The following is a 270,444-nucleotide window of genomic DNA, read 5'->3' as shown; positions in this document are numbered from 1 at the left end:
CAGTTAAATAAAAGATTAAACACTTGTATAGAAATGAGAAAAAATGGCAACATCTGGAAAGCTATGTATCCCTAACTTATTAGCCAGGTAGAATTTAGCCGGAGATGCACTTAAATATTCATTTAGCTGGCTTACTTCTGAGTTAGCCAACTGAATGCTTTGGAATATGGACCTCCTAGAGTAATTAACCACTCACTGATCTCTAATTGAGATAGTATTGTGCCCGAGCTCATTTTGAACTTGTCCTTCTTAAGGTGTTTATTGAGGTCTCTGATTTCCAAGATGGTGAGGAGACCACTTGTTTTCTATGGATTGGGGAAATAGTGGAATAAAACTCTGTACTCCTTTGTGTTATTGAAACTGCTTCCACTTCATTTGCCTTGATGAGGACTGCTAGCTCTTGTTGAAGGAGGTGCAGTTACTCTATCATCTATGGTTTGTTTAGGGATAGGTCTTGAAATTCAAGCGATATACTTGTATGATCTTCAATACTCAACAGTCTGTGGGTATTAAGGACCAAAATGAGCTGAAGAGCTTAACCCTTACCCCCCTGGAATTCTATTTAAATGTAGCTGGGTTATCTTTGTGATGTCTTAATCAAAAAGTAGGATTAGACTTTTGTTATGTTTGCTGGAGCGGTTTAGGATGTGCCCTTTCTCTCACATACACCCTGCTCTGTTGATACTGGTGTTGCTACTGAAAGAGAGAACTTTGAAAGGAATAGGCTTGGTATCTTCTTCAAAAGAAGTAGTGTCTTTTGCATTGCTGAAGTTGACCTGTCCCAGTTTGTGGATGATTGCTTAAGTGCAGCTACTGATAGAATCATTTGTTTAACTTTTTCTCCAAAAGGATTATTCCTTGAGCATGCAGCATCAGCAAATTTTTAAGAAGACCCTCAGTCCTCAGCCATGACAATCTTCTGGCTCCAATTGCAACTGCAGACATTCTAGAGGAACTATCATATGCATCATAAGCTAATTGGATTTCATGTTTCCCACATTCCTCAGTTTCATGCAGCACAGGGCTTGAAGTGATCTTTGTCATCTAAAGGAAGTAAGGAGTTATACATGTATTGAACCATGTAAAGCTAATGTACAACTATTCTAGAAGTTAACATAGCTGACTGAAAAATATTTCTTTCAACTGAGTTTAATAACTTTGCATCTAGAATGTGCCTTGGACTTTTTTTGTTTTTTCATGTCAGATTCTACATCTATTAATTCATGGGGAAACTGAACTTTTTGATGTCCGGGAAATGGTTGGACTTTACATTTGAGATCCAGTTTTTTTAGCTATTGGTAATGAATTTAAGGGTGTATGCCACATTCAAACTGCAGCTCCTGATGTACTGTATGTGATAGTATAGCTGCCACTTTTTGGAGGGGCTTGAATGTACTTTAGTGCACCAAAAATATCTTCTCTTGGTTTTGCCTCCTCCTGCAAGGTAAATAATATTTTCTTTGCCATCTTTTGAACAAAAGCGGGATATGTCATATCTTCTGGTGGAGATGTACTTCTGGGAGGTTGAGGAGAGGTATCTGAAGATAGACCACTGAATTCCTCATCTTCAGAATGGTTATGATAGTGAGTTAAATGATGAATGAGAGATTTTTCAGTCAGACAGCACTATAAGTGATTCCTCTGAGATTGTTTTATCCTTAGACAAAGGTGAACTCTGTGATAGAATTTCTTGCCTATACTGATATGGCAGTAGAGAAGATTGAGTCTCAGATTTGGAACCATAGACTCCAGTATAATGACATTGGGCCTAAGCTAGATGAAGGAGATGTAGAATCTGATAGGGATGTGAATCGTTTTTCGACGATTAAAATTATCGTCCGATAATTTTAATATCGTCTTAAACCGTTATGGAACACAATACAATAGAGATTCTAACGATTTATCGTTATAAATCGTTAGAATCGTGAGCCGGCACACTAAAACCCCCTAAAACCCACCCCCGACCCTTTAAATTAAATCTCCCACCCTCCCGAACCCCCCCCAAATGACTTAAATAACCTGGGTGTCCAGCGGCGGTCCGGAACGGCAGCGGTCCGGAACGGGCTCCTGCTATTGAATCTTGTTGTCTTCAGCCGGCGCCATTTTCCAAAATGGCGCCGAAAAATGGCGGCGGCCATAGAACAACACGATTCCACGGCAGGAGGTCCTTCCGGACCCCCGCTGGACTTTTGGCAAGTCTTGTGGGGGTCAGGAGGCCCCCCCCCAAGCTGGCCAAAAGTTCCTGGAGGTCCAGCGGGGGTCAGGGAGCGATTTCCCGCCGCGAATCGTTTTCCGTACGGAAAATGGCGCCGGCAGGAGATCGACTGCAGGAGGTCGTTCAGCGAGGCGCTGGAACCCTCGCTGAACGACCTCCTGCAGTCGATCTCCTGCCGGCGCCATTTTCCGTACGGAAAACGATTCGCAGCGGGAAATCGCTCCCTGACCCCCGCTGGACCTCCAGGAACTTTTGGCCAGCTTGGGGGGGGCCTCCTGACCCCCACAAGACTTGCCAAAAGTCCAGCGGGGGTCCGGAAGGACCTCCTGCCGTGGAATCGTGTTGTTCTATGGCCGCCGCCATTTTTCGGCGCCATTTTGGAAAATGGCGCCGGCTGAAGACAACAAGATTCAATAGCAGGAGCCCGTTCCGGACCGCTGCCATTCCGGACCGCCGCTGGACACCCAGGTTATTTAAGTCATTTGGGGGGGGTTCGGGAGGGTGGGAGATTTAATTTAAAGGGTCGGGGTGGGTTTTAGGGGGTTTTAATGTGCCGGCTCACGATTTTACGATTTTTCACGATATTTTACCCCCCCAAACGGCAACAATACGATTCCCTCCCCCTCCCAGCCGAAATCGATCGTTAAGACGATCGAGGACACGATTCACATCTCTAGAATCTGATATGTTGATGAAATAATTCTTGATGAAGACAAACCATATTTTCCTTATAAAGAGATAATTCTTCTGTTTAGGAGAAGGATTCCCAGTGGATGATCTATCAGATTCTGGAAGGAGAATCAGCATAATCTGTTTAATGGAAGTAGATTCATTCTAATTTATCTTAGTTTTTAATCCTTACCAATATTTTCTTGTTAGTACCAAGAAATTGGTGCCAAAGATACAGTGGAGGGGTGGCCAACTCCAATCCTTAAGAGCCACAAACAGACCTGGTTTTCAGGATATCTAAGGAGAATATGTGTCCCACTTTAGTAAATAATAATAAAAAAAGACAATGACACAGAAGAACTGCCATTTGGGTGCTGTCTCTTTAAGGGCTGCAAACTCACACTGCAGTCAGTTTGGGGCATGTCCAAACAGATCATTGCTTCCTGAGCAAGATGGAGGAAGTTCTCTGCTCTGCCCTGAAACTAAAAGAAAGTTGTCTGTTTTAATTAAGGTAAAGGAAAAAGTCCATTCATATGTGAATTGTATTGTAGTTAGTTATGATTATTTAGGAGCCTTGTAATGGAGTTTCATTATTATTTTGCCTGTACAATGGTACAAATTGTTAGGATTTAAGCATGTGCAAACAGATCATTGCTTCTTGAGCAAGACGGAGGAAGTTCTCTGCTCTGCCCTGAAACTAAAAGTTGTCTGTTTTAATTAAGGATCCATGCTGTGAAGGATTAGTAATTTGAGTTGCCATAGACTGAGAGCTCCCTTTGCAAGGAGGGTTCAGCGGTTAGGACCAAAAGAAGCGCTGATGTCATCTCCCGCCCTTCAGCATTCAAATGGCTTCACAGTAGGACACAAGCTGTGTAAAGATTGGAGATAGCTGCTGAATTGTCACCAGTTAAAATCTTTGAGCAGTATTTCATGTCTAAGCTACTACAGTTTGCATGTGTTTGTAGAGTGAGCAGAATGATTATAAAGTTTAATGCTGTTATATGCTAATGCAGTGTGTAACTTCATTATTGGAACAACTCCCCTATGAGGAAAGACTAAAGAGGTTAGGACTTTTCAGCTTGGAGAAGAGACGACTGAGGGGGGATATGATAGAGGTGTTTAAAATCATGAGAGGTCTAGAACGGGTAGATGTGAATCGGTTATTTACTCTTTCGGATAGTAGAAAGACTAGGGGGCACTCCATGAAGTTAGCATGGGGCACATTTAAAACTAATCGGAGAAAGTTCTTTTTTACTCAACACACAATTAAACTCTGGAATTTGTTGCCAGAGAATGTGGTTCGTGCAGTTAGTATAGCTGTGTTTAAAAAAGGATTGGATAAGTTCTTGGAGGAGAAGTCCATTACCTGCTATTAAGTTCACTTAGAGAATAGCCACTGCCATTAGCAATGGTTACATGGAATAGACTTAGTTTTTGGGTACTTGCCAGGTTCTTATGGCCTGGATTGGCCACTGTTGGAAACAGGATGCTGGGCTTGATGGACCCTTGGTCTGACCCAGTATGGCATTTTCTTATGTTCTTATGTTCTTATTGAACTCAGGTCTCTACAGCCTTAAATTTGTTAAGTCTGGTTAACCCTGAATTAATAAACTACAAGAAAACAGTGTTAAACATATATTACAAGGTTTCATATGCATGAGATATAGTTGCATACAATGGTGGCAGGGCATACAAATGTGTCTCATGCATATTTATTGAGTGAAGGAGTGGCCTAACAGTTAAAGCAGTGGGTTGCAAACAAGGGAAGCCATGGTTAAAATCCCACTGCCTCTCCTTGCGAACTTGGGCAATTCACTTCACCCTCCATTACCCCAGGTATAAATTTACTTTGTAAACCCTCTAGGATAGAAAAATACCTATAGTACCTGAATGTAATCCACGTTGAAGTTCGAAAAGGCAGAATATAAATAAATATAGATATCCTAAAAACCAATCCTGTTTGTGGCTCTTGAGGAGTGGAGTTGGCCACCCCTGATATAGTGTCTTTGCCTGTGGACAGTGCCAGTGACTAAGTGCCAAAAATTGATAGCAACAATGGTGTTTTCTTCTGTCCTTAGAGCCAAAAGTTTTGGTGACAAAAACTGCATTTTCTCTCCCTCTTTAGCAGAAAGAGAATGATGCCTATGCCGAGACTTTTCTAAGTCTTGCAGCTTGAGAGGACTCTGCATTTTTTGATTTAGACACTAGTTCCTCAGCTGATGATGGCTTCCTCTTCATTTATCCAGAGAGCTAAATTCAGAAATTCTTTCAGTTTATAAACTCTTGATTTAATGGCTCTTGGAGATATCAGAGAACAGGCAGCACAATTACAGATGTCATAGGATGGGTCTAAGAAGTGGACGCATCAGTCCTGGCAGTCTGACAAAGCCTTCTTGTAGGGATATTAGGGCCACCTTTTGAAACTGAGTTTGACATCTGCCATTGCAAAAAGCACTGAAGCTGTCATCGTAGATGACTGATGATTTAAAAGGACTCTTAGGGAAGATAAGGCCATTGCAGAAAGACTAAATTAATTCTTTACTTCTGTGTTTACTAATGAGGATGTTGGGGAGCTACTGGTTTCAGATATGGTTTTCAAGGGTGATGATTCAGATGAACTGAACCAAATCACTGTGAATCTGGAAGATGTAGTAGGCCAGATTGACAAGCTAAAGAGTAGCAAATCACGTGGACTGAAAGGAGAAAGGATTGCTTGCATTACCTTCCTGCTGGAGGAATCCGGGGGTAAGAGTGCGCTCGGTGCCCCGACGGTATCCAACAGCTGTGACTAACTGTGACGCTGAGGGCGGGACCCCAGAAGTGGCCCTACAAGAACGGGCCCTTTGAATTTTCTTTTTGGGACTGAGAGGAGAAAGGATTGCTTGCATTACCTTTCTGCTGAAGGAATCCGGGGGTAAGAGTGCGCTCGGTGCCCCGACGGTATCCAACAGCTGTGAATAACTGTGACGATGAGGGTGGGACCCCGGAAGTAGTCCTACAAGAACAGGCCACTTGCGGCGCGCAGTTGACACCAACGTGCTGCTAAAGCCGCACGCGCCTAAGAGGTGCGCACAGCTTGCCAGGCTTTGCCTGGCTTCGCATGGACTCGCATGGAGTCATGTGGAATTTCTTTACAACCTCTCAATCTCCATCTGGGGGAATAAGAAGCAGGATGAATAACTCAGCTATGTACTTCTTTATTTTCTTCTGGACTTTTTGTATAAATTATGCCTCACTCAGCCCATAAGCGCAGGGTGAGAGAAAGGTCTGTTATTGAAAGTACCTTAGCTAGCCCGGCGCTGGGCCCAATGGATGCCCACATCAGAAGGGGAGCCCAAAAACCGGGTAAAACGTCACTTGAAGGTTTGTAGGAAGGCACTGCAAACCTTCGTTACTTGGAGATCTCGTTGTCCCCTGAGAATCTGCAATGTCAAGATCTGAACCAATTGAGGACACCTCATCGCTTCTTGGGAAAAGTGGCAATTTGGAAGGTGGACTGGGAACAACTTTGGCTCCACATGCAGGGCAAACTAGTATTTCTAGTGGACCAGGGGGAAGGTTATTGAGGGATCATTGTTGACTCAAGGATTTGGTATAAATGGGGAGGATTCTGATATAATACCAATTGTGAGACCACCTGTTTTTTCCTTGGAAGCTATTTGGGAAACGTTAGTTGTTTTAAATAAAAATGTTTCCCTGCAATTGAATCCTATAGTTAAAAATATAGAAAAACTGGAATTTAAATTGAGAGATCAGGCCATTGAGAATAATTCTGTGGAATTGAAAAAGTTAAGTAATCAAAATGAGTTAATTATGAAAGAAAATCAGTACCTTTCTAGAAAAAAAGGAAAATTTGGAAAATCAATTAAGAAGTAAAAACTTAAGGTTGGTAAACTTCCCGAAGGTACCAGCTTTACAAGCCAAAGAAATGTGGAATAAATTTGCTTTAGAATTTCTTAAAATTCCACAGCATGCTCTTCCTCCTTTAACCCAAGTATACTAAATTCCTTCATGGAAAATTACATCAGATAAAGAACAATCATATCAATCTATAACACCATTAAATGTCACTGACATATTAGAATCTAGCAGCTTAGAAATGGCCCAACCAGTCACAATGGTAATTTCTTTTTTATTAAATTCGGATAAAGAGTGAGTTCAGAAGCTATTCTTTAGGAATATTAATGAGAAATTTTGCCAGTTGGTGGTAAGAATGTTTCCAGATGTTACCAAGGAAACTAAAAAGAGGAGGAAAGGATTTCTTAAGTTAAGGCCAAAAGTATTGCAAATGGGTGCCTTATATAAATTAAAGATCCCATGTAAATGTTACATTGTATACGAAAGAATTAAGTATTGCTTTTTTCAACCCTCACATTTGATAAAATTTATAACAGACAAAGTAACCAAAACTTGGGAGATACAACCCCTCAGTAAGATAACAAAAGCTCTAAGAGTTGTAAAAATAGGCAAACCTAGTTAGACCGTCTGTTATTTCCTAATGTTTTTCTATGAACGTTATGCCTTGTAATATTTCTTATGTGTATTCCCCTTCTTATTGAGGACTTAGAAAGTATGGTGCATGGGATCTTTACTTCTTAAAACCAATATCATATGACTTTGTTTATGTAATGATTGGCCATATATCTGTATCAAGCAATTCTTGATTGTTATTTTGAAAATCTGAGAAATAAAAAAAAAAGAAAGACTAAATTCATTTTTTGCTTCTGTATTTACTAATGAGGATGTTGGGGAGATACCAGTTCCAGAGATGGTTTCCAAGGGTGATGATTCAGATGAACTAAACCAAATCACTGTGAATCTGGAAGATGTAGTAGACCAGATTGACAAGCTAAAGAGTAGCAAATCACGTGGACTGGATGGTATGCACCTCAGGGTTCTGAAGGAACTAAAAAATGAAATTTCGGATCTATTAGTTAAAATTTGTAACCTATCATTAAAATCATCCATTGTACCTGAAGACTGGAGGGTGGCCAAAATAATTCCAATATTTAAAAAGGGCTCCAGGGGTGATCCAGGAAACTATAGACCAGTGAGCCTGACTACAGTGCCAGGAAAAATAGTGGAAACTATTTGAAAGATCAAAATCACAGAGCATATAGAAAGACATGGTTTAATGGAACTTGCTATTTCATCTGCTCCACTAGGTTCCGGGTCAATTCGCCACACTTGTGTGTCCCCCCCCCCCCCCCCCCCCCACGTTACCTTGCTCTGCCCACGGGCATCACCACCAAGAGCCGGGGGGGGCATAAAGTGCAGGCCCCAGGACCAAGCGTTAAAGCCTTTCCAGTCACACCCTGCTGTTTTTGCTGTTTTTGCTGTTCTGCTCATCTGCCTCAAGTGTGATCGGAGGAAAAAAACAAAAGGCGACTTGCTATTTCATCTGCTCTGCTAGGTTCTAGGTTAATTTGCCGCGCTTGTCCCCCCCCCCCGTAACCTTGCTCCACCCACGGGCATCACCTCCAAGAGCCAGGGGGGCCATAAAGTGCCGGCCCCGGGACCAGGCGTCACACGCCGAAGGAGCGAGACAAAGGGGCATGCCTCTTTGTGAGCCCTTCGTGTAGCCCCAGCTATAGCAGACAGTCCGCAGCCTCAACGGATTCCCATGTGCATTAACCAAGGAAAGAAATTGAAGATTGCATACAAATAAGGCCCCAAAAAGTAGGACAAACCAACATAAAAAATCCAACTTAAATCGTACACTAATCAATCTACCATGAAGTAACAATCTTACTATAACAAATTGTTTATTTCTTACATTTTTTAAAATGAATATACAACCTATAAGTAAAAAAAACTCCCTTAATAACTGACTTATTGAAAGAAAAAAACCTGATTTTTCGCAGTTACTGAAACTTGGCTGAAATCTACTGATAATGTAATAACCAACCAACTAGTTAACTTGAATTATGACATTTTTTCTATTCCAAGTATGCACCAGAGGGGAGACGGTTTAATATTAGTAATAAGGAAACAATTTAAGATGAAAATTGTACCAATCAATATCGCTCAATCTTATGAAATAAACCTATTTGAATCTGACCAATTGCAGCTTTGCCTATTGTACTGTCCTCCGGGTCTTTTGGATCACAATATCTCTCCACTGATTGAATGTCTTATAGTATCACTAAATTTCAACAAACCTTTGCTAATTTTAGGTGATTTCAATGTACATATGGATGATTATTTATTGGACAACACATGTTCTATTCTATTTGATTCCTTAAGCCCTTGGATATAACCTTTCCTCTCAGGCCCCTACTCACAAGGCTGGTCATGTACTTGACTTAATCTTTTCTAATTTTAATCTCTGTAAAAATATTACTACTAGTACTACCCAAGTCCCATGGTCAGATCATTTTCTAATATATACTGAAGCAGAATTCAATTTTCCATTAAGATGAATGAATGAAGACCCGATATATATAACTTTCCAACCTAAACCTAAATTAGATGATTTAATTAATGAATTTCAAGCTATTAAAGATAATGTTAAGGCAAATAATACAAATGACATAACTTCTGCTTGGTTATCGGAATGTACAAATATAGCAAATAAACTGTGCCCAATCAAGACCAAAGAAATCAAACCTAAGGAAAGTTTAAATCCTTGGTATAGTAAAGAATTAAAGCTACAAAAGCAAGTGTTAAACAAACATGAGTTAAATTGGAGAAGAAATAAATCCATCCAGTTGTTATGAATCTTCAGAGCAGCCTTAAATTGCTACAAAAAAGCACAGAACGCGCAAAAAAAGAGTTTTTAAAGAAAAAATAGATATATCCCTTTATAATCCAAAAAACCTATTTGCAATTGTCAAATTTTTAACTAAAAACCCAACTGATAAAGACAATGGTTTATCAGAAGATATGGGGCGGATTTTAAAAGGGTTATGTGCGATGTGCGTAACCCTTTTAAACCCGCTCCTGCGTGCGCTGAGCCTATTTTGCATAAGCCCGACGACGTGCGCAAGGCCCGGAACGCACGTATGTCCCAGGGCTTGAAAAAAGGGGCTGGGAGTGGGCGGGGTGATCCGTGGGCGGGGCGGGGGTGAGGCCTCCGGCACAGCGGCCATGCCAGGGGATCGCGTGCCTGCATTTGGCCGGCGCCCGCAACCTACGCCTGCCCAGAGGCAGGTGTAAATAAAAGAAATAAAGGTAGGGAGGATTTAGGTAGGGCTGGGAGGGCAGGTTAGATAGGGGAAGGGAGGGGAAGGTGGGGGGGGGGGGGTGAAAGGAAGGTTCCCACCAAGGCCGCTCCGATTTCAGAGCGGCCTCGGAGGGAACAGGGAAAGCCATCGATGCTCCCCTAGGGCTCGGCGTGCGCAAGGTGCACAAGTGTACAACCCTTGCGCATGCCGACCCTGGATTTAATAATATGCACACGGCTGTTAACCCTTGGTCACGGTTGTTCTCGGGACTCTATATCTGCAATTGAGTTTGATAAGACCCTCCCCCTGATTGGCTTACTAAGCTAAACTTTTACTTTGCTGGACACAGGAAAGATTGTGCCATGTTACTAACAGAACATGGCACAATCTTTGGCAATTAGAAAGCTCTATTACATTAAAGCACAGGTAAATAAAATAAAATTGCACTTAGATTCAGCAGAGGTTCTGGTTCCTGAGAATCCCAGCTCCAGAGAGATTTAGTTCGCCAGCACCAGGTACTATGGCTGAGCAAATTCAATTAGCCCCACCCCAACTGGCTTGAACTCTGTTCAGTTTTTTTTTACTTCCAAACCCTAGAAAGCAGTCAAAATAGCTCACTTTCAGGTTTCAGTATCAAATCTGCCCCTTTCTAACAGAACAAGGTACAATCTTTGGCAAATAGAAAGCTCTATTACATTAAATCACAGGTAAATAAAATAAAATTGCACTTAGATTCAGCAGAGGTTCTGGTTCCTGAGAATCCCAGCTCCAAAGAGTTTTAGTTTTCCAGCAACATTAGGCCCCTGCAGGTATTACAAAATGCGGCTGCAAGAATATTAACTGGCTAACGAAAATGTGACCATATAACACCTACCCTGATCTCGTTTGTTATGGTTTTGAGGTGTTGGAGTGAATTCTTGGGTACTGCAGCAATTGCCACTCCCAAGGGGAGGAGCCTCGTGAAGAACCGCCGTATTAGGCTAGTCTCAGACACGTAGACACAGATGATAGAATGTATTATACAGCTTGTTGGTACTGCCAGGAGGTGGCAGCAGTGAGATAACCCAGTTGAAGGAGTCCAGGGATCCTCAGCAGAGGAGTCCAGTCCCACTCTAGATAGATGTTAGGCAGCGTGAGCTAAGGTAGAAAGTCCTGGATGCAAGCTCCCAGTGCTGAGCTGAAGGTGAGACAGACTTGAGAATGGTTAGATTACTCACAGTAGTTGGTAGCTGTAATGATGGAATCCTGGCAGGCAGAAGTAGTAGAGTTGCAGGCACCAAGGCAGGGAGAGCAGGCCCTTGAGGAGCGAGTACCTGGTATCCCCAATTAGGTACCTGGAAGGAAATAGAAGGGCCCCCGAGGAACGGGTACCCAAGTTAGAGATGACAGCCCCAGAGGGCAGAGAGGACTTCCAGCGGCAGCAAGTAAACGGCAGAGTAGCTTAGACCAGAGGCAGAACAATCCGAATCCGAGTCTGAGTCGTTGCTAACTCGATTAGTCAGCAATGAAGGGCAGGCTAAATACCCGGATGGTGTGACGTCACTCGAGGGGGACGCCCCCGAGGTTCCCACCATGACATGAATAAAGACGTGGGTGATATGCGCGCAAGCACCCTAGCAGGCCCTTAGGAGGAACACGGTGGATAGCCTTGCCATAGCCTTTCCAGGGACGCCTGGGAGAGTGGCATGAAGATGCGGCGGTCGCCATCTTCCCAAGGCTAGTGGGGAGAGCAGAAAGAAAGGTGAGGCACAGAGGTCTAAGCCGTCTGAGACCGACAGACGCCACATCGTTACACTGGCTTCTGATATTCTACCGGACTCAATATAAAACAGCTTGTATAAATCATAATATCATTTATGGTGAAAGAACCGAATGGCTGAATACATCTATACGTCTGCATATTCTGCAGAGAAACTTGAGATTGCCAATCAAGGACTTTTGACAGTTCCTACAATTAAATCTGCAAAGCTCAGTCAAGTAAGGGTGTGTGTAATTACAATAGCTGGAACAAAAGTGTGGAACTCTTTACCAACCCATTTCAGATTACAAGCAGACAAAAAAAAGTTCAAGGAAGTTCAAGGCAGAACTAAAAACATGGTTGTTTAAATGCGTCTTTATTAGAGCATGAACATTAGTCATTCAGAGCAGTAACATTAGAATACACATGGGCTTAATTTTTCCTTCTTTTAACTTTTAATTTATATTTTAGGAAATAATAATTGAACTTAAATGTTTTAGTAGTTCTTAATATCTGTTTTTAGGAAACAATGTATTATGCTTTATGCTTTATTTTTGTAGTTTTATGACTTTTATCCTAACAGCTAATTTATATATTTTTCTGTACTTTACCTTTTATTAATTTTAGCTGTTATCACTTTTATTAAATGAATGTATTTTCCTTTTATCCTAATTGTAAAGCGTTGTGAAGGCTTTGCCGATGTGACGGTATAGAAAAGCCAATAAACTAAACTAAACTAAACAGTCAGCATAGATTTACCCAAGGCAAGTCTTGCCTCTCAAATCTGCTTTATTTTTTTTGAAGGGGTTTATAAACATGTGGATAAAGGTGAGCCAGTAGATGTAGTGTATTTGGATTTTCAGAAGGCATTTGACAAAGTCTGTCATGAGAGGCTTCTAAGGAAACTAAAAAGTCATGGGATAGGAGGAAGTGTCCTTTCATGTATTACAAACTGGAAACAGAGAGTAGGATTAAATGGTCAATTTTCTCAGTGCAAAAGGGTAAACAGTGGAGTGCCTCAGGGACCAGTGCTTTTCAATATATTTAAAAATGATCTGGAAAGGAATACGATGAGTGAGGTAATCAAATTTGCAGATGATATAAAATTATTTAGAATAGTTAAATCACAAGTGGGTTGTGATAAATTGCAGGAAGACTTTGCAAGACTGGAAGATTAGGCAGATGAAATTTAATGTGGACAAATGCAAAGTGATGCATATAGGGAACAATAATCCATGCTGTAGTAACACAATATTAGGTTCAATATTAGGAGCTACCACCCAGGAAAAAGATCTAGATGTCATAGTGTAAGGAATTATCAGGAAGGGAATGGTGAATAAAGCGGAAAATATCATAATGCCTGTATTGCTCCATGGTGAGACCGCACCTTTAGTACTCTGTTCAATTCTGGTCACCACATCTCAAAAAAGATATAGTTGTGATGGAGAAGGTACAGAGAAGGATGACTAAAATGATAAAGGGGATGGAACAGCTCCCTTATGAGGAAAGGCAAAGAATTTAGGGCTGTTCAGCTTGGAGAAGAGACAATTGAGGGGGGATATGATAGAGGACTTTAAAATCATGAGAGGTCTAGAATGGGTAAATGTGAATCAGTCATTTACTCTTTCAGATAATAGAAGGACTAGGGGGCACTCTGTGAAGTTAGCAAGTAACACATTTTTAAACTATTCGGAGAAAATTCTTTTTCAGTCAATGCACAATTAAGCTCTGGAATTTGTTTCCAGAGGATGTGGTTAGTGCAGTTAATGTAGCTGGGTTTAAAAAAGGTTTGGATAAGTTCATGGAGGAGAAGTCCATTAACTGCTATTAATCAAGCTGTCTTAGAGAATAGCCACTGCTATTACTGGCATCAGTAGCATAGGATCTACTTAGTGTTTGGGTTCTTGTCAGGTACTTGTAGCCTGGATTGGCCACTGTTGGAAACAGGATGCTGGGCTTGATGAACTCTTGGTCTGGCCCAGTATGGAAATTTCTTATTTTCTTAACATTCAATTTTGATGAGAAAAACGAACAAATAAAAATATTGTTGGAGGCTCACGAACAGTAAAGAAATAAAAGCAATAAAGAAAACACTTAAAAATTAAAATTATGGGCAGCTTAAGGTGAGAAAGCAAAACATGCTCTTTTGCACAAGTGGATGAAAAAGACTGAGGAGACTTACATATATTCAGAAAGACCTTCTCAGTCTTTGAGCTCTGAGTCTTTTTCTATCTTGGTGCTGTCAGATAATGTCAGCCACTTGTATGGCTGATTATTGTTCTACTTATCAATTGAGAAAAATTCAATGTTTATTGTTACCTCCATAAAAGTAACACAAACTCCTTCCATTAACAGGCATTTTGTAAAATAACACAAGATTGTGCAAAAAATTTACTCAGAACTATATAGTAAACCTGCTATACAAAATAGCACTATCTCCCAAAACTGAAACAGCAGCACGTTAACAGTCCTAGCTTCAGAAAAGCAACCTTTAAAATATTACCCAAGACCCTAGAAGGCTTATACTCTGACGACTACTATTAAATATTTATTTATTTATTTATTGATTTTTAGATTTTTATATACCGGTGTTCCTATATGAAATAAAGATCACATCGGTTTACATTGAAACAGAACATGAAAATTGCCAAGAGGCATTACATAGAACAAGGTTATGAAACTTGGAACAGAGTACATAAGTTCAAAATTTAACAATAACGTTGTAACAATTTAACAATAACGTTGTAATTTATATAGTGCTACAAGTTGTACACTGTTAGGATTTGTGGTGAGTGGGCCCTCTGGCCGAGGTAAGAGATGGTTTCGCCCAGGGGAGGAACCCCACGGGGTCTCACCTTCGGGAGGCAAGATCTCGGCAGTGGGATGGAATACAGCAGAGTAGGACAGGATGGAGAGAGAGAGAGTGACCCCAGGAGGCAGCCACAGGGCGACAGCGCAGGTGCTGTCGTCAGACTCAGCTCAGAATCAACTGAGAATAGGAGCATCACTATCCAAGGAGCAGGGGTGCTGAGAGAAGAACAGTCACTTTGGTTACATGAGGGTGTAGAGATAGTATAGTCACTGTGGTGACACGGAATCCGTAGAGATGGTACAGAGGGTTCCTCGGTGGGAGGTCATGGTAGTGGTCCGCGGAGCGGGGTACACCGGCATGGGTTCCCCTAGGATATCTCAGCACTGATGCACAGAGCGGGGTACACCGGCGAGGTTCCTCTAGAGAAATCCAGCAATGATCCGCAGAGCGGAGTACACCGGCAGGGTTCCTCTAGAGATATCTGGCAATTGTCCGCAGTAGATATCACAGTAGAAGGCCACAGCGTGGCTGATCCAAGATGGCCGCCCAGTAGGCTGGTTTGGCATCTGAGCACCGTGGGATAAATTAACTTTTTCCTGCAAACGTTTTTCCTCCATGGGGAGAAAGCACAAATCACGGGGTGTGCCTTACCCTGCAGCCTCCGTGTCAATGCCAGTCCTTGGACCCATGGACTCGCATGTCATACGCGGAGATTTGATAGCGGGAGCACAGCAGCCGCTGGAGAGTGGGGGAGGGGAAGCAGAGCTCCCCTCTCTTCCTGACTCAATATCTCCTTTAAGCCCCGCAGAAGGGACGCCGCCGAGGAATCCTGTGGAGAGGAGGAGTGCCTGTGAAGCGGGGGGAACACCAGTAGACCGAAGTGTCAGAGGGCGGAACTCGGCAGGGACCGACGGGGCCTCAACCAAAGCAGACAGCCCAGGAACAGCTCAAGGTTTTATCTGAAGCGAGAGATTCACCTATGGGTGACCCAACTGGACTTACTGGAGAGACAACAACTCTGAAAATACCAGCGGTGGTAAGACCTGAAACTTTCTCATTAGAGACTATTTGGGAAACGATAATAGAGATGAGATCTTCTATTTTGCATCTAATTTCCCCGATAAATGAAAAGATGAAAACCCTGGAAGATCAGGTTAAAATATTAAATACTGCCGATATTGATCTGGAGCAGCAAATCGTGTCAAATAGAGAAAAGATAAAAGACATTCAATCAGTTCAGACAACAATTATACGAGATAAGAAATACCTAGCTATGAAAATGGAGAATCTTGAAAATTTGACAAAAACAGAAATTTAAGATTTATAAATTTCCCTAAACTTCCTCTTAATTCACCAAGAGATGTATTTAAAAGATATATAAGGGAAATTTTACAAATTGAAGAACAAGCACTACCACCAATAGACAAGATTTTTTATATTCCAAAGCCAAGGATACCGATGGAACGAAGGGAAGGAACAGTTGCTCCGGTCCAAAAACAACCTTTAAATATACCAGCGATCTTAGAATTTTCTGACACAGATTTGGCAGAGCCAACAACATTAATTGTTACTTTGGTTTTGATAAAGATTGGTTATTAAGACTATATCTTAGAAACAGAAATGTTACTTTTTTGGGATAAAATATTAGAGCTTTTCCTGATATTTCTTGTGAAACCCAAAAAAGAAGGAAGGCCTTCTTCCTAATGAGACCTCAAGTTTTGTTAATTGGTGCGGCATTTTACCTTAAATTTCCCTGTAGAAGTATGATAAAATACGGTAGTAATACTTATATTTTCTATAACTCAATTTCTCGCTGGGAAACATCCAGTGAACCCAGTGGGCACCAGTGAAAGTGAATCTAGTCCCTTGTAAAAGCTAATATATCTCTGTATACTACTGAGCTTTTCTGTTTGTAAAGGGGAAACCTATTTCTTTAAGTTGAGTACATCCACCTCCACTCCTTATTGTGGACTTGCATTACAGAGAATAAGAGACATTTTGTTATAATTTGTGAAAAGTGGATCCAATAACTATCAGTCTTACCTAGCCAAGTAGTAGAGTGTCCTTACGTCCAGCTGCCGGAACTATCAGCACAGCTCTGCGTCACAGCGGGTGGCGGTTGGCGAGGTGCAAATACAGTCCAAGTCAGAGGCAGGCAGCAGGCAGATAGTCCAGGGAACAAACCAGATCAGAAGGCAGGCAGCAGGCAGGCAGAGTCCGTGTTCCAGTCCAAGTCTAGGCTGGCAGCAGACAGGCACAGTCCAGGGAACAAACCAGATCAGAAGGCAGGCAGCAGGCAGGCAGAGTCCGTGTTCCAGTCCAAGTCTAGGCAGGCAGCAGGCAGGTAGAGTCCAGGGAACAAACCAGGTCAGAAGGCAGGTGGCAGGCAGGCAGGGTCCGTGTTCCAGTCCGAGTCTAGGCAGGCAGCAGGCAGGCAGAGTCCAGGGAACAACCCAGTTCAGAAGGCAGGCGGCAGGCAGGCAGGGTCCGAGTTCCAGTCCGAGTCTAGGCAGGCAGGGAAGACAAACAAATGCCACTGAGCACCAGCACAGCAAGCCTACAGCTGAGGCAATGCTGTGCTGGTCTCAGCCCTTTAAATAATTAAATTTTGGCGTGCAAACCCGATGACTTCCGGGTGGAGGTCTGACGTAATCTGATGGGCGGAGTTAGCGCGCGGCTCGCATCGGCCCGCGCTGCCGCCGGAAGTCGGCGATCATCATCGGGGCCGGCCTTAACTGCCGCAAGGTAACAGTACCTCCCCCACAAAGGCTCACTCTCCTGCTCCTGGGGTGGGGTTTGAGTGGAAATCGTCTATGAAACTCTCGTACTAAACGAGGGGCTTGTATATTATGGGCCGGTTCCCAGGAGTTCTCCTCCAGACCATAATTTTTCCACGATAACAAATATTGAAACTTCCCTCTTACTCATCTGACATCAAGGATTTCCTTAACTTCATATTGGGTGTTATCTGGCAGGATTCTTCGGCTTCTTCCGTCTAGACGGCCAGGATAATATTGCTGGTTTTAATAAGGAGATGTGAAACACATCATAAATGCGCAATGTAGATGGTAGCTGAAGTTTAAAGGACACCTCACTGATCTGTTTCTCAATAGGAAAAGGTCCAATAAACCGAGGGGCAAATTTCAGAGAGGGCATGCACATCTAGAGATTACGTGTGCTTAACCACACTAAGTCCCCTGGTTTAAGCGGAGTTCCCAATCTCCTACGTCTGTCTGCTTGCTTCTTCATCTGACTAGAAGCTTTTTGTAACAGATCTTGCGTTTATTCCCATAAGGTAGTCATGGAATGAACCACTTGCTCTACTGCTGGGCAAGACGAGGAGACAGTAAGAGGAAGAGGAATTCTGGGATGTCTCCCAAACACCAGAAAGAAGGGTGATGATGCTGAAGCATGATGAACATGATTATTATGGCAAAACTCAGCCCACGACAATGAGGCCCAATCATCCTGGCGCTGACTAACATAGCAATGTAAAAATGTCTTGAGTGTTTGATTCGTTCGTTCCGTTAACCCGTTAGACTGAGAATGATATGCAGAGGAGAAATTTAGGTCTATTCTGAATTTTTTTACAGAGGTCTTTCCAGAAACGCGCTGTGAACTGCACGCCTCTGTCGAATCCATGGCAACCCATGGATTCGGAAGATATGTTGTACAAAAAGCCGCCCTAATTCTGGTGCGGTGGGTAGTCCGGGCAGAGGAATGAAATGCGCCATTTTGGAAAATCGATCAATTACGACCCAAATTACGGAGTTGCTGTCAGAAAGAGGAAGATCAGTGATAAAATCAGTTGCTATATGAGTCCAGGGCTGGTCAGGGATCGGAAGAGGTTGCAATAGGCCCATAGGCCACTGTCTAGAGGTTTTCTGAGCCGCACAAGTAGGACAGGAAACGACGTATTTTCGGACGTCAGATGCCCATCGTGGCCACCAATAGTGATGAGAGACCAGGTTCTTAGTTCTGAGTCTGCCAGGGTGTCCAGCAAAAAAGGAATCATGGGCCCATTGTAGTACTTTGATTCGTAAGCGCTTAGGTACTACAGTCTTCCCTGCTGGAACCGTCAAGGTGGTGGCTACAATTAAGTGGGCTGGATCTATGATATGCCGAGGCGGCTCAGGATTGTCCTCAGGGAGAAAACTCCTGGATAAGGCATCTGCACGTAAATTCTTTTCTGAAGGACGGAAATGCAATTTAAAATTGAATCTACTGAAGAAAAGTGCCCAACGGGCCTGCCATGGATTCAGATGCTGAGCATGAGACAGATAGGCCAAGTTCTTGTGGTCAGTGTAAATATCGATGGGAAACTTAGCCCCTTCCAGAAGATGCCGCCATTCTTCAAGCGTCAATTTAATAGCTAACAATTCCCTGTCTCTGATGGTATAATTTTTCTCAGCAGAGGAGAACTTCCTGGAAAAAAATGCACATGTGCATAATTTCCCTAAGTCAGAGGGTTGCAAAAGAATTGCCCCAACTCCTAAGGCAGACGCGTCGACTTCCAGGACAAAAGGTTTATCTGAGTCAGGACATTGTAGACAAGGATCTTTCACAAATTCTTTTTTTAAAAGTTGGAAAGCTTGAACAGCCTCAAGAGGCCAAGTACGGATTGGAGCTCCCTTCTTAGTTAAAGTAGTAAGTGGTGCAACTAGTGTAGAGTATCCAGGAATGAACTGGCAATAATAATTGGAGAAACCCAAAAATCGCTGCAAGGCCTTGAGCCCCCGTGGTTGGGGCCAATCCAATATAGCTTTAAGTTTGTCAGGGTCCATACGAAGACTGTGTTAAGATATTATATATCCCAGAAAGGGTAATTGCTGTTGATGAAAGAGACATTTCTCTAATTTCGCATAAAGTCTATTCTCCCAAAGTCGTTGGAGTACCTGTTTAACATGAAGCTGATGCTGATGTTCATTTTCGGAAAAAATTAAAATATCATCAAGATATACAATAACATGGGAGTATAGAAGATCTCTGAAGATGTCGTTAATCATGGTTTGGAAAACTGCTGGAGCATTGCATAGTCCAAAGGGTGTGTTAAAAGCGGTCTTCCATTCGTCCCCTTCCCGTATTCTGATTAGATTGTATGCTCCTCGGAGATCAAGTTTAGTGAAGATGCGTGCTCTTTTTAGTCGATCAAAGAGTTCTGTGATAAGTGGAATGGGATATCGATTCTTTCTGGTAATGCTATTAAATCCTCTGTAATCGATACAGGGCCGTAAGGAGCCATCTTTCTTTTGTACAAAAAAAAATCCGGCCCCTGCTGGTGAGGATGATGGCCTGATAAAGCCCTTCTCCAAGTTCTCCTGAATATATTGTTTCATGGCTTCAGATTCTGGTTCTGACAGGGCGTAAACCCTGCCCCTGGGGGGAATTTTATCCGGAAGCAAATCTATTCCACAGTCGTAACTGCGGTGAGGAGGTAAGACATCTGCTTGCTGTTTGCTAAAAACATCACTGAATTCAACATAAATTTGTGGTAATGCAGATGGAATAACTAATGAACGTGCTACTGTGGAACTGACTGGATGGATCTGTCGTATGCAATTCTGATGGCATGTCTTGCTCCAGCTAGCCAGCTGGGAAGTACCCCAATCAATTATGGGCTGGTGAAGTCTTAACCAAGGTAACCCCAAGATTACTTGATTGACTTAAGATGGAAGTACATACAATTGGATAGTTTCCTGGTGAAGTATCCCAGTGGTAAATTTGATGGGTTTAGTAATGTGAAAGATTTTATTCGCCAAAGTCTGTCCAGAAACTGATGACACCGTGAGAGGAACAGTCAACGGTTCCATTGGAATTCTATATTGACAGACTAGCTGTTCCTCAATGAAGTTACCGGCTGCCCCTGAGTCCAAAAAGGCTTGTAGATGAATGGTGTCGTCATGGAGAGATATGGAAACTGGAATCAAGATTTGTGGAGAGGAAATGACGTGACCCAGGGAGGCCTCTCCCACCAGTCCTAGGTCCGCGTGTTTCCCGGCTTATTTGGGCATTTATTGATAAAATGTCCAGAACCAGCACAATAAAGACAGAGGTTATTCAGTCTTCTGCGCCGGCGCTCCTGAGGGGTTAGATGACAGCGGTCGATCTGCAAAGGTTCCTCACTGAATGACTGAGTCTCTGATGTTCTTGGCTCGACGAATGGTCTTTGAAAAGATGGGGCTAATCGATAAGATTGTCTAGAGAGGGTCCGTTCTCGAGCTCTTTCCTGAATTCGAAGATCGATTCAAATTGCCATGCGAATTAGTTCTTCTAGAGATTCTGGAGTCTCTCGGCCCACTAATTCATCTTTAATAACTTTGGAAAGTCCTTGCCTGAAAATGGCAGTCAAGCTATCATTCCCTCATCTCAGCTCAGCCGCAAGGGTTCTAAACTGAACAGCATACTCTCCTACTGATCGGTCTCCTTGCTTAATTTGCAGTAAGTTGGAAGCTGCTGACGTAGTACGACCGGGCTCATCAAATATTAGACGAAATTCCTTTAGAAATTGCTCCAAGTTGTCCATCAAAGCGTCCTCTTGCTCCCAAAATGGTGAGGCCCAAGCCAAGGCGGATCCCTCCAAAAGAGATAAGATGAATGTAACCTTGGTTCTGTCTGTGGGAAATGAGGTGGCTTGGAGTGAAAAATGCATGCGGCATTGGTTTAAGAATCCCCGACATAACTGAGGATTCCCATTAAAGCGTGGTGGGGGCTGTAGTCGTATGGGAGGCGGAGGAGATACTGAAGGAGTCGGACTTACGGATGCTGCAACTGAAAGTGAGTCCATTCGAGCAGCTAATCTCTCCAGCACTCCGGTGACTTGATCTAAGGCTCCCTGTTGTTGTTGAAGACGTGCTGCCATACCAGGAATGGCTTGTAAAGCTGAAAGGTCAACAGGATCCATGGCCTCAGCTATCTGTTATAATTCGTGAAAAGTGGATCCAATAACTATCAGTCTTACCTAGCCAAGTAGTAGAGTGTCTTGCGTCCAGCTGCCGGAACTATCAGCACAGCTCTGCGTCACAGCGGGTGGTGGTCGGCGAGGTGCAAATACAGTCCAAGTCAGAGGCAGGCAGCAGGCAGCAGGCAGAAAGTCCAGGGAACAAACCAGTTCAGAAGGCAGGCGGCAGGCAGGCAGAGTTCGTGTTCCAGTCCAAGTCTAGGCGGCAGCAGACAGGCAGAGTCCAGGGAACAAACCAGATCAGAAGGCAGGCGGCAGGCAGGCAGGGTCCGTGTTCCAGTCCAAGTCTAGGCAGGCAGCAGGCAGGTAGAGTCCAGGGAACAAACCAGGTCAGAAGGCAGGCGGCAGGCAGGCAGGCAAGGTCCGTGTTCCAGTCCGAGTCTAGGCAGGCAGCAGGCAGGCAGAGTCCAGGGAACAACCCAGGTCAGAAGGCAGGCGGCAGGCAGGCAGAGTCCGAGTTCCAGTCCGAGTCTAGGCAGGCAGGGAAGACAAACAAACGCCACTGAGCACCAGCACAGCAAACCTATAGCTGAGGCAATGCTGTGCTGGTCTCAGCCCTTTAAATAATTAAATTTTGGCACGCAAACCCGATGACTTCTGAGTGGAGGTCTGACGTAATCTGATGGGCGGAGTTAGCGCGTGGCTTGCGTCGGCCTGCGCTGCCGCCGGAAGTCGGCGATCATCATCGGGGCCGGCCCTAACTGCCCGAAGACGCCGTGAGGTAACACATTTACTTGTTTATTGATTTTTCCTAGTTGTTTTAAAAAAATTTTCATGTATCTCTGTAAATTAATTTCAAGAATATTCTTGTATATTAAGAGAAAATGCAATAAAAAAAAAAAAAAAAAAAAGAAGGCCACAGCATGGTTATTCACAGTGGTAGAAGACAAGGAGAAGTTCCAAAGAAAGCCTTGGGAAATGAGGCAGGCAGAAGTCCAGGTGAAGGCCCTCCGAGGAGCGGATAGCCGAGAGACAAGGACAGGCCCCCGAAGAGCGGGTACCCGGAAGTCTCACACCATGGAAGCAGGAAACAGAACAATCCTGAAGCGAGAGTAGGTGGATTCAGCAAGATGAACTCGTTGCCAAGTCATAGGTTGTCTGGGCCAGCAGGCTTAAGTATTCAAGGCAAGTGACGTCATCTGAGGGGGACACCCTCAAGGTTCCCGCCATGACGTGGTTAAAGCTGGCCCGGGAGCTTAGGGGACCCCAAAGGTAAGATGGTGGTTGGCAGAGTCCATGCTGCTCGGAAGGGCCTGGGAACGGAGGCAAGAAGGCTGGCGGTAGCTGGCAGAGGCTGCGAGTTCACCCAACGCGGCCAGAGCAGAGAAAAAGGAGGTGAGCAACAGCGGTCGCAGCCATCTGCGACCGCGGAGCATAACATACACACTGCTGTAAAAGACAGTATCTACTCCAAGTAGCTTACAATACAGTAAAGACACACAGAAAAAACATAAGTATTTGGGATACTTGAAGGAAAACATTTAGGGGAAAATTCTTTAATAGTGCACTTAAATTTTAAATCAAATTCACATATAAGTTATACTAATTGTCAAAGGGAAAGAACATGCATACTTTCCTTTTGAAAATGAATCCTTCTATAACTACTTGCACACAATTACACCTGCTAATTTCTGTGAAGATTTTATCCTGAAAATTTACCCACATGTTTTTTTTTTAAAGTAGGCATATAAGTACAAACCGCTCCCAAACTCCATCCCCAGGGATGCCTCTACTCATTGCAGATAAACTTATGGACATACAAGTTATACATGCATAACTTTAGCAAGATCACGCACCATACATGGGATTCTCTATTGACAACAGGATGAATTAGCCATGACACTTGGGTGATGTCATCTGATGTCACCAAACAGACCCTTCTGTCTTAGCTCAAAGAGTTTTGGTTCGATTAAGCATGAGCAGGAGCTCCCATGTAGACAGTGCCTCATAAGTCCCTCAGTCGATTGTAGAGCTTAGCTTTAGGTCAGTAATTGACTTTCAAGGGAGGCAAGGGTGGGTTGCTGAAGGTATTAAACATGGCTAATTAATCCTGCTATCTATGAAGAACCTTGTTTACAATAAGAAAACTTGCTTTCTTCATCGACAAGCAGGGCTGAATTAGCCATGACATGTAAAAAGTTCCAAGCTGAGGCTGCAATGGAGAGATTACTGAAAAAGCAACCTGGACCCCACCATGGAGAATAGAATACTAGGAGAATAGGCTGTGCAAAAGTGCTTGTCTATAGTTACTGTCACTTCCTGATAGATTGTCTAGACAGAAATGGGACGAGAAAGTGTGAACTGATGATCAAGCTGAAGCTTTGAAAATGTCTTCGATAGGCATGGCTTGCAGAAGAACCACTGAGATAGTCATAGCTCTCCCTTGATGAGCCTTGACAGAGTCTGTGATCTGGAGGCTGGCCAGAGTATAGCAATGCATGATACAGTCTGCTAGCCAGTTGGACAAAGTGTGCTTGGCAACTGCAGTGCCTGGTTTATTAGGATCATACCAGACAAAAAGTTATGAAGCTCTACAATGCAATTGAGTTCTTTTCAGCTAAAAAGACAAAGCCTTCTTGCAGTCCAAAGAACGTAGGACCTTTCCTCTTCTTATGCATGCAGCCTTGGAAAGAGCATGGGTAACATGAAGATTTAATTCAGATGAAAACCCGAAAACACTTTTGGCAGAAACATGGTGTGAGTGCGGAGCACACTCTGTTGTAGAAAAACCACATACATAGTGAATACTTTACCAATGCTTGATGCTCATGGATTCTTCTAGCCAACGTAATTGCAAGCTCCATGTGCAGAACTTCAAGGAAGTTTACTCTAATGTTTCATAAGAAAGCTGATGTATGTAGTATTATGCACTGACTTTCTGAGGTTTTTCTGCTGTATTCCTGAATATTAGTTTTTAGACAAAGAAAGCAGAGGACCCTGACTACGTGCTGGAATGCAATAAGCCGACACCCTAGACCTATTAGCTGATTGGTCTAATACATACTCAAATCAAATGTACTGCACTTAACTACAAACAACACTCTGAATATGCTCTGATTGGTCAGTATGAAGGGTTTATAATGCAATGCACATTGCTGGAAGAGTTGAGTAACTGGGTGTTAACACATTGTTGTGAGGACCTGTGTTACTCCCTGGAACAAATTATTTCCTCATGCTTTGTTCCGGTCCCTGTGCCTTTGTCTCAGTCTTTCTCTAATAAAGTCTGGTTTCAGGTTACATCTGCTGTAGTCTCTCGAATCAACATTTTGGTAGCAGAGGACGGCTGTAAGAGGATGGCTTTTCACCTGCAGCTGTAATTTGAATCTCCCTGACTGAAAAGACCAGATAATAGACCATTCCACGGAACTCAGGCTCGGCCAGATAGCGGTCCAGACGCGTATTGCGAGCACTTGGATTGGAACGTCTCAGGGACGTCGTCTCGAGAGAAGTTGCCTAAGACTTGGATAGGCAGTTCGGCTGGGACTTCATCACGAGTATAATTGTTAAATCTTCGGGTTAGTTCCCTCAAAGGGGAGGGGGCCACTACAGAAGGTAAGCTGCCCGGGGTAGCTTCATTGTTTTTTTGTTTAAGCAGGCTATTTCAGTCACGTTGCTTGAAGCCCCACAGTCGCTGTTCACTGCAACGGAGTTAAACACCAGAAGTACAGGTAAGAACATACTCTCCTTCTTATAAGGGAGAATTATCAAATTTTATTATATTTACCCATTGGTAAATTGTTATGTCTAAATTCTGGTCAGGAAAGTTAGGTAGTATGAAAAATGCTGTAGAGGTCAATTCGACAAGTCCGTTAGAACGTGTTATCTCTTTGCACAAGCCAGATAAGAAATTAATTAGACTTTGCCATTCTAAATGGGTGGCTTGAGCTAAGAAGGATACTTCTCTCTTGTGGCCAGTAGATAGCTCCTTTGATCCACTTATGCTTTTGCAGTTGATGACATTTTTGTAGAACAGATATAGCAAGACGAATGCAAAATCTCTAAAAAAAAAAATTAGCTGATCATGTTCAAGTTCATAGTTGGTTTGTTATGACTCGGATATATTTGGAAAAGGAACTTGAGTCTAATCAATCCCCACCCCCGTACACCATTGTTACTGATCCCCAGTATGCTCGACGGTGTTTAATGCAGAGGACAAAGCCATCAACTTTAGAGGAAACAGTTACTGCAGTGGGGTATTCACATTTGGTCCCCATTGCACCCCTGGAGGAGGAACCCCAATTGAGTCCCATGGCACCTATTGATATGCCAATGTCTGGGACTGTTAAGGTAGAAGGGACTCTACACTATATCCCCATTCGAGAGAGTATTACCCCAAAGGAAGGACATAAACCTACTGAGGAAGAAAGGGGAGCACCTCCTGCTGGATCAGGTTCATGCAGCCCTGCCTCTATCCTATCGCATCCTGCAGATTCCTTGGACCCTATGCTTTCTCTATCCCAAACCCCCTCACCTCCTTACCTTACCTGTGACCCCACGCTCCCTAATCCCAAACCCCCAGTCGCCCTGAAGCCCAAGTCTAGTCCCCCTCTGTCCCCATCCATTTTTAACTCTGAACTGATTGAGCATGTGGCTCAATGCCATTCCTGTATCACCCCTGAGGACACCCCAAACTCAGAGAACTCAGAGGATGCCCTAGATCCAGAAGTGAAAACAGATGGAGTGTTTATGGCCACCATCGCCATTCATGCTCCAGCAGATAATATTGCAAGAGGGTTCCCTCCGCCCCCTCTTTCTCCGACTTCTGAGCAATTAAAAAAAAAAAAGAGCCCCAATCTGTTGCATGGCTGGACACTTACTTTAAGCCCACAAATGAGAGCCTATTCCCTGTAAGGATCCCTGACCGCAAATGACTTTAATACAGCCTTTAGAGCCATAAGTGATAACCCTGGCATTTCGTTGTTACAGCATTAACCCCGCCTGCAGTGGAACTTGGACAAGCCACTGTGTATACTTACATTAAAGATATTTTGTATGGCTTGTTCTCCTGTAAGCCTCCTTCACTTCCCCCTTCTTTCCATGATACCCCCAGTTCCTAAGTTTCTAAAACCCCACAGTATTTGTTTGTCTATCTATCCTGCGGTATCGTTTTTTTTCTCTTATCTTTTTCTCACATCTTAATTAATGTGATCACCATGCACTTGCGCTCTTTAATCTTCTTTGTTGCTTCTTCTATGTTTTGCGTTCAGTACACGTTTCCAGAGATGGATGGCATATTGCAGGCATTGTTTTGTGTGACCTGTTTTGTTTGAAGTTATTGACAAAAACATTTCCTGGTGTTAGTGCTTAAAACCTCTAATGACACTGGTAGTTAAGGGGGTTAATTAAGCAGAATCATAACAAAAAAAAAATGGAGAAGAGGAAGGAGGGGTTGAATCAGCGTGTGGGCTTCCTTCAGTGCAAACGGAGTATTCCTATTGAAGGCGTATGTATATGAATAAAGATAGAAGTGTGAGGAATTGAAGAGGCAATATTCAAGTAAATGCCCGACTCAAGGCCTGAGTTTCGTCCGACCATGGGCTGGTTCAGGGACTGTTCATGACAGATTTTGTCAATTTGGTCAGGCGAAACTCAGGCCTTGAGACAGGCAATTATTTGAATATTGCCTAGTCAATAAAATATTTCTGAGGACTTCGGTTTCTTTGTTTTACAATTCCTCACGGCTTTGTTAGACCGACTTCCTTCCTAAAGATAGAAGTGTGGAATGGTTATGCTAATTAGATTGTTTTGAAAGTACAAAGAGACACTGAAAAAGTTATGATTCTTTAACGTGCAATTATTGGTGGAGCGTTCACTAACCATTACATTTCAGGCAACCTCACAAGCTTTTTCTTGCAAATCCTAATTGATTGGTATTTCACATTGAATTTCAGCTCAGAGTGCTGCTGACCGAATTCATTCTCAAAGGTTAAAACCTAAAATTTGGTATTATTCCACAAAGTGGCTTGTGATAGCTGCTTTGTGGATGCATATCATTCTTTTTATTACTTTTTTGTATGCTAGCTTTTATTTTTTAGGTCAATGGCCTTCTTGTCATGAGAGAATTAAGGCCGATATTTTATTTTTCTAAGTTTTTTCAGTTTTATTTTCTTTTTCCATTTTTAAACATAATTTTGGTTTTTGTTTTTCTGGCATTTCCCAGGCACTTTTCAAACACCTTTTTGGTTTACTTTTACTTTTGTTTTCATTTTTGAGCTCAAAATATGTGTTACCTGTTGTCTGTCTTGATGTTATGAAGACATCGTATGAATATTTGTGAAATAAATGGATATGTATCGGACTTGTGAAACACATGTTCTATGTAGTGTCTGCCGTACCTGAGTTGTCTGTGGTTCTGTTTATTACATTTGACTTCTGCTGTATCAATTTGAATTTGTGTTGCTCCATTACACACACATGTTCTATATACACACATATTTAACTTAGGCCTTGATTAGCGAAAGATTAATACAACCTACTGAATAAAATGAATATTCCATTGATTGTCAGAATTCAGAGCTCGTCTTGGCGAGCCAGCCCAATATTATATCATTATATGACCTGAGTTATCTACTCATTTGGCCTGATTTCTTCTTTGTTTTAATGTTTCGTTATTCTTTACCCTGATGTACTTTTCTTGATCATATGAATCAATATACCTCGATCTGCCATGCGATAATCGATTGTTATATGTATCTAGTTATTATGCCTTTTTGCATGTGCCATGATTTAGATTTCCTAAATCAATGATATAATTTGAGGTCAAGAAAGGTTTACACTTGTAGAAATCTCCAGTCCTAAAATTACTATTATGTGATTGCTTGAAATGTTCTTCTATCTCTATCTATAAGCTAGTTTGTTTACATTTGGGATTCTGGAGGGGAATATATAATTTTTCTTTATTTCTGGTTTTTTATCCTACTACATTTCTTCCTTTTCCTGTGCAAAGACTCACATTGATGGTTTAGCAACCCTGAGAAGTACATTATTTTGTTTTATACCACAAAGCATGCTAAAGACTTTCTCACAGAGTCAGCTGTCACTTGTTTCTATGATTATCCCCAATTACACTCAGACACACCATCGATCTAAGAGGGGCATTAGCCCCGCTTCCCCAGAAGCACCCGAAGATGAAGCAGTACAACTAGCCCTCAACTACATTAACAGCATATACCCTTTAACCAAAACTCGTTTAGATGCCTTCTCATCCACAGCTGGGTCACTTTTTGGACAGGTGACTGCCACAGTTGAATTAGGAATGTCCATACAGTGATTGCTTTCACTGCTACATGTTGTTGTCATAGAACTAAATAGCGCCATCAATACCCTGCAGGACCAGCATGATGTATTGGACTTTTGCTATGCCTTTGTCTATCATGCATATGCCTCTGCCTTCGACGATTTGGATCTTCCATTGCTGCAGCCATGCCCAGGATGCCTGGACTGAAAATTATGGTCAACTCTTCATCTGAAGTACAAGATCAAGTAACTACTATCCGTCAGTGCTTAATGATGGTCATGTATGAGTTACCAAAAAAAGGCCACTGGTGTACATTTATCAATAATTGTAAAATGTAGAACCACCAAATATAGATCACTAGATATATTAAATATATTTGTAGGACCTCTGATCTACGTGAGAATGTTAACCATACAAACTCATTTGTAGTATACAGGTCCAAATTTAATTTATTAATGACAAGAAAAATGTTTTTCTTTTTCTTTTTTCAAATTTTTAAAGAATTTTTTGTTGTTTAAAAATGGACGGAATGGCGGTCGGAGATGCCGATCGCAAAAATAATCTGAAGAAAATGAAATTGAACCTTGAAAAAGAAATCTTTGGAGACCCTGAAGTTCATTTGGAATAATCATTGCCCCTGAAGCAGGACCAGGACGGTCCGAAACACGGCCGTGTCGGGACGCTGAGGACGTTTAAAAGATGAGTATACCGTTCGGGACTGTTATATTAGAAAACCCGCCAAAGTGATTTAAAGATCTGGTAGAGTGGTTTTCATTTTTTCAAAGGTGGACTCAGTTTCATAGCTTGCGCGATGGTGATGCGCTAATAGTGTGGGTCTTGCAATGTTTTTTAAACAACAAAAAATTCTTTAAAAATTTGAAAAAAGAAAAAAAATTTTCTTGTCATTAATAAATTAAATTTGGACCTGTATACTACAAATGAGTTTGTATGGTTAACATTCTCACGTAGATCAGAGGTCCTACAAATATATTTAATATATCTAGTGATCTGTATTTGGTGGTTCTACATTTTACAATTATTGATAAATGTACACCAGTGGCGTATTTTGGTTTGATGTGTGGTTGACAATTTTGAAGCCTCTGGAATAAGAGTATTTTGGGCATTTTTCGTGTGACATGTATGAGTTACCCCATGAATCAGATGGGTAGGGAAAAACAGTGGGCTTAGCCGAAGACGGGGAAGATTTCTTCACCTAAGGCTAGCTTAGGATGTAAAGGACAATCTAAGACAGGCACCCACGGCCCCACCCATATGTGAAGGGTTTCTAGGCATAACCCTTCAAGAGGGGTATGTATGTAGTATTATGCACTGACTTTCTGAGGCACCTCTTTCTGCTGTATTCCTGAATATTAGTTTTTAGACAAAGAAAGCAGAGGACCCTGACTACGTGCTGGAATGCAATGAGCCAACACCCCAGACCCATTAGCTGATTGGTCTAATACATACTGAAATCAAATGTACCACATTTATCTAAAAACAACACTCTGAATATGCTGATTGGTCAGTATGAAGGGTTTATAATGCAATGCACATTGCTGGAAGAGTTGAGTAACTGGGTGTTAACACATTGTTGTGAGCACCTGTGTTTCTCCCTGGGGCAAATTATTTCCTCATGCTTTGTTCCGGTCCCTGTCCCTTTGTCTCTGTCTTTCTCTAATAAAGTCTGGTTTCAGGTTATATCTGCTGTAGTTTCTCTCAAATCAACACTACATGAATTGTGCTAATACCAGACTGAGATCCCATAGCAACTAGAGGTCTGGAATTCCATAAGCCTTCCATGAACCTAGACATTAAAGGATATATGGATACTGGACGAGAAAACACAATACAATAGGCTAATTGATGAATATATTCAAGGTGGACCGGAAAGGTGTTAAACATGGTAAACCTCTATGGTACTGAGATGCACCATGACCAATGATGTACTCAGATCTAAAGAGGAGAGAGAGAATAAGTGCTGAAGCAACTCCTTTGGCTCACAAGTGAATTATTCCAGGGAGCACTCTTGGTACCAAGAAGAAAAAGTGTTTCTAATTAAATTTGTAAGCTCTTTTGGTCAAAGGCTTCCTGGCAGAAACCACAATGCCCTCAATTTCCTTGGATAATGATAGCGAAGCAATTAGTAACTGCTCAATTTCCATGCCATCAAGATGAGATAGGAAAGGTTTGGAAGATACAGATGATTCTTTAACAATTGTTACAACTGTCGCTGCCTGACGTCTCCACTCCACCCTCCTTACCTCTCTGGTGACTCCTCCCGCGGTTGACGGACGTTTGGCTGCCACAGCGTCTGCCTGCCGTTCTCTCCGGCATCCCCGGGCTGGCTTGGACGCTGCCTCCCGCCATGCTGTCCAGCTGCTTAGGGCGTGCGTGCCTTGCGGCCCTGCTTCAAATACTTTCTTTGGCGCAAACCTCAGGGGCATCCCCCTGTGATGACGTCACGCATCCCGGATACAAAAAGCCTATACTACTGCTAGCTAATCGAGTTAGCAACAGGTATTCATACTGGTGAACTCCTTACAGATGGGATTCACTCTCCGTACCTAGCAACTCCGCCTCTCCATTATTGGACTTACTCTATTTGGGGTACCTGCTCCTCGGGGGCCTCTCTCTTCTCTTTCAGGTCGCTGTCTGGAACCGGTACTCGCTCCTCGAGGGCCCATGTTCCCGGACTCGCAGCCTGGACTTCACTTCTGCCTGGAAGATACCGCTGCCTATACCATCAGTGAGTTACTATCTACTTCTCTCAGAGCTGTTCCCCGGAACCAGGTACTCTCTCCTCGAAGGCCTGCCTCTATTCCAGCTCCTGTGATTCCTACTGAGAGAAATCGCTGTGTGAGTACTCAACCAACGAAGCTCTATTCCAGAACCCTGCATATACTTCATTGTACTCACTATCTCAGTTTCTATTCACTACAGCACAGCCATTGTGGGATCGCTGTTCCAGAGCCCTGAGAGACTACAAGCCCAGCCGGGCTTCACCTCTGCTCACTACTGCCACCTCTGGTGGCTCCTCAATAATATTAATAAAAGATCTATCTGTGTTGTGTGTCCTAAAGCTGAGCCTGACCTGTGGCCCCTCATGGGACTCCCCCCCCGTGGGCGTAGTCACAGTGTCCAAGGGTCCACCCAAAACTTTACAAACAATAACAACAATATCCCTCGCCCCCTCACTATCCTTTATTTCAGCTCTATTTCTATGCTAGAAGTCTACTTTTGTATTACTTCTGTTTCTATCAATGTCTTTCCTCTTTATAACACTCGTTTTATTTATGAATGTTTTACCTGTAAATCGCTATGAACTAGTGATTCTCACATGGAATGATGGTATTTAAAACATATAAATAAATAAATACATAAATACATGACCTTCCTCTTGAGTTAACAAAATTGGATTCCAAAGGGATTGAAGGGCTGATTGACAACTGACGAGGTATGAGAACCACATATGTCTGGGCCACACTTGAGCAATGAGGATCAAATATGCCCAATTCTTAAGCACTTGCTGCAATATTCTGGCTACTAGTTAATGAAGCAGGAAAATGTACAGTTGATCTGCATCCTATTTGAGCAGGAAAACATCTGGAATGGATCTGAACTTGCTTTGAAGAATGGAGCAGAACTTTTCCATCTTTCTGTTGACTTCTGATGCAAACAAATCTATTGATGGGTGCGCCCAAAGATTGAATTACCTATAAGGATATGCTTTCTTTTATCTGAACTATATGATTGAAAAAAACATGAAATTCTATGTTTTATTTTCTATTGGTTTTTTGTGTGCACTATTTGCAAACAGTATGCACCAGTTCCCTGACAAATATTGAAACCCGGGAGTCTCCGGAGATTCCCTGTCCCACCCCACCCTGCTGCTCCTGGATGCTGCCAAAGTTCTTAACCCCTAACCCCTCTTCTCTGTTAAAAAACTAGCTCCCCTCCCCAACATTGATGCTGAATTCTGATATGCGTTGGGTGCTGGGGCTCAGTGCATTGATGGAGCCAGCTGAAATGGAGCAGAACCCAAGTTCAGTCTTAATGGTTCCAATGCATGGTGCTGCTTCTTCTTCTGCACCACTGAGTCCTGTAGGATTCATAAAGGGCTCAAGGACTCCTATGTCTGTCGCTTCCACACTTTGCTCAACTCTGTTGAAATGGAAGGCTCAGAGGCCTGCACTGCAGAAGGGAATCTCTGCTTGTGGAGTTCCTTCTCAACTCAGCACCAGGATAGCTCAAGCAGGTTCCACTCCAGGAGGAGGATCAACTTCAGCTCTTCACCAAACTGTATAACTCATCTATCTTCCTCTTTGGACCTCTGAGTCCTAGGAAACATCCGACCATCTTTCTGCCACACATGCAATCCTTGAAGCCATTGAGTGCAGCCTTCTTAGAGCTGGAGATTGTTTTTTTATAGCACTGAAAAGTGCTGTTGAGGGGGCTACTGAAGCAATGGAGCAACTTTAACAATATTGTTGAGAAGCAAAATTAGAGCTAGACAAAGTTAGTAAAACAACTAAGCTATAGAGAAAGAACATAAGAACATAAGAACATATGCATCTGTGAAACAACTCAGATAAAAAAAAAATTGAGAGGCTCACAAGGCAACTCTTGTGTATACTCAGTAGAGTAAACGTTCATGACCTAAGAGAGGAGGATCTGTTCGGCACCATCAGATGACTTTACCCATATGTCATAGCTAATTCAATCCTGCTTGTTGACGGAGAAACTGACATAGGCATGCAATTTTGTATCCGGCTATTTCCATGATGAAAGCACTAAATTTATTTATTTATTTATTTATAGACATTTGGTATTCTGCCTTTTACCAAGAATGGCCTCAAAACAGATTACACAGACAAAATGCAATTTATATTGGTGTTCAAGTCCTTATCAGAAGAACAAGAAATTTAGAACAGGGGAATGGAATCTCTACAGGGAAGGCTTGGCTGAAAAGCCATGAACATAAGAACAAAAGAAATTGCCATGCTGGGTCAGACCAAGGGTCCATCAAGCCCAGCATCCTGTTTCCAACATTACTTCTTCTATGGACAGCGTATAGGTAAAACAAAAAATATATATATGTAGGCTACTTAGCGAGGTTTAGGGGGTTTGGCCTAACAGGGTAAAAGGTAAGCAAACATGAGTGTTAGGAAGGGTGATTGGTTAACTTGCTCTACTGGGAATGATCTGGCAAAATGGGTTCTAGCATCACTCACATATCTAATAGGGATGTGAATCATTTTTTGACGATTTAAAAAATCGTCCGATATTTTTTAAATCGTCAAAAATCATTAGAGTGCGCGATACAATACAAATTCCCCCGATTTATCGTGAAAAATCGTTAATCGGGTATGGGAGTTATTTGGGGGGAGGGCGGGATAACCGGTTCACCAAAACAACCCCTAGACCCACCCCGACCCTTTAAAACGAATCCCTTGCCCTCCCGAACCCCCCAAAATGTTTTAAATTACCTGGTGGTCCAGCGGGGGGATCCCAGCGCGATCTCCCACTGTCGGGCCATCGGCGCCATTTTTATTAGTGGCAGCCAAAATGGCGCCGATGGCCCGATAAAAAAAACCCACCCGACCCTTTAAAACTTACCCCTTAGCCTCCCCCACCCTCCCGACCCCCCCAAAACCTTTTAAAATTAACTGGTGGTCCAGTGGGGGTGCGGGGAGCGATCTCCCGCTCTCGGGCCATCAGCTGCCACTAATAAAAATGGCGACGATGGCCCTTTGCCCTTACCATGTGACAGGGAATCCGTGCCATTGGCCGGCCCCTGTCACATGGTATGAGCACTGGATGGCCATCCAGTGCTCCTACCACTGGATGGCCTAGCACTGGATGGCCGGCCATCCAGTGGTCCTACCATGTGACAGGGGCCGGCCAATGGCACGGATTCCCTGTCACATTCCCTGTCACATGGTAAGGGCAAAGGGCTATCGTCGCCATTTTTATTAACGCATCGTCGCCATTTTTATTAACGCAGCCGATGGCCCGAGAGCGGGAGATCGCTCCCCGCGCCCCCACTGGACCACCAGGTAACTTTAAAACGTTTTTTGGGGGTTCGGGAGGGTGGGGGAGGGGTTTTTTGTTATCAGATCGGGCACAGCCGATAAAAAAAAAAAAATTGAGCCGGACGATAACAATTTTAAGATTTGGATCAGAACCAGAACCGATCCGATTCCGGTTCCGATTCACATCTCTAATATCTAATAAAATCTCCCCCACTTACACATCCAGGTGGAATTTGCACGCATATGCATGCATGCAAATAAACTGGGGAGCACATGTACGTGGGACCAGGCTATTTTATAACATGCATGCATATACGCGCATATGATATAAAATGCCTGCAATCAATGGTTCGCGCTTGCAAACGCGCGCGCATGTGCGCCCATCCGTGGCTCTTAAAATATACCTCTTAGAATATTACCCTCAAGGATATAATTTTGTTTTTCCCTGTAATGTATTATTTTACATGTGTGAAGATTGATTCTTATTCTTGATTGTTGGCTTATTTCACCACTTTAGTATCCAATGCAGGTGTAATTGTGTGGGGGAAATTTTGCTGGGATAAGTTTCAAAGGGAATGTATGCACACACTTTCCCTTTGAAAACTGGTGTAACATATGTGTGTATTTGATTTAAAATGTATGCAGGTTGCTCCTAAATTACCCCCTCAAAGTCTCACAGGTGAGTTAATAGGTGCAGTTTAATTGAATATAGGGAACATTTTATCTCACTTTGTGAAGAAAAAAAGACCTGCAAAAAACAAACACATTCAACACTATGTAGGACACAGTCTTTTGAGAAAACTGAACAAAACAGACTATTACAGATCCCTACACAAAAACTACACATTAGTAGGACACCTCACCTCAGTCACACATGCAGAATGCAGACAGATCCTCACCAAATACAGATTAAAGAATGACAAACTAGAATTAGAAATATGCAACAAAAACTGAACTCTTCTTTGTTCTGCACTCCAGCCTCACCTGCTTCCCTGTTCCTCCCTGCAGCTGCCTGGGAGGGGTTGGACTAGACAGCAGACTAGTCCAACCCAACCCAACACTAGACTCTTCTCTAGTGTTTCTGCTCCTGCTTTGATCTTCCCCTCCTATTCCTTATAACATAGACTAAACCCTGGGTACAATGTTGAAAGCTCAGATCCTGTCAAAGGTGTAGGCACAAAGGAACCAATGCAATAGATGCAACAATGTGTGGGTTAAAATTGTGCGCTGAAACTGCAGCAAGCTGCTGCCAGATAACCAGATAAGTTTGGACATATCCAGGTAAGTGGTAGTAGCTGCTGCCTTTTACGCTGATAAATCTATACTTATCCAGGAAAGTGGTCATGGCCTGTCAGGGATGCCCCCTCTACATACATACACCTTCCTGAGTTAAAATGTTCGTTCAGCCTGTGTCACTTAGCCAAATAAGTTAGTGCTTATCCAGGTAAGTGGTGGCAGCTGTTGCCGCTTAACCAAATAATATTCTGGACTTTTTTCATTTTTCCCCCCTTTTTAAGGGTTTTAAGTGCAAGTGTATTAGCTCTGGAAACTTAACTCCAGATCTGACCCAGGGATTAAGTTTCCAGCATTAACGGGCCGATACAGTAAAATGCGCTCAGGCCGAGCGCACTATTAGCCCCGTTTGGACGTGCTTTTTCGATGCGCTATTTTTACCCCTTATACAGTAAGGGGTAATTGTGTGTGGAAAACGCACGGCCAACCCCCCCCCCCACCCCGAAACTAATAGCATCCGCCCATTTTACGTTAATTTTGGCCAAAACCGGGAAAGTGTACATCCTCTGACTTAATATCATAGCGATATTAAGTCGGAGGCCCCAAAAATAAAAAAAATAAAAAATCTGCCCACGGCCCGTGGGTTGGAAAACGGACGCTCAATTTTGCCGGTGTCCATTTTCCGAACCCATGGCTGTCAGCGGGTTCAACAACCGTCGCCGGTAAAACCTGCTGACAGCCGCTTCTGTTATTAAAGAGGCGCTAGGGACACACTAGTGTCCCTAGCGCCTCTTTTTTACTGTGGGCTCTAATTTGCAATCCTTTGCTTACTGAATCGTGCACCCGGGAGAGTGGCCTGGGTGTGCATCGGGAGAGCGAGCGCTCGCCGGCTCTCCCGTGCATTTTACTGTATCAGCCCGTAAGAAAGGTACACTGGCCAAAAGCAGTCTCTGCATCATGGAGTACTGCTTAATGCCCTCATTTGCATGAGATTTCCATTCAAGGGCGTTAAGCAATACTTGTTTAGGAATGTACATTTTCTGTGCACAAAACTCCTTATTACATCGGCAGTAAATTTTGCGCACAAAAAAATGGATGTTCAAGTGCAGGCAGAAAGGTGTGCTTGACTGAACATACCTTTCTGCATTGGCCTCATATTTTTTACTTAGCCAGCTAGATCTCTTTAAAATCTCACCCCTATGTATTTAAAAATAGAATACCTATGTTGAAAACCAATAGTGAATTTTATAACTTAAAATCAGAGGCATCTCAAATGTTAAACCTGGCAAATCATTTTAATATTTACCGTTATGATCTTTAAAAGCATCAGGCTTGATAATTGCAAATGTTTGTTGTACAGGAAAGAAGAATTCCAGTTCCTCCATAGCTCTGTGAAGTGAAGAACTGCCATGCAACTGGTTAATAGGTGCATCATCCATTGCAAATTCTGCACGTAAACTGATGAAATAAAAAAGTTGTAAAATAAAAAAGTTATTTAATTTCTCTTTTCTTTATATTTTGCCTTTCCTGACTGGTCAGCCACTTCAAAGCAGATTACATTTAGGTACTATAGGCAAAAATGGATTTAGGATTTTTGCTGCCCCTAGGACTTTTGGTGCTTTCCACACCTCTCCCTCTCCCCCACCACCACTAGCACCTCCTTTAAGGGTCTGTTACAGAGTAGAAGAGATCTGTTCTTTGTTCAATTAAATTTAGCAGGGCTGGAAGGCAATAAATCTTATCCAGCCTGCAGTCTTAAATATTTGCCACTCTAGACACAGGCATAATGGGTGCCTATTGACAAATCCAGAGCTAAATGTAGGTATTTTGCTGCCCCCAAAGGGCTTTCAATCAAAAAGGCCAATATTTAACGCTATTTAGTTGGATAAGTAGTGACTTATCTGGCTAAGTGGCAATGACTGAATATCCAGCTGCAATCAGCAGTTGTCAATTAGCTGGAATGTGAAAGATTGTCTCTAAAACAGTAGTGAACAGGCATCTGGCCTGGTCCACCTTAAAAGTTAGATACATAAGTAGCTCTATGGGTGGGTCCCCTGAGAGCTGGAATAAGGGTGTAAGCCCGGAAGGGAACAGACAGGCCCTTGAAACCTGAATATAAATGCTGAAAGTAAATGCTGATTATGCCTACTGTTGAAGCTGAGCAGTTTATGTGGGCCTTGCTTGTGGAAATTAAAGTTTTATTGAAGAAGAGCCAGAGTCCAGCCTCTGAACAGAAAGTAAGTTGTTGGAAATCCATTTGATCTAAAATGGTTCTACAGAACAGTGCTCCAGCCAGAAAAAAATAAGGATGAAAGGAGAGAAAATTTTTTTTCTGGGCTAAGGAGTTGGGCCTAAAGCAAGACACAGGTCAAAAGAGCATAGAGAAGAAAAGGAAAATTACTTTTTGGTTCCTGCACAGAGAGCGGAGTGATGCAGAAGCAGTGCTACTAAGCAGGGCACAGAACACTGAAAAGATTGAAGCTGGTTGGCCAGAGAGAGCACCGAAGTAAAACAGCTAGGAATTCTCTGAGAACAGACAATTGTGTCTTGGGATCTTGCTGTAAAAGCAGCTTCATAACAGGACAAGGAGAGAAGATCCTCTTGAGAGAGAAAAAACGAGTCAGAGCTGGACAAACAGGGTTTTTTTCGTCTTTTCTTCCCACAGATAAAATAGAAAGAGGCCAATTCAATTTGCCTGCCTGATAGCAGGAGTGTTGGAAGAAGGAGGGATGAGGAAAAGCTGAGGAGATAATTCAGTGTGTGCCACCCGGCACACACACATGGACACCTGATTTTATAACATGGGTGCGCAGGTGCACACGTTATAAAATCGGGGATCAGCGTGCGCAAGGGGGTGCACAATTGTGCACCCTGTGCGCGCTGACGCCCGTGACCTTCACCTGTTCCCTCCCAGGCCACTCCATTTCAGAGTGGGCTGGAAGGGAACTTCCTAACCCCCTATCCTAACCTCCCTTCCTCTATCCCTCCCGCCCCCTAGCCCTATCCTAACCCCCCTCCCCCCGACCTTTATTTTACCTCTTGCGCCTGCCTCTGGGCAGATGCAAGTTGCACGTGCCTGCAGCCTGCCGGCACGTGATCCTCCAACACAGTGGCAAATGGCCGCTGTGCCAGAGGCCTCTGGCCCTGCCCTGCCCCACCCCCCGGACCACCCCACCCTGGTCTCCCTATGGATTTACGTATGTAGGGCTTTTAAAATCTGGCCCATCATGTAGTTTTGTTTGGTAGCAATTTGCCTGCCTGATAGCAGGAGTGTTGGAAGAACTCAGAGTTTAGCCAATCCAAAGGAGGGATGGGGAAAAACTGAGGAGATAATCCAGTTAAAAAAGCTGGCCAGCAAAAAGGAGCTGGAGAATGTAACATCAGAAGGGCAGGCCAAGCAGAGGAGAGAATGGCTGCAACTGGTAGATGAGGTACAGAAAATTACCGTAGAAGTAGCCCAGGTGGAGAGTGAGGTGATACAACTCTTCAGAGTGGTCACCACAATAAAGAAGGACTGCTTGGCTAAGATCAATCAGGATTATCCCAGCAAATGACTTGAGGATGGGGCTATTGGGAGTCCTGGAGAAATACTATTAAAGCCAGTAAAGGAACTGATAGTGAATACAGAGCTACAATGACCAGCATGGATGAGTGCAGAGAAAGAGGATGGAACAAGGTGAAGGAGTCTACAGTGACCGTGGCTCAAATACAAGAAAGCTCATGGTGAGGCCTTGTGATTTGGGCCTCACTGAAAAGAGGGGAGATACAGTCTTCCCTAAAAAGTTGCAAACCCAAAGCGTGGAGATAAAAGCGATGGAGCACAAGCCTGACCAAGAGTCAGAACAAACACAGGGGTCCCCCTCCCTGACTAGCCAGACTAGCCCTAGAACTGAGAAGGAGCTGTTTCAGGGTGAAGCAGAGTCTGCAGGGAGGCCTACCAGAAGCATTGTAAAGAGACCTGAAAAGGTCATGATAAAGACTGGAACAGAACTAGAACCTGTAATAGTGGAAAATGAAGAAATATAGGTCACAAAACAAAGAGAAAGGGAAAATACAACCCAGTACCGAGGAAAGATTGAGATTTTTCCCAGGGAAGCAGCAATTTAAAGCCCATCCTTAAACAGTACTGGACCAGGCATCTGGACTGGTCAACCTTAAAAGTTAGACACCCAGGTAGCTCTGTGAGCTGGTTCCCTGAGAGCAGGAATAAGGGCAAAGGCCCAGAAGGGAACAGATAGGCCTTGGGTTTCCAGGAAAAGGCAGCTCCTAGCCCATCTCTGTCCTGAAGGTGAACCCTGAATGTGAATGCTGAAGGTAAATGCGGAATGTGATTATTACTGAAAGTAAGCAGTTTATTTGGAACTTGCTTGTGGAAAATAACATTTTATCTAAGAAGAGCCAGTCCCATGTGTGTCTGTCCTCTGGCAATCTACAGCTCCTCGGGTATGCCACATGCATAAGTAATTATCCAATTAAGTGGTGGGTGGAATGTGGGCGGCTGTGGAGGAGCAACTTTCCAGTTTACTTACAGGTCAATATAGTAAAGTGCGGCCGCGGTTACCCTGCTCCTAACCCGCTTTCTACTCAGTTTTCGGCCGCGTTAGTCCAACCCGCGATACACTATCCCCTTTAACCCATTCTTACCGCCTCTTTAAATCACCGGGTAATCCCTTCCACCCGCGGCATGTATATTAGATGTAAACGATCGAATTAACTATTCCCTCCCATACAGTAACGCGCGCTCCGACTATCCCTTTTTTAACCTGCCGTTTTGCCGCGCGTTTAACCTGCTAACTTACCGCCTACCCTTACCCCTGTGTTAGAGGCAGGGGAAAGGGTAGGCGACAAACTTTCCCCCGGAGACCAGCACCCATGGCCGTGTCCATGGGTGCTGGTCTCCGGGGCAGCCCCAGTCCTCTCCCCTCCTCCCGAAGCAACGAAAGCGGAAAAAAGCAAAAAAAAAAGTAGCAACGAAGTGGACGGTTCTCCTATGCTCGGGATTGCCAGTCCTCTCTCCCCTCCTCCCGAAGCAAGGTGCGTAAAGCAGCCTTGCTTCGGGAGGAGGGGAGAAAGGACTGGCAGTGTAAAGCAATGAAGCGACTTACTTTTCTTGCAGCCCCCCTCCGGAGACGGACATCGGCAGAGACGGACCGCGGCTCCCCTGCCTCCCGGAGGCAGCTGCCGGCGAAGATGGATGCCTGCACGGGCGAAAGCGGCCCCTGTGCATGCAATTGGGCTGCTCAAGGCATGACATCACGACGTTTGGCGTCACGGCATGTGACGCCAAATATTCGGACTTATCCAGTTAAGTTAACCGGATAAGTTACACCTGTTTAATAGCTGGTCTAAAGTTATCTGGATAAGACTGATCCGGCTAACTAATGAGTTTTATGGGGATATTCATCAGCATAGATGTGCTGCTGAATATCCTTTGTAAGTTAGTTGGATAAGTCTTATTCAGCTAACTACAAGGTGAATTTTAAAACAGGCGCACATGTGCACAAATTCGTCAGCCCACACCCAGGGGCACGGCTATTTTATAACTTATGCACGTATATATGCATATTTTATAAAACAGCCTGGCCATGCACACAAGTGCACCCAATTTTAAATGGACATGTGCCTGTGCGCACAAAAGCCACTTCTACTGTACAAGTTACAAAATTTTAAAAGGGACGCATGCAGACGCCATTGCCATTTTTAGCAGTTCCTCCCCAGTTCACCCAGTTAATAGCTGGATCCTCCAAACTCTCCTGTTTTGATATCAAATACCTCCCCCACTCCCCAAGTTCCCCAGACTAATTACACCCTTCCAAAATGGCTTGTAGTTTGTTTTTGTTTTTTTTACTTACACACCATCCAAAATGGAAGTAAAGTTATGCAGCAGGGGCCCTTGGCGCATGTTGGATCGTGTAATTAATTACGTGGAAATTTCTGGTTAAAGCCTTGAAATGTACCAAGAAAACACCAAATAATGGGATATAAACAAAATCACTGAAACAAATGCCCATGTGCCACCTATGTCCCGCCAAGGCAATGCCCGGACAGACTTCATCACAAATCTCCAAATCCTCTTTAAACTTAGAACCCCCCACTTGTCACAAAAGTGATAAACCCTCCCTCCCCCCCTCCCATCAGAGCATGACATCATTTATGGACAGCCCCTACAAGCAATCTTTATTTTCAGTGTTATTTGCAGACAAAAAACATTTGAGTCTCTGAATGCATTATCGCTCCTAGGGCAGGGAGTGGGTAGGAAGGAGTTATCCTCCCCATTCTCTCTGCAGGGGGGAAGCAGAAGTTGCTTACCTGTAATAGGTGTTCTCACAGGACAGCAGGAGGTTAGTCCTCACATATGGGTGACATCAGAGGATGGAGCCCAATCACGGAACACTTTTGTCAAAGTTTCTAGAACTTTGACTGGCACCTACTGGGCATGCCCAGCATGGCACTAAACCTGCAGCCAGCAGGGGTCCCCCTTCAGTCTTGTTTAAAGCTACAGGATGTGCCAAAACATAAAATAAGAAATCGTAACGAACCCAACACCGCAGGGTGGCGGGTGGGTTTCGTGAGGACTACCATCTACTGTCCTGTGAGAACACCTGTTATAAGTAAGCAACTCTGCTTTCTCACAGGACAAGCAGGATGGTAGTCCTCACATATGGGCGAGTACCGAGCTGAGGATGTCCGAGAAATGCACCAAATATACCCAAGATGTGCAATAGGCACAAGAATTGGGGTGGAATTTGGTAGAGGGCATCCTGAACCCTAACGGGCAGGCGGAAGGGTGTTGGTACGTCAAGTTGCAAAAAGGTTGCGCAAGACAGACTGGCTGAAGATGGAATCTTGTCTTCCAGCCTTGTCTAAGCAATAATGGGCTGTAAAGGAATGGAGAGAACTCCAGGTAGCAGCCCTGCATATGTCAGAAAGCGGAACCGAGCGTAGGTACGCTACTGAAGTCGCCATGGCCCTGACAGAGGGTGCTTTAACATGGTCTTGAAGTAGAATGCCTGCTTGCTGATAGCAAAAGGATATGCAGTCCGCTAACCAGCAGGAGAGAGTCTGCTTACCCATAGGCTGTCCCAATTTGGTGGAATGGAAAGAAACAAACAATTGAATTTTCCTGTGGGCAGCTGTACGGTCTAGATAGAATGCTAGAGCACGTTTACAGTCAAGGGTATGCAGAGCCTGTTCTCCTGGATTAGAATGGGGCCTGGGAAAGAAGGTTGGTAGTATAATGGATTGATTAATGTGAAACTCCGATACTACCTTAGGCAAATACTTAGGATGAGTGCAGAGTACTATCCGGTCGTGCAGAGGTTTAGTGTAAGACGGATAGGTAACTAGGGCCTGTAACTCACTAACTCTGCGAGCGGATGTGATTGCCAAAAGAAAAATCACTTTCCATGTGAGATATCGAAGATCACAGGATTGGAGAGGCTCGAATGGTGGTTTCATGAGCCGACCCAAAACCAGGTTGAGGTCCCAAGAAGGGGCCAGAGGGCGCAGTGGAGGTTTGAGGTGGAGCAAGCCCTTCAAAAAGCCTCTCACAAGGGGTTGTACAGAAATGGGTACATCCCCAACACCTTTATGGAAGGCGGCTACCGCACTGACATGCATCCTGATGGAAGAAGTTTTTAGACCTGACTCTGATAAGTACCAGATATAGTCTAGAAACTTCGTGGTGGAACAGGTAAAAGGATCAAGTGACAGAAAACCCTTTCCATTTGTAAAAATAAGATTTTCTTGTGGAAGGCTTCCGCGAAGCAATCAGGATACAAGAAACTGGCTCCAAAAGGTTGAGTGGCTGAAGAATTAGCCTTTCAACATCCAGGCAGTCAGGGACAAGGCCTGAAGATTGGGGTGTCGAAGGCACCATCGTTCTGGGTGATCAGAAGAAGGTCCTTACCCAGGGGAATGTGCCTGCGAATGGAGAAATCCTGAAGAATCAGAAATCACACTTGGCATGGCCAGTGAGGAGCTATAAGGATCATGGTTCCCTTGTACTGACGTAACTTCACAAGAGTCTTTGAGAGAAGTGAAAGTGGAGGGAATGCATATAGGAGACCGGTGGCCCATGAGAGGGAGAATGCTTCTCTTGGTTGTGCGTGTTGGCTGCGAGTGAGAGAGCAAAAATTCTCTACTTTGCGGTTGCGAGGTGATGCAAAGAGGTCTACGTGAGGATAACCACAATGTTGGAATATTGAGTTCACTACTGTGGGGTTGAGAGACCACTAGTGCAGCTGAAAGGTGTGACTCAGCTTGTCTGCCAACACATTGTCCACTCGCGGCAAGTAGGTGGCCTTGAGGTACATCGAGTGGGAAAGGGCCTCCGCCCACATCTGTGCCACTTCCTGACACAGTAGGTAGGAGCCCGTTCCTCCCTGCTTGTTGATGTACCACCATGGCCACCTGGTTGTCTGTCTGTATCAGGATGACCTGGTTAGACAGGCAATCCCGAAACACCCTGAGAGCATATCTGATTGCTTGTAGTTCCAGGAAATGTATTTGGTGTTTGGCTTCCTCTGGAGACCAAGCTTCTTGGGTTTGCAAATTGGCAACATGCACTCCCCAACCAAGCTTGAAAGCATCAGTGGTAAGAGTTATTTGAGGATTTGGGCCTTGGAAGGGCAGGCCTTGGAGAAGATTGATCTGATTTTTCCGCCAAGCTAGAGACTGACGAAGTGGGTTGGTAATGTGGACAATGGTTGATAGTAGTTGAACGGACTGAGTCCATTGTGACCTTAGAGTCCACTGCATGACTCATGGCTAAGCGGGCCATTGGGGTAACATGTACCGAGGATGCCATGTGTCCTAGCAGAATGAGGAAATGGCGTGCAGTTGAGCAATGTTGAGACTGTAGCTGGTGTGCGAGAGAAATGAGAGCGAGAGCTCATTGTCTAGGCAGAAATGCCTTTGCTTGCAAGGTGTCCAAGTCTGCCCAAGAATGATAAAGTTTGAGATGGGACTAAGCAGGATTTCACGTAGTTGACGAGAAAACCTAGCGAAATCAGAGTGTGTAAAGTAAGGCGTAGGGACGACAGAGCAGCTTGCTGAGTGGGAGCCCTGATCAACCAATCGTCGAGATAGGGGTAGACGTGGACACCTTGAGTCCAGAGGAATGCTGCTACTACTACAAGGCACTTGGTGAAGACTCATGGAGCAGATGCCAGGCCAAATGGAAGCACTCGGTATTGATAGTGCTGTGGGCCTACCAGGAATCGCAGAAATTTGCGATGAGACGGAGTTATTACGATATGTGTGTAAGCGTCCTGGAGGTCTAGACAGCAAAGCCAGTCTTCTCTTTGCAGAAAAGGAAGGAGGGAACCCAAGGTTACCATCTTGAACTTTTCTTGTTGGAGGTACTTGTTGAGGGCACGCAGGTCCAGAATTGGACGAACGCCGCTCGACCTTTTGGGGATTAGAAAGTACCGGGAATAGAACCAGAGGCCCTGTTGGGAGTAGGTCACTGGTTTGATTGCTCTGGATTGAAGGAGGAGGGAGACTTCCTGATCCAGGAGTAATGAGTGGTCTGATGTTCCCCACTTCAGCCGAGGTGGGGAATCCGGTGGGATGGAGAGAAAGTTCAGGTGATACTCTAGAGAGATTATGGCTAGGACCTACTGGTCCGAGGTGATTGTGAGCCATATGTTGTTGAAATAATACAGTCGACCTCCCACTGGTACATGCGGCAGTGGAATCTGGCTGCTGCTCTCTATGCAGGAGTCAAAAACCGGAAGCAGGGCCCGGCTGAGGAGCTGCTTGTGGTTTTTGCTTACGAAGTTGTCTGGACTGGGCCTTTTGGAAAGGCTTCATAGAGCGAACTCTAGACGGTGGTGGATAGGACTTCTTTGGACGATAGAACGACTTTTTGGAGTCCTTCCTAAATGGTTGTTTGGTCGAATATTCAGAAGGCATCAGAGAGAGTTGGCGAAGGGTCTCATGATGCTCCTTGAGTTGTGCCACCGTTTGCTGGATCTGTTCACCAAACAGATTGTCTCCGATGCAAGGCAGATCGGACAATCTGTCCTGGACTTCAGGGCGCAAGTCCGAAGACTTAAGCCAGGCCCATCTTCTTGCAAAAATAGCAGCTGCAGAAACCCTGGAAGTGATGTCTAAGAACATTATTTCATGTTTCCTTGCTTCAAAACCTTTGTGAACTAGGGCTTGCAGGCGTTCCTGGAATTGCTGAGGAAGAGACTCCGCAAAGTCCTGTATTTGCTTGAATAGGACCCTCTTGTAATAGGTCATATAAAGCTGGTAAGATGCGATCCGAGAGATAAGCATTGATCCCTGGAAGACACGTCGACCAATGGCATCCAGGAATTTCTGCTCCTTGCCCAGAGGAAAGGAAGAATGGGGCTTTGAGCATCATGCCCTCTTTTGGCAGATTCCACCACCACAGATTGATCCAGTTGAGGTTTTTGGATCCCTAGAGCTGATGGACCAAGTAGGTGGTATCTGCTTTCTGGTTGACTGGTGCTACCGAACCAAGGTGTTCCCAATTCTTCTTGAGAAGATCCAACAGTACTTGATGAACAGGGATGGAGGTGATTTCTTTGGGAGCATCCAGAAATTGTAACAACTCCATCATTTGATGTCTATTGTCTTGCTCAGTCTGTAATTGGAAGGGAACCAATTCAGACATTTCCTTCACAAAATTGATGAAGGATAAGTCTTCTGGAGGAGAATGCTTCCTGCTTTCAGTAGGAGAGGGTGGTGATGGTAAAATGTTCTTTCCGTGTGCCTAGACCAAATTTTACAGCACTGAACTTTTAATGTACTGTTTGTCATTACCCTTCACATAATCACTCATTAAATCGCATAGATGTCTTAACTTTTTAGAAGTATCCTTAGAGATTGGCTATTCTAGCCACCCTCACCCCCTGTATAAAATCTCCGATTGTTGTATACTCTTGTTTTCCCCCTTCTTTTTCCTAATCCCCAGTTGCTCGCCCTTGTTATAATGTAACTTTTGACTCTGCCACCTCCTGACTCTTGTAATATGTTTCTTGGCTATGTTAATGTTAAAACTATTGTTCGATGTAAACTGAGTTGATTTGATCTGCATCAAGAAATTCGGTATAGAAAAACCTTAAATAAATAAATAAATAAATAAATAAATCATCGGTGTCTGGAGACAAATAGTCGGTCCAGGTGTCATAGGGATCAGCACCTGACTCTCTAGGAGCCTGAAAGGGACGGGATGAAGGTATTCCAGAAGGTCCCGGTCTAGGCTCTGAAGGCATCGAGGGAACTACTGAAGGCACCGATGAAGGTATCGAGGCTACTGATACAGGCATCGAGGGCATCAATGGACAGATTGTTGTCGCCGATGATAGCACCAGCATCGATGGTTGAGGCATCGGCAGAACTTCCGAGGGAGGAAGACGGAACGGTGTTTCTCCTCCCGATGACAGAGGAAGTGGAGAAGGCACTGGAGCCATCGGTGACCCGGGGTCCTTCGGTGGAAAAGTGGCTAGAGGCGCTTCCATTCTCGAGAGCAGCGGTGCTAGCGCTGCCGGAATGGGATTGATGATCGGTTCTGCAATCGGTGCCGGGGTCGGCATCGAAGGAACCTGGAACCTTTGCATCGCCTTGTCGTTGGCCTCCTGAACCATCCGGTTCAACTCTTCATGGAGCAACCAGCCCCGGCTCCGGAAGGGAAGAAGGAGGCAGAGGCGTAGCTGGAGGGACCACCGTTAAAGGCGGAATCATGGCTCCCAATACCTGTCCGGGTGAGGGTTGCCGGACAGCTGGCATACATGTGCCAATGTATGCCAGCTCACTGACTCGGTCTCAGAAAGGGTCGATGCCTTTTCTGGACGGGGTTTCTTCGATGGTGGATTGGATGATGGCGAGGTCGATGATTTTCCTTCATCGATGGTCCGAGGCTTTCAGTGTTTATGCTGATGCTTCTCTCTACAATCCCCTCAGTCCTGAGGGGGAGTAGAGGTAGTCGATGACCAGGAAGTCGTCAATGCCGGACGGTCACCGGCCAATGCCCGATGCTGGCACGAAGTGGACGGCGCCGGTTCTGATTACGTCGAAGCAATAGACGGCGTCAGAGTTTGAGAACGGAAGAGAAGTTCCATTTTCTCCATTCTGGCTTTGCGACCTTTTGGTGTCATTAAGGCACATTTGGTGCAAGTCAGGACATCATGCTCACACCCGAGGCACATTACAAAGACTTTATGAGGGTCTGTTATGGACATGGTGCGAGCACAGTCAGGGCACCGATGGAACCTCGATGCCATGGCCTTTGAAAAATTGAGCCGCGGTGTGGTCGACGGCCAGTAGATCGCGAGGGCCAAACTTGACAGGAATTGACCGGAATTGGGTAAAAAACTTACCAGAGTACCACGGAAGAAAAATTCAAGAGGGGAAACCCCTGTGGGGTATGAAAGTTTGCAGTAATTCCGTGAGGAAAATTCCTGTCAGGAATCTCTAAGAGCTCCTTAACCCGTGTGGCTACTGCTGCACGGAAAAAAGAAGACTGAAGGAGGACCCCTGCTGGCTGCAGGTTTAGTGCCATGCTGGGCATGCTAGTAGGTGCCAGTCAAAGTTCTAGAAACTTTGACAAAAGTGTTCCATGATTGGGCTCCATCCTCTGATGTCACCCATATGTGAGGACTACCATCCTGCTTGTCCTGTGAGAAGGGATAATCCCTCCTGTCCAAATCCTCATCTCAGGGCATCCACTCTGCCGTCTCCAAGTTGCTGCACAGCTTCTTTCCTCTAGAGGCACCAGTTCTAGGTCGCAGCAGCAACTAAAGATTAAGAAACTTCAGTATGGGGCCTTGAGCAGCCCTTGTGCCCTAATGGATCCAGTGGCACCCTGTACCTGACAAGGGTTTGCATAGTAACAGAAAGCCTTTGCAGGAGGAGGGAGCAGAGTGTTATAAGATCTCTCAGCGTGCAATGGTATATAGCTCTAGGCGATTAACAAAAAATTTAACACACATTCCTTGGAGTAGATTTAAACTTATGTGCGTTCTTTTGAATTTTAAAAGTACACACTTAAAGGTGAATTTTAAAAGCCTAGCATGCGCATCAATTAGGGGATGCGTAAACAAATTGGGCTCGTGCGTGCCCACTATATTTTAAAAGCTACTTAGATATGTGCATATCTTGCTCTTAGTAAAAAGGAGCGTGTTCCGGGTGGAATCTGGGCAGGGCATGGGTGTTCCAATGTGGGGCAGAGAGATGTGCATGCAAATTCTTACGCACCTGGGCCTGTGCCCAGGTCTAGTGCTGCATAAGTTTACTTTTGCTATGGAGGAGGTGTAAGATTAAAACAACAAAAAAACAGAAAACTAGACATATCTGAGGGGTTTTATAGGTCTGGGCTAACTGCGTGGAGTGAAGGCTATTAAACTAGAGGGGTTTGGAGGATCTTGCTCTTAACTGGTGAACTGTTAATGCAATTTTGTGGGCATTCACCCCTTTCAATAATCCCCTGACTTATGCAGTAGAAGTGGGATTTGCACACCCATGAATGCGCCCAATTAAAATTAGGCACACGTGCATGCAGCCAGACTATTTTATAACATGCACGTATATATGTGCAAGTTATAAAATGGCCACAGCCCTGGGTGCACGCCAATGTACATGTGCCAATGTATGCCAGCTCACTGGTTTGAAAGTTACCATCATAGGTTTTCTCAGGAAAACTATCTATGTAAATCTTTGTGGGTAGTTCTTTTGAGATAATTTTCAAAGTGAAAATGTGGGCATAATCTACAGGTAAAAAGTACCTGTAGACTTTGCACTTATGTGACCATTCTTAAAATTATCTCCATAGCAGATTCTCCCTGCCTCTTATTTACTTAACTATTTTCTGCCCTTCTTCTAATCACTAAATACAATATTGCAAACCTTTTTGTAAACTTATTTTCCACCATTCAAAATTATTTGGACATGTAATTTCATATTGAAATAAATGACCAGATATTGATAACTTCACTTTGTAATGAAGAGTCACAACTCAGCTCCCTAAAATAAGCTTGTATTCACGTGGCATCTATTGGCTATTTCTGAATTATCATCAAGTTTTAACCTAATATGTTTAAGGGGATATTTTTATAACAGCCAGCTAACATTAAGCAGCAAAAATGTGTGCAATTTTCAAAACAGACTTACACCTACTATTATGCGTGTGGAAAATTTTCAGAAACATGTATGCATATGGTTTTGTAGAGGTCTTTAAGATCATGAGAGGTCTTGAACGAGTAGATGTGACTCGGTTATTTTCACTTTCGAATAATAGAAGGACTAGGGGGCATTCCATGAAGTTAGCAAGTAGCACATTTAAGACTAATCAGAGAAAATTCTTTTTCACTCAATGCACAATAAAGCTCTGGAATTTGTTGCCAGAGGATGTGATTAGTGCAGTTAGTGTAGCTGGGTTCAAAAAAGGTTTGGATAAGTTCTTGGAGGAGAAGTCCATTAATGGCTATTAATCAATTTTACTTAGGGAATTGCCACTGCTATTGATTGCATCAGTAGCATGGGATCTTCTTAGTGTTTGGGTAATTGCCAGGTTCTTGTGGCCTGGTTTTGGCCTCTGTTGGAAACAGGATGCTGGGCTTGATGGACCCTTGATCTGACCCAGCATGGCAATTTCTTATGTTCAAACCTCTCCCCAACTCTGGCCATGGGAATGACTCTGCTTTATTCTGGTAAACTTACTCATGAACAGGCAGTATCTGCTTAAGCTTACCTGCAGGCAATTTTGTAAAAAGCATTTCTTAGCGTGTAGCAGATGGACTCAGGACCAATGGGTATAGTGTACTCGTGCTAGCAGTTGGAGACGGATCAGATTTCAATCTGACGTCAGCACCTAGTACATATACCCCTGCAGGAAGTGCAGATTCTCAGAATTTTTCCGTCTCCAAAGCAGTTAGGAGCTATCTTCACGCTCGCCGAGCGTTACAACAAAATGTAAAGAACAAAAACATCCTGAAGACGAGCCCCGCACTACTGCGGTGATACCCTCGGGTCCCTCCCCCAGTTGAGTTTCCCGAGGTGATTTCCGTGGTCCCTCGGAGGTGAGAGCCTCGGTCCGGTGGCCGAATCACGGCAGGGACCTAGCCCCCGAGCGAGAAGGGTTCATGCGCGGCACAGAGGCAGCCTCGGTCCGGAGCCGAATCGCAGCGAGGACTTAGCCCCCAAGCGAGAGGAGTTTGGGCGTGGCTGAGAGGCAGCGGGTGCACTCCCTTGAGCGCGGCGGTGAAGGTATTTACCCTCTCCCCCCGCAGCCGGAGACCGCCCGGGTCGAAACCGGGAAGCGCCGAAGACAAGGTAAGGCATACATCTTCTTTTTAAATGGTCTCCGAAGATCGAGGAGGAGCAGGGTCTGCCCACGTGGAGACCCTCTAAGGAGGTCACCATATTGCCCACACGCTCGTCGTCGCCATCTTGGCTTTCTTCGCCGCCCGCCGCCCAATCGAGCGCACAAATTAAGCTAAGCGCATATTTTAAGCTAGGCGCCCAGTAATTGGGCGCGTATTATAGGCGCCGATTTTTGGGCGCGTATTATAGGCGCCAATAGTTGGGGGCGCATTATAGGCGCACATACATTTTGGGCGCACCTTATTAGGCGCACTTTAAATCCTCCGCGCATAAGCTTCGCACACAGTGCAAGGCGCATACCTACAGCTCAGAGCAAAACCGGCGCGCATATACGCAATGGATCGCATAAGAGCTTACGCGTCCACAGAAGCGGCACCTCCAATAATAGGCGTAAAAGCCCAAGGCCTCTGCCCTGCATGCCACATCAGAGCTGCACAGAGCGAGGAAGCGGACGCCCTATGCGCTCACTGTGAGGAGGCCCTGGGACACCCAGGCCAGGGCCAACCCCACCCGGCTCCCAGTGCTAGCTCCTCGGGAGGCACCCCGGATCTAGCTGGCCCTAGTGATTCCATCCCTCAGACGGGGAACCCCAGGGAACCGGCGCCCCTCAACTTGGACCCGACATCGATCTCCTGGGTGGAGTTATTTAAAGGGATTCACGCCTTTGTCAAGATGCAGACTGATTCCCGGGCCGGCTATCCATATGCTCCGGAAGACCCTCATGCCCCAGGACCCTCGAGGCCTAGGCACAGGCTCCCACCACCCAGAAGCCCCACCTACGGGGACACTGATTTCTCCGAGGAAGAAGTTGAGCCCCTCGAGGAGGGAGAACTCCCCTCGGGGACAGAGCCGCATCGAACCATGAGACGCTTCTTCTCAAGGGATGAGCTTCTGGACCTGGTATCTCAATGCTTGTCGGAGCTCGCTATCCCGAGCCAAAGCACCCCGGGGGAACCTAGAATGAACCCCCTGCTGGAGGGCCTTCGACAGACGTCCCACCGTTTTCCCATCTTAGAGGCAGCACAACAGCTAATTGAGCTGGAGTGGAATACGCCGGAATCCTCATTCAAAGGGGGTCGAGCCTTATCGGCCATTTACCCCCTGGACCCAGCAACCAAGGAGCTTCTGGCGTGCCCCAAGGTGGACGCCATGGTTTGCGCGGTCACTAAGCGCACCACCATACCAGTGGAAGGAGGAGCGGCCCTCAAGGATGCACACGACAGACACCTGGAAGCCATACTGAAACAGGCCTTTGAGGTAGCAGCCATGTCCCTACAAATTGCATCCTGCTGTACCGTGGTGACACGCTCCTGTTTATCCCAAGCCAGGAGCAACACCCCGGGGGAAGACATGGAACCGGCACTTTCGTTCCTCACTGACGCTGCCTCTGACCTAGTACGCACGGCAGCCAGAGGAGTGTCATCCACAGTGGCAGCCAGGAGACAACTCTGGCTGCGAAATTGGTCGGCCGACGCCTCCTCCAAGACACGCCTCACAAGACTGCCCTTCAGGGGATCCCTCCTGTTCGGCAGCGAACTAGAGAAGCTGGCTAACAAATGGGGCGACTCTCCAGTTCCTCGCCTACCAGAAGACAAGACTAAGAGAAACCAGCGTTCCTTTCCCAGGCCTTCCAGAGGCAGAAGCTCTCAGCGCTTCAACCCTTACAGGAACAACTTCCAAGTGCCCCGCCCTACGGGCAGGAACCAGTCCTTTCAGAACAAACACAGCAAGAGGGGAACCAGCTCGGGTCCAGGCCCCAGCCGCACCCCACAATGAGATTCAGCCGACCCATCCAAGGGAAGAAGCCATAGGGGGCAGACTATCTCTATTCTACCGCAGATGGGTCGAGATAACTTCAGACAAGTGGGTCCTAACCATCATCAGAGAAGGATACTACCTGGATTTCCTCCGAACCCCTCCGGACAAGTTTGTGGAATCTCCCTGCCACGACCCCTTCAAGAGGGCGGCAGTGGAAGCTACCCTGACCAGACTCCTGACCCTAGAGGCCATAACCCCGGTTCCAGCACGGGAATTAAATTCCGGGCATTACTCCATTTACTTCATCATGCCCAAGAAAGAGGGTACGTTCAGACCCATCCTGGAGCTCAAGTCGGTCAACTGACACCTAAGGGTCCCAAGATTTCGAATAGAAACCCTGCGGTCAGTCTTACGGGCAATACAGCCAGGAGAATACCTCACATCCCTGGATCTGTCGGAAGCCTACTTGCACATCCCTATCCATCAGGAACACCAGCGCTACCTACGCTTCAAGATCCTGAATCACCACTATCAATTCCGGGCACTACCCTTCGGGTTAGCCACTGCACCGCGGACCTTCACCAAGGTAATAGTAGTAGTAGCGGCGACACTCAGGAAGGAGGGAATCCTTGTCCACCCTTACCTGGACGACTGGCTGATCAGAGCAAAATCACCGGAGGAGAGCCACCGAGCAACCAACAGAGTCATAACTCTACTGGAAAGCCTAGGATGGGTAGTCAATACAAACAAGAGCTCCCTACAGCCATCGCAGTCGCTGGACTACCTAGGAGTCCGATTCGACACCAAGGAGGACAAGGTCAGCCTGACCCCTACAAGGAGATCAAAGCTGCGGCACCGACTACAGACCCTGCTGAACGCCACCCGGCCCACAGCATGGGATTACCTTCAAGTCCTCGGTCTAATGGCATCCACATTGGAAGTGGTACCATGGGCATGAGCCCACATGAGACCTTTGCAGCGCTCACTCCTATCACGGTGGAGTCCACGATCCCAGAAATACACCGTGCATCTACCTCTACCGACCAGAGTTCGGACCCAGCTAAGGTGGTGGCTGCAGCCCAACCACATGAGCCGGGGATCAAGAATATCCTCCCCGACCTGGATCCTGCTCACCACAGATGCCAGCCTACATGGATGGGGAGCACACTGCGAAGAGCTAACCGCCCAAGGGCGGTGGAACGAAGTCGAGTCAGGATGGAACATCAACCGATTAGAGGCACGGGCAGTCCGGCTAGCCTGCCTGCGGTTTGCCCACAGACTTCGAAACAAAGCGGTCAGAGTGATGTCGGACAACGCCACCACGGTGGCCTACATCAACAGGCAGGGCGGAACCAGAAGCCAACAGGTATCCTTAGAGATAGCCCCCCTGATGACCTGGGCGGAAGCAAACCTCCAAGACATCTCCGCCGTCCACATCGCCAGGAAGGACAACACCACGGCAGACTTCCTCAGCAGGGAAAGCCTTAACCCGGGAGAATGGAAGCTATCATCCACAGCCTTCAAGATGATAGTGGATCAGTGGGGGACCCCAGACCTGGATCTCCTGGCAAACAGATCCAACATCCAAGTACCCAGATACTTCAGTCGCAGGCGAGATCCTCAGTCACAAGGGATCGACGCCCTGGTGCAGACCTGGCCACCGGGGACCCTCCTATACGCCTTTCCCCCCATGGCCCCTGCTGGGCGCAATCATTCACAAGACGCAGCGACACAGAGGTCTAGTTCTTCTGGTGGCCCCGGACTGGCCAAGAAGACCCTGGTACGCAGACATGAGAAGACTACTGGCAGGGGACCCTCTGCCCCTGCCCCCACACAGGGACCTACTACAACAAGGTCCCATCCTTCACGAGGATCCAGCTCAATTCTCTCTTACGGTCTGGCCATTGAGAGGGCCCGACTGAGGAAGAGGGGATACTCGGGGGCAGTAATAGATACCCTCCTCCGAGCACGCAAGTTCTCCACATCGCTAACATATATAAGGATCTGGAGAGTTTTTGAGGCCTGGTGCGAAGATCACAACATCGAACCACACTCCTCTAAAGTCCCAATAATCTTAGAATTCCTACAGAATGGACTCCAGAAGGGCCTGTCCCTCAACTCAATCAAGGTACAAGTGGCAGCGCTGTCATGCTACGGCCCCAGGTACAAGGGCGACAGCATAGCCGCGCACCCAGACATATCAAGATTCCTGAAAGGGGTCAAACACATTCGCCCACCACTAAAGTGGCCAGTGCCCCTGTGGAACCTCAACCTCGTTCTGGAATTCCTAGTGGGACCCGCCTTCAGACCCCTCCGAGGCCTGTCTCTCCGTCTACTAACCCTAAAATGGTGTTCCTGCTGGCCGTATGCTCGGCCCGCTGCATTTCAGAGCTACAAGCACTGTCCTGCCATGATCCATTCCTCAGAATCACCCCAGGGACCATCCATCTACGCACAGTCCCATCCTTCCTACCCAAAGTGGACTCACACTTCCACCTCAACCAAACCATTTCATTACCAACCACGGAAGGTGTGAAGAAGTCGGAAGAAGGCCGGTCTCTACGCGATCTCAACATCGGCAGACTACTATCCAGATACCTGGAAATGTCAGAACCGGTACGAAAGACGGACCATTTGTTCGTCCTGCACAATGGGAAGAAGCAAGGGGAAGCGGCCTCACGGGCAACCATTGCCCGCTGGATCAAAGAAGTCATCAAGGCGGCCTACGTAGAAGTGGGAAAACCACCACCTCTACAGGTCAAGGCCCATTCCACCAGAGCCCAGGCAGTTTCCAGGGCAGAAACCTGAATGCTGTCACCTGCCGAGATCTGCAGGGCAGCAACGTGGTCCTCCATCCATACATTCTCCAGATTCTACCGTCTGGATTTTCAGGCTCGGGAGGACACAGCATTTGCAAGGACAATCCTTATTGGACCACGGGCAGCCTCCCACCCAGTTCGGGAGTAGCTTTTATACATCCCATTGGTCCTGAGTCCATCTGCTACCCGCTAGGAAATGGAGAAATTACTTACCTGATAATTTCGTTTTCCTTAGTGTAGACAGATGGACTCAGCAGCCCACCCTCGGCTGCCATTACACATGGTCGTTCATCATATCAAGGTAAGCCATGCTTTTACTCATCATAGGGCATCCACCCTGCCTGGTTTCGACGCCTTCCGGTTGAGGACACTGGCGGTCTCCAGCTATAGTCAATCAACCAATTCAATCCAATCAGAATAAACACATTAAGTTAATCAATCGGTCAGTCACACATATATCCATAATGCTTTGCAAGGAAGAATACTGAGAATCTGCACTTCCTGCAGGGGTATATGTACTAGCTGCTGACGTCAGATTGAAATCTGATCCGTCTCCAACTGCTAGCATGAGTACACTATATCCATTGGTCCTGAGTCCATCTGTCTACACTAAGGAAAATGAAATTATCAGGTAAGTAATTTCTCCATTTCTGCAGGTAAAACACTCTTTTACCCACAAAAATAACTTTAAACATTTCCCTCTAATTGTGTGGGAATGGTGTGAGATACACATAAAAGCTGAAGGTTCTTTAGAAAAAGGGGAAGGGAAATGGAAGATAACTACCTTCACAGAAAAAATATCAATCAACTATAACATTTCAAAGCTTAAACTTCACAAGATTATGTATGTGGAGGAATATTTTTTGTCATTTACCCTGTTAAATAGCTATTTACTGGCTTGACTGAAAATTGTTTCTTTTGGCCAAAACTACACAGAAGAATTGGCCTGGTGGCTCAGTGACAGTACTTTACATTGCAATGTGAGGGGATAGTGCCCATTGTAAACATTTGGGAACATTGAAATTTCACATTAATATTTTTGTGATAAGTAAGATATTCCCATATTGACTCTAATTCTTTATTTTTAAATAGTTTTTGCATCTGTTGGTATCATTTGAGGTATATTTAGTCACTCTGTGTTTGCAGCAGCCATCTTGAAAGTTGACCTTTTACAACAGCTACGTGTGTTTTTGGTTAAAAAGTTCTTCTGCAGATAAGAATAAAATATTTTTTACAAATTTTGCTGGAAAACTATACAAAAGTGTTTAGTTATAATTTTGATTTTATTTATTTTAAAATTGAAAATGTTTATAGATATGTACATTGCATTGATTCAGTGATGTTCCCAAATGGGAACAATGGTCACAACTGTGACTATGTTCCCATTTGGGAACATACTTATATTTAAGTGATTTAATATTCAATATGCTGTTATATCTTTACAGAATGTCTAAGAAATGACTTTCCAGTGCAGAAGCATTAACATTCATTTTAGATGAGTATCAAAGTTGTGAAGATGGTGAATCCTTAGAAGAATATGAACTTAGCCAACATTATTGACGAAGCCGTAGAAAGTGATGACATAAGAGACATAGTGTTGCTACCTCCAAATAAAGTTGATAATGTGTCTGATGAAGAAGTGATTGACGAAGATGATCTACTGCCTTCGGCTCTGCCAAATGAAGTGCCTGTAACTGTAGCTATACTAAAGGATGTGGCAGCCATTGGTTCCTCTGATGGAACTTCGAGGCAGCAGAAAAGGTGAAAAGTTGTTCAGAAAAAAGGAGAAAAACATGGTATTAAATGGAGCAAGAAAGTGGAGTATACGCATAAAATACCTTCAGCTCAGCTGGAAAATTTAGCCCAGAGGCATCCTGAACTTCAGGATAAAACACCATTTGAACTTTTCAAACTGTACTATGACAATGAGCTGAGCGACATGATTCTGACCGAAAGCATTTGATATGCTCGGCAGAAGAACAAAATGGATTTTGAACTTGAGGCCAAGGAATTGGACATTTTTGTTGGAATTCTTCTATTGAGCGGATATAATTCCTTGCCTCCTGAACGGCTATATTGGAATGAAGATGTTCAGCAATCCTTTGTTTCATCCCATATGACTCGTAACCGTTTCATGGACATAAAGAAATACAAACATCTTGCAGACAATGACAAAATTAATCAAAATGATAAACTGTACAAAGTTCGTGCTTTCATTGATGCACTGAATGGTCGCCTGCAGCAGTTTGGAGTATTCAGTGAGCATCTGAGTATTGACGAAGAGATGGTCCCATATTATGGACACCATTCTGCGAAAATGTTTATTCGAGGCAAGCCGATTCGCTTCGGCTATAAACTCTGGGTTCTGGCCTCATCAAAAGGTTATCCTTTCAATGTTGATGTTTATTGTGGAAAGACCAACTGCAAACAGGATGGTCAGAATCAAAGTTTTGGGCTAGGTCATCGTGTTGTGGCACCATTACTGAGCTGCATAGAAAATCCATTATGCCATGAGGTATTCTTTGATAACTTCTTCACCTCATATGATCTTCTTCTGGCACTGCAAAAGCAAAACATCAAGGCCACTGGAACTGTTCGCGAAAATAGGTTGAAGCAGTGCTCATTGATGGAGACAAGCCAAATGAAAAAGAAGGAGAGAGGCTGCTTTGATGCCGTATGCGACGGACATGTCTTGGCTGTGAAATGGCACGACAACCAGTGTGTTATTGTAGCTTCAAACTACAACAACATAGAACCACTGGGAAAAGCAAGAAGGTGGAGCAATGACAGAAAGTGTCCAGTTGACCTTCCACAGCCAGCGGTAATTGGCTTATATAATACTCATATGGGAGGAGTGGACATACTGGACAGATTTATGGCAAACTCCCATCCAGTGTTTCGTTCAAAGAAATGGTGGTGGCCTCTATTTGTCAACGGCATCAACATGGCAGTTGTTGCAGCTTGGCGTCTTCATGTTGAAGTAGGAGGTAAATTTGATCACCTGGAGTTTCGTCGGCACATTGTTCGCACCCTGCTTCAGCGTTCAGAACATCGCACACCATCGAAATCTGGACCTTCCAGTAGACCAGTCAGCAATGTGAGGTTTGATGGTTATAATCATCACCTTACTCCATCAGAGAAACAAGGAAGATGTAGGATGTGCAAGAAAAACTCCCGCCTGGTGTGCACCAAGTGCAGGGTTCCGCTTCATCTTCATTGCGAACAGCAGTATCATACCCAATGATCATTGGATCAAACAAACTCTGCTGATTAAATGGTTTTCTGTAGTTACTAGATAGTTTTCCGTCAAAACTGCATAAAATACTTGAGTCTATGATTTTAATGTCATTAGTTCATAATTAAAACAGTGTTGTTCCCAAATGGGAACATGGGACCATATGTGCCCATTGTTCCCAAATGGGAACAAAGCGCCATCTTGTGTACGTGACAAATATTAAAAAAAATTGTTCAGTCAAGTGATCCTCTCATGTCATGTGTTTCAGACTTTAAGCTAAACCAATATTGCTTCACTATGTAAGATTTGGGCATTAATGGGCTAAGTCTGATTTCCAGCTCAGATCCTCTATGCTCTAACGGCCAAATTTTAAGAGGCTCGCGTACAAATACCGGCAGTTACGCGCGTGGCTGGACCCCGCACATTTTTTAAAGGGCCCAGCCACATGCGTAACCACTGATACATGCGAACTGCCAGGCCTAAAGAAAGGGGCGACCCAGGGGTGCCATCTGAGCAGGGAGGGGCAGGGCAGTAAGTAACAAAAAAGTTAGGGATAGGTAGGGTTAGGTAAGGGGTCACAGAGGAGAGAGGAAGAGGTAGAAAGGGTAGGGTTAAGGACAGAAAAGTTCCCTCCCAGTCTGCTCCCACGTCCATCAAGCCCAGCATCCTGTTTTCAACTGTGGCTAATCAAAGTCACAAGTACCTGACAGGATTCCTAAATTCAATACATTCCATGTCGTTTATCACAGGGACAAGCAGTAGATTCCCCCAAGTCCATCTTAATATTAGTTTAAGGACCTTTCTCCCAAGAACTTGTCCAATCTTTTTTAAACCTAGCTACACTAACAGCTTTTACCACATCCTCTGGCAACAAATTCCAAAGTTTAATTATGCTTTGAGTAAAAAAATATTTTCTCCTATTTCTCATGTTATCAAACTGATTTTCCACAACTTAGGGACACTAAGAGGCCAATATTAAAAAAAAGCTAAGCATCTAAATTTAGGTTCCTAAATTAGGTGCTTATTTTCAGCCAAATTTAGGGCCCAAAGTTTTCAGCTGAAAATGTATATACATTTAGGGACCTAAATCTTAAGGGTCTACATTTAGGCTTGCTATTTATTTTCCTAGATTCAGGACCCTAAGTTAGGTGTCTAGTGCTAAAATCACTGCTAAGTACTTGGGAGGTCCATATTCAGCCACTAACAGGCTGAGCAGGTTAGCCAGATAAACATATCTTGTGAACTTGGCTGGGTTATTCAGCAGCACAGCCACAAATATATCTAGCTATCTAATAGTTAACTGGATATGTATATCTGGCTAACTTTAGACTTGCTTAATAGCAGGTCTAACTTATCCAGCTAATTTAGGCCTGGATTCTCTAAGATCGCTGTTGTTATTACATGTGTTTTGGTGGATCCTTGGGTACTGTGGTGATGACCACTCCCATGGGGAGGAGCCCCGTGAGGAGCCACAGCACTGGGCTAGACTTGTATACACAAACACACAAGAACAGTTCTTTATTAGACAGCTTGATGATAGCCAGCAGGTGGCAGTAGTGAGGTAGTTGCAGTCTCAGGGACCTCGGCAGAAGGAGCCCTTCTCTCCTAGATGGCGTCAGGAGGTTCTGCAGCAGGTCTCCCAGCGAGGAGGTACTGTGGATGATATAGACTGAGTGTTAAAGCACTCACTAGGTATTGCTGTTGGTATACGATTCCACCAGATGTTGTAGAAGGTACAGGCACCGAGGCAGGGAGAGCAGGTCCTCAAGGAGCGAGTACCTGTTCCCTGTAAGACATCTGAAATAAAGCAGAGGTCCCCCAAGGAGCGGGTACCCAGGTTAGTCGTTACCCGAAGGGCAGAGAGAAAGCTTCCTGCGGCAGCACGGAAGCGGCAGATTAGCGTAGACAGGAATGGATTTGAGTCCTTGCTAACTCGAGTAGCTAGCAAATGAATGAAGGTAATATACCCGGATGGTGTGACGTCAGCATGAGGGAACGCCCTCGAGGTTTGCGCCAAGGGTTGTACAAAGACGTGGGTTGCACGCGCACGCGCACCCTAGTAGATACCTGGGAGGAGCAATGGCAGGATGCTGCACCATACCCGTTCCGGGGACGCCAGAGAGGTCAGCTTGTAGACGTGGTGGTAGCCATCTTGCCCAGGCAAGCGGGAAGAGCCAAGAATGAGGTGAGGCAAGCGGAGCGAAGCCGTCGAAGACCGACAGACGCAACAGTCGCAGACCTTAGAGAATCCGGCGGTAACAGGGGGCGGGGAGGCGAAGCGGGGGGTGGGCCTGCGAAAGCCGGCAGCGATCACACCTCCGCAGTGCAATCGCTGCCAGCTTTCGCACCCAACAGCACCGTAAAAGTGGTGCTATTGGGCGCGAAATGGGTAGCGAAAAGGGTTCTTACATTTTCGCCGTCCGCGATGTCTTCGCATGTGAAAATTCCCTTTTTGCGTGCGATCCCTTTAGAGAATGAGCCAGATAAGGCTGAATATCGGCACTTATATGGGTCAATTAGCTGGATAAATAGCTCTGCCCCAGAGTGCCCCCACCCCCCCCCCCCCCAACTTAACCAGTGTTGATTCTAAAGAAACGCTGGAGATTTTAAGTAACTTGAGACTTTTATTTAAAGAAAGACAGAGACAAAGACAACAAGGGAGGGGAGGAACAAATTATTTTGTTCCACGGAGTATCAGGCTTACAGCAATCGTGTGAATATCTTGATACTCGGTCGTCCAGCAATATACCCACATATATATTCCTTATACTGACCAGAGTACATTCAGAGTGTTATTTCTAGATAAGTATGGTCCATTTCATTTGAGAATGTAATAGACCAATCAGCTAATGGGTCTGGGGTGTTGGCTGGCTGCATTCCAGCATGTAGGCTGGCTGCATTCCAGCACGTAGGCAGGGTCCTCTGTAGTCTTAATCTAAAACTAGTATTCAGGTATACAGCACAAAGAGGTGTCAGAAAGACAGTGCATAATATAAAATACACCAGCTAACTATTTAGATGGATAAATGGTTATCTGGCTAAGAGGCAGGCGCTGAACATGGGCAAATATTAAAACGGTGCCACTTAGCAGGCTAAGTCTGAACTTATATGGCTAAGTGGTGCTGAATATCAATGTCTGACTTTTTTCCTCCTTCTGAAAACCTCTCCTTAGCTGTCCTCTTGTTAAACCTACTAAAGTTAGGAGCCTAGAGAAACTAAGATCTAAAGTTTAGGCAATCAGCCCTAGTAAATTTTCAAAGGGGCAAATCTAGGCCTAACTCCAAATGCTAGGGGCCTAAACCCTTAGAAAATTGGCCTTTAAGAATCAAGTTGAGAAGGAAATCTCTAGAGGGAACATTTTAACTGATGTATTTGTATTCTTTGCTTCTAGTTTATGAAAGTTGTATACATTGCCTCTCTAAAATTCTTTAATTTACCTGTCTGCGTAATTCTCTTTTGCTTCTTGCACATTCATTGGACCTAGTAATTCTCTCCAGTGTTGTACAGCATCATTTCGTGACAAGACAAGTGCAAGAACAGGTCCACTATAAAAGGAGAACATTAAACTATATATTACATTTATGACAAAAACATTTTAATAGAACATATGAATAGCAAAATTGCTTACCTTGTAATAGGTGTTATCCCAGGCAGCAGGATGTAGTCCTCACATATGGGTGACGTCACCAACGGAGCCCTAGTGCGGGAAAGTTTTCTGTCAAAGTTTCTAGAAACTTTTGACTGGCACTGTGGTGCCACTGAGCATGCTCAACATGCTATGATATTCTCTGCCACAGGTGTCTCTCTTCAGTCTCGTATGTAGCAATAAGCTTTGGCAAAAAATAAAATAATAAAAGATATGAGACCCAACTCCGCAGGGTGGCGGGTGGGTTTTGTGAGGACTACATCCTGCTGTCCTGGGATAACACCAATTACAAGGTAAGCAATTTTGCTTTATCCCAGGACAAGCAGGATGCTAGTCCTCACATATGGGTGATTAGCAAGCTAGAGGCTGAGTCATTATGTATTGACGCAACAGTGAAGTATTGGTGAAAATGAGTCAGCCGAAGATCACAGCAGGTTGGATGTAGAAGGAGTTGGGATTATACTGGAAACAAGTTCTTTAAGACAGATTGTCCATAGGCTGAATCTTGTCGTCCTTCTTTGTCTAAACAGTAATGAGCTGCAAAGGTGTGAAGAGAACTCCATGTTGCTGCTTTACATATGTCAAGGATTGGCACTGAACGATAGTGTGCTACTGAGGTTGACATTGCTCTTACTGAATGTGCCTTTACTCGCCCTTGGAGAGGAAGGCCTGCTTTTTCATAGCAAAACTGTATGCAATCTGCTAGCCAATTGGATAGAGAGAGTATATTTACCCACTGCTTTCCCTGGTTTGTTTGGATCATAAGAAACAAAAAGTTGATTGATTTCCCTGTGGACTGCCGTGCGGTTTAAATAGAAGTATAGGGCACGTTTACAGTCCAAGGTATGTAAAGCCTGTTCTCCTTGGTGAGAATGGGGCCTTGGGAAGAAAGTGGGTAAAACTATGGATTTGTTCAAGTGGAATTCCGTAACTATTTTGGGAAGGAATTTTGGATGTGTACGGAGAACCACCCTATCATGTAAGAATTTCGTGTAGGGGGCGTATGTTACAAGTGCTTGTAACTCACTAACCCTTCTAGCTGATGTAATAGCTATGAGGAAGATAGTCTTCCATGTAGGAAATTTGAGATCACAGGAATCTATGGGATCGAAAGGAGAACGCATAAGTCTTGTTAATACCAGATTCAGGTCCCATTCTGTGACTGGTGGCCAAATTGGTGCTTTAAGTTGAGTCAAACCTCTCATAATCCTACTGACAAGAGGTTGAGTGGAGATTGGTGCATCTTTTATCCTGCCATGGTAAGCTGAGATTGCACTGAGGTGTACTCTAACAGATGAAGTCTGGAGGCCAGAGTCTGAAAGATGGTATAAATAGTCTAGTAGAGAAGTGATGGGGCAAGTAAAAGGATCATTGTTGTTTTGTCTGCACCACAAAGTAAATCTCTTCCATTTTGAAGAATAGTTCTTTCTTGTGGAAGGTTTACGTGAAGCTATCAGCACTTGAGATACATTGGTTGAAAGATTGAGTGGTTATAAAGTTAAGCTTTCAACATCCATGCTGTCAGGGATAGGGATTGAAGGTTTGGATGGCGCAACTGACCATAATCCTGAGTTATGAGAGTGGGAGCTACTCCCAGACGAATTGGATCCCTGACTGAGAGGTCTAGAAGTGTGGGAAACCATACTTGTCGAGGCCAATATGGGGCTATGAGTATCATGGACCCCTTGTCCTGTTGTAGCTTCACTAGAGTTTTGGTTATGAGCAGTATCGGAGGATACAAGTATAGTAGGCCTGAGTTCCAAGGGCGAGCAAAGGCGTCCTTGGCTGGCTGGTTCTTCTGTTTGTGTAGAGAACAGAAGTTGTCCACTTTGTGATTCAGATGTGATGCAAAGAGGTCTATTGTTGGTTGACCCCAATGTTGAAATATCCTGGTCGCTACTGAGGGATCCAGTGACCATTCGTGTGGTTGGAACTGACGACTGAGTCGATCCGCCACTATATTGTGAATGCCTGCCAGATAAGTGGCCCGGAGAAGTATTGAGTGGTTTAGGGCCCAATCCCAAATCTGTGCAGCTTCTTGACAAAGGAGATACGAGCCTGTACCTCCCCGTTTGTTGATGTACCACATGGCTACTGTGTTGTCCGTTTGGATGAGAACAGTCTTGTGTGGAAGACAGTCCTTGAACGCATGCAGTGCATAATGTATAGCTCGAAGCTCCAGGAAATTGATTTGGAAAGTTGCTTCGAGTCTTGGCCAAGTACCCTGGGTTTGGAGATTGTCTATGTGAGCTCCCCAACCCAAGGTGGATGTAGTTAAAGTTATCTGTGGGACTGGTTGTTGGAAGGGTAAGCCCTTGCACAAATTGTCCTTGTTTACCCACCAGAGAAGTGAGGAACGTAGTTGGTGGGTTACTTGGATTGAAGAATGTAGTGGTTGAATGGCTTGGATCCATTGTGATCTTAGAGTCCATTGGGTTACCCTCATGGCGAGCCTTGCTAAAGGTGTGACATGAACTGTAGAGGCCATGTGGCCTAGTAAAGTTAGAAACTGATGAGCTGTTGCTTGTTTTTTTTTGAGTGAATAGAGTTTGCCAACAAGGACAATGTTTCTGCTCGATCCTTGGGTAGAAAGGCCTTTGCAAGGATGGTGTTCAGTTCTGCTCCTATGAAGTGGAGCAGGTGAGATGGTGTGAGATGGGACTTTTGATAATTGGTGAGAAAGCCCATGGAGTGAAGTAGAGCAATTGTTCGGTTGAGAGAAATTATTGCTCCTTGGTGAGATTGACTTCTGATGAGCCAGTCGTCTAGATATGGGAAAACATGGACACCTTGTTTGTGCAAGTGTGCTGCTATTACTGCCAGACATTTGGTGAAAACGCTGGGAGCAGAGGCGAGTCCGAATGGCAGTACTGTGTATTGGAAATGTTGATGACCCACCATGAAGCGCAGATACTTGCGATGAGGAGGGAATATTGGGATGAGAGCGTAAGCGTCTTGAAGATCCAGAGAACATAGTCAATCTCCTTTTTGCAGAAGTGGGAGCATGGTGCCTAGAGAAACCATCCTGAACTTCTCTTCCTTTAGAAATTTGTTGAGATTTCTGAGGTCGAGGATGGGACGTAGACCTCCTGTTTTCTTTGGAATGAGGAAGTAACGGGAATAGAATCCTCTGCCCTGCTGAGTCCGAGGTACTAACTGGATAGCCTTGGCTCTCAGAAGGGCGGATAATTCTGCTTGTAGATGAGGTAGCTGAGATTTTTGCTGTGGGCAGAAACTCGGTGGAGAATCTGGTGGATTGGAGAGAAAATTTAGTTTGTAACCATGGGCGATTATAGAGAGTACACATTGGTCTGTTGTTATTGTTTCCCAGTGTGTGTAAAAGTGAGATACTCTTCCCCCCACTGGAAGATGTGTTTGAGGATTTAAAGGTGTGGCTTGTTCTCTGGCTTGAATCTCAAAATCCCGTCGCTGGGCCTGACTTGAGGCGGAGGTTGCGTGCAAGGAGCTCTAGGTTGTCTTGTTTGGGAGCGTTGTTGTTGAGGCCTAGTAGATCTACTCCTGGAAGTTTGGGAGTAGTATCTTCGTGGCCTGTAGTAAGAACGCCTAGGTTCCCTCCGGGGTAGGCGTCGTTGTCGTTGTATCCTGAGGCATTTGGGACAGCTGGCGTAATGTTTCTGTATGGTCCTTTAGCTGTTGGACTGCTTCTTGGACCTTATCTCCAAATAAGTTGCCTCCCAAACATGGTAAATCTACAAGTTTTTCCTGGACCTCAGGCCTGAGATCCGAGGCCTTGAGCCATGCATACCTGTGAGCAGTAATTCCAGCAGCTACAGTCCTGGAGGCAGTGTCAAAGCTATCATAAGCCGCTCTCACCTCATGTTTCCCTGCTTCTAGGCCTTTGTTCACTATGGCCTGTGCTGGTTCCTGAAACTGTGCAGGTAAAGAATTTATGAATTCTTCCATCTGTTTCCATATGTCTCTCTGATACTGTGTCATGTATAACTGGTATGCAGAGATTCTGGAATTTAGGATTGCAGCCTGATACACTTTTCTTCCCAAGGAATCGAGGAAGCGGTGATCCTTACCTGGGGGAGTTGAGGAGTGTGGGCGGATACGCCTTGATTTTTTCTGGGCAGATTCAACTACCACTGAGTGATGTGGTAGTTGTGCTTTTTGGAAACTAGGTGCTGTCTGTACTAGATAAGTTGAATCCATCCATTTGTTTACTGCTGAAACTGTAGAAGGGTGCTCCCAGATCCGGTGTTGGAGATCTAAGAACACCTCATGAATTGGGATGGCCAAAACTTGTTTGGGTGGATCTACAAATTGCAAGACCTCTAGAGTATGTTGTCTAGTGTCTTGTTCTGTTGCCAATTTAAAAGGAATGGTATCTGTCATGTCCTGAATAAAGTTAGAAAATGACAGGTCCTCTGGTGGGGACTTTTTTCTCGGTTCCGGTGGAGAAGGTTCCGACATGAAGCCCTCAGAAGACGTGTCTGTACCGTGGCTATCCCAGGAATCGTCATCATCATCCCTATAAGGAGATTTTCTGATGGATTTGGGTGGTAAATGTATTCCTGATGGACCTGGTAATTGGTCATCGATGGGAAGTAATGGAGATGTCTGTTTCACCGGTTTCTTTGGCAAAGTGTCGATGACATTTTGATACCTTTGCAGTAGACGCTGAAAGAAAGCTAGATCTTGAACTTCTGGCTCTTCCGGTGGTGGTTGCGTCGATGGAATAGCCGCCGGAATCGATGTTGACGTCGAAGGTGGTCGTCTCGGTGTTGAAACTGCCGTCGGCGGTGTTATTGGAATCGACGTCGAAGAGGTAAATGGCAGGTGTGCGTATATCGATGTCGACGCAGTTATTATTCTGGGTGTCGACATCGAGTCACCTTTTGTCCTTGGTGTGAACGTCGACACCGGCATCGGTGGTCCCACCGGCATCAGCAAAATTGCTGGCATCAATGCTGGGAGCATCGGCATCGACGAGCCCGTCGGAATCAATTGTTCCATGAAAGCCTTTGATACCGCTTGTCTGATGATATCAGACAATTCCGGCGTTACAACTGATGGTACCACAGCAGTTGTAAGCGGTGGCGGAGGCTGTGGTGTAGGATCCGGTGCAGAGCCCTGCAGAGGATCAGGTATCGAAGATGGAGGATGAGGCCCAGACGCTGACGTTTCCTCGGTCCGTGGCCGCTTCGCCATCGATGGCTCCTGGGAAGCGGTTTCGGACATCGATAGTTGTCGATGTCGATGCTTGTGTTTTGACTTTTGAGGGTCGATGGATTTCGTCGAAGACGATGAAGGCGACGAAGGATCCCCCGACAGCCCCGGGCAAGGTTTTTTAAGTAACAAGCGCTTAGTCGCTCCAGCCGGAGACGACTTCGATGATGCCGAAAGAGATGGGATGAGCTGAAGACGGAACAGATGTTCCATTTTTTCCAGTCGAGCTTTGCGGTCTTTCGGTGTCATCTCGGCGCATTGTGGGCAGTTATTTACCTCATGTTTTTCTCCGAGGCATAGCACACATTCGATGTGCGGGACGGTAATCGACATTTTTCGAGCGCATACAGGGCATTTTTTAAATGCTGTAGCCATATTTCTAGCCGACAGCCGTCGGAAAGAATGAGAATTTGTGAGAGAAAAATTTCCTTCAAATAAAGGAAAAAAAAAAAATGAGACAGAGGTACTCACCGGCCGGTGAAGAAATTACCCCAAAAGATTTGTGAGAGAGAATATCAGATAAAGTTTGACTTTACAGTCAAAAATTGTGTTGAGAGAATCTCAACGGCTCCTATCCCGCGAAGCCTACAGCAGCTTGGAAAGACGAAGACTGAAGAGAGACACCTGTGGCAGAGAATATCATAGCATGCTGGGCATGCTCAGTGGCACCACAGTGCCAGTCAAAAGTTTCTAGAAACTTTGACAGAAAACTTTCCCACACTAGGGCTCCGTTGGTGACGTCACCCATATGTGAGGACTAGCATCCTGCTTGCCTGGGATAAAAATGCTGATTAGAAGGAAATATCTAGTAGCTCAATTCAAATTTCTTGAACAGAGAAGAGATGAAATAGTATTTCCAAATACAAAATTCTATTCAAACTTTCTGCATAGGAGACAAAGGATGTTAGCTCTCTACTAATTTATTATGCCCTTCAGCTAGTGTGAGCAAGGAAGAGGAAAGGAAAAAAGGTCTAGGGATTATGTTTGTAATAAATGGCTCTACAAATTCTTATCTATTTATTTAGATTTTTATATTCTGCTTCTTGGCACTTCAAAGTGGATTACTTTCAGGTACTGTAGATATTTCCCTATCCCTAAAGATCTTATAATCTAAGTTTGCACCAGAAGCAATGAAGGGTAAAGTAACTTGCCCAACGTCACAAGGAGTGATAGTGGGACTTAAACCCTGGTCTCCCCAGTTTGTAGGCTGCTGCTCTAATCACTAGGCTACTCCTCCGACTATATATTCTGTATATTGTAAATATTTTTACTACCATAAATATAGGAAGCACTTTTCAAAACTATGCAGGTAGATGTAAAGTCTGTGGATACTTTTGAAAAGTCCTCTCTCCAAGACTTTGAAACTGTAATGTGCGGCATCTCCCTCTTTCACCTCACAAATGTCTATAGCAGAACAAACCACAATTTTATTTTTGTGATAAAATATAGAGGTTGAATACTGAACATGTCTATCTGGCACTCTTCTCCAAAAATCAGAAATTGCATATCTAACTTCTTCAAATACAGCATTGGAATAGTCACACTGATGGATCACATAACATGTCATAAGGAGAGGGGGTGCAATTTTCAGTAAGCTGACTAGGTGAAAGGTATGCAGGCAATTTTGAACCCACATACTGTCTAGCTAATTTTCAAAGAGGAATAACCCAGATAGTTTCTTTTTGAAAAGTAGCTGTAAGATACACAGATAAAACTAAGTTGCTTACCTGTAACTGGTGTTCTCTGTACATACTGAAGAATATGTCTGATTAAGATAACCAAGAATACCCAGACTCCTCTGCTGTACTGGCCTGTCAGAGGTGAATGAACTTTGAGAGACTTTCTGACTATCACAGATTCAAAGGATGCAGAAGATTTTGGGAAATTTGTAAGCTCTGCAAAGCCTATAATTACAGGCCAGGAAGGCATCAATGACAACATTTGCTTTACAATGCAGAGAAACTGAGTCTTGGATGCAAGCCTTTATCTTGCAGATGCTGGTTTCAATGACTTGAAACCAATGTGAAAAGGAGATCTTGTGAGGTGATAGTTTTGAATGAATCCTGGTGCCAAGAAGTGGAATCCAAGTCTAGCTCTATTCAAAACCCAGACTGCAATGTGTACATAAACAAAGAAGAACAAAAGAAGAACAGAAGAGAATACTTGCATCAAAGTCATTGATAAAGGAACTTGTTTACAGTGGGAGGAGGAACAGGGTTAGAAGAATTCTTAGTTGAGGGAGGTCCTCACAAGCATTTCCTATACAGGATAGATTGTCATGACAACAGTATACGGTATTTTTTGTAAGGAAGTCTTTGGCCAGTTACGTCATTCATTCTGGAAGCTTCGAGAATGTTGTATTTTGATTATATAAGTCAGGGCAGGTCAGAGATTTACTGAGATGCAAGTTATTACAGATAGAGGGCAGTTATATTGCATCTCACAGGAACATTTGACTTTTAAGAAGCCAAATAAACTAAATTTGAAAACCTCTTGTTGATTTGAAATGTTCTTGTTGCCCTAAAGCTTTGAGTCCAGCAAAAATTATACATTTGGCACCCCAGATGGGACTTTAATAGCTGTTGTTATTAATTATTAATAAGCTGTAGTGTTATGGTTGGTGGACAACCTAGCACTAGGTTCTTGAAGGGTAAATTTGGCTTGCCGTTCAAAGATTGAGTTACCCAGGTAGACTGGAGGTTATCCCGGAGAATTATGAGTTCAGAGCAGATGTGGAATGAAGTTGGATCCATTTTGTGAGTATGTAACAAGAAAAAAAAAAAAAAAAGGAAAAATCTGTAAGTATCAATGTTTTTATTTTATTTTATTTTATTTGTTGTATAGTGTATATAGATTGTGTGTTACATCGGGGTTAGAATACTTTTTGCAAAATGTTCTTTAATATATGTTAGGGAGACAGGACATGAGTTGATGATTTAATTAAAATCAGATTGAACAGTTGAAAGAAAAAAAAAAAAACCAGAGGGGTACCCAGCACTAGTCAGTCTGGGGTCTTTTGTCCTCAGACCGCATGGCTTGGGCTCAAGCAGTTTCACTTTCATTTTACACCTGGGGAGCGGCTGGTTGTGAGTGTGTAGATTCAGAAGGAGAAAGAGGGAATAAGATACAATTGGTAAGTTGAAAGTTTTATAATTAGTATGATAAGGAGTTTTTAGTTAGTGGATTTTTTACCAAAGTTTAGTTGTTAAACACAAACAAATGAGGTGCTTTTAAAACTAGAAACTGCATGGATGGATATTATAGTTTACAGCTGTCTGTGATTAGAGGTACATAAATGTCTCCAGTTTATTTTAGTTTATGAGATTTATTTTTATCAGTTCATATTTACGTTTGCTTTGGAGTTAATGCGTGATTGCTGTTAGGGTATCATTAACCAGAGAAATGAAGTTTTTCAGTTTTATGGTGTTTTGCTTCTCCCCCCTCCCCCTCAAGGTACAGGGCTGAATGATGTAGCCATGGCTGGCCACAAGGACTCTTATGTTCACTGTAAACGTAGAAAAAGAATACCCAGCCCAGCAAGCTTCTTAGTTTTTGGTTTTATTTTCCACCATTAATGCAGAGATGCTCATATTTGCATCTAAGTTTTTAGAATTGTGTGCTTAACGAGAGTTTATTGTGAAGGGTGTGTTATTTCATTTGGTAAGAACGAAAGCATGAACCTGTGTTTATTTAAAGCCATTCATAATTAGATTTGATGTATCATTGGAGAGGGATGTATTGTTTTTTCTTTGGTCAGGGGTATAGGCAGAGAGATAGAAAGGAAAACAATCTATAGATATACTACAAGAGAGCGACTCCATTTTAATGAAATGATCTGTTTAAGTGTTTTATCACTTAACAAACCTATTCATTGAGTGTAACAGTTGTTTGGCGGGAGAGGAGGTGAACCCCCCCTTAGGAATGTGTTTGAGAAGAAAGGAAAAAAAAAAAAAAACACCTGGGAGTGAGTCACTTTTAAAATGGATTTTACAGTTCTGCTGAGAGGTTTGAGGTTTAAGTATGTTATAGGACTGAGTGCACAGGTGATAGAAGAGGGACTAATGGATTGATCTGTTTAATGTGAAAACAGAAATTTGTGTTGAAAGTATGGGGAAAGTGAATATTAGGGATGAGAGATGACGTAATGTTAAAGAGGGAAGAGATTTAGGAATATGCAAAAGGATGTGTGCTGAGACATTTAGAATGTTTTGGGTAAAATAGAGAAAACATGTAAGTCAGTTGCATTTAATTGTGTGAAAATAGGATTTATTTTAACTTAAACACAGGTCAGAAATAAACGGACGGCATGCAGCAGTAAGGATGATAAATATTTCTCAGTTTTGATTATACCTCAGTAGCTGCTAACTTTTAGAAGAAAGGAAATGAATTAGGTGATTTATTTTGATGGGACTTCAGATATTGGACGTTTGTATTGTGGACGGTTTCGACGGTATGTAAAGGAGTAAGATTGTGAGACGGTGAACAGCAGAGAGTTAAGCAGCAATGCCTATTATCTATTTATGTGCCAGTAAGAAAAACTTTTGGTTAATGCATATTAGTCTGTGCCATCCTTTTATTTTGCAGACTTCCAGACTTCTAGCAGATATGTCTGTGCTTTTGGAAATGATTTGTATTTTTATTTAGGGTATTTACAGGATTTGGTAGTAAGAACTTTGTGGAACATATGCATATTGGATGGAAATAGAATGACTTTTAATTAAGTGCAAAGTTGTTTGTTTTAAGTTTTTCATTTAGAAGGCAAGTTAGGAGTTTACAAGCATAGGAAAACAAAAAGGTTTTAGATTTGTAAAAGGAAGTAGCTCTTATCACAGGGGACAGCGCCTCCTAGGGGTGGACCATCAGAGAAAGGAAAGTAGCTTTATGACTGCTTTTTGCTGAATTAAGGTATATCAGTAGTTTGACTTTTAAGGAACCTGTAATGTCATTTTTAAATTTCATTTTAATCATTATATTAACTGTTATATATTAGATTTCTTTCCAGGGTACCAAAGCACAAAGTGCATCTGTCTCTGATCTATGGGAGATGAAGAATGCAGTTTATTCCAGTTTGATTCCTTTTCAATTTTTGAATAGATCTATTCTATTTTTAATCCTGAGTTTTTGTTTTCTTTTGTGGATCGATCCAATTCTTTTATATTTTAAAATACGTTTTTCTTTTTGAGCTCAAAAGTTTGTCATGTTGTTTGTTCTATGTTACATGTGTACAAGGAGGAATGAATGAATGCATGTATTATGTGGTCAGTGCTGTGACATATATGTTTTAATGTACAGTCTGAGTATTTATGTTTGTGGTCTGGACCATTGCATGATGTTTTGAAATAATGTGGGGATTATTTGGCAACTTAAATATAGGGAGTACGTGACATAAAAGTATTTTCTTACTACTTAATCGGATTTGTTGCACTTTTATTTAGGTTTGACTTCATACACATGCATCTAATCTAAGGAGCTAAGAGATTCTGCCTTGACATCATCACTGAATCCTACTAAAAGAACTATATACGCACTGAATGCAGAAATTATGGTCACAGACTTTCTTACATATTATATGGACTGCAAGGCTTACAATTTATACCTGATATTTGCTTTTTTCTATGTTTTGTGGGAATGACTATATGCAGAATTTAGGTTCTTTCATTCTTTGTCAGCACTTAGGTGTTCAAGTTAATAATATTATTTGAAGTGATGCTGTTTTTATTAGTTTGTATGTTCCAAGTTAAGTAATATTTTCCAGTCTTAAATTTTATAATACTTATATGCTGAATCAGTTAAATGTGTATGTACTAGGTTTTTCTATCTTTATCTATGGAAGCTGCTTTGATCACATAGAGGGTGATGTGTTTCATTGTGATTCAAATATGATAATTCAGGGTTCAAGAGGGAGATCTTTTTATATTTCTCTTCCACACCAGCTTAAGTTATAAGCTATTTCTATTCTTTTGTTTTGCAGCTTGCACTTAGGATAATCACTTTGCTGATCTTTAATATCTCAATATTCTATCTCTTATTCTAATGTTTTCGATAAACCCTTATTTGAATATCTTTTCTTATGACACTATTTACTAGATTTTACTTAATGACTGTTTCACTCTCTTTCACAAAGATTTCTTACTAGTGCAGTTTGTGATGCTTATTATGAGACTGTTCTCTTTGGAACAAATACATACCTTACACATGAGGAGCTCTGCTATAGGGATCTGCAACATTCTATTACTATATCTTTCGGCATATTAATTGCTCATTGTTCTTTTCTTTTTATTTTGGTCCTTTCACTATAAACTCTATCTGTGACTTATAAGCTAGTTGGTTTCTATTTAGGATTCCAAAGGGGAAGATATAATTTTCCTTATTTCTGTCTTTTATTTATATGACATTCCTTCCTTCCCTGTGTAAAATCTTACACTGATGGTTTATCAATTCTGCAAAGTAGTTCACATAATATGTTAAAGACTTTCTCACAGAGTTAGCTTTCATTTATTTTTATGAATATCCCCAATATATTTAGACTTACCATCATTTGAGAAGGGTATTAGCCCCATTTCCCCTAGTATCTGAAGACGAAGCAGTATTACTAGCCATCATCTACCTTAATAATTAATACTTGCCCTACACAGCCGTATTATCTCTTGGACATATGACTGCCACAAGTGAATTAGGACAGTCCATACAGTGAGTGCTTTCACTGCTACAGGTTATTGTCATAATACTGGATAGCACTATACATACCCTACAGAATTAGTATGATGTTTCAGACTTTTACTATGCCTTTGCCTATCATGCATATGCTTTTGTATTTGATCTTCCATCACTGCAGCATATGACTAGAATATGTCTTATGCTTTGCAACACTTTTACATCATGTATGCACAACACAGTATGAGTTTTTCTATAGATTCTTGGTTTTCTTCTATGTTATTGGTTTCTTTACTTTTCTGGTAAGGTGCATTGATTATATCCCTGGTTGCCATTTTAATGAATATTATCCTGGGTAGTTGTTCACAACAACAGTATTCATTGAAAAGATTTGCCCAGAATACCTAGTATTATATGAGAAACACAGTACTTTCATACTAGTCTCTCTGTGTACTTATCTTTACATGTTATACCACTATTATGTACTTACTTGATTCTGAAAGATAACATATGTGATCATGTTATATTGAAGTAGGTCCTTTTTATAATGCAGGTATCTGTATAGCTCCATTATAGAGCTAATAGCTACCTAGTGAAAATTAGTTTTGATGTTATTTTTTGATTAACTAGTGAATGCTTGTGGGAACATCCTTCATATTAATTAGGAATCTAGAGGGACATACACCTATGCACTACACCTGATAAATACCAAGGTTAGGGGTTAGGACACACTTTTAAGTTCCTCTGTCATGGCTTAGCATCGAAGACTGATTGATGTGACACCTGTCCATTAAAGGTGTCCCATAGAGGGAAATGAAGAATATGTCTGATTAAGATAACCAAGAATACCCAGACTCCTCTGCTGTACTGGCCTGTCAGAGGTGAATGAACTTTGAGAGACTTTCTGACTATCACAGATTCAAAGGATGCAGAAGATTTTGGGAAATTTGTAAGCTCTGCAAAGCCTATAATTACAGGCCAGGAAGGCATCAATGACAACATTTGCTTTACAATGCAGAGAAACTGAGTCTTGGATGCAAGCCTTTATCTTGCAGATGCTGGTTTCAATGACTTGAAACCAATGTGAAAAGGAGATCTTGTGAGGTGATAGTTTTGAATGAATCCTGGTGCCAAGAAGTGGAATCCAAGTCTAGCTCTATTCAAAACCCAGACTGCAATGTGTACATAAACAAAGAAGAACAAAAGAAGAACAGAAGAGAATACTTGCATCAAAGTCATTGATAAAGGAACTTGTTTACAGTGGGAGGAGGAACAGGGTTAGAAGAATTCTTAGTTGAGGGAGGTCCTCACAAGCATTTCCTATACAGGATAGATTGTCATGACAACAGTATACGGTATTTTTTGTAAGGAAGTCTTTGGCCAGTTACGTCATTCATTCTGGAAGCTTCGAGAATGTTGTATTTTGATTATATAAGTCAGGGCAGGTCAGAGATTTACTGAGATGCAAGTTATTACAGATAGAGGGCAGTTATATTGCATCTCACAGGAACATTTGACTTTTAAGAAGCCAAATAAACTAAATTTGAAAACCTCTTGTTGATTTGAAATGTTCTTGTTGCCCTAAAGCTTTGAGTCCAGCAAAAATTATACAATACCAGGATAATCAGTCACACAAGTACTATCTATGGAAAAGCCTAGAAGGTTTTTTAAGGTACACATGGGACTTCCTGTATACCTGCCAACATGCAGGACTACTAGGTCCTATATAATAGCTCAAAGAAGCCAACTCCAAAAGGGGAGGCAGTGTGGCTGATTACCCTGCTGTCTAAGGAGAAAGCAGAGTTGCTTACCTGTAACAGGTGTTCTCACAGGACAGCAGGATGTTAGTCCTCACATATGGGTGACATCATCAGGATGGAGCCCAATCACGGAAAATTTTGTCAAAGTTTCTAGAACTTTGACTGGTACCTATTGGGCATGCCCAGCATAGCACCAACCCTGCATCCAGCAGGGGTCCCCCTTCAGTCTCGTCTTATAGTAAAAATGCATGCGAAAAATAAGAAAACATAAAGAACCCAATACCACGGGGTGGTGGGCGGGTTTCGTGAGGACTAACAGCCTGCTGTCTTGTGAGAGCACCTGTTACAGGTAAGCAACTCTGCTTTCTCACAGGACAAGCAGGATGGCAGTCCTCACATATGGATGAGTACCGAGCTGAGGATGCCCGAGCAAAGCACCAAATACACCCAAAGACGTGCAACAGGCACAACAACTGGGGTGAAAATTTGGTTAAAAGGGCATCCTGAACCCTGATGGGTCGGTGGAAGGCTGTTGGTACATTAATTGGCAAATAAGTTGCATAGGACAAACTGGCCGAAGATGGAATCTTGTCTGCCAGCCTTGTCTAAGCAATAATGGGCTGCAAAGATATGGAGAGAGCTCCAGGTAGCAGTTTTACAAATGTCAGTAAGTGGCACTGAGCGGAGGTGAGCTACTGAGGTTGCCATGGCCCTAATAGAGTGTGCTTTGACACGGTCTTGGAGCGGAATGCCTGCCTGCTGATAGCAAAAGGAAATACAGTCCACTAACCAGGAGGAGAGGGTCTGCTTTCCCACAGGTTTACCCAATTTGATGGTATCAAAAGAGACAAACAATTGAGTGGACTTTCTCTGGGCGGCTGTACGGTCTAGGTCAGTGATGGCCAACCTTTTGAGCTCAGTGTGTCAAAATTCATAAAAAAGCCGAGCATAACTCGGGTGGTGTGTCACTTCTAGAAAAATCCATAATTGTGATATTTGTAGCTCTAATTAATAACAAGTTATAATTTTAATATATGTACTGTATTTATTAATAAAGCAAAAACAAATAATTCTTTACCTTGCCTGCTTAGTGACTTTTTTGTTGCTGAATTTCGTCAGCTAAATCTTCAATTAAAACACTCTCTCCCCCTCCACCCCCCCTCCCACACAAACTCTTACTCCCCTGGATTTTCTCATACACACTCATGCTCTCACACTCACTGGCTCCCTCACATACACACAAACACACACACCCAGGCAGGCTCCCTCACATATACACAAACACACACACCCAGGCAGGCTCCCATTCATTTTCACACCACTCCCGCTCCATCCTCCAGGCAGGCACCAATTCATTGTCACACACACAGACCCCCAGGCAGGCACCAATTCATTCTCACACACACAGACCCCCAGGCAGGCACCTATGCATTCACACACATACACCCCCAGGCAGAGTCCCATTCATTCACATGCACACACTAAAGGCAGACCCCCCTCTCTTTTGCCAGCAACCTCGGAACCTCTCTCATTCCTCTGCTGCCACTGTCACTGCTGCCACATGACTATTGGGGATGTTACTATTCTTGCACATTCCCAAAGATTACATGTGCCAATCACTAAAAATATATATATATTTTTTAACCTTTGCTGTCTGATCTTAGTTTTCTAATTGATTGGTCACAGGCTTTTTTTTTTCCACCTTCCCTTTCTTATTTTTTCCACCTTCCCTTTCTTATTTTTTATTTTTTTTTTGCCAATTCCTTTTATATTGTCTTTTTTTCTGTTTCTTTTCTCTCCATCTTCTTCCCTCAAACACACAGTCAGGTTTTCATTCTCACATGCATTTCTCTCTCTCTCACACACACACACACACACACACATAGGCTCTCACTGGCACATGCTGTCTAACTCTCACACACACAGGCTCTCTCTCACTCCCACATGCTGTCTTGCTCAAGCACAGGCTCTCACTGTCACATGCTCTCTCACACACACACACACAGGCTCTCACTGGCACATGCTGTCTAACTCTCACACACACAGGCTCTCTCTCACTCCCACATGCTGTCTTGCTCAAGCACATGCAGTCTCTGCAAACATTCAGGTCCTCACTCTCACACACAATCTCTCAACTCATGTCATACACGCGCGCACACACACAGACCCTCAGCCTCTCTCTCACCTCTGGGCCTCCTCTTCGCGGGTCGCGCAGGATGGGCTCTGCAGCGGCCCTGCTACCGGGCTTCTTCCTCTTCTCGGGCCGCTGCGATTTGAGATTCGCGGCGGCCCGTAAGTGCAAGCGATGCTCCTCTTCTGCACGCACTGATGCTTCTCCTCCTTCCTGCCCACGCGGCTCCGGCAACGTTTACTTCCGGGGCCGCACAGGCAGGAAGGAGGAGGAGCATCAGCGCGTTCAACACGATCTTTTTCTTTGGGCTGTGGTGAAGTGAGCCTCACCACGGCCCTGCCTGTCGCTGCGCCTCCCTGCGCCCGGGGGCATTGGGGGGGGGGGGGGCTGGAGGGATACTAAAAAACTAATTTTAAAGGGTTGGCGCAGCCGAAAAAAAAAAAAAAAGGCTCGGCACAGCCAATAAAAAAAAAAAAAAATCGATAGTCCCGAAACGCTAGGCGTGTCAGCAAAAACGGCTCGGCGTGTCATAGGTTAGCCATCACTGGTCTAGGTGAAGGCTAGAGCACTTTTACAGTCGAGAGTATGCAGAGCCTGTTCTCCTGGATTTGAATGGGGCCTGGGAAAGAAGGTAGGTAGTACATTGGATTGATTAATATGAAACTCCGATACTACCTTAGGGAAAAATGTAGGGTGAGTGCGGAGTCCTACCCTACCATGCAGAAGTTTAGTGTAAGGTGGGTATGTTACTAATGCCTGTAACTCACTAACTCTGCGAGCGGATGTGATCGCCAGAAGAAAAATCACCTTCCAGGTGAGATAGCGAAGATCACAGGATTGGAGAGGATCAAACGGCAGTTTCATGAGCCGCCCCAAAACCATGTTAAGGTCCCAAGAAGGGGCCGGAGGGCATAATGGAGGTTTTAGGTGCAGCAAGCCCCTCAAAAAGCATGTTACCAAGAGTTGTACCGATATGAAGACATCCCTGACACCTTTATGGAAGGCAGCCACCGCACTGATATGCACCCTGATAGAGGAAGTTTTTAAGTTAGACTTTGACAGGTGCCAGAGATAGCCAAAAAAATTCATTGTGGAACAAGTGAAGGGGGTCGATGGACATGGAATTACACCATATCGTAAACCTGTTCCATTTATAGCAATAAGACTTTCTTGTGGAAGGCTTTTGAGAAGCTACCAGGACATGGGAAACCGGCTCTGAAAGGTTAAGAGGTTGAAGAATTAACCTTTCAACATCCAGGCAGTCAGAATTAGGGCCTGGAGGTCGGGGTGTCGTAGGCATCCGTTGTTCTGAGTGATCAGAAGTGGATCCTTCCCCAGAGGAATGTGACAGTGAATTGATACGTCCTGAAGTATTGGGAACCACACCTGGCGTGGCCAGTGAGGGGCTATCAGAATCATCAATCCCCTGTTCTGTCATAACTTCACGAGAGTCTTCAAAATGAGTGGAAGTGGAGGGTATGCATAAAGGAGACCGCTGGTCCAAGAGAGAGAGAAAGCGTCTCTTGGCTGCAAGTGTTGGCTGCGAGTAAGAGAGCAGACGTTTTCTACTTTGCGGTTGTGGATTGACGCAAAGAGATCAATATGAGGGTAACCCCAGCATTGGAATATTAAATCCACTACTGTGGGGTTGAGGCACCACTCGTGCGGTTGAAAAGTGCTACTCAGCTTGTCTGCCAACACATTGTCCACTCCCGGCGAGTAGGTGGCCCTGAGGCACATCGCGTGGGAAAGGGCCTCCACCCATATCTGTGCAGTTTCCTGACACAGGAGGTAGGAGCCCATTCCCCCTTGCTTGTTGATGTACCACATGGCCACCTGGTTGTTGGTTTGAATCAGGATGACCTTGTTGGTGAGGTAATCCTGAAAAACCCTGAGAGCATATCTGATTGCCCGAAGCTCTAGGAAATGTATCTGGAGTTTGGCTTCCTCTGGAGACCAGAAGCTCTGAGTTTGCAGGTTTGCAGCATGTGTACCCCCAGTCGAGGTTGGAGGCATCTGTTGTCAAGGTTATTTGAGTTTCTGCAACCTGAAATGGGAGGCCTTGAAGGAGATTGGATTAGTTTATCCACCAAGCCAGCGAGAAGCAGAGCTGGCTGGTGATGTGGACAATGGTGGACACTGGCTGAGAAGACTGAATCCACTGCGATTTTAGAGTCCACTGCATTAATCTCATGGCAAGGCGGGCCATCAGAGTGACATGCACCGAGGAGGCCATATGACCAGGTAAAATCAGAAAGTAACGTGCAGTTGAGTGTTGTCGAGACTGCAGTTGGTGGGCCAGAGAAGTGAGAGTGAGAGCCCGATCCCGGGGAAGGAAGGCTTTCGCTTTTAAAGTGTTCAAGTCGGTCCCTATGAACGATAGGGTTTGAGATGGAACTAGCCTGGATTTCGAATAGTTTATGAGGAACCCTAGGGAGATCGGGATATGAAAAGTGAGATATAGGGACGTCAGCGCAGTTTGATGAGTGGGAGCCCTGATCAACCAATCGTCGAGATAAGGGTAGACGTGGACGTTGAGATAAGGGTAGACTCGTGGGGCAGATTCTAGGCCGAATGGCAACACTCGATACTGGAAGTGCTTTGGGTCTATTAGGAACCGCAGGAATCTGCAATGTGATGGAATGATCGAGATGTGCATTAAGTGTCCTGGAGGTCTAGAGAGCAGAGCCAGTCTTTCCTTTGCAGAAGTGGAAGTAGAGAACCCAAGGTCATCATCTTGAACTTCTCTCTTTGCAGATATTTGTTTAAGGCGCGAAGGTCCAGAATTGGGCGAATGCCACCTGACTTTTTTGGGATTAGAAAATACCAGAATAGAATCCCTGACCCTGCTGGGAGAAGGGTACTGGTTCTATTGCCCGGGACCTGAGGAGGATGGAAACTTCCTGATTGAGAAGGTGAGACTGGGTAAATGTATCGTCGGGTCACGCTAGAGAGATAACATTCCTGGATGGAATAAATGATAGCTTTATGGAGCAATTGGTTCAGGAACCAACGAGAGAGGGAGCAATTTTAGATCTAATTCTCAGTGGAGCACAGGACTTGGTGAGAGAGGTAACGGTGGTGGGGCCACTTGGCAATAGTGATCATAATATGATCAAATTTGATTTAATGACTGGAAAAGGAACAGTGTGCAAATCCAAGGCTCTCGTGCTAAACTTTCAAAAGGGAAACTTTGATAAAATGAGAAAAAGTGTTAGAAAAAAACTGAAAGGAGCAGCTACAAAAGTAAAAAATGTCCAAGAGGCGTCGTCATTGTTAAAAAATACCATTCTAGAAGCACAGTCCAGATGTATTCCACACATTAAGAAAGGTGGAAAGAAGGCAAAACGATTACCGGCATGGTTAAAAGGGGAGGTGAAAGAAGCTATTTTAGCCAAAAGATCTTCATTCAAAAATTGGAAGAAGGATCCAACAGAAGAAAATAAGATAAAGCATAAACATTGGCAAGTTAAATGTAAGACATTGATAAGACAGGCTAAGAGAGAATTTGAAAAGAAGTTGGCTGTAGAGGCAAAAACTCACAGTAAAAACGTTTTAAAATATATCCGAAGCAGAGAGCCTGTGAGGGAGTCAGTTGGACCGTTAGATGATCGAGGGGTTAAAGGGGCATTTAGAGAAGATAAGGCCATCGCGGAAAGATTAAATGATTTCTTTGCTTCGGTTTTTACTGAAGAGGATGTTGGGGAGGTACCCGTAATGAAGAAGGTTTTCATGGGTAATGATTCAGATGGACTGAATCAAATCACGGTGAACCTAGAAGATGTGGTAGGCCTGATTGACAAACTGGAGAGAAGTAAATCACCTGGACTGGATGGTATACACCCCAGAGTTCTGAAGGAACTAAAAAATGAAATTTCAGACTATTAGTAAAAATGTGTAACTTATCATTAAAATCATCCATTGTACCTGAAGACTGGAGGATAGCAAATGTAACCCCAATATTTAAGAAGGGCTCCAGGGCGATCCGGGAAACTACAGACCGGGTAGCCTGACTTCAGTACCAGGAAAAATAGTGGAAAGTGTTCTAAACATCAAAATCACAGAACATATAGAAAGACATGGTTTAATGGAACAAAGTCAGCATGGCTTTACCCAGGGCAAGTCTTGCCTCACAAATCTGCTTCACTTTTTTGAAGGAGTTAATAAACATGTGGTAAAGGTGAACCGGTAGATATAGTATATTTGGATTTTCAGAAGGCGTTTGACAAAGTTCCTCATGAGAGGCTTCTAGGAAAAGTAAAAAGTCATGGGATAGGTGGCGATGTCCTTTCGTGGATTGCAAACTGGCTAAAAGACAGGAAACAGAGAAAAGGATTAAATGGGCAATTTTCTCAGTGGAAGGGAGTGGACAGTGGAGTGCCTCAGGGATCTGTATTGGGACCCTTACTTTTCAATATATTTATAAATGATCTGGAAAGAAATACGACGAGTGAGATAATCAAATTTGCAGCTGACACAAAATTGTTCAGAGTAGTTAAATCACAAGCAGATTGTGATAAATTGCAGGAAGACCTTGTGAGATTGGAAAATTGGGCATCCAAATGGCAGATGAAATTTAATGTGGATAAATGCAAAGTGATGCATATAGGGAAAAATAACCCATGCTATATTTACACAATGTTGGGTTCCTTATTAGGTGCTACAACCCAAGAAAGAGATCTAGGTGTCATAGTGGATAACACATTGAAATCATCGGTACAGTGTGCTGCGGCAGTCAAAAAAGCAAACAGAATGTTGGGAATTATTAGAAAGGGAATGGTGAATAAAACAGAAAATGTCATAATGCCTCCGTATCGCTCCATGGTGAGACCGCACCTTGAATACTGTGTACAATTCTGGTCGCCGCATCTCAAAAAAGATATAATTGCGATGGAAAAGGTACAGAGAAGGACTACCAAAATGATAAGGGGAATGGAACAACTCCCCTATGAGGAAAGAGTAAAGAGGTTAGGACTTTTCAGCTTGGAGAAGAGACGACTGAGGGGGGATATGATAGAGGTGTTTAAAATCATGAGAGGTCTAGAACGGGTAGATGTGAATCGGTTATTTACTCTTTCGGATAGTAGAAAGACTAGGGGGCACTCCATGAAGTTAGCATGAGGCACATTTAAAACTAATCGGAGAATGTTCTTTTTCACTCAACGCACAATTAAACTCTGGAATTTGTTGCCAGAGGATGTGGTTAGTGCAGTTAGTGTAACTGTGTTTAAAAATGATTGGATAAGTTCTTGGAGGAGAAGTCCATTACCTGCTATTAATTAAGTTGACTTAGAAAATAGCCACTGCCATTAGCAATAGTAACATGGAATAGACTTAGTTTTTGGGTACTTGCCAGGTTCTTATGGCCTGGATTGGCCGCTTGGACTTAGGCAAGGCCTCCTGGATGGAGTGGTCCGGACGAAGATGAGTAGAAAGAAGGAACAAACCAGGATACAGGGCAGGCGGCTGACAGCAGAAGTGAAGACGAACCAAGGTCGAGGCAGGCAGTGAGCAGAATACCAGGAGATGAGCCGACGTCAGAAGCCAGAGGACAAGCCAGAGTCAGAAGCCAGTTGACGAACCGAAGTCAGGAGGAAGAGCAAGACAGGGACACCAACTAGCACACTCCAAGGTGGCAACCTTGATGCAAGGCCAGGAGTGTAGCTAGTTGCAGGGTTTTAAACCCTGAGGAATCTGATGTCATCCTCAGGGCGGTGCTGAGTTTCCCGCCCTGGCCCTTTTAAATGGTAAGCCCCTGCGTGCGTGTGCTATGGGGGGCAGGGCCAGCTGCAGCGCATCAGCGGCGACTCCCTCGAGGAGGAAATGCCTTAGGCAGGAGCAAGGTAGGCCGGATCAGGCCACAGTGATGCTGCAGCGTCTCGGACCGACCCCAAGGTAGGAGGAAAGACTGGGACTGCAATAGTACCCCCAGGACTGCAATAGTACCCCCCCTCTTACGCCCCCTTCCCGGGGGTTTTGGCTTCACAGGATGGTCCAAGTGGAACTGGTGAAGAAGAGTTTTGTCTAGGATGTTGGAGGCCGGCTCCCAAGTATTTTCTTCAGGGCCATGCCCCTCCCAGGAGAGGAGGTATTCCCATCTACAATGGTGGAACCGACATCATATACCTCCTTCACTTGACAGATGATGTCCTGTTCAACTGCCGGTTTGGTGGGTTCAGGAGTTTGTCGTGGAAAGTCGACAGGATCAAAGGCTTGAGGAGCAACACATGGAAGACGTTGTGAATCTTCAGGGTGGATAGAAGGCGTAGACGATAGGAAACTGCGCCAACTTGCTCCGCTATGGCAAACGGGCTGATATACCTAGGAGCTAGTCGCATGGAAGGAATCCGCAGTCGAATGTTCTTGGTGATCAGCCACACCTTATCCCCAGGGAGAAATACAGGAGCAGGACGTCGTAGTCTGTCTGCATATTTCTTAGCCGTTGCGGCAGTCTGCCGTCGTTTCTCCCAAGTGGATTTCCAAAGGCCACGTAACTGTTGTGCTGTGAGTTGTGCTGCAGGGGACGGAACTGTCAGAGGCAAGGGCAAAGGAGGTCTAAGTCGCTTCCCGTAGACCAAGTGGAATGGAGACCTGTTGGTAGCAGAGTGTTGATGGTGGTTATAAGAGAATTCTGCCCAAGGAAGTAAAGCCACCCAGTCATTTTGTTGGTCCCCCACGAAGGCTCGAAGGAATGTTTTTAAGGTTCGGTTTGTATGTTCCGCCTGGCCATTGCCTTGTAGGTGAAAGGCCGTAGTGAAGTCTACTTGGACCCCGGACTTCTTGCAGAGAGCTTTCCAGTATTTGGCCGTGAACTGCAAACCTCTGTCCGAAGTAATGTGGAGAGGGAGCCCGTGTAGATGAAAGATGTGCTGGGTGAAGAGTTGCACGAGTTCGGGTGCGGTCGGCAACTTGGTTAGAGGTACAAAATGAGCCATTTTTGAAAATCTGTCGACCGTGATCCATATCACAGTTTTCTCGTCTGACGAGGGCAAGTCCACTATGAAGTCAGTAGACAGATGGGTCCAAGGCTCTATTGGAATGGGTAATGGTTGAAGGAGCCCCCAGGAGCGGCCGGGCAGGGCTTTTTGTTGAACGCAAGTAGGACAGGAACTAACATATAAGCGAATGTCCTTCTTTACCTGAGGCCACCAGTAGTACTCGGTCAGGAGTTCCAAGGTCCGGACAATTCCAGGATGACCCGCTGTCAGCGAGTCATGAGCCCATGACAACACCTTGTGCAAGCGAGCAGGCACCACCGTCTTGCCCATGGGAACCACGTCTGAAACTGCTAGGAGGACCTTGGCAGGGTCTAGGATGTATTGAGGCAGATTGGGGGTATCTTCGGTCTCTGCAGTGCGGGAGAGAGCATCCGCCCGAATGTTCTTAAAGGCTGGTCTGTAGCAGAGGAGGAAGTTGAACCGGCTAAAAAACACGGACTACCAAGCTTGTCAGGAGTTGAGGCATTGAGCTCAGTACAGAAATTCTAGGTTCTTGTGATCCGTATAGAGAATAACAGGATGTTGGGCCCCTTCTAGCCACTGATGCCATTCTTCAAATGCCAGCTTAATGGCCAACAGCTCTTTGTCCCCAATACCATAATTCTTTTCAGCGGGTGAAAACTTCCGAGAGAAGTAAGAGCATGGCAAGGTTTTGCCTTTACTGAATACTTGACTTAGGACTGCTCCTACCGCAAGGTCAGAGGCGTCAACCTCCACAACAAACTGACGCAGGGGGTCTGGATGGTGGAGACATACGTCGTGGAGAAAGGCTCTCTTCAGCTCCAGGAATGCATTTTGCGTCACTTGGAGCCAATCTTTGGCATCAGCGCCTTTCTTGGTAAGGGCAGTGAACGGTGCCACCATCTGGGAGTAATGCGGTATAAACTGGCGGTAAAAGTTGGCGAAACCAAGGAAGCACTGGAGGGCCTTGATCCCCATCGGTCGAGGCCAATCCCTGATAGCCGCTACTTTGTCTGGATCCATGTGGAAACCTGAGGAGGACACAATGTATCCCAAAAACGGCAAGGATTCTTGTTCAAACTAGAATTTCTCCAGTTTGGCATAGAGACTATTGTCTCGCAGTTTTTGTAGTACTTGTCGAATGTGCAGGCAGTGTGTGGCCAGGTCCTTAGAATAAATCAGGACATCGTCTAAATATACTATGATGGAGGTGTGCAACATCTCCCTTAAGACCTCATTCATGAGGTTTTGGAACACAGCAGGGGCGTTACACAAGCCGAATGGTATGACTAAGTACTCATAGTGCCCGTCTCTTGTGTTGAACGCAGTTTTCCACTCATTCCCTGGTCGTATCCTTACCAGGTTGTACGTGCCCCGAAGATCCAGTTTGGTGAAAATCTTGGCTCTCTGTAAGCGGTCTAGAAGTTCAGGAATCAATGGCAGAGGATATCTGTCATGTCGCATGATGGCGTTGAGACCACGGTAATCTATACAGGGTCAGAGTGTGCCATCTTTCTTTCCCACAAAAAAAGACTGCCATCCTTCTTGTCTTCTAAAAATCTTATGTTGTCCATCACTTTGAGTCTATTGAGGAAATGTGATTCATAAATGGAATAAATAAATATTACATATTTTGTAAAAAGAATTTTCAATTATTTAATAGCAAATGAAGAGAGACTCTGTCAGGTCTTTTAAGCAGAAAACTACAAACATGTTTTGCAATAGCTTAATTGTTAGTAGCTGGTATAAACACTATGGGGTAGATTTTAAAAAGCATTTACTCGAGCAAAACTGGTTTTTGCTCGAGTAAATACACTTTACTCAAGTAAGTGGGCTTTTCAAAATTGCTACAATATATGCCATTGAATTGTCCATAGGATTTACTCAAGTAAGTGCACTTTACTCGAGTAAATAGCTTTTGAAAATTGCTACGATAGTATGTCACATTTACATGCGTAACTCCTTTGAAAATGACCCCCATTCTGTAGTTCTTTTTCTTACAGTTTATTTTCAGTATAGAAATGCCTCTCAGGCATATTATGTATCATTATATTGGTTTATTACAAAGTCTTATTTTATACAACCACAAAAGATAAAAAGAATCACAACTATAATCACATACTTTTCCAAAAATTAATAAATTCTGCTGACGTTAAAGTGTACCGTAATACAATATACATTTTTTTTTGTTTAAGGAATTTAATGGGGGAAAGATTAAAAGCAAAATTAAATATCAGCCATCAACAGTCAGGTAATAATCAAAATATCTGTTTTCTGCTTATGGTCCCTTTAAAATATTTTTCAAAAATTCAGATTGTTTAAGACCTGTGGTTTCCATATTAACTATATATCAAGTCTATCTGTAATAGCTAAATAACAAATCACCTTGTCATGTGTTCTACAAAGGTTGGAAAAAAATCTTGTCCTTCTTGTTCTTTGTAAAATTCATGTGCTTGATCTTCTGAAAGTGTTAACTCTTTGTGCATTTCTATTACATATCCATTCTGCTGAATCTTTTCCAGAACAGCATCTGTATTAAAATATGAAAATCTTAACTTAGTTTCTAAAACATTGAAACTGAACAGCCACTGAAATCAAAGTGAAATAAATTTTGGTGTATCCAAACAGTATCTGGAAACTCTCTTTGTCAATGATCAATTTAAATCTATATATCTGAGCTCTGTGAAGGATATCCATTCTGTTGTAATTTCTGAATCACCTAATTCTGCCAACTTTGAGGCCAATGCAATACAGTGCACTCGGACGCGGGTTAAATAGGCGCTAATCCACCCCCTACTGCAATAGGGAGATTAGTGCCTATTTCATCACATGCAAATGATTGTGAATGAGGCTATTACTCATTATTATTACTCATTCATGTGTTCAGTGTGTCTTGCATGTGAGGACCATCTATCAGGTGTGTACCGACAGAAAAAAGGTTGAGAACCACTGCTCTAGGTTATACATGTTTAGATGTTTAAGTCTGACCCCATATGCTTTAGAATAAAAACCAGGTTTATATTCTTTTAAATATGCAATCTCAAAAATGACTTCTCACCAAGAATTATAAGGAACAATATCACCTCCTTTTTTCTGCTGATGTACCCAAACATCTTTCTGGCTTTTGCTGGTGTCTTATAACATAGTGACATAGTAATGACACAGAAAAAGACTAAATGGTTCATTCAGTCTGCCCAGCAAGTTTCTTATGTTAATAACTGCTGTTCCTTACAGGTTATCCCTATGTTTCTGTTAAGGGTAGTAACTGCCTCTCCGTGCTGATTACCCCCAAGCCATATGTTAAGGTTAGCAATATTTACAATCAAAACAAAGCAACTGTCAAACCCATAATAAAATTACTGCTACCAACATTTTTATGGTGTGAGCAACCTTCTTGATAATTCAGACAATGCTGTTTGAACATGCTTTACTTTTGTTCTTGACCATAAAAGCTCTCTTGTGCTTTTCCCCTGCATATCAGTACTTCAGATTGTAAAAGTTTGGGTCCAGCATTTTTTTGTCCTCATAATCCAATTCCTCTTTTTACCCCCGCCATCAAAGCAGAGAGTGATGTTGCAGTTGTGTCAAAAACATCAAGGCTAATTGTTAAGGGTAGAAGTCCCCATGACTTCTGTTAAGCATAATAACTACCTCTCTGTGCAGATGACCCAGTGTTTATCCTGTGCCCTTTTGAATTTGTTTACTGTTTTTGTCCTCACTACATTTTCCAGAAGTGCATTCCAGACAATCACCACCCTCTCCTTAAGAAATATTTCCTGATGTTGGTTCTGAGTCATCCCCCCTAGAGTTTCATTTTATGTCCCCTAGAAACACAGGTTCCTTTCCAATTGAAAAGTGTTAGGATTTGTGGATGTGTGGGCCCTTTTTGCGGAGGTGAGAAATGGTACCGCCCAGGGGAGGAGCCCCACTGAGCCTCACCATCGTGAGGCGAGGTCTTGGCTGCGGGATGAAATACAGCAGAGGCAGAGAAGGAGAAAGAGAGAGAGAGAGAGGGTGACCCCAGGAGGTGGGCCACAGAGCGACAGAGCAGGGGCTGACATCAGACTCAGCTCGGGATGACCTGAGTCACAGGCAATGGGAGCGGCACTCCCCGAGGAGCGGGGGTGCCGAAAGAAGTACAGTCACTGTGGTTACATGGGGTCCGTAGAGATTGTATCCAAGAGGGTTCCTCGGTGGGAGGTCACGGCAGTGGTCCGCAGAGCAAGGTACACCGGCAAGGGTTCCTCTAGGATATCACAGTACTGGTCGTAGAGCAGGGTACACCTGCGAGGTTCTTCTAGCGATATCACAGCAAAGGTCCGCAGAGCAGGGAGGACCCGGAGAGGGCTCTTCTAAGTATATCGTGGCAATGGTCTGCAGAGCAGGGTATACCGGAGAGGCTCTTCTAGCGATATCACGGCAATGGCCCGCAGAGCGGGGTACACTGGAGAGGATTCCATAGTAGATATCACAGCAGTAGTCCACAGCGTGGTTACTCTCAGTGGCTGAAGACAAGGAGTAGTTCCATAGAAAGCCTCGGGAAGCGAGGCAGGCAGGAGTCCAGGCGAATGGCCCTCCGAGGAGCGGATAGCCGAGAGACGAGGAAGGGCCCCCAAGGAGCGGGTACCCGGTAGTCTCATGCTATGGAAGGAGGAACCGGAAGAAGTAGTGAAGCGAGAGTAGATGGATTCAGCAAGATGAACTCGTTGCCAAGTCATAGGCTGTCTGGGCCAGTGGGCTTAAGTATCCAAGATGAGTGATGTCATCTGAGGGGGACGCCCTCGAGGTTCCCGCCATGTCATGGTTAAAGCTGGCCTGGGAGCGCACGCGCCTAGGGGACTCCGAGGGTAAGATGGCGGTAGGCAATGTCCATGCTGCTCAGGAGGGCCCAGGAATTGAGGCAGGAAGGCCAGCAGTAGCTGATAGATGCCGCGAGTTTGCCCAACGGAGCCAAAGCAGATAAAAAAGGGGTGAGCAGCAGAGGTCGCAGTCATCTGCGACCGCGGAGCGTAACAGTACCTCCCTTCTTAGGCCCCCCCGGGGGGTTTGGGTTTTCTTGGGTGAGAAGTATGAAACTGCTTGATCAGTTCTTTATTGAGAATATTGGCTGCAGACTCCCAGCTATTCTCTTCGGGCCCAAAACCCTCCCACAAGATCAGATATTCCCATCGTCTTCCTTGCTTCCGTACATCCAGGCTGTCCTATACCTGGTATGTGATGTCCTCCTCTGACGCCAGAGGTTGAGGTTCAGGCAGCCTCTTGGAAAATTCAGACAGGATGAGAGGCTTAAGTAATGAGATGTGGACAGGAGGAGGCTGTACGTAACTGGGCCTAGGCAACGATGTATGGGAAAAGGACCGATGTATCTGGGAGCGAAGCGGGCTGAAGGTAGTTTCAGGCGAATAAATCGAGTGCTAAGCCATACTTTATCACCAGGATTGAATTGAGGGGCTGCCCGATGATGAATATCATAGCATTTCTTTGACTTCTGGGCAGCTTGTTGTAGAAGTCATTTAGTGTCATCCCAAAATTGATGCAACTCTTGGGTGGTAGCCTGCGCATCAGATGACACTGACAGAGGTAGCAGAAGCGGCAGCAGGGGCTGATATCCATATACCACTTGGAAGGGTGAAGACCCGATGGATGTGGACAGATGAGAATTGAGGGCAAACTCAGCCCAAGGTAGTAACTTGGACCAGTCATTTTGTCGTGAATTTATGTATGCCCGGAGAAACTGCTTCAGGGTCTGATTTGTCCTTTCCATCTAAACATTGGCCTGCGGGTGATAGGGCGACTTGAGGTCCAAGGCAATGTCAAATTTTTTACATAAGGCCCTACAAAACCTGGCCGTAAATTGCACTCCCCAGTCGGAGAGTATATGCCTCGGGAATCCGTGAAGGCGGAATATGTGGCGGATGAATAGTCTCGCCAGCTCCAAGGCTGAGGGAAGGCCAGGCAGAGCTACAAAGTGAGCCATTTTTGAAAACCGGTCCACTGTAACCTAGGAGGGAGGAAGATCCACTATGAAATCAGTGGCAATGTGTGTCCACGGTTCACTAGGCGTGGGAAGTGGTTGCAAAAGACCCCAAGGTCGGCCCGTCAGCGGCTTCTGACGGGCACAGGTGGGGCACGACTTCATGTATGCTTGAGCGTCCTTCTTCATGCTTGGCCACCAGTAGAACCTCTGGAGTGAAGAAAGAGTTCTAGCTTGACCTGGGTGACCCGCCAGCAGGGAATAGTGTGCCCACTGGATGATTTTTCTACAAAATGGACTGGGAACCACCATATTCCCAGGAGGTACGGTGAACGTGGTGGAGAAAAGAATCTTGGTTGGATCAATGATGTGGCGCAGAACATTCGGGGTCCTCTAAGGTGAAGGATCGGGAGAGGGCATCGGCTCGGGCGTTCTTGTTGGCTGGCCGGTATTATAGCAAGAAATTGAACCGACTAAAGAAGAGAGACCAGCGGGCCTGCGGAATTGAGGTATTGCGCATGGTGCAGGTACTCAAGGTTCTTGTGGTCTGAATATCCTGTGATCTGGTGCTGAGCCCCTTTGAGCCAGGGGCACCACTCTTCAAAAGCGAGCTTAATTGGCAATAATTCTTTGTCCCCGATTACATAATTGCACTCCACAGGTGAGAAGGGGCGAGAAAAGAACGAGCATGGGTGCACGGTGTGATTGGCAGAATGCTGGCTGAGGACCGCACCAACTCAGGGAGTTTTATGCTTTGGGTAAAATGGAGAATGAATGATGAAAGTGTTGCGGTCCCGGTCGCATGTCTCGCGACCGGGCCCATTACCTCCTCCTCCGGGGTGCCAACGACGGGGCCCGAAGGAGCCCATAGGGACCCGGGCCACTCGGACTTAGGTGGGCCTCGTAGGGTCTCCTGGAGAAGAAGTAGACAGGCGTGCCCACGGACAGCAAGGGAGCACGGTCGGACTTGAGGCTGGATCTGATGGAGCAAGGAAGACCAGAACAGCGTAGGCGAAGACAAGGCAAGGGACAGAGCCAGAATCAGAAGACGCGGTCAACAAGGCAGAGGTCAGGTTCCAGAGGTCAGACAAGGTCACTAGGCAGGCAGAGGTCAAGATCCAAGCAGCAGACAGAGTATTCAAGGAACAGGCTAAGGTCAGTACGAGAGAGACAGTCCGAGGGTACTACTTGGGGAGACAAGACAGACGAACACTGGAACAGAAGGACATTGGGACAAGGCTGGAAGAAGACTGGAACAAGACTGTAATGCGGAGGCAAACTAGTATACACGTAGTGCCGACACGATTACCAAGGCAAGTAAATGCAGGCAGGAACTTCCTTATGAAGATTATTCAATCAGGGCGCGCCGCAAAGCTAGGACCCACCCCTGGCCCTACAAGAGGCCGAGCGGTCCGCGCATGCGTTGGGGCGTGGCCAATGCCACTGAGGATGCCGAGCTTCGGCGTGAGGCCTGGTGCCCAGTGGAAGGCCCGGCGACTGCCGCCACAGGATGCTGAGACCTGGAGGAGCTCACGGCTGCCACTGGGGAGGCCAACCCGTGACCTGCAGAGATGTCAGCGAGGTGAGCAGGCCCATACGCGGGCCGGGCAGACAGGGTGCGCAGCAAAAAAGCCTGAAGTGCTTAGTGAGTCAGGCCCTCAGTTTGCACCTGAGACAACAGAGGATGAAGTGATTTATTTATAAACATTTATATTCTGCCTATAACAGACCCAACGTGCCCAAGGTGTGACAGTGGGATTTGAAGCCTGACTTCTCTAGTTTACAGCCCACTGCTCTAACCACTAGGCTTCTCCACCATTCTGACTTACTAGGACTTTATCTGGTTATATTTAGTGGAGTGTCTAATTAGAACATAAGAACATAAGAAAATGCCATACTGGGTCAGACCAAGGGTCCATCAAGCCCAGCATCCTGTTTCCAACAGTGGCCAATCCAGGCCATCAGAACCTGGTAAGTACCCAAAAATTAAGTCTAATCCATGTTACCACTGCTAATGGCAGTGGCTATTCTCTAAGTGAACTTAATAGCAGGTAATGGACTTCTCCTCCAAGAACTTATCCAATCCTTTTTTAAACACAGCTATACTAACTGCACTAACCACATCCTCTGGCAACAAATTCCAGAGTTTAATTGTGCGTTGAGTAAAAAGAACTTTCTCCGATTAGTTTTTAAATGTGCCCCATGCTAACTTCATGGAGTGCCCCCTAGTCTTTCTACTATCCGAAAGAGTAAATAACCGATTCACATCTACCCGTTCTAGACCTCTCATGATTTTAAACATCTCTATCATATCCCCCCTCAGTCGTCTCTTCTCCAAGCTGAAAAGTCCTAACCTCTTTAGTCTTTCCTCATAGGGGAGCTGTTCCATTCTCCTTATCATTTTGGTAGCCCTTCTCTGTACCTTCTCCATCGCAATTATATCTTTTTTGAGATGCGGCGACCAGAATTGTACACAGTATTCAAGGTGCAGTCTCACCATGGAGCGATACAGAGGCATTATGATATTTTCTGTTTTATTCACCATTATTATTCTAATTCTATAATTCCCAACATTCTGTTTGCTTTTTTGACTGCCGCAGCACACTGAACCGACAATTTCAATGTGATATCCACTATGACACCTAGATCTCTTTCTTGGGTTGTAGCACCTAATATGGAACCCAACATTGTGTAATTATAGCATGGGTTATTTTTCCCTATAGGCATCACCTTGCACTTATCCACATTAAATTTTATCTGCCTTTTGGATGCCCAATTTTCCAGTCTCACAAGGTCTTCCTGCAATTTATCACAATCTGCTTGTGATTTAACTACTCTGAACAATTTTGTGTCATCTGCAAATTTGATTATCTCACTCGTCGTATTTCTTTCCAGATCATTTATAAATATATTGAAAAGTAAGGGTCCCAATACAGATCCCTGAGGCACTCCACTGTCCACTCCCTTCCACTGAGAAAATTGTCCATTTAATCCTACTCTCTGTTTCCTGTCTTTTAGCCAGTTTGCAATCCACGAAAGGACATCGCCACCTATCCCATGACTTTTTACTTTTCCTAGAAGTCTCTCATGAGGAACTTTGTCAAACACCTTCTGAAAATCCAAGTATACTACATCTACCGGTTCACCTTTATCCACATGGATAAAGGTGAACCGGTAGATGTAGTGCTCCACTGAATAACTGTGACAGTATATCCAATTGTTGGCTGGTTAAATTGTCCACTTGCTACATTGCCCAAGGTGGGGTTGTTGCTACCTGAAGGGTTGGGCCCATAGGTCCCCACCAACGGGAGGTGAGTCTGGCCGGGAACAGAGGCAAGCTGGAACTTTGCCTGTATGAACCTCGTTCCCTGTAGGTTGAGCCCTTGGGTGCCGGGGCCGGCAGGACTTAGGTACACCTTTGTGTGGCTGGTCCCAGAGAGGGTAGATGACTGGGTGCAGAGAGTGTCAGAGAGGTTAGCCACAGTCCGAGACAGGAACACTTTCGAAGGGAGAAGAAGAGAGAGTCTCAAGGGGTGCATGGCCACTGCAGCACTGCAGAGTGAAAAGCAGGACCACGTGGGAATGGCCTTGAGGTGAAGAAGTGCAGGTGCGGAGACTCGAACTGTGGTATGCTGTAGCAGGTGCCAGGAAAGCAGCAGCTAGGGCCTGACATCAGCTAAAGCCCAGGCCAGGTTTTCCCGCCATGGCCCCTTTAAGAGGCAGGGCCTCGGCATGTGCGAGCTAAGGGAGGCCCGGAGGAGTTTGGGCTGGTGGCATCCGAGATCATCGCGGGTGCAGGACAGCTCAGGGAGCGACGGCAGTGGCCTGCTGCTGTAGCACGGCACCCTGGGGAGGTCCGAGCAAGCGGACCGCGGGTAAGGCAAGGCGCCCGCAGCCCATTAGTGCCGGCGGTGCTAACAGGTATTTTATGTGCCTACATGCTGGTTTAATATCTCACTTCGCTCATACACTCAAGATCGACCTTCACCAAGTATAGAAAGACCACAAATTACAAATATGGAGACAAACTGGAATGAAAACCCAAAAAAGCCACTCTACATGCAAAGCAAACCTGGAGAAATGGAAACAGAAATATAGCACCTAACAAAGCCCCAGGATCTGCAATAATGTACACAAACTAATCTGCACAAAGTTACACCTCCATTATGGCATGCACTCAAATGGAATAACCCTACCTATAAAAAGGCAACACTAAAATATTAAACGTGGCCCTAAACACCAATACACCTCCCATTAGGAAAACAGAAAAAGCCAAGCTGTTATAGATTCCCACACAGAAATAATTGTAAAACTATATGAAAAAAATGTTTCAAAACAGCTGATGAACAGAATATCATCTAACAATTAAAAACTTAAAAATTATTAAAAATTCCTCAAACACCAATAAAATATTTCAAAATAGCAGACACATCAAATACTACCCAATAATTAAAATGGCAGTCAATTAAAAAAAATGAACTTAAAAAGCTACCATTACTTACCCTCTCCAGCAGTTCTCCTACTTCTTTCCCTTGCAGGCTACATCAGAAGCAGCAGTAGCTGCTGAAGCTGTCCTCGCGGTCCTCTTCCTTAGGGACCACAATCAGTCTCTTCTCTCTCTCTCTCTCACACATGTCACACCCTCAGGACCAGTTTCTGTCTCTCACATACCAATCATCTCCCCAACCAGTCTCTCTCTCTCTTTCTCTCTTTCACATACACACACATACACACACACACACACATACCAGTGATCTCCCTGATCACTCTCTCACACATACACACGTCACCTCTCTGACCAGTCTCTCTCAATCACACAGTGCTCTCACTCTCTACTTACACACAGGCTTTCAATCACACACATGCTCTCTCTATTTCACTTCCACACAAGCTCTCAATCACACATGTTCTATCTCACTTACAAACAGGCTCAATCACACACATACCCCCTCGCTCGCTCAAAGCCACACCCAGCCAAAAACATGCTCTTTTTCTCGCACACACACACTGACACACACAAGCAACCTCCCTGTCTCACATAAATCCCACACACACACACACAGAAACACCCTCCCTGTCTCATATACATGCCATACACACACACAAGTACCCTTCCTGTCTCACATACACACCACACACAAACAGAAGCACCCTCCCTGCCTCACATACATACTCACAGAAGCCCCTTTCCTGTCTCACATACATGAAGCATCCTCCCTGTCCCACATACACACCACACACACACAGAAGCACCCTCCCTGCCTCACATACACACAGAAGCACCCTTCAGATCTCAAATACACACACACACACACAAAGGCCCCCAGCTGAACAGCTCATCTTTGGCCCACTGGCCTGGTCTCCAGCGGCGGCTAGCAGCGCCGGTCTTCATTTTTTCAGCCCTGACAAGCTGCAAATAGCATGTGACACACCTGCCGGTATGTGGTGAAACACTGGTTGAGAATCTCTGTCCTAGAGGAGAGGTGGGATAGGGGAGATTCCATGTACAGGAGGCAGGCCTTTTCAAAGGAAAGGAGGCTCAAGAATGAGGAGTTACAGGATTAGAGTGAAAGAGGATAGATTCAGGTTTAAGCTAAGTAGATTTTTTTAGAGAAAGGATAGCAGAAGCCAGCCTGCTCTATACTGGAGTACAAGTAAGCCAGCCTTGTCTATGCCAAAATATGACTGAGCTAGAAATAGAAGTTTTGCTTCAAGCCTTCTTGGAAGGCCAGAGGCAGCTGTAAGAGGGCTTAATAAAAAAAAACCAGATTTATTGGACAAGTGCCATGAAAGTGTTTGAAATTGCCAGCCTGCCAGAAGTTATTCCAGGGAAGGGCTCCATGCAGTTGGATCCAGAAAAAGTGCAGCAGTCTTAAGAATCAACTGTTTGGTGCTCTACCTTCCAGAGGAATAAAAAGTCAGTAGAAGAGGAAGATAATGATAGAAAATGTGCTGGGGCCAGGGAGAAGCCTCCGAACAGTGCTACAGAAACGTTGGTAGAAAAATCAGATAAGGCAGTGAATTCACCACTGGAACAGATGGCAGAAGTAAAATAAGAGCTGTAAGAACAGGCACGGTTATTTACAAGAAAATAGTATGGAAGCCAAGGGAATGGATCTACAGAGACTATGGCTCAGGTTCAGGAAAACTCGCGATGGAGCCTTGCGGTCAGTGGCGTAGCCACGGGTGGGCCTGGGTGGGCAGCTGCCCACCCAATTTAGACCCAGGCCCACCCAACTGACACCAGAACTGCAAGGCTGTCGCGGGATCCCATCCCCGCGACAGTGAAGAGGAGAACCCATGCTTGGCACGCCATCACGGCACACGTGGGGAAGCGGTCCTACAACCATATGGCCGACCGATCTTCCTGTTTGCGGGGGGAGGGGGGAGCGGAAGCGCCGTGCACAGCTTCCACTTCCTCCCCCCAAAGCAGGAAGATCAGCTGCCTCTCCTGCTGCCACTGGCCTTTCCTGCTATCTTCGGGCCGTATGGCCGACCGATCTTCCTGTTTGGGAGGGGGGGAGGAGAGCGGAAGCGCCGCGCACAGTTTCCGCTTCCTCCCCCCAGAGCAGGAAGATCAGCTGGCCTCTCCTGCTGCCACTGGCCTCCTGCTATCTTCGAGCCATACGGCCGACCGATCTTCCTGTTGGGGGGGAGAAGAGCGGAAGCGCCGCGCACAGCTTCCGCTCCCCCCCCAACAGGAAGATCGGTCGGCCATACGGCCCGAAGATAGCAGGAGAGGCCAGCTGATCTTCCTGCTCTGGGGGGAGGAAGCGGAAACTGTGCGCGGCGCTTCCGCTCTCCTCCCCCCCCCCCCAAACAGGAAGATCGGTCGGCCATACGGCCCGAAGATAGCAGGAGGCCAGTGGCAGCAGGAGAGGCCAGCTGATCTTCCTGCTCTGGGGGGAGGAAGCGGAAACTGTGCACAGGCTTGAATGTGTATGTGAGGATGAGAATGGGAGCCTTGTGTGTGTGTGGGTGAAAATCGGACCTTGGGTGTGTATGGGAGTGAGAATGGAGTCTTGAATGTGTGTGGGTGATAATGGAAGCTTGAATATGTGGATGAGGTTGGAAGCTTGAATATGTGGGTGAGGTTGGAAGCTTGAATGTGTGTATATATGGGTGAGGATGGAAGCTTGAATGTGTGTATATATGGGTGAGAATGGGAGCCTGGGTTTGTGTGTGTGGGTGAGAATGGAAGCTTGAATATGTGGGTGAGAATGGAAGCTTGAATATGTGGGTGAGGATGGAAGCTTGAATGTGTATATATATGGGTGAGAATGGGAGCCTGGGTTTGTGTGTGTGGGTGAGAATGGAAGCTTGAATATGTGGGTAAGAATGGGTGCTTGAAAGTGTGTATGTGTGGGTGAGAATGGGACCTTAAATGTGTGTTTGTGTGGGTGAGAATGGGAGAATGGGTTTGTGTGTGTGGATGAGAATGGGTGCCTGGATGTGCGTCTGTGTGTGCATAAGAATATAAGCCTGGGGAGGGGTGAGAAAGTGAGAGCTTGTATGTGTGTCTGCAGAGAATGTGAGCTGGGGTGGGGGGAGAGCATATGAGAGTGAGAGCTTGAGTGTGTGAGGGAGTCTGTGAGAGAAAGCGTGTGTGTGTGTGTGTGTGTGTGTGGAAGGGAAGAAGACAGTAGTAGAAAAGACACTGAAGAGGAATTAGGAAATGAGCGACAAGGGAAAAAATGGGAAAGAGAGACCAGGACCAACTGATTAGAAAAATACAAAGATCAGACAACAAAGGTAAAAAAAAAAAATATATATATATATAGAGAGAGAGAGAGAGAGATGTTAGCAATTTAAATATGTCATCTTTGGGAATGTGCATTCTTATATTTTTGTATTTTGCTCTTTCTTAAGTATTCCACTGTTCAGACATTTTAGTTTCTCAGGCTTTCTATTTTGGCTTTATCTACATGTTTCTGTTTCTAATTTATAGTCTCTTATTTCTATATTAGGTAAGGGTCGGTCTCAGTTTTGCCTGTTTGTGACAGAAATGAGTATTTCTAGCATATAGTTTCTCTGTAGTAGTAGTCCAGCCTGTTCTGTTATTCCCGTAGGTGATGTATTAATGTTCTAGGGCCTGGTGTAGTATTTGCATTGCTGCTTTTTCATAAGGTTGCTGTTTGAATCCTGAGAGTCAGTGCTGTGATTGTTTGGCAAGGTTCCAGATGCCTCTTTCTTTGCAAGAGTTTGTTACTTCACAAAATAGCAGTGGAGGGTTATTTTTTGCTGAGATTACACCAGAATTTGAATTTTTTTTTTCATGTTACTTGTAATGTGAATTGCCCTAGCTTTGCACTGCACCTGTTCTGATGATTAATTATATTTTATTGTATTTATGAAGATTTCTGGGTTTCTGCAAAGATGGTTCATGAAAGAATACATTAATTTTTGTTTTATTATATGATTGGATTTGATTGTTTTCTATACTTGAAATAATTGAAGTAAATTATTTTAAAGTTTCATACATGACACATAATGGCTGTTGCAAACTACTTAGAAAGCCATTCTAGGGTGCAGTATATGGCATTATTTATCAGTAAGAAAACAACTAGTAGACCTGCATGCCTTGTGCCCACCTATGTTAACCTTGTGCCCACCCAAAAAATCAATTCTGGCTACGCCACTGCTTGCGGTATGGGTCTTATTGGAAATGGGGGAGAGGCAGACCAAACCTGAAGAGACAAAAACAATGGCTGTTGCAGAGGGCCTACCAAAAATTAGTAGAGATGCCTGACGGAGGCACTGCAGGGAGCTCTGAAGGAAGTGCTACAGGGAGGCATGATGAAGGCAGCACAAAAAGGCCTGAAGAGGCTGTGATAAAGACTGGTACAGACGTATAATCCGTAACAGTAGAAAATGAAAAAATACAGGTCAAGGAGCAAGAGAATGGGAAAATACAACCTAGGAGTCTCGAGGAAGGCTGAGATTTTTTTCTCTGTGACTGCAGCAATTCCCCAAGGAGTATAAGTGAGACCTTTTGGAAGGAGTCCTAGAAATAATTTGCCTTGAAGAGGAGAACTGGAACTCGAAGCTTTTGTTGGACTCATGTAACAAAGTGTGGGGACACTGGGCAAAGAATACAGAGGATAGTGGTGAAAGTTGGGGCACTTTTAAGGGTATCCTGAGCGGGAAGAGAAAGTGGAGACCCTGTACCTTATCGCAAGTTTACTGAGTGAGAGATCTGGAGAATTCCATAGAAAATATATAAAGCTGAAGGTAAATGTCAGATGAGAAAGGGCTTGCTTGGTTTTGGTCCCACAGTGAGAAAGAAAAGTCATCTACCTGGAAAGCTATCCAGGTTGGGTAAAAATGCTCTGACAGGTCCAAGCTGAGAGAGAGGGTTTGTGACGAAGTGTCTCTATAAGCCCTCTTTAACCAGTACAGGACCAGGCATCTAACCTAGTTCACCTTAAAAGCCAGAGAGACAAGTAGTTCTGTGGGTGGGTTCCCTGAGAAGAGAAATAAAAGTGTAGGCCCACTGTGAAATAGACAAGCCCTGCATCTCCAGGAGAAGGCAGTTCCTGGCACATCTCTGTCCTAAAGGTAATTGTTGAATGTGAATATTGCTGAAAGTAAGCAGTTAGCAAATGTTGCTTACCTATAACAGGTGTTCTCACAGGACAGCAGGATGTTAGTCCTCACATATGGGTGACATCACAGGATGGAGCCCTGTATGGAAACCTTTTCTGTCAAAGTTTCTATAAAGCTTTGACTGACACTGACACACTGAGTGCACTGAGCATGCTCAGCTTGCAATTATCCCTGTGACCACAGGTGTCTCCCTCAGTCTCGTCTTATAGCAAAAAGGGCAAGCGAAACTAAAATAAAAATAAAAATTTATACAGACCCAACTCCGCGGGGTGGCGGGTGGGTTTTGTGAGGACTAACATTCTGCTGTCCTGAGAGAACACCTGTTACTGGTAAGCAACATTTGCTTTCTTACAGGACAAGCAGGATGGTAGTCCTCACATATGGGTGAGTACCGAGCTGAGGATGCCCGAGAGTGCACCAAATGCAACCAAGACGCGCAAAAGGCGCAATGATGGGGGTGGAATTTGGAATGGAGGGCATCCTGAAACCCTTAACGGGTTGGTGGAAGAATGTTGGGTAGTTAAACCGAAAAGAATAGGAGTAGACGGACTGGCCAAACATGGAGCATGCCGGTTAGTCGTATCTAAGCAATAATGGCTGCGAAGGTATGGAGAGAGCTCCAGGTCGCAGCCTGATAAATATGTACAAGCAGCAGCGGCTGAAGGTAAGCTATGGAGGCTGGGACGGATGTAACAGAGTGTGATTACACACTCTGTTGTAGTGAAATGCCTGCTTGTTGGTAGGAGAAAGAGATACAGACCATCAATTAGGAGGAATAGGTCTGTTTGCCCACTGGAACTCGCATCTTGGCTCTTGCCACAGAAGGAAAGAGTTAGGTGGAATTCCTATGGAGTGCAGTGCGATCTAGATAGAATGCAAGTACACTATTACAGTCCAAGGAGTGGAAAAAACCCTCTTGCTTTGGTGAGAGAGAGATGTTGGGAAAGAGTATATTCTGAGTAAGGTGAGATGCAACGTCTACCTTAAGAAGGATATGAAGTTGAAAACATAAAACCACTTGGTCACGGAGGAACGCAGGGTTGGGTGAGTATGTAACAAGGTGTGTAACTCACTGACCCTGTTGGTAGAAGTGAACTCTATGAGGGAAAGAGTTCCCCATGACAGACTGTTAAGTGAGAGGAACGGAAAGGCTCGAACGGAGAACGTATGAGACTTGTAAGCACGAATTACATGTCCCATTCCATGACTAGTGAAAACAGAGGCAGCTTGATCAGTGGATAATCCATGGTAAATTGACTCAGAAGGGGGTGACCATTAATCGGGTATCCCCACTCCCAAGTGGTATGCCAATTGGAACCGAGGTGTACCCATGTGAAGGATATCTGGGGAGCAGAATCCGAGGGAGTAAGATAAAAGAGTGGTGTAGAAAAAAGAAAAAGGGTAAAACCCTTTTTTAAACGTCATGTGATAAATCATGCCATTTTGAATGGTAGTATTTGGGTGTGGAAGGGTTTTTGTGACGCTACCAGTACCTGAGAAAGCAAATGTTGCTTACCTGATGTAACAGGTGTTCTCACAGGACAGCAGGATGTTAGTCCTCACAAATGGGTGACATCGAGGATGGAGCCCACCACGGAAAACTTCTGTCAAAGTTTAACAGAACTTTGACTGGCCCCTACTGGGCATGCCCAGCAAGGCACTGACCCTGCAGCCAGCAGGGGTCTCCCTTCAGTCTGATTTTCAAAGCTACAGGCAGTGCCTAAAAAAGTAAAAACTAAAACGAACCCAACACCGCGGGGTGGCGGGCGGGTTTCGTGAGGACTAACATCCTGCTGTCCTGTGAGAACACCTGTTACATCAGGTAAGCAACATTTGCTTTCTCACAGGACAAGCAGGATGGTTGTCCTCACAAATGGGTGAGTACCGAGCTGAGGATGTCCTAGCTTGCACCAAATGCACCCAACGACGTGCAACAGGCACAACAACTGGGGTGGAATTTGGGAAAGGGCATCCGCACCCTACCGGGAAGGTGGAAGGGTGTTGGTACATCATGTTGGAAAAAGGTTACGCAAGACAGATTGGCCGAAGATGGAGTCCTATCTTCCAGCTTTGTCCAAACAATAGTGGGCTGCAAAGGTATGGAGAGAACTCCAGGTTGCAGCCCTGCAGATGTCAGGAAGCGGCACCGATCGAAGGTGAGCTACTGAAGTCGCCATGGCCCTCACAGAGTGTGCTTTAACACGGTCTTGAAAAGGAATGCTAGCTTGCTGATAGCAAAAAGAAATGCAGTCCGCCAACCAGGAGGAAAGAGCCTGCTTACCCACAGGTTGTCCCAACTTGTTAGGATGGAAGGAGACAAACAACTGAGTGCTCTTCCTGTGAGCAACTGTACGGTCTAGATAAAACGCTAGAGCTCGTTTACAGTCTAGGGTATGCAGAGTCTGTTCCCCAGAGTTGGAATGGGGCCTGGGAAAAAAGATAGGTAGTATGATGGATTGATTGATATGAAATGCAGAAACTACCTTAGGTAAAAATTTAGGGTGAGTGCGGAGCACCGCCCTGTCTTGCAGGAGTTTAGTGTAAGGCGGATAGGTGACTAAGGCCTGTAACTCACTAACCCTGCGAGCTGAAGTGATAGCCAATAGGAATAATACTTTCCATGTGAGATACTTCAATTCACAGGAGTGCAGAGGTTCGAAAGGTGGTTTCATTAGACGACCAAGAACCAGATTAAGGTCCCAAGATGGGGCCGGAGGACGTAAGGGTGGCTTCAGATGGAGCAAGCCTTTAAGAAAGCGTGTCACCAGGGGTTGTACTGAAATAGGGACACCTTCTATACCTTTATGGAAGGCGGCTACCGCACTGACATGCATCCTAATGGAAGAGGTCTTTAGACCGGATTCTGATAGGTGCCATAAGTAGTCCAAGAACTTAGAGATTGGACAGGAAAGGGGATCAAGGGACTGAGAAGTGCACCATGATGTATACCTTTTCCATTTATATGAATATGATCTTCTGGTGGAGGGCTTTCGTGAAGCTATCAGGACACGAGAAACCGAATCCGAAAGGTTAAAAGGCTGAAGGACTAACCTTTCAACATCCATGCCGTCAGGGACAAGGCTTGGAGGTTGGGATGGAGGAGGCATCCGTCGTTTTGAGTGAGCAGATGCGAATCCGTTCCCAGAGGGATGTGCCTGCGGATGGAGAGATCCTGGAGTATGGGAAACCACACTTGGCGTGGCCAGTGGGGAGCTATCAGGATCATGGTTCCCCTGTCCTGGCGTAGCTTCACGAGAGTCCTTGACAGAAGAGGAAGTGGAGGGAATGCATAAAGCAGACCTGTCGTCCACTTGAGGGAGAAGGCATCCCTCGGCTGAGAGTGTTGGCTCCGAATGAGAGAGCAGTAATCGTCCACTTTGTGGTTCTGAGGGGACGCAAAGAGGTCTATGCGGGGAAAACCCCTCGTGTGGCTTGAAGACACGGCTCAGCTGGTCTGCCAATACATTGTCTACTCCCGGCAAGTAAGTGGCCTTGAGGTACATGGAATGGGAGAGGGCTTCTGCCCAAATCTGCGCAGCTTCCTGACACAGAAGGAAGGAGCCTGTGCCTCCCTGCTTGTTTATGTACCACATGGCCACTTGGTTGTCTGTCTGGATTAAGATTATCTGATCTGATAGATGATCTTGGAAAGTTCTGAGCGCGTAGCGAATTGCTCGAAGTTCCAAGAAATTTATCTGGTGTTCGGCTTCCTCTGGCGACCACAACCCTTGGGTTTGTAAATCGTCCACATGGGCCCCCCAACCGACGTGGGAAGCATTGGTGGTTAGGATTACCTGTGGATCTGGTAGGAGAAAGGGTAAGCCCTGAAGGAGATTGACTTGAGTCGTCCACCAGGTTAAAGACAGGCGTAGCGCTTGTGTAACTGTGACGATGTAGGACAGAGGCTGGAAAGCTTGAAGCCATTGGTGTCGCAGAGTCCATTGCGTTACTCTCATGGCTAGTCGGGTCAAGGGAGTGACTTGAACCGAGGATGCCATGTGTCCTAGGAGGATGAGGAATTGGCGAGCTGTGGCAGTGTGTTGAGACTGGAGCTGGCGAGCTAGAGACATGAGAGTTTGGACTCGTTGAAGTGGAAGGTAGGCTTTTGCCTGTAAGGTGTCCAAGTCTGCTCCAATGAAGGATAAGGTCTGAGATGGGACCAAGCAAGATTTCTCGTAATTGACAAGAAACCCTAAGGAGAGGAGTGTGTGAATTGTCAACTTTAGGGAGGATTGCGCAATTTGAGGGGTGGAGGCCCTGATTAGCCAATCGTCCAGATAGGGGTAGACGTGGACACCTTCCTTCCTGAGAAATGCTGCTACTACTACGAGACATTTGGTAAAGACTCGTGGAGCAGATGCCAGCCCGAAAGGTAGTACCCGGTATTGATAATGGTCATGGCCTATCAGAAAACGCAGATACTTGCGATGAGATTGTGTTATCGCAATGTGGGTATAAGCGTCCTTGAGGTCGAGAGAGCACAGCCAATCCCCCTTTTGCAACAGAGGGAGCAAGGCGCCCAGGGTTACCATCTTGAACTTCTCTTTTCGTAGATACTTGTTGAGGGCCCGAAGGTCCAGAATTGGACGTAACCCCCCTGATTTCTTTGGTATTAGGAAGTATCTGGAATAGAATCCTTTCCCTTGTTGACAAGGAGGGACGGGATCTATAACATTTGACTGTAGAAGAAGGGATACTTCTTGATGTAATTGAGTCAAATGGCTGGTTAGAGTCCATGCCTGAAGGGGCGGGGAGTCTGGCGGAAGTGTTATGAAGTTGAGGTGGTAACCCTGTGCGATAATTGCTAGCACCCACTGATCTGAGGTAATCTGTTTCCAACGGGGTAAGAAGTGGTACAGCCGACCTCCCACAGGGATGTGTGGAAGAGGGAGTTGGCATGTGCTCAATACAGGGAAGTCAAAGGCCCGCCGCAGGCCCAGGAGGTGGGGCTACAGTAGGTCTTTGCTTTCTCGGCTGACGAGGCTGAGGCCTGTTAGAGGACCGTGCAGGACGAGCCCTAGTTGACGGAGGGTAGTAGCGGCGTGGTCGAAAGAACGACTTCTTAGAGTCCTTCTTTTGCGGTTGCTTGGAGGTCACCTCAGGTGGGACAGATGAGAGTTGTTTCAACGTCTCATGGTGGTCTTTTAACTCCGCCACAATCTGTTGAATTTGTTCCCCAAACAAATTGTCGCCTAAGCAGGGCAAATCAGCAAGACGATCTTGGACCTCTAGGGCGAAGGTTGGATGACTTTAACCAAGCCCAACGTCTGGCTGAGATGGCTGTGGCTGAAACCTTCGTGGAAGCATCGAAAATGTCGTAGGCAGTCCTAATCTCGTGCTTCCCTGCCTCAAATCCCTTGTGAAGAAGGGCTTTAAGCTGCGGTTGGTATTGGTCCGGCAACGTGTCAGCATAGTCTTGCATCTGCTTAAGGATGGCTCTGTTGTATTGAGTCATGTAAAGTTGATATGAAGCTATGCGTGAAATCAACATAGCTCCATGATACACTTTCCGTCCCACACTATCCAGGAACTTGTTGTCCCTGGTAGGTGGGGTAGAAGAGTGCGGCTTAAGACGCTTGGCCTTCTTCTGTGCGGACTCAACCACAACAGAGCGATGATCCAGTTGAGGTTTTTGGAAACCTGGTGCTGACTGGACAAGGTATGTGGAGTCAGCTTTCTTGTTAACTGGTGACACCGATGAAGGAGATTCCCAGTTTTTCTTGAGCAGATCCAAAAACACCTGGTGTATAGGGATGGAAGCGATGATTTTTGGAGCATCCAGAAATTGAAATAGTTCCATCATCTGGTGTCTGTCATCAGCTTCAGATTGTAGTTGGAAAGGTACAACTTCTGACATCTCTTTCACAAAATTAATGAAAGATAGATCCTCAGGAGGAGATCTTTTTCTACTCTCTGTAGGAGATGGTGGCGAAGGCAAATCTGTGTCAGAAGAGGTATCATCATCATCACCCCAGGTATCGTAGGGATCATGTGGGGCTTGTAGCCCTGATGGACCTGGCTGAGGCTCTGAAGGCATCGATGGAAACCGAGGTGGAATCGGTGCGGTAGGTGGAACCAGAAATGGCATCGATGGCTTCGGTGCTGCCGATGGAATCGGTGCCTGGCGCGGAATCGATGGAGCCGAAGGGTAAATCGGTGGAGATATACCAGAAGGTACCGATGGAACTACCCCGGAAGGGGGAATTCGAAACGGTGTTTCTCCTGCCGATGAGAAACCAGTCGGAGACGGTGGTGTTGTCGATGGCACTGGAATCACCGATGGAAGGGCCGTCATGAGTGCCTCCATGCGGCTCAGTAGCGGTGCTAGCGCTTGTATCAACGGCTCGGTGGTCGGTTCCCTCCTCGGTGGCGAAGCCGGTGCCGGCATCGGTGCCGGGGGCGGCACTGGAACCAGTGCCGGAGACGGTGCCGATGGAGGTTGTAATTTCTTCATCGCTTTCTCGATGGCCTCCTGGACCAGCCGGTCCAGTTCTGCCCGGAGACCAGGGGTAAACATACCCGGCTCGACGGGAGAGGGAGGCTGAGGCAGGGCTGGAGGGACCACCGTAACCGATGGGATCACGGCCCCCACACCCCGAGAGGGTGAGGGTTTCCTCGATGCCGGCGAACGAGACGTGGAGGGCGTCCGGTCTGTTCGCGGCTTCTTTGTCGGTGGCTCGGCTTGAGTAGAGGTCGATGGCTGTGGATCCTCGACAGGCCGAGACTTGTGCCGTCGATGGCGGTGCTTTTCCTTCCGATCCCCTCGCCCATCCGGGGAAGGGACGGGAGTCGACGGCCGAGAAGCGATCGATGGCGGACGGTCACCGGAGGGTTGACGATGATGGTACAACTTCGACGGTGCCGGTTCCGATGACGTCGATGCTATCGATGGCGTTGGGGTGGGTGCATGGAAGAGGAGCCCCATCTTCTCCATCCTGGCTTTGCGACCCTTGGGTGTCATTAAGGCACATTACACAAACCCTGTGGGGGTCTGTGATGGACATAGTCCGGGTACAATCCGGACAACGACGGAACCCCGTTGCCATGGCTGGAAGCCAAAATTTAGGCTGGGGATCGGTAAGTGCCAACAGGCCTCGAGGGCCAAATTCGACGGTAGTCGATGGAAGAAGGCAAAAAACTTACCGGGTTCCGTAAGATGACTAAAAAATTTGTCGAAGGGAGACCCCTGAGGGGCAAATTTTCTTAGGAAATTAATTTCCAAATTCCTGTCAGGAACGTGGTTAGAGAGCTCCTTTCACCGCGTGGCAACTGCTGCGCGGAAAAAAGAAGACTGAAGGGAGACCCCTGCTGGCTGCAGGGTCAGTGCCTTGCTGGGCATGCCCAGTAGGGGCCAGTCAAAGTTCTGTTAAACTTTGACAGAAGTTTTCCGTGGTGGGCTCCATCCTCGATGTCACCCATTTGTGAGGACAACCATCCTGCTTGTCCTGTGAGAATATCAGTGAGTCTATGATATGAGACTGACTTGTAAGAAGGCGAATTGGTTACTGGTGTGATAGACCGAGAAGTATGGGAAACATACTGGTCTCGGCCAGGACGTGGGTCTGAGGAACAGTGAACCCCGTCCCGTTTCAGCATTAGAAGAGTGCTGGCTATGAGAGGTAGCAGAAGAGACACATATAAGAGGGCATTGATGGAACAAAGGCGCCTATGGGAACACATTGGATACATGTGAAGGGAGGAAAATCCGTGCACCGTATGATTCAATGCGGACGCAGAGGGCAAGTTCGGTTGACCTCGGCGCTAGAAGATTTCTCTCGCTACACATGTAGTCCGAGACCATTCGAGAGGATGGAAACCTATATGGAAAAGGTCTGTTAGTGCGTTCAGTAAGTCTGTTAGATAAGTGGCCCGAGGATGCATGGAGCGAGCAAGGGCCAAGGGTAGAGCTGCAGAGCTTCCTAGCAGAGCAGCAAAGAGGTTATGCTTGCTTGTGTGTTGGAAAAGCACATTGTCCCTATGCTGTCTGTCTGTATGCACAAAGATTTGTTGCAGAGGCAGTATTGGAAGGCATAAGGGCATAACTCATGGCTATAAGCTCCAGGAAGTTCATGTGAAACTGTGCCTGGAGTGGAATAGATGCATATTGGGTTGAGAAGATGTTAGGTCAAATTTTACAACCCTGATTAAATGCGAGCATTAGCAGGACCAGACTAGGTTTTGGTTCTAGATCTGCAATATGGATGAGGGACGAAAACGGTTGAACAGCTTAGACCCACTGATAATGAAATTTCACTGAACCTAACCCTTAGCAATTTTGGATCTATGAGAAAAGTGCATAGTGAAAAAACCCCAAAAAAACCCCATGGCCCGACAATGAAAGAATTAAGGGGCTGAAGTTATGGAATATGTGCACAGGAACATATAGGAATTTGTTAGAATGTCTACGCGGTTGCTGGACAGGAAGGTCGTTGTGACTGTGGTGCCCAGAAGTGTTCTATAAGGGATTTATGGCAGTGACAGCAATCCCAGGTAGTAGATTTATAGTGAGTTATGAAGAAGTTAGAGCTCTTTGCTTGGATTGACTGTAGATATGCAGCTGTCCATGCAAGGAAAAGCGTGAATGATGTTGTACTCCGTAGAGAAACAGCAGTCACTGATAGTGATTTAATGAAATACCCCAGTTGCTGAAGCTGGTGCAACCGGCAGAGCTTGGGATTGTAATATTGTTGACTCACCATGAAGCACATTGAAAGATTAGAGGCAATCTACTTACTGCGATATGGAAGCATGGTGATGAGAGACACCATTTTACTTGTCCCTTCTGAAGAAAGTTGATATTTCTGAGGTCCAGGATGGGCGGAGAGTAACTACTTTCTGTTGAAAGAAGAATAGTGTAATTAATACTCCCCCACCCACCCCTCCGCCTCTGCGCTTTGAAGCATCCGGAGGACTGTATCCTGAACCTTGGTACAAAGTGGGGTGGCCGCTCTGATATCTGGCAAGTTGAGAGACCAGGAGGTGTCCAACTGGCGGAGCTGATGTATTCAGGATAACATGTAATCTCCCACGGGAGTGTGAGCGGTAAAGGTCGTGCCCACATTTGTGTGTGCTATACAAGAAAATGTCGAGACCTGTCGCCAGGTATCGAGGTGGACTTGCAATTGAGACAGTGTTTGCTGAATCTCGTGTTTAGCAAATCAGCGAATGTATCTGGAATTTCGGTCCTTAATTAGGAACCAGAAACCAGAGTATTAATCAGTGCAGAGTCCCGTTGCTAACAACAGGAGGATGTCCTGATGTAATCCCAAATGATTGGTAGAGAGGTTCTCTTGGTATTGTGTCCAACATAGCTGGCAATAGCGATATGTGACACTTGCAATGCCAGACGACCTAGAACCTATTGAACCATATGGCCCGGTTTAGAGAACAGATCTCAATGGGATTGTCGCTGAAGCGGGATTAAAGTAGAATACTTACCATCCGTTGTGGATCGCAGAAGGACGAGCCGACAAAGATGGATGGCGCCGTGGATTTCAGGAGTCATCGAGGGATAGCCTGGTGGACGTAGACGTCCGACTCAACTCTGTAACCTGGTATGGTGGTGCAGGTACAGAGGAGTCCAGGCTGAGCATGTCTGTCGCTACCATATAAATTTGTGGAGGTACAGAACCCTGCACCGGTGTCAGTGGGAACGCCCGGGTACAGGGGAGCAATTTTTGATTTGTGAATCCAGCCCTCATTGCAGCACCTCGATGTCTCGTGATGCCAGTCCAGAATTCTTCGGAACTCAGTCCAGTGTTTCTGGAGCACCAAGGACTGCCAGCACTGTGTGGAACAGTGGTGATGGCAGTGGTGATGTTGCTCGGCCCGGGCATTCTCCAGCACCGAGAAGGATAGCACCAATGTGCGGGATGGCATTGGTGGCGGACGGTCACCGTGCCGGTGACAATGAGTGGCACGGTGCTCGGCCTGGTCTTTCCCCAGTGCCGAGGTGGATGCTCTCGCTGTCTTGGATGGCGAATGTTGACGGACTGTCAGCATGCCTGCACTGCTCCTGGCATTATGTAGTATCGTAGGCTAATACAGGGCTTTAATAAGAAACCAAAGCATGGAGCACTGTGTTTAGGCGAGGGAATTACGTGGAGATGCTATGTCGGTATTGACGGTGTCGATGGCGGCCGAAGTGGCCTCGAGGGCATCGTCAAAAATATATATATATGAAAAACATCAATGTCCTGAGCAGAGCAAGGATAATAGTGACAAAAGCACTGATGGCATTGGCGATGGAATCGATGGAATCGATCCAGGCATCGATGCCACCGATGGAATCGACCTCGGCATCGATGGAATCGACGATGGCACCAATGGAAGTGTCCTGGGCATCGATGACATCGACCAGGGCATCGATGGCACCAATGACACAAGGGTGTGCATCGATAGCATCCATCCGGGTAGTGATGGCATCCATGAAACCCAGGGAAAAATCAGTGCCATGGATGAAAAACATGGATGGCACTGATAGAATCAATCCAGGGATCGATGGCATCAATGTACCATGGGGGAGGGGTACCGATGGCATCGAAGAATGCAGGACGGTCTGGAAGGGGGTACTGATGGTAGCGATGGGGGTGTCAGAAAATATCTTAATATTTTGTGCTTTATTGATAATTACTTATATTTAGTGAAGTCAGTAATCAATTAGCCATAAAGAAACATGTTAGCATTTAATACCCATAAGCCTTTACTTTTAAAAGCCATGACATCGGTCATGGCTGTGCTGAAAAAGCTCCAGCACATAGCTTTCACCTTTACCCTACTTAAAACCTCAAGATTTCACCTTTGTCCCACTTTCAGACTTTGAGAGTACAGTTGTTTACCACTTTCTCTTATCTCAAGTAAGAAAACACCTGCATTTTATGACATTGAGCATCCTAGAAGCAGGTGTCATGATTGACCACCCTAAAAACAGATGGCCAATAAATTAAGCGTGACTCTTGTGACAGAAGGGAGTGAAAAAGATTTTCTCTTAGAACTACAAAAGAAATCCAATTAAAAATCAAAAATGGGCGAAGCTATAAACAGAATAAGAATAAATCCTATATTTTACTGTTCTGATATGAAAAATTGATTGAACCCTAGTCAAGGTCCCTAGAAAAAGTTCTTCAAAGGCTAAGAGATAAATGTGTTGATGGAAGAGTAACAGCTACCCTGGATCAAAGGGTCTTAAGTGTATAAAACAGTGGCAGTTTGAGGGAGAGGGAGAGGTGCTACTTAGACTTTCTTCGCACGTGATTGAGAGAGACACAAGCGGGGTGCTTCAGATAATTGGTAAATATAATCTTTTATTCAAGTATATGAGAACCTTTAAATTGCTATTGTTTCTACATTGGCAGATGTATTAGAAATGTATTAATTTCTAAAAAGATGATATTAATAGACATTTATCTGATATTAATAATTTCAATTACTTTTTTTTAATGGCTCTTACATTGATTGTAGGATATACTCTGGTAAAGTTAAGATTTGAACATAAAAGTGTTTTAGTCATTTAGAGATATTTATTCATGCCTTTCTTTATCTGAAATAAAATATTTTTACAATAAACTGACTGGTTTATTTATGCATGATGTGCTGCAAGAATTAATGGTTAATAAAAAATTTCTGTGGTAGATTCGAACACACCCCTGAAAGTAAACTTTTTGTCTCAAGGCAGAAAGGGTAGGGAAATAGAAGTGGAAGTGGGATATTTTATCAAGGCAGGATTCCCTGGTTTTAAATTCTGCTAAGGGTAGAAGCCTCAATACTTCCATTCAAAATTTACCACATGGCGCCCAACGTGGTTTAAATCTCCTGTAGAATTAAATATTATTTTCCAGTCATGTAATTTTGCCTTTTGCAGCAGTTTTTGTAATTGGTTGCAATGGCTGACCCTTATAGAATTAGAGCTTCTCAAGAAGCAACGTTCCGTAAGTGGGTTGAAGCCAATCATATCAGGGAAAATCAGTCCTTTGTCCTGCATTTACAAGTGGCCAGTGACTCGTCACCGTGCTTTCATGTTGACATTTGTCGTTTAAAAGCTCTTACTGCACAGGGCAGACACCAGGGGCTAAATAGAAGAGCAGAAGAGGATTTTGTTCCTTTTGCTCTCCCTGATTGTCAGATGTCTTTTTCACTTGGTAAATGCTTATTTGTAGAGAATCCGGTAATTCCGGTTTCTGAAAAAAGAGGGGGCTTGGCGTTCACTGAACCGCGTCCGCCTCTTGATGCTATTTTGTCCTTTGATGCCCCGCCTGTGGATCAAATTCCGGCGGGGAAAAAGAATGCGTTTTACAATGCCCTATTGCACTGCTTTCAAACGCTCAGAGATCATTACGGACAAACCTCGTTTTCTTTGGGGACGCCTGGAGAATTCGGGGCCCGTAGTGAGATTGATCGAAAAGCAGATAGAGTAAGGCGGGCTTTGGGGACGCTTCCAGCTGATGTTAATCTGATACCTCTATTCGTATTGATCTTAGTAATCGTTTAAGTGCATTGGCCCAGGCAGATCGACATGAGCAGTTCCCATTCATTATCCAGCAAGTCTTCGAGGCGGCTGGTCGTCCATTAATCCCTTCTGAGCCACTTAAACAGGCTCAGCCAGGGTCTGACAGACCCAGGGAAAGGGGCAGAGAGATCCAGCGCACTCAGCCTGAGAAAACTTCCAGACGAGTGAGTTTTAATTTCAGGAATCCTTCTTCCCAGGATAGAAATCAGAGGGACAATAGGGGGTTTGGGAATTCTAGACAGGATTATACACCCCCCCCCTCCACGAAATCCCTCTAATACTGGGTGGGTTCCCCGCTATCCTGTGAGGGATAATCGAGGGACCCCTCCTGCCCGCTTTCCAGCTCCTGAGAAACCTCCAGCGGTGTCCGGAGCTGTAACTAAGGCAGACCGCCCTCCCCCTTCTTCTCACAAAAAGCCTGTGAAGCGAGCCACTTTCCATGGCAATGCTGGCTCCACGTCTAAACCCCCTGTGGATCCAGAATAAGGAGCAGGGTGATCTATTTGTGGGCATGATGGACTCAGGTACTACAATTAATATCCTGACTAGAGAATGGGATACAATTCAATATTTAAATGAAAATGTCACAATTACTATGTTTGCAGGGAAGCATTCTCAAGCTCCCTTGGCGACTGTAGAAATCTTTTCCCCTTACTTCAAAGGGTCCCGAACCATAAAAGTGGCATGTTTATTTGATGAGGAGGATCCTTTTGCAATTTATTTCACACAGGCTGCTGTGCCTGTTTTGCCTTCTATGATGTTGGAGGACCCCCTTTATGGCTTTGAGGCTGTAAAAGCTTCAATTTCTCCTCAGCTCAAATCCATCATTGGAGAGGCTGAGCTGCAGAATTTGTTTACTGAATGGCTTAAGTTAGGGCTCGTTCAGCTCTATTATACCCACACTGGTTTAGTACAGACCCCTAAGCCAATAGAGATAGTTTTAAATAAGCCTTTCAGTCCTCAAAAACAGTATCCTGTTCATAAGAAATTCTACAATGATTTAAATATTATTATTTCTCAGAAACTTACTCAGGGTGTTTTAATTGAGGAATATTCTGAATTTAATTCACCCCTCCTTCCTGTGCCCAAACCAAATGGGAGTACTCGAATGGTCATTGACTATAGAGTACTTAACGCCTCTTCTGAGACAGTTGCGGCTCAGACGTTGAATCCTGCATCTACAATTGATAATTTGCCACGACCTAGGTGGAAAGCCACCTTGGATCTAGCTAATGGTTTTTGGAGTATTCCGATTAGCACTTCCCCTGTCACTGCATTCACATTCAGGGGTAAGCAGTATTAGTATACCAGGCTCCCTCAGGGTTTTAAAAATTCCCCTGTTTTATTTTCTGCTGCCGTTGAGGAACTCCTTCAACGACATAACATTGATAATGCTGTTCCTTATGTTGATGATATATATCTGGCTTCTGATAAGCTGGATGTGCTTTGGGATTCTGTTGTTAAACTAATACAGGTACTGGGTGAGGAAGGCTTTGTAGTTAATTTTGCCAAAGCCAGAATTGGTTTTGAGGAAGTTAAGTTTCTGGGATTTTTAATCGGGGTGGCAGGTGCTAGCCTTGCCCCCACCCTCCAAGAAAAGATTATATCCTTCCCGGTGCCTAAGACATCTCGCCAATTGCAAGTAATCATGGGGACACTTAATTTTGCACGTAAAACTGTGCCTAGTTTTGCCTCATTAGCAGCCCCCTTGTATGATTTGCTTAAAGGAGATGCCGTTGTGGCACGTGATTGGTCTACTGTTCATTCTGAATGTTTGAGAGCGCTGCAAGAGGCTGTCAAAGTTTCAGCCCCTTTGGTGCACCGTAAATCATCTAAAGATTTAGATGTCACGTTGCAGGTTTCTGACTCTCATTTCTTGGCTACAATCAGTAACCATGCTGAATCTCAGCCCATATGTTATATTACACATACTTTCTCTCAGCCTGAGAGGAAATTTAATATTGTGGAGCGTACACTGACGGCTGTCAGATATTGCCTGTCTAAAGTCTCTGCTCTTGCTCAGGGTAAGATTATTCATTGTTATACTGGGATTCCCCAGTTACAGGCTGTCACTCGCCATTCCCTCCCAGAGAGTAGGGCTCTCTCCACACGCTGGGTTCAATGGCGTGCTGATCAATATAGAGACGATATGCAATTCCATTATCAGAATGGTTTGGCTGATTCTGACATTATTTTAACTTGTGAGGATCTTTGCTTATCTACTGAGCAGGATAGGCTCCTTCCTCCTATTTATCAGAAGGTTCAATTGGTAATTTTTACTGATGGTTCTGCCACACCCTCGGGTGACTATCTTACTGCATTTTTTGCTGGTGCAGCTAATGTTATTTTAACTCCTAATAAAAGGGGTCAGTGGAAAGTCTTTGCCACACATACTTGGCAATTAGGTGATATGAGTTCACAGCAGGCGGAGCTGATTGCCTTTCAAAAGGCTTTGACACATATTGAGCAAACGCCCAATTTGGATCCTGATAGATCCGTTATGGTTTGTTCTGATTCTACATATGTGGTGTCTGGGTTTAATTCACATATGAAAGTGTGGGAAAACAGTGACTTTTTAGATGTTACAGGCAAGCCTATTGCACACAGAGCTCACTGGAGATTAATATTTTCTATTTCACAGAAACTTACTGTGCAGGTGCTTGTCTTGCATGTGCCTGCTCACCAGACCGTGGGCTGGTACTCTCGTTACAATTCTTTGGCAGATGAAGCAGCTAAATTGGCTGCCTCTCAGCAAGAGATAACTGTAAGGGCACGTCTTGCTAGGCATGGCTCCTTACATTTGAATGCGGCTACTTTGTGCCAGCATTCTGATGGGGTTTTGACTAGAAGTCAGGCAAAGAAAATGGTCAGTGACTGTTTGGATTGTCAGCGCACAAATCCCAAACGGACTGGACACCCTTATGTTGAGGGGATACTTCCACGGGGCATTAGACCAGGGCAGGTGGTCTATATGGATCATGTTGGTCCCCTTACTTCTTCCCGTGGTTACAGACATATTTTGGTTGTGCTTGATTCCTTTACTGGCTTTGTGTTTCTATTTGCACAGAAACGCATTACTGCTATTGTAACTGTTAACCGTTTGGCTATTGTATTTGGTATTTTGCCTTTTCAGTTTCTTTGCACAGAAGGCGGTCCAGCCTTTAAAAATGCTGAGGTTGAGACCTTTTGTGCTGATCATAGCATTACTCATCAATTCTCCTACCCACATCGTCCAGAATCTAATGGAATGGTTGAAAGGATTAATGGTGAGGTTAAGCGTAGTCTGCAAATTTTTGCTTTGCAATCTAACCCCAGTAATTGGTACCTTCATCTTCCAGAGATCCAAATCCGGATTAATAGTACCATAACTGCCAATCATGAAGCTCCCGCTATGTCTCTCTTTGGGTTCTCTATGCTTGAAAATATGGCCTCCTCAGAAGCTATGGTTACTTCTGACAAGGCCTCTCGGAGTCCAAATCCTTTTCAGATTGGTTCCGTAGTTTTGAGCAAAACGCATGTTCGTGGCTCTTTAGAACCATACTGGTCTAATCCCTTTATTGTTACAGAACTTCTAGGTGACTCGGGACTGTTGCTTTCTGACTCTGAGGATCCAAAGAATAGGAAAGTTGTGTCCATTAGAGATGTCAAGTTGGTATCCGAGACATTGGGGTTTTCCGGTACCAGAGCCTCGGTTCAACCCCCAGCCTCTGCTGCATCCGCAGTTTCCGCTGATGCCAATGGGTCAGGAGGATCTACCGCTGCCCAGCGCTCCCACTGCTCCAGCAATTGATGTCATTCTCAGCGGTGACATGGCTGTGCCTACCCCGGAGCAGGAAGATCAGGTCGTTCTCAGTGTAGCTTGTCCCGCATCTGAGCGTCCTCCATGTTTCACTCGCTTTCAGCAGAAGCTTTTGCTTGCATGCTGTATGGTTTGTTCCCCAATCAGTACCTTTTTGCATGCTGTGTTTCTTTTTTACAGACCTTATTGTAAGTATGTTATTGCTTGCTGGGTGCTTTTAATTATTGCATCTCCTATCTCACTATTTTATCTCTTATCTAATACCCAGCTGCATTCCACCTTTTCTCCCGCAGCTTCACAGGAGCTCCGTTATTCACACTCACATGTCAGTAAGCGCTCACCTTCTGAGCCTTTGTCTCTTCTGGCAGTGCCTTTGCCTTCTGGTGTTATTCTTGTTCCATACCATGGCTGGCTGGTGCAAGATCCTGTTTTATTGCATATTGATGTTCCTTTCAGGTTTTACACTCACCAGGTTTGGCAAGGCATCTCTCCGGAGTCCCTGCCTGCGGGTCTAGAGTCCAGACTTGTTGCTCTGTTTCTGCAGCTGGAGCGTTCCTCCCTGCAGCTTTCTTCCATCACTTCGGAATCTCCTCTTGATGGCTTCCGTGCAGAGTTCTGTTCGATTAGATATCAGAACTTGTTCCTGGGTTTCAGAGCAGTGAGTGTCAATCTTACTGGGATCCTTGAAACTCCATCCTGGAAACTGCAGCACTGCTCTCAACCACATATTGGTGCTTCTGAACAGTTCCAGCGGCTGTTTGCCCTTCGTCCTTGTTTTCATAATGGATCTTGTGCCTGCATCAATCCCCTTTCGAAGGTGCCTCTGGAGGACTCCTTGTCTGGCTCTAATTATGAATTTTCAGGTTTGATTAAAGGTCTCATTTTCTCCTGGATGGACATATTTCCTGAGGTAACACTTTCTTACGCTAATTATTCCACATGGGGGGGAGAGGATACAGGATTCCCCCTTCCAATGATTAAGGACTCTCTGTCTTATGTTTGTAGACTACCTTATGAAATTCTGTTTTTAAATAGTACACATTATCATGTCTTTTGTGATGAATTGCCTGTCTCTTTTACACATTGGCGTGGAATTTCTTTTTATAATTTATCTTTGTGGAATAATGCGTGCGGGAATAATCCATTCTTTTGTACCCGTTCCTCGTCCACCCAGACGAATTGCTTTTGTTGCCCTAGTTGGCAATATCAGGTTAATCTTTGTAATAAAAGGTTTTCTAATAGGGTATGGGGACCCTTCTTTACTCAGGAGGCTAATTTTTTTCAAAATGCACCTGTGCTAGGCCGGTCTTTGACCGCTGCCTGTATCAGGGGTTTAGCTGAGGGGTTAAATGACACTCAGGTTACTTCTGTGTTAGATTTAATTGTACAGACAAAATGGCTGAATGACTCATTTCCCTTGCCCGCTTGGGTGATGAGAACAGCCAACAGAAAGCGCAGGAATGCTTTGAAACAGGAGGTTCAAAATACATTCCTTAATCTTAATGATAGAATTAAAACTGCTATAAAAGGTATTCAATCCAATGAATATCAGCTGAGAGCATGTATTTTTCAATTAAGGGATTACTTAGCTCAAACCTTACAGTTAGGGATTGATGCCATATCCACAACTGATGAGAAAATACAGGTTCTAGCAAGAATAGAACAGCTTACTCACTTTATTGATGGTCTTACTTCCCCAAAACCCAAATGGGGAGACCTTCAATTGGGAAAAATATTAGAGGAAATAAACCTCATAGCTGAGCAAATTCAGTATGCCCATGTTGAGGCTTCACAAGTTATTTTGCAGGTCAGCAAACATGAAATGGGAAAAGAACCATGGGCAACCTTAGGTTCAACCCTAGTACAAGGGGTCAGACGTATCTTTCTCCCAATCACTACCCAGGTCTATAAACGTTGCTGGGAAATCCAGAACTTTGGTCAGTTCTTGGAAAGCTCAAATGGAAGCAACACCTGGATTAAAACAATTAAAATCTTTAAACCAACCCACTTGTGTATTAATAATGCTGGTTATCACTGGATCATAGCACAAGGTTGTCACAAAGTTCCTGTAACTGTGTGTAATTCCCTGGTGCAGGTCTCTAATACTTGCCTCACACTAGAGGGAGAAGCTGATTGTCCTCTAGAACCGAATCCCGGTCCTCTAGTAGAAGTTTTTTTGAAATTACCCAATGGATCTTATATCCTTCGGTCAAACAAAGCACAGTGTGGGTTTCAACCGGGAATATTGTATTTAGTTACTGCACTATCTGTCATTAAGTGTGGACCGTGGGAATTTTTTCCTACACTTAGTGCCCGGTTAACTGAAACAATAAAGTACATGGAATTTAAACCAGTACAATTCACTGAGTTAAAAATGTTATTGACTCATGTTTTAAATGTAAATGTATTATTAAGAAATTTGTCTTCACTTTGGTTAATGTCAGAGGATGAGTTTTTACAGCATCTGAGAATGATAGAACTAACAGCTAGTGAATGGGAGCTGATCCTAGACGAGCTACTGAAGCCAGAGGTATTTTCAAATGCCCTGGGTCGTGCTTTTTCTGGATTAGTGGGTGGAATAGCTAAAACAGCTGTTGGTGTAGTTAAAACCATAATGGAAGGGGCAGGTGGACTCCTCCATCACTTAGGGATCAATTTATTCCCATTAATCCTGGGAATCATAGTAATAATTGGTGTTCTTTTCTTCTGTCTTAAGAGAAATTAGAACGAAGAGCAGCGAACCAGAAATGGCAGGTGTAAACTCAAAGATACATATTCCAGCTAATCCTAGGAAGAATGCGATGATTGTCTGCCTGGGACCTGATCTCATAAATGAGTATGCTGATTATGGAAGCTGGATGTATTCAGAAAACAATCCTGATACATGTGCACCTTATTATCTGCATAAAAACTGTGATATTTTATTTAAGTTCCCACAATATTCCTATTGCTGGACTTGGCCAAGAAGACTGGCATCTGTTCGTGAAGCACTACGAAGAACCTTGAGTGCTCCCATTTGTCAGTGTGCTCCCTGGGAACTTGTGCCCTGCTACTTCAATATCTACTCTTTGGCAGAATATCAATTAGGATATGGACATGGCCTATCAAATGCCAATCCTGTTGCTTCAGATGGAAATTCAAGAGCCTCCAGTCCGGGGTTAAGCTCGAATTGGTTTCCAGTACCTAGTCCACAGTCTTTTGCGACGGATGAAGAATTGGATCCAATGCACCTTGCTCCGGCTAATTCTCTAACAGATGAAGGACAAGACTTTGTGCTTTGGCTGAATGCAGCTCTCTCCTCTGAGGATGATCAATCAGTCATTCTCCAACATCAGCAACCAAATCCTACTCAAGATTCTGCTCCGACTAGACCAGCAGTGGAAGGCGAGCAAACAGATTCCAATATCTATAATTAGTCAGACTGACTTCACAGATATCTGAAACGTCTGATCCGGCTGGATCTACTGAGAACTGTGAATAACTGTCTATTATTGACTGGACTGGTATGTGTCTTATTCAAAATGCACCTTGCCATTTCAGGATCGTAGCTCATCAATTGGTAAGTATAATAGGCATTTAATGCCCACAGATCCCTATACATGATGGAATCAGTGATGACACATCACAGATTTCTGACCCATAAAGATTATTTTAATTATGAACCCTCATCTTATTTGACTGGATGAGTAGCTTCAAATTTAAAATTTACATTCCCTGGGTATGAATGTTCTCTATTTCCCATAAGGAAATATTGAGAAACTCTTTATATCTGGTTATTATTAGAAACTAACTCAGATTTGTCAACTCATATCTCTTTATATTCAATTTGGTAATGTAACCAATTTTTATTACACTTGTATTATTACATTTGATTTTCACTTGTATCTATGCAATGTTGAGCACTGACACAACTCATTATATGTAGTTTATTGTGTGATTATTTTCCCCCAGGCTTATTAGTGCCTTACTGATTTATATGTATCTAGCTATGTCTAGTATTTGTTTTACTGACTCCATGGGGGGGTGTCAGAAAATATCTTAATATTTTGTGCTTTATTGATAATTACTTATATTTAGTGAAGTCAGTAATCAATTAGCCATAAAGAAACATGTTAGCATTTAATACCCATAAGCCTTTACTTTTAAAAGCCATGACATCGGTCATGGCTGTGCTGAAAAAGCTCCAGCACATAGCTTTCACCTTTACCCTACTTAAAACCTCAAGATTTCACCTTTGTCCCACTTTCAGACTTTGAGAGTACAGTTGTTTACCACTTTCTCTTATCTCAAGTAAGAAAACACCTGCATTTTATGACATTGAGCATCCTAGAAGCAGGTGTCATGATTGACCACCCTAAAAACAGATGGCCAATAAATTAAGCGTGACTCTTGTGACAGAAGGGAGTGAAAAAGATTTTCTCTTAGAACTACAAAAGAAATCCAATTAAAAATAAAAAATGGGCGAAGCTATAAACAGAATAAGAATAAATCCTATATTTTACTGTTCTGATATGAAAAATTGATTGAACCCTAGTCAAGGTCCCTAGAAAAAGTTCTTCAAAGGCTAAGAGATAAATGTGTTGATGGAAGAGTAACAGCTACCCTGGATCAAAGGGTCTTAAGTGTATAAAACAGTGGCAGTTTGAGGGAGAGGGAGAGGTGCTACTTAGACTTTCTTCGCACGTGATTGAGAGAGACACAAGCGGGGTGCTTCAGATAATTGGTAAATATAATCTTTTATTCAAGTATATGAGAACCTTTAAATTGCTATTGTTTCTACATTGGCAGATGTATTAGAAATGTATTAATTTCTAAAAAGATGATATTAATAGACATTTATCTGATATTAATAATTTCAATTACTTTTTTTTAATGGCTCTTACATTGATTGTAGGATATACTCTGGTAAAGTTAAGATTTGAACATAAAAGTGTTTTAGTCATTTAGAGATATTTATTCATGCCTTTCTTTATCTGAAATAAAATATTTTTACAATAAACTGACTGGTTTATTTATGCATGATGTGCTGCAAGAATTAATGGTTAATAAAAAATTTCTGTGGTAGATTCGAACACACCCCTGAAAGTAAACTTTTTGTCTCAAGGCAGAAAGGGTAGGGAAATAGAAGTGGAAGTGGGATATTTTATCAAGGCAGGATTCCCTGGTTTTAAATTCTGCTAAGGGTAGAAGCCTCAATACTTCCATTCAAAATTTACCACAGGGGCATCGACTGTGCAAGGATACTGAGGAAATCGAAGGACCTAGATTGGACAGAGGCCCTGGCGGCACCGGAAACTGTGGAAGTCCCTGTCTCACTAGCGCTAATAACCAGGCAGAGTGTCACAGAGGGACACTCGCAGGCTATGTGTGGCTAACTATGAAAACATAGGGAGAGGGAAGGTCGCAGTCGGTTGGCAGGCCAGGGAGGTGACAGGAACCAACGAAAAACAGGGCATAGTACTCACTGAGCATCGAATAAATGTACGCGAAGGTAGACCCCTGCAGGGAAAAAGTGTTTGTGAAGTAAAAGTTTGTGTTTCCGTGTGGAAAAAGTATTAGAATTTCTCACAGAGCTCCTAACCGCTATGCTTACTGCAGAGCGGAAAGAAAATGACTGAGGGAGACACCTGTGGTCACAGGGATAATTGCAGGCTGAGCATGCTCAGTGTACTCAGTGTGCCAGTGTCAGTCAAAGCTTTATGGAAACTTTGAAAGAAATGTTTTCTGTACAGGGCTCCATCCTGTGATGTCACCCATATGTGAGGACTACCATCCTGCTTGTCCTGTGAGAATATGTTTAAATATTTGCTTGTGAATAATAAAGTTTATGTAGAAGGAACAGAGTCCAGAGTAGCTCTGTCCACTTGGAAGTTGCAGACTACTTGTACTATCCCACACCACCCTGCAATCATTATCAGCTGTAGCAGGAGACCAGGTGTAAATTACCAGGTGCCAGTATTTCTAGTACAAGTGGCCATTCTTTCAAATACATCCCTTCCGCTCTTTTTAGTGTCATCAAGTTTTGCCCTCTTTACAGCAGCAGCAGCAGCAGCAGCAGTAGCAGTTTCATGCTCAGGGGTAACAGTGAGCCCTAAGACCTGCAGCAGACACAGCCTATAGCGGTTGCCAGATTTTGACAGCGCTGAGACCCATTTCTCCACCTCCTTCAGTGGGGAAAAGGGTCCAAAGCTTCCTTTCGGAATGGCATCAGATCACCAAGGACCATTGGGCCCTGAAAATTGTGGAATATAGCTCCCACCTATGCTTCTTTCACCTTCCTCCAACACAACAGATTTTGGTTTTCATTTCAGACAATCTCAATCTGCCTAACTGCAGTTGAAAGTGGAACTGTCTCTCCTGAAGAAGGTGATTGATCTTCCCAATAGCATGGCCAGAAATTTTATTCCTAGTATTTCCTAGTCTCCTCAAAATTGGGAGGATTAAAGCCTGTACTGGATTTACAAGCTGCTGGCACTAACTTTCAAAAAGGAGATAGAGCAGCTTTTAAACTAGAACAAGGGGGAAAGCCGACAGTCACTCAGCAGTGCATGGTTCGGAGAAATGTATCCTTGAAGGATACTAATGAAACAGGAGAGTTAGGGCATCCCAACAGAGAGGTTCCATCAAAAGCAAACATAGTTCATATGCCTATATGTAAAAAATCACCAAAGCTAATGATTTCCGAATTATCCCAAACAACTGAAAAGTAGGTTGTTAAAACAAGCAAAAACCACACTTTGAAATATCTGTATGCCAATGCCAGAAGTCTAAGAAGTAAGATGGGAGAGTTAGAGTGTATAGCAGCAAATGATGAGATTGACATAATTGGCATCACAGAGACTTAGTGGAAGGAGGATAACCAATGGGACAGTGCTATATCAGGGTACAAATTATATCGCAATGATAGGGAGGATCAACCAGGTGGGGGTGTGGCACTTTATGTCCGGGAGGGTATAGAGTCCAACAGGATAAAGATCATACAAGAGAGTAAATGCTCAGTAGAATCTATATGGGTAGAAATCCCATGTGTGTTGGGTAAGAGTATAGTGATAGAGTATACTACCGTCCACCTGGACAAAATGGTCAGACAGATGATGAAATGCTAAGAGAAATCAGGGAAGCAAACAAATTTGGCAGTGCAATAATAATGGGAGATTTCAATTACCCCAATATTGACTGGGTAAATGTAACATCAGGACTTGCTAGAGACAAAAAGTTCCTGGATGTAATAAATGATTGCTTCATGGAGCAATTGGTTCAGGAACCAACAAGAGAGGGAGCTATTTTAGATTTAATTCTTAGTGGAACGCAAGATTTGGTTAAAGAAGTAACGGTGGTGGGGCCACTTGGCAACAGTGATCATAACATGATCAAATTTAAACTAATAACTGGAAGGGGGACAATAAGTAAATCTGCAGCTCTAACACTAAATTTTAAAAAGGGAAACTTTGATAAAATGAGGAAAATAGAAAAAAACTGAAAGGTGCAGCTGCAAAGGTTAAAAGTGTTCAACAGGCTTGGACATTGTTTAAAAATACAATCCTAGAGGCGCAGTCCATATGTATTCCGCGCATTAAGAAAGGTGGAAGGAAGGCAAAACGATTACCGTCATGGTTAAAAGGTGAGGTGAAAGAGGCTATTTTAGCCAAAAAAACATCCTTCAAAAATTGGAAGAAGGATCCATCTGAAGAAAATAGGATAAAACATAAGCATTGTCAAGGTAAGTGTAAAACATTGATAAGACAGGCGAAGAGAGAATTTGAAATGAAGTTGGCCATAGAGGCAAAAATTCATAATAAAAACTTTTAAAAATATATCCAAAGCAAGAAACCTGTGAGGGAGTCAGTTGGACCATTAGATGACAGAGGGGTTAAAGGGGCTCTTAGGGAAGATAAGGCCATTGCAGAAAGACTAAATGAATTCTTTGCCTCCGTGTTTACTAATGAGGATGTTGGGGAGATACAAGTTCCAGAGATGGTTTTCAGGGGTGATGACTCAGACGAACTGAACGAAATCACTGTGAACCTGGAAGATGTAGTAGGCCAGATTGACAAACTAAAGAGTAGCCAATCACCTGGACCGGATGGTATGCATCCTAGGGTTCTGAAGGAACTAAAAAATGAAATTTCTGATGTATTAGTTAAAATTTGTAACTTATCATTAAAATCATCCATTGTACCTGAAGACTGGAGGGTGGCCAATGTAACCCCAATATTTAAAAAAGGCTCCAGGGGCGATCCGGGTAACTATAGACCAGTGAGCCTGACTTCAGTGCCGGGAAAAATAGTGGAAACTATTCTCAAGATCAAAATCGTAGAGCATATAGAAAGACATGATTTAATGGGACACAGTCAACATGGATTTACCAAAGGGAAGTCTTGCCTAACAAATCTGCTTCATTTTTTTGAAGGGGTTAATAAACATGTGGATAAAGGTGAACCGATAGATATAGTGTATTTGGATCTTCAGAAGGCGTTTGACAAAGTCCCTCATGAGAGGCTTCTACGAAAACTAAAAAGTCATGGGATAGGAGGCGATGTCCTTTTGTGGATTACAAACTGGTTAAAAGACAGGAAACAGAGAGTAGGATTAAATGGTCAATATTCTCAGTGGAAAAGGGTAAATAGTGGAGTGCCTCAGGGATCTGTACTTGGACTGGTGCTTTTCAATATATATATAAATGATCTGGAAAGGAATACGACAAGTAAGGTTATCAAATTTGCAGATGATACAAAATTATTCAGAGTAGTTAAGTCACAAGCAGACTGTGATACATTACAGGAGGACCTTGCAAGACTGGAAGATTGGGCATCCAAATGGCAGATGAAATTTAATGTGGACAAGTGCAAAGTGTTGCATATAGGGAAAAATAACCTTTGCTGTAGCTACACGATGTTAGGTTCCATATTAGGAGCTACCACCCAGGAAAAAGATCTAGGCACCATAGTGGGTAATACTTTAAAATCGTCAGCTCAGTGTGCTGCAGCAGTCAAAAAAGCAAATAGAATGTTAGGAATTATTAGGAAGGGAATGGTTAATAGAACGGAAAATGTCATAATGCCTCTGTATCGCTCCATGGTGAGACCGCACCTTGAATACTGTGTACAATTCTGGTCGCCTCATCTCAAAAATGATATAGTTGCGATGGAGAAGGTACAGAGAAGGGCAACCAAAATGATTAAGGGGATGGAACAGCTCCCCTATGAGCAAAGGCTGAAGAGGTTAGGGCTGTTCAGCTTGGAGATGAGACGGCTGAGGGGGGATATGATAGAGGTCTTTAAGATCATGAGAGGTCTTGAACGAGTAGATGTGACTCTGTTATTTACACTTTCGACTAACAGAAGGACTAGGGGGCATTCCATGAAGTTAGCAAGTAACACATTTAAGACTAATTGGAGAAAATTCTTTTTCACTCAACTCTGGAATTTGTTGCCAGAGGAGGTGGTTAGTGCAGTTAGTGTAGCTGGGTTCAAAAAAGGTTTGGATAAGTTCTTGGAGGAGAAGTCCATTAATGGCTATTAATCAATTATACTTAGGGAATACCCACTGCTATTAATTGCATCAGTAGCATGGGTTCTTCTTAGTGTTTGGGTAATTGCCAGGTTCTTGTGGCCTGGTTTTGGCCTCTGTTGGAAACAGGATGCTGGGCTTGATGGACCCTTGGTCTGACCCAGCATTGCAATTTCTTGTGTTCTTACAAACTGGATTTACAAAGACTGAAGGAGCTGCTGGTTTGGGAGAAGGTCAAGATTAAGTCCCTCCAGATGATTTACTTTTTAAATATTTAATTTACAACCCACACATCACAACAAAATTCATGGAAGTCTATATATGTTATATACATAAGCATTAAAAATCTTTACAGCACATACATAAATAAAAGCCAAAAAAAAGTCAATAGATCAAACTACTGGAATCCCTTAAATGTCATTAAAGGCCAAGGAGAAAAGATAGGTCTTTGAAGCCTTTTTTAAGGTCTTAGTAGTTGAAATGTTTCGATGCTGCTCTGAGATGTCATTCTATAGTCAAGTACCTGAAATTGAAATTGCTTTGTTTGTGGTGATATCATATGTTGCCACTTTTAAAACTGGGATCCTTCCTTTCATTCAACTGAGGGGCTGGATGTGTGCTCTGGATCTAAAGGATGCTTATGTACCCATCTACATTCATGGTAAAATTATGCATTTAATCCAGATATCTCAAAAGTTAACTGAATAAATGCCTTTGAATATCAATCTACTTGTAGCTTCATTTATTTATTTATTTATTTATTTTAAAGATTTTATATACCGACAACCGTTTGCACATCGTATCGGTTTACAGATAACTTAGAACAATAAATATCAAATAGGCATAGCCTTTACAAAGAACAAAAAACAAAAGGAGTACAACAAGAAACCTAAGAACTTAGTTAATACATTCAACTGGGAGTAGCATAAATTGGGGGAGGAGAATACAACAAAGTGAAAAGAGGGAGGCTATGTACAAAGGTTCAGAAAATACAGTCGTTGAAACTGATTAACATACATTTTTGGTTTGACTGTATCCATTTCAGGCCAATATCCAGGCTTACCTGTGGTTGGCCATAGTTTCTGTTGTTTGCTACAATCTACTTCTGTGTAATAGCACCAGGATAGAATCGGATTATTTCATAATCACTTACCTTTTTTCTCCTTCAAGAGAACAGGTCTAATTATAGCCAGTGTTTGCTCCACTTGCATTGTTTCTTCGTACGTATCTAATTTAAGGAAAAAGAAGTCACGCAGCCTACTTGCTACCTCCTTATTATCTTCACTGTAACAAATTATTACCATGTCATCTGTATTTAGAATATCCTGTAAGCTGATAAAAGAAAAAAAAATCACAATGGAGGAATTTTCAAATACCTACATAGATGTAAAGTATGCAAGCTTGTTAAGCACATGCACTTTACATTAATTTTCTAAGAGAAACATGAGTAGTTTCTTTTTGAAAATTAGTGTAAAGTATATGTGTTAAAACTTGCCATATATTGGGCATTTACTATTTTATGTGGGTGGCTGAGAGGGGAAAAATGGCATTTTACATGTGCGTGCACTATTTTGCTTCCCTGACTTGAACACACGTCTTTTTTTTTTTTTTTTTCAATTTCTCTTTATTACATTTTTTACAAATTACAAAGATAATTTAACACTTTGTAGTGAAATACAATAGCAGACATAACACATTGATGTTATTCAATAAAATTACAGACATAAATTACAAGAAATATTATCTCATCTTTGTGCTTGTCATTGCTAAAACATCAAAGAGGTAATACTTGCAAGAGGCTTCTGTGCAACATTAGATAGGGATTTCCAAAAATATTCTAACAATAACAATTGTATAAGATACAGCCATTATTCTTTATTGACCTCATTACCATTTCCTTCATTCAGAACCTGTTGTTTTGCTTTCAAAAACTCTTTTAACTGATTTATTTCGAAGAAAATATATGTTATTCCTCGAAGTTTTAACATACACTTCTTCACATCAAAGTTAAAAGTGCATGTCTTATAGAAGACTACATATACTTTTACTCAAGCAGAAGAGAGAAAATTTCAGACAAGCCATTTTAGCCAGGTAAATAGCTATATACCTGGGTAAAAAGCTTTAAAACTGTGAGATCAATATTCGAAATCTGTTTAGATTTCTAGATGGCTAAACAAAGATGTATTCAGCTAGAATTTAGCTGCATAAGTCAGAAGTTCCAGGGGTGGGTGGGAGGCATTTTGTGGAGGAGTGGAGTTAACCAGATAAGTTAACCAGCTAATTCCGATATTTGGAGTTAGCTGGTTAACTTATTTGGCAAACTCTGGTTGTGCCATTGACCTGTCTTAAAGTTAGCCATATAAACATATCTGGCTAACTTTAAGATAGCCAAGTATATTCAGCGCCATGACTGTGCCACTGATTCTCACAGGACAAGCAGGATGGTAGTCCTCACATATGGGTGACATCACAGGATGGAGCCCAATCACGGAACAATTTTGTCAAAGTCTCCAGAACTATGACTGCCCCCTACTGGGCATGCCCAGCATGGCACTAACCCTGCAGCCAGCAGGGGTCCCCCTTCAGTCTTCTTTTTTCCGCGCAGCAGTAGCCTCGCGGTAAAGGAGCTCTGCAGAGATTCCTGACAGGAATTTTCCTCACCGAAGTTCTAAAAGTTAATTTGCCCCACAGGGGTACCTCCTTCAACTTTTTCAAGCTGCGGTACTCCGGTAAGTTTTTACCCGTTTTCCGTCGATTACCATTGAATTTGGCCCTCGCGACATACTGGCCGTCGACTGTACCGTGGCTCAATTTTTTCCATGGCCTTGGCGTCGGGGTTACGTCGGTGCCTGGACTGTACTCGCATCATGTCCATCACAGACCCCCATAAAGTCTGTGTAATGTGTCTTGGACGAGAGCATGATTTCTTGACCTGCACCAAATGTGCCCTAATGACACCAAAAGGTCGCAAGGCCAGAATGGAGAAGATGGAACTTCTCTTCCGGCTCAAACCCCGACTCCGTCCATTGCATAGACGTCGTCAGAACCGGCTCCATCAACTTCGCTCCAGCATCGACCACCGGCCGGTGACCGTCCGGCATTGACAACATCTCGGCCTTCGACACCCTCTACTCCCCCTCAGGACCGAGGGGATCGTAGAGACAAACATTGACATCAAAAGTCTCAGACCATCGAGGGAGCGAAATCATCGACCTCGCCATCGTACGAGCTGCCGTCGAAGAAACCCCGTCCAGAAAAGCACCAACCTTTTCGGCGACCGGGTCACCGAGGCAACCCTCACCCGACAGAGTACAGGGAGCCATGACTCCACCTTTATCGGCTGTCCCTCCGGCTATGCCTCTGCCTCCTTCTTCTGTTCCGGAGCCAGTGCTGCTTGCTCCAGATCTCCGAGAAGAACTGGGCCGGATGGTTAAGGAGGACATCAACAAGGCGATGCAATGACTCCAGGTTCCTCCGGCACCGACAACGGTACCGATTGTGGAACTGCCCAACGACCCGATTCCAGCAGCGTTGGCACCGCTGCTCTCCAGGATGGAAGCGCTCATTGCCGCTTTTCCACCAATGGACCCCAGGTCGCTGATGGCTCCGGAGCCCTCCCTGCTTACTCTGTCATTGGGAGGAGAAACACCGTTCCACATCCCTCAATCGGGAGTTCTACCTCAGCCATCGATGCTGATACGTCCATCGCCACTGGTCTAACCATCGGTGCCGATACGCCCGTCAGCACCACCGAGCCATCCATCGATGCCCTCGATGCCTTCATCGGTGCCTCCAATTATTCCTTAGATTCCTTCGGAGCCTAGACCAGGACCCTCGAGTATCCCACCACCCATCCTCCTCTAGTTCCTAGAGGGGCAGGTGCTGATCCCTATGATACCTGGACTGATGATTCCTTCCCAGATACCGATGATTTGCCTTCACCACCTTCACCCACTGAAAGTAGAGAGCGTTCTCCTCCAGAGGACCTTTCCTTTATAATTTTTGTGAAGGAAATGTCTGAATTGGTTCCCTTCCAATTACAGACTGAACAGGATGATAGGCATCAGATGATGGAGTTGCTACAATTCCTGGATGCTCCATCCCTATCCACCAGGTTCTTCTGGATCTCCTCAAGAAGAAATGGGAACATCCTGGCTCCATTGCTCCAGTCCACAGAAAAGCTGACACTACCTATTTGATACAGTCAGCTCTGAGTTTTCAGAAAACTCAATTGGATCACCAATCTGTAGTGGTAGCATCTGCACAGAAAAGAGCAAAGAGATCAAAGCCTCACACTTCTTTTCCCCCAGGCAAGGAACTGAACTTTCTAGATGCCATTGGTCGCGTGTCTTCCAAGGATCAATGCTCATCTCCCGAATTGCCGCTTATCAGCTCTATATGACCCAATATAATAGGGTCATTTTTAAGCAGATACAGGATTTCACAGACTCCCTGCCTCAGCAATTTCAAGATCAGCTCCAAACTCTAGTAAACAAAGGTTTTGAGGCAGGCAAGCATGAGATCAGATCATCTTACAATATCTTTGACACTGCTACTAGGGTATCTGCAGCTGCTATTTCGGCAAGGAGATGGGCCTGGCTCAAGTCTTCCGATCTTCGCCCTGAGGTATAAGACAGGTTATCTGACCTACCCTGTGTAGGAGATAATCTGTTTGGCGAACAGATTCAACGGACGGTGGCGGAACTTAAGGACCATCATAAGACCCTAAAGACAGCTCTCTCTCTGATGCCTTCTGACTACTCTTCAAAACAGCCCTTCCGAAAGGACTCTTTCTTCCACCTGAAGAAATCCTACCTGCCATCAACCAGATCCCGTTCCACGAGATCTTTTCAAAAAGCCCAGTCTCGTCAGACACGGAAACAAAAACCACAAGCAGCTCCTCAACCAGGTCCTACTTCAGGTTTTTGACTTCTATCTAGAGTGCAGTAGCCAGCTTCCATTGCCTCACATACAAGTGGGAGGTCGACTGTGCCACTTCAACAACATATGGCACTCAATCACCTCAGACCAATGGGTACCGGCGATAATTGCTCAGGGTTACCATCTGAACTTTCTCTCCATGCCACTGGACTCTCCACTTCTACCAGCGTGGAGAACATCCAATCACTCCATCCTTCTGGATCAGGAGGTCTCCCTCCTTCTCCAGTCCAAGGCAATAGAACCCGTACCCTACTCTCAGCATGGCCTAGGATTCTATTCCCCGTACTTTCTAATCCCCAAAAAATCGGGAGGTGTTCATCCTATCCTGGACCTACTGGCCCTCAACAAGTATCTCCAGCGAGAGAAGTTCAAGATGGTAACCTTAGGCTCACTTCTTCCTCTTCTACAAAGAGGAGACTGGCTCTGCTCACTAGACCTCCAGGATGCATACACTCATATTGCGATAACTCCATCTCATCGCAAATACCTGAGGTTTCTAGTAGGCCCCAAGCACTATGAATACCGAGTGCTTCCATTCGGCCTAGCGTCTGCGCCAGGAGTCTTCACAAAATGCCTCGTAGTAGTTACAGCCTTTCTCAGAACTCAAGGTGTTCATGTCTAACCCTATCTAGATGACTGGTTAATCAGGGCTCCCACTCAGCAAACTGCTCTGTCGTCCCGCAATCTAACCTTATACACTCTAATTTCAATAGGATTTCTCGTCAACTATGACAAATCCTACTTAGTCCCATCTCAAATCTTGTCGTTCATTGGGGCAGACTTGGACACCTTGCAGGCAAAGGCTTTTCTGCCTCGACAGCGAGCTCTCACCCTCGTGTCTCTTGCACACCAGCTGCAGTCTCAGCACTCCGCGACTGCACGCCACTTTCTCATCCTCCTGGGACACATGGCATCCTCAGTTCAGGTCACACCAATGGCCCGTTTGGCCATGAGAGTCATGCAGTGGCCTCTAAGGTCTCAATGGACTCAAAGCATTTAGCCTCTGTCGACCATTGTCCACGTAACCGACTCACTTCGTCAGTCTCTTGCCTGGTGGAGAAATCAGATCAATCTCCTCCAAGGCCTGCCCTTTCAACCTCCAGACCCTCAATTGACTCTCACCACCAATGCTTCCAAGCTCGGCTGGGGAGCCCATGTGGCCAATCTGCAGACACAAGGATCTTGGTCTCCAGAGGAAGCCAAACACCAAATAAATTTCCTGGAGCTTCGAGCAATCAGATATGCTCTCAGGGCATTTCAGGATCACCTTTCAAATCAAGTTATCCTAATCCAGACGGACAACCAGGTGGCCATGAGGTACATCAACAAACATGGAGGCACGGGCTCCTTCCTTCTGTGTCAGGAAGCTGCGCAGATATGGGCAGAAGCTCTCTCCCATTCGATGTACCTCAGAGCCACCTACTTGCCGGGAGTGGACAATGTGTTGGCAGACAAGCTGAGTCACATTTTTCAACTGCACAAGAGGTCTCTCAACCCCTCAGTAGCGAACTCCATCTTCCAACAGTGGGGTTATCCTCAAATAGACCTCTTTGCGTCTCCTCCAAACCGCAAAGTAGAGAACTGCTGCTCTCTCATTCGCAGCAAACACTCTCAGTCCAGAGACGCATTATCCCTCTCGTGGGCAACCGGGCTACTTTATGCATTCCCTCCACTTCTTCTTCTCTCGAAGACTCTCGTGAAGTTATGTCAGGACAAGGGAACCATGATCCTGATAGCACCTCACTGGCCACGCCAAGTGTGGTTTCCAATTCTTCAGGATCTCTCCATTTGCAGGCACATTCCCTTAGGAAAGGACCCTCTTCTGATCACTCAAAATGATGGGTGCCTCCGCCACCCCAATCTTCAAGCCTTGTCCCTGATGGCATGGATGTTGAAAGTTTAATCCTTCAGCCCCTTAACCTTTCTGAACTAGTTTCCCGTGTCCTGATTGCTTCACGGAAGCCTCCCACGAGAAAATCTTACTCTTACAAATGGAACAGGTTTACGTCATGGTGCTCTTCTCAGTCCCTTGACCCCTTTACCTGTCCAATCACGAAGTTTTTGGACTATCTCTGGCATCTGTCAGAGTCAGGTCTAAAAACTTCTTCCATTAGAATGCATGTCAGTGCGGTAGCCGCGTTCCATAAAGGTGTCGGGGATGTACCCATATCAGTACAACCCCTTATAACACGTTTTCTGAAAGGCTTGCTTCACCTCAAGTCTCCACTACATCCTCCGGCCCTTTCTGGGGACTTCAATATGGTTTTGGGTGGGCTCATGAAATCACCATCTTCAATCCTGTGATCTTCGCTCTCACATGGAAAGTGATTTTCCTTTTGGCAATCACTTCTGCCCGCAGAGTTGGTGAATTACAGGCTCTAGTTACCTATCGGCTTTACATTAAACTTCTGCAGGACCGGGCAGTACTCCGCACTCATCCTAAATTTTTGCCCAAGGTAGTTTCGGAGTTTCATCTCAATCAATCCATTATACTATCTACCTTTTTTCCCAGGCCCCATTCCAATCCAGGAGAGCAGGCTCTGCATACCCTTAACTGCAAACGGGCTCTAGCGTTCTACCTAGACCGTACAGCTGCCCACAGGAAAAGCACTCAATTGTTTGTCTTTTTCCATTCCATCAAATTGGGGCAGCCTGTGGGTAAGCAGACTCTCTCCTCCCGGTTGGTGGACTGTATATACTTTTGCTATCAGCAAGCAGGCATTCCACTTCAAGACCGTGTTAAAGCACACTCTGTGAGGGCCATGGCGACTTCAGTAGCACACCTAAGATCGGTGCCACTTCCTGACATTTGCAGGACAGCCACCTGGAGTTCTCTCCACACCTTTACAGCCCACTATTGCTTGGTCAAGGCCGGAAGACAAGATTCCATCTTCGGCCAGTCTGTCCTTCGTAACCTATTTACAACGTGATGTACCAACACTCTTCCGCCTGCCCATTGGGGTTCAGGATGCCCTCCGTCAAATTTTATCCCAGTCCTAGTGCCTTGCACACCTGGGTACATTTGGTGCATACTCGGACATCCTTAACTCGGTACTCACCCATATGTGAGGACTACCATCCTGCTTGTCCTGTGAGAAAGCAAATGTTGCTTACCTGTAACAGGTGTTCTCACAGGACAGCAGGATGTTAGTCCTCACGAAACCCGCCTGTCATCCCGTGGTGTTGGGTTCGTAACATTTTCTTATTTTATTTTTTGGCACTACCTGTAGCTTTTAAACAAGACTGAAGGGGGACCCCTGCTGGCTGCAGGGTTAGTGCCATGCTGGGCATGCCCAGTAGGGGCCAGTCAAAGTTCTGGAAACTTTGACAAAAGTGTTCCGTGATTGGGCTCCATCCTGTGATGTCATCCATATGTAAGGACTAACATCCCACTGTCCTGTGAGAACACCTGTTACAGGTAAGCAAAATTTGCTATATACCCTGCTAGTTAGCAGATGTGTTTCTCCGGCTAACTTTTCGAGACGCTCAGCAAATGAATATTGCCCCCTGTATTCCTCATGCTTTAGCAATCCATTTTTAGCCACTATCTGACCAGCAAAGTTAACTGGTTAAACTTATGTGGCTAACTTTGTCAAGATATTTAGCAGCACACCTGTGCCACTGAAGATACCCAGCTATTTTAAAGTTAACAGGACAAGTTTATCTGGCTAACTTTCGGACTGCTATTCAGCAGTCCTAAAGTTATCCAACTACATTAGCTGGATAATGCTGAAAATTGACATTTATCCAGCTACCTTATACAGATAACCGGCTCTGCACCATAGCACCACAACTATCCCCTGAGCTAGCTGGATAATGTTTTAGTCAGATAAAAAGCTATCAGGCTTTCTCAGGGCTGGTGAACATGGTGGTATTTTCAAATCCTACCATTTGTCCAGCTAAGTACCAACTTAGCTGGACAAATGGCACTGATTCCCTCCTAAATTTTTATGCATTCTTATACAAAGTAAAGCAAGAACACTTTATGAAGAGATTGTGTTTATCTTTCTGTCTGTGACATAATAGCAAGAGACAGGCAGACTGAGTTGATATTTTACAGTTTATACTTAGATTCTGAGAAGACTTAAATATTATGATAACTTTGAATAAAATGTTATTGCCTTCTGTTTTGTTGAATTAATATTTCTTCATAGTCCAATTGCGATAATACAAATGTCACGTTCACATGTGCACTTTTATAATATACATCCTGTACCTGTTAATTTTATCCACAAGTAGCAACAAGCCTGAAAAGGTGCTTTAAAACATAGAATTTATATAAAGCAAAATTGCTTACCTTGTAATAGGTGTTATCCCAGGACAGCAGGATGTAGTCCTCACATATGGGTGACATCATTGATGGAGCCCTATTGCGGGAAAACATTCTGTCAAAGTTTCTAGAAACTTTTGACTGGCCCTGTGAGGCCAATGAGCATGCCCAGCATGCCATGATATTCTCTGCCACAGGGGTCTCTCTTCAGTCTCGTATGTAGCAATAAGCTTTAGCAAAAAATAAAATAATAAAATGTATCAGACCCAACTCCGCGGGGTGGCGAGTGGGTTTCGTGAGGACTACATCCTGCTGTCCTGTGATAACACCTATTACAAGGTAAGCAATTTTGCTTTATCCCAGGACAAGCAGGATGCTAGTCCTCACATATGGGTGATTAGCAAGCTGGAGGCTGAGTCATTTTGTAGTGAAGCAACAGTGAAGTATTGTTGATGAAAATGAGTCAGCCGAAGATCACAGCAGATTGGATGTAGAAGGAGTTGGATTAAACTGGAAACAAGTTCCTTAAGACAGATTGTCCATAGGCTGAATCTTGTCGTCCTTGTTTGTCCAAACAGTAATGAGCTGCAAAGGTGTGAAGAGAACTCCATGTTGCTGCTTTACATATGTCAAGAATTGGCAATGAATGATAGTGTGTTACTGAGGTTGACATTGCTCTCACTGAATGCGCCTTTACTCGCCCTCGGAGAGGAAGGCCTGCTTTTTCATAGCAAAACTGTATACAATCTGCTAGCCAATTGGATAGAGTATGTTTACCCACTGCTTTTCCCAGTTTGTTTGGATCGTAAAATACAAAGAGTTGAGTGGATTTCCTGTGGACCTCAGTACGGTCTAAGTAAAAGGCTAGCGTACGTTTACAGTCCAAGGTATGTAAGGCCCGTTCTCCTTGGTGAGAATGAGGTCTTGGAAAGAATGTGGGCAAAACTATGGCTTGGTTCAAGTAGAATTCCATAACTACTTTGGGAAGGAATTTTGGATGTGTAAGAACCACTCTGTCATGTAGGAATTTTGTATAGGGTGAGTACGTGACAAGTGCTTGTAACTCACTAACCCTTCTAGCTGCTGTAATGGCTATAAGGAAGATAGTCTTCCATGTGAGAAATTTAAGATCACAGGAATTCATGGGTTCAAAAGGAGAATGCATGAGTCTTGTTAAGACCAGATTCAGGCCCCATTCTGTGATAGGTGGTCGAATTGGTGTTTTAAGGTAAATTAAACCTCTCATAAATCTACTGACAAGAGGATGTATGGATATTGGTGCATCTCCCATTTTGTAAGCTGAGATTGCACTTAAATGTACTCTTACAGATGATGTCTGGAGACCAGAATCTGAAAGATGGCGTAAGTAGTCTAGCAGAGAAGTTGTGGGGCAGGAGAAAGGGTCAATACTCTTTTGCATGCACCACACGGCAAACCTTTTACATTTCGAAGAATAATTCTTTCGTGTTAAAGGTTTATGTGAAGCTATAAGCACTTGAGATACATTGGTTGAAAGATTGAGTGGTTGTAAAATCAAGCTTTCAACATCCATGCTGTCAGGGATAGGGAATGAAGGTTGGGATGGCGCAACCGACCCTGATCCTGAGTTATGAGAGTGGGAGCTACACCCAGGCGAATTGGCTCTCTGATTGAGAGGTCCAGAAGTGTGGGAAACCATACTTGTCGAGGCCAATACGGGGTTATGAGTATCATGGACCCCTTATCCTCTTGTAGCTTCACTAGATTTTTGGTTATAAGTGGTATCGGAGGATACGCGTATAGAAGGCCTTAGGTTCCAAGGGCGAGCAAAGGCGTCCTTGGCTAGTTGGTGATTCTGTCCGTGCAGAGCGCAGAACTTGTCCACTTTATGATTCAGGTGTGACGCAAAGAGGTCTACTGTTGGTTGTCCCCAATGTTGAAATATCCTGGTTGCTACTAAGGGATCCAGGGATCATTCGTGCGGTTGGAATTGATGACTGAGTCGATCCGCCACTACGCTGTGAATGCCTGCCAGATAAGTGGCCCGGAGAAACATTGAGTGTGTCACGGCCCAGTCCCAAATCTGTGCAGTTTCTTGACAAAGGAGATACAAGCCCATACCTCCCTGTTTGTTGATGTACCACATCGCAACTGTGTTCTCCGTTTGGATCAGAACAGTCTTGTGTGAAAGGCAGTCCTTGAACGCATGCAGAGCATAACGTATAGCTCGAAGTTCCAGGAAATTGATTTGAAATGTTGCTTCGAGTTTTGACCAAGTACCTTGGGTTTGGAGATTGTCTATATGAGCTCCCCAACCTAAGGTGGATGCATCTGTAGTTAAAGTTATCTGTGGGACTGGTTGCTGGAAGGGAAGGCCTTTGCGCAAGTTGTCCTCATTCGCCCACCAAAGTAGAGATGAACGTAGCTGGTGGGTTACTTGAATTGGAAAGGACAGTGATTGAATGCCTTGGATCCATTGTGATCTTAAATTCCATTGGGTTACCCTCATGGCTAACCGTGCCATAGGAGTGACTTGAACTGTGGAGGCCATGTGGCCTAGTAAGGTTAGAAATTGATGAGCTGTTGCTTGTTTCTTTGAGTGAATCAAGTTTGCCAGAAGGGTAGAAAGGCTTTTGAAAGTATGGTGTTCAATTCTGCTCCTATGAATTGAAGCAGGTGAGACGGAATGAGGTGGGATTTTTCATAATTGATGAGAAAGCCCATGGAGTGAAGTAGAGTAATTGTTCGACTCAGAGAAGCCAGAGCTCCTTGTTGATATTGACTTCTGATGAGCCAGTTGTCTAAATAGGGAAAGATATGGACACTTTCCTTGTGCAAGTGTGCTGCTATTACAGCCAGACATTTGGTGAATACTCTGGAGGCAGAGGCAAGTCTGAATGGTAGTACCCTGTACTGGAAATGTTGATGGCCTACAATGAAGCGCAGATATTTGTGATGACGAGGGAATATTGGAATGTAAGCATAAGCGTCTTGAAGATCCAGAGAACAAAGCCAATCTCCTGTTTGAAGAAGTGGAAGCATGGTGCCTAGAGAGACCATCCTGAACTTTTCTTTCTTCAGAAATTTGTTGAGGTTTCTGAGGTCTAGGATTGGACGTAGGCCGCCGGTTTTCTTTGGAATGAGGAAATATCGGGAATAGAATCCTCTGCCCTGCTGAGTCCAGGGCACTGGCTCTACAGCTCTGGCTCTCAGAAGGGTGGATAATTCTACTTGTAATTGAATTATGTGATTTTCACTGAGAGGAAGAGGTCTCGGAGGAGAATCTCTTGGAATTGAGAGGAAATTGAGTTGGTAACCTCGAGATGTTATTGCAAGTACCCATTGGTCTGTTGTTATTTGTAACCAATGGTTGTAGAAGGAGGATACTCAGCCTCCTACTGGAAGATCTGGTTGAGGATTGCAGAGAAGGCATTGGTCACTGGGAAAAACCTCAAAAGCCTGCAGCCGGTTCTGTCTGCGGTGGAGGTTGAGGCCTAGCCACCCTAAGTTGTCTGGGTTGAGCTCTTTGCTGCGGCCTAGTAGATCTGCCCCTTGATGCTGGAGGGTAATAAAGCCTCTGTCAATAAAAGGGTCATCTAGATTCTTTTCTTGGAAGCAGATGCGATGACTGGGTAGCTGAATCCTGTGGAATTAATGAAAGTTGTCGCAGGGTTTCTGTATGCTCTTTTAATTGTGCAACCGCATCTTGCACCTTGGAACCAAAAAGGTTGTCACCTAGACATGGCAAGTCAACTAATTTTTCCTGGACTTCAGGCCTGAGGTCCAAGGCTTTTAGCCATGACCAACGTCTTGCACTTATCCCAGAGGCCGCTACTCTGGAGGCTGTTTTAAATCCATCGTAAGCAGCTCGGACTTCGTGCTTGCCAGCTTCAAGTCCTTTGTGAATAATTGCTTGAGCTGCTTCTTGATAATGCTGTGGTAAAGATGTTGTTAAGTCTTGCATCTGTTTCCACAGATTTCTTTGATATTGAGTCATGTATAATTGATAAGATGAAATTCTGGTATTTAACATGGCTCCTTGGTAAATCTTTCTTCCCAGAGAATCCAAGAATCTATGATTCTTTCCTGGGGGAGTGGAGGAATATGGCCTTATCCTTTTTTACTTCTTTTGTGCAGATTCCACAACCACTGATTGGTGTGGAAGCTGTGCCTTTTGGTAGCCAGGAACAGTCTGTACCAAATAAGTAGTGTCCATTCTTTTATTGATAGCAGGTACTGAGCATGGGTGCTCCCAAAGCCGATGCTGTAAGTCCAGGAGGATTTCATGAACAGGTATGACAACTACTTGTTGTGGAGGATCCACAAATTGGCGAACATCCAATGTTTGCTGCCTAGAATCTTCCTCCGTTACCAAGGTGAAGGGTATGGTGTCCGCCATATCCTGGACAAAATTTGTAAAGGATAAATCTTCTGGTGGAGATTTTTTCCTTTGGTCTGGAGGTGAAGGATCTGACATAAATTCTTCAGAGGAAGTGTCTGTATGTCCACCATCCCAAGTATCGTATGGTTCGTCTTGATGAGGAGATATTGGAGAGGATCTTGGAGGACGAGGAAGTACTGAGGGACCTGGTTGTGGATTATTGAGGGGAATCCGTCCAGGAACCTCTTCTTGTGGTATGGATGGAAGAGCACCGACTACTTCATCAAATCTTTTCATGAGAAGTTGATACAGCGCAAGCTCAGGATGTCCTTGTTATGCTCAGGCTTGTGAACCCTTGGCCGACGGGAGGATGGTATACCTTTCGGATTATCCGTAGGTTCTCTTGTCGGGTGGCGAGGCAGAGCAGGAGACGGGACCGGCTGACCCTGGGCACTAGAGACTGATGCGACTGCGGAGGCAGATGATGAGACGGAAAGAGGAGCTGCGTCTTCACCCCTGGTAGTCTGTGGTCCCCCAGGAGGAGCCCATAGGGACCCAGACCGCTGGGACTTAGGTGGACCTTTGAGAGGTCAGGTGACAGTGCAAGGGCTGACTGGAGCTTCGCCCTGGAAGCCCGCAGTCCCCCCGGGAGGAGCCCGTAGGGACCCGGGCCGCTGGAACTTAGGTGGGCCCTTGGAGACGGTAGTCTTGAAGGAGTCCTAGGTCGAGTGCCAGAGGGTCGTCGCTCACCAGTCAGAAGTCGTGCACCAGAGAATCACCGCTTGCCAATCCGAAGTCGTACACCAGAGAATCACCACTTGCCAATTCGAAGTCAGGAACCAGAGAATCACCGTAAACCAATCCGAAGTCAGGAACCAGGAACACCAAGATGAAACAGGAACAAGATCCAAGGCTCAAGAACTCACCGAAGCAAGCAGACCTGACTAACCCAGGAAGGACGTTGCCAAGTTGAGGAATGAGCAGAGGAAGTCTCCTTTTATACTTCCTCTGTTCTAGCTCATAGGGAACAGCTGAGCCAAGCTAATGAGCAGGCGTGGCCTCGCGCCTAAAGATGGCGGTGGCCATCTTGGATTTTTCCCCGCGGAGGAGAGACGCTGCTGGACGCTGCGAGGGGGGAGCAGGGCAGCTCCCCCTGCAGCGAGCAGCCCCGGAAGCCGCGCGGGAGCAACGGCCTGAATAGGAGCCCTCCGCTGGGGCTCCCGAGGTGAAGGAACGCCGCAGATAAGGTAGGGGGCCGCGGTCGTGGGGCGCCACGACCGCGGAACACAACAGTACTCACCTCTTTAGGGCGTCTCCCCGGAGGCCTGGGTTTAGCTGGATGGTCCTTGTGAAACTGCTCCAGCAGATTCCGATCCAGGATATTAGCCAGTGGTTCCCAGGAGTTTTCCTCAGGGCCGAAACCCTCCCACGCTATCAGGTACTCACACTTCTTCCTGTGTTTCCTCACATCTAAGACCTCTCGGACTTGATAGGTGAGATCATCTTCAGAGGCAACAGGTTGCGGGGTCAGAGGCATGCTGGAAGGCCATGATAATACCAGCGGCTTCAGTAGGGAGATGTGGAACGTGTTGTGAATTTTGAGAGACGGAGGGAGACGAAGTTGATACGAGAGGGCACCCACCTGCCAGATGATGGGAAATGGCCCGATGAATCGTGGAGCCAGTCGTGATGATGGCAGCTTCAAGCGGATGAACTGCGTGCTTAACCACACCTTTTGGCCCGGCTTGAGAGGCGGGTACGGCCTTCTGTGCTGGTCAGCATATCTCTTGGCTGCCTGTCCGGCCCTGACCAGGGCGCGCTGCGTAGATATCCAGAGGAGATGCAGCTCATCGGCGGAGAGTTGAGCTGTCGGAGATGCAACCGTGATAGGAACAGGCAGTGGTGGGCGTGGCTGTTTCCCATACACTATCTGAAAGGGAGAGGATCCCGTAGCTGCGGAGATATGGGAATTTAGTGCAAATTCGGCCCAAGGTAGCAGACTAGCCCAGTCATCTTGTTTTCATTAACATACAGCCAAAGGAATTCCTTCAAGGTTTGGTTTGTTCTCTCTGCGAGCCCATTGGTTTGTGGGTGGTAAGCGGACGTGTAATCTAGGGTGACGCTGAACTGGCAAAGAGCCCTCCAGAATTTGGCAGTAAACTGAGGGCTTCAGGGAGAAATTGCCTTACATACTGATGGAGTCTCATGTCATCAAAGTGTGCTGCGGGGATTTTCCCACCCCAGGCCCTTTAAATGTCAGAAAGTTAGGCACATGCATGCCTAGGGAATCCCTCCAGCGTATTACAGTTGTGGTGGTGTTGGCCTAGCCACACAGAGTTGGATGGCTCGTCCTCATCGGGGAGGCCAGCTACAGCATTGGGAAGTGTTGTGATGCCTTTAGGTAGGCCGTGGAGCCAAAAGATGTGCTGAACAAAAAGCTGAGCCAGCTGTAGTGCGGACGGCAACCCTGGCAATGGTACAAAGTGCGCCATCTTGCTGAAACGGTCGACAACCACCCATATTACCGTGTTGCCATTGGATAGTGGCAAATCCACCACAAAGTCAGTTGCCACATGGGTCCATGGTTCCGCAGGCGAGGGCAATGGCTGAAGTAAGCCTGGGGTCAAACCGGGAATTCTTTTGTTGCGAGCACAGGTCTGACAGGACTCCACGTATGCCCGGACATCCTTATTCACCTTGGGCCACCAGTAGTACCGGTGTAGGTGCTGCAACGTGCGAGATTGCCCTGGGTGGCCGGAACTTGCGGAGACAAGTGCGGGCCCACGCCAGCACATGTCTCCGCAAGTGCGGCGGAACCAGGGTTTTTCCAGGCGGGATGGTTGTGGTAGCTGCCAGGTGGATCCAGGATGGCTCAATGATGTACTGTGGTTCCTCAGAACCGTGGATAGGGCGTCAGCCTTAGTATTCTTCTCAGTCGGTTTGTATCAAAGAATGAAGTTAAAACGGGTGAAGAACAGGGCCCACCAGGCTTGTTGGGGATTGAGCCATTGTGCCCGGTGTAAGTACTCTAAATTTTTGTGGTCTGTGAAGACCATGAACTGGTGCTGTGCCCCCTCCAGCCATGGGTGCCACTCTAAGGCCACTTTGATGGCCAAGAGCTCCTTGTCACCAATGGCGTAGTTGCGCTCAGCTGGCGTGAGAGGAAGGCAGACGGACGTAGCTTGTGGCCCTCGGAGGCCTGGCTTAGGATGGCCCCTACTTCGTCCGAAGATGCGTCCACCTTGATAAAGAATGGCCATTGCGGATCCGGATGTCGAAGGCAGGGTTGCTGCATGAATGCTTCCTTGAGACGACGGAAGGCGGCCTCCGCTGCCAGGGGCCACTTTTTGGGATCCGCTCCTTTTTGTGTCAGGGCTGTCATTGGCGCCACAATGGACGCATAGTGAGGGATAAAAGACCGGTAGTAGTTTGCGAAACCCAGAAACCTTTGGAGTGCCTTGAGCCCGGACGGCTGTGGCCATTCCTGAATGGCACTTAGCTTTTGCGGATCCATGTGGAATCCCTGACTGGAGACTATGTATCCCAGGAAGGGTAAAGACTCCTGCTCAAACAGGCACTTTTCGAGCTTCGCATACAGCATATGTTCCCTGAGACGTTGTAAGACTTGGACGATGTGCCAGCGGTGGGCAGTCAAAGAATCGGAGAAAATCAAGATGTCGTCCAAATATATTACCACACATTGGTACAGGAGGTCTCGGAATATTTCATTCATGGTATTCTGGAATACTGCGGGGGTATTGCAGAGCCCGAACGGCATCACCAAATACTCATAGTGGCCGTCCCGGGTATTGAAGGACGTCTTCCACTCATCACCCTCCTTAATTCGAATGAGGTTGTAAGCCCCTCGAAGGTCCAGCTTGGAAAAGACCCTCGCCCCTTGCAAGCGGTCAAAGAGTTCAGAGATAAGGGGCAAGGGATAGCGATCCTTGACCGTTATAGCATTCAAGCCCCGGTAGTCTATGCAGGGGCGGAGTGTTCCATCTTTCTTCCCGACGAAGAAGAATCCAGCCCCTGCGGGGGAGTTTGACTTCCGGAAGAAGCCCCTCTCCAGGTTTTCCTTGATATATTCATTCATGGCCTGCATTTCTGCAGGCGAGAGGGCGTAGGTGCGACCACGAGGAGGCTCAGTGCCAGAAAGTAGATTGATAGCGCAATCGAAGGATCGATGAGAAGGAAGAATCTCGGCCTTTTGCTTCGAGAACACATCCGCGTATGAAGCATAGGACGCTGGCAAGCCTGGAAGACCGGTGGAGGCCAGAGAGTAGGAGACTGGGATTACAGATTGAAGCCATTTACCATGACAGCTCGGGCCCCAACGGGTCAGCTGTAAAGTCTTCCATTCGAACTGGAGAACGTGTTCTTGGAGCCACGGGAGGCCCAAGACTACCGGGTGCATCGAGTGCTTCAGGACGTGGAATGACATTTCTTCACGATGAAGGAGCCCGACCCTTAGCGGGGTAGGTTCTGTCATATGGGTCACGCGACCTGGGAGGGGTTTCCCTTGGATGGAAGAAATGACCAGTGGAGCAGGGATGCAGACCAGCAGAATCTCCAGGTGCTCCACCAATTTCTGCATTATGAAATTGCCGCCGGCGCCTGAGTCGACCAGGGCTAACATATGGAACTCACCAACGGGTGATGTTAGCGCCACTGGAACAATTAGTGGAGGTGCAGATGAAGTTGAGCCTAGGAAGAGACCTCCCAGTGGTCCTAGGCATGGGAGTTTTCCGATTGTGCAGGGCATGCGGCTATCCGGTGACCCGCTGCGCTGCAATAAAAACAGAGGTCCTTCTTTATTCGCCGATGGCATTCGCGGGAGGACAACTTCCCACGTCCCACATCCATTGGTTCATCGGGTAGCGACCGGGGAGTTCCCGACCTACCCTTCGGTGAGGGCGAATGTTGAGGGCGTCTGGACGGAGTTGCGACCTGAGATGTCGTCTGGGTCTATGGGCGGCGCTCCTGGTGGCACCGATCTATGCGGCCTGCCAAGTCGATCAAGGCGTTTAAGGACCTCGGTATCTCTCGCCCCGCGAGCTCGTCCTTAATTCGGGGGCTCAGCCCCTGATAGAAAATGGTGTGGAGGCAGTCGGAGCCCCAGCCGAGCTCAGAGGAGAGGGCCTGAAAGTTGATGGCGTATTCCGCCAATGTCCTCGAGCCTTGACGTAACTGCAGTAGTCTCGGACCTGCCGAAACTTCTTGAGCCGGATCCCCGAAGTTTATTCGGAACAACTCCCAAAACTCCCTGAGGTTCCTTAGAACGGGATTGTTCCGCTCCCATAGGGGAGAAGCCCATTCTAGGGCCTTCCCTTCAAGAACAGCCAGGATAAAGGTGGTCTTGGTGGCGTCATCTGGAAAGAGAGCAGCCTGCAGGCTGGACCTTTGAGAGGTCAGGTGACAGTGCAAGGGCTGACTGGAGCTTCGCCCTGGAAGCCCGCGGTCCCCCCGGGAGGAGCCATAGGGACCCGGGCCGCTGGGACTTAGGTGGGCCCTTGGAGACGGTAGTCTTGAAGGAGTCCTAGGTCGAGTGCCAGAGGGTTGTCGCTCACCATTCTGAAGTCGTGCACCAGAGAATCAACGCTTGCCAATCCGAAGTCGTACACCAGAGAATCACCACTTGCCAATCCGAAGTCAGGAACCAGAGAATCACCGTAAACCAATCCGAAGTCAGGAACCAGGAACACCAAGACAAAACAGGAACAAGATCCAAGGCTCAAGAACTCACTGAAGCAAGCAGACCTGACTAACCCAGGAAGGACGTTGCCAAGTCGAGGAATGAGCAGAGGAAGTCTCCTTTTATACTTCCTCTGTTCTAGCTCATAGGGAACAGCTGAGCCTGGTTAAAGGTATCATGTCCCTTTAAAGGTAATGAGGAGGCGCGGCCTCGTGCCTAAAGATGGCGGCAGCCATCTTGGATTTTTCCCTGCGGAGGAGACATGCTGCTGGACACCATGAGGGGGGAGCCATTTTAATGTCGACAGCTGTCGATGAAATGAGGAGAAAGTATGAGAGAAAAAATTTTTACTCAGAGAGTAAAACGAGAGAACGATTACTCACCAGCCGGTGGAAACCCGAGAGATCCTGTGTGGGAGAATATATATATTAGAAAAAGTGACTTTAGTCAGCAAAACACTGAGAAAAATCTCACAAGGCTCCTGCTCCACGATGCCTACAGCAGCGTGGAAAAACGAAGACTGAAGAGAGACCCCTATGGCAGAGAATATCATGGCATGCTGGGCATGCTCAGTGGCCTCACAGGGCCAGTAAAAAGTTTCTAGAAACTTTGACAGAAAGTTTTCCCGCAATAGGGCTCCATCAATGATGTCACCCATATGTGAGGACTAGCATCCTGCTTGTCCTGGGATAACTGGAAAATAAACACACCCTTTCAATAATAATTTGTCTCAGCACAAAATAGAAACACTTAAGGATCAAAATTTAAAGGCATTTAGCTGAATAACTTGTGAGTTATATAGCTAAATGCTGACTTTTGAATACTTTGGACACTTATGCAGCTACATTTTAGCCAGATAGGGGTAGATTTTCAGAGCCCTGCTCGCCTAAATCCGCCCAAAACCGGGCGGATTTAGGCGAGCAGGGCCCTGCGCGCCGGGAAGCCTATTTTACATAGGCCTCCCGGCGCGCGCAGAGCCCCGGGACTCGCGTAAGTCCCGGGGTTCTCGGAGGGGGGCGTGTCGGGGGCGTGTCGGGAGGCGGGCCCGGTCGTTGCGGCGTTCCGGGGGCGTGTCGGCAGCGTTTTGGGGGCGGGTATGGGGCGTGGCTACGGCCCGGGGGCGTGGCCGCGCCCTCCGTACCCGCCCCAGGTCGCGGCCCGGCGCGCAGCAGGCCCGCTGGCGCGCGGGGATTTACGTCTCCCTCCGGGAGGCGTAAATCCCCCGACAAAGGTAAGGGGGGGGTGTAGACAGGGCCGGGCGGGTGGGTTAGGTAGGGGAAGGGAGGGGAAGGTGAGGGGAGGGCAAAGGAAAGTTCCCTCCAAGGCCGCTCCGATTTCGGAGCGGCCTTGGAGGGAACGGGGGGAGGCAGCGCGGCTCGGCGCGCGCAGGCTATACAAAATCGATAGCCTTGCGCGCGCCGATCCAGGATTTTAGTAGATACGCGCGGCTCCGCGCGTATCTACTAAAATCCAGCGTACTTTTGCTTGAGTCTGATGCGCAAGCAAAAGTAGGCTGTTCGCGCGCCTCTTAAAATCTACCCCATAATGTAGGAAAGTTTTGGGGGCATTCTATAGCATAACTATGTTTTCTGGCTAGCTCAGCTGATTTTGAGCTATCTCCAGGTAAGTTAACCAGATAAATTTATGTCTGCCTCATAGCATTCTTAAAGTTATCTGGATGAATATGGCCAGATAATTTACAATTTAACCATCTATGTTCAAAAGACCTATATTCAAAGGAACATAGAGGGTTAAGTGGTGGAGTGTTGTTAAAAAAAAAAAAAAGTACCATGTAGGTTTGCAGTCTGATTCCCATACTCCTCCCCTCCCAAATTCCACCAAAAACACATAAAAAATGTGGTGGAATCTGCAGGTCAGCATCCCCCCTCCCCTTTTCCAAGAGATAATGTCCCTAAGTGCCCCCTTCTCCTTCCCTCCCTTCCCCCCAACCCTAGCCCTCTCACCCATCTTGTACATTTAGAAATTCAGCACTTGTGCCATGACTGCAGTGCTCTGACGCAGTCATTTTATTAAAGTTCGCTTAAAGGTGAATTTTAAAAGCCTGGCACCCACCAAAATCAGGATATGTGCACCCACTGAATTTTTAAAGTCATCCAGATGCACAGGTACCTCCTACAGCGCACATCTCACTTTGATTCAAAAAGGAGCATGGTCTGGGCAAGGTGTGGGAATTTGGGGTGTGGCCAAGAGCTGTACATGTAAATACATATGCAAAGTCCACTGCTGCTTAACTTTACTTCTGCCATGGAGGAGGTATTAATTTAAAAAATAAAATAAATTAACCATTTTTGCCAGTTTTACAGAGTCTGGGGTAACTGGAGATAGTGCAGGCTATCAAACCAGGAGGATTTGGAGCACCTAGCTCTTAACTGGGCAAACTGGTGGAAAAACTGGTGAAACTGGCAATGGTGTTGGAGTGCACCCATTATAAAATACCCTGACTTACATAGTAATTGAGATTCGCGCGCTTAGGTGTACACTCCTTAAAAATTGGTGCACATGTGCATGGGGCCCAGTTATTTTATAATATGCACACATATGTGCATGTAACATAAGTAACATGATGGTAGAAAAAGACCATATGGCCCATCCAATCTGCCCATACTTCCAATTAATGTAGCAGTATAATTCTCATCATTTCGTTAGAGATCCCCTGTATTTATCCCATGCTTTCCTGAATTCAGATACTGTTTTTGTCTCCACCACCTCCACTGGGAGGCTCTTCCACACATATCCACCACCCTCTCTGGAAATAAATATTCCATAAGATTACTCCTGAGTCTACTACCTCTTTTCAACCTCATCTCATGACCCCTCATTCTAGAGCCTCCTTTCCACTGAAAAAGGCTCACTTCCTGTGCATGGAAACCTTTGAGATACTTGAATGTCTCTATCATATCTCCCCTTTCTCACCTTTTTTCTAGGGTATACATGTTTAGATCTTTAAGTATCCGCATATTTTAGTAGCCATTCTCTGAACTGATTGCATCCAGTTTATATGCTTTTGAAAGTGCGGTCTCCAGAATTGCACATAATATTCCATGTGAGGTCTCACCAGGGACCTATACAGGGGCAATATCACCTCCCTTTTTCAGCTCCCTATGTAGCAAAACATCTTTCTGGCTTTGACCATTGCTTTAGCCACCTGTTTGGCTAGCTTAAGATCATCAGATACAATTACCCATAGATCCTGCACCACTTTTGTGTTCAGAAGAAATTCACCTTCAATACTGTACCTTGAGTTTTTGTATCTTAAATACATTACTCTGCAATTTTAAGCACTAGATCTAAGCTTTTCTAGATCCCTCCTCATGTTTTCTACTTCTTCCTTGCTATCCACTCTATTACAGATTTTGGTATCATCAGCAAAAAGACAAACCTTTCCCAACAACCCTTCCATTCTGTTGCTCACAAAAATGTTGAAAAGAACCAGTCCAAGGACCGATCCCTGAGGCACACCACTAGTAACAATCCCTTCATCAGAGAAAACTCCATTTATCACTACCCTTTGTTGCCTCCCAATCAGCCAGTTTCTAACCCAGTCAGTCACTCTAGGATCCATACCAAGGACAGATAATTTATTTATAAGTCCTCTATGCAGAATCGTGTCAAAGGCCTTGCTGAAATCAAAGTACTGTTGAATCGGTTGACCACGGGCCTGGCCAGTGGACCATCACTCTTACATCTTGCCCAGACCCAGATGCACAGCTTTGATGTAGGGAATAAAGGCTTTTGCTCAGTAGCTGGCATACCACACTGAGTTTAGCTACGTTAGCATTCCTCAGCTCTCTGTACTTTCTTATCTCAGCTTCACAAACAACCTTTGCCCTAAACACAGAATGCTTGCTTGCTTTGACAAAGATAATAACATGAGTTAATCACGTGCATAGCATAATAAGCCTTGCAGCTGTATATCCTGCAGTGTTGTAACCAATGGTATGATGTTTACTCTGATGAGATGTAACCCAGGACAATAAAAGAAGTGCGCCCGTTTTTAGTGCAGGGTACCTTCCCAAGATCTCTGCCTGACGTGTCTTCTTCCGTGTGTCTCCCATCACAACACTTCCCAATGCTGTAGCTGGCCTCCCCGATGAGGACGAGCCATCCAACTCAGTGTGGCTAGGCCAACACCACCACAACTGTAATACGCTGGAGGGATTCCCTAGGCATGCATGTGCCTAACTTTCTGACATTTAAAGGGCCTGGGGTGGGAAAATCCCCGCAGCACACTTTGATGACATGAGACTCCATCAGTATGTAAGGCAATTTCTCCCTGAAGCCTATGCCTCGGCAATAGATTAACTTCTCCTGGAGTAGTGCTTTGCCTCCAAGTTCCTGGTTCCTGCTTTCCGTTGTGTGTCATTCCTGTGCTCCTGAGTCCTGTTCCTATTTTTTATTTATTTATGCAACTTTTATATACCGTGTCACAGAATACAAAATTGTATTTGTACAGTTTACATGATAGTATACAAAAAGCAGTTAGAAAAGATATAAATACATTAAAAAATTTCAATAAAATAAAATACTAAGATCGTTAAAATCTATTCATTAAAAAGAAGCAAAGTCAAGAAAATAAAAGACTCCTCAAATAACTTCTATGTTAGCTAACACTCTTTAGGTTCAATTCCAAAAGCCTGCTGGAAACACCATGTTTTTAGATCTTTCTTAAATTTTTTTTCAAATTGTCCTGCATTCTAAGATGAACTGGCAAACTATTCCACAATTTTGGCCCTGCGATCGAGATTGTTCCTAGTTCCTTGGCAGTCTGGTTGTCTCCGGAGTTCCTGTCTTCATGGTCAGTCTTTCCTTCATCTGTCTTCAGTATCTTGTCTTGCTCCTGTGGTCCCTCATCCACTTCCCTCTTCTTCATTCCTCGTCTCATTGGATTGGATTCCTGGCTTTGACTTAAGATCAGACTTCTGGCATCAACTTGAGTTGGACTTCTGGCTTCACCTCGGCTTGGAGCTCAATGCTGCTTGACCTCTGCCTGCCCCTGACCACTGCCTGCTTCCGCTCCTGACTGAACTCCACCTGCCCAGATCTCTGCCTGAACCATGACACTGCAAGTATGCTGCCTGCCTCTGACCATGGCCTGAACCTGACCCTGTCGGCTGCTGCTTGTCCTAATCGCTGCTTGTCTGACATCACTTCCTGCTCCGTGCTGGCCTGCAATGACTTCATCGTGATGGAATTTCACCTCCACAGAGGCCTACACCTAAGACCAGTTGGCTCCAAAACCTGAGGGCTCAACCTAAGGGGAAGGTGGGCTGGTATTGACAAAGCTCCAGTTTGGTCTTTGCTACTGCCAGCTCTACCTGCTAACAGTGGGGACCCGCAGGGCTCCTCGCTGTGGGATGTGCCTACTCCCCCTCAGTCTAAGGGTCCACATCCACAACAGATTACTGAGGCTATGGACCCAATGGACATCTTGGGTCTCCAAGCCATTCTTGGCCTGGCACAGAAAATCCAGCAGCAGCAGCAGCAGTTTCTTGAGCTCCTGACGGGCTCCATGGAGTGACTCAGTGCCCGCCTGGATGCGACAGCAGCCTCAGCTGCCTCTCTGCCTGCTGCAGCCACTGCAGCACCTCCAGCCATACTGGCTCTACCCATGATTAACCTACCAGTTCCCCCTGTATGCTAGAGATCTGAATCAGTGCAGAGGGTTTTTGAACCAATGCTTCATGCACTTCTCCTTCCAGTCATCACTGTTTCCCAACTATTCTGTCAATCCTACCTTCATGCTCTCTCTCTTGGATATAAAGGCCTTAGCCTGGGCGTTTCCTTTGTAGGAGTGAGGGGATCCCCTTCTTCAAGATCTGCAACAATTTAATAAGGCCTTCAAGCTCTTCTTTGACAAATTTGGCAGGCTGGCCACAGTGGGTTTGGACTTCCTTCAGCTTTGGAGGTGCAATCGTCCCTTAAAGGACTATACAATTGAGTTCCAGACAATGGCCCCAGAGCCGTATTGGGGAGAGGCAGCCTCCATGGCATTTTTATTGAGGGGCTATCGTCCTGTGTGAAGGACAAGCTAGGCGCTCATGAGCTTCCTGAATCCTTACACGGTCTTATCAATTTGGCTGGGAGAATCAACTGCCACCTTCAGCAATGAGCCTGGGAGCTCTGCCCACCATGCAGACAGTTTATGTTGGTTCCTTCATTTTGTTTATAACTCTTTATACAGTCACAGGCATATAGAAGGAATACATAGACATCTCGAGAAGTCCAACATGTACTGTTATAAAACAGTGAGGAGATCACGTGACGCTGTACAGGGGTGCGGATGTAGCTTTCCCTTGCTGGTTCCTTGCATAAACATCCAGCCCCATCTTTGACAGCTTTCGCTATTTTACAGCATTTGGAGGACAGCATTTGGCTCATAAATCCTCAGGGTATCGTCCATACAGAAAAATGTCCACGCGGACCGCTAAGAAGGAGAGGGAGAACGATCGGGAGCGAATACGGCTTACTGATGTGATGTCTGATGATGACCTGGGAGCTGTAGAGTCCCCAATACTGCGAATTGGGCAGATATTAAGGTGGCAGTAGTTGAAGCCCTGGGGCCAGAGTTTCAGAAAATCTCTAATCAAATTGTGGACCTCACTACCTCAATTGCTGGCTATGAGACGCGCTTTACTGACCTGGAACAGCGGGTTTCGGAGGCAGAAGATGGCCTTCAGTCCACGCGGTCTGAGCTGATAACTATGAAGAAGGCATTAGCGCAACACGCTGAGCGGCTTGAGGACCTGGAAAATAGGTCCCGCCTCTCAAACCTCAGGTTTGTCGGGCTCCCCAAGTCACTGGAGGAACGAGATCTCCCCAAAATCCTGGAAGCGTGGCTGACTCGGGAGCTGAATATCTCCATGGCGCGGGGCCCTGCTACAGATCGAGAGAGCTCACAGGTTAGGGTCCAAAGTGTGCGCAGCAAGATCGGCCCCGGGTAATCATTGCGAAACTGCTAAATTATGCGCACAAAGCGGAAATTTTACAGGCAGTGAGGGGAGGGAAAGCCTTAATATGTTTGAAGATCAGAGGATTTTAATTTTTCAAGATTTCTCGGCGGCGCTCTCCGCCCAGCGTCAGGTGCTCTCTCCCCTCTGCGCTCAACTACACAACCTGGGTCAACTAGCAGTTATTATCTACCCGGCCAAAGTGCGAGTTACTACCCCCGGTGGACCTTGCTGGTTTTCGGAGGCTGAGGAGCTTTGTGTTTACATTGCCCAGCTGGATAAACCGTCGGGGAACGTCGCGGCAGCGCCTTGATCTTACTCACTGTGGCTCGTGCTGAGTTTTGTTTTCACTCCTGCTTGTTGCAGGCAGCTACTGTGCGGGGAAGTGACTTTTTATTTCTTTGAATCTTCGTCTGTGTGGCCTGATGGTTTATTTCTTTGAACCTTCATCTGTGTGGCTCACTTATTCTGATTTTTTTTTTCTATTCTCCTTCTTTCTTGTTGCTCCTGATCATTCTCTCCACATTTGATTGCTTATGCCTGCTGGACTTTCACCAAGTGTCCTTCCTGGTACTGCTGATCAGTATGCTTCTTTTCAGTATTGTTTACTTCGGTTGTAATGGGGTCTTAATGTTAATTGAGCATTATGTTAAAGTGCTGTTTCCTGATTTCTAATCCCTGCATCTCATTCTCTGTTTGAAAGCTGTTTCTGTCCTACTTTGAAGGGGGGATGGGGCTGGGTGGGAGGCAGGGATGCCATTAGCGTCTAAAGTGCTCTCACTGGAGGGGATTAGATGTGAAAGGTTGGGGAGGAAGGGGGGATGGGAGGGTTTGGGCAGGGGGACATCAAGGGGGGAAGGGTGGGGGCCGCTCACAGGGTTGGGGAAGGGGGGCAGTGGGGGAGGGAGGTTTTGGTCCAGGTGCTGTCTCAATTTTTTGCTTTCTTCACGCTTGCGAGCTGAGAGAGATCAAGGCTCAGAGGGGTGGTCCATGCTGGGACGGCTGCTCCTCTCTAAGTTATGTCTGATGTCACATACATGGTATCAGATTTTTTCAGATGATGGCTAGTCGAGAAACTTGTATCCTTTCGTGGAATGTTTGTATTACTTCCCCTATTAAAAGGTCAAAGTTTCTGCAGGCTCTGAAAAGGAAATCCGCTGATATGGCGTTCCTTCAGGAGACCCACCTGACTGATTTGGAACTTACAAAGTTACTTCAGGGTTGGGTTGGATCGGTGCATTACGCGTCCTCCAATTCGAGATCGGCAGGGGTGGCTATTTTGGTCCGGAAGTCTCTCCTACTTACAGTTCTAAAAGAAGATAAAGACCCTCAGGGGCGCTATTTAATTCTAGTCACAGAATTTTATCATGTCCCCCTGGTGCTGTGGAATGTCTATGCCCCAAATATTTACCAGGCTTCTTTTTTTCAGACTCTGCACAGACTGCTTCTCCCTTACACTGACCAAGTGGTGGTGGTGGTGGTGGGGATTTCAACGCGCTGCACGACCCAGGGTGGGATAGATCTACATCTGCTCAGAGCGCTAGTGTTCCCAGTAAGGGCATCCGAATATTGGAATCCACCTTGCATTTAGTAGACTCCTGGCGCATGCTCCATCCATTTGAGAGAGACTTTACCCACATTTCCAGAGCACATGCGACTCACTCTAGATTGGATTATTTTCTGATCAGCTCCCATCATTTTTCTAAAGTCTCTACAGCCGGGATTGGAGATGTGCTCATTTCCGATCATGCTCCGATTTGGCTGGGGTTGCAGTTGGTTCCTGCCGGGATGTCTGTTGGCCACTGGAGATATCCTTATTTTATTGCGGCTGACATTGACTTCCAGGAATATCTGAGGGAGAGGTGGGCAGATTTTGCAGCATTAAATGCCCAACACAGTGATGACCCAGTGCTATTCTGAAATACGGCTAAGGTGGTTTTGAGGGGGGACATTATATCCTACTTGGCCCACCGGAAAAAAACCTTTGATAAAAGGCTGTTGCAACTGAGCGCGCAGCTCCAAAAAGCTAAACGAGACCTGATTGCTTCGCACTCCCAGCTTCATAGGGAATCCTATCTGTCTCTCCAAACTGCGATTAATTCCCTCCTTCACCAGAGGGCAAAGAAGAGTCATTTATATTATCAATTCCAATTATAATGGTATGGGAATAAGTCAGGGAACATGCTGGCCACCTTGCTTAAGTCGGCCAGGGGGTCTCGCCATATTCCGGCCATTCAGACGCCTGGGGGTCGGGTGGTAAATGAAACTCCGGCCATTTTGGCTGTTTTTCAGGAATATTATTCCGCTCTTTATGCATCTGAGAGTGGAGTTCGGTTAACTGGGATGATTTTTGTGCACGCTTCAATCTCCCCTCCATCATTGTTGCCCAACGCAGGAGTTTGAACTACCCCATAACGGAAGAGGAGGTATGCCCTCCTCAGAAAACTCAGAAATTTAAAGCCCTGGGCCCAGATGGCTACAGTTTGGAGTTTTATAAGTGTCTGGTTGATCCCCTTGCCAAACTTCTCCCTTTAGTGTTTAACTCTCTGGTCACTGTGGGGACATTCCTGTCTCATGGCAATCTAGCATATGTGACTCTGATCCCCAAGCCGGGGAAAGATACTTTACAGCCTGCTTCGTATCGTCCGATTTCTTTGTTAAATGTGGACCATAAACTTATGGCAAAAATTTTAGCGAATAGGCTGGGGGAGACACTGCCACATTTGATTAAACCAGGCCAAGTGGGCTTTGTTAAGATGCGGTATGCCCTCACGAACATCCGGCAAGTGACAGCGGCCATGGCGCTATGTCATAGAACTGATATTTCATACCTCATCGCTAGTCTAGATGCCGAAAAGGCCTTTGACCGGGTGGAATGGGGTTTTCTGTTTCACTTGATGGGGGTTGGGGTTTTTTTCTATCAGGCCATTCAGTTTCTTTATCATTGTCCGGCGGCCTCTATATTGGTCAATGGGATGCGTTCCCCACCATTTCAGGTGTTACGAGGTACGCGCCAGGGTTGCCCATTGTCCCCTTTGTTGTTTCTTCTCACTTTAGAGCCTATGCTACTAGCTATTAAGGAATCCCCTACCATACGAGGTCTACAGTTCCATAAGGGGGGGCGGAAGGAGATCTTTAAGTACGCTGCCTTTGCTGATGTATTAGTATTTCTGACAAATCCCCAGAAATCTCTGCCAGCTCTGTTGGAGCTGTTTTCTGTTTTTGGTTCCATCTCCGGTTTGCATATCAACTGGGGTAAGTCGGAGGCTTGGTCTTTCCAAATACTTTCAAAGAACGCTGGCAGGGTCCTTTCCCCCTGCATTGGGCGGGGAACTCAAATACCTTGGGATCTTCGTGTCTACTGATTTGTCCGCCATGTATGCTCTTAACATTTCAGGGTTGCTGAACGTCACTCAGACTAAACTGTGCACTTGGCGGGATCTACCGGTATCTTTGGGGGGCCCTTATTAACATGTTCAAACTGGTTCTCTTGCCTAAATGGCTGATGTGCTGCAGAATCTCCCCCTTTCACTCAAGAGCCGGGATTTGGGGAAGGTTGATAGGATGATGCGAGTCTTCTTCTGGTGGGGGAAAAAGGATCATGTCCCGCTTGCCTGGTTAAAATTGAAGTGGGGGTTCAGGGGTATGGGAGCCCCGGACCTCTTCAGATATAATGTAGCGGCTAATTTACGGTTGGTCCGTGATTGGCTTCTAGGGGAATCAGTATTTGTCAATATCATGGCAGAGCACACTCTGGTGGCCCCTCTAGAACTTAAATTTGTTCTCATGGGCTCACGGGCGGCTCTGCCCTCGGTATTGGCGCAGGACCCCTTAATTATGCCCCTCCAGAAAGCTTGGAATTTTCTCACTCACCATCTGGGACTACCCAGAGTCTGCTCGTAACTTTTGCCTATAAGGGGGAATCTAGAGTTTTCGCCTGGCTCTCATTACACTGGCCTGCGAGGATGGGGGCAGAAGGGCATTACGCATTTGGGTCATCTGCTGGATGCTGCGGGCAACATCTTATCCTTCGACACGTTGAAAGAAATATATGGGCTGACCGGTGTACACTTATTTGGCTATTTGCAAATTTGGCACTATATTCATTCCCTGGCACCCACTACTAAGCAACCTTCTCATTTTCTAGCCCTGGATGCTTTCTTTCAACTTGAAGGTCGGCGACCCTCCTCCTTATCGGAGTATTACAAAGGGTTACTACCGGGTAATTATATGGCCACGTATATAACATCCGTGGAGCGTTGGGGGTCCGATAGAGACTTTTCTGTGCCTCTAGCGGTTTTTTCAGCCTGTATGCGGAACATGACCAAGGTCACTGGTAATATGTACTTTAGGGAAATGCAATTCAAATTCTTGCAAAAATTGCCAATCATGCCCGGCTGGCTTCCACTGCGCTGTGCCCGCGCTGTCACTTATTGGCAGTGACTCTGTCTCATGTTTTTTTGGTCCTGCCCTCTCCTTCAAAAATATTGGGGGAAGATTGTGGATTACTTGCGGGACTTATTAAATATCCGCCTCCCCATCTCTCCTTACATGCTTTTATTTGATTGTATTCCCCGGCTACTTCTTCAGGGGGTGGGCCGTTGTCTGTTTCTTAGGAAAGCCTGTGCGGTGGGGAAAAAGGTTATTTTATTATATTGGAGGGAGAAGGATGCGCCCTCTTTCTGGACTTGGAGAACCCATCTTCACCGGATGATGCAGATGGACAATTTGGCCTCGAGATCCTCGCCGCAACATCGCCGTACCTTCTTACAAACTTGGGAGGACTATTTGCTGGTGATACCACATCGCTCCTGAAGCTTGATACTTAATGACTGAACATCGCTTGTGGGCTCTGTATCTGGTGGACCTGACAACAGCGGGAATTGTTACTACTGGATCAAGTGGGGGTGGGTTGAGGGAGGGGAGGTTGGCTGCTGACAGGGGAAGGGGGTGGGGTGGGATGAGGAAGTTGGGGTGGCATAAGTAGAGAGGGTTGGGAAGTCATGCTGAATGCCTTGTTGTAACTGCGAATCGGGGATTGTATAAAACACACACCTCAGGTTCCGTGTTGTCTGTCAACTTGTTTCTCTTTAATAAACAGTTTTCACTAAAACAGTGAGATAGGGGAAGGGAGAGAAAGATATCCATAGTAACAAGACTCTTAATCTTCTATCACACGGAAGTAGGCTGCGTGATACCATATATTTAAGGCAATACCCCCAAATATTTCATATTTAAAGGATTCTCCCTTCAAATCATATCTAAGTTTCTCAAGATCAGCCGCATCTTGTGCCTGTGTTCTCCAATATGTGGAGTAAATTTCCAAAAAGTTGTAATTGTGTACCTGGCAGCAAGAAGTAACTGATCCATGAGTTTACGGAACTTAACAGGTATAAGCGAGTCAGTCCACATTCCAATAGTGATATCGCATGCACATGGAAACTCAAATATCAGAAATTTTCCTGCACAACCTGAACCCAAACTGATTTATACTCAGACAGTCCCCACCACATATGTTTATAGGTTTCCCACTCCCAAATGCTCTCCAGCATAAAGAGCTTGCACCAGATGAAGCCTGGAGCAATACATGGGAGTATGATATGTTTTTGAAGCGATTTGATCATGAGTTCAGTTTCTTAGAACATATAGTAATATGATGAGCCGATCTCCAAATATATTCCCATGTTCCCGCATTCAAGGCAACCCATAGGTCCTCGTTCCAAGCTGCAATTAATGCAGATGAGGTACTAGTACCATACCTCCCAGTTAAAAAACCCCGGTACACCATGGCTATCCCTTTTCTTTTTGCATCAGGGTCATTTAAGTACCATTCTAAACCATTTAATGGTCTCAGCAGTCCTGCCAAATTAAAATGTTGCTCCAGGGACTTCCGCAGCTTGAAATAGTTGGTCCATGAGTTCACTAGCCCAGGAAAGTCCAGAAAGATATCATTTTCTCAGAGCTGAGAGACAAAAACTAAGCCCTTATCTCTCCACTCCTTAAAGTTGTTTATAAAATTGTAACTTGACAACATTGGATGTTCTTATAGTGGTGCAATAGGAGATAAGGAGTTTCTGTCTAAAGAGTCTCTGACTAAAGAGGTTAGGACTTTTCAGCTTGGAGAAGAGATGACTGAGGGGGATATGATAGAGATGTTTAAAATCATGAGAGGTCTAGAACGAGTAGATGTGAATCGGTTATTTACTCTTTCGGATAGTAGAAAGACTAGGGGGCACTCCATGAAGTTAGCATGGGGCACATTTAAAACTAATCGGAGAAAGTTCTTTTTTACTCAACACACAATTAAACTCTGGAATTTGTTGCCAGAGGATGTGGTTAGTGCAGTTAGTATAGCTGTGTTTAAAAAAGGATTGGATAAGTTCTTGGAGGAGAAATCCATTACCTGCTATTAAGTTCACTTAGAAAATAGCCACTGCCATTAGCAATGGTAGCATGGAATAGACTTAGTTTTTGGGTACTTGCCAGGTTCTTATAGCCTGGATTGGCCACTGTTGGAAACAGGATGCTGGGCTTGATGGACCCTTGGTCTGACCCAGTATGGCATTTTCTTATGTTCTTATGTTCTGTCCCCAAAAACTTTTGGATATATTGCCAAATTTGAAGGGTATGTGTGAATATGGGACTAGATCTAAGTATTCTATGAATCAGAGGGGATTCAGATGGTAGAAAAGGAAGCATAGCTATATTAACCATTTCTGCCTGTTCTTTTTCTAACACTAACCATGCCACCTCCCCACCATTGAGCCATTCATGTAAGCCAAATAATCTGGCCGCCCAATAATAGATCTATAAATTAGGAAGTGCCATTCCTCCTTGCATTTTAAGTAACCAAAGTTGTCCAAGTCTTATCCTTGCCTTCCGCTGTTTCCAAATAAATTGCACCATCAATTAATGAAAGATCAAGAAACGTGTTCAGGGCCAGAGCATGGAAGATGCTGAAATAAATACAGCAGTTTAAGCAAGATATTCTTTTTAAGCAAATTAATCCTACTCACCCATGAAACTGGTAAATTTTTACAGGTAAGTAAGTCCTGCTTTATTTTACCGAATATTGGCCTATAATTTTTGGAATATAATTCCTTAAAGCTCCTGGTAATCCTTAAAGCCAAATAAATCCATCGTCCACTTTGTGAAAAATGGATAAACATTCCAACAAAGGCACTTTATCACAAAGGTAATACATCTCAGATTTTTATTTTATACCCTGAAAGCCCTCCAAAAGTTTGAAAAAGGTCCAGTAGCCCAGGACCTGATATGCGTGAAGCAGTTAGGTAAATTAAAATATTGGCATACAGGGATATTTTATGTACACGCCCGCCCAATTGAACACCTTCTATATTAGGACACTTTTGAACCACTCTCACCAGGAGTTCTATGGCCAAATTAAATAACAAAAGGGGACAGAGTTGCCATTGATCAAACAGCCTCACCTGTGGCTTTCATACATAGCTGCTATCCAAGCTGTAAATCTATCTGGAAATCCAGCAAAGGCTGACACTTCAAACAAATAGGGCCAGGAAATCCTGTGAAAGACCTTTTCAGCATCCAATGACAGTATAAGACCAGAAATACTCTTCTATTTAGCCAAGGGTAGTATGTTGTAGGGATGTGCATTCATTTTAGACGAAATAGAAAATGGCAATGAAATTGACTATTTTGTCTTGTTTCGGGAGTGCCCTAAATGAAAAAAAAAATGCTGAAATTTTGGAAAAATTCATATTTCATGTTAGCGCACACTAACGGAACTTAGTGTGCACTAAATCCAAAATTAGGGAAACATGAAAAAAACACCCCCAAACTATTTAAAAAATTAAATTAAGCACATAAAAACCCCAAACAAAAATAACTCGAAAAAATAATCAATGCACATCCCTTTGTTAAACAGCCATCTTGTATTAGAGATAGATGTTCTCCCTTAACAAAACCCATTTGGTCATTAAACCGGGAAACACTTGTTCCAATCTAAGTTGAAGAACTTTAGCTAAGATTTTATGTCAGAATTAAACAGAGAGATGGGCCAATAGGACCCACAATCTAGGGTGTCTTTCCTGGGATTGTGGAGGAAAGAAATGTTCTCATCAGCCATCTCTCTAAGGGAAAATTCTGGCACCCCCACCTGATTATAGATTGGAAGTAGGAAGTGCCCTACATAAGAAAAAAATGTTGAAAAAATCAATGGGGTACCCATCTGGTCCCGGGCATTTTCCTCCCGGCAGAGCAGTCACAGTGGCCTGAATATGTAGTAGAGATATAGGCACTTATAACTGCTCCAATTGACTAGTATTTACTTTAGACATAACTAGTCCAGCCACAAAGATGCGTATATCATTTCTAGAGGCTATGGTAGTGTCTTCATATCAGTTGGTGAAAAACTTAACAAAGGATTTTTCAATCTCTTTTGGGTCGGAAGTAACCCTCCCACAGGAGTTTATTTAATTTTAAAAATGTAAGATTTGCCAGACCTCATCTTGACAGCTCTGGCCAAAAGTGCCCCAGTTATCCCCAGGGTCATAATACTATAACCTTGTGTACTTGAGAGCCCATCCTATCTTACCAATTTCTAATGTTTGAAGCCCATGCCTGGTCACCTCTAGCAATTTCAAAGTGCAAGAAAAGCAATTCTGTTTATGCAAGGCTTCCAGGGAACATATTTTAGAAGTAAGATCTTTAACCTTCATTTTACATTCCTTTTGAAGAAAAACTGGTAAAACTTATAAGAGTAGATTTTCAAAAAGCTGCACGCGTAAAAAACGGGGGTTACGCACGTGGCTGGGCCTTGTGCACGCTGCGTGCATTTTCAGAGGGGCTTGGCCATGTGCATAACCCACGTTATGTGAAGAACTGCTGGGCCTTTTTGATGGGGGCGGGCCTGGGGGTGAGTTTCTGGACAGGTCAGGGGGGTGGGCTCTCAAGTACAGGATGGTGCGTGCAAACTTACTTCAGGTCAGGCCCTGAAGTAAGCTGGAAAACAAGGGAAAGAAAGGTAGGATTTAGGGGTTGGGGACGAGAAGGGAAGGAAGGTTAGGGTACAGAGTAGGGAACTGGATAAGGCCGGGATGTATTGCCGCAGAAAATTTGCATATGTCTACCCTCTCTTGCGTGCGCCGCCTGCACATATGCGCGCGGATTACAAAATCCGGCATGCATGTGCGCACAGCCCAATGATTTTATAACATCGGTGCTCTGACCAGCTGCCGATCTGCCTGAAACCCACCAAAGGCTCCTGAGTATTTTCTACCCCCCTCTCCCTGTTTCCCTGCTTGTTTAACCTGTTTAACCTGTCCTCTCTCTCTCTGCTGCTTTCTTGTTTCCTGCTGCTGTCTCTCTTTCTCCTGCTGTTTTTCTGCCACACAGACGCTGCCCCAGGTCCCCGGAAGTGCTGCCTCACTCCTCCCCCTTGGCTGACGTCACTGAACGCCAGGAGGGGGGATTTAAAATCGAGGAGGGAAGCGGAGGCGATCGTGTGATCGGTGCTCTGACCAGCTGCCGACCTGCCTGAAACCCACCAAAGGCTCCTGAGTATTTTCTACCCCCCTCTCCCTGTTTCCCTGCTTGTCTAACCTGTCCTCTCTCTCTCTGCTGCTTTCTTGTTTCCTGCTGCTCTGTCTCTCTTTCTCCTGCTGTTTTTCTGCCACACAGACGCTGCCCCAGGTCCCCGGAAGTGTTGCCTCGCTCCTCCCCCTTGGCTGACGTCACTGAACGCCAGGAGGGGGGATTTAAAATCGAGGAGGGAAGCGGAGGCGCCGCGCACCGAAGGAGCGCACCAAAGGGGCTTGCCCCCCTTTGTACGCCCCTTCGTACACCCCTGAGAAACCGTGGAACCGATTACAACACTACACATCTACCAACTTTCAACATGGACAAGGAAAATGAACTACCAGATGAATATACAATTGCCATCTGCATAAACAAAGGTAAATATGAGAATAATTACTTAAAGAACAATACTAGAAAGAGAACAAAAAAGACAATAACATCCTCACGCAATAATTTGATACAGGTAAAAAAGAACCCTATTTCTATTTCCAAAACTTCTGCAATAAATGAACTGATCATGCTAACATTCATCTTAGTAAATGCACATTCAGTTGCAAAGAAATTCCCAATCATTACGGATTTACTGTATGACAATAAACCAAACTTTGTTGCAATAACGGAATCATGGTTAAAAAAAACAGACGTAGTTCTAAAAAATCAAATAGCACACAAAAATTATGAAGTATTTTCAGTCCCCAGAATAAACAAACGCGGAGGAGGTCTCCTACTAATTATTGAAAAAACCTTTAAATGCAAACCTATCCAAATAACACCCCCCAAAATCATGAAATTGCCATTTTTGATACCAACAATTTACAAATTTGCCTTATCTACTGCCCACCAAGCCTCCTAGAATTAAATATATCACCGCTAATTGAGTTTCTTACCATGCACTTAAACATCTCTAAACCAACCATAGTGCTAGGAGATTTTAATCTTCACATGGACGCCCACCCTTTAACAAATGCATGCCAAACACTATTAGACACTATGACAGCATTAGGCTTCTCACTAATAACCAATAAACCAACACATAAAGCTGGACATTCACTGGATCTCACCTTTATTAACCACAGCTGTTTAAAACACTGTAAAACTGAATACACACAAATTCCATGGTCTGACCACTTCCTTATTCATTCCGATGTAAAATTCCTTAAACCTCAAATCAAACAAAATCATAAACCTATAGAATTTAAATACAGACCACCTTTTAATACCGAAAAACTAAACGACAAACTAGAAGAAAAACTAACTGATATTGACTACAACAACTGTAATTCTGCCACAGAAACATGGTTAGAAACAACCAAAAAAATAGCTGACGAAATAAACCCCATCAAATCAATACAGGAAAAAGAACCAAGACAAAAAAACCCCTGGCACAATGTAAAAGTAAAAGATGCAAAAAGGACCCTCAGATCAATGGAAAAAAGATGGAGAAAACACAAAACTACCGATAACCTAACCAAATACAGAAAACAGCTAGCTCTTTACAAACATTTAATACTCAATGCTAAGAAAGAATATTTCAGCAGTAAAATAGAAAAATTTGCGAACAATCCAAGAACACTATTCTCAATAGTTTCGAACCTAACCAGTGACAAGCAAGAATCACCACAAAACCTACCAGAAGCAAAATGTAATGAGATTGCCAAATTTTTCAGTGACAAAATTACTAAATTAAGAGACAAACTTCCAAATGCTGCCAACCAAGAAATCAAAATGCAAAAAAGAAATGTCAACCAATGGATATCATTCACTGAGATATCTGAAATGGAAGTGGAACAAATGCTAAAAAATGTAAACCCCGCCCCACACAAAATTGATGCAATACCTACTATTGAACTTAATAAATCAGCTAACACAGTCACCCATACACTGACTAAAATCATAAACCTATCCCCTTGAAGAAGGAACAATGCCAGATATACTGAAAGGAGCAATGATAAAACCAATCATTAAGAAAAAAAACAGTGATCCCCTTATCCTGAACAACTATAGGCCAGTATCGAATCTTCCCTTATTAGCTAAACTAATTGAGAAAACAGTACAGAAACAGCTAGCTGAACACCTAGATGACAATAACATACTGTATCCATCGCAACACGGATTTCGAAAACACTACAGCACGGAGACATTGCTCCTCTCTCTAACAGATAACATTCTAAGAGGCTTTGATAGCGGTAAACACTATATTCTAATAATGCTCGACCTATCGGCAGCCTTCGACACAGTTAACCACAAAATACTACTAAATAGACTAGAAGAAATCGGACTACAAGGCAAAACATTAAACTGGTTCAGCTCATATCTAAAAAACAGGTTTTTCCAAGTTCAGATCAATAACACATTATCAGAAAAAATCAACCTCAAAACAGGGGTTCCGCAGGGATCAGCCCTGTCTGCGACCCTTTTTAACATATACATGCTGCCATTATGCCACTTACTGGCAGGACTTGGAATTATACATTACATTTATGCTGACGATATCCAACTAATTCTACTTATAGATGACACAATAGAGAAAACATTAAATCTAGCTAACATGTACCTAAGCATTATAAAACAACTACTGACACAAATGGAACTTGTTATTAATATTGATAAAACAGAATTTCTACACCTAGAACGGAAAAATACTGAAACCAGCCAAACCTCAATAATCCTCAAAGACAACCAGAAAATTGAACTAGCTGGAAAAGTACGTAACCTTGGAATAATAATGGACCCTGAAATCAATCTAAAACAGCACATATCACTAAAAGTAAAGGAAGGATACGCAAAACTCATGGTACTCAGAAAACTAAAACCACTACTAACTCAAAATGATTTCCGAACAATTCTACAGGCACTAATTTTCTCCAGCACGGATTACTGTAATGCCCTGCTGCTAGGACTACCAAATACTACGTTAAGACCACTTCAAATACTTCAGAACACAGCAGCTAGAATACTAACCGGAAAAAGGAGGCGGGACCACATAACCGAAACCCTAGCGGAACTACATTGGTTACCGATTGAACACAGAATTAAATACAAAACCCTATGTACCATCCATAAACTAATTCATGATGAGAAATCAGACTGGCTAAACACAGCATTACGGGTACACGTCCCACACAGAAATCTTCGATCAGCAAATAAAGCACTCCTAACCATCTCGTCAGTTAAAACAGCAAGACTAACCCAAGTGAGGGAAAGGGCCTTATCATTAGCAGGGCCCACAATTTGGAACACAATGCCTCCAGAGATCAGATTACAAAGTGATCTCAAGGCATTTAAGAAAAGTTTAAAAACATGGCTTTTTAAACAGGCATTTTACAAGGAGACGGGAGAATAGAAATTATTCAGGAATAAGCAGATAAACACCGACACACAGTACTTATGACAATACAGTAGAGTAGTCTATGAACCCCACATCACAACTAGCATATTGATAACACTATGTATAATAAATTTAGCCGTAAAAGTACTTTCAGTACACTCGGTCATGACCCACTTCTCTAAAAATTATTTTGTCTAATGATATATTGTAACCGAACCTTTGACGGCACCTGTTAGAATGTACTATAGTACACTTTTACTTACATTAAATATGTGCCTACATGTAAACCGTTGCGATGGTATATAACTTAGCGACGGTATAGAAAAGATTTTAAATAAATAAAATAAATAAATAACATATGCCCAAGTGACCAGTATATCAGTATACCTTTTAACCCCATCCTGTAAATTCAACATTTTAACTAACAAAATGAACCATCCTAATTCCACCCCCACCATCCACCCTAAATTAGGTAACTAGCTTACTCTCAACAACTCTGTACACCTTAAGTATGAAAACCTTCGAAACCCAAGGGATGGGTCCTCCCCAACAAGTAACAACCCCCTAACATTTATCGAGATCCCCTTATCCATACTCCTTTTAGAAATCTTCCCTAAATCCCTCCTCCCCCACACACAACACACCTTGAATCTCTTAAGTCCAGTAGTACCCTGTTCTCTACCTCTAATCCCATTCTTCATACTGTCAGCCTTGTTCCAAAGTATCATCCCTGGTGTGAAAACAGAAAAATAAAAGATATTAAGGAGCAAAGCATTTTTCAAGAAGAGGGAGATGCCTGCAAAAAAATCACTCTTAAATTTAACACTTCCTAAAAATAAAACATCAGAAAGAAAAAATAATAAGGCACATCACCAGAGCATTAAGGTATTCCAAGCAGAACCATTATCAGATTCTGACTGAAAAGAGATTACAGTGGTCAAAGTCGCAATGTAGCAGTCCTGCTGGTCGATGCTCCCACTGAGGAAAAAAACCAGGAATCAAAGCCATGGCACCTCACTGCCCTTGATGAGCCAATCAGGTCATTATGGCGCAGTTCTTTGGTCTTCAACCAGTTCTCCGCCGCTTGCACAGTATTGAAAACTAAGGGCTGACTTTCGTGACCACCAGACGCCTTGCAGGGTTCAACACAACATATCTGATGTTGAGGTTTTGAAGCTTCTTTTTCACTTCAAGATAGGCATGCCTCTTCCATTGGATCTCGAAGGAAAAATCCTGAAAAATCATAATCTTACATCCCTGATAAGCAAGGTTTGGAATGCCTCTGGCTGCATTCATTATTGAACGTTTGTCGTTAAAGATATGAGGCTTTACAATCACTGCACAAGGATGGCCCTCTTGGACCCGGGGCGAGTGCTAGAGCCTGAAGAGAATGATCTATTTTTATAGTTCCCTTGGCACACTCCATTTTGAATAACTTAGGCAGCCATGTGGAGAAGAACTGTGCCACATCAGCACCTTCTAATCTCTCAGAAAGTCTCAAGTTACAAATATTACAGTGCCGTGAACAGTTTTCGAGATCACTGATTTTTTTCCAATGACGAAGTATGTGATCATTTCAACTTATCAATTTTAGAAGAGGTGCTGGTAATGGCCATTTCAAGGTCTTGAATCTTCATCTACTGCTTCTCTAAACGAGTCACGTTTTCCTGTACTGAGTCTAGAAGCTGGGCCACTTTATCGACTATAATTGCAAGCCATGAGTCAAGTTTCTTAGATATTTTGTCTGCAAATTGCTCTATTAAATTGCTCACAAAAGTCACTCGCTCACCAGTGTCAGAGGCTTCTGGTACCGTTTTGTCTTCTGAGGCCAAGCTGTCCACATGCTCCGGCATCCATGGCTCTGTTCTGTGAGCCGATTTCTTCATTTTGACCACCTGATTAGCCAAAAGAGATGGAATACAGTGTTTGACTAGGTCTTTAGTGTGAGATATAAGCAAAAATATGGTCCAAGTATCAGTACTTGTAAAATATAACTACGGGTTCAGCGGGAGCTCTCCCGAGCAGTTGCCTCATTACTCCAGGATTAACCAGAAGTCGGACCTGCTCCATCATTTACATGCCCTCTTTCTCCCACTCCGAAGGCAGTCCCAGCCCAGGCACAAGCAGACAAACCAATGCAACTCAGACAGGGACACCTCACCCCTGAAGAAAGACTCCACTGACGCCAGCTGGAACTCTGCTACTAATGTGCTGGGATTGGGTACCAGCTTGCACACTGCTCACTGAAACCGGGAAACTAACAAGCCTAGGATTTAGTGGGGAGGTGATCCTAGGATTCACGACTCCAGCTCCTCAATTGACTCTCCTGTGAATATTTACATAAACAACCAAGAATTTCCCACCCAGACATTAATTGACTCTGGTGCTGGGGGGAACTTCATAATGAAAGTCCTCATCGACCACTTACATCTTCCTGTAGTTGCCAGAAAGACGCCCTTGTTATCTTCTCTATTGATGGGGAACCTCTCCTCGATTGGATCACTTTGGCTATGACACCCTTGCGCCTCCGCACTGGCTTGCTACATGTGGAGAGCATAGTTTTCCATATCATCGACAAGGCAGTACATCCCATTGTGCTGGGTTTACCCTGGTTGCAACTTCACTCTCTTTGACTGGAGTTCGTTACAGCTGACGAGCTAGGGCTCCCATTGCCACAATTAGTGCCTGTAACATGTTGAACCACTACTGTGCTTGCCCTTGGTGACAATCCTGGTAGAGCTACTTCCACAGTACACAAATTATACTGATGTGTTCTCTAAGAAGGAGGCTGAGACTTCACATAGGGAGTACGACTGCGCCATCAATCAGTTACCTACATAAGAACATAAGATATGCCTTATTAGGTCAGACCAAGGGTCCATCAAGCCCAGTATCCTGTTTCTAACAGTTCTCTTGCCAATTTAGTTCCGTAGATAATGTGCGGAATTCTATAGCGTACTCATTCAGGGAGTGAGTTACTTGGTGCAGTCGAAGGTGGTCAGAGCCCATGGTAGGAAGTCTGCCGGGTTCTTTGAATATTTTTTTGAAGGCAAAGACGAACTGCGGCAAGTTAGAGAGCAGGGGATCGGAACGTTCCCATAAAGGCGATCCCCACGCCAAGGCTTGTCCATCCAAGAGCGAGAGTATAAAGGTTGTCTTAACAAAATCAGTTGGAAAAAGTGCAGACTGGAGTGTAAAATGCATGTGGCACTGGTTTAGAAAACCCCGACAGCGCTTAGGATCTCCTGAGGATGGGCAGGATCTCTCCTGTTGCCGATCTCTCCTGTTGCCTCTCCTCAGCGGAGACCACAACCGCAGCCTACTCTCGCAGTGATCCCATGCCGCCAACGCACTGCACTTGGCCTGACTCCCTAGGCGTGTGTGCGCACCGTGTCACCGGATTTAAAAGCCTAGCGGCGGGAAAAGCCTTCTCGGCGCACTGAGATGATGTCAGACACCCCAGGCCTGCCTCTTCCAAGTCACCTCAGCGATGGGTCCTGCTATGTGAGAGTGTGTATCCAGCGTTCCTGCCTTGATTCTTGTTCCAGCATTCCTGCCTGCTCCTTGTCTTCCATGGCTGCCTCCCTGCTCCTCATCCTTCTGGACTGACCACCTGTTTGACCTCCGCCTGGTATTCTGACTCCATCTGACCTCTGCCTGCCTGACCTCCGCCTGGTATTACAACTCTGTGTGACCTCCACCTGCCTGACCTCTGCCTGGTAATCTGACTGTGAGTGACCTGCACCTGCCTAACCTCCGCCTGGTACTCCGAATCTGTGTGACCTCTGCCTGGTAATCTGACTTTGAGTGACCTCCGCCTGCCCTGACCTCCAGCCTGCTTCTCCATCTTCACCCTGCCTGCTGCCCATCATGATGTCTGGCCTGTTCCTGGTTCTGCCTTTCGGCCACCCGCCTTGACCTCTGCCTGCCCGATGCCACCTCATTCAGTACTTACCTCCCCCTCCCAACAAGCCCGCAGATTAAATTGGGGTGGGTGACCCCATTCTTTCTACTCTCTATGTGACACATCCAATACTTTAATTAACAATGGGGTGACTGGCCTCAGCTGATAACCTAAATTCTTCCTTGATTTTTGTAAACCTGCAGAATACACGGCTAGACGAGAATGACTCTTCATGCAGTTTTCTTTCCAGGAAATTAGCTTCATCTTTCACTGGTTTATGTTGCTAGCAAAGCAGATGTGTATGTTTTTTGTATGTCCTAACACCTAATTTAAAGTTTACAATATTTTAATTGTGTAGCTATTGTTTTAGCAAAACAATTTTGTAGAAGCAGGGGAGAGATCTGTCTCATAAACTTTTTTTCCTCTTTCTTCCTTCCATTTTGCATGACCAATGTGAAGGAATGTAAACAATTCTGGTTACTGTGATTAAGCAATCAAAATCTCATAGAAAAGAGTGAGGTTTGTTTTTTTTTTTTTAATTGTGTAAGTTAATCAAAATAGTGATTTTCAACTTTAATAGTATAGCTCAGTTGTTTATAGCTATTTTTTTTTACCTTGTGAAATTAACCTCTCTTCATATGTAAGATTTTTTTTTTTTTTACAGATTGACAAGAATGAAGACTACTCTGTGGGATAAAGTACAAGACCTGAGTTTTTTTTTCTCTCTCCTAGAGTTTGTTTAATTTTTTTTTTTTAACAGATCTGTTTTAAAAATTCGGATTCTTTTGCTTAATTCTGGATCCAAAGAATTTTTTTTGTTTTGCTTTTAAAAGGATTACTTTTGAGCTCTAATGTTTAATAATTATTTACTGTTCGTGATTCTCTGTCATTATGTGTTCTGTTTGTGTATCATTATATGTTGTACATGTTATATTGTGTACAGATGAAGACAGAATTTACTGACTATAGAAAAGTGCAATGAATAAACAATAGCTTCTGACATCATTTAAGTGAAACAGACACTGCTGAAGTTTTATTGGCAAAATGTTTAAAATAATGTTCTAGAGTATTATACGCTAAGGGATGATAACTGATTTTTTCCCTCCTTTTTTTCTCTGTTAACTGTTGTTTAAATTCAGTCACAATCCATGTACTTGTAGGTAAAGAGATATTGTGGGATGTGTTTTATTTTCCAGAGTTGGGTTTTTTTTATAAGCACTTGTGAATTTTTTCTCACCCTTATCTTTTCCTCCTTCCACTTTTTGAGGTTTACATTATGTGCCATGATTTTATATGTACAGTTTGAATGAATGAATGACTGAGCATCTAGATTGCTTTTGTCTGAATATTGTGTGTTACTTTATAGAAAAGTGGGGAAAGAAGGGATTAGACATTGTATAGCTGCTTCTTTCACCTATGACAAAACAATATTGGATATCCATATGATATATAGGGATAATTAATACAAGAAGTTATTGATGCTTATTCTAGAGTTTCATATTTATTTAATTTCAGTTTTTATTAATCTATCAGGTATTAATCCATAAATACAAACATCTAAATTACTGATGAGAGTGCAGAGGCTGTACTTTGAGGACAGCTTTTAGAATGCTGTGCTGCGAGAATTATACACATCATTTGTCATAAGAACGTGCCATACTGGGTCAGACCAAGGGTCCATCAAGCCCAGCATCCTGTTTCCAACAGTGGCCAATCCAGGCCATAAGAACCCAGCAAGTACCAAAAAACTAAGGGGTAGATTTTTAAAAACTGCGCGATCGCGTACTTTTGTTTGCGCACCAGGCGCAAACAAAAGTACGCTGGATTTTATAAGATACGCGCATAGCCACGCGTATCCTTAAAATCCTGGATCGGCACGCGCAAGGCTGCCAATTTTGGGCAGCCGGCGTGCGCCGAGCCGCGCAGCCTGCCTCCGTTCCCTCCGAGGCCGCTCCGAAATCGTAGCGGCTTCGGAGGGAACTCTCTTTCGCCCTCCCCTCACCTTCCCCTCCCTTCCTCTACCTAACCCACCCCCCCGGCCCTATCTAAACCCCCCCCCCTATCTTTATCCATGGATTTACGCCTCCCGGAGGGAGACATAAATCCACGCGTGCCGAGACCTGACCCGGGGGCGGTTCCGGAGGGCGTGGCCACGCCCCCGGAACGCCCCAGCCCGAAACCACGCCCGCCCCCGAAACACCGCATCCCGCCCCCAAAACGCAGCGTCGTTCGGCCCCGCCCCCGACACGCCCCCTTCCAAAAACCCCGGGACCTACGCGTGTCCCGGGGTTCTGCGCGCGCCGGCGGCCTATGGAAAATAGGCGCACCGGCGCACAAGGCCCTGCTCGCGTAAATCCGGGCGGATTTACGCGAGCAGGGCTTTTAAAATCCGCCCGTAAGTCTATTCCATGTTACTGTTGCTAGTAATAGCAGTGGCTATTTTCTAAATCAACTTAATTAATAGCGGGTAATGGACTTCTCCTCCAAGAACTTAGCCAATCCTTTTTTAAACACAGCTACACTAACTGCACTAACCACATCCTCATAACTTGAAATCATCCCACCGTTTGCCACAGAAGACATCTTGAATCCTTCATTTTATGTACTGAAGTACTCAGAATTTCCTTATTCCATGGGGGTGACCTTACTTAGGCACTGTTTTTAAGCATTATGTATATCTATATCTCTTTGAAATGAAATAACTGATTATCATGATGAAATATTTTTATGATACATTTAGGAGCGGATTTTAAAAGGGTTATGCACATAATCCTGAAAACCAGCTCCTGCACGCGCCAAGCCCATTTTGCATAGGCCCGGCGACGCGCGCAAGCCCCGGGACGCACGTATGTCCCGGGGCTTGAAAAAAGGGGTGGGGCGGTCTGGGGGCGGGACCGAGGCCTCCAGCACAGCGGCCATGCTGGGGGATCGCGTGCCGGCAGTTGGCCAGTGCATGCAACCTACGCCTGCTCAGAGGCAGGCGCAACTTTTAAAATAAAGGTAGGGGGTGATTTAGGTAGGGCTGGGGGGCAGGTTAGGTAGGGAAAGGGAGGGGAAGGTGGGGGGCGGAGGGAACGGGGAAAGCCATCGGGGATCCCTTAGGGCTCAGCCCGTGCAAGGTGCACAAGTGTGCACCCCCTTACGTGCGCCAACCCCGGATTTTATAACATGCGCGCGGGTTGTGTGCACAAATCTACGCCCGCACGTAGCTACTAAAATCTGGCCGTCAGCTAATACCTAGTCATATTGTTACTTGCAGATGCTACTATTTTGACTCTCACATTAATGACAGAGTCTGAATTGATGTAGTTTTATTGTTCCATAGTTGCTGTTCACTGTGTTAATGGTTCAACAGAATATGCTATCTGTTCGCCAATCTGACACCCTAGAATAGATTTTTTTAAACAGGAATTTTTTTGGTTTTGTTTTTTGTACCACCGGAGGGTGGGGAGTATGTATTACACTTGAGTTTAACTGTTCCAGTACCTAAAAGATAAGGAGATTAGCAGGCTGTATGCTGCCAATGGAAGAGGCTTTTGTGCAAAGACCTGACACAATACTTCATTGAAAGATGGAGAGCATCCAAATAACTGCACATGTGGAAACAGGCTATACTGAGCAAAGTAGGCCTGATACTGGATAAACAATGAAAGGTGGCCTATATATCCTGATGAGCTTGGTATCCCCCAGAAGTCAGAGATGCCAATCACACACAACAACCAATATGGAGATCGCAATTGATGACAGAAGATACTGAGGCCAATCACTGTGGACACTCTTGGCAGGCTAGAGGCATGTTTTGCTAATGTTTTCAATTGGGTCAGTTAAACTCCAAGCTTAGATGGGGCTTAGGTATTCTTGATAAGGGTATTCTGACCAATTGCACAGAGGGAGCAATGAGTTAATGGATTTAGCTTTTCTTGCAAATATGGTAGTAGCCCTGGTCTTTTATATTTGTTAGTCCTAAGGGGACCAGTCTTTAATGCATGTATATATCCAACAAATAATATACATTGTTCTGAATATATCTGACACCAATATAGATATAGATTAGAATACATTTCATCCAGCAGGTGTCAGTGTGAATCCTCTGAATCTAGGGGTGGAATATGTTTTGTTACTTTTGCTGAGAATGTATATAGAGGGTAAGCCATATACTTTCAGAGTTTTCACCCAGACATAGACTAGTTTGAAGGCCACAGGCCAACCTCTGAATGAACTCCTGTTTGTGGTCTTGCACTGTGAAATGTTTATTTAGTTATTCTACTAGGTTTATGATGAGAAGCAGTTGTTATTAACTTATACTAAAGCCTGAGAGAGAAAGTGAAGGCCACACAGCTGTGCCTGAAATTTGATAAGAAATCAGAGGGAGGAAACATCACTATTTTCATGAACATTTTTATTGTATAAGGACAGACAGCGAGAGGGAGAGAGGGGGTGAGCACGCTGGACGTGATGATACAGGCTAATCCTCTGGAAACATGTAAGTTATGTATATCTATGTAGCAATTGTTATCATCTACCATTACTTCTTCTGCGTAATCTGATTTTATTTTCCTTTATCTTCCTATTGCTCAAATAAACTCACTTTCCTAAATACCTGGAGTTGTGATGTACTGAATCAAAGTTTGTGCATGTCTCTTTGTATTGAGAATTAGCACCTGGATTCAAGCCCCCAGGTATAAAATCCCAGTAATTGTGTGTGTTTATATGGCATAAACCCTTCAGATAGCCCCCAAGCCATGCAGGTGCAGACAGCAGGCCTTACAAATGGCCTAACCACCATCTCCACCTCAATCAACAATTTGACCACAGCACTAACACAACTTATTCAATGACTGCCAGAGCCTACATCCATGCCATCTCCGTCCTGCCAGACGTCCTCTCAGTGCAGCAGTCCCCAGTTGCCAGGATGGCCCGGGGTAGGCTGCCCAAAGAAGTGCCACACCTAACCACCTAAAATCACTGCAAAGTAAAAAGCCCATGAGGTCTGCCATTGTAAAGGCTGCAAAAATTCACTCAAAGATGACTTGTTCAACAAGCCAGGTTGAACTTCTGTACAGAGTTCTTGTGCCAGATAGATGGAAGATGCCTGCTGAGCCCATCCTGACTACAGAGTTCCTGTGCTGCTTGCTAATGTGAAAGGTCTTCACTCTGCCTGTGTTGTCCTACTGCTTACTTGTGTTTTCTTTTTTTTTTAAATCTGTTTTTATTGAGCCACCAAGACAGAACAACAGCATGGCAAAAAACAATCCAGAAAACTTCAAGAAAAGACAAGAACAAAAATAGAAACATCAGCCATAACAACAATATATGAGCATCCAAAGAGGCACAAAGATTTTTTAACATTACATAATTCAAACAAAATAATAGGGATGTGAATCATTTTTCAACGATTAAAATTATCGTCTGATAATGTTAATATCGTCTTAAATCGTTATAGAACACAATACAATAGAAATTCTAACGATTTATCGTTAAAATCGTTAAATCGTGTTAGTGCGCACTAACAGAAAATGATACAAATTGACACTTTCCAGGTCAGTAAAGGTCAGTTAGGAATGAATATGTGTTCCTATTGGCTGGCTGCCCTCTTATCTATTGATGTTAACCAGGTTCCCACTGAGGTGATGGTTGGGGGGATGGGAAATGGAAATGGAAACTCAGGAACACTAACAGAAAATGATACAAATTATTGACACTTTCCAGGTCAGTAAAGGTCAGTTAGGAATGAATATGTATTCCTATTGGCTGGCTGCCCTCTTATTTATTGATGTTACCAAGGTTCCAACTGAGGTGATGGTTGGGGGGATGGGAATGGAAACTGTTGGTAGTTGACAAAAAAAGTAATGTGATCAGTCAATATGACTAGAACCTGTGCCCTATTCCTGATACCAGGGGTGTTGTGATCTTCCTGCACTCAGTGCCCTATCCCTGATACCAGTCTGAGACAGCTCCCTCCCTGCATTACTAGTGAGAGGCTGGCTTCACAGACAGGGGGAGCTGCCTGACCCTCACTCCTGACTTCCCCCATGTCCCAGCCAGTGAATGGTGTGTGGGTGAGGGGGGGGGGGGGGGGAGGATGGTGAAGTCTGAGACAGCTCCCTCCCTGCATTACTAGTGAGAGGCTGGCTTCACAGACAGGGGGGAGCTGCCTGACCCTCACTCCTGACTTCCCCCATGTCCCAGCCAGTGAATGGTGTGTGGGTGAGGGGGGGGGGGGGAGGATGGTGAAGTCTGAGACAGCTCCCTCCCTGCATTACTAGTGAGAGGCTGGCTTCACAGACAGGGGGGGAGCTGCCTGACCCTCACTCCTGACTTTCCCCATGTCCCAGCTAGTGAATGGTGTGTGGGTGAGGGGGGGGGGGGGGGGGAGGATGGTGAAGTCTGAGACAGCTCCCACTCTGCATTACTAGTGAGAGGCTGGCTTCACAGACAGGGGGGAGCTGCCTGACCCTCACTCCTGACTTCCCCCATGTCCCAGCCAGTGAATGGTGTGTGGGTGAGGGGGGGGGGATGGTGAAGTCTAAGACAGCTCCCTCCCTGCATTACTAGTGAGAGGCTGGCTTCACAGACAGGGGGGAGCTGCCTGACCCTCACTCCTGACTTTCCCCATGTCCCAGCCAGTGAATGGTGTGTGGGTGAGGGGGGGGAGGGAGGATGGTGAAGTCTGAGACAGCTCCCTCCCTGCATTACTAGTGAGAGGCTGGCTTCACAGACAGGGGGGGAGCTGCCTGACCCTCACTCCTGACTTTCCCCATGTCCCAGCTAGTGAATGGTGTGTGGGTGAGGGGGGGGGGGGAGGATGGTGAAGTCTGAGACAGCTCCCTCCCTGCATTACTAGTGAGAGGCTGGCTTCACAGACAGGGGGGAGCTGCCTGACCCTCACTCCTCCGGGGCATTGTGATCTTCCTGCACACAGTGCCCTATCCCTGATACCAGGGGTGTTGTGATCTTCCTGCATGCAGTGCCCTATCCCTATTAATACCAGGAGTGTTGTGATCTTCCTGCACGCAGTGCCCTATCCCTAATACCAGGGGTGTTGTGATCTTCCTGCACACAGTGCCCTATTCCTGATACCAGGAGTATTGTGATCTTCCTGCATGCAGTGCCCTATCCCTGATACCGGGATGTGTGCAAGAAGATCACAACACCCCCGGTATCAGGAATAGGGCACTGTGTGCAGGAAGATCACAACACCCCCGGTATCAGGAATAGGGCACTGTGTGCAGGAAGATCACAACACCCCTGGTATTAGGGATAGGGCACTGTGTGCAGGAAGATCACAACACTCCTGGTATTAATAGGGATAGGGCACTGTGTACATGAAGATCACAACACCCCTGGTGCCAGGGTTAGGTCACTGTGTGCAAGAAGATCACAACACTCCTGGTATTAATAGGGATAGGGCACTGTGTGCAGGAAGATCACAACACCCCTGGTATTAGGGATAGGGCACTGTGTGCAGGAAGATCACAACACTCCTGGTATTAATAGGGATAGGGCACTGTGTACATGAAGATCACAAAACCCCTGGTGCCAGGGTTAGGTCACTGTGTGCAAGAAGATCACAACACTCCTGGTATTAATAGGGATAGGGCACTGTGTGCAGGAAGATCACAACACCCCTGGTGTCAGGGTTAGGGCACTGTGTGCAGGAAGATCACAATGCCCCGGAGGAGTGAGGGTCAGGCAGCTCCCCCCTCACAACACTCCTGGTATTAATAGGGATAGGGCACTGTGTGCAGGAAGATCACAACACTCCTGGTATTAATAGGGATAGGGCACTGTGTGCAGGAAGATCACAACACCCCTGGTGCCAGGGTTAGGGCACTGTGTGCAGGAAGATCACAACACTCCTGGTATTAATAGGGATAGGGCACTGTGTGCAGGAAGATCACAATACCCCTGGTATCAGGGTTAGGGCACAAGTTCTAGTCACATTGACTGATCACATTACTTGTTTTGTCAAGCTACCAACTGTTTCCATTTCCCATCCCCCATATACTGTCAGTGGGAACCTTGGTAACATGAATAAATAAGAGGGCAGCCAATAGGCATACATATTCATTCCTAAACTGACCTTAACTGACCTGAAAAGTGTCAAATTGTATCATTTTCAGTTAGTGCGCACTAACTCCCGTTAGTGCGCACTAATCGGAAAAAACGATTTTTAACGATTTTTAAACTAAAAAATCGTGCCTAACACGATTTTCTTGCCCTGCCACACGATTTCTATCGTTAAGACGATATGGAAAACGATTCACATCCCTACAAAATAATCCCCCATCGTATACTCATACAATCACACAACCATTCATCCATCACATTCACAATGGGGTAGATTTTCAAAGGGGTACACGCGTACCCCCCAAAAACCTACCCAAACCCCCCCTGCGCACGCCAAGCCTATTTTGCATAGGCTCGGCAGCGCGCAAGTCCCGGGGCTTGCATGGAGGGGCGTGTCGGGGGTGTGTCGGGGGCGTGTCGGGAGTGACGCGGAGTTTCGGGGGTGTGTCCGGGGCGTGGTTCCGGCCCAGGGGCGTTCCGGGGGCATGACAGCAGCCCCTGGACCAGCCTCCGGACCGGAACATGGAGCGCGGCAGCCGGCCCGGCGCGCACAAAGTTACGCCTGCTTTGAGCAGGCGTAACTTTCGTGATAGAGGTAGGGGGGAGGTTTAGATAGGGCCGGGGGGGTGGGTTAGGTAGGGGAAGGGAGGGGAAGGTGAGGGGAGGGCGAAGGAAAGTTCCCTCCGAGGCCGCTCCGATTTCGGAGCGGCCTTGGAGGGAACGGAGGCAGGCTGTGCGGCTCGGCACGTGCAGGCTGCCGATTTTGGGCAGCCTTGTGCGCGCCGACCCCGGATTTTAATGGATATGCGTGGCTATGCTCGTATCTATTGAAATCCCGCGTACTCTTGTTCGCGCCTGGTGCGCGAACAAAAGTACGCGTGTGCGCAGATTTATAAAATCTGCCCCAGCGTCTTTGGACAGAATTACCCCTTTCCAACCTATGGGAGTCATATAAAAAAAATAACATATGAACTTGTGAAACCAGATATACCTGAGCAATTTCCTCCAAGATGACCAAAAGCCCTTATAACATTTCTTAATATCTTAACTTTTGGTCAACTGGTTTACTCTGTCCCATAGTCCAAAAAACCTCTTTTGGGCCACCAATGACTTGGTGTTCTGAAGAGACAATTTTTGCATGTGTTCCAACTTTTTGTATTTGAAGTAGTTGTGGGTGGAACCTTGGGTTGATGGCAGATGACCACGCCCCTGGGGGAAGCTCCCGAGAGGGACCACTGGTTAGGCTCAGAGCATGGAGACAGACACACACTAGTTCTTTTATTAAACAGTATATTGAACCACCAGAGGTGGCAGTAGTGAGCTGGAAGTGCCCGGCTGGGCTGTTGTCCCTCAGATACTGGAACAGCGATCCTGGATAACTGAGACAATAGTCTCTTAGAAGCAGCCCAGGAGCTTGAATGAAGTAGGCCCTCGAGGAGCAAGTTCCTGGTTCCAGGGAACGCTCTGAGAGAGAGATGGTAACTCACTGATGTTGTAGGCAGTGAGGACTTCCTGGCAGAAGTGGTGTTCAGAAGCAAGTCAGGGAACGAGGGCCCTCAAGGAGTGAGTACTGATTCCAGACTGCGATCTGAAAAGCAAAAGAGAAAGCGAGGTCCTCGAGGAGCGGGTACCCCTGGTAAGACCGAGGAGGCAGAGTAGCAAGGAATGCGGAGAGCGAATCCCATCTGCTGATTCCTGGAGGAAGCCCAGTAGTAACCTTTGCTAACTCGACTCATTAGCAATATCAGAGACCTTAAATATCTGGTGAAGATGACGTCACCTCAGGGGGACGCCCCTGAGATTCGCGCCAAAGAGGTAAGGTGGGCATAGTAAGGTGGGCATAGTGGAGATGTTGGGCAGCGACGGTCGCAACACCAACTGTTATAATTTGGCTTGAAACGTGGGCCCTAGATCGTAGCAAGAAGTGACTCCATCCATAGGGAGGAGCTCTGTGGGGACTTGCCACGATAGGCTGACTCCCAGCAGTAATACACTCAGAGGATGGAAAGTCTTTATTATACTGCAAACGATGAATTTTGCCCAGAGAGCAGGCAGCAAGCCTCTGATCTGAGGATGAGGTGTCCAGCGATACTGTCCTTCAGTATTTCGCAACGTGAAGAACATTGAGAGGTACTCTCACCAAGTTGGTATAGCGGGTAGATCCGGTAGTGGTCCGCAGAACAGGGTACGCCGAGAATCCACACAGTAGATGGTAGGCCAGAGCAGGAGATCCAGTAGTGGTTCACAGAGTGGGGTACGCTGTGAATCTATGCTGTAGATGGTAAGAGAATAGAGAGACAAGCTGGATAGCAATGGTACTCACTCTGAGGAATTGCAGGCAGATGAAGAAAGGGACCTCTGAGGACCAGAACGCAACAAGGCCCTCGAGGAGTGGGTACCTAAGGCGTCCAAGCTGGAACTTGAAGTAACCCTGAAGGATGAAGTTCCTAGCTGGAAGCAGGCTGACCCCGAAGGGTAGACTCGGAGTGTGGCAAGGCCTCTGAGGAGCAGGTACCTGAGTTGTCCGAAGCAGGAACACAGAGCAGCGCGTGTCTGTAACGAGGCAAAATCAGCAGGAAGGGAATCCTTGCTACCTCGTAGAAGGAATTGAGAAGAGAGTTTAAATACAAGTAGGCAGTGATGTCATGTGGAGGGGACACTCCCAAGGTTCCTGCCATGATGCGCATAAGAGGAGGGCTAGCGTGCGCGCACGTGCCCTAGGTGATTCCAGGAGCAAAATGGTGAACACAATCGCCCACGCTGTCCCAGAGACGCCGGGGAGGTCGGCGTTCAGAGGCGGAGGCAGCTATCTTACCCAGAGTTGAAGGATTAGGAGGAGAAAGGTGAGCAACAGAGGGCGCAGCCATCTACGACTGATGGGCGCAACATTGGAAACAGGATGGTAGGCTTGATGGACCCTTGGTCTGACCCAGTATGGCATGTTCTTATGTTCTTATAAGCCAGTACTTAATTATTAGAATCTTTAAGCTAGTAAAATAAACTATAAATAATATAACTGCAATGAAGTAACAAGTTCTTATAGTTTATGTCAGTGCCTAATAACATAATTGTGATGTACCTAGACAGAAAGACTAGGCATACAGCCGGCTAGGCATACAGCTGGCTAAACATAAATAGATGATGTAGGTAGACTCTATAAGTCTCTGTCTATAAGCCATTGTCTATAAATTTCTAAGTATCTCTGTCTATAAGCCATTGTCTATAAATTTGTCTTGTCTATACATTTATGAATCTATAAATTACTGAGTCCTGAGTCTATAGGTTACTGAGTAGTGAGTCTATAAGTTTCTGAGTACTGAGTCTATAAATTCATGAACAAACAAAAGGTATAAATACAATATGAATTGTGAGCTAAAGGCTGCTATATTATCTCTTCTGGAACAGGGGATAGCAGTCCAAGATCTGATATTAACCTGTATAGGTAAGTTAATCATTTATTTTTCTTTCTGTATCCATTTTAGTAAAAACTTGATCAATTTACTCATATATAATAAATAAGCATTTTCTTTTACTGAATATTCTTTTATCTAATTATTGAGCTCTGCCCTTATAAAATAATTATTGCTCTCACTAATACATTAACTCCTAGGAGCAATGTGTTATACTTGTATGACATAGAGTCTTGGAGAGAGAGAGAGAGAGTGACCTATAAGGGTACTCCTTTATAGGTCACTGCAGACCAATGTGACCCAATTGATGTTTGGAAGCTAAATAATTTGCTCCAACATTCCAGGTTTTATGATGGTCTATTATATCATGCTTTGAGATGTCACTATAACAAGAAATATTAATATTCTTTATGAATGCTTAAACTGTGAATTTTCATTAAGTGCATTCATACTGTTGACTGTGTTATTGTTCGTAAATCTGAACTTAGCCAAACAAATAGCACTGAATATCAGCTTCAGTGGTTTTAGCTAGTAGTATGCAGGAACATTGAAAATGAAAGTAAATCTACGAAAAGCCAAAAATCCTGACTAGAACTATAAACTAATGAAAGGTATAAAGAGGTCTCATGAAATATTATGAGACTTACATGAAACATTTTGAGGCAGTCAGCTATAGGACATCTGGTGCCTGACATTCAGCTGGAAGATAGCCAGACAGTCACTTATCCAGCTATCTTTTATCCTGTCAATTTGTGGGTGGGCAATGGGTGGATCAGGGCGGTACTACATAAGTTATCCAGCTAAGTAACAATCTTCAGCCTTAGATAGATAACTTATTCACCTAAGTTAGACCTGCTCAGTAGCAGGTCTAAACTTAAACATATGGTACTTATCCATCTAAGCAGTGATTTGTTCAGAGATTATTCAGCAGCTGCTGAATATCACATTAAGTTAGCCAGATATGTCTCTCTGGCTAACTTAGATAAATTGTCAACTTTTGATTAATGACTCCCTGTTGGCAAAGATAGAAAAAATAGATGTTAACAGTGAGACCATGGGCTAAAGACTTTTCAAGTCTTTTCTAGAAAGCTAGAGAAATACTCCATCTTGGTGCACAAAACAGATTATATCACCCATGCATGTGACTTATTTGCTTATCATTAGAGTGTTTGGCAATCTGATAATTTAATTTGACCATTGACATTAAAACAGAATCATATCATGGCCATTTAAGAGACTCAAATTAGGTACAGCAAGTGTTGCTTACCTGATGTAACAGGTGTTCTCACAGGACAGCAGGATGTTAGTCCTCACAAATGGGTGACATCGAGGATGGAGCCCAACCACGGAAAACTTCTGTCAAAGTTTCAGAACTTTGACTGGCCCCTACTGGGCATGCCCAGCACGGCACTAACCCTGCAGCCAGCAGGGGTCTCCCTTCAGTCTTGTTTTTATAGCTACAGGCAGTGCCGAAAAATAAAATAAACGAACCCAACACCGCGGGGTGGCGGGCGGGTTTCGTGAGGACTAACATCCTGCTGTCCTGTGAGAACACCTGTTACATCAGGTAAGCAACACTTGCTTTCTCACAGGACAAGCAGGATGGTTGTCCTCACAAATGGGTGAGTACCGAGCTGAGGATGTCCTGACTTGCACCAAATGCACCCAACTGCATGCAACAAGCACAACAACTGGGGTGGAATTTGGTGAAGGGCATCCGCACCCTACCGGGAAGGTGGAAGGGTGTTGGTACATCAGTTTGGAAAAAGGTTACGCAAGACAGATTGGCTGAAGATGGAATCCTGTCTTCCAGCTTTATCCAAACAATAGTGGGCTGCAAAGGTATGGAGGGAACTCCAGGTTGCAGCTTTGCAGATGTCAGGAAGCGGCACCGATCGAAGGTGTGCTACTGAAGTCGCCATGGCCCTCACAGAGTGTGCTTTGACACGGTCTTGGAAAGGAATGCCAGCTTGCTCATAGCAAAAGGAAATGCAGTCCGCCAACCAGGAGGAAAGAGTCTGCTTACCCACAGGGTGTCCGAACTTGTTAGGATGGAAAGAGACGAATAATTGAGTGCTCTTCCTGTGAGAAACTGTACGGTCTAGATAAAAAGCTAGAGCTCATTTACAGTCTAAGGTATGCAGAGTCTGTTCCCCGGAGTTGGAGTGGGGCCTGGGAAAGAAGATAGGTAGTATGATGGATTGATTGATATGAAACTCCGAAACTACCTTAGGTAAAAATTTAGGGTGAGTGCGGAGTACCGCCCGGTCTTGCAGAAGTTTAGTGTAAGGCGGATAGGTAACTAGGGCCTGTAATTCACTAACTCTGCGAGCTGAAGTGATAGCCAAAAGGAATAACACTTTCCATGTGAGAAATTTTAAGTCACAGGAGTGCAGAGGTTCGAAAGGTGGCTTCATGAGACGACCAAGAACTAAATTAAGGTCCCAAGATGGGGCCGGTGGACGTAAAGGTGGCTTCAGATGGAGCAAGCCTTTAAGAAAGCGTGTTACCAGGGGTTGTACTGAGATAGGGACACCCCCGATACCTTTATGGAAGGCAGCTACCACACTGACATGCATTCTAATGGAAGAGGTTTTGAGACCGGATTCTGATAGATGCAACAAATAGTCCAAGAAGTTAGAGATTGGACAGGAAAGGGGATCAAGGGACTGAGAAGTGCACCATGATGTGTACCTTTTCCATTTGTATGAGTAAGATTGTCTTGTGGAGGGCTTTCGTGAAGCTATTAGGACATGAGAAACTGAGTCCGAAAGGTTAAATGGCTGAAGGACTAACCTTTCAACATCCATGCCGTCAGGGACAAGGCTTGGAGATTGGGATGAAGGAGGCATCCGTCGTTTTGAGTGATCAGATGCGGGTCCTTTCCGAGAGGAATGTGCCTGCGGATGGAGAGATCCTGGAGTATGGGAAACCACACTTGGCGTGGCCAGTATGGTGCTATCAGGATTATGGTTCCACCGTCCTGGCGTAGCTTCACGAGAGTCCTCGACAGAAGAGGAAGTGGAGGGAATGCATAGAGTAGACCTGTCGTCCACTTGAGGGAGAATGCATCTCTCGGCCGAGAGTGCTGGCTGCGAATGAGAGAGCAGTAGTTGTCCACTTTGTGGTTCTGAGGGGACGCAAAGAGGTCTATGTGGGGATAACCCCACTTGTGAAACAGAGAGGTCGCTACCAGAGAATTGAGTGACCACTCGTGTGGTTGGAAGACTCGGCTGAGCTGGTCTGCCAAGACATTGTCTACTCCTGGCAAGTAGATGGCCTTGAGGTACATGGAGTGGGAGAGGGCTTCCGCCCAAATCTGCGCAGCTTCCTGACACAGAAGGAAGGAGCCTGTGCCTCCCTGCTTGTTTATGTACCACATGGCCACCTGGTTGTCTGTCTGAATTAGTATGGAATGGTTCGATAGGCAACTTTGAAAAGTTCTGAGAGCATAGTGGATTGCTCGCAACTCCAGGAAATTTATCGGGTGTTTGGCTTCCTCTCGTGACCAGTGCCCTTGAGTTTGCAGATCGTTTACATGGGCACCCCAACCGATGTTGGAAGCATCGGTGGTGAGAATTACCTGAGGATCTGGTGGAAGAAAGGGTAAGCCCTGTAAGAGGTTGAACGGATTCATCCACCATGCAAGAGACAGACGAAGGGCGTTGGAGATGTGGACTATGGAGGACAGAGGCTGAATAGCCTGAGTCCATTGTAGTCTCAGAGTCCATTGTGTGACTCTCATGGCCAAGCGGGCCATGGGAGTCACATGAACCGAGGAGACCATGTGTCCCAGTAGAACAAGGAATTGGCGAGCTGTTGCTGTGTGTTGAGACCGCAGCTGGCGAGCTAGGGACACTATGGTCTGGACTCGTTGATGAGGAAGGAAGGCTTTTGCCTGTAAGGTGTCCAAGTCTGCCCCAATGAAGGATAAGGTTTGAGATGGGACTAAGTAGGATTTCTCGTAATTGATTAGAAACCCTAGCGAAAGCAGAGTTTGAATTGTTAGGGTCAGGGAGGACCGAGCTAATTGCTGGGTTGGGGCCCTGATCAACCAATCGTCCAAGTAGGGGTAGACGTGGACACCTTCCTGTCGTAGAAACGCTGCAACCACTACGAGGCACTTGGTGAACACTCGTGGTGCGGATGCGAGGCCGAAAGGTAGCACCCGATATTGGTAGTGACTTTGGCCTACTAGAAAACGGAGGTATTTGCGATGAGATTGTGTTATCGCAATGTGGGTATATGCGTCTTTTAGGTCTAGAGAGCATAACCAGTCCCCTCTTTGTAGCAGAGGGAGCAACGAGCCTAGGGTCACCATCTTGAACTTCTCCTTGTGGAGGTACTTGTTGAGGGCCCTTAGGTCCAGGATGGGACGAAGTCCCCATGACTTTTTTGGGATGAAGAAGTACCTAGAATAGAACCCTTGTCCTTGTTGAAAGGGAGGAACGGGTTCTATAGCGTTTGACTGTAGGAGAAGAGAAACCTCCTGCTCTAAAAGAACCGAGTGATCTGTGAGACTCCACGCCTGCAGGGGTGGGGAGTCGGAAGGGAGAGTTAGGAAGTTGAGATGGTAACCCTGTGCAATGATTGCTAATACCCACTGATCTGTGGTGATCAGATGCCATCTTTCCAGGAAGTGGCATAGTCGACCTCCCACTGGTATAGCTGGAAGAGGGGTCTGGTATATGCTCTCCAAGTGGAAGTCAAAAACCTGCTGCAGGGCCCGGAGGTGGAGCGGCTGCAGGTTTTTGCTTTCGAGTCTGGCGAGGCTGAGTCTTATGATAAGACCGTGCAGGCCTAGGCTTAGATGAAGGGGGATAATATTTCCTGGGCCGAATGAAAGGCTTTTTGGAGTCTTTTCTAAACGGCTGTTTAGAAGGTATATCAGGAGGAATGGAGGAGAGCTGTTTAAGGGTTTCGTGATGATCCTTAAGTTCAGCAACAATTTGCTGAATCTGCTCACCGAAGAGATTATCCCCAAGACAAGGCAAATCAGATAGCCTGTCTTGAACTTCTGGACGCAGATCAGATGACTTGAGCCAAGCCCAGCGTCTAGCCGAGATTGCTGTAGCAGAAAGTCTCGTGGAAGCATCAAATACATCATAAGATGTTCTAATTTCATATTTCCCAGCTTCAAATCCCTTAGCTAGTAGGGATTGGAGCTGTGGCTGGAACTGTTCTGGCAAGGAATCTGAATAGTCCTGTATCTGTTTGAGAATGACCCTATTGTATTGGGTCATGTACAGCTGATAGGAAGCTATTCTGGAGATCAGCATAGCTCCTTGATATACTTTCCTACCTATGCTATCTAGGAATTTGTTTTCCTTGGTAGGAGGTATAGAAGAGTGGGGTTTTAGTCGTTTAGCTTTCTTTTGAGCTGATTCTACGACTACAGAACGATGGTCCAATTGTGGTTTTTGAAAACCAGGAGCTGACTGTACTAGATATGTAGTGTCAGCTTTCTTATTAACTGGAGCAATAGATCCTGGGGATTCCCAATTCTTCTTTAGAAGATCTAGGAAAACCTGATGGATTGGTATGGATGTTATAATTTTAGGGGCATCCAGGAACTGGAGTAATTCCATCATCTGGTGCCTGTCATCTTGTTCAGATTGGAGCTGGAAAGGCACCAACTCTGACATTTCCTTCACAAAATTTATGAAAGAGAGGTCCTCAGGAGGAGAACTCTTTCTACTCTCTGTGGGAGAGGGAGGTGAAGGCAAATTATCAGTATCAGAGGAGGTATCATCACCCCAAGTGTCATAAGGATCAGGTTGGTGACCTGTATGACCACTAGGGGGTTGAACACCTGAAGGTCCTGGTTGAGGCTCCGAGAAATTGGAAGGAGCCACCGGGGGCATCGAGAAAACCCTCGATGGAATCGATGCCGGGATCGGTGCCAGGGTCGGCATCGAAGGAACCGTGTCGGTCTCAATGGAATCGATGCCGGCATCAAAAACCTCGGTGGAGCAGAGGGGCGTATCGATGCCGAAGGATAGATCGGTGGCGAGGGACGCCCTGGAACCGACGGAACTATACCCGAAGGTGGGATCCGATACGGTGTTTCTCCACCCAAGGAAATATCTGTCGGTGACAGCGGTCTTGCCGGTGTCGGTGATATAGGCATCACCGGTGGAAGGGCTGTCATTAATGCCTCCATCCGGTGTAACAGCGGTGCCAGTGCAGCCGCAATCGGCTCGGTGGCCGGTTCCACTCTCGGTGCCGGAGTCGGTGCCAGGGGAGGCTGGAACCGTTGCATCGCTTTATCGATGGCCTCCTGGACCAGCCGTTCCAGTTCTGCCCGGAGACCAGGGGTAACTAGACTCGGCTTGACGGGAAAGGGAGGCTGAGGCTGAGCCGGAGGGACCACCGTCACCGGTGGAATCGCGGCTCCCAAACCCCAAGGGGGAGAGGGTTGCCTCGGTGCCTGCGAAACAGAAGTGGACGGTGCCAACTCTGATCGAGGCTTTTTCTGCGGTGGCTCGGTCGGTGCAGAGGTCGATGACGTCGATTCCTCGACAGGCCGAGACTTAAGACGTCGATGGCGATGTTTCTCCTTCCGATCTCCTCAATGATCAGGGGATGGGACAGGAGTCGATGGCCGAGAAACATCGATGGCGGACGGTCACCGGAGGCCTGTCGATGGTACGAAGATTTCGATGGTGCCGGTTCCGATGACGTCGATGCAATCGATGGCATTGGGGTAGAAACATGGAAGAGGAGCCCCATCTTCTCCATTCTGGCTTTGCGACCTTTTGGTGTCATTAAGGCACATTTGGTGCAAGTCAGGACATCATGCTCACTCCCCAAGCACAAAACACAGACTCCATGAGGGTCTGTGATTGACATCGTCCGGGTACAGTCCGGGCACCGTCGGAAACCCGATGCCATGGCGGAAGGCCAAAAATTTAGCCGTGGGACTGTCGACTGCTAACGGGCCCCAAGGGCCAAAGTCGACGAAAGTCGATAAAACAACGGCAAAAACTTACCGGAGTTCCGCGGACGAAAAAATTCAACCAAGGGAGACCCCTGAGGGGCAAATTTTCTTCAGAATAATAAATTCTATATTCCTGTCAGGAACGTGGTTAAGAGCTCTTTCACCGCGTGGCTACTGCTGCGCGGAAAAAAGAAGACTGAAGGGAGACCCCTGCTGGCTGCAGGGTTAGTGCCGTGCTGGGCATGCCCAGTAGGGGCCAGTCAAAGTTCTGAAACTTTGACAGAAGTTTTCCATGGTTGGGCTCCATCCTCGATGTCACCCATTTGTGAGGACAACCATCCTGCTTGTCCTGTGAGAATAAATGAATATACTATAAACTTATATTATAATTGGATTTTGTACATTTAAATAGTTACATTTTAAATTTAAAAATTTTTTTTAGTTATACCCAAGTTTCTTTTTAGGTTCCATATCTCCATTCTCAGATTCCATCAATTCATTCACAGCTGGGACAAATTCAGTTGTTTCCATTTCTGGCTCAGTTGATTCTTTAAAATCAGGAGCAGATATTGTTGCTTCTCTTTCTTGAGAAATTATTACAACACAGAAAGGTCCATTTGACATTAATTTGACAAATTTTTCAACATTAGCCTAGGATGAAAAGATTCAATATAAATTCCAAATGTAATTTTTAAAAACAGTTTAAAATAAATTTAAATTAACACAACTCATGTGCTGAATTATATTGCACAAAATTATTAACAGAAAAACTGTGGTCCCTTTCGCTCAAATTATTTTTATCTAAGGAAGGTAAACAGTGCAAAAGAATAGAATAGCAACTGTCATAGCAGCTTATATGCAGGAGATATTCAGTTAAAAAATTAAAACTAAAAATAGTAGAAAATATTAGAAACAGCCTGAAAAAATTGTGTTCAGAGTGCACAAGAGATGAAATCACCAGACATGTTTCATTTACACCCTCAACGCTGTCTCAACCCAATGACCTACTATAAAAGGGTAAACACTTTAAATACCTGGAACACCTTCAAAGGCTAGTACCAGGCATCTAGCCTGGTCTACTTTAAAATAGGTGGACAAAGTAGAAAGTCATCCCACAGGGTTTTCGCAGGAAAGACAAATAAATACCCAGGGGTAGATATTCAAAAGTCATTTAGGCTTGGATTTATCAAATTGCACTAAATATCGCCAGCAATAGAAAAAGGGGCATGTTTTATGGTAATAGGCAGTTTATTGCAATTTGTGCTAGTGGTATTTCCCACATACAGCCACTGGGGGGACCATGTTTACTATCAGGGCCACTGAGGGGGGGAGAGAGGGAGAGGGGGGGAGAGAGAGAGAGAGAGAAAGCACCTAGCCATAATGCCCTAACAATAGATAAGTATTTATGTCTCTATGGGAGGCCCACCTAGTAACTCAAGGTGAGGTTTAGGTATTAGTGTAGGTGTTAGGGGCCACTTTGACCTTCAAAGTGAGACGTACGAACAGAACAGTGCTCTCTTGTGAAGATTTGATGACCCTCGGAGTGAGGAAACTCACTCAAAGATAATATTTGTGCAATGTTCTCTCAATCGAGCTTGATGTTACCCAGGTAGAGAGCCTCCCAGGGGGTCATTTACCAGAAGGATCGCACGCGAAAAGGGACATTTCACATGCGAAAAGTCCCTTATCGCATGCAATACCAAGATGGGGCCAAGTCGGCCCCGGAACAGAAGGAGTCGGGGCGTCACCGGGGCAGACTCCACGAAGAAGTCGCGGACGACGAAAAGGTAAGGGCCTTTTCGCGTCCTATTTCACGCCCAATAGCTACACCTTCTATGGTGGTGCTATAGGGTGCGAAACTGGCAGCGATCGCACCGAGGCGGTGAGATCACTGCCGATTAGCACAGGACCGCCCCCCGGGTCGAACCCCCATCCCTCATTACCTAAAGTATCGCAGGCCTGCGATACTTTAGAAAATGAGGCCCCCATAGAGATATAAATACCTATCTAGTGTTAGGGCATTATGGCTCATCTCCCTCTCTCCCCCCCCCCCCCTACAAAACTACTACAACAGGCCTTTGAGAAAACATCACAAAATGCGATAAAGCCTGAACGCAACTTATAACATGGCTTAATGCTACCGAAAAAGGTGTAGCTAAAATCGGCTTAATGCCTTATAGCATTTTGATAAATTACTCTCTTAGACAGATAACTGAAAAGTTATCTGTCTAAATGGCTTAGCCATGATATTTGGCAACTTATCCAGTTAAATTCTAGCTTTAAAGACTTCAACTTTTTAAGGTATTGGGAGATGCTTACCTCTCTAGAAAATTGTGTTACTTCATTAGCTGTAGTAACTACAAATAATCATGCTAGAATGCATACCTTGGTTTTCCAGTCAGAGGAAATTGGGAATTTGGAGAAGACTGTTATTCATTTGTTTACAGTTCAGTCTACTCTTGTATAGGGCAAAGCTGTTTCCCATTGTAGAGTTGAGAACGAGAATTTTGCAAGATATTTGAACTTGAGAATTCTGACTTTTTCCAGTAAAGCTTTCTTTCTTCTGTCTGGTACAGGAACCAAGCATGAAGGAGGCAATGAGGTTGGGAGGGGGTTCAATCTTTGGATAGTTTGGCTCTCTCTTCAGATAGTTCAGTGGTAGATGAAGCTCATAGAGCCACATTGCTAATGATGTTTGTTGTTTTACACAGGATTGGGACTTGATTTTATGTCTTTTCTTTTGTAACTCCCAGGTACCATGGTTTATGGTTTATTGTTTTTATATACCGTCACATCGACCTGGCCTTCACAACGGTTTACATTAAGTGACATAAAAGAAATACAAACATTTATCAAATATAGTTGCATCTCATATCTGTTAAAAGTACATAACATATTTAGATGCTAAGAACAATAAAAGTTTTTTAAATATTAATAGTCTTGGAAGCCAGAGATCACAACAAGTATACGTATTAAGATAAAAACATAAAATATCTTGTGATGGATAAAATAATAAAAATTGATAAACAAAACAATAACAACAACCATTTTAAGACAGACTTGATCAAAGTAAAATATTATTAAAAAGTCATTAACAAAACGAATCGTGATGTACTGATAAGTTATGCTATTCGTTTTCTGCAAATGCGCATTAAAAAGCCAAGTTTTCAACTCAGCTTTGAATTTTTTCTTATCTGTTTGTAACCGCAAACGCGTGGGGAGAGCATTCCAAAGTTTAGATCCAGCTATTGATACTGCCCGTTCCCTTATTTGGCTTAACCGGGCTGATTTGATGGTCGGTATTGTCAAAAGGCCTTTATTGGCTGATCTTGTCTCTTTGCGGAGCATGTATTTTTATTACAGTATTCAGCCATTCTGTCTTTTCTCCATATATTATATTGTGGAGAATGCATGTGGTTTTGTACTGTATTCTAGAGATGTGAATCGGAACTGATATCGGATCCGATTCTGGTTCCGATTCACATCTATAGAGATGTGAATCGGAACTGATATCGGATCCGATTCTGGTTCCGATTCACATCCCTACTGTATTCTATAGTTTAAAGACAGCCAATGCAGTTGTTTCAGAATTGGAGTTATGTCATCCGCTTTCCTACTGCCGGTCAAAACTCGAGCCGCAGCGTTCTGTAATATCTGGAAAGATCTTAACGTTGACTGCGGTAAACCAAGTAAAAGAGCATTACAGTAATCCATATTGGCAAATAATAAAGCCTGCAAAACAGATCTAAACTCTTGAAAATCTAATAAAGGTTTAAGGAGCAGATTTTATAAATCTGCGCACGCGCGAACAAGAGAACGCGGGATTTCAATAGTTACGCACGTAGCCACGCGTATCCATTAAAATCCGGGGTCGGCGCGCGCAAGGCTGCCCAAAATCGGCAGCCTGCGTGCGCCAAGCCGCCCAAAATCGGCAGCCTGCGCGCGCCGAGCCGCCTAAAATCGGCAGCCTGCGTGCGCCGAGCCGCGCAATCTGCCTCTGTTCCCTCCGAGGCCGCTCAAAAATCGGAGCGGCCTTGGAGGGAACTTTCCTTCGCCCTCCCCCCACCTTCCCTTCCCTGACCCTATCTAAACCCCCCCCTACCTCTATCACAAAAGATACACCTGCTCGAAGCAGGCGTAACTTTGCGCGTGCTGGGCCGGCTGCCGCACTCCATGTTCCGGTCCGGGAGCTTGTCCGGAGGCTGCGGCCACGCCCCTGGAACACCCCCGGGCCGAATCCTCGCCTGTGGCGCCACCCCCGGATGATGCACTGAATGCGACACGCCCCCTCGACACGCCCCCCGATGACGGGCGGATCGCAACACGCCCCCGAAACGCCGCCCCCCCCCCCTCCAGGGAAGCCCCAGGACTTACGCGCGTCCCGGGGCTTTGTGTGCGCCGGAAGCCTATGCAACATAAGCTCGGTGTGCGCAGGGGGTGTTTGGGCCAGGTTTTCGGGGGGTACACGCCTGTCTTACACGGGTACCCCTTTGAAAATCTGGCCCTAAGTCTTCTAAGTGTTAAGAGTTTGAAATATCCATCTTTTAATTTTGTAGCAATATGTTTTTTCATATTCAGTTCAGTATCAATAATTACGCCCAAGTCTCTGGTAAATAAAGAGGGTATTATTTTAAATTTATTCTCAAATATGAAAGCAGGGATATCTTTATTACTATGTTTTCTTTCGAGCAGTATTATTTCAGTTTTTTCCATGTTTAATATCAGCTTCATGTTGTGGTCCCCCTACTTTGCCCGTGATGGCGAACCGCTGCAGGAGTCCTGGGGGAAGGTCCCGATTTGAGGCCCATCGCTCCGGCATGGGTCCCTGTGCTGCTCGCCGCAGGGGGAGCCGTCCCTGCTCCCCCCTCGCGGCATCCAGCAGCGTTTTCCTCCGTGGAGGAAATCCAAGTTGGCCGCCACCATCTTTAGGCGCGAGGCCGCGCCTCCTTGGTTGATTTAAAGGGACCTGATCCCTTTAACCAGCTGCAGCTGTTCTCTATCAGCCAGAGCAGGGGAAGTATAAAAGCCAGCTTCCTCTGCTCATTCCTTGACTTGGCAACGTCCTTCGTTCGTCAGGTCTGCTTGCTTCGGTGAGTCTTCCTATGCTTTGGATCCATTCCTGTCTTGTGTTGGTGTTCCTGGTTCCTGACTTCGGATCAGCTAGCGGTGATTCCTGGTATTGACTTCGGATCGGCTAGCAGTGATTCCTGGTATTGACTTCGGATTGGCAAGCGGTGATTCTCTGGTGTGTGACTTCGGACTGGCAAGTGGTGATCCCTCGGTATGTGACCTCGGACTGGTAAGCGACTTCCCTCTGGCACTTGACCTTGGACTCCTTCTTGACTGCCGTCTTCAAGGGCCCGCCTAAGTCCCAGCGGTCTGGGTCCCTACGGGCTCCTCCCGGGGGGACCGCGGGTCTCCAGGGGTGAAGGTCCAGTCAGCCCTTGCACCAAGTTCCTTGACCTCTCAAAGGTCCACCTAAGTCCCAGCGGTCTGGGTCCCTACGGGCTCCTCCTGGGGGGACCACAGACTTCCAGTGGCGAAGACACAGCTCCTCTCTTCTCGTCTCTGCATCCGCCTCCACAGTCGCCTCAGTCTCCAATACCGAGGGTCAGCTGGTCACGTCTCCTGCTCTGCCTCGCCACCGAACGGGAGAACCTACGGATCTTCTCCCAAGGTATACCATCCTCCTGTCGTTCCAAGGGTTCACAAGCCGAGCATAACACTTCATATGTTGAAGCAGTTGCTTTATAGTTGTCAAATAGATTGAGATTATTTTATACGTTTGTTCAATTGTGTCTTCAATAGGTACCAAAAACTGGTTATCGTCTGCATATAAGTAAAATTTTAATCCTAGTCCAGCTAATAAATGGCAGATTGGGAGCAGGTATATATTGAAAAGGGTTGCTGAAAGTGTAGACTCCTGTGGTACACCTGTGTCTAAAGGAATTTTTTAGATATTGAATTGTTAATGCTCATTTGAAACAAACGGTTTTTAAGAAAAGAGGAGAAACATTTAAAGGTTGTGCCAGTTATTTCTATTTCTGTTAGACGATTTAGAAGTATGTTATGATCTACCGTGACAAACGCAGCTGTTACTGTTAAATCTAAAAGAATTAAAAAGTAACTCTGTCCAGCATCAAAACCTCTTAAAATTGTATCAGTTAATACAATTAAAAGGGTTTCAGTATTAAAATTTTTTCTAAAACCAAATTGATTAGAAAATAAAATATTAGATTCTAAAAACGTGTCGAGTTGAATTTGAACAGTTTTCTCTAAAAGTTTCGCAATAAAAGATAAATTAGAAATAGGTCTAAAATTATTAGGTTTTTGATTATCCAAATTTGTTTTTTTTAAAATAGGTTTAATTATAGCATTTTTTAAGACATCGGTAACTATACCGTCTGATAAAGAGGAATTAATTATGGCAGTAATAGGGGAAGCAATTAGATTAGATATGGTTTTTAGGGTAACAACTGGTATTGCATCAAGTGGATGTCTTGCCGGATTTAATTTTTTAATCATGGATTCTATTTCTAGAGATGATACAACTTCAAAGTTATTCCAATTTATATCAGGTTTTATGAGCATTTTGATTTCTTGTTTTGAGTTTACTATAATGTTTGTATTTAATGTATCTATTTTGTTTTTGAAGAATGTGGCCATTTCATTGCATCTGTCACCAGATAATGAATGCTGTTTTTCATATGGAGATTTTGTTAAATTTTTAACGATTGAAAATAATGTTCTAGGATTATGATATGATTTTTCTAATTTTTTTTAAAAAAACTCCTTTTTTGTTTGTTCTATTAATTTTTTGTAGCGGTTTAATACAGATCGATAGTTTCTTAAAGATACAGTGGTTTTATTTTTTCTCCACTTTATTTCTAATCTTTTTATAGGGCTTAGAATTTGGCTATTTTCTGAGTTATTTGTAGGATAACTGAGGAAAGAAGAAAAAATTGTGGTTATGTGCCAAGAGGCAATTGCCATTTTTGCTTCCTTTCTGCTCTATTTTCCTTGCAAATGTTTACTTGTGTTATCTAGTGCTAAGTATATTTTCTTTGAGGATTTTTTTTATCGATTCAAGAAATCCTCTGTACTGTAATATTCTGAGGTTGGAGATGAAACTTTGGAACTTTTTGTTATATTTGAGAGTTAGCTGGGCTATTCTCCTAATTATTAGATTTCTTTTTATTCATGGTAAACTCTCCATTGCTTTTCTCTTGATCCCTCTCTCTCTCTCTCTCTCTCTCTCTCTCTCTATATATATATATATACTTATTTTGGCTGTATTAGTCATTGTTTTTGGTATTATGTGCATTTGTCTTTCTATTTCAAGTTATGCTTATATGAAATTTATTGAAAGCAAATCTACAAAAAGTTACAGAGTACATAATGGTTCTGGTGCTGTTCTGTATTATTCTGTATTGTCCCTTGTCATGGCATACAGGGCTGGTGACCCAACTCTATTGGCAGGTATACTGCAGAAAACAACCCTCTGCTTCCTGCTCCATCCAGCTCCTCTCCTCCCAGGCAACAGCCAGCAAAGCTCAGGATGAGATGGTGAGACTGGAGCAGACAGAAAAGAGTAGACAGAAATGAGCAGAGATAAACGAATCTGCTCCCTAATCCAGCTTCTTCCCTCTAGTCATTTCATAGGGGTTAATGCAGGGGGAATGGAAAGGGGTCTATACTGTTGCGTCTGTCACTACTCGACGCCCTCACTCCGCCCTCCTTACCTCTGTGGCGACTCCTTTCGGGTCTGATGGATGGTTGGCTGCCGCGGCATCTCCATGCCGTCTCCCTCCAGCGTCCCTGGACTGGCTCATAGCTGCAGATCCGTCATGTTGCCTGAAGACCTAGAGCGCGCACGCACGTGCTCTGCTTGAAGTACCAGCAAGGGCGTGAACCTCAGGGGAGTCCCCCTGAGATGACGTCATCCGCTTCCAATATTTAAAGGTCTCTATCTGCATTAGCTAACTGAGTTAACAAGGGGTTGGTATGGGAGTGTGTCTCGCCACCTTCGGACTACTCCTCCCAAACTACTCTGCCTCCTCGGACTTACCAGAGGTACCCGCTCCTCGGGGGCCTCGCTCTCTTCTTTACTTTCAGATTTCAGATAGGAACCGGTACTCGCTCCTCGAGGGCCCATGTTCCTGGACACTCTGAAGATTCCCTTCTGCTTGGAAGCTATCGCTACTACAAACAACTGTGAGTTACCCATTGCTCTCTCAGAGCATACCCTGGAACTAGGTACTCGCTCCTTGAGGGCCTAAGCCTTTCCAGCTCCTGAGCTTCCTTGAGACCTTATGTGAGTTTTGCCATCTAGTTCTGTTCATGAACACTGTCTACTCTGCCTACTCACTTTCTATAGTTTCTCAACAGCTCGGCCATCCTGGGATCCCTGTTCCAGTACCTGAGGGACTACAGCCCTGCCGGGCATATCAACTCACTACTGCCACCTCTGGTGGTTTCAAAAACCTGTTTAATAAAAGAACTAATGTGTGTCTGTCTCCATAGGCAAATCTAGCCGGTGGTCCTTCTCAGGATATCCTCCTGGGGGCGTGGCCATCTGCCACCGGCCCAGGGATCCACCCACAACTATATCAGATTCATTTCAGATTGCTTACTCCTGTAATCAGAATTCTACAGACTGCTAACTCCAGCAGCTCACTCTCTAACAGTTTGCTAATTCCGCCCATGGAGTACAACAGATTGCTATCTCCACAGTCAGATCAACAACAGTTTGCTAATTACTATCTGATTGCTCCTCCCATCAGATAGCATGTCATCTACAGATTGCTCCTCCCCAGCAGACTGTTCACTACGTTCACTACAGATCACTAACAGATTGCTAACTCCAGTGGATCCGGCTTATTATTGGGACGCTGCAAACTCCAGTGGATTCGGCTTATTATGGGATGCAATTAACTCCATGGATCCGGCACCTTTCTCTGCCTTTCAGGCTATACCCGGCCTGGCCCAACGAAGCAAGAAATTTTGGAGAAACGTACTGCAGCATTTCATCAGCTACATACACAGAAGATTCAAGGCACAGCCTCCAACCAAGAAGGTCAGTCACCGGAGGTAACTTTAAAGACTGCTGTACCACTGGTGGCTCCTATTCGCCTTTTCGGAGAAATCCAGAAGACCTGGAGTTTTCTGAACCAGTGCTGCATGCACTTTACCTTTCAGCCTTTCTTATTTTCCACGGCCCTCTCTAAGACCACCTACATCCTGTCATACTTGGATGGGAGAGCCCTGTCGTGGGCATCTACCTTGTGGGAACGTAAGGACCCTATTCTGCAGGACACAGAAGGATTTATGGACTTGTTTAAATCCGTTTTTGATGACCCTGCTCGTATTTCTGTTGCCGGGTTTGCTTTGGTGGACTTGAAGCAAGGCAATAAATCATTGGCTGAATTCGCCATAGAATTCAAGACACTTGCAGTGAAACTTCGCCGGGACCCTTTATGTCTCAAGACTCTCTTTCTGCAGAGGCTTGGATACCCACTTGAAGGACAAGCTGGCCACTTGCCAGACACCTGACTCGCTGGACGAATTAATAGCCTTGGCTACTTGGATTGATCACCGGCTCCGAGACAAGGTGAAGGAGTTCCAGCCAAGGTGTTACCTGGGTTGAAACATGCCAGTACTACCACTGCACCTCGGATGGTTCCAGTAACTTTTGCGGCTGATAAAGATGAACCGATGCAACTTGGTCATGGACATTTGACCTCCAAGGAGAGAAGATTTCGGAAGAAATGCAGCCTGTGCATGTACCATGGTCAGCCCGGCCATGATGTCTCTACATGCTCCATTCGTTTGGGAAACGGACGGGCCTAAGTCCCGCGGGAGGACTGTTCTTGGGCCATGCTGCATTCTCTCCTCCGCTCTCTCTTCTAGTCTCCGTGATCTGTGCACCGGCTACTGTTCAGACCCCTGCCCTGATGGACTCAGGGTATGATAATACAGAGGGTAATCTTTTTAAATATAACTCCCTCTAGCTCTATCATTAACTCTACCACACAAATAGAGAGACAACAAGTTTGCAATATGTGTAATATTTATTGAATACATTCACATGTTCACCTATATAAACACTTTAAAAACTAAACTAGCACACACACACATTCATACATCCCAATTAAAACAACAGATGTCTGTACAATATTTTAATCCAAATAGAATATATAATCCTTTTCAATGAGATAACACTTTCTGAAAAAATGGAACTGAATTTTTTACAAACACTTCTTTGAGATTCACAATCATTTACAAATACATATCTCACAATTCATGAATTCAAGCTGAAAAATATCAGTTTTACTGTATTATAAATATTTATTGTGACGAAAAATATTCTTGGCTTTTAACCACTAGGCCATGTTCCTTGATTTTAACCATATGTCCAACAAAAGATATCTTCGTTTCACCCCTAATGGACAGGGCTTCCTCAGGGACTGAGTCTTATCAGATGTTAATTCATTTCCCTCCACTATAAACATAGAAAAACATTATCAAATATCAATAGCTAAAGTGTCAATTAATAGCCATGACCATTGAAAAAATATACACAAGATATCCTACCTAATATGGGGACTAGGTAACTAAAAGTTACCCTTCCAAATTCAAACCATTACTTTAATAGTTCAAGCGGCATCATTTTTTAACCGCATCAGTCACAGTGATGTCACATTCTCATTAAGCACGTCTGAAAACAAAAATGAATAACAAAAATGAAAACCACATGAACACTAAATTGAAACTCATTCAAACCACCACCTAATACCTCACTTCAAACACCGCACGGAATGAGAGATGGTAAAAAAAGGATAGACTCACTTAAATCATTTTCCAAAAGCCAAACTGAACTTCATTCCGCTAAACACTGACAATGAAGTTGTAGTTCTACAGCACCGCACCTCAGTGTCAAGGGGCCAATTCACATACTCAAAGGAACATTTCTCTAAGGAAACACAAAGATAAACATAGTATCAACACTAAAATTAAAACTTAAACTTACCAACCTTTTTCAACAGCACTCCTTCCGATATCCACTAATAGCCACCGCCATACTCACATATCGCTGGAAATGACGCAACCCTCCATCATTCACCAAAACGTTGTATCCAATTCGTATACTAAAACTTTATATAGAGGAGACAATTAAGGCTGTTCTGTCTACCATCATCTCGAAAAATATAGATCTCTAGGAAAATAGAGAGTCATACGTCGAAATAAGAGATAACATGTCGACACAAGGGAGACAATTAAGAATGTTCTGTCTACCATCATCTCGGTGATATAGGCCCCTAGGAGAATTAAATAATCATACGCCAAAACATATCATAACATATAAACACAGCCAAAAAGTTCAAAAAATCAAAAAACAAAAATCCAAGATGTTGCGACCCCAGTCGCTTACGCAGCGACCAGGGCTCTTACCTTCCCCGCGGGTCTCCTCCCTGCGCCGCGAGCCGCGCGATTCCGGGCCGGCCTGGCCGCATGGCAGCGGCGTCCTCCTCGTGGGGACGCCGGCAAGCCCGAGGATAGCTCCGCCCCCTGCGGGGGAATGCGCGCGCGCGAGGGCTGTCCTTTTGAGCTCCCAGCACCCGGATGTGCCGATCCACCCTCCTTCTGACGTCAGCCCCGGAGGGGGATTTAAACCCGCAGCTTTCTTCTTTGCTTTGCCTTGCAACGTGGTCACTCCTTAGAGAGAGTTAGTTGCTGCTATCCTGCGTTTCTTGATCCTGGTTTGTCTCACGATTCTGCCTGCCTGCTGCCTGCCTTGATCCTGGTTTGTCTCACGATTCTGCCTGCCTGCTGCCTGTCTTGATCCTGGTTTGTCTCACGTTTCTGCCTGCCTGCTGCCTGCCTTGATCCTGGTTTTGTTTCACGTCTCTGCCTGTTCACTGCCTGCCTCGACTCTGGCTCGCTTCTTGGATCCACTACTTGCTGCATACCCAGACTCCGGTACACCTCCTCGTTCCTGTCTTCAGCTACCAGTCCAGACTTCTGTCCGCCCTCGGTTTCCCTTCACGCCTGTGACTCTCCTAAGTCCCAGCGGTCCGGGTCCCTACGGGCTCCTCCTGGGGGGACCTCGGACTTCCAGGGCGAAGCCACCTAAGTCCTAGCGACCCGGGCCCTAACAGCTCCTCTGGTGGGGTCACGGGTTTCCAGGTGAAGATCCATCCCGCACTGTGTGTGTCTGCCTTCCGACCGTCCCATATTGCCGGTCGGCCCAAGGATCCACACCCGGAGCACAACAGTTTGCAAGGCCATGGATCCGGCAGACCTAGCTGGTCTACAGGCCATTCCCGGACTGGCTCAACGTTTGGTTCAACAACAACAGGTACTGGACACCCTGGCGGCCACCGTGGAACGGTTGGCTACCCGCATGGACGTTGAGCCCGCGGCACCGGTTCCGGTAGCCATACCTGCCCCAGTGGTGACGCTTCATACTCCCACGCAGCTTCCAGCTCCCACACGTTTTGCTGGGGACTCTAAGGCTTGTGCGGGCTTCCTGAATCAGTGTTTTGTACGGTTCGCCCTGCTACCCAATCAGTTTCCCTCAGATGGAATCAAGGTGGCTTACATCTTTTCATTACTTGATGGTCGAGCCTTAAACTGGGCGTCTCCCATGTGGGATAAAAATGATCCCGCCCTGAGTGATCTGAGTGTGTTCGTGGAGGAATTTCGAGCAGCATTCGATGAACCAGCACGTCAGGCCTCCGCAACTTCTGAACTACTCCAACTTCGGCAGGGGACACGAACCCTAGCCGACTACGCTCTGGAATTCCGCACCCTTGCCCAAGAAGTGGGTTGGGCCGATAACGCCCTTCGCGGGGTTTTTCTTGAAGGCCTGGCGGCTAGAATAAAGGACGAGCTTGCAGCTCGGGACCTTCCAGAGGACCTGAACTCACTTATAAACGTGGCTGGGCGCATCGACCGACGCCTGCAGCAAAGAGCGAAGGAAGGGCGCTTCCCTCGCCGTCTGGTCCCCGTACCGTCAGCTACCGCTAGATCTTCGAACTCCGGATCTCGGACCACCGGCACCTCAGCAGAGTCTTCTCAGGAAGAGCCTATGCACCTAGGAAGATCCGCTCTGACCCCCGAGGAGAGGCAACGCCGCCGAGACTTGCATTTATGTTTATACTGCGGAGGTAAAGGCCATTTCCTGGCCCAATGCAAGGAGCGTCCGGGAAACTCCCGCACCTAGGGGTAAGTGAGGAGGTTCCCCTAGGTTGTCTGAATGCAACTCCTCATTGTACCGTACCCGTAACCCTCAAATATCCGGGGGGTTCTTTCAACACAAAGGCCCTCATAGATTCCGGCGCAGGAGGGAACTTTATCACTCAGGATTTGGTACGACACCTTCAGCTCTCCACGCAGCGTCAGGAACCTCCCTTACGGGTCACCTCCATTCAGGGTACACCGCTCGCCGGCAGTATAACTACTAGTACCAAGCCCATCATCCTTCAGACTGGTCTGCTTCACACAGAGAGGATTTCGTTCCTGGTTTTGGAGAAATCGGTATATCCCGTGGTCCTGGGGTTACCCTGGCTCCAACTACATTCCCCGGAGATTCGATGGGACGATTTCCAGATTGTCCGTTGGGGTGCACACTGCTCCCATTCTTGCATCCAGCCCTGGAGGGGTCCACAAACGCCTCTGGCGCAGACTGATGTCAGGCTTCAGCTTCCGTTCCCCTACCAGGATTTTGCTGACGTGTTCTCTAAGGAAAAAGCAGAGTTGCTTCCACAGCATCGTCCATTTGATTGCGCGATTGACTTGCTTCCTGGCTCCACTCCCCCCCGTGGGAGGGTATACCCACTTTCTCAGCCTGAAACCCGAGCCATGTCAGAGTACATTTCGGAGAATCTCGCCAAGGGGTTTATTCGCCCCTCTAAGTCGCCCGCAGGAGCGGGTTTCTTTTTTGTGGCAAAGAAAGATGGGTCTTTGCGGCCCTGTATAGACTATCGTGGACTTAATGCCATAACCAAGAAAAATCGCTACCCACTGCCGTTAATCCCGGAGCTGTTGGACAAACTCCAGGGGGCACAAGTATTCACGAAGCTGGACTTGCGAGGGGCCTACAATTTGGTTCGTATCCGTCCCGGGGATGAATGGAAGACCGCTTTCAACACCCGGGATGGACATTACGAATACTTAGTGATGCCATTTGGCCTATGCAACGCTCCTGCAGTGTTCCAGCACTTAATGAATGAGATTCTCCGGGACTTCCTACAATCATGCGTTATAGTATATTTAGATGACGTTCTTATCTACTCCTCGGATCTAGCCTCTCACCGAAGACATGTTCGACAGGTACTCCAGATTCTGCGGGATCATCGGTTATATGCGAAATTAGAAAAATGTCTCTTTGAGCAGAATTCCTTGCCCTTTTTAGGGTATATCGTTTCTGCAACTGGTTTTCGCATGGATCCCAGCAAAGTATCTGCCATCCGAAATTGGCCCCGGCCGGTGGGCCTGAAGGCTTTGCAACGTTTTTTGGGCTTTGCAAATTTCTACCGCCACTTTATTCCACGGTATTCCCAGCTGGTGGCACCTCTCACCACCCTAACCAAGAAGGGTGCGGACACTTGAATCTGGCCTTCCGAGGCTTGCAAAGCTTTTGAGGACTTAAAGGAGGCTTTCCTCCATGACACCTGTTTGCGACATCCGGATCCCACTCAGCCGTTCTTCGTGGAGGTAGATGCCTCTAGTGTTGCGGTAGGGGCGGTCCTCTCACAAAAGTCCTCTTCTGGCCATTTGTTCCCTTGCTCCTATTTTTCCAAGAAATTCACTTCCGCCGAAAACAACTATGGGATTGGCGACAAGGAGCTATTGGCAATCAAGTTGGCACTAGAAGAGTGGAGGCAATGGTTGGAGGGGGCGACTCATCCTGTGACGGTCTACACCGATCACAAGAATTTGGAATTCCTGAACCAAGCCCAGCGGCTGAACCCCAGACAAGCACGGTGGTCGCTGTTTTTCAGTCGGTTTGACTTTCTCCTCAAGTATCGACCTGCCGCGAAGAACGTCCGGGCGGACGCCCTCTCGAGGAATGATATTCCGGAGGAGAGGGAGGAGATCCCTCAGTATATTATTGATCCAGCCAAGGTCCAGTTAGCCAATACTATCGTATCCTCTGTAGAACGTGTTGTAGTCCCTCGCAGGGACCGCAAAAGAGTTCTTGCCTGGGCTCATGATTCCCTCTCTGGTGGTCACGCCGGTAGGGAGAGGACCCTCAATCTTCTCAACCGCTATTACTGGTGGCCTAAGGTGCGCCAGGATGTACGCCTGTACGTGGATTCTTGCCCAGTTTGCGCCCGGCAGAAACCTCTAAACGGTCGCCCATGGGGGCTTCTGCAGCCTCTTCCCATCCCCACGGAACCCTGGACCCATATCGCCACTGATTTTGTGGTGGATTTACCCCCTTCCAAGGGCAATACGGTGATATGGGTAACAGTAGACCGCTTCTCCAAAATGGTTCATCTCGTACCATTACCCAAGTTGCCATCAGCACCAGAGTTAGCCCACCTGTTCACACAGCATATCTTCAGGGCTCATGGACTTCCGCAAAGTATCGTTTCTGATCGGGGCCCACAGTTCACGGCTCGATTTTGGCGGGCCATCTGCCGGAAATTTGGGATACAGTTGAACCTATCTACGGCCTTCCACCCACAAAGCAATGGGCAGACCGAACGCATGAATAGGTCCTTGAAGACGTTCCTTCGAAGTTTTGTCTCCGAAAGAGGAGACAATTGGGTGTCCCTCCTTCCCTGGGCCGAGTTTGCCTACAACAACCACACCCACTCGATAACAGGACAATCACCTTTCCAGACCGTTTTCGGTCGCCACCTGAAACCTCCGGTGCCCATTCCTGTTACCGTGCCTTCACCGGCAGCACTAACGGTGGCCCAACACATTCATCATCTATGGAGGTCGGTCCAACGTCGACTCACTTCCTCTGCCGAAAAGATGCAGAGATATGCCAATCGCCACCGTCGACCAGCACCCATATTCTTACCCGGTACTAAGGTATGGCTAAGCACCAGAAACCTCCATTTGCCGGGTCGCTCCAAGAAATTGGCATCAAGATACTGTGGCCCTTTCACTATCGCTGAACGAATAGGGTTGGTCTCTTATAGACTCCGTCTACCCTCATCTTTACGTGTCCACAACATGTTCCATGTCTCTCTACTGAAGCCAGTGGTACTCTCCCGTTTCCATCAACCCTCGACTGATGCTGTATCATCCCCCTCTAATGAAGAACCTACCTATCAGGTACGCGAAGTACTAGATGTTCGTTTCCGGGCTCGTCGCTGGGAATACCTGTTGGCATGGGAGGGTTGCGGTCCTGAAGAGGATTCCTGGGAGCCAGCTCGGAATATTCTGGACAAATCGCTGTTAACCCGCTTCCATCAGGACAATCCCGGTAAGCCGGGTCCCCTGAGGAGGGGGCGTAAGAAAGGGGGTACTGTTGCGACCCCAGTCGCTTACGCAGCGACCAGGGCTCTTACCTTCCCCGCGGGTCTCCTCCCTGCGCCGCGAGCCGCGCGATTCCGGGCCGGCCTGGCCGCATGGCAGCGGCGTCCTCCTCGTGGGGACGCCGGCAAGCCCGAGGATAGCTCCGCCCCCTGCGGGGGAATGCGCGCGCGCGAGGGCTGTCCTTTTGAGCTCCCAGCACCCGGATGTGCCGATCCGCCCTCCTTCTGACGTCAGCCCCGGAGGGGGATTTAAACCCGCAGCTTTCTTCTTTGCTTTGCCTTGCAACGTGGTCACTCCTTAGAGAGAGTTAGTTGCTGCTATCCTGCGTTTCTTGATCCTGGTTTGTCTCACGATTCTGCCTGCCTGCTGCCTGCCTTGATCCTGGTTTGTCTCACGATTCTGCCTGCCTGCTGCCTGTCTTGATCCTGGTTTGTCTCACGTTTCTGCCTGCCTGCTGCCTGCCTTGATCCTGGTTTTGTTTCACGTCTCTGCCTGTTCACTGCCTGCCTCGACTCTGGCTCGCTTCTTGGATCCACTACTTGCTGCATACCCAGACTCCGGTACACCTCCTCGTTCCTGTCTTCAGCTACCAGTCCAGACTTCTGTCCGCCCTCGGTTTCCCTTCAAGCCTGTGACTCTCCTAAGTCCCAGCGGTCCGGGTCCCTACGGGCTCCTCCTGGGGGGACCTCGGACTTCCAGGGCGAAGCCACCTAAGTCCTAGCGACCCGGGCCCTAACAGCTCCTCTGGTGGGGTCACGGGTTTCCAGGTGAAGATCCATCCCGCACTGTGTGTGTCTGCCTTCCGACCATCCCATATTGCCGGTCGGCCCAAGGATCCACACCCGGAGCACAACACAAGAAACAAAAAATCCAAAAAACATCAAACCCATTCCCGTTCAACTAGCCAAAAGCTATCATTACAATTATACTGGCAAGAACCGATTTTATATCCAATTAAGCAAACAAATCAAAGGAAAGCACTCCATTCGATTGGTCCATTGAGCCCAGATGGGGCTACTGTGTGCCAGCTGAAAATAAAACGTTGTTCTGCTTTCCTCAAAGCTGCAGACAAGTCCCCTCCATTATTAAGAATGATTTGTTTAATCACAAAAAAACGGATATCACCTAAAGAGTGGTTCTTTTCCACCCAATGGTCCACCAAAGGGGCATATTCACATAAAGATTTAATATGGCTACGATGTTCAATAATACGTGAATGGACAGGCTGCACAGTTTGACCCACATAGATCAAATTACAAGGGCATATGATGGCATATACCACACCGTTGGTGTTACAATTAAACTCTTTGGGTATCTTATAGGGGTATTTCAAGTTAGGATGATGAAAAAACTTACACTCCAGCGTAAGAGAACACACTGAGCAAGACCCACATGGGGTCTGTCTGTGAGGTGAATTTAAATCCCCAGGATCTCTCCAATGTTTTAATTTGTCATATAAAGATTGGAGTTTTTTAACTGCAAAAATGGGATTTTCTATAAGCAAGGGGTAGATGATAAAATATGCCAATGCTTGAGAATAACATTTTTTACTTCAGATAATTTAGAAGAGAAAGGAATAGTGCAAATCATACGGATGGGTGATTCCCTAGGATTTTGAATTAACAAATTATCCCTATTAGAATACAATGCACGTTTGTATGCCCTTCTGATGGTAGTACGAGGGGGGGGAGGAGGGGAACTGGCACCAGGTGAGTCCGGGAAGTAAACCAGGAAGAAAAGGTGATTGCCAGAGTGGTGGACAATTGAGATTTGCTTTCATGTCTTATTACTCTGTGCCCAGCCAACCCATGAGTGGGAAGGCCATATTCTTCCAGAAAGCAAGTGGGATGATTTGCACTTGGATCCTAGGAGAAGCTTCATTGGGAGAGTCAGAGATTTGCAGGTGCAACACTCACTAATAAACAGATTAAAAAAAAACCCAACAACTTTAACTGGCAGCACTCAGTAACAACTCTACCCATGAAATGTAAGACTGCAAGAGTTTTGAGGGGGTACTTTTTGCCACTCCATAATTTTGCCATGTGTGGCAGCTACCTCATGATAGAACTGCCTCTGCTGCCATTGCACAAGTCTGTTCAACCTTTATAAAAGGCTAACCTTCAACAATAAGGGGAGGAAAGTGGGATTGTGTGGCTGTTTTGTCCTACTGTCTACAGAAGATACCTATTAGTCAAGCAATTTAACTTTCTCCACGGACAAACAGGGCAGTAATCAGTCACACAAGTGAGGACTCTGAAGCCACAGGTTCCATGAAAATATTTGCTATATTTTAATATTAGCAGTAGAACATGCAAACCATGTTAATGCAAGAGATTGGTGGGAGAGTTGAAGGAATTAATTAAATAAACTCTTGAGAACTACTTGGCCAAACATCTCGATGTGAAACATTTTCTAGGCAATAATGAGCAGTGAATGTATGGATGAAAGACCAAGAGGACACATTCCACTCTGTCAGATGCATCTCTCAATGCACAGCTTCTGGCTTTGGGGGCCATACAAACATACACAGAATAATTAGTACGTTTTGAGAAGGGCCGATGCACCAAAGTCAATGCTCATGTAGTCAAAACAAGGCATCTTGTAGAAACAGTGGTGGCATCTTTTGAAACCCAGGGGGGTCATTTATCAAACTGCACTAAGGCTTTTTTGCATGCGAAAATGTGTTTAACGCATGCTATAGCACCATATCATATGGTGTGATGCAAATATAGGAGCAGGCTGGGAAGAGCTATTGCACAGACTTAATGCTGATTTTAACAACAGCTTTTTGAATTGGGATAGCTGCTGCAATCCCAATGTCATCTCCCTAGCTAGGTATTTGTATCCCTATGGTAGGCCCACCTAGTAACTCGAGGTGAAGGTTAGGTATCAGTGTAGGGGTTAGGGGCCCCTTTGACATTCAATGTTAGATGTACGAACAGAACAGTGGTCTCTTGTGAACATTTGATGACCCTCGGAGTGAGGAAACTCACTCCAAGATGAGATTTGGGCAATGTTCTCTCCACCTAGCTTGATGTTACCCAGGTAGAGAGTCCATCAAGTTAGGCGCTCTCTCTCTCTCCCCCCACCCCCCAGTGGTTATATGTGGGAAATACAACAGGTCTGGCTCCTATCGCAAAGTCTGATAATGTTATCGCAATTTGCACTAACTTAGCGCTTTGCATAGGTAATTAGCGCAAATTGCGATAAAATGATTATTTGCATAAACCATGCCCTTTTTGCTATCGCATGCGATACTTACCGGATTTTGATAAATCCAGGCCCCAGTTTGTTGTCACCATAATAAAGCAAATGAAGGTAGGCCAAACTTAGGGGTTCGTTTACTTAGCTGCAATATGGGTACAATGCACGGAAAACAGCATTTATTGTGTGATTATACTTATATTGTGGCAATATCAGGTGATATTTTGCATAAAAAACTGCTCTGTATTTAGAGCTGCTGCTTTGCTTGCATTTGCATGCATACAATTTTCAAATGCATGCAAAGCCGTTCATCCGTAGGTAATCCTATGCATATCAAATAACACATTTCACAGCCATATTATTTGCCAAAGTTAGCTACAATTCAGGAGTTGTAGATAGCGTTCCAGTGCCTCCGCAAAAAGTTAACGTGCACACTGATGTCTCCTTGCTGCAAATTAAAGAACCTGCAATAGCCAAAAACACTCCTCACAAACCTTAAAAATTCCCCCTGGGGGTCTGGTTTAACCCTCATTCATCCCCCATGCCCATCAGTCGACGGGGGAAAAAGCGTAAAAAAAAAAAAAAGTATTTTTTTTGTATGACACCTGCCCTCTTTCCAAACCTTCCCCTTGTATTCAAAAGCACCTCACCCCCATCTTCCAATCCCCCCTGGTTCAACTCCCTCCCCTTTAGGTAATAACATCACCCTGTGATGCACCCTCCCCAACCCTACCGCCTGAATTCCCCTATTTGAAAAAAATTGGCTGGCTGGTCAGTGGCCTGCCCCACCCTGGACCCTCTTTCCTTACCAAATATCTCTGTTAGTATAGTGGCCCCCCACCCTAGTCCACCCAACAGAAACAAACCTTAATATGTAAAGATGTACTGGTGGGAGTCATGTGATGTGGTGATCTGGGTTGGTCGCAACTAGCTCAGCTCCAGGTGGCAGGCCCTTGAATCTTTCATTATCAGCTTCCAGCCGCCTTTTTTTTGGACCTACGAACAGCTCTAGGTGTTTTGCATATGAATATCGATCGATATATGCATAGATCTCCAACTACAATGCCAGCTAAAGTGGCCAAAAAAGACAAAGAGAAAACGAGAATTGCCGAAGACAAAATGGCCGCTGGCGCTGACAAAACGGTCTCGGGTCTGGCTGAAGGTGCTGCTCTCACAACATTGACCACGGCAGTGACTTCTGCAGCTCTCTCGACGAAATTGGATAAAATTTTAGAGCAATTAAATACCTTGCAATCAGCTTTTCTCGAGATCCCTCCACGCCTTGATACCTTGGAACTTCGGATGTCAGCAGCGGAGGATGAAGCTTTGGCGGCGGAATATAAATTAGAGCAACTAGTTCAAAGTCACGAAGACAAAACTGATGAGCTTGAAAATTGCTCCCGACGCAATAACCTGCATTTTATCGGCATTCTGGAATCAATACCGGATCATGAACGGGTTGCTCACCTTACAAAATGGATCCTGGAGGCCCTCAATACCACTGATCTTGAGTCGTTGCAAATTGAGAGAGCCCACCGACTTGGCACACGTTTGCCTCAAAACAAACATCCTCGCGTTGTCATTGCCAGAATTTTCAACTATGCCGACAAACAACGTATTTGGCAGGCTTCGCGCAAGACCCCGACGCTGCAATTTCAAAATGAACCGGTGCGTATTTTTCAAGATTTTTCTGCCCGGATCGCTGCCAAACGCAAGGAGTTTAGTCCGCTCTGCATGTGGCTGGTGGAGAAACAGATCCGTTTTACGCTACAATATACTGCGAAACTCCGCATTTGGTTTAATGGGCAAACACAAGTATTTGACACCCTACCCGCTGCACAACAATATGTCCAGGAAATTCTGCCGACAGACCCGGAGTGATAGCTGAGCAGGGGGCCTACCTACTTTGGTGGTGCTTCCATTATAACAGGCGTTTGTCTGATGGTTTATGCTCTCTTTTGATTCTAGTTTCAGCTGTTCTTGTTTGGAATTTTACTCTTTGGAACTTTGCAACTTTAATTGAAACAGATTGCTTTGGCGTAAAATTACAATATGGGCCTACCACCTGAACACAAACACTTATGGCTCCAGCTCTCGTTACGGAGAGCACTCAGGGGAATGATTGGATAATGGGGAGAATATTAGGGTACGGGATGGGGAAGGGAAAGGGGGGGAGGAAAATCACCTTACTGAATGGTTCGCAGTTTGCTTTCTTTTTCGTCTGTTGTCATTATTTTTAAAACTTGTTTATTTTCAGATGTCCTTTCTAAAGCCATTTCTTCTTCCACAGTGGGTACTTTATATTCTCTGTGGGAAACATTGCACTGGGGCTCGATGCGGTCCACGATTGTTGTACCCTTGGTATTTCATCTCATGGCACTTATTATTACTGTCTATGATGTTTTTTCTCTATAAACTAGACCTTTACTTTGGATTTATTGACCAGAGCTATTTTACTATTCCCAGGTCACTTTCACATGTTAAGGCCATCTCATGAGTCCTAAAGTCAATTGTATGACTTGGAATGTGGCAGGGATGGGCTCTCCCATTAAAAGGGAAAAAGTACTAACACAATGTCATAAATCTAAATAAGTCATAATTTTTCTACAGGAAACACACATGCTGGATGCTGAACATCTTAAACTTAATCACAAAAACAGTTTCAATCAAATATATTTTTCTTCAGGTATACATAAACGTAATGGTGTGGCTATCTTAATCCATAAATCCATTCCTTTTCAAGTAACTTCTCAATGGAAGGATGAAGATGGACGTATTATAATTGTTCACGGTTGTCTTTTTGGAAAATCTGTCACGCTAGCTTCAATATATGGTCCCAACAAATACAATCACTCCTTTTACACCACCTTGATAACTAAATTATCCGAATTTGGGCCAAACTCTTTACTTATAGCGGGACACTTTAATTGTTTAATGGATCCAGTGATGGACAGAAGGTCTACTAGTCCCGTGTCTTACATGGGCCCGGAAAAAGGACTCCCGTTCTTATGCTCTACTCTGCATCTTATAGATGCCTGGAGGGCTCTTCATCCTACAGAAAGGAACTATACGCATTATGCTAGAGCCCATTCCACTAAGACCAGAATTGACTACATTCTGCTCTCTGAATCATTATTTTCCTTGGCTGATAGGGTACACATTGGTCATTTGGTAATTTCTGACCACTGCTCTGTTGTTTGTACACTGGGTTCCAATAACATACTACCATCCTTTTTTCAGTGGCGAATGCCTGAATGGTTGGCTACGGATAAAAACTTTGCAAAATTTTTAGAAGAGAGATGGCTCCAATACGAGAAATTCAATCAAGTTCATAAGGATCAACTGCCCCTGTTTTGGGAGACGGCCAAAGCGGTTTTACGCGGTGATATTTTAAAATAAGTTATACAATATAAACGTACACAAAATAAAAATTTTTTTACTTTAGAATCTAAATTGGCGTACTATAAAAAGCAGTGGAATAGTCACAACACTGCTTTGGCGGGACAGGTTTCGACAAACACAGAAAATTCTCAATGATATTACTCATCAAAAAGCGACAGGCAATATGTTCGCATTCAAACATAGATTATTTCTTTATGGTAACAAACCTGGGCGATTACTAGCCCGTCTAACCAAAGCTAAACAGTCATCTAAATATATCACATCAATCAAACGACCTGATGACATGCAAGCAGTATCCACTTCTGAAATTGGTCAAATCTTCCAGGACTTTTACAATTCATTGTATGCCGCAGATAACCCTAATCTCAGCAACCAGCATGCTTTCCTTGAGAATTTGCAGCTACCTCAAATCACAGCTCGCCCTATCATGTCCCAAGAAGTCACAAAAGTAATTGCTGACCTCAAACTACACAAATCACCAGGGCCAGATGGCATGACCTCGTTGTTTTATAAATCTATATCGTCTCACATTGTGCCCTCTCTTACTGCACTCTTTAACCACATGATTTCACATGAAACATTACCTGACACAATGAAAGTGGTGGCCATTACAATTTTACCTAAGCCAGGACGGGACCCAACAGATCCTGGATCGTATAGGCCGATTTCTCTCTTAAATCAAGACGTAAAAATCTATGCAAAAATTTTGGCCAATAGGTTGAAATTTGTTTTACCCGACTTAATCTCCTTGGAGCAAATGGGCTTTGTTTATGGCCGTCAGCCGATCTCTAACATAAGACGGCTGTTGGTAGCTTTGGAAAGCTGCTGTCTCCAAGGCATACCAGACCCCCTGTTGATAAGTTTCGACGCTGAAATAGCGTTTGATAGGGTGGCCTGGTCTTACTTATTCACAGCTTTACAGAATTTTGGATTTACTGGTCCCTTTCTCACAGCCATCACTATACTGTATAGGGACCCTAAGGCGTTTATTTGTCTTAACAACTCAACCTCCTCTATGTTTTCTTTGGGCAGAGGTACTCGGCAGGGTTGCCCCCTGTTGCCTCTCTTGTATATCCTATCACTGGAACCACTCATTCATAAAATTAAAAACTCTACTGATATCCCAGGTGTGTTTACAGGGAGATTTGAACAGAAAATTATGCTTTTTGCAGATGATATGTTGATGCTTGTTTCAAATGCCAAATCTTCATTACCTATTTTACTTAACCTAATCCATATGTTTGGATCATTTTCTGGCTTAAAACTGAACCTCACCAAATCAGAAGCCATGGATATTAATGGAAATCTCAAATCCCAGTGGCTAGATTTCCATTGCTCTGGGCTACAGACACTATTAAGTACCTTGGCATTAAAATTCATAGTAACCCTCAGAAATGGTATTCCTGCAATATAACCCCAATCCTACAAACATTTTGATCAAAGGTAGATAGTTGGAATGCATTTCCTCTTTCTATCTCTGGTAGAATAGCTCTGGTTCAAATGATTTTACTCCCTAAGCTACTGTATATCCTACAAATGCTTCCTGCATATTTGACTGCTAAAGATGTCAAAATGTTACAGAAAATATTTAGTAAGTTTTACTGGGGCTCTAAAAGAGCCAGGATGCCTTATTCTAAATTGATAGTTCCTAAAGAGGATGGTGGTCTGGGAGTGGCACATCTTCGCTTTTATAACATTGCATGTTTATTGCCCACATTACGAGAATGGCTTGGCTACGGCAGTAACTCAATGATATTATCCTTGGAGGGGGAATTAGTGCAACCCATAAATTTGGCATTTCTACTGCATGCACTTTGTCATTCACTCCCAGCTTCAGTCACTGGAAATATATTAGTTAGATCCATGAGAAGTTGCTGGCGTTTTATCAGACAACATCTGAAATTGCCATGGCAAACCTCATATTGTCTCCCGTCACTAGGGAATCCTAATTTTCCTGCAGGGGCAGACTGTCTGCACTTACAATGCTCCCAGGCCAACCTCACTACTCTTAACCTGAATCATTTTATAAATTGGCAAACTAATATGATTCATTCCTTTACATATTGTTGTCACCATCTACATTTTACTGCATCTGCTTACCTTTGTTATTTGCAAATCCGTAGTTATATCAAGACTTTGGTTCCTACTCCTTCCAGACTAGTCACCAATGGACCATTTCAAAGGTTCCTTCACTTGTGCGCCAAGAAGATGGTGTCCATCTCAACATATTATAAATTCCTGCATGATACTTCATCCTATGGGCTGCATGCAGCTGTGGCTGCCAATTGGTCTACCACTCTAGCACAAACTATTACTGTGTCAGCTATTCGTCACAGCTGGAGTACCAATAGGATGGTAGCACGTAGTGTTTACATGAGAGAATTGCACTTTAGAGTACTTCATAATCTTATCATTTGGCCACGGAAAGCATTCCTTGCAGGGATCTCCACTTCTCATGTTTGTCGTAAATGTAATCAGCCCAATGCATCATTATTACATTGTTTGTGGGAATGTTCTCACATACAGCAGTTTTGGACTTCAATACTTCAATATCTTAATGACTCGTCACGCCTTTCTATGACCTGGGAGGTGCAATTCTATTTACTGGGAATTGCTAGCACCCAGAGAGAGGCATCCGGAATACATCTCCAGCTATTGCATAAAGGTCGTTTGATGGCTTTGCGTGTAATTCTTCGCCATTGGGTATCTTCCAACTCACCGACACTGAAGGAATGGATGGACACTATGCTAGATCTCTATCTTTTGGAAAGGAAATCTACTCCGATAACTTCTAAGAAAAAACAAATGATGCTTTCCGCAATTTGGAAGTCCTTCCTGAACTCGTCGTCGATTGCTGTGAAGGATATAGTTGACAATTGACTACGGTGCCATTTGCCCACCAACAGGTCGGACAACCTTGATTCTTGATTCCTCTCCAGTATTATTCTGCTGGATCTTTTTCTAATTTTTCTGACCTTTTGTTATGCTGGCCCCAACTTAAATTCTAAATTCTAACTCTGACTATCAACACTCATCACTAACTAAATAGCTGGAATTCCTAAATACGCTTAAGGTGCTGGGTCTGGGTGGGATGGGCGGGGAGGCTGGGATGGGTGGGAGGTTATGACAAGTTGTTATGAGGATTTAAGCTTACCAGGCTGCACATTGTTATACCAGATTTCTATGACTTTATACCTGGTTGACGTTGTAATGTTGTATTGTTTTAAAGCCGGTTGAAATTCAATAAAAAGTATTACAAACAAAAAGATGTACTGGTGATTCTATGGGGGCCCAGAGGATCCCCTATGCTCCAGGACTGGTGGTAGCCATCATGCAAAATGCCAGCTGCTCAATTATTGCTCCTCGTATGTGATAAGGGCAAAGGCTGGTTGGCACTATTTTAGAAAATGGCATCGACCTGCCCAGAGCCTAGGTAGTGCTCCAGGCCGCCACTGGACTACCAGGGTTACTTTATTTAGGTAAGGGGAGGTGTGGGGGCCAGGGGAATGGGCCAGTAGACTGACAGCGTCTATCTTTTTATGTTAAGGGGGTGGGAGGGCCATAAGCCTACCAGGGAATAGGATTTCTGCAAGGGAGGGCAGATACTGGGGGTAGAGGATGTTTGTGTCAGGGTATCAAATATTTTCTAAGGAAGGGCTTAGGTCATCGCTTCTATATATATAGAGAGCCCCGAGAGGAGATTTTGGCACGTTGGGAGGAGTGCTTTTTCCAGGCCACCTCACCTTTAAGATGATGGTAGTCCCAAGTGAAGTGAGCCACCATCAAATGATTTTGCCCCTTTCCCTGTTATATTTTTTCTCATGGTATTTTTCCTCAAGAAAAAATATCACCAAAAGACCCTAATGTTGGTGTTTATAGGAACTCAAGAGCTAGCATTACCATGTTTCAACACTGCCCTAAAATTATATCATCCATTAACACCACTTTGATCGGTCTCTTTGGAATTGCTTGAAGTTCCTTCTTTTTGTGTTATCAGGGTTGATGAGAGAAGGGAAAAGCTATTTTATGTTCAAGGACCTCAGTTATGGAATCAATTGCCACGAGAAACAAAAGAGGAGAATACCACTGTGAACCACTTAGGAAATTTGCTAAGTGGTATAGAAATTTATAAATAAATAAATCACAAGGAAGCCACCTCAATATTATACCAGGTAGTGTCAAATATTGCAGGAATGTCCCCCACTGTGATATATTGTACCTCCTACAATAAAATATTATGGCAAAATGAATAACACCCTTAAATCTGAAGGAGAAATTACCACTTATCTGATAATTTCCTTTTCTCCAAGGAAGGCAGGCCAATCCACACCAATGGGTTATGCACTTCTACAGGCAGATGGAAGTGGAGTAGTAGCCCAGTGGTCAGAACAATTGACCCTGAACCAGGGGAGCAAGGGTTCAATTCCCACTCAAGGATTGCTGAAGGCAAATTACCTTTCTCTCTGGAACAAATAAATGCAGTGAATAAACTATAAGACTGGAAGGATCATTGATCTTTATTTGCTGTCATGTTCTATGTGTCTGTTCAAGTCCCTAGCGGGAGTAAACATCTGAGTAGGAATATCTATCAGGTCTGAGGCCTCTGGGAAGCAATTAAAAGCTACATATATTTTATCTCTCGCCCACCTCCCACATAGGTTTCAGAAACCTAGGAAAAAATGGTTTACAGTAGGTTCTGTTAGAACAAGACATGACATGTGACAGACACCCACTTTCCCCAACTTTGCAACATCCTGTGCCTCAACCCCAATCCCACAGAGATGTCAGACATCCAGGTTTCAAAAACCCAGGAACAATTGGACAACAGGCTCTGGCAGAATAAGACCTGTGATGAAGAGACACCTACTCTTCCCACTAGTACCCCTGCTTAATGCCTTTTCTGCATTTGAAAATGAAGAAACCTCAGCAATAAATTTTGAAGTGATTTCTAAAAGAGTAGTTACCTAATGTATCCAGAAGCCCTTCCATAGAATCAAATTTCATAAAAGAAATCTGCTTCTGCTGGCAGACTCAATCATTAGAGGAACCAATTTGGGAGCACATTTTGATGGTGACACAACTGTTAAATGTCTTCCAGGATCTTCAGCTAGTAGAAATGCAAACCAAATAGGGAAAGTCATTGAAGAAGAAAGTAGGAACTTTGATATCAATGATATCGTCCATCTGAGGACCAATCAGCTCAATTAAAATGGTATCCATAAAGTTCAGAAAGATTTCCAAAATCTAGGAAACATAACACACACTGCAAAGACTATTGCCTTTTCGGAAGTATTTCTTGTTCATAGAAAGGAAAATGAGAAGCTATTTCATATAGATTATTTCAATTCCTGACTCAAAACCTGGTGCATAGAAAGTGGTTTTGGATACATTGGAGGCTGGGATCATGTATGGAGCAGTAAAAGACTATATGGTAAGGATGACCTACATTTGTTTGTAGCAGGAAGGAGGATGCTAAGTAAGAAATTCAGATCTTATATTATCAGACATTTAAACTAAAGAATAGGGGTGGCAGGAGATGGCAATTAAATTGACATATCACCCCCAAGCAATACAGGAAGTGGGAGGAGAAAATAAAATCAATCAGCTCAAAAAGCAGAAAAGGTGACTAGGAAGTCAACAAATCAAGGGAGAACAATTGGAAAGCTATGACCACAAATGCTTGTAGTTTGGGCAATAAAATCCCAGATATGCAGGCCCTACTGTGGACATTGTTGCTGTTAGGGAGACAAAGTTCACAGATTCTCATGATTAGGATATGGCCATACTAGTCTATAACTTGTTAAGTAAGGACAGAGAGGACAGAAAAGGGGAAGGAGTAGCTCTTTATGTCAAAAACAATAACCAAGCAACTGAAATGCAAGGATTGTGGGGTAGAGAAGAAGCATTATGGGCTGTCCTAAAAAAAGATGATGGTGCATCCATTTTTACTGGAGTGGTTTACAGGCCTCTAACTCAAATGGAAGAACTAGACAGAGATCTGGTCGAAGACATCCAAAAGGTGGGAAAGAAGGGAGAAATGTTGATTTTGGAGATTTTAATCTGCTGGATGTAGACTGGAAAATCCCTTTTGTGGAATCTACCAGAAGTAGAGAGAAAGTGGATGCCCTGCAAGGGGCTCTGTTTAATAAATGGTAATGGAATCCACAAGGGAGAGAGTTATACTCAACCTAGTGCTCACTAACGGGAATAATGTCTCTAATGTCCAGGTGGGTGCCGACCTGAGTACCAGTGATCATTAAACAGTATGGGGTAGATTTTCAAACCGCGCGATTTGGCGTACTTTTGCTGGCGCATCAGGCGCAAGCAAAAGTATGCGGGATTTTAGCAGATACGCGCGTAGCCGCACGTATCCACTAAAATCCTGGATCGGCGCGCGCAAGGCTATCGATTCTGTATAGCCGGCGCGCGCCGAGCCGCGCAGTCTACCCCCATTCACTCCGAGGCCGCTCCGAAATCGGAGCGGCCTCGGAGGGAACATTCTTTTGCCCTCCCCTCACCTTCCCCTCCCTTCCCCTACCTAACCCACCCGCCCTGCCCTGTCTAAACCCCCCCCTTACCTTTGTCGGGGGATTTACGCCTCCTGGAGGGAGACGTAAATCCCCGCGCGCCAGCGGGCCGCTAGCATGCCGGGACGCGACCTGGGGGCGGGTACGGAGGGCGCAGCCATGCCCCCGGGCCCGCCCCCAAAACGCTGCCGACACGCCCCCAAAACGCTGCGCCGACCGGGCCCGCCCCCGACACGCCCCCCTCGCGAAACCCCGGGACTTACGCGAGTCCCGGGGTCTGCGCGCGCCGGTAGGCCTATTGAACATAGGCGCACCGGCGCGCAGGGCCCTGCTCGCCTAAATCCGCCCGGATTTGGACGGATTTAGGCGAGCAGGGCTCTTAAAATCCGCCCCTATGGTTTGATTTATTTATTTATTTATTTCGGATTTTTATATACCGACATTCTCAATACAAGTATCGAATCAGGTCGATATCATAAATATGATACAGAGAGGTCACATGAAGATCCAAGTTTTCTGGAGGGAGAACTAGAAGACTAGGAGAAAATGAGAGAGGTGGAACATCAATAGTCCAAACTAAAAGGAGCAATCTATATCTTAGAAAAGTAAACAAAAGTAAAAGAAATAAGAAACCAATCTGGTTCTCAAAGGAGGTGGCTGATAAAATAAAGGCAAAAAGAACAGCTTTCAGGTATATAAAGGATCTCAAAAAGAGGAATACAGGGAAGAATATCTGGTGAACAGAGGGAGACGAAGAAAGAAATCAAGAAAGCAAAAAGTCAGGTGAAAGAAAGGACTGTCAAAGAGTTAAAGCGAGGTGACAAAATATTTTTCAGATATATCAGAGAAAGGAGAGAGGTTCGTAGTGGTATAGTGAAATTGAAAGGTGACAAAGATCAATGTGTGGAAAGAGACGAAGAAAAGGCCAAAATATTAAACAAATACTTCAGTTCAGTGTTCACTAAAGAAGACCCTGGAGAAGGACTGTCGTAGGTGACAAGACTGTGGATAGAAATGGAGTAGGCGAAACTCCATTTAAAGAAGAGAATGTATGGGAAGAGCTAGGAAAACTGAAAGAGGGCAAGGCCAAAGGGCCAGATGAAGTACATCCCAAGATACTGAGGGAGTTCAGAGATGTGCTGGTGGGTCCACTGAAGGACCTGTTCAATAGATCCCTGGAAATGGGAGTGGTGCCGCAAGATTGGAGAAGAGTGTTGGTCCCACTTCACAAATGTGGGAGAAGAGAGGAGGCTAGAAACTACAGGCCAGTTAGCCTCACCTCTGTGGTGGGAAAATTAATGGAGACTCTGCTGAAGGAAAGGAGAGTGAACTATCTACAACCCGGTGGGTTGCTCAACCCAAGGCACCATGGATTCACCAGGGGAAGGTCCCATCAGACAAATCTGGTTTTTTGATTGGGTGACTAGAGAATTGGATCAGGGAAGAGTGCGCGATGTGATTTACTTGGATTTTAGTAAAGCTTTTGATACGGTCCCACATAGGAGACTCATGAACAAAATGAGAAGCTTCGGTGTGGGTGCCAAAGTAGTAGTGTGGATTGCAATCTGGTTGACTGACAGGAGACAGCGTGTAATGGTAAATGGAACCTACTCTGAAGAAAGAACGTGTCGAGTGGAGTGCCACAGGGATCAGTTTTGGGACCGGATCTGTTCAATATCTTTGTGAGCGACCTTGTGGAATGGGTAGAAAGTTTTATCCCTTTGTGGATAATACTAAGATCTGCAACAGAGTGGACATGCTTGAAGGAGTAGAGAGAATGAAAAGTGATTTAAGAAATCTTGAAGATAATTGAACTTTTGGCAGCTGGGATTCAATGCCAAGAAGGGCAGAGTCATGCATCTGGTGTGCGGTAATCCAAAAGAGTTGTATGTGATGAGTGGTGAACGACTAATGCGCACAGGCTGGAAGAGGGACCTTGGTGAGATAGTGTCTGATGATCTGAAGGTGGTGAAGCTATCGCCTTGTCACATTGCTAAAGCCAGAATAATGCTGGGCTGCATAGAGAAAGAAATAACCAGTAAGAAAAAAGAGGTGATAATTCCCTTGTACAGAACCTTGGTAAGGCTTCACCTGGAGTACTAAATTCAGTACTGGTGCCTATATCTTATAAAGGATAAAGACAGGATAGAGGCAGTCCAAAGAATAGCAACCAAAATGATGAGGGGTCAGCATTGTTAGACTTATGAGGAAAGGCTGAAGGATGTGAATATGTATACCCTGGAAGAGAGGAGGTGCAGGGGAAATATGGTACAGACCTTCAGATACCTGAAAGGTTTTAATGAAGCACAATCATCAAACCTTTTCCACTGGAAAGAAATCAATAGAACTAGGGCTCATGAAATGAAACTCCAGGGAGGACGACTCAGAACCAATGTCAGGAAAATATTTCTTCACAGAGAAGGTGGTGAATGACTGAAATGACCTTTTGGAGGAGGTAGTGAAGACGAAAACAGTGAAGGAATTCAAAGGGGCATGGGATAAACACGGTGTATCCCTAAAGCCTAGAGGTTTGAAATAAAGAAAAGAGTGCATGGGGTAACTGGGGGTAACTTGCTGGTGTTGCAGTATCAAGGCTTAACAAATAAGCCTTGATACTGTTAATGCAGCTTCATCATTCCTCTCTGTCTCATCAGCAGTGGAAAAAGGGGAATTGGATTCAGACAGCAACCAATGATGGCCCTGACTTTTATGGTTTGGGTAACAAATAAACATGGGGGTAACTTGCTGATGTGGCTTTTACTACCTTTAATCACTAAGCCTGATACTTTTGATGCAACTCCATCATTACTCTCTGCTTCCCCGGCATGAGAAATTGCATTCAAACAGCATCCAAAGGTCCTGACTTTTATGGTCTTGGAAACTGATAAGCATGGGGGTAACCTGCAGAGCACAGCAGATACTGGCATAAGCTTACTGGGCAGACTAGGTGGATAATTTGGTCCTTTTATGCCATCATTTCTATGTTTTTATGAATATAGCTCTGCCCCAACATCAGCCTGCCAATATCTCTAGAAAAGCAAAACTGTGGATAAACTGATTATACTTGAACATGACTATTAATCATCAACCACTCATGTGCCCAACCAACCGGGAAACACTGAGCTCAGCAAAAAAGTAAACATCTTAGGGAATGGATATTTCACTTACCAGTCCTTCAAATGAAACAAAAGAAATAGCAAAATGTTGCTTACCTGTAACAGGTGTTCTCACAGGGAAGCAGGATGTTAGTCCTCACATATGGGTGACATCATCAGGAAGGAACCCAATCACGGAAAACTTCTGTCAAAGTTTTCAGAACTTTGACTGGCCCCTACTGGGCATGCCCAGCATGGCACTAACCCTGCAGCCAGCAGAGGTCCCCCTTCAGTCTTATTTGAAAGCTACAGGCAGTGCCGAAAAATAAAATAATAAAAAGTTACGAACCCAACACCGCGGGGCGGTGGGCGGGTTTCATGAGGACTAACATCCTGCTGTCCTGTGAAAACACCTGTTACAGGTAAGCAACATTTTGCTTTCTCACAGGACCGAGCTAAGGATGTCCGAACATGCACCAAATATACCCAAAGCCGTGCAACAGGCACAACAACTGGGGTGGAATTTGGGAGAGGGCATCCTGAACCCCACCGGGCAGGCGGAAGGGTGTTGGAACGTCATGTTGTAAACAGGTTACAAAGGACAGACTGGCCAAAAATGGAATCCTGTCTTCCGGCTTTGTCCAAGCAATAGTGGGCTGCAAAGGTGTGGAGAGAACTCCAGGTGGCAGTCCTGCAAATGTCAGGAAGCGGCACCGATCGAAGGTGTGCTACTGAAGTCGCCATGGCCCTCACAGAGTGTGCTTTAACACAGTCTTGAAATGGAATGCCTGCTTGCTGATAGCAGAAGGTTATGCAGTCCACCAACCAGGAGGAGAGAGTCTGCTTACCCACAGGCTTCCCTAACTTATTAGGGTGGAAAGAGACGAACAACTGAGTGCTGTCTCTGTGGGCTGCTGTACGGTCTAGGTAGAACGCTAGAGCCCGTTTACAGTCAAGGGTATGCAGAGCCTGTTCCCCTGGGTTGACATGGGGCCTGGGGAAAAAGGTAGGAAGTATGATGGATTGATTAAGATGAAAATCCGAAACTACCTTAGGCAAGAATTTCGGGTGAGTGCGGAGTACCGCCCGGTCTTGCAGAGGTTTAGTGTAAGGCGGATAGGTAACTAGAGCCTACAATTCACTAACTCTGCGAGCTGAAGTGATAGCCAAAAGGAAAATCACTTTCCATGTGAGATATCTGAGGTCACAGGAGTGAAGAGGCTCGAAAGGTGGCTTCATGAACCGTCCCAGAACTAGATTAAGGGCCCAAGAAGGGGCCGGAGGACGTAGCGGAGGCTTGATGTGAAGCAAGCCCTTCAAGAAACGTGTTACAAGGGGGTGTACTGATATAGAAACATCCCCGACACCTTTATGGAAAGCGGCTACCACACTGACATGCATTCTAATGGAGGAAGTCTTAAGACCTGACTCTGATAGATGCCAGAGATAATCCAAAAATTTTGGGATTGGATAGGAAAAGGGGTCAAGGGACTGAGAAGTGCACCATGACGTGAACCTTTTCCATTTGTAAGAGTAAGCTTTTCTTGTGAAAGGCTTCCGTGAAGCAATCAGGACACAGGAAACTCGGTCAGAAAGGTTAAGTGGCTGAAGGATTAACCTTTCAACATCCATGCCGTCAGGAACAAGGCTTGAAGATTGGGATGTCATAGGCACCCGTTGTTTTGAGTGATCAGAAGCGGGTCCTTTCCCAAGGGAATGTGCCTGCGGATGGAGAGGTCCTGAAGTATTGGAAACCACACTTGGTGTGGCCAATGAGGTGCTATCAGGATCAAGGTTCCTTTGTCCTGACGTAACTTCACGAGAGTCTTCGAGAGAAGAGGGAATGCGTAGAGCAGACCAGTTGCCCAAGAGAGGGAGAATGCGTCTCTGGGTTGAGAGAGTTTGCTGCAAATGAGAGAGCAGTAGTTCTCCACTTTGTGGTTTTGTGGAGATGCAAAGAGGTCTATCCGAGGATATCCCCATTGTTGGAAGATGGAATCCGCTACCAAGGGGTTGAGAGACCACTCGTGCGGTTGAAACACGTGACTCAGCTTGTCTGCTAGGACATTGTCCACTCCCGGCAACCAGGTGGCTCTGAGGTACATCGAACAGGAGAGAGCTTCCGCCCAAATCTGCGCAGCTTCCTGACACAGAAGGAAGGAGCCTGTGCCTCCCTGTTTGTTGATGTACCACATGGCCACCTGGTTGTCCATCTGAATCAGGATGACTTGATTTAAGAGGCGATCCTGGAAAGCCCTGAGAGTGTATCTGATTGCTCGAAGTTCCAGGAAATTTATCTGGTGTTTGGCTTCCTCTGGAGACCAAGAGCCTTGTGTATGCAGATCGGCTACATGGGTTCCCCACCTGAGGATGGAAGCATCGGTGGTAAGAATAATTTGAGGATTGGAACCTGGAAGGGCAATCCGTGGAGGAGATTGGTCTGATTCTTCCATCAGGTGAGAGACAGATGGAGTGAGTCAGTGACTTGGACAATGGTGGACAGAGGCTGAATAGCTTGAGTCCATTGAGACCTCAGAGTCCAGTGCATGAGCCTCATGGCCAAGCGGGCCATTAGAACAAGAAATTGGTGTGCAGTCGCAGAGTGCTGAGACTGCAGCTGGTGAGCAAGGGACGCAAGAGTCAGTGCCCGTTTTTGAGGTAGGAAAGCCTTTACCTGTAAGGAGTCCAAGTCTCCCCCAGTGAACGATAAGGTTTGAGATGAGACTATTAAATAGGATTTTTCATAATTGACGAGAAATCCTAGTGAAATTAGAGTGTGTAAGGTTAGACTGAGGGATGACAGAGAAGCTTGCTGAGTGGGAGCCCTGATTAACCAATCATCCAGGTAGGGGTAGACGTGGACACCCTGGGTTCTAAGAAAGGCTGCGACAACTACGAAGCATTTGGTAAAGACTCGTGGTACATATGCTAGGCCGAAAGGGAGCACTCGATATTGATAGTGCTGGGGGCCTACTAGAAACCTCAGGTACTTGCGATGAGCTGGAGTTATCACAATGTGGATGTATGCATCCTGGAGGTCGAGAGAGCAGAGCCAGTCTCCTCTTTGTAGAAGAGGTAGAAGCGATACCAAGGTGACCATCTTGAACTTTTCTCGTTGAAGGTAATTGTTCAGAGCACGTAAGTCTAGAATAGGACAGACGCCTCCCAATTTTTGGGGGATTTGGAAGTACCAGGAGTAGAACCCTAGGCCTTGCTGGGAAAAAAGGAACGGGTTCTATCGCTCTTGACTGGAGAAGGAGGGAAACCTCTTGATCCAGAAGAATGGAGTGATCGGTTGTTGTCCACGTCTGTAGAGGTGGAGAATCCGGTGGTAGAGCGAGAAGGTTCAGATGGTAACCCTGAACAATGATTGCTAATACCCATTGGTCGAAGTTGATTGAGTGCCATATGTTGTGGAAATGGCACAATCGACCCCCTACTGGTATGTGGGAGAGAGGAATTTGGCTGCTGCTCTCTAAATGAAAGTCAAAAAACTGAAGCAGGTCCTGGTTGAGGCACTGCTTGTGGTTTTTGTTTTCGGGCTTGACGAGACTGTAGTTTTTGATAAGGTCTCGTGGCACGGGATCTGGATGGTGGCGGGTAAGACTTCTTCGGGCGGAAGAATGACTTCTTAGAATCCTTTCTAAAAGGCTGTTTTGAGGAGAAGTCAGAAGGCATCAAAGAGAGCTGTCTCAGGGTCTCATGATGGTCTTTTAATTCTGCTACCGTCCGTTGAATCTGCTCTCCAAACAGATTATCTCCAACACAAGGCAGGTCGGATAATCGGTCTTGAACTTCTGGGCGAAGGTCAGAAGACTTGAGCCAGGCCCATCGCCTTGCCGAAATGGTAGCTGCAGACACTCTTGTGGAAGTGTCAAAAAAGTCATAAGATGTTCAAATCTCATGCTTGCCTGCCTCAAAACCCTTATTAACTAGGGTTTGTAATTGTTCTTGAAATTGCTGAGGCAGGGAGTTTGAGAAGTCGTGTATCTGCTTAAAGATGACCCTGTTATATTGGGTCATATAAAGTTGGTAGGCTGCAATCCGGGAAATGAGCATGGCCCCTTGAAATACTCAGCGACCAATGTTGTCAAGGAACTTCTGTTCCTTTCCAGGAGGAACAGATGAGTAAGGTTTTGACCTCTTTGCCCTTTTTTGTGCAGACTCTACAACAACCGAGTGGCGATCAAGCTGAGATTTTTGAAAACCTGGGGCTGATTTTGCCAAATAGGTGGTGTCAGCTTTTCTATGTACTGGAGCAATTGATCCAGGATGTTCCCAGTTCTTCTTAAGAAGATCAAGAAGAACCTGATGGATGAGAATAGAGGTGTGATTACCTTGGGGGCATCCAGGAATTGGAGTAATTCCATCATCTTGCACAGTCTGCAATTGGAAAGGGACCAATTCAGACATTTCCTTCACAAAATCTATAAAGGAGAGGTCCTCTGGGGAAGAATGCTTCCTACTCTCAGTGAGTGAAGGTGGTGAGGGCAAATCATGGGTGTCTGTCGAGGTGTCATCACCCCAGTTGTCGTAAAGGTCAGCACCTGCACCTCTAGGGACTAGAGGGGGACAGGGTGGTTGAAGACCTGAAGGTCTCAGCCTTGGCTCCGAAGGAATCTGAGGAATTATCGGAGGCACCGATGATGGCATCGAGGGCACCAGTCCAGGCATCGAAGGCATCGATGGATGACTCGGTGGCGCCGATGGACGTATTGGCACCAATGGTTGGATCGGTGGCGAGGGACAGTATCGGCATCGATGGCTGAGGCAGAACCCCCGATGGGGGAATGCGAAACGGTGTTTCTCCTCCCGATGAAGCAGTCAGTGGGAAGGGCATCGGAGCCATCGTAGACCCAGGAGCCATCGGAGGAAAAGCGGTCATCAGTGCTTCCATCCTGGCTAGTAGCGGTGCCAATGCTGCTGGAATCAGATCGATGATCGGTTCCACAGATGATGCCGGTGTCAGTTCCGAAGGAACCTGAAGATGTTGCATCGCTTTGTCGATGGCCTCCTGAACCATCCGATCCAGTTCTTCTCGGAGATCTGGAGCAAGTAGCCCTGGCTCCGGAATAGAAGAAGGAGGCAGAGGCATAGCCGGAGGGACCACCGTTACAGGCGGAGTCGCGGCTCCCGATCCCCGATCAGGTGAGGGTTGCCTCAGTGACTCGGTCACAGGAATGGTCGGTGCCTTTCCTGGACGGGGTCTCTTCGACAGCGGCTCGGACGATGGCGAGGTCGATAATTTCACTCCCTCGATAGTCCGAGTCTTACAGTGTTGATGGTGATGTTTTTCCCTATGATTCCCTTGATCCTGAGGGGGAGTGAAGGGTGTCGATGGCCGAGAAGTCATCAATGGCGGTCGGTCACCGGTCAGTGGACGATGCTGGCGCGAAGTTGATGGTGCCGGTTATGACGACGTCTATGCAATGGACAGAGTCGGGATTTGAGCCAGAAGAGAAGTTCCATCTTCTCCATTCTGGCCTTGTGACCCTTCAGAGTCATTAAGGCACATTTGGTACAGGTAAGTACATCGTGCTTGCGTCCTAGGCACATTACACAGACTTTATGCGGGTCTGTGATAGACATGGTGCGGGTACAGTCCGGGCACTGAAGGAACCCCGATGCCGTGGCCATGGTAAAAATTGAGCCGCGGTACGGTCGACAGCCAGTAGGCCGCAAGGGCCAAACTCGACGGTAATCGACAGAGAATGGGTAAATTCCGTGAGGAAAATTCCTGTCAGGAATATCTTCAGAGCTCCTTTACCGCGAGGCTACTGCTGTGCGAAAAAAGAAGACTGAAGGGCACTAACCCTGGCTGCAGGGTTAGTGCCATGCTGGGCATGCCCAGTAGGGGCCAGTCAAAGTTCTGGAAACTTTGAAAGAAGTTTTCCGTGATTGGGCTCCATCCTGATGATGTCACCCATGTGTGAGGACTACCATCCTGCTTGTCCTGTGAGAAAATACTCTGCATCATTCGCATATAATGGATGAACTAAAAACAAGTAGGCAGCCCAGGGTGTGTTATGGCGTGCCTTCTATAAAGGAAAGGGAATTATTTGGTAGGTAGTAATTTCTCCTTCCTCTTAACTTAGGCAGGACAATCCACACCAGTGGGATGTACCAAAGCTACTCCCGAAAAGAGTAGGAGGCTGCCTATGTTCCTGTCCACGCTGCATGTATGAAAGCCATGTCTACCTGAGCCTTAATGTCCAAGTGGTAATTCCTGGATCAGGGCTGTAAGGATGACCACGTCACTGCCTGGCAAATCTCAATAGGAAACAACTGAATCTTTGTTCATGAGACCGCTTGAGCTCTAGTGGAATGCGCCTTCACCTTTCTAAGTAATGGGTCATCCACATCCACATATGCAGCCATGAAGACATCCTTCAATCAATGGGCTATTGTTGCCTGCATCGCCAGTTCCCCTTGTTTACCTTCACCATGGAGCACAAACAGTAGATCAATCTTCCTAAAGGATAGAGTAACCTTCAAGTACCACACTAGATGTCGCTTGACATCCAAGGCATGTAACAGATAATAATTCCGCTCATCTCCTACCCTGTCCAGAGTAGGAAGGGAAACAGACTATTCAAATAAAACTCTGAACCCACTTTTTGTAAAGGGGAAGGTACATTTTCTAAGCTATACCATCCCCTGAATCATTTGCAGATATGGTTCACAGCAAGAAAGAGCCTATAGTCTGGAGATTCACTGTGCTGAACAGAATACCACCAGAAAAAACATTTTCAAGGTAAGCAGCTACAAGGACAGATCATGTAATGGCCGAAATGTAGGACACGTCAAAACACGCAATACGAGGTTAAGGTTCCAAGGAGGCACTGGGAGATGCAAGGGCAGACAAAGATGCCTAACTCCTTTCAAGAATCTGGACACATCTGGATGGAAGGACAAAGGGTTAAAAGCGGCTATTCACCTTCATACACCTCAATGTAACTTAAGGTCCTCAAATAAAGGGCTTTTGACTATTCCATCAATTAGTACTGCTCATCTAAGTGACGTTAGATCACAGGCTATATCAATAGCTGGACCTAAGTTATGGAATTCCTTGCCAGTGGAACTATGATTACAAAATATTCTAAATATCTTTACGAATGAACTAAAAATGTGGCTCTTCATGAAGGCATTCCAAGAAATAGAATAAGAAGCACTTAAATATGGTTATTTTAAACAGCTCAGGAGGCATACTTGCTATGGCATTTGCTCAATTTTATCCTATTTTCATTATTATTTTTTATTATTGTTTTATATTCCTTTATCTTCTATTTATATAATGATTGTAATTAATTGTTTTACTTCTGTATGATTATGTAATTACTGTATTTTTTATTGTTTTAGGATTACGTAAACCGTTGTGATAGAACACTGAAAGACGATATATAAAACCATTAAATAGATAAATACTATTGACTTGCTCCCCTGCAGCAAATGAGGGCTGCCACCTGTACCTTCAGAGTATTAAGAACCAAGCCTTTAACCAATCCTTCCTGCAAAAATTCCAAAATCACTGGAATTTCAATTTTAAGAAGATGAGAACCTCTCACCCCACACCAGCTCTCGAACACTCTCCAAACCTTAATATATGCTAGAGATGTAGAAAACTTCCTGGCATGAAGCAATATGGAAATCACTGCAGAAGAATATCCACATTTCAACAACCAAGTCCATTCAAGGGCCAAACTGTAAGACAAAACCAACTCAGATCATTGTGTATTATTGGCCCCCGATGTAACAGATCCTTCCTGAATGGCAACCAGAAAGGACTGCCCACCAGGAGTTGCTGAAGATCAGCATACTACAGTCCCTGGGACCAATATGGAGCCATCAGAAGTACAATATTGGCTTGACTATCAATCGTCCGATGCACCCTTCTGACCATCAGCCAAGGCAAAAAGGTGTATAACACCCCGCTTTGTGGCCACACCTAGATGAGAGCATACATTCCCAGTGCTCTCTGATCACATCTGCCACTGTAAAACTATGGAACCTTCAGATTGTTGGAGGGCACCATTAAATCCAGATATGGCTGACCCCAACGCACGACTAGAAGTCAAAAAACCTCATCCACCAGAGCCCACTCTCCTGGGTCCAAGATCTGTCTGTTGAGGAAGTCAGCTCTCACATTGTCCTTTCCAACAATGTGGGAGACAGATATGTCCTAAAGATGTTGCTCTGCTCATACCATGAGTGCATCTATTTCTGACCCCTGTTGGCTTCTGGCTCTGCCATTTATGTAGGTGACCATCATGGCATAGTCTGACAATCTCACCACTTGAGATAACAGCCAATCCGTTAACTGTAAGAATGCCAGGCCAACTGCCCACACTTCCAAATGATTTATGGGCCACCACTGTTCCTTTGCATTCCACCAACCTTGGGCCACTAACTCTTGACAGTGAGCCCCCAATATAGATAGCTCAGAACATCAGCCAGTCCAGTCTCTCTTAGGGTATTCCCTTCCTGAGATAATCTGCTTCCAATCACTGCAGCAGGATGCTCACTTCCAAAGGCAATTGGAGTCTCACCATGTACTCCAGTGACTGTGGATTCCACTGGGATAGAAAGCCATGCTGAAAGGGCTGCATGTGTGCCCTCACCCAAGGAACCACCTTCAATGCTGCCGTCATAGACCTTAGAATCTACAGATACGACCAAACCATTGAGCAAACAGGACTGAATTTGAGTCACCAACCTCTGAATGCAAATCTCTGGCAGAAATAGTCTTCCTTGCTCCCTATCTAATCACACACCTTGTTATATACCAATTGACTCTCTTCTGCACTCTTTGCCCATATCAACCAGTTGTCCCAATATGGATGGACCAGAATGCCCTCTTTGCGCAAAGAAGCCACCATCACTTCTATCACCATAGAGAAGGTCCTGGGTGCCTGAAACTGATAATGATGTGCAAGAATGGCAAAACACTGGAAACATTTATGATTTTGCCAAATGGGGATAATCAAATAGGCCTCCATCAGAATGACAAACATAAGAAAATCCCCTATCTGAACTGCCATAATTGTGGAGTATAGAGTTTCCTTCCTGAAGCAAATCACATGCAAATGCTGATCGACTCTCTTAAGATCCAGGATAGGTTGAAATGACCTTGATCCTTCTTGGTAATGATAAAATAAATGGAATAGCGCCCTGTACTTTCTTGTGATCTGGGAATTAGAATTATGGCCTTCAGATCTATCATACAACTTAACGTAGCTTCCACTACTGCTTTCTTTACTAGGGAAATGCATGGAGATACCATTAATGCAACTGGAGTAATTAGGATAAATTCTAGAACATAGCCGTACTTACCACCTCCAGGACCCACTGTTCCATTGTAATCTGGATTCACCTCTAATAAAAGCAAGATAAATGACTGCCTATATCCGGATTTGGTAAGTGAGCTCCCATACCTTCACTGCAAAGATTGAGAAGCTGTGGTCTAGGAGCCCACATTCTTTTGAGGCTTTTTAGGCTGAAAGGACTGAGATCTTCCAAAGGGATGAGGCTTTTGAGAAGCCGCTTCTCTATAAGAGTGAAATGGTAGGAATCCCTGGGGTGGCTCCTTCGCCCAAAAGAATGCGACACCACTTTCCTGTCCTCTGGCAATTGCTAAATTTTGGACTTGACCCATCTATTCGCCATCTTCTCCATTTCACTGCCGAATAAGAGAGAACCCTTAGGGTAACCTTCTCAAATTGGACTTGGAACTAGTGTCTGCCGACCAATTTCACAACCACAACTGGTGCCTAGCTGTTATAATGGAAGCCACACCTCTAGCTGCCATCTGCACTAAGTCACAACCCACATCAACTAAGAATGTGGCACCCGGTTCCATGACCGGCCTACTTTTAGGACCCTGAGCCTTGAGTCTCCTGAAAGAGATGCAAACCTGCCTGAGTAACCAGGCAGCAGCAAGAAGCGATTTACAAATTTATTGCCATGGCTTCAAAGACCTGCTGAAGGATGACTTCAATCGTCGAGCTGCTCTTCTTTTAACTGGGATGGAAGTTCACGTAGTAACAGTGCACATCAAGGCATCAGCCTTTAGGATGGTAACTGCTTCCTTGCCTTTGGGTCCCAGGGTATAAACTCACCCCTTTAAAACTTGCTTTCAGAGAATTCCATTCAAAATTGGCTCCAAGAGAGAGCACAAAGTGACAAATATGAGATCTTTCTTTTGTGAGCCCATAGTGTCACCTCTGTCTACTCTGAACAACTTCAGGGTCTGAGTCAACAAACTTGGTAACTCATCTCTGTGAAAAACATAACGGTGTAGAGACTGATGTAGCTCCAAATCAGGTGGAAGTTCTCCTTCTTCCAGAGGTGATAAAGCCAAGTCCTTGTTGGAATCTTCCAATGTGTCATGATCTGCATACCTCTGAACATCTCCATGGGCAACCTCCCTGCAGTGCTTGCCAAAAGTGGATAGCAAGGAGGAGGCCCAAGAACGCGACCCCCTTCTTGGGAGGTTACTTCACCTCCTCTGAATGCCCCAGTAGAAAAGTCTGTAAGCCCTGGAATAAAACTCCACCCAGGAGGATAGATCCATAATAGAGCACATAAATTCAAACATGGCACCTTCCAACCCCTCCCCCAGGGATGTCTCTGCCATCGGTAAAAAGGGGTGAGGGGACTTGTCCGCCATGTTGCTGCCTAGACTTTTCCCCTCTGGATCCACAATAGGCTGAGGGGAGATTCCCATCATCTGCAAAATCTATGGCAGTCTAAACAACACTGACATAGGCATAGAGAAAGTAATGACTGAGTCATCTTTATATGGCAAGCTGTACATATGGCAAAGCTCTTAGAATTCTTTGTCCCTGGCGCCATTATTCTTCCTTAACTCAGCTTTATGCAGCCTGCTGCATGCACATCAAATGCGCCCAGGTGTACCCACGCAAATTTGCACTCAAGCCTAGGCCATGACCTTACATGCACAAATACCCACACACACATGCGTGCCCACATCAATACACCGCCACATGGCGAAAATGTGTGCACCCACCTGAGTGCATGGAACAAAAATCTTTGCCATGGCTTTCCATGTGGCTGACTGAACCAAGGCTGACATATGGACCCTAGTGAAAATTGCTCAACCCACTGTCCCATGCTGCTTCCTCTCTCCACTAACTCCCCCGAGAAGTGTGAGGGAAAAGGGAAATGATGAGGGAGATGCCGAAGGGAAAAAGAGACCCAGTAAGGAGAAAGAGGGGGCCTAAGCTTTCCTTCTAACTCTTTTTTTTTTTACTTAAGCTCAGTCCCTCTTGGCTGAGAGCACAATTGGGTTTCCGGCTGTGGGCTGCGGGGAAAGAGGGCACAAACCTTCATCGCTGAGCACTCCCTTGTCCTCTTCTTAAGTCTATGCTTGGTTAGGCTTCCAGACTTAAAATGCTCAACTAATGGAGGGGCCAAAAGGTGTCTCCTCAGGAGCTCAAGCTCTGCTTTCAATTCTTCTCCTAATCTTCTATCTTCTTTCTGAATTTTTTTTTTTTTTACAAGCAGGCTCCACAAGGAAGATACATGTCTACCATCTGCTAGAGATGGAGAAAGCAGAGTTGCTTACCTGTAACAGGTATTCTCAAAGGACAGCAGGATGTTAGTCCTCACATATGGGTGACATCATCAGGATGGAGCCCAATCACAGAACACTTTTGTCAAAGTTTCAGGAACTTTGACTGGCACCTACTGGGCATGCCCAGCAATGCACTGACACTGCATCCACCAGGGGTCCCCCTTCAGTCTCGTCTTATATTAAAAAGTATGTGCGAAAAATAAAATAAGAAAACGTAAACTAATCCAACTCCGCAGGGAGGCGGGCAGAGTTCGTGAGCACTATCATCCTGCTGTCCTGTGAGAACACCTGTTATAGGTAAGCAACTCTGCTTTCTCACAGGACAACCAGGATGGTAGCCCTCACATACGGGTGAGTATTGAGCTGAGGATGCCCAAGCAAAGCACCAAATCACCCAAAGACGTGCAACAGGCACAACAACAGGGGTGAAAATTTGGTTAGGAGAGCATCCTGAATGGGTCGGTGGAAGGATGTTGGGAAGTTAAACTGAAAACAAGTTGCATAGAATGGACTGGCCAAAGATGGAATCCTGTGTGCCAGCCTTATATAAGCAATAATGGGCTGCGAAAGTATGGAGAGAACTCTAGGTAGCAGCCTTACAAATATCAGCAAGCGGTACCAAACGGAGGTATGCTACTGATGTCGCCATGGCCCTGACCGAGTGTGCTTTTTCACGGTCTTGTAGCGGAATGTCTGCTTGCTGGTAGCAAAAAAATTCATTTCGCCAACCAGGAGGAGAGGGTCTGCTTTCCCACAGGATTTCCCAATTTGATGGTATCAAAAGAAACAAACAATTGAGTGGATTTTCTGTGGGCCGACGTGCGGGCAAGATAGAAAGCTAGAGCACGTTTGCAGTCCAAAGAATGCAGAGCCTGTTCTCCTGGTGTGTCCGTCGGTTCCCGATGCCCTCTCTCCGCCCTCCTTACCCCTTTGGCGTCTCCCTCTTCGACCACGGGAAGATTGGCTGCCACGGCGTTCTTCTGCTGAAGTCCTCCGGCGTCCCTGGATCGGCTCGAAGCTGCGAACCGCTCCTCGAGGGCCCTCGTTCCCAGGCTTACTTGTACTCTCTTCTGCCTGGAAGTCTTCACTACCAACTACTTTAGTGAGTTACCATCGCTCTCTCAGAGCTTTCCCTGGAACAGGTACTCGCTCCTCGAGGGCCTATTACATTCCAGCTCCTGGGCTTCTATGAAACATTGTGTGAGTGTTACCATCTGGTTCGGTACATGAACTCTGCATACCCTGCCCACTCACTATATTTCAGTTTCTCTACAGCTCAGCCTCCAGGGATCGCTGTTCCAGTATCTGAGGGACTACAGCCCAGCCGGGCATTCCAGCTCACTACTGCCACCTCTGGTGGTTCAGTATACTGTGTAATAAAAGAACTAGTGTGTGTCTGTCTCCATACTCTAAGCCTGACCAGTGGTCCCTCCTGTGATCTTCCCCCGGGGGCGTGGTCATCTGCCACTGGTCCAAGGATCCACCCACAACTCCGCAACTCTGAACCTAACAGATTGCTAACTCCCTAGCAGTCTGCCAACTCCGAACACAACAGATTGCTAACTTCTGCACTCCGAACACAACAGTTTGCTAATTCCATGGATCTGGCACAGCTGAGTGCATTGCAGGCCATACCAGGCCTGGCTCAGTGCATTGTGGAGCAGCAAGACGCCTTGGAGAAACTTGCTGCAGCATTTCATCAGCTACACACACAGAAGGCTCAAGGCACAGCCTCCAACCAAGAAGATCAGTCACCGGAAGTAACTTTAAAGACTGTTGTACCACTGGCGGCTCCAATCCGCTTTTATGGAGAAATCCAGAAGACCTGGGGCTTTTTGAACCAGTGCTGCATGCATTTGCATTACAGCCGTGTCTATTTCCTACAGCTCTCTCCAAGACTACCTACACCCTTTCGTATCTGGATGGTAGGGCCCTGTCTTGGCCATCCACCTTGTGGGAACGCAAGGACTCTATTTTGCAAGACATAGAAGGATTTATGGACTTGTTTAAATCCGTTTTTGATGACCCTGCTCGATGTCTGTAGCCGATTCTGCTTTAGTGGATTTGAAGCAAGGCAACAGATCATTGGCTGAATTCAAAGCTCTTGCGGCAGAACTACACTGGGAATCCAGATGTCTTAAGACTCTCTTTTGCAGAGGCCTGGATAATCGTTTGAAGGACGAGCTGGCCGCTCGCCAGACACCTGACTCGCCGAACGAATTAATAACCTTGGCTACTCGGATTGATCACCGGCTCCGGGACAAAGTGAAGCAACTCCGGCCTAAGGTGTTACCTGGATTGAAACAGACCAGTGCTGCATCTGCAGCTCAGATACAGATGAACCGATGCAACTTGGTCATGGATGCTTGACCTCCAAGGAGAGAAGAATTCGGAAGAAGCCTGGACTTTGCATATATTGTGGTCAGCCCGGCCATGATGTTTCTACATGGTCCATTCGTCCGGGAAACGAACGGGCCTAAGTACTGCAGGAGGACTGTTCTTAGGCCTTACCACAACCTCTCCTCCACTCTCTCTCCCAGTCTCTTTGACCTACGGACCGAGATCGGTTCAGACTCCTGCCCTGGTGGACTCAGAGGCAGGAAGCAACTTCATTCTCAGATGTCTAGTGGAAGACCTGAGGAGTCCCTCCATCAAATTAGAAGATCCACTACTGTGTTACAATTTGAAGTGGGCTTTGGATGTTCCCCAACTTCACTACTTCCACTGAAGATCTCAGTGACGTCCTCAGCAGCTTATTCATCGCTGTTGATATCCACAACTCATAATTAGTGATTTTCTTCCAAAATTCAAGATCCACCTGTCATCAATGCAGAAGACGACTTAGAATACAAAGTTGAAGAAGTCCTGGATGTCCGCAAAAGAGGCAAGACTTTTGAATATCTCCTAAAGTGGGAGGGTTTCGGCCCCGAAGAAAACTCTTGGGAGCCTCAGACAAATATCCTGGACAAAGTGCTGCTGCTTCATCAGTTCCACCTCGCGCATCCTTCTAAACCTAAGCCTGGTATCCGAAGAGGAAATCGCCCTTTGAAGGAGGGTACTGTTGTGTCCGTCAGTTCCCGATGCCCTCTCTCCACCCTCCTTACCTCTTTGGCGCCTCCCTCTTCGTCCACGGGAAGATTGGCTGCCATGGCGTTCTTCTGCCGAAGTCCTCCGGCGTCCCCGGATCGGCTCAACGCTGCAAACCGCCATGTTTCCAGGAGGCCTAGGGGTGCCCGCGCAGTGCGGCCCTGACTGAAGTACCGGCAATGGCGCGAACCTCGGGGGCGTCCCCTGAAGATGAAATCACCCACGACGAATATATAAGGTCTTGGAATTTGCTAACAGATTGAATTAGCAAGGGGTACTCTTCCTAAGCTACTCTGCCTCCTCGGACTTACCAGAGGTACCCGCTCCTCGGGGGCCTCACTCTCTTTGTTTTTCAGGTGACAGTCTGGAACCGGTACTCGCTCATCGATTGCCCTCGTTCCCAGACTTACTCGTACTCTCTTCTGCCTGGAAGTCTTCACTACCAACTACTTTAGTGAGTTACCATCGCTCTCTCAGAGCTTTCCCTGGAACAGGTACTCGCTCCTCGAGGGCCTATTACTTTCCAGCTCCTGGGCTTCTATGAGACATTGTGTGAGTGTTACCATTTGGTTCGGTACATGAACTCTGCATACCCTGCCTACTCACTATATTTCAGTTTCTCTACAGCTCAGCCTCCAAGGATCGCTGTTCCAGTATCTGAGGGACTACAGCCCAGCCGGGCATTCCAGCTCACTACTGCCACCTCTGCTGGTTCAGTATACTGTCTAATAAAAGAACTAGTGTGTGTCTGTCTCCATACTCTGAGCCTGACTGGTGGTCCCTCCCGGGATCTTCCCCCGGGGGTGTGGTCATCTGCCACTGGTCCAAGGATCCACCCACAACTCTCCTAAATACCAACAGATTGCCAACTCTGCAACTCTGAACCTAACAGATTGCTAACTCCTGCACTCCGAACACAACATCTGGGTTCGAATGGGGCCTGGGAAAAAAGGTAGGTAGGATAATAGATTGATTAATATGAAATTCCGATGCTACCTTCGGCAAAAATTTAGGTTGAGAACTACCTTGTCATGCAGAATTTTAGTGTAAGGTGGGTAGGTAACTAATGCCTGTAATTCACTAACTCTGCAAGCGGACATGATCGCAAGAAGAAAAACTACCTTCCAGGTGAGATAGAGAAGATCACAGGACTGGAGAGGCTCAAACGGAGGTTTCATGAGCCATCCCAAAACCGCATTAAGGTCCCAAGTAGGGGCAAGAGGGCACAGTAGAGTTTTTAAATGGAGCAAACCTCTCATGAAACCTAATACTAAGGGTTGTGTTGAGATGGAGACATCTCCTATACCCTTATGGTACGCAGACACTGCACTAACACGCACTCTGGTAGAGGAAGTTTTTAGGCCTAACTCTTACAGGTGCCAGAGATAGTCTAGGAACCTCGCAGGGGAACAAGTGAAGGGGTCTATGGACATGGAAGTACACCAGACCGTAAACCTCTTCCATTTAGAGCAATAAGAACTTCTCTTTGAAGGCTTTCCTGAAGCCACCAGGACTCGGGATACCGACTCTGAAAGGTTAAGGGGTTGGAGTATTAACCTTTCAACATCCAGGCCATCAGAGATAAAGCCTGGAGGTTGGAGGGACGCAGGTACCCTTCATTCTGAGTTATTAGAAGGAGTTCGTTCCCCAGAGGAATGTGCCGGCGTACTGATAGGTCCTGGAGGATTGGAAACCATACCTGGCGAGGCCATTGGGAAGCTATCAGGATCATTAATCCCTTATCCTGCCAGAGCTTCACGAGAGTCTTTCAAATGAGAGGAAGTGAGGGTATGCATAACGGAGACCGCTGGCCCAGGAGATGGCGAAGGCATCTCTTGGTTGCGAGTGGTGACTGCGAATGAGTGAGCAGAAGTTGTCTACTTTGTGGTTGTGGACTGACACAAAGAGGTCTATGCGAGGGTAAGCTCTGCGTTTGAATATAATGTCCGCTATTGTGGGGTTGAGAGACCACTCGTGCGGATGGAAAGTGCGACTCAGCCTGTCCGCCAAAAGATTGTCCACTCCCGGCAAGTAGGTTTCTTTGAAGCACATCGAGCGGGAAAGGGCCCATGCCCATATCTGTGCAGCTTCCTGACACAGGAGGTAGAAGCCCGTTCCCTCTTGTTTGTTGATGTACCACATCGCAACCTGATTGTCAGTTTGAATCAGGATGGCTTTGTTTGATAGGCAATCCTGAAAGACCTTGAGGGCATATCTGATCACCCGTAGCGCCAGGAAATTTATTTGGTGTTTGGCTTCCTCCGGAGATCAGGTTCCCTGAGTCTGCACCCCACCCGAGGTTGGATGCGTCTGTTGTTAAGGTAATTTGAGGTTCTGGAGCCTGAAATGGAAGGCCTTGAATGAGATTGGAGTGGTGCATCCACCAGGCTAGTGACAGACGGAGCTGTTTGGTGACCTGGATAATGCTTGACATTGGCTTTCAAACTTGAATCCACTGGTATTTTAAGGTCCATTGCATCACTCTCATGGCTAGCCGAGCCATTGGAGTGATATGCACTGAGGACACCATGTGACCAAACAGTATGAGAAAGTGATGAGCAGTTGAAGATACTCGAGTCTGTAGGTGATGCGCCAGAGGCGCTATGGTGAAAGTGCAATCCTGGGGGAGGAAGGCTTTCGCCTGTATAGTTTTAGGTCAGCCCTTATAAAGGATAGGGTTTGGGATGGAACTATCTTGGATTTGGGATAGTTGATTAGAAACCCTAAGGAGATCAGGGTGTGGACAGTGAGACGGAGGGAGGCTAGTGCGCCCTGCTGAGTTGGAGCCCTTATCAACCAATCGTTGAGATAATGGTAGACATGCACACCCTGATTCCTGAGGAAGTCTGCGACCACCACCAGGCACTTGGTGAATACTTGTGGAGCGGACGCTGGGCCGAATGGTAGTACATGGTACTGGAAGTGACGAGGGCCGACCAGGAATCACAGGTACTTGTGATGAGATGGAGTAATTGTGTGTATAAGCGTCTTGGAGCTCTAGAGAGCATAACCAATCTCCTCTTTGTAGAAGAGGAAGTAGAGAGCCCAAGGTTACCATTTTGAATTTTTCTCTCTGCAAAAATTTGTTTAGGGCACGGAGGTCCAAGTATCGGGCATACACCACCTGACTTTTTTGGTATGAGAAAATACCGGGAATAGAACCCTTGCCCCTGCTGGGAGAGGGGCACTGGTTCTATTGCTTGGGATTTGAAGAGGGATGAGACCTGTTTGAGCAAGGGAGAGTAGTCGGATGTCCCCCACGTCAGCTGAGGTGGAGAGTCTGCTGGAACAGTCAGGAAAATTTAGGTGGTAACCTTGAGTGACTACTGCATGTACCCAATGGTCTGTGGTGACTGTATGCCAAATGCTGTTGAAGTGACAGAGCCGACCACCGACCGGTATGGATGGAAGAGAAGGTTGGCTTACACTCTCTAGGAAGGAATCAAAACCCTGATGCTGGTCCAGGCTGAGAAGCTGGCTGAGACTTTTGAGGCCGAGTCTGTCTGGATTGACCTTTTTGGTAAGGTCTGAAACGGCGTCCTCTAGAAGCTGGAGGATAAAATTTCCTTGGCTTGTAGGCCGGCTGCTTAGAGTCCCGCCTGAAAGTTCTCTTAGGGGCGGAAGGAAACTCAGATGGCACAGAAGACAGCTGGCGCAGCGTTTCATGGTGGTCCTTCAAATGCGCCACAGTCTCTCAGATCTTTTCCCCAAAGACACTGTCACCCACACAGGGTAGATCTGCTAACCTGTCTTGGACTTCTGGTCTTAAGTCCAAGGATTTGAGCCAGGTCCATCTTCTTGCACTAATCCCCACTGCAGACACTCTAGAAGCAGTGTCAAAGATATTGTACGCAGCACGGACTTCGTGCTTTCCAGCATCCAGACATTTTTGAACCAGAGTATGAAGTTGAGCCTGGAACAGCTCTGGTAAAGAATCAGAGAAATCCTGGATCCTCTTAAAAAGGTCTCTGTTATACTGGGTCATGTATAACTGGTAAGAGGCAATGCAGTTATGAGCATAAAGCCGTGGAAGACATGCCTGCCAAAAGCATCCAGGGATTTTTGTTCCTTCCCTGGAGGTGTGCAGGAATGAGGTTTTGAACGTCGTGCCTTCTTCTGGGCTGATTCAACAACAGAGTGATGATTCAACTGTGACTTTTGGAATCCAGGAGCTGACTGTACAAGATAGGTGGCATCGGTCTTGCGGTTGACAGGTGAAAGAGAACATGGGTGTTCCCAGTTTCTCTTCAGGAGATCAAGCAGGATTTCATGAATAAGTATAGACATGATTTCCTTAGGAGCATCTAGAAATTGTAGTACTTCCAACATCTTGTGCCTAGAGTCCTCTTCTTTCTGAAGTTGAAAAGGAATGGTTTCAGACATTTCTTTGATGAAATTTGAAGGGGTTAGGAGTTTGGCTTTTCTGGCTGCTGGAAAACCACGTCAGAGAAAAAACTCCATTGCCACGTCTAACTGTTTTTCCTTGGGCCTACGCTTAGTGTAAAGAAAATGTCATGCTCCGACCGCAGTAAGCTTTAGCAAATAAACAGATTTCCTGTCGCCAGCTAACAGGAAGTCAGTCTGCAGCAAAACATATCTAGTGCAAGCTTTTGCAACCCCCAGAACAGCTCATGACCTACTTGCCTTTCACACCTAGATAGTTCAGTACAACTGCCTCATGACCAGCTAATGACCTCCCCCCTCCCTGCCTGCAGGCTGACCGCTTGCACCTACTGCCCACTTGCGCCTACCTAGTAAAAGGTCAGCATAAACACTTATGGTGGAAAACATTGTAGCAGGAAAATATGTGACGTATGTATCATATGAAATGCTATGTAATCATTTACAATAAAAGGAGAGGCTTCCCAGAAGCCGGGAAGAAGCTTCACCATGAATACTGTCTGAGGTGTCTTCATTGCCGTTGCTACATCTGGTGAGCCCGACGTGATTTAAGTCTTGATCCAAGGAGTGACCCGAGACGTGACAACTCCCTGCTCATCCGGCTGGACAGAAAGCCTAGATGCGCATCGTAAAACAGCAAAACTCGCTCCTGCAAACGTAAGTATTTTTTTCTCTCAGCGAGTTTGCTCCCAACAACAGACCCGTTCCCACAGTCGTAAGTATTTATTCAGCGAGTTTGTTCCCAAACATTCGTGAGTATGGGAGGTAAGATTTCAACTCAGCATAGAAGTCATGCGGAAGAATTGAAAAAATTAGTGAAGAATCATTATTTAGTCACCAAGGGAGAAATAGTACATATCAAATTGGGGGACATGGAAAAATTGATAAGAGAAATAGCTTGTCGTTGTCCTTGGTACCCCGAATCAGGAACTCTGAATGTAGAAGACTGGATCCAGATAGGTAACAGTCTGCATACATCTCCACGAGCTCCCATACGGCAGTTATTGCTTTGGCAAAAATGTACAGAGGCTCTAGAACACATCAGGACTAAAAATCTCAAGGCACCAGTTTTAGTTCATGTGCCCTTAGAAACAGACAGTAAAGAAGCAGACAGACTGTCCATCAGCACAGCTAGTACACATACTCATCCCTCATCAGATTTGCAAAATCCCTCAGGAACAGCAACTTCGCTGTATCCTCAGCTTCCCATGCCAGAACCCATGATGCAGCCCATTCAGACCTCCCAGCCTGATTCAGAAAAACAGGCCCTAGGCACAATTGAACCACAACCTGGCCAGTGTGGTGCAATTTGCAAGGGTTTTCTCCAGAAACAACAAAAAGAAAATCTTACAGGAGAAGAATTATTAGAAGGACTTCAAGTCTTTCTCATTACAGAAAGGACTAATGAACTAGGGAGGACAGAATATGAATCCATAGAACATCTGGGAACACACACTCACAAGGCACAGTCCCCAACCACGGCTCCCGTGGTTTCCTCTGCGTTCACCTTAGAGAAAAAACCTCAGGAAACTAAAGACACTGAAATCAGAGAAGCTAGCCTCTCTCCGCCTTACCCTCAAGCTCTTTCACCACCCATAAATTCCCTGTATCCTGAGCTGTCACTGCCTCCTGAGCTTCCTGAATTGTCACTGATTCCTGAACCTCCTGACCTGTCACCTAACCCTTGCCTCCAATCCATGCCTATTTTCCTTGAGAATGTTGAGGAAAGCACGGAGAGTAGTGAGGAAGTTGAAAAAGTCACTGTACCTTCGCCTGTCGCTGGTCCTCCAGCAGCACAAGTTGCCAAATTAGAACGTTCATTTTTTTATGTCACCATTTGGGTTGATTCGTTTCATGGATGGACGCTTGCCTTAAGCCCACAAAGGAGAGTCTGTCCTCTGGAGGGATACCTGACAACAATTGAATCGAACACCGACCAGACTGCCGTAATTATGCCCCCAGGTCTTCCAAGAAATTAGCATATATGACCTTGGGCCAGGCATTCCTAATATCTCAGCAGCGTTATAAGCAAGAATGGTTCCAATGTGAGAGAAATGATTTAATAAGACAGTACAATGCTCTATTGGAAACCAGAATAAACAAAACATACGTATTTAAAACACATTTCCCTACAGGAAATGACAGGGGCCCCTCACACATCAAAAAAGATTCAATGTATGTTACAACTGTGTTGAAATTTGGCCAAGACACTGTAAATTTCATGTACCACATTTAAAATGGCCTCGTTACTCTGAACCTTATATTTCATAGCTATTGGTTACATTAATAGTGCACAGAATTAGTATTGTTTTTAGGACAAAGTAGATTAGGATAGAATCTGGCTATTGATTCATGAATGGAGTTCCCTTTCCTCTGTTGTTAACTCCTGTGGGGGAGGGAGAACTTTTGAAAAGAAAAAAACTGAACTTAGTACTGCAGTTTATCTCCCTAATTCTGTATTTGTATATATCCGATACATTTCTTTAACTGTGCGCTGAAGCTTTCAAACGGGACGCGAGACAGATCAGATCTTCTGCTGATCCAAATCTATTTTCCCTCAAGCTTCAAAACTAAAACTTTTTAATGCTTTCAAACTTCTTTAATACTGAATTGAGGTTACTGACAAAGACATTTACTAGTGTTAAAATTTACAATCTGAAAGGACATTTTAACCACAGAGTTAAACTGACTCTTAGGGAAGCAAGAGTTGCTTTAGCGTGAAAGCACTGTTCTAGGAACTGCTTCTGTCAGTTCAGTGCTGAGCGGAAGTAAGGGTTGTGGTAAAAGGCACAGCACTGCTTATAGGTATGATTTTTGTCAGTGACTTGTGCGGCGAACGGAAATAAGAAAAAAAAAAAGAGTTACTTTTGTTTAAACGGAGCATATTTAAGCTCTACTCATTTGATAATTAACTGTTTGATGTTTAAGTTCTAATTATTCTAATTACTTAGTATTGCACATTACACTTTAGCTCAGAATCTTATTGATTGAATTTATTCCAGGTTAACATCTATACAGTGATGATAGTGCATCCACTAGGAGGCACTGTGTTATTCTACCAGATGTTACTACCAGATATACCATATTGTTTTTTTGTTATCTTAATAATTCTTTGAATACTAGTTTTATTCAGAATTCTGAACCTTTAATTTTTACTAATAGAGGTTGCTACATCTAAAGCAATCCCTCCCAAGTCTTTTCTTGCAAATCCAAATTGCTTTTATTAAATGGTATAATAGAATTGATTCTCCAAGGTTAAAAACGTAACAATTTCACGTTAATCATTACCTTAATAATTTTTTGCAGTGTACCAGAATTTAATATTTTCCAGATTGACAGTCTTCCTGTCATGAGAGATGTGAAGATGAACGCTTTACTTTGCAGCTTATTTTAACAATTTTTCAAAAACATTTCTTACACATCTTTTTGATTTTTGATCTTTTGATCTAATTTTATTTCTGTTACATCTTGCTCTGACACTTAAGCTGATGCTTCATTGTTTTTTAATAACAAAGTGGGAAAACATTATATAAGATTAGTAATAGTAAAGTTATAGTCGTGATGAACTATTCTCATTAATTTGAATTTCAGTTTTTTCCTATATTAGGTACCCGACGTCACAAGAAACACATATCACAATTTAAGCCTTGATGAATGAAAAATTGATACGCCTTGCTGTAAGATTGACTATGACATCATTAAATTTTATTAATCTTGCTGCAGCAGTCAGCGCAAAAAACAGAACTAGCTGCAGTCATTCTACCTTTGCAATTTTTATCAATGCTGATTTAAACATTATTTCTGATAGCCAGTATGTTTGTACTGTTGCTTCTTCTCTTCCTGGAGCATACACACACAAACAAACAGAAAGCGGGAAATGCCATTGGACTTCCCCCTAAACAGGACTGGCTGAACAAAGTATTGTTCACTTTAAATCATCTAAATATATCAAATTCAAATCAGACCACAGCCGCGGATAATCATTATGGGACTAAAGTTAGTCACCCACAACCGTCAGTTTTGTATTACCTAATACTGTCTGGCATGGTCCCTTTCCCGGGCATGCTACTATGCTTTCTCCCACAGATCCAATTTGGGTGCCAATCCGTTATATGAAGCCGTGGAAAGATGGAAAGGCATCTGGATCCACAAAACCCGATCCCAAACTTCTCCCTGAACCTCCACAACCCACAGACGGTCAGAGACCGGACTCCCCGCAAAAAGCAGCCCATGATGACCTGGAAATAGATCAAAGCCCTATCCCACCAATCTGCACAACTCTTGGAACAGCAAGGCTTTGAGAAAACTCCAGAGAACTTCTTATTAGCTGCCTTTTCTTGCCTGAATGCCAACTCATTAACAATTGTGTTCTGTGTACTCATATTTAGCTTCATCTCTCCTGCCATGGCGATGTCTGAACAAGAACTATTGACAATCCAATATGTACATTACCGATGCATAGACTTTATCACAACTATTGAACCAAACAGATTGCTGGGTTTGCATGCACATGCCAGCTCATTCCAGAGAAGGACTATTGATGCATGCAGTCTTTTAACCTATCAGGATGGACTAATTACCCATGGACTTACACAAGGGTCTTTTATAAATTCACCAGTCAATTACACAGTAATGCATTTGAATAGTAGGGTACAAATGAATGCTGTTTTTGTTGGAATATAATAATTACAGTATCACAGGGCTCAGGGTAGGGAAATACCCATATTGCAATCAAACATTCATTCTACACCACATCATGTCTAGAAAATACTACTTCCTTAATGCAACCATCACTGAACACATGCACAATTTCACAACATCTCCTGGCTCCAGGTCTCAGAAAGACTATTCTCATTGCTGTATATACATATCAGATTATAAAGCAAATCTCGCACATACCATAGAGCAGATAGAGGCTATGATTGCAGAAGCGCCACCCTCAGATAGAACACCGGCATCCCCCTGGGACTGGCTATGGTCCTGGCTTCCTAATATCGGTGGTATCACACGACTCCTTCCTGTTGCATTCCTTATGATAGGCTTCCTTGTTTGTTTGGCTTGCTGCGTTCGATGCATACCCCATCTCATATCCATTCTAAAACCTCAATCTCGGCCTGGATACAGAGATGTTCGTTATGTTTGCTTAAAATAAAAATTAAAAAAAAGGAAAGACGAGATGTAGGGGTTAGGAGTTTGGCTTTTCTAGCTGCTGGAAAACCACGTCAGAGAAAAAACTCCATTGCCACGTCTAACTGTTTTTCCTTGGGCCTACGCTTAGTGTAAAGAAAATGTCATGCTCCGACCGCAGTAAGCTTTAGCAAATAAACAGATTTCCTGTCGCCAGCTAACAGGAAGTCAGTCTGCAGCAAAACATATCTAGTGCAAGCTTTTGCAACCCCCAGAACAGCTCATGACCTACTTGCCTTTCACACCTAGATAGTTCAGTACAACTGCCTCATGACCAGCTAATGACCTCCCCCCTCCCTGCCTGCAGGCTGACCGCTTGCACCTACTGCCCACTTGCGCCTACCTAGTAAAAGGTCAGCATAAACACTTATGGTGGAAAACATTGTAGCAGGAAAATATGTGACGTATGTATCATATGAAATGCTATGTAATCATTTACAATAAAAGGAGAGGCTTCCCAGAAGCCGGGAAGACGCTTCACCATGAATACTGTCTGAGGTGTCTTCATTGCCGTTGCTACAGAAATTAATAAAAGACAGATCTTCTGGTGGAGAACATCATCTTTCATTTGGGGGAGAGGGCTCTGATGGTAGATCATCTGTATGTTGGGACAAATCATCGGTTCAAGGATCATAAGGCTGATCTCCAGCACCTAGTGGGTCTCCAGTGGGGAGAAAAGGTGCTAATCCTGAAGGACCAGGCCTAGGCATCGGTGGCATCGGAGGTGGCACCGACGGCATTGATGGAGGCACCGATGGCATCGAAGGAGGCATCGACAGCATTGATGGAGGCACTGAGGGCATTGATGGAGGAACCGACGGCATCGATGGAGGCACCGAAGGGGTTGGTGACATCGATGGACGAGTCGGTGGTAAAATCTCAGACGGTAGAATGGGTATCGGTGTTTCCTCATCATCCGATGATAATGGAATTGGTATGGAAGGCACCGGACCCACTGGTGCTCTCGGTTCCATCGGTGGTAGGGCACCAATCAATGCATCCGGTCTACCCAGTAGCGGTGCAAGCGCTACGGGAATTGGATTGGTGACCGGCTCGGGAACTGGTACCGGCATCAATGGAGGTTGGAAGCCCTGAAGTGCTTTACTGATGGCCTCTTGGATCATCCGATCCAATTCCTCGTGGAAGCCTGGGGCGTGGAACCCCAGCTCTGGAGTAGAAGGCAGCACTGGCGTACCCGGATGGTCCACCGGTGAAGGTGGAATCGTGGATCCCGGCACCACTGAGGTTGGGGAATGCCTCAGTGACCCGGTCACAGAAGAGGATGGGGCCTTTTCTGGATGGGGCTTCTTTGTCAGTGGCTCTGTCGACGTCGATGCCAAGGGCTTGCCTGGATCGGTGGACTGAGCCTTGCAATGACAGTGTTGATGTCTTTCAAGATGATCTCCTCGGTCCTTTTCTAGAGGAGGGAATCAACACCTTTGGAATCATTGACGTCGGTCGGGCAGCAGCGGTGTCTTGGTGCTGGTGAGAGGTTGATGGTGCCGGCTCGGACGAAGTCGAAGCTATCGATGGAGTCGGGGTTTTTGACTGAAAGAGAAACTGCATTTTCTCTAAACGAGCCTTATGGCCCTTCGATGTCATTTGGGCACATTTGGTGCGTTAGGACATCGTGGTCGGACCCCAAACACATAATGCAGACCCCGTGCAGGTCAGTGATGGACATTGTTCGAATACAGTCGAGGCACTGACAAAAACCCGATGCCATGACTCCGTCAAAAATTTAGCCGCGGTGCGGTCGATGGCCAGTAGGCCCCGAAGGGATAACTCAACAGGAATAGACTGCAACAAGGGTAAAATCTTACCTTTTTACCGCAGAGTACAGATAACGATAGGGGGACCCCTATGGGGTAGAATATTTTTGAAATTTTTGAAAGAAGTTCCATGAGGAAAATTCCTGTCAGGAATCTCAAGATCTCCTTAACCCGCATGGCTACTGCTGCACGGAAAAAAGACTGAAGGGGGACCCCTGCTGGATGCAGGGTCAGTGCATTGCTGGGCATGCCTGGTAGGTGCCAGTCAAAGTTCTAGAAACTTTGACAAAAGTGTTTCGTGATTGGGCTCCATCCTGATGATGTCACCCATATGTGAGGACTACCATTCTGCTTGTCCTGTGAGAATACAGACAGGCTGATGATGATGAAGTACGGCTATATGTCAGCAGTGTCAGCAAGTCAGTTTTACTCTGTCTCCATCTGCTGGTAGGAATGCATAATCCACTGGTGTGGGTTGACCTGCCTGAGTGCAGAGGAAGAAATATTTGAAAAAAAAAGTATTTTATTTTTAGAGACTTATGAAAAAATATGAAAATAAAATAGACTGCAGAACAGAAAAGAAAAAACAAGTTTGACGAATGGAAGAAAGACTGAGGGAACTCCCATGGCATCAGGTGACCAGGAATGCCTACACATGCTCAGAAAATCCTTCTTGGCTTTTCTGAGCTTTGAGAAGTTTCCATCTCAGCACTGTTGGATGACATCACTCACTTGTGTAGCTGATTACTGTCCTCCTTGTCCATGGACAAAGGTGTTTTCACAAAAGGAAACTGCTATACACTTTAACATGGTATCAACAAAGGCACAGATTATTAGTGATAATAAAAGAAGCAATTATTCCAAAATGATCAATAAAAGTAAAAGTAGACTCAGATTCTCGTGTTTTTTATATTAGATGGCTGAAGTTGTGTGGGTAACTCAGAGAGTCACATGACCACTCCTTGCAAATCTAGGGATGAATCCCATATCCTAACAACATTCTGATATATATCTCTTACATATACATAAGCTATTCCATAGCAAACACTTTCCACACCTGCTGGAGCCACTATTCAGTTGAGGATTTGTCCTGTGAGTTCCTGCAGCTAGCCACATTTTGTCTGGCTATCACTAGGAAATGTACTATTAAGAGAGCATCTCCTCTTAGATTGAGGGAATATATTCAGACCAAGCAGTACTATTAGGGAGTCATAAGGTAGTTCACACCTAGTTATGTAATAAATGCAGGTGGTTACCTCAAGCTAGTAGATTTTGATCATGAGAGCGGTCCACCACACATAATAGAAAGTACTTCCAGAACAGTGTTGGGTAAAATCTAGTCCTCAGTGTCCATATATCAGATTTTGTCCCAAATGAATAGTGAGAGATTTGCATGCACTGCTTCTAATATACATATCTCATACATATTCACATGAGATAGTCTGACAATTTGACCACTGTGTGGCCCTTGAGAACCAGAGGTTCTTCACCCCTGCTCTAGAACCACAACCCCACCAACATGAACTGGATGACCTTACTCAATCTGTTTCCTATTCTGTTGGGTATACCTCTTGTTTGCTTCTTACTGTTTTACAGTATAATCTCTTGGCCATGGCCTTCATATTTCAGACCCTCTGATTGTAGTTAGCTGAGCACTCTCAATAGCATGCAAATTAGGGAGTTATCATCTGGCCCCATGTATTAAATAAACAAACAATGTGCCATTAGCAAGTGCTTGATAAATAGCAAGGAGGATGAGAAAACCACATTATTTACTTTGCTTATGCTAAATATTCATTTGCATGTGATGCTTCTTCATTTGCAAGTATGGACATGGTCATTTTGCATGCTCAGACAGATCCATTGCATGCTCAGACAGATCCATTAAACCACACCTGTGAGCCGTCCGAGCCCCTTCTCGTGTGCTCCCCGCCCGCCACTGACCTCCCCTCCAGCAGAAGCCGCCCGAGGCTTACCCTACCGTCTCCCGAGGCCCTCCTGATCGTCTCTGGAATCAGTCCACCATGCATGAGGCAGCTCGCCCGCCCGACGCAAACTCAGCCTTCCACCCACCTCTTCCACATCGCCTTACCCAATCAGCGATCATGTCCTGATTGGGTAAACTCATCTAAAACTAACCCCTGAGGTCTTTAAATTGCCGATCCATCCTGCGGTGCCATGCGACTAAGGAGCGTGAACAAGGGGCCTGCCCCTTGCTGCTCCCCTTTGTGCTGCCCCCTTTTTTGCAGACCCTTCCTACCTGGTACCCCTCCTCACCCTGATCCTTCTCCCCTGCCGCAATTAGCTTAGTCCAAAAGACAACCCCCCCCTCATCCTCTCGCTTCCGTGCAGCATTCCACATACCTCCTCTCCTAATCACTCTGTTCCTTCCCTTATCTACCTAAACCCGGTCTCCAAATTCTCTCAAACACCATTCCACTTGATCTCCAATCACCAATCAGACATGCAAACCTTCCCTATTCCCACCCTCAAGCACCTCCCACACCACCACAAACATTTTGAAATAACCACTCCACTCTCCAGATCACTATTGCCCATCATGATATCCCCACTTACCCAATTCCTCAGCCTCACCACCCATTCTCTCTTACATAACTCCTAATCCCTAACAAAAAAGATCCCCATCCTTAACGACCTCCTACTCGATACCCAATCTGACATATGTGCTATAATGGAAACATGGTTCAAACCCACCGATTTAGTCCTCCTGAACCAACTTCCACACAAATCCACGACATTGTCTCGCTACCTAGGCAAAAAACAAAGAGGTGGTGGCCTACTTCTGGCCTCCAAAAAGGAACTCGGACTAATCCCACTGTCCATACACTCACCCCCTAAATTTGAAATCGGACTCTTTAAATCAACCTTACTTCAAGTCTGACTAAGCTATACCCCTCCAGGCCTTCTTGATAATAACTCCTCACCCCTCATCGAATTCTTAGCTGAGAATTTAGAGTGGGACATCCCAACCATTATCTTAGGGAATTTCAACCTCCATGTCGATACCACCCCCTACCTCCCATTTGTGAAGCCTTTCTTTCTTCTGTCAATGCCACACCCTCAATTTAATTTTCATTAACTCACCCCTCCTCTCGGCCGACACACCATCCTGCACCCCAGTCTCCTGGTCAGACCACACACTCATAAAAACTAACCTCACCATAAAAAAACATACTAACCCTCCTCCCACACACAAAAACACTATATACTTTTGAAAACCTTGTAACAAGGAAGATCTAATTCTCTCCCTCACAGTTGCCATTGATAATCTAGACCTATCCAGCCCGGATTCAGCCCTCTCCTCTTGGAATAACATAACCAACAACATCTGTCCATTAAAGTCCTTTAAACTAAACCCCACCCGAAATACAAAAAAACCATGGTTCACATCCAAACTAAAAAAAAAACTCAAACAGGAACTAAGATCAAAAGAAAAGAAATGGCACAAAAACCCCTCCACCCCCTCGCTGGCTGCCTGTTACGAATGGGCGCTGGTAGGTGTAGTGGTCACCACCTACAGGGGTGTCTCAGGGAGGAGGGAGACAGGGATGCAGTAGTGGCTAGCTGCTGGCAGGAGCAGGCAGGAAGCGGAAACTAGCGGGGAACTGTGAAGGTGGGAACTGGCTAGAGAGAGTCCAATACAGGCTGGAGGAATCTGATACCAGGTGCATGAAGGTAAGAGTGAACTTGACATACTGGAACTGCATGGAGGTATGAATGAACGTGAATGCAGGTAAAGGTGAACAGAAAACTGGAACTGAGTGCTGGTAAGGATGAATTCAGGAAGCGTGCGGGTAAGAGTGTTACTGACTGGAGATATAAGTGACTGGACTGAGGGAACCCAGGGAAATAAGACTGAGAACGAACTAGACAGACAAACCAGGACAGCACTAACACTGAACATGAAACACATAAGCCCGAAGGCAGCGGGGTAAGGCAGGAAGCCTGATGGCAGTAGGGCAAGACAGGAAGCCTGATGGCAGTAGGGCAAGACAGGAAGCCTGACGACAATAGGACAAGACAGGAAGCCTGACGGCAGCAAGCAAGGCAGAGAGCCCGAAGGCAGCAGGGCAAGGCAGAGAGCCCGGAGGCCACACACACACAGCAAGGCGGGAAACCCGAAGGCCACACACACACAGCAAGGCAAGGCAGAAGACCCGAAGGTCACACACACACGCAGCAAGGCAAGGCAAGGCAGAAGGCCCGAAGGCCACACACACGCAGCAAGGCAAGGCAGAAGGCCTGAAGGCCACACACATGCAGCAAGGCAAGGCAAGGCAGAAGGCCTGAAGGCCACACACACGCAGCAAGGCATGGCAAGGCAGAAGGCCCGAAGGCCACACACACGCAGCAAGGCAAGACAAGGCAGAAGGCCACACACACACAGCAAAGCAAGACAAGGCAGAAGGCCCAAGGGCCACACACAGCAAGGCAAGGCAGAAGGCCCGAAGGCCACACACAGCAAGGCAAGGCAGAAGGCCCGAAGGCCACACACAGCAAAGAGGCTAGAGCAGGGAGCCCAGACGAGCTCGATGCCGAAGCACCGGGGGAACTGCTAGGCAGGGTAATAAAGGAAGTCTGGGATATAGAATAGACAGGGAGAGAGGACAGGGCCAGCCAGGAGAGCATGCTCGTGGGGGACCTCTGGTGGTGAGGCAGCTGCAAAGCAGCCTTGGTGGTAACACTGCCTACAAATCATCCCTCCACACCTACAGAATGTCCACACAAAAACAAAAATAGACTTCTATGCTCTTAAAATCTATAATTTTCAATATAATGCTAAAGCCCTCTTTTCATTAGTCTCCAATCTCACAAAACGGCCCCTCCACTTATATCTGATAATGAAGCCAAATCCAAATGCGACGAATTAGCGCTCTTTTTCCAAGACAAAATCTCCAAGCTTCTCTTAAGATTTATTCCACTCTCCCCACACTTCAACACCACCACCACAAACTCCAAAGCCACTCCTGAATCCACTCTCGAATCCTTCAAAACAACCTCCTCCTCTGAAATTGAATCCTTCCTAAAGAAAATGAAGCCCTCTTCCCACCCTGCCAATACTATCCCTCGAAATCTCTACTAACCATCCCTAACATAATCTCTCATCCCCTAGCCAAAATGATCAGTTGCTCACTCACCCATGGATATGTTCCCGATGCACTGAAACAAGCCATCCTTAAACCCATTCTGAAGAAACCCAACCTTGACCCCTCAAACCTAGCTAACTTCAAGCCAATCTCCAACCTCTCTTTCATAGCAAAACTCCTGGAAAGAGTAGTGAATCTCCAACTCACTGATCATCTTGAAAAAAATAACCTCCTATTCCCTTCCCAATTCGGCTTCCATAAATTCTTCAATACCGAAACACTACTTATTTCACTCACAGACACTCTCCTCAAAGGATTAGACAAGGGCCAATCTTTCATCCTTGCCTTACTTGACACCTCTTCAGCATTTGACACCATCAATCACAATATCTTACTAGATCGACTCTCTGACATCGGCATCACAGGAGCTGCCCTTAGGTGGTTTGAATCCTACCTCAACAATAGAATCTACAAGGTTAGAATAGGTAACAAAGAATCTAACTCTAACCTTACAAGAGGAGTCCCCCAAGGTTCCTCCCTCTCCCCTACACTATTCAACATCTACCTCCTCCCCCTATGCTAACTCCTCACCGACCAAGGCCTTACCCACAATATCTATGCGGACAATGTCCAAATCGTCATCCCCATTACAGAATCTATCCCAAATCCCTCAAGATTTGGGAGAACTGCCTCACCTCAGTCAACCGCCTTCTTACCAGTCTCAACCTTGCTCTCAACACAGCCAAAACCGAACTCCTAATCATCTTACCTGACCATCACAAACCTTCCTCAACCCGACTCGACTTCCTCAACCCGACTCCAATATGTCAGAGACCTAGGAGTCACCATAGACAACCATCTGAACCTAAAAAAATTCATTAACACCACCACGAAGGACTGTTTCCACAAACTCCATGTTCTAAAAAAATTACGAGCCCTCCACCATTCCTACAACTTTCGCACGGTCCTCCAAGCCTTACTTTTCACCAGAATCGACTATTGCAATACCCTCCTCCTAGGCCTCCTGCAATTTCAATCAAACCTCTCCAAATGCTCCAAAACGCTGTGGCCAGAATCCTCACCAAAACCCACAGAAGAGATTACATTAACCCCATACTCATGGACCTCCACTGGCTCCCAATACATTTTAGAATCCTTCACAAGAGTCTCACTATTATCCATAAAACACTACATAACCAAAACATCCAATGGCTAGAAACTCCCTACACTATCACTCATCACACCCGACCTACCAGAACCGCCTATAAAGGAATCCTCTACATTTCCCCCACCCCCCAAACTCACCCATCACATAACCACGAAAGAACGGGCCCTCTCCATTGCCGGACCAACCTTTTGGAATTTAATGCCCCCTACCTGCCCCCAAAAAAAAACTAAAAACCTGGCTTTTCTCACAAGCATTTACCTAACCTCGCCTCTCCTATGCCATAGCTACCCCTATCTCTTTATATCCCTTCACCCTGCACCCTCCAAACTAAATTTGCCTCACTTCAACTAAGTACCACATTCCCGCCCCTCTCCCCCCACCTGCTTAAGGTCTGCCTCTGCACCCCTTATCCTTTATCCTGCAATTGATTTCTCCTTATATATTCACCACAAATTGTAAACTCACCCCTGTAAATACTCTACAGCTTGGCTATATTGTAAATACTCGTTAATGTTCTTTATGGCTAACATTCCTCTCCTTTACTTGACTCTGCCATGCTAGCCCTTTTACCCCCAGTTCCAGTTCCCCTTTGTTACATGTAATTTCTAATTCCTCTTCCAAAAGTTTAAAGTTACCCCTGTTTCAATATAAACCGATGTGATATTCCAATGAATGACAGTTTAGAAAAGTTTTAAATAAATAAATAAATAAATAAACAAACAAACATACAGGTACCTTAATTACATGCTGAAGTTTATTACATAGTCCCACAAGTCAGGAGGTGCCTATGGTACTGAACATTGTCCCTAGAATGAAATTCCAGAACTATGCTATGAAGTCTATTAACTCAACAAACTAAGGGGATTATTTTCCAAGCTGCATTCTGGGCTTTTCGCATGCGAAAACACCTTAACACATAGTGCAATGCTAATTTAGAAAAGGGAAGGATTTCTGGGCTGGCAATGTCATATTGCACAGTTTTAATTACACTTTTTTCATTTAGCTGTGTAACATGGCTTTATCATACTTTGTGATGTTTTTGCAAATAGTGTTTTTAGGAGAGAGAAAGAGAGAGACTGATTGACTAGCTATAAGGCCCTTATAGTATTTAGATATTTATACCTCTATATGAGGCCCATCTAGTTACTTGAGGTGAAGTTTAGGTATTAGTGTAGGGGTTAGGGGCCACTTTGACATTTGGAGTGAGATGTACGAACAGAACAGTACACTCTTGTGAAGATTTGAGGTCCTTCGGAGTGAGGAAACTCAACCAAAGATGAGATTTGTACAATGTTCTCTTAACCTAGCTAGATGTTACCCAGGAAGAGAGTCCATCAAGTTAGATAGAGAACATTGTACAAATCTCATCTTTGGTTGAGTTTCCTCACTCCGAAGGACCTCAACTCTTCACAAGAGTGTACTGTTCCGTTCGTACGTCAGCTCAGTGGGCTGCGGTGGTTAAAAAAGCAAACAAAGGGTGTTATTTTCCAACTCATGTTATGGCATTTTCACATGCATTGAGAGAGAGAGAGAGAGAAAGAGAGAGAGAGAGAGGGACTCACTACCTGGGTAACATCAAGCTAGGTTGAGAGAACATTGTACAAATCTCATCATTGTGTGAGTTTCCTCACGCTGAAGAACATCAAATCTTCACAAGAGTGTACTGTTCTGTTTGTACGTCTCACTCCCGCATGTAAAATTGGCCTCTAACCTCTACACTATTACCTATGCCTCACCTCGAGTTACTAGGTGGGCCTCCTAGAGTAGCATAAATAGCTACCTACTACAAGGGCATTGTAGATAGAGTGTGTGTGTGTGTCTCTCTCTCTCTCTCTCTCTCTCTCTCTCTCTCTCTCTCTCTCTCTCTCTCTCTCTCTCTCTCACAAATATAATAATAATATAACCAAACAGTTAACACACTTTGCAGTAATACCTGTACTAAGATAGCCTATGGGAGAAGGGTGACCAAAAATGATAAAGGGGATCAAACAATTCCCCTTGAGAAGAGATCAGAGCTGTCCAATTTGGAGAAGAGACAGCTGAGGGGGGGATATGATGGAGGTCTATAAAACCATGAGAAGACTAGAATAGTAAATATAAATTGGTTGTTTACTCTTTCAGAAAATACAAGGACTAGGGGATGCTCCTTCAAGTTGCATATTTAAAACTAATTGGAGAAAATTCTTTTTCGTTCTATGCATAATTAAGCTCTGGAATTCATTACCAGATGATGTGGATAAGGCACTCTCTCTGCGGTAATACCTATGCAAAGCACTAAGATAGCACACTTTGTAATAAATAAGCTATTACCATAAAACATACCCTTTTTTCTTTCACATGTAATAGTTTGATAAATCTATTATGAATGACAAATCCAACTATCCATCATTTCTTTAGATGCAATTTTTCTTTCTCTCTTGTTCAACTGGCCTGATGAAGAGACTAGATAATATATGAATGACTAAAAACGCAGCTCAAAGATTCTTGTTTCCTCTGCTTTTTGTAGCTTCTCCAATCAAATGTCACTGTAAATGCTTTAGACTACCTATATAAAAAAGAAATCACCGTTTACTTACCTCTTCTGTATTTTTCTTGAAAAATATTTCTTATTTGCTTTTCGGTAAGTGTCATTATTTTTTCTACCTCAATAATGTGGCCTGTTTGTTTAATCTTCAACAGCAGATCAGTCACCAGAATTAATAAATTGAAACAAAAAATTATTTGCATTTTATCTCTATGACAAAAAATTCAGCACTAGAAAAATAAATCACCAACAATCAATGTAATAAATTCAGACAATATAAAGATGGAATTTTCAAACAGCCTGAGTAGTTGCAAATTATGTGGGGGGTTTGAAGGACTAATTTTCAAAGCAATTTACCCTTGTAAATGATGATTTATCCAGATAAATTGGCCTTACTGAAAATTGCCCTGTTAAAATGAGGCTTAAAGTATGTGTGGGATTGACAATGTGCATATTTTTTCTTGCATTAAAAGGAATGTACCTTTGGGAATACTTAAGTCAGTGAAGGAAAATAGCGCATATACATGACATTTTCAAAACTACACATGCTATTTTTCTTCTCTTGTTCACTTGCACAAAATTGCTGGTGAAATGTATAGCAAAATTGCTTACCTTGTATAGGTGTTATCCCAGGACAGCAGGATGTAGTCCTCACATATGGGTGACGTCATTCACGGAGCCCTAATGCGGGAAAACTTCTGGCAAAGTTTCTAGAAGCTTTTAACTGGCAGCCTGGGGCTACTGAGCATGCCCGGCATGCCATGTTATCCCTGCCACAGGGGTCTCACTTCAGTCTGGTATGTAGCAATAAGCGTTAGCTAAATAAACTAATAAAAAACTGAGGCCCAACTCCGCGGGGTGGCAGGTGGGTTCTGTGAGGACTACATCCTGCTGTCCTGGGATAACACCTATTACAAGGTAAGCAATTTTGCTTTATCCCAGGACAAGCAGGATGCTAGTCCTCACATATGGGGTGATTAGCAAGCTAGAGGCTGAGTCATTGTCCATGGAGGTAGCAGTAATGCGTTTTGAGGAAATGATGCAGCCGAAGATCACAGCAGGTTGGTTGTAGAAGGAGTTGGGATTAAACTGGAAACAAGTTCCTTAAGACAGATTGTCCATAGGCGGAATCTTGTCGTCCTTCCTTGTCCAAACAGTAATGAGCTGCAAAGGTGTGAAGAGAACTCCATGTTGCTGCTTTACAGATGTCAATGATTGGCACTGAACGAAAATGTGCTACTGAAGTTGACATTGCTCTTACTGAATGCGCCTTTTACTCGCCCTTGGAGAGGAAGGCCTGCTTTTTCATAGCAAAACTGTATGCAATCTGCTAGCCAATTGGATAGAGTATGCTTTCCCACTGCTTTACCTGGCTTATTTGGATCATAAGATACAAAAAGCTGATTGGATTTTCTGAGGACGTAGTGCGATTCAGATAAAAAGATAACGCATGTTTGCAGTCCAAAGTGTGCAAAGCTCTTTCCCCTTGGTGAGAATGAGGTCTTGGAAAGAATGTGGGTAGAACTATGGATTGATTTAAGTGGAACTCTGTAACTAGCTTAGGAAGGAATTTTGGGTGTGTTCGGAGTACCACTCTGTCATGTAGGAACTTTGTATAAGGTTCATACGTGACTAGTGCTTGTAACTCACTAACCCTTCCTAGCTGATGTGATGGCTTAAGAAAGATAGTCTTCCATGTGAGAAATTTAAAATCACAGGAATGTATGGGTTCAAAGGGAGAACGCATCAATGCTGTTAAAACCCGATTTAGGTCCCATTGTGTGGCTGGAGGCCGAATTGGTGGTTTAAGGTGAGTTAGACCTCTCATAAACCTACTGACGAGAGGTTGTGTAGATATAGGTGCATCTCCTATCTTGTTATGATAAGCTGAGATTGCGCTCAAATGTACTCTGATTGATGAAGTTTGAAGACCAGAGTCTGAAAGATGGTACAAATAGTCTAGAAGAGCAGTAGTGGGGCAAGTGAAAGGATCAATATTGTTTTGCTTGCACCGCAAAGTGAATCGTTTCCCATTTGAAAGAATAATTCTTCCTTGTGGAAGGTTTGCGGGAAGCTATAAGCACTTGAGAAACATTAGTTGAAAGATTGAGTGGTTGTAAGATCAAGCTTTCAACATCCATGCTGTCAGGGTTAGGGATTGAAGGTTGGGATGGCGCAACCGACCCTGTTCCTGAGTTATGAGATTGGGAGCTACTCCCAGACGTATTGGAATCCCTGACTGAAAGGTCTAGCAGTGTGGGAAACCATACTTGTCGAGGCCAATATGGGGCTATGAGTATCATGGACCCTTTGTCCTGTTGTAGCTTCACCAGTGTCTTGGTGATAAGCGGTATTGGAGGATATGCATATAGTAGGCCTGAGTTCCAAGGGCGAGCAAAAGTGTCCCTTGGCTGGCTGGTTCTTCTGTTTGTGTAGAGAACAGAAGTTGTCCACTTTGTGATTTAGATGCGACGCAAAGAGGTCTGTTGTTGGTTGTCCCCAACGTTGGAATATCTTGGTCGCTATCGAGGGATTCAGGGACCACTCGTGTGGTTGGAACTGGCGACTGAGTCGGTCTGCTAGTATTTTGAATTCCTGCTAGATAAGTGCCTGTAGGAACATTGAGTGACTCAAGGCCCAGTCCCAAATTTGTGCAGCTTCTTGACAAAGGAGATACGAGCCCGTACCTCCCTGTTTGTTGATGTACCACATGGCTACCGTATTGTCTGTTTGGATCAGCACAGTTTGTGTGAAAGGCAGTCCTTGAACGCATGCAGCGCATAACGTATAGCTCGAAGTTCCAGAAAATTGATTTGATATGTGGCTTCGAGTTTTGTCCAAGTTCCTTGAGTTTGAAGAGAGTTTATGTGAGCTCCCCACCCCAAGGTGGATGCATCTGTAGTTAATGTTATCTGAGGGACCGGTTTTTGGAAGGGTAGGCCCTTGCGTAAATTGTCCTTGATTGTCCACCATTGTAGCGAGAGCGTAGTTGGTGGGTTACTTGGATTTGATAATGTAGTGGTTGAATGGCTTGGATCCATTGTGATCGAAGAGTCCATTGGGTTAGTCTCATGGCAAGTCTCGCCATAGGAGTGACGTGAACCGTTGAAGCCATGTGGCCTAGTAAGATAACTGATGAGCTGTTGCTTGTTTTGTATGGAAATTGAGTACGCCAACCGGGACAGTGTGACTGCACGATCTTCTGGAAGAAAAGCCTGTGCAAGCTTTGTGTTTAATTCTGCTCCTATGAATTGGAGTAGATAGAAGGGTTCAGGTGGGATTTTTGATAATTGATGAGGAATCCCAGCTTGTGAAGTAATTTATGTGTAATGCAGAGAATTTACTGCTCCTTGTTGTGATTGACTTTTGATTAGCCAATCGTCGAGATAAGGAAAAACATGAACACCTTGTTTGTGCAAATGTCCCGCTATCACTGCCAGGCATTTGGTGAATACTCTGGGAGCTGAAGCCAGGCCGAATGGTAACACTCGGTATTGGAAATGCTGATGTCCTACTGTGAATCGCAGATACTTGCGATGAGGCGGGAATATAGGAATGTGTGTGTATGCATCTTGAAGATCCAGAGAACAAAGCCAATCTCCCTTTTGTATTAGTGGAAGCATGGTGCCTAGCGAAACCATCCTGAATTTTTCTTTTCTTAAGAATTTGTTGAGATTTCTGAGATCTAGAATGGGACGTAGGCCTCCGGTTTTCTTTGGAATTAGGAAATACCGGGAATAGAATCCTCTTCCCTTCTGAGCGTGTGGTACGTGTTCCACAGCTTTTGCTTCAGAAGAGCAGATAATTCTGTTTGTAACTGAGGTATGTGATTGAGATGGGAGTTTTGTGGTGGAAACTCCTGAGGGAGAGATAAGAAGTCTAGGCGGTAGCCTTGATGAATATGGACAGGACCCAATGATCGGTTGTTATTGTTGTCCATTCTTTGTAGAAATGGGAAATTCTCCCTCCAACTGGTAAGGTGGGATAGGGTTGGGAAATTGGCTTTGTGCTCTGAAATTTATTTCAAAAGCCCGAGGTAGAACCTGTTTGAGGAGGTGGTGTGGCCTTGCAGACCGTTGTTGTCTCTGTTGCGGTTGTTGAGACCTTGGAGGTCTTGACCTAGAGGCCGGAGGATAGTATCTCTTCGGTCGATAGAAGGGACGTTTAGCCTCTCTACGTGGTGGTCTGCGAGTTATGTGAGTTGCAGGGTCATGAGGTAACGTTGAGAGTTGTTCAATGTTTCCGAATGCTCTCGGAGCTGGCACGGCATCCTGCACTTTTGCCAAACAAATTATCTCCCTGACAGGGAAGGTCTACTAATTTGTCCTGGACTTCAGGGCGTAAATCTGAAGCCTTTAGCCAGGCCCACCTTCTTGCACTGATGCCGGATGCTGCTGTTCTAGATGATGTTTCGAAAGCATCATAGGCTGCCCTTACCTCATGCTTTCCTGCATCCAAACCCTTTTGGATAATCTGTTGTGCTGCCTCCTGTTGTTGTGAGGCAGAGAGGTAGAAACTCTTCAATTTGTTTCCAGAGATTCCTCTGGTGCTGCGTCATGTAGAGCTGATATGCAGCAATTTTGAGTTGAGCATGGCTCCCTGGTAGATTTTTCTGCCCATTAAATCTAAAAATCTACTGTCCTTTCCTGGAGGGATTGAGGCATGAGTCCTGGATCTGCGGGATTTTTTCTGGCAGATTCCACAACCAGGGAATTGTGAGGAAGTTGAGGTTTCTCAAATCCTGGGGCTGCTTGAACGAGATAAGTAGAGTCTACTCTCCTGTTTACAGCAGGGGTTGTGCATGGATGTTCCCATATCCTCTGCTGAAGCTGTAATAGCACTTCGTGCACTGGAATGGCTAGATTGTGCTTAGGAGGATCTACAAATTGTAAAATTTCAAGCGTCTGCTGCCTCTCATCCTTTTCAGCCTGGAGTTGGAAGGGTATGGACTCAGACATTTCTTGTAAAAAGAGGAAAATGAAAGGTCCTCTGGAGGTGACTGCTTTTTGGCTTGAGGTGGAGAAGCCTCAGACAAGAAATCTTTGAGGAATGCTCAGATTCCGTGTCTGACCAAGTATCAGAAGTAGGAAGATGATACTGAGGAGGTTCCGGCCTCTGAGGTGGAGGTACCCCTGAAGGCCTTGTAAGGGATCTTGAGGGTCCGGTGATTGCTCTCTGTCCTCTCTTCTTGTCCAGGTGCTATGGGCAATGAAGCTAGGAGGTCTTGATACCTTTAGTTAGGATGCTATGTAATTGTGCTTCAGAAGTGGAATTCTGGAGCTGTGGAGATAGCTGGATATGAAGAGTGTTTAAATTTCCCCGATGACTTTTGAGTGGAAGATGTTTTCCTTGATACAGGTGATTTAGACGGTGCCATTGTATAGAGAGACATCGATTGAGACATAGGTGGCATCGATGAAGTATGAAGGTGAACATCGATATTGGAATCATCGATGAAATAGGTCTGGCAGGCATAGAAGGCATCGGAAATTGTGAAGGAACCGATGGCATCGATGGTGCTTGTAATGAAAATGGAACCGTCATCGAAGAAGTCATCAGCGGAATCGATGAAGTCATCGCTGGCATCGGCATATTTGCCGGCATCGACTGAGGTGTCGGCATCATCGGCAGAGTCGCCGGCAATGGCTGTGAAGCCGGTATCGAAGGCAGAGACATCGACGATTCCGTCGGCATCGACAGGGTTGTCGGCATCGACACGGTGGTCGGCATCGACCCGGTGGTCGGCATCGGCGATGACGCCGGAATTTGATGCTGCAAGGCATCAGTGACTATCTGTTTATTAAAGCAGTCAAGTCAGTCGAAGTTGATACTTGCTGCGATGTAGATGGTATCGATTCCAGAACCGATGGCACCGAAGTAGAGGAAATCCTTTGCTTCTTAGGGATCAGTTCCTCCGGCGGCGGAAGCGGTGGAATCGATCGATGCCGTCTGTGTTTATTTTGAACGTGGCTCAGATACCGACCTTGTCGATGATGCGGAGGGTGTTGGAGAGGAGGCATCCCCCGAACCCTCTGGAAGTCTTTTCTTGATCAGTATCTTCTTTGTTATGCCTACCGGTGAAGATTTTGTGGAAGTCGTCGGTGAAGACCCTGATTGAATTTGGAAAATTTGTGCCATTTTTTCTTGGCGGAGTTTTCTGCCTTTTACCGTCATTTCCTGATTTTGAACAGGCAGCGATGTCATGGTCTCCGCCAAGGCACCAAAGCATTCGGTATGCGGGTCCGTTATGGACATTGTACGGTTGCAGGCCGGGCACTTTTTGAAGCCTGAAGTTTTTTCAGTCGACATCCGTCGATGGAAAGTAGGTATTTTCTTTAGCAAAAAATATGGTATTTGTCACCGGCTGGTGACAAAGCGAAAGAGACCCGTGATGGGCAAATTTGTCAAGTTGTGAGGAAAACCTCACAGGGCTCCTGTGACCACGATGTTGTTAGCAGCGCGGAAAAAAAAGACTGAAGTGAGACCCCTGTGGCAGGGAATATCATGGCATGCCGAGCATGCTCAGTAGCCCCAGGCTGCCAGTTAAAAGCTTCTAGAAACTTTGCCAGAAGTTTTCCCGCATTAGGGCTCCGTGAATGACGTCACCCATATGTGAGGACTACATCCTGCTTGTCCTGGGATAAACATGCAGTTTTTAACTAATGTACTATACACAAACTTTCAAGGGGAAAGTCTTCATGAGGTTTTCTTTTGAAAATTTAGGTCAAGTACACATGTTAAAATTGCCTATGCAGTTTGCAAATATGCGGGCTGTTTGAAAATCTCTCCTCCTAAATGTGTGTATTTTATGAAAATATTCCCACATTGTTTCTCTTAGAAAATTGATAAGGGCAAATAATGAGCATTAAAAGCAGCTGTCAATTTGTACTTATTGTTTGTGCTGGCAGTACAGGAGGGCAAAATAGCATATAAACATTTGAAAATCAAATGTATGAGTGCTGTTTAAATCCCATGACTTAAAAATGTCCACACCATCGAATCCAAAAGGGGGGTACCACAAGGATCATCCCTCTCCCCGACCCTTTTCAATATTTATCTGCTCCCACTCTGTCAACTTCTTACTAACCTTAAGCTAAGACATTACCTATACGCGGATGATATTCAAATCCTCATCCCTATAGAAGATTCCCTACACAAAGCCATATCATTCTGGAATAAATGTCTGTTAGCTATCAACAATCTACTCACCAGCATCAACTTGGTTCTAAACAAAACACAAACTGAAATCCTCATCATAGCACCAGAAAACTATACCCCCTCCCCACTTTCTACCACTAACCAACATCCGGACACCGCAGGGCTCTCCACCACGCAACAAGTTAGAGACCTGGGAGTCATCTTAGACAGCAAACTCTGCCTCAACAAATTCGTCAACAACACAACAAAAGAATGTTTCTTTAAACTTCAAACATTAAAGAAACTCAAACCTCTCCTCCTTTACAGAGACTTCCGCATGGTCTTACAAGCCATCATACTCCCAAAGCTGGATTACTGTAACTCCCTCCTCCTAGGCCTACCAGCATGCACCATCAAACCACTTCAGATGGTCCTGAACGCCTCTGCAAGAATTCTATCAAATGCCAAAAAAAGAGATCATATCACCCCAATTCTCCACCATCTCCACTGGCTTCCGATTAAATACAGGATCCAGTTCAAATCTTTAATGATGATACATAAGGCCTTACACAACATCGCACCTCTCAACCTAACATTTCAAATTCAATTTCACACATCCGTGAAACCAACCAGAAGCGCCTATCAAAACAGACTAATCACACAACCGGCGAAATCCATTTTGAGGAAACGTGCATTATCCACAGCTGGCCCATCACTTTGGAACTCGCTCCCTCCAGACCTTCGTTTGGAAACATGCCACTCTACATTTAAAAAGAAACTTAAGACTTGGCTGTTCAATCAAGCTTTCCCCTAGAGCCAAGAACACGAAGAAAAGTCTTTTCAAGCCCACAACGATTTATTCAGATCTATTATTTTTTTCCTTTCAATCAGAAATGTACACATGCTGACTTCATACATACTACATACATTTACTCATATTGACTTCATATTTTTCCATGTTATTCATTGATTTATTAACTGCTTGTTTATTAACGGTTAAATATCATACATTATTTGCTTACTTCAATTAATTTATGCAATGTAAAAACTTGCTTACTTAGATTTGTTCTATGTAAAAACTTCTTTTTTTTATGTTCTATGTTCACACCGCTATATTTTAGCAATACTTACTGTTCTTTGTAAACCGGGGTGATATGTATACTATACAGGAACCTCCGGTATATAAATTATTTAAATAAATAAATAATAATGTCCATAGGAACATCTCTTTCTAATGAAGCTAAAAGTATGCATGTTGTATAACCCATTCATGTTTTTAATCACATTTGAGCATCATTTTTAATCCATCCATTTTATCCAAGTAAATAGTGAAGTTGCTCACCTGTAATAGGTGTTCTACATTGTAAGCAGGAGAAATCAGCCACACAAGTAGCTGGCATCCTCCCATGGTGCCAGCTTTGGACATGCTATCTCAGAGCTCAGAAAAAAAGTCCTTCTGAGCATTCAAGTGAGTTTCCGTGCATTGGCTGCATTTCAGCCTCCTCAGTTTTTTCACTAGCTAAGCCTCAATTTTATGGGAAGGAGGATGGGATTGTGTCAATCTGTCCTGCTATCTATGGAGAACACCTGTTACAAGTTAGCAACTACTTTTGTCTGTGGACCAGCAGGACAAAAAGACACATGCGGAGAGTCTCAAGCTTAGGGTTGTATTATAAGTCCTTGTTCTGTATAAAAAAAATATACAATGTGGAGATGTGGATGACTGAAGAGTAGTAGATATTATTTGAAAAGATTTTTCAGAACTGCTTGACTAAAAACACTATGGGGCAGATTTTCAAAGCCCTATGCATGCCGGGCCTATTTTCAAAAGGCCTGGTGGTGCACGTAAAGCCCCGGGCCGCGTGTAAGTCCTGGGGCTTGAAAAAAGGGGCGGGGAATGGGCGGGGCAGGGCGGTCCAGGGCGAGGGTGGGGCCGGAGCCTCCAGGCACAGCGGCCATTTGCTGCTGTGCCTGGGATTGCGGGCCGGCCGTTGGCCAGTGCGTGCAACCTAGCCTGCCCGGAGGAAGGCACAACTTATAAAATAACGGTTAGGGGGGGTTTTAGATAGGGCTGGGAGGCGGGTTAGGGAGGGGAAGATGGGGGGGGAGGAGGGAATGAAGGAAGGCAGCACGGCTCGGCACGCACAAGTTGCACAATTGTGCACCCCCTTGCGCGCGCCGACCACTGATTTTATAACATGCGTGCGGCTGCACATGCATGTTATAAAATCGGACATACATTTGTGTGCGCTGGGTTGCGCGCACAGATGTACGCCCGCATGTAGGTATTAAAATCCAGCCCTATCAGTGCAAGATTCTTGTTCCAAACATTAATGCTTGATGAAGGAGAGAATAGAGGATCAGGTTGTAAATGTTCTGTAGAGAGGCGGATCAATGAAAAGCTACTGAAGCTGTAGTCAACCACATCTGATGAGCTTTTAGTCTTTTTAGAAGGTCTATACTTACTTCTCAAAATGAGATGCAGTCTGAGAACCAGAATGAAAGTTTGTTTCCCCACTGGATAGCCTTGTTTATTTGATTCAAAATAGATGAATGACGAAGTTTTATTATATAAAAACAGTATAGCTCTTCTACAATCCAATTATAAAATGTTTGTTCTGTTTTATTAGCATGAGGTTTTAGAAAGATAGTAGGAAGGATTATTGATTGATTCAAATGGAAATGAGAAACTAATTTTGGTATAAATCTTGGGTGCATCTTTAGTATCACTATCTTTTAATATTTGAGCATAAGAGTCTCAACTACTAATGCTTGGCTTTTACTCACTCTTCAAGCTGAAGTAATAGCTATGAGAAATATCATTTTCCAAGAAAGAATTTTGAAATCATTTGTTCCATGGATTCAAAAGGACAGTTTTGACAAGACTAAGGGCCTCATTTTCCAATATCGCATTGGTAACGCATTAGGGGGCATTCTGCAGTGGTGGGGAAACATCGCGTGCGGCGATGTTTTCGCCAAAACATTAGCGCTGCACACGATGTTTTCCCAGTGTGCGATGATTCTTTCATCGTGGTGCACAATATTTGCCAGTTTTTGGACCTCAATCATCGCGGGCCACGATAGTCCCAGAGAGAGAGAGAGAGAGAGAGAGAGAGAGAGAGAGAAGAGAGAAGAGAGAAGAGAGAGAGAGATAGCCTTACTATAGTGCCTATGCCCTACATAGGTATTTGAATCCCTATGGGAGGGCTACCTACTAACTCGGGGTGGGGATTAGGTATGAGCGTCGGGGGTTGGGGGCCACTTTCGCATTCCACATGAGACCTACGGACAGAACAGTGGTCTCTAGTGCAGATTTGCTGGCCGTCGGAGTGAGGACGCTCACTCCAAGAAGTGGTTTGGGCAACGTTCTCTCTACCTAGCTTGATGGACACTCTACCTGGGCAACAACATGCTAGGTGGAGAGAATGTTGCCCAAATCTCCTCTTGGAGTGAGCGTCCCCCCGAGTTAGTAGGTAGCCCTCCCATAGAGATTCAAATACCTATGTAGGGCATAGGCACTATAGTAAGTCTCTCTCTCTCTCTCTCTCTCTCTCGTGGATGGCGATAATCCTTTTCTGGCCCGTAGCGCAGTCCATAACGCAAATTTGGAGTTGTAGTTATTAGCCGCGATAGCAGCCGCGCTAACACTGCGGCTGTTTCGCCGCACACGATAAACAGGTTCCCGCTTTACATATGCTCCGCCCCAACTCCGCCCCCTGAATACCAAATTACTAATTTGCATTTGCAAATCGCGTTAACAGCTGTTAACGCGATTTGCGAATTTATCGCACGCGGTAAAGTGCTTGGAAAATGAGGCCCTAAGTTGAGCTCCTATTGAATTGGTGGATCGCTTGAAGGAGGATGAAGATGAAAGAGTACCTTTTATAAATATTAGTAGCAGAAGTTGGATATCAGAAAGCCTTCAGCAGGGTGATGATATGCTGCAATAGCATTTAAATGTACTCAGATAAATTGAAAACCTTTTCCACTTGAAACTATAGGAACACCTTTTGAACAGTTTTCTTGTTGTTAGAAAATGGCTTGGTCTCTAAGACTCAGTACTCAACATCCATGTTATTAGAGCTAGAGTTTGAAAGTTGGAGTGAAGAAGAGAACCATTGCATTAGGTGAAAAGGTATGGAAAGACTGGGAGCTAAATAGGCTCAGCAATTGACAGTCTTTGAAACCATGGAAACCATGCTTGGTGTAGCCTGAAGGAGCTATCAGAATCATCCTTGTCTTGTCTTAGTTTTAGAACTGTTTTGGCAAGTAGAGATATTGGAGAAAATTGCATGTATTAGACCCAGCAACCAAGATATTGTCAACACATTCAATGCCAATGCTCTCGGATTTGGTTTTTTGGAAAAGTGGAATGGAAGTTTGTGGTTGAAAGAGACTGCAAAGAGATCTACTCAAGGAACTCCCCATTGCTGAAAAACGTTTGAAAAGTGTTGTGGATGGATCATTTGTGAGGCTGTAAGTGATGGCTCAGAGTATCTGCCACAACATAGAATTCTGATAAAATGTGCGCAGTGGCATAGAGATTAATCTTCCTCTTCAATGCCAGTCCATATAATGTGATCAACACAGCGATTAAGAACCCATCCCTCCCTCTTTATTTATGTAGTACATTACTATAATATTCTCCATTCCAATCTAAATGAGCTTTACCTTTATGATAGTTTGAAAGCTATGAGTATTTTGTAAATAGCTTTCATTTCTAAAATATTTATTTGAAGACCTTGTTCTTTTTTGCTCCATTTCCCTTGGGAATATAATTGATTTACGTGTTCCCATCCAAGACTTGAATGGAGGCATTTATCATTAAATTATTTGAACAATATTAGCCATTTGTCTAAGTATGTAAACATTGAGACACTGATCTTTCTCAAATGAGCTGCAACCATTGCTAAACATTTTCAAGTAAATTTTAAAAGGTGAACGCATGCGCCCATAAACGTTCATATTGGGCACGTGAGCAAAAATATGCTCAATTTTATATTGTGCATACTTGCTCGCATGTACATTTAAAATATCCCTACCACACATATGTGTTGGAGCCTTATGCACATACTCACAAGTGACTGGAGAGAGAGACAGAGACTCTTTTAAAAGACCAATCTGACACTTTATATATAGCCCTCTGTAAAGGGGGGCACTTTCAATTCAATTCAGAGTGGGTTTGGGGGGGGCAGTATTACAAGGGTGTACAGACCCTTGTGCCCTAAGCAGACCAATGAAACACCACTCCCAAACCCCACCCTGAGTTAAAAGTGCCCCCCTTATAATAGGATATATAGAGTGTGTCAGATTGGCCCTTTAAAAGAATCTCTGTCTCTCTCTCCAACTTGTGCTTCATCAGGACCATTAGTAAAGTTACCTACATAACTTGGAGCATGTTGCCATGGTTAGCCTTGCAAAATTCAGGGGTTACATGTGTCCATCTTGGGAACACCCATTCCCCACCCCTTTCTGCCTCCTTATTCTTAACTTACACACATGTATATATGTGTTTATTTCCTGGCTTCTTAAAATTTGTGTTGCTCACGCATGTATGGGGCTGTTTTTCAACAAGCAATGCTTTTAAAATCTACTGTTAATGTATCCTCTTGGAGCTGCGGAGAAACCAAAGGGAAGGACTTTGTATCGGGAATGGTCACTCTCTACTGTGAATCTGAATTACTTCCTGTGTTCTAGATGAATGGTAAAATGAGTATAGGCATCTTTGTGATCCAATATAGTTATCTATTCATTAGTGCCTAGAAGAGGAAGGATGGTTGCTAGTGAAATCATTTTTGAATTTTTTTCATTTGAGAAATATGTTTAATCCTCTCAAATGCAGGATTGGGTAATATCCTGCTGATTTCATGAAAATAAGAAGTATTTTGAATAAAATCCTTGGTTTTTCTCTGCTAAGGGAACTGATTCTGTTGCATAAGAAACAAGGAGAGATGCTGTCTTCTTTCTTATCAAAAGCAACTGTTGCCCAGGAAAGCAAGGAGATCTATGGGGAGAAATTGGTAGAAGAGTTTTGAAGTTTAATCTTTAACTCTTTTATATTTGAAATTGAGAACTCACTGGTCATGGTGATAAAGGATCATTGTTGGTAAAAGAAATTGAAGTCTTTCTCTCACTGGAAGCTGATTGTTGTTTTGGGATGATTAAAGGCCTATTTAGAATAAGGCCTGTCCCTATTACGTGGCCCAGCTTGAGGCTGTTGCTATTGCTGAGGTTCGTAACATTGCCTCTGGTAAAAGTAAGTGGTGTAATGTCTTCAATAATATAATAGTACCTTCTATAAATTAGTGTTTCCTTTGGGAAGTTATTGGCTCTGTAGTCGCTGTGGTTAAGTGTTGAGCAGATTTATGATATTAACGGTCTCTTAATTTATCTCTGAAGAGATTGTTACTAGTGACAAAGCATCAGCCAATTTGTCATGGACATCTTCTCATGACAGAGGCTTTGAGCAACTCTAACAGATGAATTTTCATATATTGCTCCTTCAAAAATTAGCACATGGGCACATAAATAGCAAATATGTGAATACATGCTATTTTCTAAACTGTAACTTACATGAGTAAATCCATAAGTAACTTTACACATCTAAGAAAAGGGCATGGCAGGAGAATTCTGGGGTGCAGAGCCAACATTTATGCAAATAAATAGCTATTTTAAAACCTGACAAAGTGACAAGTGTATGTCTTTTTACTTGCATTTATTTATTTCTGTTCAATTTCTGGTGTAAGTGATCATAAACATTATTAAATAGAAAAAATGACTGGGTAGAGGGTTTGAGTGCAATGGAGGGATTTGTTCCTGTACCTTTCAATGAATCCTCCATCCTTAACCGGGATACTTATATTGCACCTACTGCTGTCTCTCTTACCCACGCTAATCCTTATGCCCTACCCTTGCACACCAAACAGGCAGGTTGGTGTTTCCAGCCTGAGAATGCCACACCTTGGGCAAACTGTACTGACATTATGACTGTAACCTACAATAGAGGGTCCTACTGTGTGGTGAAATACTGTTTGTCTGCATGATGGAATTTTCTGCATGAATGTTTTGATCATGAACTAAACATGACTGTTCATCTGTACAAGGTTAACAACAAAGTGGTGACCCTCCCTGGAGTGTATCCTTCATATTGTGAAGACTAAAAACATAAGTGTCCCACCTATCCCCCATGCTTCAACAGGTCTCTACCTCATTGTGACTATAGCAGGGGCAGTTGGTCAGTTCATGCTGTTTGCCAGTCGTGCCCTGTGGAAGCAGGGAATATCATCCGAGGGACCTGTTCTACTGGTTATGGGCACAACTTCGGGTGTACTG

The 270,444-nt window shown here is 45.1% G+C and overlaps 1 protein-coding gene across 1 annotated transcript; it reads right to left on the bottom strand.

The window, feature by feature from the left end:
* Positions 1-37,355: 37,355 nt before the first annotated feature.
* On the bottom strand, positions 37,356-256,092 carry LOC115083268 (thioredoxin domain-containing protein 3-like). Its single transcript, XM_029587076.1, has 6 exons — positions 256,028-256,092; positions 188,856-189,058; positions 128,117-128,295; positions 87,955-88,099; positions 62,664-62,771; positions 37,356-37,518 (listed from the first exon to the last, which is right to left on the bottom strand). The coding sequence occupies exons 2-6, from the start codon at positions 189,029-189,031 to the stop codon at positions 37,356-37,358; spliced, it is 771 nt and encodes a 256-aa protein (XP_029442936.1). The 5' UTR covers positions 189,032-189,058; positions 256,028-256,092.
* Between the last annotated feature and the right edge of the window lie 14,352 nt (positions 256,093-270,444).

The sequence above is a fragment of the Rhinatrema bivittatum genome, chromosome 2, assembly GCF_901001135.1.
Source record: "Rhinatrema bivittatum chromosome 2, aRhiBiv1.1, whole genome shotgun sequence".
Taxonomy (NCBI): Eukaryota; Metazoa; Chordata; class Amphibia; order Gymnophiona; family Rhinatrematidae; genus Rhinatrema; species Rhinatrema bivittatum.
Note: the sequence above shows the minus strand (reverse complement) of the source record. Positions and strands in the feature narration are given on the sequence as shown.

Coding starts and splice junctions, on each gene's coding strand:
- LOC115083268 (XM_029587076.1), bottom strand. CDS start 189,031: ATGTCAAATGGACCTTTCTGTGTTGTAATAATTTCTCAAGAAAGAGAA. Junction 62,772..87,954: donor TTTGTAGAACACATGACAAG/GTGATTTGTTAT, acceptor CTCCTTTTATAG/TGGACCTGTTCTTGCACTTG. Junction 37,519..62,663: donor AAAGAGAATTACGCAGACAG/GTAAATTAAAGA, acceptor TTATTTCATCAG/TTTACGTGCAGAATTTGCAA.